At 40.3% G+C, this 288358-nt stretch overlaps 3 protein-coding genes across 8 annotated transcripts; 1 reads left to right on the forward strand and 2 right to left on the reverse strand.

Annotated features, from left to right (window-relative positions):
* Positions 1 to 9721: 9721 nt before the first annotated feature.
* Positions 9722 to 47189, forward strand: Myb (MYB proto-oncogene, transcription factor). Of its 3 annotated transcripts, XM_036169013.1 has the most exons (16): positions 9722 to 9821; positions 14156 to 14273; positions 15928 to 15999; positions 17524 to 17616; positions 17855 to 18075; positions 19814 to 20048; positions 21442 to 21522; positions 21895 to 21999; positions 23955 to 24215; positions 25123 to 25488; positions 27495 to 27631; positions 28459 to 28573; positions 28664 to 28789; positions 30273 to 30383; positions 31541 to 31648; positions 46497 to 47189. In XM_036169013.1, the coding sequence occupies exons 1-16, from the start codon at positions 9799 to 9801 to the stop codon at positions 46614 to 46616; spliced, it is 2292 nt and encodes a 763-aa protein (XP_036024906.1). In that variant the 5' UTR covers positions 9722 to 9798; the 3' UTR covers positions 46617 to 47189. The 3 variants fall into 3 exon arrangements, with proteins under 3 accessions (XP_036024906.1, XP_036024909.1, XP_036024907.1); XM_036169016.1 differs by lacking the exon at positions 25123 to 25488; XM_036169014.1 differs by lacking the exon at positions 21442 to 21522.
* Positions 47190 to 100344: 53155 nt separating this feature from the next.
* Ahi1 (Abelson helper integration site 1) lies at positions 100345 to 217616 on the reverse strand. 4 transcript variants are annotated; one of them, XM_036168901.1, is made up of 23 exons: positions 217269 to 217616; positions 214712 to 214893; positions 214216 to 214435; positions 213126 to 213318; positions 210961 to 211056; positions 207651 to 207836; positions 205904 to 206056; positions 204610 to 204742; positions 201466 to 201589; positions 197060 to 197289; positions 195685 to 195791; positions 192837 to 192955; positions 192225 to 192355; positions 190539 to 190679; positions 181536 to 181732; positions 174217 to 174243; positions 164642 to 164762; positions 145278 to 145333; positions 126851 to 127013; positions 123725 to 123822; positions 111774 to 111832; positions 106300 to 106402; positions 100345 to 101718 (listed from the first exon to the last, which is right to left on the reverse strand). In XM_036168901.1, the coding sequence occupies exons 1-23, from the start codon at positions 217607 to 217609 to the stop codon at positions 101716 to 101718; spliced, it is 3183 nt and encodes a 1060-aa protein (XP_036024794.1). In that variant the 5' UTR covers positions 217610 to 217616; the 3' UTR covers positions 100345 to 101715. The 4 variants fall into 4 exon arrangements, with proteins under 4 accessions (XP_036024794.1, XP_036024795.1, XP_036024793.1 ...); XM_036168902.1 differs by having other exon boundaries at positions 111774 to 111829; positions 181536 to 181735; XM_036168900.1 differs by having other exon boundaries at positions 181536 to 181735.
* A 77-nt stretch (positions 217617 to 217693) lies between these two features.
* On the reverse strand, positions 217694 to 235783 carry LOC118570295. Its single transcript, XM_036168689.1, has 4 exons — positions 235587 to 235783; positions 234976 to 235422; positions 219813 to 219931; positions 217694 to 217758 (listed from the first exon to the last, which is right to left on the reverse strand). Exons 1-4 carry the CDS (start codon positions 235781 to 235783, stop codon positions 217700 to 217702), a joined length of 822 nt encoding a protein of 273 aa, XP_036024582.1. The 3' UTR covers positions 217694 to 217699.
* Positions 235784 to 288358: the final 52575 nt, after the last annotated feature.

Genomic DNA, 288358 nt, shown 5'->3' on the forward strand with positions numbered 1-288358 from the left:
CTGTTAGTCATATGGGTGATCCAGGAAAACCAATTCATCTTTCTCCGTCTCAGAAATCCCATAGGAAGATGAAAAAATAGTAATCACAATGGTGGACGAGGCTATAGCTCAGTGATAGAGCACTTACCTGCTGTGTAGAAGGCCCTGGGTTAAACTACCAGCACCAACAAATAAAGCAAAGCTAAGGGAAACAGCGAGTAGATGGGGAAAAAAGGATCTAGTGAATTAGGTGAGCTAATACATGACCAAACCCAAAGGAAAGGCATTATTGCGTTTTAAATAAGGCTGGACAGATGGCTTAGCAGTTAAGAGCATGTAGTCCTCTCATAGAGGACCCGATTTCAGTTCATAGAACCTGAAACTCCAGCTCCAAGGTAGCCACTGCCCTCTTCTGGCTTCCACAGGCAACTGTACTCAATTGCACATACTCCCATATAGATACACGCACATTTATATAATTAAAAAAATAGTAAAAAGAAGGGACTGGAGGGGTGTTTCAAAAGCTAAAAACACTTGTTGCTCTTGCGGAGAACCCAAGGTCAATTCTTAGGACCCACATGTGTCACAATTCATAACTTTAGTTCCAGAGCATCTGAAATTCTCTTCTGAATTCCACTCCATAGGCACGAAGCATGGATATGATACACACATATGCATTGAGGCAAAACACTCATACACATAAAATAAATAAAATAAAATAAAATAAAATAAAATAAAATAAAATAAAAACAAAACAAACTTAAGAGAAAATAATAAAAATGAAAAAAGAAATAAAATCCTTTAAAGAAGTATGTTTAAAATAAACAAATATGCAAGCAGTCTCAACTAGTTCCCTGTCAATTGCCAACAGCACACACAATAAACATTTATGTGTAGAGAGATTAAAGATAAGATAATTCCTGCCATCCAGTTTATACTAAGACTCCTGATGAGGCTGGCAAAGCACACTTATGAAAACAAGTAGAGAAAAGTGAGTAAATAGCCTGAAAAAGAGGCAGGAAGGCTGGGAATATAACTAGTTGATAGAGTATTTTCCCAACATGCTCATGGGCATCCGAATCCCCAGAACAGCATCAACTAGACGTGGTAAGGCATGTCTATATCTGAACACTTAGGAGGGTAGAAGCCAGAAGATCAGAAATTCAAGGTCTTCTTATGCTTCACAAAGAGTTTGAGTCCAGCCTGGCCTACATAGACACTGTCTCAAAAGAGGGCAGGGTCCAGGTGGGGAAGGCTTACAGAAAAGGTAGGAACTAGCCCAGCACTCCTGAGAGGGTCAACTGTGGGCTACTGTTGGGAAGGCTTTGGGAAAGGAATGTGGTGTTTTGAATGAGAAATGTCCCCCCTAGGCCCCGGTTTTGAACAATGGGTCCCCAGCTGGTGGCACTGTTTAGGGAAGCTATGGAACCTTTAGGAGGTACAGACTTGGGGGAGGAAGAACATCAGTAGGGGGTGGGCTTTGAGAGTTTATAGTTGCACCCTGATTCCAGTTCGGTCTCTCTTCTTTGTGTTTGCACTTGGAAATGCAATCAGTCAGCCTCCTGCTTCAGCCTCCTGTTGCCATGGCTCCTCCGCCAAATGGAGTCCCCCTCTAGAACCATCAGCAGAAATCAACTCTTCTATATGTTGCTTTGGTCATGGAGGACCAGCACTTAGATAAGCAGAGAGAAGGAAGGCTAGCATTTCCAGCTGGAGGCACGTTGTAAGCAAATGCCTCAGAGTGCCCAGGATTTTTGTTCGTTTGTTTTGGTAAGGGGTTGCAGACACATTTGGTAGGAGTTAAGGTTGGAAGGTAAGTTGGTTGTGAGGCAAAATGGCATTCTGCCAGTGTCCCCAGAGGAGCTTTGTAGGCTGTCCACAGCTAAGCCCCTTTTGATTGGCTGGTGCATGAGCCATCCCAATTATTCTATACCATCACCCCTGGGGGTAAGGCTGTGTAGGCACAGAGGCCAAGCAAACTTGAGACAGGGAATGCCAAGTTAAGGAGTTCAGATCTTATCTTGTCAACATTAGGCAGCCAGTTATAGGTCTTTACCCAGATGACTAAGTTGCTGAAAGTGCTTATAATGAGATCCATCAAGTAGTGGGATGTAGACTGGATGGCGGAGAATGAGGCCGTGGCGGGGAGTAATTAGGAGGCTGTGAGGCAGTTCAGGGATGGAAAGGATGGCATGCGTGCATGCATGCGTGTGTGCGTGCATGTGGTGTGTGTGTGTGTGTGTGTGTGTGTGTGTGTGTGTGTGTGTGTCTAGGAATTATGTAACGAAAGGCTCCTTTCTTTCTTTCCAAAAGTCCATGGCTGGTAGAGTGTAGTGTTGAGTACACACTCTACATGTGTTTATCAGCGATAAGGAGCTATGGGAACACCTTCAGGTACACAGAGGTGAAACAAGGACCCACGTATTTCACAGGGGAGAATGGTAAAGACTAGAAACACCTTGGCTGCTGTAGTAGTCACCTGTCACTGGGATAAAACATCAGGGCCAAAAGTGACTGATGGAAGAAGGCGTTATTCTGAACTCCAGCTCCTGAGGGATAAGAATCCATCGTGGCAGGGAAACATGGCGGCAAGCAACAGGCTCGGGGACTGGAGAAAGAAGTTGGAGAGATTATATCCTCAACTGTGAGCACAAAGCAGAGAGAGAAAACTGGAAATAAGGCAAGCGTGAAAACTCCAAAGCCAGCCTCCAGGGACAAGCTTCCTCCAGCAAGGCCACACCTTCTCAGCCTCCACACATAGTGACACTAACTGGAGTATCCCAAACCTGGACCCTGTGGGGGACCTGTCTCCTCGAAGCCGTCACATCACAAGTGCATCCTCCAGGCTTGGGGGCATAGATGACACAACCCATGGAAATGCCATTCTGCCTTTACGTGTGATGAACTTGACTTAGGAAACCTGTTTTTGTTGTTCATTAAGCCCCTAAATGTCATTTGCTTTTTCTGTGGGTGTTTCTATTTGTAGTTCCTTCTTTTTTTTAAAAAAAAAAAGTTAATTTAATGTGGCTGAGTGCTTTGCCTGGATGTCATCCGATCCCCTAGGTCTGAGGTTATAGATGGTTGTGAGCTGCCACGCTGGTGCTGAGAATCAAACTGATCCTCAGGAAGAACAACCCGTGCTCTTAACCACAGAGCCATCCTTCCCCCCCCCCCCCCCCCCTATTTGTATTTCTAAGAACAAAAGCTTGCGTTCCATTAACTGACCGAAGACTGCTGGTTTACATGTGTATATATGTAGGAGACTTGGAGAGGAAGAGCCGACCCAGAGCAATTGAAAGGAGAGACAAGAGAGAAATTACTTCTGTAACCTGAATTTTAGGACTTGCCTCCAAGCTTTGAAAAGACGGCATGGAGAAAACTTAGTAACTTTGCAAAGCGGATTTATTGAAAGAGAAAGAGGTGTGGCCTTCACCGCCTGCACCAGGCTTTCTAAACTGTCGGTCGCCACCTGTAAACAGGGCACAAAAGCAATTTAGGGTTCCTGACAAATGTACATAGAAGGACCAGAACAAGAGTTCATGGTGCTAGGAAGCAGCATGTCTTTTGTTTTGTCTTGTCTTGATGTGTTCCTTTTTGTTTGGTTTTTGAGAACTAATCTCCATATACAACTCCAGCTGACCTGCCACTCACTAAGTAGACCAGGCCAGCCTGAGCTCAAGATTGTTCTCCTGGGATTACATGAGTTAATCATCACCTGCACACCTTGGGTAAGCATTGCTTTGTAAAACACACATTTCACTTAGGGAATCACAGAGCAAACACTCTACCACTGACCCCCAACCCCAGCCCTAAAACTTATTTTTAAGTATGTGTGCCTATAAGGTAGGTAGGACATAAGATTTTTAAAAATATTTTTGAAAAGGTTTTATTTTACTCTGTGTGTGTGTGTGTGTGTGTGTGTGTGTGTGTGTGTGTGTGTGTGTGTCTGTGTCTGTGTCTGTGGGTGTGTGCCTATGTGTGTATAGGCATGTGTGTGCAGGTGCCTAGGGAGTCCAGAAGAGGGCATTGGATACCCTGGAGCTGGCATTACAGGCAGTTGTGAGCTAATAGATGTGGGTGCTGAGAACAAAACTTCAGTCTTTTGTGAGAACAGTAACTACTGCACCATCCCAAAGGTGTGTTTCTTATGAGACAGTTAAAAATGTTTGAAAGTTGCTGCCCAACAATGTTTTTTTTTCTCAAAACAAAGGAAAGTCTCCTAAAATCAGTTAAAAAACTGTATTAAATGAAAAAAAAAAATCTTGTCTGGGGATGTAGCTCAGAGGTAATACATACGCCTAGTCTGTACAAAGTCCTGTGTTCAATCCCCAGTTCCATACATTATATATAATTGTACCTGGAAGTTTTCCGGTGTCCTGCCCAATCCTGCAGCCACTCAGACCCAAATAAACACACAGAGACTTATATTATTTACAAACTGTATGGCCATGACCTATGGCTCAAGCTTCTTGCTAACTAGCTCTTATAACTAAACTCAGCCCATTTCTGTTAATTTATATGCTGCCAAGTATTCTGTGGATTTACCTGTGTGCCATTACATGCTGCTCCCTGGACATGGCGTCTCCTTCCTCTCCTTTCTCTTCCCACTGTCTCTCTTGGATTTTCCTGCCTGGCTCCATCCTGCTCTGCCATAGGCTGATGCAGCTTCATTTAACCAATCAGAGCAACACATACTCACAGCATACAGAAAGATATCCCACAGCATATAATAGTATTATATATATATTGTAATACTGTTTATTATTTCATATACAGTATATGATAATATATACTATAATAATACTGCATATTATATTATATATAATATTTATCTCACCTAACCCCTATTTCTTAGTCTTAACCCTCTATCAACCTTTTACATATTCTTTATGACTTTCTGTATGCTAGGTTTGCATATTAGCAAGTTTGTAATAGGAAGTAATTGTGGCCTTCATGCAAACAAACTCCTAAAAACAGCATTGCTGAGCAACGTGCTTGTTTAACAAATGTTAAACAATGAGTTTTCTCAAGGAAACAGCTCCTACTTGTAGAATGCACTCTAGCCACAATCAATTTCAAGCTAAGATAATTCATGAAACGCAAAATTAGAAAGAGACAGCATGTTTTATAGTATTTCCATCATAGAAATGTATCAGAAGAAAATGTAGTAAAATTGGAAGTAGGGAGTTTTAAATATTTTCTTTTAAGCAATGTTTACTTAGAAGTTACTTATTAATTCTTTTTTTGTGGTGGGGATCTGACCTAGGGCTTTGTACATGCAGGGCAAGCGCTTTTTCACTGAGATATACTCTGGCCTTGTGCTTCACTCTTTTATGCAATGGTGTCTGACAACAAGCTGATGAAATTTAGCTCCAACACAATACTGTCCTGGTGCACCTTCTCCATCATCCCTCTGTCTCTACAGCCTACTGACAAGTTGCTCCAGTCTCTTCTATGAGAAACTACAAACTCAACAGACTGAAATCTAAAATGCTCTCCTCTTTGAAATTCCTAATGCTATTTCTATAAACTGTGTCTCCGGTTTATGCAATGTCCTCTACTCTGTCTCCTTTTCATTTCAGTTGGCTATTGCCCACCTTCAGACCAGCTAGCCAGCCAGGCAGGCTCTTTTCACTCTAATCCATCTGACAATTATTGTGTTAAAACAATATTCCAAATGCACAGATAAGATAGCTTATCCATTCAAAACACACACAGAGAGACACACAGACATAGACACACACACACACACACACACACACACACAAAGCTGGTCTTCAAAGTTCTCCTCAGGCCAGGTCACTGGACAGCTCCATGTTCCCTAAACTTGGAGTTTGTCCTTTAATTCATGATTCAGTTCTTCGGCCCAAATCACCCTTCCCCTTCCTGTTCCTAGAAAGACTCAAACCTTTGATTCAAGACTCAGTTCAAGCATTAATAAACATATGTGGGTTGGTTATTATGGGGAACATATAAATCAATTGAAATCTGCAGAGTAGAAACAAACAAGCAATGCCTAATCCAGCCATCATTTAAAGATAGCGATGCATTTGATCACTACCTTTTCTGGAGGCTCCAGGAACCACACTGCCCCAGGCAGGGCTTGCTTCATTGTTATGATTAGAAGGTCTGCTGGGAGTCAACATGAGCATGATCGCAAATCTATTGATTTCAAGTGTACCTGCCACAGCTGTTCTTCATTAACCAACAGGACCAAGAACTGTCTGTGCTTTAACTATTTGGTATTTTCTGTAATTACTTCTCCTTGAATGCTGTGAGCAAATTGGGTTGAGGGGGTGGGAAAGGTGGGTGGTAGAGTCCTGGTACCCCTGGACCCAGGGCTATAACTAACATTGATAATGTTCCTCTTTGAGATGCCGATTTGTTATTTAAGACCAGAAGCAAAGCATCAGGAATTCGGATCTTTTCTATGCATTTCTTCCTTTAGCCTTCCTCCAACATTGAAAGTAAACAAAACAAAACAAAACAAAACAAAACAAAATAAAAAAGCTTCCGAAGCTTGTTTTTTTGTGAGGGAAAACCACAAAGGCCCACAGAGGCCTGCCAGGGACCAGCGATTCCTTTTCCTTTGTGTTTCAGATAAGAAGCTAAGCAAACCGGTTGGAAACAGCCCTCTTGGTCACTGACACTAACTTTCCTATGAAGATGAGCTGTGGAGAGCTGGAACACTTGGCCCTGGAGAGCTGGAAGGCCGTGGGAGAAAACCAGCAAAGGTAAAAACACGTGGAAGCCACTGAGATTGTCACTAGTGGTCCAGAGATTCCTCCCAGGTGCACCATTTGAACACTTGTTGAAGTGTGGCTTGTCTGGCACTCCCCAAACCTACTGAAACGGACTTACTACAGCTCAGATGATCAGGATCACGCACTGGGTGCAGCCAGGGGTTCTGATGCGCATTCAAGATTGAGAAGCAGCATGGCTTGAGGTGAACAACCACCTTTGGGTTAAACAAAACAGTAATAAGGTTTTGTTTTGTCTTACATTATTAGGGTTTGGAGAGAGAGGAGAAGGCAGAATGAAGGGGGAACCAGAAGAAAATACGGCACAATCATCAAATCTAAAACATTTCCTTTTAACATCTTGTCATTTGAAGAAACATTTTCTTGCCTGTGTGGTGCATCTCAACTAAAAGGATGCATCTGAACTTAGTCCTATCCCCATCTTGCCAAAGCTAAAATGCCCCATTTATGAGTGTATAAAAATAAATTAAAAAAAAACTGAGTGACAAAGTTATTATCTAAAATGCATTTACCATTCTTATGAATGGAGGCAGAAATATGTAAACACAGCTACAATAAACATTCTGCAACATCTTCAAAAATACCTTTTCACCCAGACAGGAATTTTGATAGTGATATTTGAATATTATGAATTCCCAAAGGCACGTACATAAAAATATACAAAGGCAATAAAGAAAATATGAAGTAAGTGTTTTCTGCTTAAAGGTTTGTTGTTGATGTTATTTTCAGAATCATGAAGTAGGTATACCTCCTAAGAACTCTGTAAAGGAAGCTGTGACATCCCTGTCAGGAGGGTTCAAAAACTCAGGAAACTATTCCAGTTGGGTGCATGACACCATGACAGACTACAGTCCCTTTAGGGGTAAGTAGCTCCTAGATGTTTGTCACCAATTTGTGGATTTGTGAATGATTATTGCTGATGTGCAGAATCTATAGCTAAGTATTGGCTTCCAATACATATTAACTGGCAAGTGGCTTGCCGTCGTGAACAGTACTGAAGCTTCCTCTCACAGCAGCGTTCCATTTTCTTCTCTCCTGAAGGAAAGATTGGCCATCCTTAGGAGCAGTAAACTGGCTGTGACATGTTTTCATAACGATTAAACTATAGACCTAATTTTAAGAAGCAACGTTTCAAACACCAGATAAAGTCTTGAAACCCAGCTTGCTTCACCATTTAACAAAATCATGACTCATTTCAGTAAGACCGTGCTTTTTTAGTAAGAAAAAAAAAAAAATGCTTTCCGAGCTAAGTTTGAACTGTTAGGGCACTTGGGACACTCACAAACCCAGTCAGCAGAAGTCTCAAACTCCTAAAAGATTAAAGGCAAAATCAATTAGTGTATATTGAGAATGAAAAGAAAAAAAAAATCCCCAAGGGTACAGATTTATAAACAGAAGTAACGCTAAAACTCCCCTGAAATCCCCCAATTGCCAATCCTTATGAATTCAGCACTTCGCGCTTTCCTCCTTTGGGAACCTGTAGTTAAGGTAACCACGACACAGATGCCTCTGTAACTCAGTGGTTCTCAACCTTCTTAAAGCTGCTCCTTTAATACAGGCTCCTCATGTTGTGGTGACCCCCAGCCTTAAGATTATTTTCGTTGCGACTTCATAACTATAATTTTGCTACTGCTATGAATCAAAACGTAAATATCTGATATGCAGGCTATCTGATAGAAACCCGGTAGTTGGGCTCACCCCCCCCCACACACACACACCTTGGGTCGAGACCCACCAGTTGAGAAACGCTGATTTGGCTTTTTAAATTCATGTGTGCAAACTTGGGTTTCCTGAGAACTGCTAGGGACTGGTTGTTTGGGATCCAGCTGGAAATGTCCAGCAGGGGTGTGTGTGTGTGTGTGTGTGTGTGTGTGTGTGTGTGTGTGTGTGTGTGTGTGTGTGTGTGTGTTGCTGAACCCGAGCGCACAAAGCCAGAGGCGCTGAGCGCACTATGCAGGAGGCAGAGGAGCCAGTGGTGGGCACCGCCTGGGGTGGGTGGGGCCGGGGCAAAAGTCTAAGTGAGGGAGGGAGGGAGGAAGGGCCTGTGACAGACAAAACGTAGGTCGTGTGTGGGCTGCAGGATCCGGGAGGGGAGTGAAAGATGAGCCCGGGGGGCCCTATCTGTCAAAGGCCACAGCCACAGGGCGGCATTGTAGTTAAGAATCCTTTATCACGTATTAGTGAATTTAAGATGTCCCTTTAAAACTAAGTGACAAGATGGACCTAGCCAAATATCTTTGGGCCAAAAAACAAACAAACAAAAAAGTGTGTTGCCATTCTCTATCGCCCTGCTCCCGGGTGTGTGTCTCGGGGTAGGGGAGAGGTGCGAGCTGTTTAAACCCATCTCCCAGGTTAAGATTGGAGTGTGTGTGTGGGGGCAGTTTAAACCCCGGTCTCCCAGGGGGGTGCAGTTCCAACCCTCCACGCAGGAGAGTTTGCCCCACCCATGCAAAGCGCTGCTGGTTCGGGCTCGGCAGCCCTGGAGCCTGCAGAGTGGAGCGACCGCGTTGCGGCTGCCGCAGCCCCCCAAAGCCGCATCAGCGGGACCAGGCGAGGGCCGGCGCCACCCGGGCCGACGAGCGGGGTTTGTGCTGGAAAAGGCGCCGCGGCGGGCCCGGGCCGCCCCTCCCCAGCTCGGGCTCTCCGCCCGCCCGCCGTCCCAGCCTCGCTGCGCGCCAGGAGCAGCACCGCGGCGCGAGAGGCGAATGGGAGCGGCGGCCAGGCGGGCTGCAGCTTGGGCGACCGCGGAGGCGGCGGGCAGGGCGCGTGCGCACTGCAGGGGCGCCAGATTTGGCGGGAGGGGGAGTGTCCAAAGCTCTTTGTTTGATGGCATCTGTTTACAGAGTTACACTTTAATATCAACCTGTTTCCTCCTCCTCCTTCTCCTCCTCCTCCTCCGTGACCTCCTTCTCCTCCCCTTTCTCCTGAGAAACTTCGCCCCGGCCGTGCGGAGCGCCGCTGCGCTGCCGGGGAAGGACGCAGGCAAGGCGGAGGGCAGCGGGAGGCGGCAACCGGTGCGGTCCCCGGGGCTCTTGGCGGAGCCCCGGCCCGCCTCGCCATGGCCCGGAGACCCCGGCACAGGTAACGGGGAGCCTGGGCGGGCGGCCTCGGGCAAGGGTGCGCGGGGATCCAGGGACCTGGGAGCAGGTGGGGATTCCTTCCCAAATAGTTTGCGGGGCTGTCAGTCGGTGCCTTGGTGGCAGAAGCCACTCTGGAGATGGATGAATGGAAAACTCTCTGGGAGAAGCGCACCGGTACAGTGGGAAGCATGCCCAGAGGCTCATATATATTTATTTTTTTGCAAGTTACGTGGGGAGATGTTTCTCTTGGGGGGGGGGGCACGTTTTCAGCCAAGGACAGGACATCAAACCCGGGGAAGCCCACCAGGTGTTTGGCTTGATGCCCCGAGTGTCGGCGAGGGAGTCGCAGCCTAATTGCTGGATGCATTGAGATGTTTTTGCACTTGGAGTTGAAGAGCATATGGCAGATATAGGAAAAGGCCGGATTGTTTAGTGGCTGCAGGTAGTTCATTTAAATTTCATTCATTCATTATGGAGGCAAGAAAGGTGTCAGCTGACAGGCTGCGGCAAAGATTTTAGGGGATAAAATGGGTTTGCAGATTGCTTTAAGCCCTGCTTTTGAAGATTTGAGCACTTGTTCTGGGAGAGGCTTTTATTTCTACTGCAAACACGGCACGCGCCCGCGTCGCACATGTCACCGCGGCTCGTTGGGGTGATGGGTGCAATCCTTTTCCATTTTGGCCCCACGTTCGGGAAGAGAGATCAGAAACAGAAGGGAGCGCTCGACCGAACTGTCAGTTGCTGACAGCTTGGGTCCTGCGGGTCTCGGGATTTCCCGAGGACACACACCGGGGCTCCCAGCGAGCAACGGATGCGGGGAATTGGCTCGGTGGCGGCCGTCACTGGGCGCAAAGTGCTGGAGACACCCAAGGCAGCTGCAGCGTCCCCGGAGCTACGTCTCCGCGGCTCTGATCCTGGCCAGAAAGAGGTCCAGGCGCCCCGCGCACACGTGGACGCAGCTGAGGTCGCCGCTGCTCCCGGCACTCTGCTCCAGCTGCCTTAGGTAGCCCGCCTCTGGCAAGGCCAGGGGACGACCCTAAAGTAGGGAGTCTGGCAAATAAACGCACACACACACACACACACACACACACACACACACACACACACACACACACACATGTCCGTGGAGACAAAATCTATCCGCCTGCCTTTCCACCGGTGGTTTGATTTTGGCTAAACTTAATCTGTTTTTTTGGAACCAGCAGGTACTAGCCCTGCAGGGCGCGGGCTCTGGGAAGTTGCAGAGAGCGTGGGCGTGGGCCCTGCAGCGCACCCTCGGGCTGGGCCAGGCGGGGAGCGGCAACCGCTGGGCATCGGAACAAGACGGGGGTGGTGAATTGGGGAGACCTTGGATCTTGGCTCCCAGCGCCTGGCCCCTGGCCTGCTGCACCAGCCCAAGTGCCACCCCTTAAGGCGTTTCGCCTTTCGCTTTTGGGACCTAAACCGACAGCGCCCGGGTCACCTGTTCTGTAGAAAGCTGAAACCTGCACCAGGCGGAGGGAGTTGGGAAAGGGCGCTCCGAGGTGGCGCGGCCCAGGTTCGGTGCCTTAAGGTTTAGTCTGCACGGGGCGTGGCCGCGCAGGTTCCCTGCGGCTCGCAGGTAGCGGAGAGGGGAGGCGGCGGGGAGGGGCGGGAGCCTTGAACTTGACTCAGGGGGAAGAGAAACCCGGCTGCGGGCTCGGAGCCGTTTCTTGCAGGGCGAGCGTCAACTCGGCAGGGATTATTAACCAGGTCAGCGAAATGAGTCTGAACCCCTTTTCTAGAATCATGAAGCGGCCACAGGCACTTCCTCCCGTTCCCCTCCCTCTTCCCAACCCCCCAGCAACTCTTTTTCGTTTCTTTGCACGGGTTGTTTCCTTGATAGAATGCAATATTCATAGTTGTACTCTTGTAACCACACAGGCTCTCGCAGGTGGAGGAGTCGAGAGCATCTAGCCTGAGATCAGCCTTTGAAAGTCCTTTGACTGTTGGGTCTGAGATCTTGTCAGAGCAGATAAAGGAAAAGTTATTTCAGGTCCTTTGTCGAAATTAATCATGCTACTGAGGCGACCAGGTCATTTTAGAGCAAGGAAATTGCATGCAAAGCTCGAAGGCGATCCCCTTGCCAAGGCTGGACTCGCCCCACTGCCTCTCAGAGCCCTTCAGGAGCTGCAAGAGTCACATGCCACGTTTCACCCCAAGACTCTGGCTTTGCACATCTGCTCAGTGCTCGCTTTTTAAGAGGCACGGAAGACAGTGGAGACATGCGCTCTGGAAAGTACCTCATAAAATAGAATCGACGCCCTAATGTGTAAGACAGGATCCACGAGAAGGAGAGAGATTTGTCCAAATCAAACAACTAGGTTCAGACAGAACCAGGGCTGGCCGAGCTTTGCTTCCAGAACCCTGGTCCTGTGAGCCCAGTTCACCCTCACCTGACTGTCGACTGCCCCCTGTGGGTGACTGAGTATGTTGCTTGTTCTTAGTTTAAGCTTTGACCAGAGAAAAACCCAATTACTTGCTTGGAAAATGTCCATAGTTCTGATCTCCAGATCTTGCCAAACCTAAAAGACTATTCTAATGAGATTTAAATCTTGTGGCTCCACTTTCAGATCCCGTCGGCTTTTTTGGTATCCCTGATACTTTACGGAAGGCTGCTTCATTTGGAAGGCTTTCCAAGGAGTTCCATAGCAAAAAAGGAAATTGTCACCGAAAGATACTGATTTACTACAGTTCTAGGCTTATGATTTTCTTTCCTCTTCCTTCCTTCCTTCCTTCCTTCCTTCCTTCCTTCCTTCCTTCCTTCCTTCCTTCCTTCCTCCCTCCCTCCCTCCCTCCCTCCCTCCCTCCCTTCCTTCCTTCCTTCTTTTCTTTGTGTCTTTATAACACTGTTGTATACGAAGAGGAAAATTTTTAATTATTATTACTGTCTCCTGTGTACTGTAGGAAAGAAAACTGTTCTTGGTTCAAAGGATTCACACTAAGTGGAAAAAAATGAATATAGTTTAGTGGGATTTTTTTTTTTTTTTTTTTGGTGACGTTATTTTAAGGTTAGATCACATCCTGCCACTCTGTAACCAGAATCATTAGCTTGCTGCCCAAAACAATAGTTTTAAACGCTGAGAATCACTATTTAGGGGTTTGGTAAACACTTTTGTTTAACTTGTAGGGAGCTGGAAATGTACATTTAGTGAGTTAGTTTAGGAAGACAAAATCTATTATGAATGTAAGTTTGCTTTTTTAAACATAATTTTCATATAATTGTTCTATATCATTTTATTGGTCTGGATTTGATGGGTTTTTCGGTTTTACAATGGTGAATTTTAGTGAAGTTGCTAAGTGGATAATATTCATATCTTAAGTTTTATGATAACTAAAACTAAACTGCAAAATTCCTCTGTTCAGTGTATGATTGATAAGTTTGGGGTTACTTCAGCAGTCATCAGAATTCACAGTGTTACTCAACTCAGTAAAATAAAAGGCTGTTTTGAAAACAGTAATTTTTTTAACCTGTAGATTTCGTCTGGGGGAACCCCTTGGTTTTTAATTAGGTACATTGTAAGATATTTTAGACACCATTCAGTCAGAGACAGAGCAAACAAGAGTAGGTAGGATTCTGACTAGTCAGTACCCCAGTAATGTGCTTAGTTACTCTGGCAACAGCATTGTAAACACAGCCATGAGTTGGGTTGGCCAGACCTTCAGTTTTGAATGATTTGCTATTTATGTTAATCACAAAACAGTTTGATGTCTGTATCCTTTCCTGGGTTTTGAAACCCTTCCTGCTTAGTTTTTGGGGTTTTTTCCCCCCGCTATTATTATGGCCTTTAAGAGATGATCACAATTATGCTTTTGAATATATTCTGTTTTAGTTTTTTTTTTTTTAACAGAATACCAGCTTTATTAGGACATAATTGATTGTTTCGTTGTGTTCAGAAACTATTTAAATGATTTGATGTATGCCAAAGAGTTTGAGTACGCACTTATATAAAAGGATGTGGGCTCTTGTTCCTTTTATTGTCCTTAACATTGAGCTTTACACTTCGGCGTCCATTGGTTGGGAAGTTGCCAGATGTGTAACTTGCCACTGGTCTAACAGTAACAGCAGGTTCAAACATGCAGAGCAGTAGAAAGTGCCAGGGCTCCTAGTGTCTCTGTGGATACCAGTAACAGCAGAACCAGTTTACAAACACTACAGCAACAGAATGCAGAAAATAACCCCATTGCGCAAGTTTGCAAAGTTTTGGTCTTTGTAGACCTTGGAAAGCTCACTGAAGAGTTTTTGTGTGAGTTTCCTAATCCAGTAGTTTAGATCCTTTGCTTCCAGCCCATGTCTGTCCATTCTTATTTCTGCAGCATATACAGTAGCGATGAGGACGATGAAGACATTGAGATGTGTGACCATGACTATGATGGGCTGCTTCCCAAATCTGGAAAGCGTCACTTGGGGAAAACTAGGTGGACCAGGGAAGAGGTAACTAGTCATTTTTATTAAAACATATGAAGAAAACTGTTGAGTGTGTAATGGGGGAAAACCAAAGTTTTAGCTCAGCTGCCTGGGCTCATCTGAAGACTCTTGGAGACTTTATCCTGACATGCCATACAGAATGTTCCCCCCTTACCTCTGCCAACATGCTCCTTTTGCTATCTGTTTCCAAATCATTTATTGTTCTATGAATGTTCTCAGCTTTCCCCTTTATGCTTTGCCTGTCGATTTCTCATTCTGGAGCCCCACCACTTTTTATACTTTTTCATTATGTATCCTGTAAAACTATTACTGGCTGCCATCTTTAGGGCTAAGATGCACCCTCTTGTGTTCCCAGGCCACTGAGTGCATGCTTGACTTTATTGATGTTGATATATCAATAAAGTATGTCTTTCCCAACACGCTCGCAGAACATCTCTTGAGGGTCGGGACTAACGTTGTCTCTTCATCTTTGTGTTCCTTGAACCCCAAATCACTTGCTAAAATGTAGGGTAGTAACAAATGTCCTCTAGACAAATTAGTGCATTGCTACTTCATAAACTAGAACAGTCATAGAATTCATCGTGCCATAATATATACATCTAATATTCTTTACATATGATACTTCATAGACCTATGTATGTGAAAGCTTATTCTAAAGACATCCAGTAATGGGTGAAGATATGCCCACTTCTTTCAAGAACAAAATCATTAATGTATGAAGAAATGTTTCTTCTTCTTCTTTATTGAACTGTGGAATTCATTGTGTTCTAAAACTGGGAGCTACTGAGAACAGGTGGGCAAGACTCCCAGGGAAGCACCTGGGAAATGCATATCCCACCTATCAAGATCAGGCACCGGGCTGCTCCCTTGGGCTATGGAAGCTCTGTTGATAACCATGGTTTCCCAGTTCCTGTCTGTCTTGTCCTTATGTGTGAATGGCCTCATTGCAGAAACCCAGGAAAGCTATGTTTATGAAGGCATGTGGGATCTAGCAGGATGGTGACCCGTGGGTGTATGATGATGAGCTAAGCTGTTAGAGCCCAACTGCCTGAGAATGTTTAGTGTCTTCCATGTTCTGATATATTTGGTCGTTCACAAACTCTGAGCATATTGATACAAAGCCTTGGTGACTTTCCTGAATTAAACACACCTGCAAGTTAAACATGTAAAGTATTGTTGGCTTTTATATGAATAAGGTTGAGCTAATGGGAAACGTCTCACTCACAGTCTTAGCTCTTGCCCTGGATGAATGGCAACTGAGTTTTACATTGGAATTCACTTTCCCTCATTCAGGGAAAGTGTCAACAGTCACCATCTATTAAACACTGACACATGCCAGGCTTCCTTCCTTTGCATAATGCTATTGTGTAATCTCCAGATAACCCTGTTGATACTTCCATTCATGTTTTATAGATGACAATATGAATCTGTTTATAGAACTATTCAACAGCTGTGTCAGAGTAAAAGCTTCAGTGTGCATGTAACTAAATCTGTGTTCAGAGCAGTCTATGACATTAATATTGGCTTTATTTGGGTGCCTTTGGAAGCTATTCCCCCCTCCCCCTGTTGGATCATGAGGTTGGCTCCTCTGTTCATTATAACTTGAGCAGCGCTATTCAGTAGACCACTGGTACCCTAGGATTGCCTTTAAATGCCTTAGGATGAAAAGCTGAAGAAGCTGGTGGAACAGAATGGGACAGACGACTGGAAGGTGATTGCCAATTACCTGCCGGTAAGTTAGTTATTGTTTCCTTTGGGGACCTAAAAATCTCCCTCTGGATTTAAAGAGAAGTTCCTGGAGAGTTTATTAAAATACTGTGTATTTGTTCCTGTAGACATAAGGGGGAGAGCCCATCCATAATTTTTATTTCTGACCGCACAACATATCATTGAGGTTTACAAATATACTATTAAGAGATTTTGATTTTTTCCCCCCAAAATGGCTTCTTGTTTTGTCTTAACTTATCCTGATAACATAAGCTAACAGTCTGATGGGCTACAAGGTAGAATTTTAAACTTCGTATTTTCTCCAACTTAGCTTCTAAATTCCCCATTTTCATCAAAGCCATATTTTTTGGTCTATGGGTTTAAAATTCCAGAGTGCCTTTTGACTTATACCCTCCCGGCCCCCATCTAAATGATGAGTTGGGAGCCTGGGATTCCTTTACAGTCCTTCTCATCCTTTTCATTCCTACGGTCTGGCCCCAGGGTGGCCGCCCTCCCCTCTCTTTCACAGGGGCTTCCTACCTTTTCTACCAGATCCAGACACGACTAGCTTGTAGAGCTTTCTAAACTGCAGCCATTCCTAACTAACTAGCAGTGTGCTTGCCTAGGGTGCCTGAGACCCTGGGCTTTTGATCTCCTGCACTACATAAACAAACAACAACAATTAGCCCCAGTGGTGACATAGATGGTCACAAAGTAAGTGAACTTCCTTGACCTGCCACCCGAAGGCTCTCCTATCTGCTCTCCCTCCACTACCCCCTCTGCTTCCTACTTCCTCCCCAGAAGCAGGTTTGGTTGCATTCATTTCTGCTTTTTCTCCCCTGGGCTTTTCTTCCTGGTGATTTTGCCCCCTAGAATGTTCTTTTCTGCTTCCCCACTTAAAACTTCTGAGCGTCCTCCAAAGGCCATACCAAGAGCGCTTGGACGCCTCTGAAGGAAGTGATGCCTCATCTTAAGGGGTCCTCCTCTCCTTAACCCTAACAGCACTTTGCTTCTGTCTATCTCTTCTTGCAGATAAGTCAGTTTCAGCCTTCTGTGATAATCAGTTCCCTTCTTTATCTTTCCCTTCTTCTAAGATTGTGAGCTCTTAGAGAGTGACAACCTTTTACTGTTTCCGTTCCTCTTAAGTATAAGTGCTTGTGGCCTTTCGGTTTGAATGGGAAGCATTTTAACTCTTTCAAATGGATTTTCAGTGAAGCCTAGAAATTTGGAATCTCTAGCACACCTTAAGCCATGGAGATACAAACCACAGTCTTGGGTTAAGGTTAAGTTGGTGTATATGTGTGCAATAAGACATCCCTTTTATTCATATGACACAAGTATGCCTTCATGAGTCACAGGCTCCAATCTTAGCAGCAACTTAGATACAGTTTTTAGTCTGGAATCAGTGTGAGATAGGTGGGCTCTCTCTACAGGCCTTTAAATGTTTCTCAATGTTTGTACTATGTATTGTCCACGTATAATTCATATTGAACAAAGTCTTCATGCGCTCATGACATTTTATCTTTGTGATGGTGCATTCTTGGTCTAGAACCGGACAGATGTGCAGTGCCAACACCGATGGCAGAAAGTGCTAAACCCTGAACTCATCAAAGGTCCCTGGACCAAAGAAGAAGATCAGAGAGTAAGTTCTGTTGCCATTAGATGTGTGAATTGTAGTTAAGAGTATTTCTAAAACACATTTCTCATCTCCAAGGAAGCAATTTGAATGTTCAAACAGAAAGTCAAGGGGTTGCTCCTGTATGTCCAGTGGATGAAAGTGGATTTTTATAGTTCTTTCAAGATCTTGTAACATTGACGCTTGATGACGCTGACTCATTCTGTAACATTAAAACACAGATTATTTTTGTGTTTATCTGAAGGTGATTGAGCTTGTTCAGAAATACGGCCCAAAACGTTGGTCCGTTATTGCCAAACACTTAAAAGGGAGGATTGGAAAACAATGTAGGGAGAGATGGCACAACCATTTGAATCCAGAAGTTAAGAAAACCTCCTGGACAGAAGAGGAAGACAGAATTATTTACCAGGCACACAAGAGACTGGGGAACAGATGGGCAGAAATCGCAAAGCTACTGCCTGGACGGTAATTCTTTGTCAAAAATACATTGATGGGGAAGAGCAAGGGGATGGCCAGTGAACATTTGGAGTGTGTAGATGAATTATGTTCTATCAATCATAAGCATTTTGTTGGGTAAACCAGAGTCGTCAAGTTTTGGAAGTAGAAGAGATCTTGGAATTATTATTTATGAGCATCAGCCAAGCCTTATATCCTCAACCTTCATGTCTCCATTTGCAAAATAGCTAATGATCTATCTCATGAGCTAATGTTAGGATTAAGTAACATGGATGTCAAAGCATTGTGTAAGCCAGAAAACTCTTGATACCCAAAAGGAAACCCAAAACACAGAGATTGGTTGTGGTCCAAGTTCATCCAGCCAGTTGAGTGACCAGCAATCATTTTGGTTATTCCTCTCCTATAGTGATATAGTAATATAACATACAGAATATGGACAATTCTGTATAGAATTATCATGCCTATTTCAGGTTTTTAACTAATTTCAGTGTTTCATCTTCTTTTTACTGAGCAAGGTAGGGAAATGGCCCCTTTGTGAAGGATAACTGTGAAAGTTCACCTTTGACCCCTTGTCTATATTTAAATATTATGTATACAATTGATTTTTTATCTGTTTTCAAGAAATACTTTCACTACAAACTTTTGAATGAAAAAATATTAAGTATTTTTATTCTTGAGCTTCTTAACCCTGAAGTAGACAAAAGACCATGTCAGAGATGGCTTATTTAGTATGTCCCAGTATAGCCAAAGCATTCTCCCCCTGCTTCTCATGGCGTGAGAGCTTCAAGAAGTCATGGATCTGGTCAAAGGAGGTCTTTCCTCCCATGTGGCCTCAGGATATGCTGTTGACTTTTCTAAAAATTAAAGGGGCATCTGAACTTCCTCTTTTTAAACACACATTTCCCCACCCCCATGGAAATAGCAAAAAGGAGTCTTGAATGTTGTTTTTTAAGCTGAGAAACTTTTCCCAAGAGTGGAGTTTCTAGTAAACACTGTGCAGTTTGAAACTGTATGAGGTAGTCAAGTGTGGTAGGCAGCACATGCCGGTAATCATGACCAGCACTCAGGAGGTAGAAGCCGAAAGATCTGGAATTCAAGGCCAGCCTAGACTGCTGTTTCAGGAAAACAATACCCACCCCTCCCAAAAGGCAGAAAATATGCTGGGGCTAGCATCCTTCATTTGGGATCCTGTTGAGGGTGGTGGAGAATTCCATTACCGCATCATCCTATTTGTTTAGTTAAAAGAATGATGGGAGTGGTTTCCAAAAGGTGATAGAGGTTTTTTTATTCCAACTTTGTACATAGAGTTGTGAGTAAAGAGTAGGCACTGGGGCTTTCTCATTGTTCTCAAGCTTAGCTAAGTCCCTGCTGTGGTGTCTCAACCCTGCTAAAAGCCACAACATAAGGGCTTTATAACAGCTGGGACTTGAAGTTGTATTAAAGTCCAGTAGCACATGAATAGTCAGAATTTAGAGAAGGGTTATTATATTGAGCATGCACCTTTATCAAGGAGTCAAAATGCTAAAAAGAAAGTAAAATTTGCAGACAACTCCATGCATCCCGGCTTGCAGTAGTAAGAGAAACCTATGGGTTGTCAATAGAAAAGACCAAAACAATTAAAAAGGGAAAATAGCAGTTAGTTAGTGAAACCACGAAGAAGATTTCTTTTAGAAACAGTTTTCCGTCAATTAACCATAGTCTGAATTAACGTTCTGGTGAGGTTTGTTTGTGGTGTATCTCTGCACAGGACTGATAATGCTATCAAGAATCATTGGAATTCCACCATGCGCCGGAAGGTGGAACAGGAAGGCTACCTGCAGGAGCCTTCCAAAGCCAGCCAGCCACCAGTGGCCGCCAGCTTCCCGAAGAACAATCATCTGATGGGCTTTGCTCATCCTTCGCCTTCATCTCAGCTCTCTCCAACTGGCCAGCCGTCAGTCAACAGCGACTACCCCTATTACCACATTTCCGAAGCACAAAATGTAAGCCCTTCCTGAGAACTTAGGAGAGAGAGATGGTTATGGCGGTTCCAGGTCACAAAAATACTCTACGGTTGTGTGCTTTCATAGAAACTGCATGAGCATGGTCACAGATGGTCCTCAGCTAGACCCAGTGAAGGAGGTAGGGGGGGATGCACTTGAGTCTGACTTAAATTTCTGGAAACAAGAGTGGGGAGTAGTTTGTCCTGAATGGAAGCAATGCGCAAAAGAGTCTAAGGCATTTGATTCTAACTTGCTTTTCCAAACCTATTTCAAGTTAGCCTTTGAATGTAAATGTCCTTAAAATATTGCCGAGTCTTAACAATGGGTGAATGCAGGTAGATTTATAGTCCAATATTTTTCTTTTCCAATATGAAAAAATGAATGTAATATTACATTTAAATCACAAAGAGGGGATAGCTAAACTCTGAAATACACAGGGAGACTGTAAATCCAGTTCTGGCAATGAGCTAAAGGAAATGTATTCATTTACACATTCAGTTTACTTTCTTACTCTGAGTCAAGGGCATTGTGACATCGATTCTGTGCATCTCCCTTTATCCTCATTTGAACTGGTATCATTCCTTCCCCATTTCTAGACATTTATAGCTAGAAAAAGAAATCCTTTATAATATATGGGAGAGAAGGCTAACGAGGAGAATATCAAGAAATGCTTAACATAGAACTGATGATTCAATAAAAAAAAATTACAAAATTTGCCACCAGGTAGTGGTATCACACACTTTTAATCCCAGCACTTAGGAGGCAGGGGCAGGCAGATCCCTGTGAGTCAGAGGCCATCCTAGTCTACTGAGTGAGTTCCAGGACAGCCAGGGCTACACAGAGAAACCCTGTCTCAAAAAAAAAAAAAAAAAAAAAGACAAGAATTACAAAGATAGTATGCAAATGTTATGTAAAACATATTCATGAATAGTTCTTACTTGGCTCTATCCATTTCTTAGATTTGACTACAGAATTTCCAGAAAGGTCTCCGGTGAATGAATTATCATAAAAGCTTCTGTGCTTTTTATTAAAACTCAACATTATTCTAAGAAAAATATCCCTGGTGACAAACAGCTAGTGGTATGGATGTCTCTCAAAACTTCTTTCACACATCCGTGAATACTTTTTTCCATTGTTCCTTTCTCTGATTGAGGAATGCTTTCTGTTGGGATAGAAAGACTCTTGGGGCTTTGTTCCCTGTTTCTTGAACTACTTAGCCATTTATAAATACCTGGCTAAATTTCAAGTTAGAGAAGTTTTGTTTTGGTTATTGAATCATTCGGTGACCTTTATCAATCAAGCGCTTTTCCCCTCCATGGTCCCAGAACACATGAGTCCCCCGAAGCACTTGTAAGTGTGAATGACTTGGTCTTTGTCTTGCTTTTTGGTCTAGGTCTCCAGTCACGTTCCATATCCTGTAGCGTTGCATGTAAATATAGTCAATGTCCCTCAGCCAGCTGCTGCAGCCATACAGGTGAGATTGCCTGGTGGGCAAACTCGTTAGCTGAGCAAGACACCGCTTTTAAAGAATACTTTATTTCTTCCACATAAGCACATATTTTACAATCTGTAATAGAAAAGATTGTAAATAGAAAAGAAAATAAAAGAAAAGCTAACAGCATTGAGGACCTACTTTGGGACAGCAATTTACCAATGGTGGCTTCTGGAATTTTCTGATGCATCCTTGAGCATGTGCTGTGGCCTCTGCTTTCTCCTGGTTGCCTTAAGTCCCACATTACTTTGAGCAAGTGATGGTGAATTGTGTGGGGGCGGTTCCACATGGAAGCTCTCTGGGCTGTGTAAGGTACCTCACTCAGACCTTGTCTTTCTCTGCTTCTAACTCTAGAGACACTATAACGATGAAGACCCCGAGAAAGAAAAGCGAATAAAGGAATTAGAATTGCTCCTGATGTCAACGGAAAATGAGCTCAAAGGACAGCAGACGTTACCAGTAAGAGTGTTAGCGTGTGATGGGAAGCTTCATCTCAGCACTCTTCTCTATATCCTGTTTCTCCTCTTGCAAAGACTGTGTCAGCCAAGTTCTGTGTATCCGCTAACAATGCTCACACCAGAAATTGCTACTAATGAAAGTCTGTTAGTCTTAGAATGTGCATTAACTGAGTCAGAAGTAGCCATTTGTTTAATAACGGGACCACAGTACCCACTTGTGACCATCACCATCCCATTGTTTCCTTCAAAAGGATGTTCCTCAATTTGAAGACTAAGAAAGATAAAATGATTGAACAATCTCATTTTATGCCCTTTAGCAAAGCTTTATATACATGCTCATTTGCTTGAGTCTTTTTCTTTTATTGTTATTTTCTTAGTCCATATTTACATAGTTTACGATCTCAAAATCAATTTGATGCATATTTCATATATACATGTAAAAAAAGGAATATATACATAAGCCACTTCTTCAAATATTTGGTGCTATCTTTCATTTGCATGTATGAAAGCTGTGAGGCCCATTCCTATTGGTAGTGATAGTGTGTTTCTGTATACACATACATGTTCTCATAGGTGTGCGCACATGTGCATGCAGTTGTATGTGCATACATGTGTCCAGGCCAGAGGTTGACATCAAGTGTCTTCCTTGATAGATCTGTAGATCAAAATTTTTTGTGTCTGTGTGTGCACACATGCTCACATGCACTTTTGGAGGTAAGTGGACAACTTTCCAGAATCTGTTCTTTCCTTCTACCATGGGCTCTTTTTTTTTTTAACTGCCTAGCCATCTTGCTGGCCATCTACCTTATATATTGAAACAGGGTCTCAAAATTTAATTTTTTAAAATTTTTTTTCTATTTTGAAACCTGGGGTTTGCCCATTTGGCTAGGCTTGCTGACCAATGAGCTCAAGATTCTGCTTGTCTCTACCCCCCAGCACTGGGGTTACAGACTTGAACTGCTGTGCGTGCTTGTGCTTGTGGATTAGACTAGATTATTCTGCTTGCATAGCAATCACCTTTCAGACTGAGACATCTCCCCAATATCCCCACCCCGACCTTTTTTTTTTTTTTTTTTTTTTTTTTTTCTGGACTGACAATTGCACATAGGGCCTCACACATGCTAGGTAGCACTCTTCCCCTGAGCTACAGCACTAACCCTCATGTGGGCCATTTCTGAATCCTTGATTGGGCAGCAGCAAACTGGAAAAGCAGCTTGCACTTTGGAGCATATGTAGTTTACCCAAACAGTGAGTATGAGAGAATCGATACCTGGTAGAGATTCTTAAGGTGAAATTTCTTTTCTCTTGTTGTTGTTAAATAATAAAATAGCATGCACATGGGAGTTCAACCACTTTTGAACTTTAATTAATATTTTGCAATTTCTCCTCTTGCATGGTCATAAGGGTATTTCTGTTAACTTGATCTACTTTCCTAACCCCATACACTCTGCAGCCCCACCTTGCGTCAGTGCAACCTGTAGCCTTAAAAGAAAAGAGAGAGAGAGAGAGAGAGAGAGAGAGAGAGAGAGGGAGAGAGAATAGAAGCAACAGGATATGTACAGATAAAAGCAGCTCTAACCATCAAATCCCTTCAAGGGCTTTGAATGCAAATAGGATCATTGTTAAGTCAGAGCAAACATGGGCAGCTTGCAAATTAAAACTCAAATGGATTTCTAAAACACTCTTAAGACTTGGGTATTTTCTAGCAGTCCCCAGGTTTTACACTGGACTAACATCACGGCAGCTGAAGCAATCGTGTAGGTATAAACTAGAGGGCTATTGCAAAGCAGTCAGAAAGGAAACATCTTGACAACTGTCTGGCGGGGCCTGAGTTTGGATGAAGCAACTACTTTTTTATCTTGCCTCCAACAGCATCTAATACCTTGTGCAACATTGTTGCTAAGTTTCTTCTTCCTTTCTTCTCCCATCCTTATTTCTACACACCCCCTTCCTCAGACACAGAACCATACTTGCAGCTACCCCGGGTGGCACAGCACCTCCATTGTGGACCAGACCAGACCTCATGGAGACAGTGCACCTGTTTCCTGTTTGGGAGAACACCACCACTCCTCCACTCCTTCTCTGCCTGCAGATCCTGGCTCTCTACCTGAAGAAAGCGCCTCGCCAGCCAGGTGCATGATCGTTCACCAGGGCACCATTCTGGATAACGTTAAGAATCTCCTAGAATTTGCAGAAACACTTCAATTTATAGATTCTGTAAGTGGAATTGCTAAGGCGCGTTACTGTTGCTGGAAGAGGAATTGAGAACCGATATCATAAGTCATTGCCATTTGCTATAGCAAGTATGCCTTGGGCCTATGTTCCCATAAAGTGAAAGGACCATAGTTTTGGCGATCCCATTTCACTCAGCAGCCTGATTTCCTAAGCTATCCACACAAGAGGCAGCTTTCCATACTTTGCCTTCCAAATGGGAATTTCTTTAAAAAATAATGAATTTCTGACTTTCCAAGAAGGGCTCAGGATAAGCTATTTTTAAACAGAATTTCTTGTATTTTGCTTACTTCTTTGTGATTCTCTAGAAATTTTTCGTTGCTGTTTTTTTGTTTTTGTTTTGTTTGTTTGTTTTGTTTTTGTTGTTTTGGTTTGGTTTTTGTTTGTTTGTTTGTTTGTTATGGGGCAGCACATTTGGAATTATGTTTACCTGGAGTTTAAGACAGCCTTTCAACTCAAGGGGTGGGACGTAGCTTTCTCTTACAGAATACTGAACGTTGATTAACAGTCTCATTGGTTCACGGAAATAAACCATCTTCAATGAAACAATTTTAAGTTCAACCAACAGTTCCTTTTCTTGGTCACCTAGTTGGTTAAAAAGCATGTATTGCCTACACATGGGACAGGGCTAGCTATTGCCACAATGTATCATCTAGAAAGGTTTTCTGCTTGCTTTAAATTGCATGCAAAAGAGAGTGGGTGAGCTCCCCACAGGAGATGTGTAAGGTCACCTCTGGACCACTGTGACCGGTGAGCTGGAAGTCCAGCAGACAGGCCCAGCATTTTCTTGCATTGCGGCATCTCTCACTCAGTGCTGTGTTTTGGGTGATGGTGGCTCTCCTCACCTGCACACGTCTTGTCTCAAAGCTCTGTGCCTCCCACATTGTTTCAGGATTCTTCATGGTGTGATCTCAGCAGTTTTGCATTCTCTGAAGAAGAAGCAGCTTTTTCACGTAGCCAACAGCACACAGGCAAAGCCTTCCAGCTTCAGCAAAGAGAGGGCCATGGGACTAGACCTTCAGGAGACCCTGGCCTGAGGGTGAACAGCCCAGTGCTGAGCCAGGAGGCATCCCCTGGCCCGGTTAAAGCCTTACCTCTTGCGAGACACAGCATTGTTCCACTGGTCATCCTTCGAAAAAAGCGGGGCCAGGCCAGCCCCTTAGCCACGGGAGACTCTAGCTCCTTCCTCTTTGCTGACATCAGCAGCTCAACTCCCAAGCGTTCCCCTGTCAAAGGCTTATCCTTCTCTCCCACTCAGGTAGACCACAGTTTCTGCACAGCTGTTGCTAATTTTCAGCAGACACCTGAGCCTTGATAATTAGAGACTAATCTCTTGAACAAATCACTAATGACCGCTGTCCTGGCTGATTTAATTCTGCATCGGATCTAGCTGGGGTGACTGCAGATGGCCTCTCTGAGTTCAGGCTGGCTGCAGGCCGAAGGATGGATCTGTCACATCTCTCTCTCTCTCTCTCTCTCTCTCTCTCTCTCTCTCTCTCTCTCTCTCTGACTCTTGGTGGTTTGGAAGATAGATAGTTGCATGAGATGTACTTTCATTTCCTTCTCCACTAGAACGGGACATTTCTGTCCCCTCCTCGTCCCCCATGTCGTCCCTCCCTCTTTAAATTTTAACAAGTTTTCTGCCTCTTTGTTCATTTATTACTAAGTGATTTACTGACCCCGGGGAGGAGGGAACCAAATTATGGTTACATAACATTTGGATTATAATGAGAAAACGAAACCATCATAACCTATCTGGAAGTGGAAATGTTTAGGGAGACAATGAGAAACAGATGCTTATGCAAACTAATTTAACATTTTCAACATTGGTTCTTTCAAATTTTTCCAGGGCATCTTACTAGGGCACTGTTTGCCAAAGAATATTCTTATTTTCATATAGCGCTCTTAAGGTATGAACGTTATAATGCTTAGCAGAGCCTTGTGTTCCCAAATTATAATTAAGAGACAATTTGGCTCTGTAAGACATTTCCCCCCAGTTATATCTGTTGGGGGTTTTATATTTCATTTTACTTTATTTTTTTGTGGTTCTGGAAAGCGAACCGGGGGGCCGTATGCATACTAGGGAAGTGCCCTACCACTGAGCTATATATACTCCTGGACATGTTTTACAAAGAACTTTAAGTATAGACAAATGATCTTCCCATCCACTGAAATACAGATTTAGGGTTTTTGTTTTTGGGTTTTTTTCTCCCATATTTTCCTAAACGGTGCTCTGTGAAATGAGTTCTGTAAGACCTAATAGATCTCTCAGGGGGAAGAAATCTAGATAGATATAAAAGTTTGGAGTGCTAACTCAATGTTTTAAAAAGGCTTCTTTACTAGAGCTCCCCCCTCAAACTCTGTTTGGTTTGGATTTTTTTAATTTTCCAAATTGCAGACAGAGCCTTTATGCGGCCCAGGCTTGCCTCATACTCCTGGACTCTAGAAACCTTCCTGCCTCTGAGTGACCATGTCTCCGGGGAGCAGCCACTAGGCCTGACCTCCCTGAGAGTTTTAAGTGTGCCGATGTGTATTGGGTCTTCCCAGGAGTTAAGATCCAATTAGTCTTCCCAAACCTATTTTTCTTGGGAATATCAGGATTCTGAGAGATATAGGTTCTTACTCAGTGAGTTTCCACATAATGCAAACCTTATGTAATATTACTCTAAGTCACTAGAGCATTAAAACGAGAAAACTGGCCGGGCGTTGGTGGCGCACACCTGTAATCCCAGCACTCGGGAGGCTGAGGCAGGCGGATCTCTGTGAGTTCGAGGCCAGCCTGGACTACCAAGTGAGTTCCAGGAAAGGCGCAAAGCTACACAGAGAAACCCTGTCTCAAAAAACAACAACAACAAAAAAAAAACCCAAAAAACAAACAAACAAACAAAAGACAAAACCCAAAATGAGAAAACTAAATATGAAGGAGGAGTAAAATAATAATCTTTTTAATGTTAGTCAAGAGCACATCCCAGTCTCTTTAATGGCGAGGGTCACGTATGGAGAAGATTTGCTTTGAATTTTGCAAGGTTTTAGCTTTGACCCTAGACTTTTGCTGCTTATAAACAACACTTCAAATTTTGGCTGCTTAGTTGAAGGGAATCAATATCCTCATCAACACGGCATGATTCTTTGCATTGTCAGTGTTTGGGGTCATGAGTCACTAGAGTATCCTTGCTTGCTATCTGGGTTTGGCTTCAGGTTGGGGTGAGCACAGACTCATTATTTCATCTAAGTTATTTTTTTCTTCCTTCCTTCCGTGTCTAGTTCTTAAACACTTCCAGCAACCATGAAAACTCGGGCTTAGATGTGCCCCCTTTATCCTCCACTCCTCTCAGTGGCCACAAACTGACAACACCGTGCCACAGAGACCAGACTGGGAAACCCCAGAAGGAAAATTCCATGTAAGTGCTCAGCTCAATTAAAAAAAAAAAAAGTTTATCTTATTTATTTACATTAATGAAAATACAGTCCCAGAAGTCCGAACGCTTGTACTCATATCATTCACTCACTGTGTGCATCCTGGGCATTCCCACAGTGACTAGGTCCTGAGCAGGTTCCGACTAACCAGGGAAGAAAGACAGAAATGAGCTTAGTTACTTTTCGGAGTGTGCTCTAAATGCACGCAGCAGTGGTTTTCACACAGTGCTCCCATCCAGTTGTTTTTCTTCCCAGTATTTTTCAATGTCCTTTAAAAAAAGCATTCAGAATAGAATAGACTTGAGAACGGTTCATAGTTTACATTTTATATTTTTAATCTAATTTTTTCTTTTTTTTATAACATATACGTTAGGATCTTTTTAGATACTCATAGGAATGAATGTGTGTGTGTGTATTCATATGTGTGTGTGTATTTCAAAGCCCAGATGATTAAGTAATTAAAAAGAAATACATTAGTTGAAAGAAAAGCATTCTTATTACTTCCAAATAAAAGCAAAGTTTTAGACATTACCATGTTTTCTAGTTTGGGCCTCATTTGAGGGAGTTGATAAGGCTGATTTGTAAGTTGATACCAGATATTCCCAGTGCTTTTGGTCATTACCCAGATCCAGATGGGAAATATTCCAGTGCGCTTAGTCTTAGGACATAGTATTTTGAAATATTTGTAGATCTGCAATATAACTTAATGCAGATCCACCATCCCTTAACAAATGCCACTACCAGCTGTTGGTTATGTGCTGAGGGCGATGGAAGCAATGCATGTCATTTCGTTGAACCTTCTCTTCTTTAGCTTTAGAACTCCAGCTATCAAAAGGTCAATCCTTGAAAGCTCTCCGAGAACGCCCACGCCATTCAAACATGCCCTTGCCGCTCAAGAAATCAAGTATGGTCCCCTGAAGATGCTAGTAAGTTCGAGAAAGGTCCTTGGATTGAGTGGGCTTATGCATGTAGATATTAAGTTTCCTCTGATCCAGAAATATCCACTCTTCCCTTAGCCTCAGACTCCCTCCCACTTAGTGGAAGACCTGCAGGATGTGATCAAGCAGGAATCTGACGAATCGGGAGTTGTTGCTGAGTTTCAAGAGAATGGACCCCCACTACTGAAGAAAATCAAACAGGAGGTAAGCTTGACATCAGTTCTAAGTGACAGCAACACTTTTCACACAAGACTTTCATTTAAAAAAAAAAAAAGTTGAAAGGCATTGCCGTGCTGTGGACTCTAGTCTTCCATTTGGAAATTCACCTCCATTAACTCCTTATACAGAAAAGATGGTAGAGAGGGTCAAGGGAAGAAGGGGCAGCAGGTTTATGTTCTACCTTCAGAAATTACTGATGATGGATAGACCGTGTTAATCACATAGATGCAAGTAGAGACCACATGATGGGTATATGGCGCTGGTTACCGGTGGAAAAGTCACGGGCATGACCACCAGAGTTATAAAGAGCTTTATTAGGTTGGGGGTTTAGCTCTGTGGTAGAGTGTTTGCCTAAGAAGCACAAGACCCTGGGTTCGATCCTCAGCTCCACAAAATAAAAAGAAGAGGGGATAGAAGGGAGGAGCCAGGCCTGGCAGGGGGAGGGAAGCAGGGAGCAGAGCAGAGAGGAAACAGAAAGAAGTGGGGGTGGGGGGAGTCCCAGTCCAGCTTTTTAAGGCGGTGATTGCGTGATCGCGCAGCAGGTACGTAGTCGCCCATGCCCCTTGATGACATAAGACGCCAGAACCCGAGCTGCACATATGCAGGAATGCAGCCGGCGTGAGAGCAGGATCCTAACACCACAGACCCGAATCATGGCCAAATTAATTAAAACAAGATTTCTTTTCCCCCTGTACTTGGGCTGTCTCTCCCTAAGACAGGGCTCAAGAGGGCAACACTGCACAAGGAGAAAATAAGGGTTTTTATAGCTCGGGAGTAGGGGGTTTCCAAGTGGTGATTTGGCAGGCAGTGTTACAGAAGTGGAATATAGGCATAACGTAACAAGTGTAAGTCATAACAACCTCCTGAAACAAAGACATATTTGCAAGATGGCCAGAGCCAACTTTTGAACCAAAGGCATGGTTGTCCTTTCCAGAAACAGACAGTACAGAACCATTTGTAGTGAAGGTCACAGGTGGGACATAGCACGATCCTTGAGAAACAGAGATTTAATCATAACTGGAATGAACCTAATTTGTTTTAGTATATGATAGCTTTCAAGCCTAACATGGAGGCAGACTGATATATCAACAGAGGTGGATGGAAGGGTGGATGGATAGACAGACAGACTGACAGGAGATAGATGACAGATTTATTCCTGTTGTCTGTTTTAAGGACTAAGAAATAGTTTATTCTAAGATAAAATGACCATGGCTAGAGAATATAGATTCAAGTTGCCCTGAGTGGCATGTTCCCTTAGAGAATAGGAGTTTCCAAGCCCAACAGAAAGAAATTTAACCATCAGGAATCAAAGCGTTAGCTTATTGGGAAGAGCCATTTCCAACAGGCCAAAGTCCCTTTCCTTTTGTGCCCGGCTTTGTGTTCAGAAGGCTAGATAGAAAGTTACACCTGAGAGTAAACGTTTCCTGGAAGTCTCTTCCATAACAAAGCACTTCCTGTTTGCTTTTAGGTGGAGTCACCAACTGATAAAGCAGGAAATTTCTTCTGCTCAAACCACTGGGAAGGGAGCAGTCTGAGTGCCCAGCTGTTTGCTCAGGCATCTCCTGTGGCAGATGCCCCGGTAAGTATCAGGTTGGGCATTGACTCTCCTGTGATCATGTGGCCCATGGAGTCCTGTGTGTGGCATGTGAGACCACAGTGCCTTCAGCACTCACTGGTTATTGTCACCCAGTTTGTAAATATTCACAGCCACATGATTCTTTTGCATTTGCCTTTTCTCCTATGTTGTGTATTTCCTCTTAGTTAAGCAATCTGTTGTTTTGTTCCATGGGGTATCTAGGGTAGTGTCAGTCTTGGTGTGTAGCAAATACTTGGCATTCTAGGCCCTACCATAGGAGTTCTTCCATAGCCACAGGAGAATGGCCCCGCACCAGATGTTCCCATTCTTTAATTAAAATGGCACGGTATTTGCATATAACCCACGCAATCCTCTTAAATACTTTAAATCGCTTGCGGATTCACTCACGTGGTGTGCAAATTCTGTGTGAAGAGCACCTTTCTCTCTGAGTATCTTGGTTGGTGAATCAATCCATGGATGCAAAGCAGAAGCTCTGTCACCTTGCTCTGGTTATTATTACATTCTAACAGTTCATCTGTCTCCTACATCTTATGAACAATCAGAGCCAATGAAAATTGTTAATATTTACTCAGTGTGTGCTGACTGGTAGGTACAAGTTCAAGGGCTTTAGCTGAATTAATTCCTGTAATCCTCAAAATGTTGAGAACATTTTCACTTTCATTATATCAACTGCGCCGCTGGGTAACTTAGTGATTTTGTTGCTCAATATCATAAACTTAACTGGGTGTGTTTGTAAAGGCCACACTTTCACCATTGTATTGTACTGCTGAGATTTGTAGATCTCAAATACTTCTGTGCCTATATATAACATAAAGAGTTCTCATTAGTACACCTCTTATTTTTAGAAGCATGGATTAATAAATTCATTTAGTAGACAGGTTTTGTGTACATGCCAATGCCTAGAATTAGGTGGGACCCTCCAGCATTTTTATTGTTTTGGTGATGTTTGCAACAATGGGTGAGAAGCCAGTGTAGAGTTGGCTCTTTTAGCTCAGAGAGGAAGGAATTTCTGGCAGACACTTGCATTTCTTCATGCTAATGTATATCATCTCTTAGTAATCTACTCTCTAGACTTAGGTTTAGTTCACTCCTGGATTGTCCCACCCCATTGAAATTTCAAATGATTCCTTTCCCTTTAGAATATTCTTACAAGCTCTGTTTTAATGACGTCGGTGTCAGAAGACGAAGACAATGTTCTCAAAGCATTCACAGCACCTAAAAACAGGCCCTTGGTGGGTCCCTTGCAGGTAATGACTGTTAATTAATATTTGTTGTCCTAAAATTCAGTACTTGAAAATCTGTTCCCTACATTGTTTTTAATGTTTTAGATATAAAGAAATGATGTTTCAAAACAACTTCTGAGTGTCTGGAAGTCACCCAGTGGTGTTTTTGTTACTACTCATGTGAGACACTGGAAAGTCTTGTCAAATCAGGGCCCCCGAGCATGATGAAGTGAAACATTCTTTTTTAACTGCGACTGAGACTAAAATCATGAGTTACCCTAGACTGTGCTAGTATCTCCTTCTGCTTTTAAACAATCTTAAAAATATGTATCTATATAGTTTTTTTTTTTGGTTTCGAAATTTTATTATGCATGCTCTGTCATCAAGCAACCAAGAGCTCAGAGACTAGAGATTTCTAATGAAATACGAAATTAGTTAGAAAATAATTGCAATGCATTTGACTATGAGAACAAAAAGGCAGCCATCAGTGTTGCATAGATCATCTGTGGTGGACCATCTGCCATCAAGTTTTCATATCAAAAGAGATTTCCCTTGCAACTCTGAAGTAGGGTGTATTGATGAAATACAACCAATTCCAAATTAATCCTGAGCCAAGTGTAAATAAGAATGCAACTTTGTCCCCTCGGATTATTTAAAGCAGCTCCCAACATTAAAGAGCCTAGCACCCAGCCAGCTGCAGGTCTCCCCTGCTCTATTCCTCCAGTGTTACTCAGAGGGAAACTCTAGCTGAGCAAGCACATAGCCTGGTTAGAAGTAAGAAGTCATATTTGATGCTGTAAGTTCAAAGGCAGTGTAAAAGGATGGTAGACTTTGAGATCTCTGTTTATAGGACCTTACCACCATTGTGTTTACTGGCTCACTCCAAGTCCTAAGAATCTTTTTTCCCCCCTCTGGCTGTCCTGGAACTCACTCTGTAGACCAGGCTGACCTTGAACTCACTCTGAAGACCAGGCTGACCTTGAACTCACAGAGATCCACCTGCCTCTGCCTCCCAAGTGCTGGGATTAAAGGTGGTGTGTGGCGGGGGGGAGGGCAGCTAAGTTGTGAGACTCTTAAAACCCATTTTTTAAAGTATTTGTGATACTTGATATCATCTAAATATGTTTTTATTATTTCTTTGAGGATTTTATGCAATATATTTTGATATTGCCATCCCTAACTCTTCCCCTTAACTCCTCTGAGACCCACTCCCACCTTCCTGGTTCCCACCTTCCTGGTTCCAACTTCCTGTCTTCTTTGTTGTTGTTGTTGTTTTATTCAACAACCTATTGACTCTCCTTTGTGCCACTCATAATCCTTCTGGGTGTGGAACCATCCACTGCAGCATGGCCAACCTGCCAGGAGTCTCACACCCTTAAAGAAAACTGACTCTTCCTCCCCAAGAAGCCCACAACTGTCCATAGCTCCACAGGGAAGAGTGACAGTTCATGAACCCCTTCCCACTCCATCCTAGAATGTTGCCTGGCTTGGTCTTGTGCGGTCAGCTGCAGCTGATGAGTGAGTTCTTGAGTGCCATGGTTCTGTCAGTCCCAGAAGATTCGATTTTGCTTCAGATTCCCACAATCTCTGGCTCTTATGGTCTTTTACCCATTCATCTGTGGTGGTTCCTGAGTCTTGGAGAGAGTTGTGACACAGGTGTTCTGTTTGTAGCTGAGCCTTTCTCAGTCACTTACTCTTTATATTCAATAACCTATTGACTCTGAGTTAACCAGTTATGAGTTTCTGTGTTAGCCACCATCCAACATGAAAACTTATCTGATGAGTTCTGAGAGCTTCCCTAATATATTTGTAGAGAGATATGAATTTAGAGGGCAGTTTAATGCTATGCCCATTTATCAGAATAATAGTAGTAGATTTAAATATGGGGCCTGTGAACTCCCGAACCATGGGTTCTTGACCAAACTTGCAATAATAGGCACATGCTTACTCCTATGAAGTAAGCCTTAAATTTAATAAGAAAACTGTTGGTTACCCCCATAACATCAGTGCCACTGTTGCGGCCATGGGTATATTGGGTCATGTGGGCCATTATTGTAGTTCACAGTGTTCACAACTCCCTCTCGGCAGTCTGCATCTTCCAGTACTATGACAACTAGCCAGTATGGAGGAAGCTTCCTGGTTAGTGCTGACCCAGAAAGACAAACATCTCATGTGGAATCTTTATGTTTGGGTGTTTAATTTGGATTTCCTGTATAATCTAGGAATCTAGAAATGGTTCATTGGTGGGGGTGGGGGAAGACAGATCTTATGGAGGGGACTAATAGAACAAAGGTGATATAAAGGGGAAAATGGGAGATGATGGGAGGGAGGTTGAAGTGGGAAGAGGGATGGGAGGATACAATAGAGGGTGGGGTTAAGAGAAAGACAACCAACACTAAGGATGTTTGAAAAAGCCATGTGGAATCCTACTAGTTTATATACCATATAGTGATTTATATATAGATATATACCATATAATAATTTATGTGCATGTGTGTATATGTATATATATTAAGTTACCCTACAAACTTCATTTCAGAAGCATAGGTTGATAAATAAAATGCCCAGTGCTAGGCTTGGGATAATTCCCCTCAGATGTTGATCAAAGGTAGTGTAGAGATCCCAAAACAATACAGGCTATTGCCATTGCTCATGGTTGATGTTAAGACACCACACCCTTTGGTCACAAGACAAGCAGAAATCAAGTTGGTACTTTTTATCACTTTTTAGGTGATACAGACAACTGGATGAGTTATAGGTCCAATTATTTATTCACTCAATTGTATCACTTCTCTATAGCTTTCCTCAGACACTAACTGCTTTGATGAAAGATGGGTGTGGCCAGGAGTATGAGGGAGGGGAAGCCAATACTTATGCAAAGTCAGTTCCTGAGGCAGTCACGCTTGAGTTGGCTCTGTGTAGTACAAACTCAGTACCACAAAGGTAGGGGAGATAAAGAAAAGAGCACACTTCATCCAGGCCTAGTGGGACACGGGAAAGGGATTAAAAGGATGTCAGAGCAAGGAGCAGTCATTTTATCTAGAGCTGATCTTCAGTGCCGAGGGAAACCCTCGCTTTGTTCCTTGGCCCTTGGTTTCCAAAGCATAGAGCTTGACTAGTGCTCTTTGTACTTCAAGCTGCATTAAGTTTCATGAATATTTTATAACCTAGCCCAAGATTCAGCCTATGTTTACTGAAGTGTAGAAAAGTGTAGCCTGGTATGAGATGGCAGTCTTTAATCTCAGCATTTTGGAAGCAGAGGCAGGCAGATCTCTGGGTTTGAAGTCAGCCTGGTTGACATAGAGAGTTCCATACCAGCACAGCTACATAGTGAGAACATGTCCAAAAAAGAAAAAGAAAGAAAAAAAATAAAGGAAGGAAGGAACATTTTGAACTTTAGAGCAAATATATGAGTATATTTGGTAACTAATTATTTTATGTATTGAAAACTCTTGATTATGCTCCTAAAATTGAATCCTATTGTTTTTTTTACTTAACCAAACAGTGGTTAGGCCAAACTATTCAGAGCTGAACATGGGGTAGATATAAAACTAATAAAAGCTGGGCAGTAGTGGTGCAGTCCTTTAAACTCAGTACTTGGGAGGCAGAGGCAGACAGATCTCTGTGAGTTCGAGGCCAGCCTGGGCTACAGAGTGAGTTCCAGGACAGGCTCCAAGGCTACACAGAGAAACCCTGTCTCGAAAAACAAAACAAAACAAAAACTAATAAAAACTAGGCTATGTGACTGAAAGTGTCAGTCCTTACCCTTCCATATTGTTTGGGGCAGGGACTCTTCACCACTGTGTAAGCCAGGTGATGGCCCAAGGGCTTCAGGGGGATTCACCAATCTCCACCTTAGTGTCTCCACACAGGGATTATTACATATGCGTGCATTACTGCCTCTGGCTTTTACATGGGCTCTGGGAATCCAAACTCAGGGCACCAGGCTTCTGCAACAAGTACTTTTACCCCCTGACCCAGCTCTCCAGCTCCCTACTACAGAATTTTTAATGCCATTAACATTTTGAAAGCCAGTATGAGTCTGTCGATATGGGCATCTAGCCTCTGATATACACATGTGATTTCTAAACTGTTTCAGAATTTCATGATAAATATTGAGGGGTACATGAAGTGACCCTGACTATCTAAATACATCCCTAATGTTCTTATTGTCTCAATCCAACAATATTTAAGCAGTATCATTCCTCACCTTTGAGAGTGTGTTTTTTTCCCCCGCCCCACCCCAAGAGGTGCCTGAATCACAGCTGATCTCAGACATTACATACACTGTTTTTACATACCTTATCATAAAGTCTAATTTATAAATTAGGCAGTGGGAATAACAGCAAGTAACAGTGAAATAGAGCAGGTATAATGATGCACTGTAATAGATGGTCATTTAAACCCAGGAATGTTCATTTCTGTGTTCTCTAACTAATATCTGACCACCATTGCCCCCAGGTAACTGAAATTAAACAAGCAATCACTAAGGATGGGGCATAGGGAGGTTCACTGTTTACTCATGGTAATTTCATTTTTTAAACATGTTACCATTTCCTGCCTTTCCATTGGTGGTGATTCCGGTAGGTAGGCAGATCTCTCACACATGCCATTGGTGAAAATACTGTGCACTTATTAAATGGCCTGGCTGTTGGACTGCCTTACACACTTTCCTTGTTGCTGTGAAGGAAGTAACCAGACACAAGCACAATAGGGAAGGAGGTGCTGTGTTGGCTCACAGTTTGAGGATGCCATCCATCATGGCAGCAGGTGTCGGTCACATCCGGTCCGGAAGCAGAGAGCAGCAAACGCTGGTGTTCAGCTTGCTTTCTCCTTTGTATGTAATCCAAGACCCCAGCCCAGGCAACAGTGCTGCCCTTGTTAATGTGTCTCCCCTGTGCAGTGAACCAATCAAGATAATTCCTCACAGAGACTCCCAAAGGCTAACCCTAATTAGATAGCCCCTCCCAGCCATGCTCAAAGGCTTGCCACTGGACTGATTCTAGACCTTGTCAAGTTATCATCGCTATCAACCATCTCATTGAACAAAGAGCGTTGTCTATAACTTATAACTTTTCTAATTTGTACCCTTAATAATTAAGTATTAAACTGGTCTTGAGCTCAACCGTGTTAATGTTTTTGTCAAAGCAAAGGTTTTCATTATTTTGTTTTACTTTTATTTTTTTTGAAATGGGGTCTTAATATATACTGTGTAGCCCAGGCTGGCCCCAAATTTGTGATGATCCTCCCGCCTCAGCCTCCTGAGTGTTGGGATTACAGGTTGTAATTCGCTGTGCCCAGCTTTCAACCAAAACAACAAATTCCCCAAATATTTTCAGTTTGAATGTTTTATAAATTGTAAAACATTTGCCACTTATGCAGTGTAATTAATTATAAAATGTAAAATATTTGCCATATATAGTATAATTAATTATAAAGTGTAAAATATTTGTAATTATTTGTAAGTGTAATTCAACCTAGTTTTAATAATCCTAGGCTTGATCATGACAACAAATTTTTAGACAGAGCAGTTATTATCATGTTGAGGTCCATATACTGAGTGCTTTATGCCTTTGTTTCTAATATATACACTATTATTGAATAAACATGCCTATCTGCAAAACATTTGACATTTCAAAGTTAGAAATACAGGAAGCTGAGATGTGGTATAGCTGATGGTAGAGCACTTACTGAGCATGTGCAAGGCCCTGGGTTCCATTCCAGAACCACTAAAGGAGAGAGAGAAAATGAAATGCAAGAAAGTACAAGTATTAAATTTTATTATGATAAATTTCAAACATTCAGAGATGTGGAAACTATAGTGTTCTCAGCAGTTGTTAACAAATTGCCACGTTTGTCTATTTTTGAGAAGCATTTAATGTAAGGCCAGATATAACATCTTATTTTAAAAACGGACATTTCCCTATACAACTCCACACCATTATCATACATTTTTAACAATCATTCCTTAATATTCTGATCCCCAGGGCATAGTTAACTTTATCAGTTGAAAGAAAGCTGTCTATTTTACTTGTTTGATTAACACTGAAATAGCCTCACTCGTTGAGGTACATTTTCTCGTCGCTCCGAATCTAGCTATAGCAGTGGTGATGTCTGCTGGGCTGTCGTGTGGGGTTCCTGGAAAGTTGTGCGGCTCGGAACTGAATTTTCAGTTGTATTTATTTGTTCCTAGCCCTGTTTCCTTCCTCTCCTTTGGATCCATTATTTCCCCTGACATGCTCTGAATCCTGTGTTGGGAAAGGGAATTGTAGAGTCGAAAATCCAGGTGCTGGGTGTGCATTTTGTTATGTGGGTTCTTACTGAGACACAGTGAATTGTGTCTCCTATAGTTTAGGCTGTGAGCTGAGCCTTTAACAGCCTGATTATTTCTTATCTCCTAATCTATATGTCTAAAAAAATTATTTAAGTAAACAGAAGCATAAAAATTTTGTGAGCTGCTGCACACAGCCATGTGATAATTGTTTCTTTCTTTCTTTCTTTTTTTCTTTTCTTTTTTCCTTTTTTTTTTTTTTGAGACAGTTTCTCTTTATAACATCCCCGTCTGTCCTGGAGCTCTCTTAGTAAACCAGGCTGACTGACCTCAAACTCACAGAGATCCACCTGCCTCTGCCTTCTGAGTGCTGGGATTAAAGGCGTGTGCCACTATGCCTGGCAGATATTTATTTCTTAAATATAATTTCTTATCCTGTTTTCAGAAGGAATTTGTTAAAAACTGCATAAGCATAATTGCTGGATTTCTTTCTCTATTAAGACATTTTTCTTTTACTTTATAATTGTAAAAGCGAATGAACTCATATAACTAGCTTGAGACACTTTTGGTGTCTGTGTCTTTCATGTGGCTCAGGAGGTGTGAAACTTTCTTGTTTTCTTTATTAGTACTTAGCCTATCCCCCAAGTTATGTAGGGGAGCCGGCTGGAGTCTAGATGTGTATACAGTGATCATAAATGGAGAAGCAGAGAGAATATTTATTCATCTTAGAAAACTAGGAAGTTTGGAGCAGCAAAGTCAGACTTTCTGTAGGAGGCCACCGTGTCCTACCACTCAGAGTTTAACCAGACAGAGGAGACGCCCAGAGAAAGCTCCTCTATGGAGGAAGACTTGCTTGCTTTTCTGTGTGCTTTCAATTTCCTTTACTGGTTGAAAAACATACCCTGTGCTAATAAATGTTTCTCAAGGTAGGCATTCATATTGCCAGACTCAAAACTATACTCAGGTTATAAGCTCCCTGAGCTTCTGGATTTTTCTCTTAAATTATAATTTCCTTTTCTTCCTATTTAAAACTCAAGTGTAAAAGCTGTGTTTATATGCTTTTTTACTTACTCACTTTCCTCTTTTTTTTTTTTTGTAACCACAAAATGACAGCCTTAAATTTTAATTTCCTGACTTGGTTTGTCAGGGTCTTACTCTTTTTTTTTTTTAACATACAATGAGTTTAAATAAATTTCTTAAGTCTTTATTACTTAAACAAATTCTCAGAAGATCAAAGAATTTTACAGGACTGTTAACTAGTGATTGAGATTTGCTTTTCTTTTCTTTTCTTTTCTTTTTTTTTTTGCGCATTCATGGTGGGGGTTAGTGTATTTCAGCTGGTGCTATCTTTGTATGACTTGTTTATGAATGTGTGTATTTTTTAAACAACAAGGCCAACCCTTTCTTGTGACAGGTATTACACAGAAGTGTCATGAATTCTCATGTAGGTAACAGCCTGGGCTCTGCTGTGGGCCCCATCACTTCCTATTTGGATGGTTTCATAAATTAAATGAAGTCCATTGTTCTTGTCTATAAATTGAGGACCATAGTGCACCCTCCACTGATCTCTTAAAGTCTCTGTCAACATCAAATGGCTATGATGCTGTTTGCAAGATGGCAGCACCTGGGCCAGTGTGTTTCCGTGATATTCATTATTAGAGAAAAACTGCACACAGTCTCTGCCCTTTAAAAGGGACATAGCTCAGTTTGTAGAGTGTTTGCCTAGCATATATAAAGCCCTGGGTTTGATCCAACACCACACAAACCAGGTATGGTAGTGTCTGTCTGTAATCCCAGCACTCTGGAGGATCAGGAGTAAAGGTCAACTGTGACTACATCATAAATTTCAACATAACCTTCACTATATAAGACCTCATCTAAAAAATATATCATAATAAATTAACTAAAAGTCAGGTAAAGAGGTCTCACTCACTCTTGCCAGATTTTCTGAATTACTGCCATGAATTACTTCCTTCTAGCATACTATTCCCTGCCTCACCTTGCAGAGCCTTGTTAGTGGGTCTCTAAAAGAAAGAGACTGATCAACCATTAAGAAACCCAGAGAATCAGGCCTCTTGGTACTGTGGAGACAAAAGGGATGATGGACTGGGTTTCTTTCCTTTTCTTTTCTTTTCTTTTCTTTTCTTTTCTTTTCTTTTCTTTTCTTTTCTTTTCTTTTCTACTGTTGTGTTGGTAGCAGGAAGACAGATGTGGACAGTGTACACTCAGAGCATCTGTTTGTCTACAGTGCTGTTGTGTTGGTAGCAGGGAGACAGATGTGGACAGTGTACACTCAGAGCATCTGTTTGTCTATGGTGCTGCTGAGTTCCTTTCCAGGGTGTCTTTGTAATCACTGGTACTCCATCTGGTCACTGTCTTTCCCTTTACAATGGCAGAAAGTCTTGTCACTGTCCGATGTACTTTGGGGACCTGCTTTCAGTAGGTGATATAAGTCAAGTGAGCTTTCTGTGTGCGTCTCTAGAATGGAAGTGAGAGAGGCCAACCAAATGTGACTCTCTGATGAGCCGCGTCGCTCTGCCATGCCCCTGTCATTCCAAGACGTGGACTCTTCACGTGCTTTGTTTGATGACACCTAGAAGAAACACTGAAAGGGAATCTGCCTTGGGGAGGCCAGGAAAGAGAAATCGCTTTAGAGTAATTTGGCAATTATCTAGGTATCAATAATCAGATACTTGGAGGTATCCAAGAAGAGTCTTCTAAACACTTGGGGTATCCCAAGTTACAGGAGGCTGTGAGTTATTGGAACATCTATAAAAATGTAGGAATGAAGACCTCTAGACGCCCATGACTACAAAGGACCCTCTGCACTGGCACTTGTCAGTCTAGCCTGGAAATGGAGGCACTGGTGGATAGGGAGCTTCCAGTCACCAGCTGCATAGTTCATGCCCTCACTTAGGGACTCTCAAGTTGTTAGCATGTAATTGTGCATTGATTGGACCTTTGCAACATCTTGACTTAAGATACAACTCAAATTTTCTGTGCTATCCTTCATGCACAGATGTCCCTCTGGTAAGGAATTCTGACTTTCAGGATTTCATTCAGGATAAGATAAGCAAGTACTATTTCATTTGGGTGAATTAAATAGAATCAGAGAATTCTTACTTCTGATTCTTTAGACACCATCGGAATATGCTTATTAGTTTAAAAATATTAAAGACATGTCATCTCACAAGTTGCTTTAATTTGAAAAAATATGTATAGACACATTAGATGCATTTAGATGCCTTATTAACTCTTTACATTGTGTAACAGTTTCCCAGGCACCTTGACCTCAGCAGATACTGTATGAGATTGCTATATGAATGTAATAATGCTAGCAGTTGTTCAGCATGATGGGGAAAAAAAACTATTTGGAGTCTAAGTGAAAATGCTAAGATAATCTAATTCTGGCAGAAAACCACCTGTGGATGTGGTCTTGTCTCCTTTCATTTATTCTGCTTCTGCAAAGGGTCTGGGTGTTTTTTGTTTTTTTTTTTTTTCCCCAAAGTGCCTTAACAGGATATCCCAGTTAAAGTTTTGACAGACTGTTTATAGTTCACTTCTGCCCAGAGGCAATGGAAGATGCATTACAGGATAAGCAAGGTGACTCTCCGGGTAGGATTATTAACATTGAAATGAATTCAGGCAGGCTGACATCTGCAGAACGCCATGGGTTAGGAGCAGAGCAAGAAGCCATGTGCAGAAGTCCACAATGCCTAGCAGCGTCCTTAAAGTAAATGAAGCAAAAATTGAGGGGGTGAAAACCAGAACACGCAGACCTGGATGGCAGTATTGACAAATAGTCCTTAACACTAAGGCGCCTCATCCTTTGTCAGAGCTGTTGTCTGCTCGAGAGGTTGCTGTGGGGTCCTGGGTTCAAGATCATAAGACAAAAAGAGAAGCTGTTCTTTTTCTTCTCTCTCTCTCTCTCTCTCTCTCTCTCTCTCTCTCTCTCTCTCTCTCTCTGTCTGTGTGTGTGTGTGTGTGTGTGTGTGTGTTTGGGAGAAGCACACGTGTGTATGTGGTAGCTAGAGGACAACCTCAGATGCTGTTCATCCAATCTAAACCCACTGCCGCTTTTTAAGACCTTGACCTGGAACTCACCAAATGGTCAAGTGAGCTAGTCTGACTGCCAATGAGCCCCAGGGTCTTAGTACTAGGATTTCAAGTGCACGCTACCATGCCCAGGCTTTTTTAAACACGGTTTCTGGAAATCGAACTCTGGTTCTTCCTCATTGCAAAGCAAATACGTCACACAGGCGGCGGTCACGGCAGCCTGAACAGTTCCTCTCCTTTTCAACCACAGTGTCCCACTCTGACCTTGCTTCCCTTCCACACTGTGGCCACCTGTCTGTCCTCATTCACTGTGGGATGTGCCTACTGTGTGCTCTCCCAGGGCAGAAAGAGCTGCTGAGCCTGTGCTCCCTCCCGACCTTTCTCTCTGCGGTGATTCTCGCACACAGTAGCTTACTGCACTCCGTTGTGTACACACCAAGACCCAGGTGTCCCAAGTTCTCTCACCAGCCCCAGGCTCTGAGCCTCAGGACATGAGCTGAGGTTTTTGTTTTTGTTTTGGGGGGGGGGGGGCGGTTTGTCGAGACAGGGTTTCTCTGTGTAGCTTTGCGCCTTTCCTGGAACTCATGCTGTAGCTCATGCTGGCCTCGAACTCACAAAGATCTGCCTGCCTCTGCCTCCCAAGTGCTGGGATTAAAGGTGTATGCCACTACCACCTGGCAAATTTGGATATTTTAATTGTAGGAGAAGCTAATTATTTGAAAAGTTCCCACAAAGTACTCATGAAAAATATGTGGCACCTTCCTTATGTATTGATTCTATCTTAGCTATCTAGTCCTGGAGGAAGAAAAAAGTATGAATCTGGAGATAATCATGTAGGGGATTTGTCAAATGTCACAATCATATTCAATTTGAGAATGTAAGTTAATAAGAACTCCTGAGCAGACGTGGACAGTTTAAGTCACCCACAGTACCATTCTACAAAGGATCAAATTGTGACCATCACCAGAAGGCATAAATAAAAGCAACATAACTGATTTTGTTGTGGACTTTTAAGGCACTTAATCTGCATGTTTAGAAATTGTATTCCATGTTAATTGAAGCCGAGTAGAAAAATACATTTTTTAAAATAGAAAATCAAAGAAGCGAAATAATCCTTTTTAGCTTCTATTTATTTTCTCACTTCTTTCCTCTTTCTCCTCTATTTGTTGAAGACACATATTTCTGTGACTGTATATCTCTGTATATTTTAAATCTGCGTACATGATATCGTTAGGTTAAGGGACTGCATTAGGCGTCCTCATCGGTCATTTGATTTTCAGGATCCTCTCTTTGTTCTCTGAGTGCCTGTGTGGTCATTGATTCTAAGCACTGCTTACTGCTTTCTGTGGAGAGGATTCACCATATTGAATTATTGCCTCTCATTCCCTAATTATTATACATCATATTTTGCTACTAGGACTACAAGCACTAACTCAGTAGGTGGACATGGAACAAAAAAATTTGTTATTTTAGGTGATTTCATGTGTCCATCTGTATTTCTGTGCTGCACTAGATGACTTTACCTCCAACAAGCAAATAGTAGCTAAAACTCAAGTAGGGCCTTTGGGTGAACAGAAGCGCTGTGCAGAGATGTGTATGTTTGGTCTGCACGTTTGAGTCCAAGGAGACATTCATTTTACAGCGGTTCTCAACCTTCCTAACGCCATGACCCTTTAATACAGTTCCTCGTGTTGTGGTGATCCCCAACCATAAAGTTATTTTTATTGCTACTTCATAGCTGTAATTTTGCTACTGTTATGAATCATAATATAAATATTTGTGTTTTCTGTGGTCTTAGGGGACCCCTGTGAAAAGGTTGTTCGATCCCCCAAAGGGATCGCGACTCACATGTTGACTGCCACTGGTTTAGAACCATTTCAAAGAATGTCGTAACTAAATTTATTGTTTCGGGAAATATTAAGTGTGACTTCGTGTTAGAAGCCAACCTAGCATGCAGGCCGTCTTTGTTGGATCATGTCTGTGATACGCCGCCACTCCTTGAAAGTCTGTAGGATGACCCATTTGCTGTAGGGATGTCAAGTTAAACGTTGCGCCTCTGAACACAGAGTACACTTGTGCACCTAACTGCCATTAATGTCAATGGGGAGGTAGGAGAGGGGCCTGAGAGACTGTGGCTCAGGGAAGTCAGAACACAGCATGCAGGCCTTAGAACTGGGAAACCTGGGCACCCAGCCAGCGGTGTCCATTCAGGGTTGGCATAGCTATTTGCCAGCAAGTATTGCCACTTCCCACTCCACACCCAGTGATTCTGTGGGCATTGGAAGGTCCTGGCGATCGAACCCCTGAATTCCCTATCAACTTCCTCACTATGTTTTTGGCAAGAGGTCTGCCGGGAGCAGCATCACACACTGCTTAGGCGGGTGGGCTACCGTGTTTCACCTCAGTTCAGACCCTTTAGTTTCTTAGCAGTGTAATCTGGAACATGTTGCTCAGGTGCTGTCTTCCATGTTAACTTCCTGGTAAGTGAACCAGGTGGGGTTACGATAGGGTAGCTATGCCATGGGTATTTTGTGTGAGATTAAAATGTGACGGGAGTGTGGGCAGTACACGGCAAGTGTCTGTTCAGTGCTGCTGTGTAACCACTGCATCCTTGGCCTCTCTGTATCCTTTCACACCAACACTGTCCAAATCACTAACTCCCTGCCCCCACTAGCCTTTCCCTGCAGTGTTTCTCTGGATGTGGCGTTCCCAGTGTCACGTGCCCTGTTTGATTGCTTGTGGTACCACAAACCTTCACAGACTGATTTTATGTGTTGTAAAGCCACGTGTGCATTTTACTTCTCCAAAGAAACACTAGAAGAAAGGACAAAGCCCTTGCTTGTTGTTGGAGATGAGGCGTAGCTATGTAGTCCATTGCTGGCCTTGAGCTCACTGTGTAGCTCAGACTGGCCAGGAAATCCTGATGTTCCTACCTCTGACTCAGATGCTGGGGTTACCGTGGTTCACTGCTGGGCCTGCAGATGGTCTTTCTTCCTTTTCTTTTGTCCCATGGAAAACAATTCCTGCTAGATGTCAACACCAGGAATAGTATTTTTCCTACACTCTTGGGCCTTATGTTTGTCTTCCTCTCTGAAATGGCTGCCGAGGAGCTCAGAGTCTGAGTGGTATGTCTAGGCACTGTACTGCTGTGGATATCGCTCTATATAAATAAAATGCTGATTGGCCAGGCAAGAAGTATAGGCGGGACAAGCAGAGAAGAGAATTCCGGGAACAGGAAGGCTGAGTCAGGAGACACCAGCCTGCTGTCCAGGGAGCAGCATGTAAAGGCAATAGGTAAAGCCATGGAACACGTGGTGACATATAGATGAACAGAAATGGGCTGAGTTTAAGTGTAAGAGCTAGTCAGTGGTAGGCCTGAGCTAATGGCAAAGCAGTTTAGTTAATATAAGTTTCTGAGTATTTTATCAGCTACACTGTGCTGTTGAAGACGTATTTGGTGTGCCAACCTTTCCCCATCTTCATGCTGATTCATTTCCCTGTGATCTTGCTTTTTGTACCTTTTGAAACACTTATATCTGTGCTATGAACACTGTAAATTGTCCTGGGAATTAAGTGGGACATAAATTGTACATAAGTTCAAGTCAACCTGGGAAAACAGTAGGAGTCAGGAGGTACAGCGGGGAGACAGGTACCCAAGCCACTTGCATGCATACTATCTCCAACCCCACCGGTTCATTTTCCAGGCCAACTAAAGTTTGTCTGGGCCTGCCTCATGCGGTGGCTGTATGATGTGCATGTATGATTGTGAATACACAGGCCCCAGTACTGTGTCTGGTCATTGTTCCTTGTTAGTTCTATCCTGTGACTTCCAGTGTATCTTTAAAAGTTAAGCTAAAGCAGGGCTAGAGGTGTGGCATAATAGGTAGAATACTTCTCTGCAATACACGAAGGCCTGACCCAGCACTTGGGAGGTCGGGGCCGGAACATTAGAAGTTCAAGGTCAGCTCAGCTACATAGTGAGTTCAAGACCAGTCTGAGATACATAAGACTCTGCTAAAAAGAAAGGAGAAAAATCAAGCTAATCTAGGAGTTGGGTTTGTAGTTCAGTGGTAGAGCATCTGCCTAGCAAGAATTCCAGGCTCTGGGTTTGACCTTCAATACAGCAAGAAAGAAAAAAGCTGTACTGATATAGATATTATAAAGTTAATTTTAAAATATACATATACGGATGAATATGTGTAGGTTTTATCAGGATTTGATGCATTATAGAAATTAAGTAAGGTTTAATTGGCTTAATTAAGTAATTGGCTCAAGCACCCATCAGTTTGTGGAGTGAGTAAAAGCCTGGAACTCTGGAGAATGATGTCCAATCCTGCCTCCCTTCTTGTAAAACTGCCTAAGAGGCACATAGCATTCCAGTAACAAGATGCTGTATCATATAAAAGTATTGGTTCTGTGGGTCATATTTTACCTGACAATGGCTTCCTAGCAGAGACAGCTTCCCACCTGGCTGCCCTGCTGGGGTGGGCATGCCCCTTTGAGCATCCTGCTCTGACCCTGCTGTCTCCCTCTCTCCCCCATTAGCCCTGCAGTGGTGGTGCCTGGGAACCAGCATCCTGTGGGAAGACAGAGGATCAGATGACGGTCTCCGCTCAGGCTCGAAAATACGTGAGCACATTCTCGGCTCGGACTCTGGTCATGTGAGACATTTCCAGAAAAGCATTATGGTTTTCAGAACACTTAAAGTTAACTTGAGGGATGTGATAACCATTCCTCAACACGGAACTCTTCATGATTGAGAGAAGAACCTATTTTTGTTGTGGTACAACAGTTGAGAGCAGCACCAAGTGCGTTTTAGTTGCATGAAATCTTACTGGATTTCACCCAACTAAAAAGGATTTTTTTAAAAAAAAATAATGAATAGCAGTCTTACCTAAATTATTAGGTAATGAATTGTAACCATTTGTTAATATCGTAATCAGATTTAAAAAAAAATAAAATGATTTATTTGTATTTTAGAGGATCCAACAGATCAGTATTTTTGACCATGGTAAATTTTTTAAAAAGTTTTATACAAAGAAATACCCCAGTGTTTCACATTTCTCAATCACTAAGCATACACACAAATATTTTTAAGAACCAGTAAAAGCATTATCATGAATGTTGGCTAAATACCAAGTAATAGTTCATGGAGCCTGTAAGAGCTCATTTGTAGTTAATAACATTGGAAATACGTTTATTGGACTAAACCAACTCATGAGGATTTTTTTTTGTTAGCTTGCTTTAAAAATTATTACTGTATGAAATAGTTTTATAAAAAAATTATATTTTTATTCAGTAATTTAATTTTGTAAATGCCAAATAAAAAAAAAATGTGTTTCGCTGCTATGGTCTTAGCCTGTAGACATGCTGCTAGTATCAGAGGTGCAGTAGAGCTTGGATGAAAGAAAAGAGACCCTTGTGTTAGATAACGAACTATGCACTAGTACTTAAGACTTTTTTTATTTTTATATATATACTTTTTCCTTTTGTAATTGGAAAACTTATTTGGGAGATTTTTGCATTTGTTGTATGTTTTCGTTTATTTTTTTTAGGAAAGTTTTTTTTTTTGTTATTGTTGGTTTATAAAAGCATGCATTGCACTTCTTTTTTTGGGAAATTTATGTTGTTCATGTCATATGTTTTGTTTTGAGTTGACTGTTCATTAATTCAGGCATTCTGAGTCTGACAGAACTGCCTCATGGTTCTTGTGTTTGTGGAAGACAAACATAGAGGTCACTAGCCGGCTTCTGCCTTGAGAACACTGGGTGCAAGATGGCCGGCCCTCAACTTCGGAAATGACAGTGTACTTACTGCCTTGTAGCAAAATAAAGCTGTGCCCTTATTTTACATACTTCCTGACTTCTCTTGCTTTTGTGATTTGGGGTAATGGTAACATGTCTAAGAAAATGAAACAAACTCAAAATACCATTTTTTTTTTTTTTTTTTTTTTTTTTGGCATCTAAAATTTATGTGGCGTGTCTTTGCCACAGGGAAAGTAAAGACAAAGCAAGTTAAGTAGTTCACAGAATAATCGCAATGACAGTTGGGAAGACTCTTCCAGAGTGTGTCAAGCAAGGTTCAAAAACTCTTGAACTGCAAACAAAATACACATAGAGAAGGACTGACGTCTGGCTGGGGAGATGGCTAGCATGTAAAGTACTTACTACATAGCATAAGGACCTGAGTTCTAATTCCCAGAACCCTCACAAAGCCAGACAAGGCTTCTATGTGTGCTGTTGCAGTTTTCCTATGTCATGATGGGAAAAGGAGACGGGGAAATCCCAGGAAGTTTGCATCCAGTGAGCAGACAACATAGCAAATGACAACTAGACCCTGTTTCCACACAAAGTGGAAGTTGAGAACTAAGAGCCAAGGTTGCCGTCCAACCTCCACAGATGTGCTGTGGCATGCATGTTCCCAGGCCCCCATCACACACAGACATGTAGGTGTTCGTGGATACACAGAGTTCGTTTGTTTGTTTAAGTGATATTTAAACAGATATAGGCAGGGTGTTGGTACTGAAGGGTCAAGCTATATGGAAGGGGAGAGTCATGAAAATTAGGAGACACACAGAGATGCAATCAATAACCCTTGGTAAGGTGCAGGCTTTCTTTCTGCTACTCTCCCATCATAATGGGCTGACATCTCTGAATCTGTGAGCCCAAATAAATCTACCTGTCCTCAAACTGCTTCTAGATTTTATCACAGTGATGAAAGGTAAACACAGACATTCTAGTGTTGTCCCTTCAGCCAAGCTCCCTCCCCCTCCCCTTTTTACAGATGAATCCCCCTTCAGTGTTCAGTGTCCTTGAACCAACACTACTTTTCATCCAAGTCACTCAGATCCAAACTCCAACTTTATGAGTTTTTGTATGCATAACACAATCTATAGCTCCTAAAGGCAAGGATGTGTTAGATGTAAAGACTAGTCTTTAGGACCATTTTACAATCTTTGGTTGTTGATCTGATGAGCAGGCACCTGGCAGCTGAGGTCAGAAAATGGAGCCTTGATGATGACTTGGTTTTCTCAGGTGTCAAGCTAACCACTACGGATGATGAATATGGGGATAACAATAGGTTTCATTTATGAGAAGGCTAAGGGGCAAGAGCTGAGCATGTGAAGCCTGGGTTTGACTCTCCATAACCTCTTACCTATAAGGAAACCACAGTTTCTTGGAAGGCAATTGTGAATGGCTGGTCTACTACCTAGATTTTTCTAGCCGCTTCTGGAAGGCAGTGGTCAGAGATTTCCAATTCATTGCTTTCAAGTATATTGTTCTACAGTTCTAGGTGTTAGAAAGCTCCAGATCACTGTCCTGTGGGTGGATTTAGTCTGGCTGGAGCATACTTCCTTTTTCACAGAAGGCACCATTTTGTTGTGTTTTCTATTTTCACATGACAGAAGGTCCTGATTTATTTTGTTGGTTGGTGGCTCACTAGGTTGGTTGGTTGGTTGGTTGGTTGGTTGGTTGGTTGGTTGGTTTGCTTATTAAAACAGGATCATCTGTAACCCAGCTGGTCTTGAATTTGTTACTTAGCTTCAGATGACCTTGAGTTCCTGAACTTCTTGCCTCCAATTCCCAAGTTTTGGAATTACAGGATTGGGCCCTTACACTCCGCTCTGGCTAGATTGTTTTTGTTGTTTGTTTTGTTTCTTGTTTTAGTGACAGAAATTTAGGTAGGAAATTGCATGGAAGTGGTGTATTTACTACCTAAACAAAAAGCTGCTCTTTTTTTTAATTTAAATATATTTATTTATTGAAATTTTTTTCATTTTACATATCAACCCCAGTTCACCCTCCCTCCGCTACTCCCGCCTCCTCACCTCCCTCCCACTCTGCCCCCATCCACTCCTCAGAGTGAGTAAGGCCTCCCATGGTAGTCAACAAAGTCTGGCATACCAAGTTGCAGGAGAGCCTAGCCCCTCCCCATTGTATCAAGGCCGAGCAAGGTATCCCTTCACAGGGAATGGGCTCCAAAAAGTCAGTTCATGCACCTGGGATAAGTCCTGGCCCTGCTGCCAGAGACGCCACTAGCAGATCAAGCCACACAACTGTCACCCACATTCAGCGGGCCTAGTTTGGTCCCATGCAGGTTCCCGAACTGTCAGTCCAGAGTCAGTGAGCTTCAACTAGCACCGGTCAGCTGTCTCTGTGGGTTTCCCCATCATGATCTTGATTCCCTCTTCTTCTTCAAAAAGCTGCTCTTAAGTGACTGTGTAGCGGCTGTAAAATGGCATCTGAAGAAGAGGAAAGGTACTGATAAGACAAATCTGTCCTCTGTCCTCAGATGAGACTGGTAGATGCAAGAGATGTCAAGGCATGAACGTCCTGAAGGGGCTTCAGCATCACCGGGGTCTTCTGTTAGGGCCTTTGCATTGCCTCATCTGTTCTGGAGTCTGATAAGATTTGGTTGTAGTTCAGACTTTGCCTTTTGCCATCTTTGTGACTTTTCACAAGTTTCTTTTCACCTCTCTAACTTAGTTTTACTTACATCGTGTATCAAAGTCGACCTCAAGGCTGCTGGGTGAGCATTGTGAAGATGATGTCAAACAGGAAACCCATTCCTGGATCTCTGCAGGACTGTGTGGTGCCTGTCCTTAAGCTGCATCGCTATGACACCTGAGCAATCACGAACTATGTTGACTGGCCAGAAATGAGGAAGGAAAGATTTCTGAGGCTCATATCTCTGGTTGCAAATTAAATATATTCAAATATAAATATTTTTCCCTAATATTCTTGGTCATTCTACCATAGATCCATCCTTCTCCCATAATATATACATATACAAAGAACAGGGCAATTTTCATTCAACTTCTTGGTTTCTTATACAGTGTATCTTACATGTGCTCATTCTCCTTCATTGCTAGGAATGATATATGCAATGATACTGTGTTGGTTGAGTGCTTATTACATGCTGTCAACAAGGGCAGGAGGGGAGGTTTCCAGCAATGAAAAGCCTGACAGTGAAAGCTGAGGGGTCAGAGTGTTAAGAAACAGAAAGGGAAATCTGGCAAAAAGGGGAAAGATAGGCCATGAATTGAGGTTTGAACTTTGTCCTTTGTGATATGGGGAGTTATTAAAGGCTTTTAGGTAGATAAATACAATGATTAATTTATATCTGACTTATATAAACCATCCTGTTCAAACTCTTTATTCCTATATAGTATAAAATTAATCCTCGGGTTAGTAAAAAATGGTCAAAGTCCAAATTCCATGACAGTTAATTTCTTTTTCCCAGCATATTTCCTGCTGCTGAATTTCAAAAGGATGTGTGTACTTTAATCCTAGAAAACCTAACTGCAAAAATATATTTGACCTGCATTTCATAAAAGGTTCCACATTTTATAATCTGTAAAATAATAATTGATTTGGGAAGATTGCTTGGGGCATTTTTCTCCTTTAGAAGGCAGGGTACTTTCAACCAGTAATTTCTCTGTCAGACTTTGCTCCAAATCTTTATATGGTTTAAATCCTTGATTATTTTTTGATATTTTGATGTATTTTTTATTTATCAATTAGGGAACCTGCCAACAATTTGTTCTTGAAGAAATTTCATCTTAGTTTCATATTGCATTAACTATAGGACACATTCTGATAATCAGTGATTATCGAGGTTTATTGGACGTCAGAGACTTAGAACTCTGTTAGAATGGGAAATTCTCCATCTCACCCTCAGGAATGTAAGTTAAGGATGAGTGATATGTGGGCTCTAAGTCACCAGTGTTTAACAGTCACTAAATAATTCCAACACAAGTGGAAACCCTGCTTTATGAACAAATTTACAATCTGTGCTTTCTCTCTGAGCATTCTTCAAGACTTCCAATTTCTAATGAAAATGTCCACTCATCTACAGAACATTAGAAAACTAGCCCACAGCTCTAGGATTTAGTATGTTACCAGTGTTGGTAATTAGACCTTGACCTTCAGGTCTGTCTTTATCTGGGTTTGCAATTGCAGGAAGGATAGTTTCATTCACAGTACATTTGAATCTCTTTTATCATATGGTTCTGTTGCCCATGTTCTATCAAGAGGGAATCTATATATTGGTTATACTGGTGAATTTAACATGGAAACAAAGCAAAGTTATCATCCCCAAGTCCTTATTTCTAAACCAGGCTGTAATGATCTGGTTGGTGTCCCTTGTGTGTCTAAACCTCTGTGCTTTTGGTTTCTGTTTGAAAGGAGGAGATGTTTAATCCTGTACACAGTTACAGTGTGTACAGAAGCCCTCAGATGGAAGATAAACAAAACTTAAAGAACGCTGCAGTAGCCCAAAGACATTGGAACACACAAGGCAGATTGTGAGGTTTTTAGGTCAAGAGCATCCTCTGAGATGAACCTGCAAGCTAAGGACTCATCCTTAAATTGTTTGGGGAAGCCAAGAACAGAGAGAGTGTTTTCATTTAACTCATCTCTTCAAAAAAAAATTAGGCTATCCACCTACTTTTAAATAGCACTAAAGATCTCAATATAGCCTGACGTAACTCATCCGGCTATTCAGGTTAGAACCTAACACTCTTTCAACAATTTTTTATTGAACATTTCCAATGCAAGGCACAGTTTAGTTGAGTATATATCTCACATATACTCTAAGTACATATAAGTGTATGTGTGTATAACATTTATGAATACAGACAGGAGTATTTTCTTGGATATCCCCAAACATACTGGCAAAAAATAGTAACATAGTACTTTGGTAACTATATTACTTTACATTTAAGATGTCCCTTTTCTTAAGGCCCACTCTGTGAGATGGAACCCAACCCAACACTGCTTGGGTGACAAAGAACCAGAGACCAGATAGCCCAGAGACCTAGAATAAATCCAAATACTACTGGTCTTTAAAAAATAAAGTAATGATAAAAATGACTCCTAGTGATAATCTGCTATACTCATAGATCAATTTAGCTGTCAATAGACAAGCCTCCTGCACCAGATGGGAACAAAAACACAGACCCACAACCAGACATTATGTAGAGAGAGAGTCCTTGGAATACACAGCTCTAAATCCCTCCCCTCAAAGCTCAGGGAACCCCATGGCAAGAGTCAGAGGGGATGGAGGACACCAAGAGAACAAGGCCCTCTAAATGAACGTGAGCAAAGCTCATATGAACTCACAAGACAGAAGCAGCATGCACAGGGCCTGCCTGGGGTCTGCACCAGATTCTCTGCATATATAATAGCTTTTCAGTTTAGTATTTTTATGGGATTCCTGAGTATGTGAACAAGTGGGTCTCTGATTCTTGTGCCTTCTCTTGGGGCTCTTTTCCTTCTGTTGGTTTGTCTTATCCAACTTTGATGTGATGTTTTTGTTTTTATCTTATTATATTTTATTTTGTCTTGCTTGGTTGTTATCTCTTAGAAGCCTGTTCTTTTCTTTTCTTTTTTTGTTGGGGGTGGGGGGAGAAGGGAGGAGGAAGGGGCTTATTTCCTTCATAGTTCCATAGAACAGTTCATCATTAAAAGCAGTTCAGGCAGGAACTCACAAAGGGCAAGAACCCGGGAAAAGGAAATGATACGGAGGCCATGGAGATGTGCTGCTTGCTTACTGGCTTGCTCAGACTGCTCTCTTATTTATTTATTTATTTGTTTGTTTGTTTATTCATCCATCCATCCATCCATCCATCCATCCATCTATCTAACTATTTATTATGTACATTGGTGTTTTGCCATGGATATCAGCTCCTCTGGAACTGGAGCTACTGATAGTTGTGAGCTGCCATGTGTGTGCTAGGAATTGAACCCTCCCCCCACCCCTCCCCCCACCCCTACCCCTACCCCCTGTCCTCTGGAAGAGCAGTCAGTGCTCTTAACCACTGAGCCATCTCTCTTGTCCCAAGACTGCTCTCTTAGACAACCCAGGACCATCTGCCCTGGCATGGCTCTACCACAGTGGGCTGGACCCTCCCATATCAATCACTAATTAAGAAAATACTCTACAGGCTTGTCTACAGCCCAATTTTTTTTAAGCTGCCACTGTTTGTTTGTTTGTTTCCAACATGATATTTTTATTTATTATTTGGTAATTTCATACAAAGCACCCTTATCACACCTCCTTCCCATTCCTCCCAGGTCCCCCCTCCCACCCATGTGCCCCCCCCCCCCCCAATACAGCAAATTCAATTTGTGTTGCCCTTATACTCTTTGGAGTATGATCAACCTCCCAATGGCCAACACCTTAAAGATAACTGAATCCTTTCCCACCCCCCACCTCCACCCCCACCAGAAGCCATCAACCGTGAAGAGCTACACTTTAGTGTCTTTATCGCAACTTTTAAGGACTCTCTTTAATAGTTTCCTGTCTGGACTGTTTGTTTTCTTTTTTTTCCCCCCCCTGGGGGTGGGGGGTGGTGGTTGCTGTCACAGAAGCCTTCAATGTCTCTTATTCTCAATTATGAGTCTACATTCATTGATACCACTGTAAATGAAGCTTCCTTGCACATCACAGCCAGCCGCAGCATGGATCATGGACTCGCACATGGTTTCTGGCAGGAGTGTGGACCACAGACATCCACACAGCCTCCAGCAGCACCACAGAACACGGACCTCAACATGGCTAGAAGCCTGTTCTTGTCTCACGAGTGACAAAAAGGAAGTGGATCCAGATGGGAGGGAGGGTGGGGAGGAGCTGGGAGGAGCAGAGGGAGGGGAAACTGTGATCAGTATATGGTTGTGTGAGAAAAGAATGTTTTCAAGAGAAGGGGAAAAAAATAAATCTAAAATGTTCCTTTCAACATTTTAAAAGTTGTGGCAGCCGGGCAGTGGTGGTGCACCCCTTTAATCCCCGCACTCTGGAGGCAGAGGCTGGCAGATCTCTGTCAGTTCGAGGCCAGCCTGGGCTACAGAGTGAGTTCCAGGAAAGACTCCAAAGCTACACAATAGAAACCCTGTCTCAAAAAAACAAAACAAAACAAAAAACCCAAAAAAAGTTTTGGCAGCAGGCTCTGTCAGTAGTTCGGTCTGGGTTTCCTGACATTGAGACTGTTATAGACTCATAGTCATGCAATTGACAATACCATAAAATAAATGAAGACCCTGGAATGTTGAGCAGAAACTCACCGGCAGTGGTGGCACACGCCTTTCATCCCAGCACTCCGGAGGCAGAGGCAGGCGGATCTCTGTGAGTTTGAGGCCAGCCTGGGCTACCAAGTGAGTTCCAGGAAAGGCACAAAGCTACACAGGGAAACTCTATCTCGGGGAAAAAAAAAATCTTCTTTCTCTTCATTCATCCTGAAATTAAGAAATAGTCCATGAAGACTACCCTGGTACAACCGAACCACATGCCTAACGATGACTCATGAGTTAGATGTCAGAAGTATTCCAGGTGGGGGACCCACTTATGTCTCCAGTGTTGGACCCAACCCAAGGTCGGTGCTCAGTAACACTTGAAAAATTCATAGACAAATGTTGGCTAGCATTCTTACATTAAAAAAAAAAAAAAATTGAGCTAGCATCACCTCTGCCTTACTGTGTGTCTGTGGATAAGTACCTCATTTCTCTGGATCTATTTTTGCTCATCTATAAATAAGTTTGCATGAGTATGCTGGTTAGTTTTTGGTCAACTTGACACAAGCTGGAGTCATCCAGGAAGAGATAACATCAATGGAGAAATTGCCTCTAGGAGACTGGACTGCAGACAAGCCTGTGGTGCACTTTCTCGATTAGTGATTAATGTGGGAGGGGCCAGCCCACTGTGGGCAGTGCCTGCCCTGACCCCAGTGGTCCTGGGTTGTATAAATAAGCAGATTCAGTAAGCCACAGGGAGTAAAACAGTGAGCAGTGTTCCTCCAAGGCCTCAGCTTTACTTCTTACTTTCAGGTTTCTGTTTTGTATTCCTGTCCTGACCTCCCCAGGCTCCTTCCCTGATGGGATACAAGGTGAAATAAACCCCTTACTCCCCAAAGTTGTCTTTAGTTATAGTGTCTTCTTTGTAGCCATAGGAAGCAAGCTAAGACAACTAGCTTAGCCATATTTCTAATTTTTATTGTCTCTAAGCAAAAAATCATTTGAAAATGGGAAAGCACAGTGGTTTTAGAATATTTAGCATGTATATTGCTTATGATGGCAATACCTTTAATAACACTTGCTAAATACCATGTACACAAAGGAAGAGGGAGTTTCCATACATCGAGGCTCCTCCCTTACTGATTCCCCAAGCTTTGCATTGCTGCTTAAATGTATTCGAAAGGAACCAGCAACATTCGCTGTTCCAACAAGGCTTCTCAGCACATGGAGGTTCTGAGCATCCAATAACTAGTGGGTATGTTAATAATAATATAATAATAATAAATTAATAATAATAATGTAATAATAATAATAATAGCTAGTGGGTGTGCCCATTCACCCAGCCAGCTGTTTCATCACAGAACAGTTCAAATCAGCTACATCTGCTTCCTACTGTTCATGAGAAATCAGCAGCCTAGAATAAGGGTAGGCAAACTACAGCCCCAGGCCAGATCGGGCCGGTGCCTGTTGCAGTAAGTACATTCCACTGGAACATAGCCCTACTCTTTCATTTCCAGATTGTCTGTGACTGGTTTCAACTGCTACAGTGGCCAAGTTGAATAGTTGGAGAATAATGTGTTCCACAAAACTTTAATGTTTAAAAATCTAGAAAAGTCTAAAAGAATAATAATTAAAAACCAAAATAGGAGTTTTAGTGACGATGATGGTTTCTGGCTCGATTAAGAGCTCTCCGTTTCCCAGGTTGGTTTTTGTTTTTTGTTTTTTGTTTTGTTTTGTTTTGTTTTTTGTTTTTGTTTTTTGTGTGTGTGGTTTTTTTTTTTTTTTGTTTTTTTTTTTTTTTTTTTTGGTCTATAGATCATGTCTGCCTCTGCTTGGAAGTTGAGAACATCAGGTGTGTTAAATCTATGAAATTTCCAATATTTGATAGATTTGACATACAAACACAGCAACTTTGTATGATTCCACTGAACTTTGGTCTTCTTCAGGGAGTTCTGTTTTGACTCTCTAGACCCTTTGGTTTTTGTCTGTTTAGTTTTATGTGTGTGAGTATTTTGCCTGCATGTGTGTATGTGTACCATATGCATGCACGGTGTCCAAAGAAGTCAGAAAAGGGCATCAGATCCCCTGGACTTGGAATTACTGATGGTTGAGAGCCACCATGTGAGTGTTGGAAATGAATCTGGGTCCCCTTCAAGTACAGGTGATCTTGACTACTGAGCCATTTCTCCAGCTCCTTTATAATTCCTCTATTAGCTCAGTTGTTATCAAGTTTACCTACACATTTCAGTCACCAAAAGCATATATTTTTAAAAAAATGAATACCTGAGCCACACCTAGGATCAACTGAAGTAGATTCCCAGGAAGGAAGAAGCCCTGAATTTCATTCTTTTGGAAAATCTCTCATGTGACTCTAAGATGTAGTCAATGGGTTGGGACCCCAGCATCTCAAAAATCAAAGCAGAGTCAGGCTTGGGATCCACCTAGCTACTGAGAGGGTGCTGTCTGCTATGGATCTGTCATCCTTAAACAAAAGAACGTGGACAATGGAAATAAATAACTGTGGTGACCAAGGTGGTCCTTAAATGTTACCATGCATCACATCACTGCAGAACTGTGAATTCAAAGAGCTTCTGAATGCCCAGGCCTGAGATGGTTGCTTAAGATGTTCTATTTCTAGCATGTTTCCAGGCAATGCCGATACTGCTGTTTCAGGATCCATGTTGAGAGCTACTGTATTTTTCCCAAGTCCTTGGGCACAGGGCCTCGATCTTAGTAAGTCCTTCATTAATGTTGATCACACAGTAGGAGGATCATAGTAGGCAGTAAAGTCAATGAGTATTTTATGTTAAGGATGTAGGCAGGGAACAAACAAATGGTTTCTGTCCTCATGGAATTTGTTCTCTAGAGAAAGTTGTATCATTTCAACAGTACTGTGAGTACAGTGTAAGGGAAGCATGGACTACTGTAGCAGACAGAGGAATCACCTGACCCACTGGTTTCAAGTCTTCTGGTGCCCAACCTTTAGATAGTCCTTTATATAAGGAAGTGTGGATTGAGAAATAATAGGTAAGAAAAATAGAGATGTAGACATAAAAAAAAAAAAAGACAGACACAGAATAGGTTCAGGAGGGCTCTGAGTCAATATCACAGTCACCCCAAGTTTATTCCTCATGAGCATTTTATACACCAGCAAGGGGAGAGGAAAAAGACCTCCCCCTTCTCAAGGGACACCATTGTTCAAGGTACAAAGTACTGACAAATGTAAACACTCCCTTAATTCTCAAAATATCTTAGTATCCACACCTTATGGCAAAACACCTTGTAATTAGGCCTTGAAGTATAAGACACCTGGTAAGCACACCTCTGGCCAAAACATCCTATTATGCAGGATAAAACAAACTTGGACTCTCTGACCTTGAGTCAAAGTGGAATAAAGCCACACTATGGAGTCTCTGTGGGCCCCCCACATTCTGAAAACCCTTTTAGAAATGGTGTGACCAGGATTTATCACCAGGATAACTGGAATCCAAGAAAAGAATGATCTCTTGAGAAACAGAAAGCAGGAGAAGGAGGGGGAAGCAGGTTTCATGAAAAGTAAAAAGTAAGCCTGCTAGGACTCAGATCTTGTCTCTTCTGGTTTGTTATTTTAATTAGACAGGCAGCCCTACTTAGTCAGGTATAAATTAGATAATCTCTAGCCTCTAGCATGTCTATGAACCTAAAAGTTACCAGGAGGAAGGACTTGGATATGATGGAAGATTATGTAGCTTCTTCCTTGTCTTTTCTCAGACTTATGGCTTCCAAGATGGAGCTGATATACAAATCTCCATTCCTAGTGACTTGAACTACAGATTGCTAAGAGCCAGGTGTGATGGCACATGCTTAAAACTCAGTACTCAGAAAGCTGAGGCAGGAGAATCATCAATTCCAAGCCAGCTTGGGCTTCATAGTGAGTTATAGGCCAGGTCTATAGAGCAAGGCCATTCTTCACAAAACAAAGATTGCTAAGGTCAAAGCCACATTCAGACCCTGTCTTAGTTAAGGTTTCTATTGCTTTGAAGAGAAACTATGACCATGACAACTTCTATAAAGGAAAACATTTAAATTGGTTGGCTTACAGTCCAGAAATTCAGTCCATTATCATCATGGTGTGGCATGGTGGTGTGTAGGTGGACATGGTGCTGGAGAGGTAGCTGAGAGTTCTACATCTTGTGCAGGCAACAGGAAGTGAACTGAGACATTGGATGTAGCTTGAACATATATGACACCTCAAACCCCACCTTAACAGTGACACACTTCCTCTAATAAGGCCATACCCACTTCAACAAAGCCAAACCTCTTAATAGTGCCACTTCCTATGAGTTTATAGGAGCCAATCACATTTAAGCTACCATAGACCCAGATGCTCTCAGCTGATGGGCATTTTTGTAAAGACACAAAGGGAGGTGTGTAAGAAACAAATAAGGCCCCAGCAGCAATCCCCAGGTGTTGTAAGAGCTAGGTTATCTTAGGTATCATGACCCTTCCATTGGTCAAATAACTACCAGGTATTCTTCTAGTTACAGGGCTCAACCATAGTTCCTTTCCAGCCACTCTGGCTCTACTTCCTTTCCCACAATGAGCTCTCCCTCCAAAGTCTCATTTACCATTTTGCTATCTAGACTTTGTGGGATTCTTAAGCCGTACATCTCAAATACATTCATAACGCTAGTTATGGATCTCCATTTCATGGACAGACTGAGACACAAGGTAACAGGTGCTTGGGACCCATCATCCATTGATCAAAGGGTATGGAGGCCTCTATTACAGTTTCCAAACAGTAATGGAACATTTCCAAGGCTCTACCTCCAAACCTCTGTGGCCAGCCATTCCTTCTCCATCTCCCTGGATTGCATTGCCTGCCTTTTCTATGTGTGTTTCTCAGTTTTCATTGCTCAGTGTATTTTGTCTCTTATCCTGGACATCTACCCCACTGGGAAATCCACAGGGCTGGTCTCTGTCATCCTCCATCCCGTAAGTCCTTGATCACCCTCCTTGATTATATCTGATTTTATCACAAGTGAGAAGGAAGTCCCAGAAGGTTTTTTTTTCTTCTTCTTCTTCTTCTTAATAGAAAGGGGTGCTCAAACTATGACTCAGAGTTGGACCATCAATAAAGGAACTTTTTCTAGGCCAGCAGGCAGGAGTTGCATTCTTGCCAATCCTTTCTAAGAGCAGGTGGGCAATGCCTTCATTCATCCTGCCTAAGTCATCTTGAAACTGAGGGTAGACGATTCTTTTATTGACATCCTTCCTTTGAAGTTGACTTTTCAGAGCATCATTGGTTTTTGTCTGCAGCCCCTGGTGATGGGGCAAAGAGGCAAAACTTTGCTCACCATGCAACGTTTCTAAGCTGCATTTGTCCCTGGTTAATGAACAAACTGACCACAGATGGATACAAGACAGGTTGATGAACAGATATGGATGGTAGATGGATGAGATGTGAGAGTAATTACAGGCCAGTGTTAATTGTAGAATCCAGACAAGGAGTGTAGAGATGTCGATTTTTTCTGAGTATTTAAAATGCCCAAAGTGTAGAGCTTGGATGTGGTGACTGCACACCTTTAATCCTAGCACTCAGGAGGCAGAGACAGGTGGATCACTACTTGAGTTCTAGCCCAGCTTGGTCTACAGAGTGAGTTCCAGGATAGCCAGGACTACACAGACAAACTCTGCCTTGAAAAAACAAAAACAAAAACAAACAAACAAACAAAACCCTCAAAGTGTGGAGAGGAAATCCAAGCATATCAGTGGTGAAAAGTCAGTAGCAGATTAGAAACACATAGAAGTTGAGCATGCAGGCGACTGCAAAGATGATTTTTTTAATCAAGTGATTTATTATGATTTTGCCATTCAGTGTTTTCCAGATGAAAGACAGATGTTACACAAGAAATGAATAGCATTTTGAAGGCCTTTGATGAAGCATATTATCAAATCCCAAACCAATGCTCATTTATTCAGATTTGGAAAAAGAATGGTTTTCAATGTTGGATGACTGAAAATCTGAAGAGTTAGACACTGAGAGACTCAATGAAATCCCTCTGGTCTGGAGGCCCTGAAACTCACTGTACAAGTAAACATTGTTTGCTTGTTTGTTTTTTTTTTTATTTCACCCTTAAGTATGTTTCTATGATCATCCAACATTTAAACTCATGCTTTTTACCAAACTCAATAAATCAGTGGTTTGGAATTTGATGGAAACTATAATTCTCCTATTATGGTAAGATAATATGCGTGTTACTGGATCATATGGATTATGCTACACTTGTAAAGTTCCTGTGAGAATATTGTCTCAAGTTACTATTTAATGTCATGAGAAGTGGGTCAGATTAACCTTTAAACTCCCATTTAAGAGGAATAGAGTGCTACAGTAACACTAGAGTGGTGGTATTGTGTTCCCCAAAATATTGTGCATGCTAATAAACTTATCTGGGGTCAGAGAACAGAACAGCCACACTATTAAACATAGAGGATAGGCAGTAGTAGCACACGCCTTTAATCCTAACATTCCAGAGGCAGAGATCCACCTGGATCTCTGTGTGTTCAAGGATACAGCCAAGCATGGTGACTCACGCCTTTAATCCCAGGGAGTGATAGCAGAAAGGTATATAAGGCATGAAGACCAGAAACTAGAAGCTGTTGGCTGGTTAAACTTTTAGGCTTTGAGCAGCACAGTTCAGCTGAGATCCATCTGGATGAGGACTCAGAGGTTTCTAGTTTGAGGAAAACAGGATTGGCTGAGGAACTAGCAAGGCGAGGAAGTTGTGGCTTGTTCTACTTCTCTGATCTTCCAGCGTTCACCCCAATACCTGGCTCTGGGTTTGTTTTTATTAATAAGACCTTTTAAGATTTCTGCTACATATTCCACAATTGGGCATCTGTTACGGTCTGAGTAAAAATGGCCCCTGTAGGCCCATAGGGAGTGGCACTATTAGGAGGTATGGCTTTGTTGGAGTAGGTGTGACTTTTCTGGAGGAGGTGTGTCATTACGGGGTGGGCTTAGAGGTCTCAGAAGCTCAAGCCTGGCCAGGGTGTCACTTCCTGCTGCCATGAATCCAGATGTAGAACTCTGAGCTACCTCTCCAGCACCATGTCTGCCTGAGCCACCATGCTTCCTGCCAAGATGATAAAGGACTAAACCTCTAAAACTATAAGCCAGCTCCAATGAAATGTTTTCTTTCTAATAGTTTCTGTGGTCATGATGTCTCTTCGCAGACATCATCTTTCTTCCTTCCTTCCTTCCTTTCTTTCTTTCTTTCTTTCTTTCTTTCTTTCTTTCTTTCTTTCTTTCTTTTATATTTTCAGAAACAGAGCCCTGGCTAGCCTTGAACATGTGGCCACCCTCCAGCCTTAGCCTCCTGAGTATATTTGATTATAGATGTGAGCTACCAGACCCAGCTCAGTTTGATACAATAACAGCCAATAGTAGTCTCTTGTGAGTCCATAGTCCTGCTGACCTTAGCTGGGCTCCTTCCGCTATCTGTATCTTGCCCAGTTTCTTATCCTGGTTGTGGGCTTGGTGAGAGTTATCAGACCTCCCCAGGGACAGACAGAGCTACAGCCTCTACTGACAGAGCTCAGAGCAGCTCAGCATCACAAGATAGCTGAGCATCACAGAGAGGGCCCTGGATTCTATCTCCTAATGGCAAGCAATAGACTCATGTTGCAGAGGAACCAGAAAGGCATTGGCTGATTCTGGACTCTCAATTCAACCACTGCCTCAGCAATTCACCTTTAAAAGTATCATTAAAGGAACTGGAGAAATGGTTCAGCTGACGTGGGATGTTAGTTATGGAGGAAGTGTTTGCATTTAACAGACACCCATCACACTGAGAAAGATGTGGTACAATTATCAAATTTAATGTCTCCCTCCCTTCCCTCCTTCCTTGAGATGTATAGACATCTGCATTTATAAATATACAATAATCTCCCTTCTTATCTTTCGCTTTCTAAGGCTTAAGGTTACCTGAAGTCAACCACAGGCCAAAAATATTAAAAGGAAAATTCTAGGAATAAACAATTCATTCATTTTTAATAGTTTTTTCTTACAGGATATTGTAACAATTACCATATGTTGCTGTTGTTGATATCATTGTATCTAATTTATAACTTAAACTTTACCTAGGTTTGTAGGTACTGCAAAAACATATACATTATATTTAGGATTTGCTTCTGTGTGAGCACCCATTGTGGGACTCAGAACATATCACTTATGGATAAGTAAAGGCTAAAGTTGTGAAAAGCACAGGTTTTCTGTTATCCACGTAGCAAAAGACAACACATTTGGATGCAGATAAAGCTTCCTTAGAACCCCAAAGTTACCCAAAGGGCTATGCAGCTGTTACTACCTATTACTACCCTGTTAGTTAGGGTGAAGATCACCAAGCATAAGAGCCTCAACTCCGCCCGGCCAGCTCGATTCTGATGGAAACCCTGCCTTCCTGCCTGCTCACCGCAGTGAGTGCTACAGGATCCTGTTTTCTCCAGAAAACATCCCATGGAAGGGAGATGAAGGCAAATGGGCCTGGAGCTCTTCGCATCCTTGAGCCCACACTCCCACGGGCTCCTCAATATTAGAGGAAAGTGTGTGATGTGCAGCTAAGCCCTGGGTCAGAACGAACGAAAAATGTGGGAAAAAATCGTGTGTGAGACGCTACCACCGTGGCCTTCCAGTGTTCATCCATCCTGTCCTACACTAAGTGCCTGGTGGGGTATGGTGATATTTTAATTGTGCTGAAATGTGATTTTATTTGTATGTTAATAAATAAAGTTTGCCAGGAGATCAGAGATCACAGCAAGCCAGGAACAGAAGTCAGGTGGTGGTAGTTCATGCCCTTAATCCAATCACATGGCAGGCAGAGTCTCTGTGTCATTGGCTCTAAGGACCCAGCCAAGTGTGGTGACAGGAGCCTTTAATCCCAGTCCCAACCATAGAGACCTGGAGGTCTGTATAGACAGGCAGTGACAAGGAAGTCATGTGGCTGGGCTTAGAGCCAATGAGAAGGCAGAACAGGAAGACAATAAAAGCGCAGGTCAGGCAGGAAGAAGCTCTCTTGAGTGGGAAACTACAGTGGTAAGGTAGAGGGTAGTCAGTGGCTCTTCGCTAATTCTCTGATCTCTTTGTCTATTAACCATGTGTTTGGCTCTGTTTCTTATTTACTAAGACTGTTTGGAATTTCGTCTACAGTGAGGGGCAGACCACTAAGGGCTCATGATAGTGGGAGGACAGACACACTCCAACCACTTGGAGACAAATGGTGCTTCTCCCTTTGGACACATGAAAGACTGACATATATAAAATCAGGTGGGTGGAACATACGCCATAGTTCTATGGACCTTTTAATGCTGCAAGGAGTTCTTTCCTTGAGAAGGGGAAGCAACAAGCAGCCCGGCGTTGCTTATATACCTGCGTGCCCAAGGATCTTCTCGGATGCAACTGACTGGAATCTAACTACCTTAACTATATCTTTGGAAGAGTAAGAGAGGAGTCAGTCTCAAGAACAGCTAGAGGAAGAGCCATCGATGTTGTAGGCCCATCCACCTTAGGCTTCCACCTAGCAGCAGCTGCAGACATCCATCTTGATAAAATTCTATCTCTTAGCTCCAGGCAGTCATCTCAGTGGCCCAGGCTCAGCCGCTACTGGCTTGGGTCACATTCCCTCAAAGCAAAGCCTGTGATGAGGCTGTGTGTGCAAATGTGATGTATAATGAAAGGTGGACAGGAAGAAGAAAATGGAGGGGGGCATAGGGAAGGGGACTAAGAAAGGGTAGGACTTCAGGTAAAATCGTCTTTGGCCTGATTCTGTAAGAAATACCTACAGTGTAAATAGTGTGCTGAATTTCTCCAGATACAAGGCAACCGTGCTGGGCTTCTGAACTCCTAGATCAACCATTGGCTAAGGATCACACTCAGAAGTATAGGTAACTGGTGCTTTTGACTCTCTGCACTTGGTTTCAGGTAATGCATGAAGGGGAATGTCTCAAGTAGCCTAAAACAGACTCATGCAAGTCACAGGTGTGAGCTCTCAGATGTGGTGGTGCTCCAAGGCTGAAGGCACAGGTATGCAGACACAATACCCCTAGAAGATTAAAGAACCCAGAATGTCTCTAACATGGTTTGCGGGTCAAACGCTATAATCAGTATTCACAAAACCTGGGATTCTAGGTACCTCTGGTTGATTACTCTTGACTGGTCAATTTTGGCCAAAGTGATGGGATTGCTTGTGTAAATGACGGCAGTTACCACCAACTAGATCAGTGATAGAAGGGGAGAGAAGTCCTCCCCAAAGGAGTGGGGTGGGCAGCTGGCCTATAATCATGCATTTTAACTGTTTCTTTCAATAGTTATGAAGCATTTTCAAATTGTAAATTCAGCACGCAGCATTGACATCATCTGAGAAGCCCTGTGTTGAGGGCTAACACTGAGATCCAGAATTAGAAAGGACCCAGTTCTCTACGGTGCTTGTTCTTTTGAATATTTACTCATGGAGATATCCTTTCTAGAAAGCCTTTATAATGGAAATAAACTCTAGAGAATTTCAGAAAATGTTGATAAAATGTATTTGAACACCAAGCAATGTTTGAACACAAAGAACTTGTCTGACATGTTATTCTGTTTATCTGGAGCTGCATATTTTTGTGGGAAATTCTTGATTCCCCATGCTTACAGGTAAGAGAAGAGCACGTGCTTTTCTGATTTCTTTTAAAGTTGAAATAATGGTAATGGCAAGCATTATTATTACTCCGCAGTTGGTTCCAAAAGAAAGCATGCTTCCGAACAAAATGTTGCAGAACATTTCTTCTTCAGCTCACTCAAAAACTATGTGCTGAAGCAACGCCAGTACAAGGATCACTGAGAATTGCTATGGAGTTTGTATACAACCGGCTGGATACTAGTTGTAGGAGAGATGCTTGGGTCCAATGATGCAGACCATTTGCACAGAATCATAAAATCTTGCTGCCTGTAGACAGAATGTGCAGGCAGGTCCACAGCTCTGCTGCCACTACCAGGAGGAAGCAGAGTCTGGGGATGTTCCCAAGACCACCACAGTCTATTTCCTGAGTTGTTCTTGTCTTCTGATCTTCCTGACACTTTTCCTACATTGAAACATAGCACATTCCCCTTGGACCTGGATCTTGACATTTCCCTTGGATGTGGATTGAGTCTTCCCCTTGGCAATAATTTGTGTCAGCCTTTGAGTTCAGGCTTCAGGTTGTTCTGAGCAAAAATCCCTTAGTCCAGCATGACTCAGAGTATCTGGGGCTAATCATTTGCCACCTGTCCCAGGCAACTCAAGAGCCTCTCAAGCAATGCCATCAACCCCCAGTGTTTTCAAACCTGATGGTATCCTTTACATTTTTACTTAAAAGAAAGAAGAGGCACCGGCGGTGGGGGTGCATGCCTTTAAACCCAGCACTTGGGAGGCAGAGGCAAAAAGATCTTTTCGAGGCCAACCTGGTCTACAGAGCGAGATCCAGGACAGGCACCAAAACTACACAGAGAAACCCTGTCCCAACAAAACAAGAAAGAAAGAAAGAAAGAAAGAATGAAAGAAAGAAAGAAAGAAAGAAAGAAAGAAAGAAGAAGGAAGGAAGGAAGGAAGGAAGGAAGGAAGGAAGGAAGGAAGGAAGAGGCAAAGATAAAGATATCAAAGAATCAAATAATATTCTAGAAAAGAAAACTTAAAAAGAAAGCTAGCACTGTGCTGTATTTTAGTGCATTCCAAAGCAACGATACATGATAAATACATATTGAACACTGGGTTGGGACAGGTGATGGCGTTGTCAACAGAATCTAGAACCGGGTGGGGGACAGGCCTTTGTGCATGCCTGTGGTGAATTGTCCAGATTTGTTATTAATTGAGGGGGGCAGACTCACCCCTGGGAGTGGTAGCATTTCCTGCATGGGATCCTGGATTGTGGAAATGTCAAGTGCAATAAACAGCAACCAGAATGCATTCGATGCTCTCTGCTTCTGGCTTGTGAATGCAGTGGGGCCAGCTGCTCCAAGTCACCTTGCATCCCCTCTCTGATGCGCTCTTGAACTGGGAGCCAAACCAAACCTCTTCTCCTGCAGGTTGCTCTTGTTGGAGTTTATCCCAGCAACAGGAAAAAAATTTAAGACAGGAGAGTTTCATGGTTCTAAGAATTTAATATATTATAGGAGAGGCTTCATAAAATGACCAGTTAGCAATGGCCTGTAGGAACAGAGACTCTACAGTATATCCCATCACAATAAAGCAAAAAGCAAAATATAATTTTATAGAAAAATAATTGAATATTTATCAAATATTTAATACTAGGATACTGTTAATGTTTTAGCTTCAGAAGATAAACCATAAAAGTGGAAAGTCAGTATATTTGCTAGAAAAGCCTCAAAAACCTTTTCATCTCTTAAAAATTTCTTGTTTAACCAAAGCAGAAGATTATACAAAAAGTTATGAAATCTAACCCTAGACAGCAAACTCTTCACTATTCACAGAATATTTATACAAATTTGAAAGAAAAGAAAAGCCCAAGTAGATGAATAGTTTGTATAATAGAAAATTTAATTAGTAAATAAAAAGATTTATAATATGAACCACACTAAAAATATGTTCATACAAATGACAAAGAGAACTGTTGGGCAATTCCAACTGCGAGAGGGGGCTTGTGGAATTTGTGACACGATTCATCTACTGTATTTGTGTGTGTGGCGGGGGGGATGTTCAGCAGGGTTCTCTGTAGCCCAGGCTAACCTAGAACCTAGCTGAGGATGACTCCTGATCCTCCTGCCTCCACCCCCTAGGAACACCACCAAGCCTGACTGCTACAAATGTTTGGGGAAATAACTTTTAGCAATATAAGTTAAAAAAAAATAAAATAAAGCATTGCATTTGCCTTGACACCAGAATCCCACTTCAGGGGAACAGAAAAAGCAGCAGGCAAAATTAAAAAAAAAATCATAATTTTTTGGGGGGGTGGGGGTGTGGTTTGAGACAGGGTTTCTCTGTTTAGCTTTGCGCCTTTCTTGGAACTCACTAGGTAGCTCAGGCTGGCCTCGACTCACAGAGATCCACCTGGCTCTTCTAGGATTAAAGGCGTGTGCCACCACCGCCCGGTGAAATATTATAATTTAATATGGAAAGAAACCAGGGTCAGAAGTTAAGGTTCCCAGACAAGCAATGCTCCCTGATCGACAGCGGCACCCAAGTGAAATGTTGGCCAGTGCAGCCATTTGAAATCCTCTGGAGCCCACAGACAACAAGGAGAATGTTTCCACTGGAACTGGAAAAGAGAGCAGGCTACACCCTTACACATGCATTCAGTGAGCTGCAGAAAGTGAGCATGCCCATTTGTGAACTAACAGAGAGAAGAATCCTCAAGGGAGAGCAGCTGCTGTTCACCCAGTCTGTCTTTCAAACGTGTTTGCCTGTTGCTTTTCTGGTGATGCTCGCGACAGAGACAATGCCAACATCCGCTTTTCCAGGGGACACACAGCGTCTTCCCCAAGATTCACGGACACATGAACATCTTTGAACTACCCCTGGATATTGCTGGGGTAGGGATAACAAGTACAACCGTGGGAAGCGTAAAAGGAATAAAGGGCTCTTCTTATTTACATATTTATTTCTTGATATACATAACCACAGCCACCGTCTACACGCCAGAGAGGTTTACTTGTAATAGTCCGCTGTATTTCCATGTGGGCTGTGAAAAGGCACCTGGTAAAACCCGAATCAACACTGAGCATTGAGTCATGAGTCATGATCGGCTCTTTTGCTATGGTAATGATCTCCATCAAGTAATAACCTGCTGCCTCTCAGGTCTGCAGGCTGCTGCGCCGCCCTTCATCTGGTCGCGATGCACTCCACCCTTGGTGTAGAGATACTTTTTCTAAGAAAACAGAGAAATGTGACTTTAGGAAGAGCTTTGTGCTCCCTTTTATCCACCATCCACTTGGTCTGATAGCGTAGGTAGGTGGTGGGAGGGAGCGGAAAGACTGAGCCCCACCCCCCCCCCCCCCCAGCCCCTCCACGCTGTAAGGAGTTCACTGCTGACACGAGAGAGCATACTTCCCTATTTTCATGATGAATAACTGCACGGTGGGATTTTCCCATTGTCCTGCTGTCATTTCTAAGCTCCGCATCGCTCTCACTCTGGCAGCCGAGACTTCCATTCCCCTCCGACGGCCCCCAGTGTCACTGCTCTGGCTGGGGACCCATCAGTGAGCAGTAGTGCTGTAAGCTGACAGCTCGCCAGGGAAGCGATGCCAGGAGGAGGGCTGTACCTGCTCTCACCTCCTCATCTGTGGAAAGCTGCCAGGGCCTGTTTCCCTTCAGAACCCCAGCCCCGGGGGCTACACCCCAAGAAAAGGAGTTTCTACTTCCCGCCTCCTGTTTCTGAAGCTGCTAAATCAACTGTCTTTGTGATGGGTTATTAAAATCTCTGAAGTGAATACAAGGATTTAGCTTTTCTTTCCCCTTTTTTAAAAAAGAGCTCATCGGGATAGGTGCTAAACATTTTTTCTTTTAAGACTTATTTATTTATTGGTTTGTTTATTTATTATGGGGAGCAGGCTTTGAGATTAAAACCTCTAGCTACTTCTACTTTACTCTGTTTGCTTCGTGCTTGCTGTTGAGGATCTCTCAACTTCCTGTTCCTGCCACCAAGCCTGCCGGGAGCTGCGTGCCTCCCTCCCGCTGTGGACACTTATGCCTATAGAACCATAAGCCCAAATAGACATTTTCCCTTATGTTGTATCACAGCAGCAGAGAAGAAACTAATCCACATTGTCATATAGCCAACAGGATTTTGTTCTTAGTCATGGGTTTACTCTCTGCCCAACGTGCTGCTGAATCACTATAGTTATAGCTACTTGGGAAGCTAAGGTGGGACATTCACTTGCATCCAAGGGTTTGAGAACAGTCTGGGTAGCGTTGTGTTGTCTTTTCTCAAGAAAGCATATGAACAAAACTAACAAGCAACCAAACATGAATCTCTTCCTTCTGAGAAACTGGTATGAATAATCAACTAACACAGGACAAACTCATGAATACACATACATACTGAGGCCATGGATAGTTTAAAATCCATCCAGAATGATGGGATTTGGGCCATCATACCTGATATGGCCACGAGGAAATGGTGGAGGCAGGAGGCTGCTCTGGGATTCTCCTAACTCTTCCCTACAGCATCTTATTAGACTCCACCCCGGGAATGCTTTCCCTCTACCTATAAGAAGGGGACATTCTTCCAAAAGAAGAGGTCCCGTGGATATCTGAACAAGCTTTGTGCTGTCCTCCAGCTAACTGCATTAGGTCTCATCTCCTTGTCCACTCGAGCCTCTTCACAACTGCTTACATCAGTGGTTCTCAACCTGTGGGTCATGACCCCTGGGGGGGGGTGTTGATCAACCTTTTCACAGGGGTTGCCCAAGACCATTGGAAAACACAGATACTTACAGTGTATAACTAGCAAAATTACAGTTATGAAGTAGCAATGGAAATAATTTGATGGTTGGGGGTCACCACAACATGAGGGACTGTATTAAAGGGCCACAGCATTAGGAAGGTTGCGAACCACTGAGCTATATCATCAGACTGGACACAGACACTGGAAACCCTTGTTTCTCTGTCTCTTAGGATCAGCATATTTGAGGATTCTCCTGTTATAAAAACTAAATGAAATATATTCACAGGACATTTTCTTGTTTACCTGTCTTTTCTTACAGGACTACAGGTTTAATTGAAAGATAGGAAGAAAAAGTTAATATGTTTTCCTCCCTAAAGTTGTTGGTGCCCAGTGTGGGGACCTGAGTCGAACAGAGCCAGGGAAGGTTGGAAATTCTCTCGGGGATCAGTATCTGAAGTGCTTGGTAAAAGAAGAAGACAAAATTCCTCTTTTAGTCCTTACTACCTTCCTTTAATAGCTCATTTTTAAAGGAGTAAATATTTAAGGATTTATTTATTTTATGTGCATTGGTGTTTTGCCCGTATGTATGTCTATATGAAGGTGCCAGATCCCCTGGGACTGGAGTTGCAGGCAGGTGTGAGCCGCCATATGGGTGCTGGGAATTGAACATGGGTCCTCCAGAAGAGCAGCAGGTTGAGTGCTCTTCACCTCTGAGCCATCTCTCTCCAGCCCTGTCCATTTTCTCTTAAAAATCACATTGTATTTTTTAACCTATGTGTGTAAGTATGTATAACACCCTGTGTATGTGGACAGCTTGCAGGAGCCCATTTTTCTCCTTCTACCATGTGGGTCCTGGGGATGGAACTCAGGCAGTCAAGCTTGGTAGCAAGTGACTTTGATAAGACAGCTCACTTGGCCTCTTCTTAATCCATTGTCTGTTCCTAATAACACACTTCCACAAACGCGTGCATTACCAAGCAAAGAGTTTTATTTTGGCTCAAGATTCTGGATCAGGGTCACGGAACTGCCTTTGGTAGTGCTTTTCTTGTTCATGAAATCCTCAAGCATGGACCTACCAAACTAGCTAAATCAGCACTTATAGCAAACCTACTGTCAAATGACCCATTAACTCTTTGTACTGGTTTGAATGAGAACAGTTCCCATAGGCCCCTGTATTTGTACGCTTGGTCCCCATGTGGTGGAATTATCTGGGAAGGATTAGGAGGTGTGGTCTTGTTGAAGGAGGTGTGTCACTAGGCAGGGGGGTCCCCTCAAGGTTTCAAAGGCCCAGGCCATTCCCAGTTAACTCTCTGCCTCCTGCTTGTGAACCAAGAGGTGAGCACGCTCTCAGCAACTGCTCCAGTGCTACCTGCCACTATGACAGCCATGCACTCTAACCTTCTGGAACCCCCACATTAAATGCTTTCTTTTATAAGTTGCCTTGCTCATGGTGTTTTGTCACAGCAACCGAAAAAGCGGCTAAGACACCCTTTAGTGCATTAGTTGGATTAATCTACCCATGGGGCAAAGCTCTAGTCATCTCTTAAAAACTCCCTCTATTTGTTCTTTAATAACTCAGAGCAAGGGTCACAACCTGGCCACAAGTTTTTAGAAGAGGCAAACCCACATGGATCAATAAGTGGTGTTTTCCAAATTTAGGACCAAATATTCATTTGGAATATGATTTTAAATCTGTGTGCTTTTATTTTGTTAATCTGTCTGTGGCTATAGGCCCCTTATCCATGAAGTAGAGGTAGATGAGAAAAAAAAAAAAAACTTTCTTTTTCTCCCTATACTATCAGTCAAAAGGGTTACAAACTTGTGTTTTGCATGTAGTTTATCAACTATAATTCCCTACCATCCCCAACCAAAGCACTCTTTCCTTATTAACTATTGAAAGTACTTTTTCATTATTTAAAATTATTCTCTTACCCTGTGGTGCAAATATTTTTTTTATAAGATTCTAGATATTTCTAAGAGATAAAAGAAATTGCAAATAGGATCATGTTCCTAAAAAGAAAAGCAGTTTTAATAAATCTAATTACAATTTTAGACCAATGTTCAGGTTCCCAGGCATGACTACAGGACAGAGCCTATGACTACTCACATCTTTAATCCCAGACTTTCCCAGCTCCCTGATCCTGTGTATCGACTCCTTCAGGATGTCTCTCCAGAAGGGAGGCTCAGTGTGGAGACCAGGAAAGGCTGGTAACAACAGAACTCATGCCACTTAGGGGCAAGAGAGAGCTAGGTCACTTTTTCCTTCTTCCTGGGTGTAGATAGAAGGCTTCAGTTTCATCTTCTGTAATGTGGATAGAATAACCCCCACACCATGTGATCTTTTCGAGGAATAAAGTAGTAATTTCCTGATCCACAAATGACAGCTAAACCGTCAGGGATGTATTCTGAGAAAGCAATCTAAACTGCTGAGGGGTTTTTCTTCATTCCTTCATTTGTTTGTTATTTGTTAATTTGTTACAAACTGGGGTCATTTAGGAAGAGGGAACTCAATAGAGAAAAGGCTTCCATAAGATTGACCTATACACAAGTCTGTGGGGGCATTTTGTTGATTAATGATCAAAGTAGAAGAGCCCAGGTCACAGTGGGTGGTGCTTGGGTTGTATAAGAAAGCAGGCTGAGCAAGCCGTGTGGAACAAACCAGCAAGCAGTATTCCTCCAAGTCGGCTGCTTGGGTTCCTGTCTCCAGGTTTCTGTCCTGAATTCCTGCCTTGGTTTCCCTCCAAGATGGATTGTGATGTGGAAGTGTAAGCCAAATAAACCCTTTCCTCGCCAAGCTGCTTTTGGTCCCAGTGTTTATCACAGCAATGGCAAGCAAACTGAGGTGGCATTGTTAGGTGAGGCAATGTTGAGCTCACACACAAACCTGGAAGGTGTTGGTCACTCACTCAGTGTAGCTGCTTGAAGCCTGAGACACAGTCAGCATGTGATGTAGGAGGATGCTTGCCAGGGTAGTGGAGCATGCTGTTCTAAAGCACGCTTCTGTTTTCTTAAGCAATACAGTCTGAGACAATGACCAACATCAGTAACAAAACAATACAAAAAAACCAAGTGGCCAAGCCATTTTCTACATACATAATTGTATGTAGCAGCACAGTGGGTGAGCTCATACCAGCAGCCTCCAAACACACAAGCAAATGCTCAGGCCTGTCATGGTGAGATCACTGTACCATTAGGCAGCAGCAATTTTTCAGGTCCATTATAATCTTATGGGACCACTTGGCTAACATGTAACAACACGTGTGGCAGAGGCTTGCATTAAGAACATTTAAAAGCCCCAAGGTGGTGGCACCTATGTGCTTTTAATCCTAGCACCTGGGAGGCAGAGGCAAGTGGATCTCTGAGTCCGAGGCCAGTCTGGTCTACATAATGAGTTCTAGGACAGCCAGGGCTACACAGAGAAACCTTGTCTCAAAAAATCACAACAAAACAACCAAAAACAAAGAACATTTAAAAATTGACAATACACACATGATTCAACAATTTAGAGAAATTTTCTACATATCATAAGCAACCTTTAATCAATCTTGAATATAGTTGCAGTAGATTGTGGTTCATAAATTCATTCTCATTTTGTACATCTACACTTAATGTTCCTTGAACTACTATGGTAGATTACCCAAAACTTTATCTTGTTACCAGAACCCACAGTCTTTCTTATTACCAAAAAAAAAGGTGTGACTTCCAGATAGAGTTAGGTAAAAGCACATACAATCCTATTCACTCTCCCTACCCATGCTTTCCTATCTCTTTGGTTCCATCTCACCAAAGTTACACAGTTTTTGTGTGAATAAAGGAACAAGCAAGCATCCTCAGGCCCTGCAGTTTCACCAACCTCTACTTTGGAATAGGCAAGTTCTTGCCCAGTTAGCTTGATGTTTTTCTTCTCTCTCTGCTACCCAAAGCCCCCTCTCCTGCCCCCTCTGACATGTTAAAAGCACTGTGACACCTTCTGGATCTAAAACAACCCACCCTTCAAGGATCAGTTCAGTGTTAAGGCTGAGTTCTACTTTAATGAATTCGTGATTTGTAGCTTTGTGTTCTGAAAGTTTTTTTTTTTTTCTTTTTTGGATATTTTATTTTCATCTGAAAAGTATTATTTGGTTCATTGCCATTGCAGTATACTTTCTATTCAACCTTCTCTGGTCATTTAGGCGGTGGCTGGTAAAGAATGAGGTGCACAGAATGCTGAGGTACGAAGGATTATTCATAAGCATCATTTAGTCCAAATGGGCAGTTCTGTGAAGCAAATAAAGATTAAAGAGTGGCCTTACAGTTACATATTTATTAAGCATTTAGGCAGAGTTCTATTTCGGTGACTCTGGGAAATAACCAAAAATATGGAAAAAAGGACCTCAGCACACAAGTGACTCATTTAAATCAAAGGAGGTGGGGACTTTCAAGAGATTTTTGTCCAGGTTCCTTATTTCTAATTATGTCTATAGTTGTCAATAAATAAGCAATGTAACTCAGTGTGACCAGGTCTGTGGATGGGGGCCAAAGTAGTCACAGTGGTGTAACCACATAGGGTTGTTGTGGTATAGATGAAGAGTAATTCTCTCTCTTTCTCTCTTTTTCTGTCTGTCTCTGTCTCTCTGTCTCTGTCTCTCTGTCTCTCTCTTTCTGTGTGTGTGTGTGTGTGTGTGTGTGTGTGTGTGTGTGTGTGTATAAAATGTGATCATGAATCTACACCACTTTCATAGTCTTCAATAAATATACCTCATCCATCTCTGTGTAGCGTCTGACCTCAGAGACAACTTGTGTACTGGCCTGCCTTCTGTTAAGGGTAGAGATGCCTTAGGGGATGAAAGGGAATCTGTTTCAGTGCCTGGCATCCGGTGCAGACAGGCCTCCACTGTGGAGGTCTGTCCATGGAGGTCCTGAGTGGTCCTGATAGGCCTTCCAGGGGCAGGACCAGCAGCAGGGTGGGGGATCAGGTCCCAGAATGTGGGGAGGACACTCCCAGAAAACAAGTGAGACTCGGGTAAGTCTTAATTCGATGTGACAGTGTGCCCAGGGCAGGGCAGCCTGGGGAGAGGGCCAGGAGTGGTTGGTAGTTAGGAGAGGATTTGCATAATTACATTCACCTGAGGGACTCCATTTACTCAACAATGAAGCTCATTGTGGAAAAGCCAGCAGCTGGCCATACTGTTGGAACAATGTGAGCCTTTGGCCTTATTCTTCCAAACCAAATGCTTGGACTCTGAAAAAAAAAAAAAAAGAATAGAGTTAGGGATAGAACAAACGTTACCATGAGGTATAGCACCCCATTGTGAGACATGCATTTATATGTAGTATCTCTATGCAAGTCAGCAGGTCAGATGCTATTCATGTTGCCATGCTTGTATGTGCAGTGTGAGCACTGCATATATCTTCCTATTACACACTTGAGATTTCTACAAAAAAGCCAATGCACGGAAGTGATGATCTCTGAAGCACACCTTTTTCCCTTGGGTGTTTGGTGGCCAGTCACCAGTTAAAGGCTGTCTCTGTACAAGCCTCTTGCTGTTTGAAGTTCGAGTACGTTCTTTTGTTTTCTGTCTGTAAATGATGATGGGCTTGGGAGATGCTGATCAGGATGAAGAGAGGAGGTGCTTTGGGGAAGAGGCCTGGTGTGCTCTGTCCTGCTCTGAAGCTGGGGACATGTTTACCCAAGACTCTGGAAAGATATGGTGGAAGATCTACTGCAAACATTGTGCCAGGCTCATTTCCTGGTATTGCCCACATTTACATTAAATAGGGAGGTTCCGGGAGTGGAGGCTGGGCTGCCTCGGAGCTGATTCCTTTTACCTGCTCAGAAATTGTTACATCTTGTGTCTCAAAATCAGAACACAGGATGCATTTCCAAGGGAGAAAAACCCTTAGTGTTTGTGTATTTGCAACTTTAATTAAGTACATTTTCTAAATATGACTTTGGTCTACTAGTAGCCCCCCTTCCCTCTCTTCCTCCCTCCCTCCCTCTCTTCTTCCTCCCTCTTTCCCTCCTTCCTTTCTTCCTTCCTCCCTCCCTCCCTCCCCCTACCTCCTTTCTTTCTTTCTTTCTTTCTTTCTTTCTTTCTTTCTTTCTTTCTTTCTTTCTTTCTTTCTTTCTTTCTTTCTTCTTCATCTGAGCATTTCAGCCGGGGAAGGCCCTTCCTTTGAATCTTTTGCTTCTCTTTAGCCAATGGAAAGAGGGAAGCCCATTCACTTTAGCTGTTTCCAGGACAAGATGAAAAGCTAGAAGCAAGCAGGGTTCCAGAGCTCGATGTCAGGAAGAGGCCTGCATGTCCTTGACTCTGTCGCTGTCTTCCAGAGAGGCCATCCTGGTTGAAAACAACCTCAACTGGTTTTCTATTTTCCTCCAAGGAAGGGAGGTAGGGATGACAGGTGAAAGGCACTTCGCTGCCAGGGAGAACTCTCTGCCAAAGGGAGAGAGAGGGAGTCACACCCCAACCCCTCCCAGGAGGGATGGCAGGGGCTGCCACACCTGGCACACACAGGAAGCCTCGGCAGACCCATATCTAAGGCCCCATCAGTTCTCATGACCCAGCCTTCCACTCCAATCTCTGCCCCATCAACCCACCACCCCCTGCCCCCCAAAATGAGCTCTCTCAAACAAAAGAAAGTCTTTTCTAGAACTCCTCCTACTCCTCCCCCTGGTTAATGGCAGTGGTCCCTAAGCCTACTGCCACACAAGAACCACCTGCACTCAGCCCCATCCTAAACTGTGAGAAACAGAAATATTAGGAACAGACAGGGCAGAAGTTGGAAAGCTGTATCACACAGCATCCTTCATCTCCTGGACAGGAGAAGTCCTAAGGTCCCCAAGGGGATACCTGAAACAAAATAGTGTCAAATTCTTTATACATTTTTTCTGTATACACACACACACACACACACACACACACACACACACACACACAACTGTGATAATATTCGATATTTAGGCACAGTAAGAGATTAGCAATTAACAATAAAATAGAACAATTATAACAGTGAAATAAAAGTTATGTGAATGTAGTCTCGCTCTGAAAGTATCTTGTACTACAGTTCTCGGCACTCGGAGCTTACAGATTTTTTCATTCTTTATTTAAATGATAACTTATATCTTTTCCTTAAAAAAAAAAAAGCACTTTAAAACACACATGATTATTCTTGCACCTTGGGTCTATTAACAGGTAAAATGAGGGTTATCTGGACTCAAACGTGATCCCCCAATGTGATAACTAAGATGGATGCTAAGTAAACAACAGGGGGGTAGCATATAAAGCATGGATACACTGAACAATGTGATGATTCGTGTCATGGCCACAACAGAGGATGGTGGTGTAAGAATTCATCACAATGCTCAGGATAGCACGAAATTTAAAGCAGATGAGCTATTTCTGGAATTTTCCATTCCACACTTTGGATGACAGTTGATTATAGGTCACTGAGGCAGCAGAATTTGGATGATGTAGATTACTTTGCAAGTCCTCCAGGAGGGCTCCCCTCCTCCAGAGAAGTAACTCTAGTCAGGATACACATTCCCAAAGGAACTTAATATCCTTCCTAAGTCACCCAAGAATTCTTAGCTTGTAGGAGAGAAGATATCCTTGGGTTTCCCTTCATTGTTATCCCTTTTCCCTTATTCCCAGTCTTAATATTACATTTGTATTCTCCCCCTGGTCATTGTCACCATCAGGATGACATTGCGTAGTGGTTAATTAAGCTCACCCTGTGACTTGGGGGAAGGCAAAAGGCGTCGCAAACAGGAAGTGACATGATATCACCAGATACTATGCTCCTGAAGACTTAGACTTTCGCACTGTTAGAGAGGTGGTGGGTGGTCAGTATATCTCCGCTCTGCCCCAGGACACCCTGAGCTATCTAATCTCCTTATTCTACCCCATTTTGCATTCTTTCCACCCCCTCCCTTGCCCTCATCCTCCTTGGTGGCTTCTTTTAGGAACAACCTGGAAGGTGCCCAAGTTGGACGTATCTTCTCCAGCTTCTAAGAGGCAGCCTTACATTTGACAGAACAATTTTGCCCTTTATTCCCCATCAAAATCTCACCCTCCAGCCAAGACTCTCTGGGCAATTTCAAAGACAATAGCAGTAGACATGGGTTCCCAAAAGGAAGATGGTATTCTTCAAGGACAAATTCTGGAGTTTCCCTTATATAGACTGAATTTTAAAATTGTAAACATAAAATGATCCTTGTTGGGATTTCAATAAGCTGTCTTGATTGATTCCTGTGCAGCTGTCCCAGGTCTGGGAACAACACTCCTTTCTAAGTGAAGGCCTTCTAGGGACCTTCTGTGGATGCATTCCTGCTTACCTTTGCTCTCCAAATCTCTCAGTGCTGACAGCCTAAGGCTTTCCTTTGTCACGCTCCCCACCCAGCCTCTGTACTTGTGTGGCAGCAGCAATGCTGCTGCTGCTGCTTTCGAAGTTTGTCATTCTCAGACTTGTCCCGCTCTGAGAGCACTCTGAAGGCAGATCTTGTTCTAGTAGTTAGGAAGCTTGTGTCCCTGGCACAGGCTGGACTGTGTGACTCATGACATTTACTGGATGCAGGAAGATATGGGATGATAACCACTGGATGGATGAGGGACCTAGAGGTCATGAGAATGGCCACTCCAGGAGGAACGTTCACCCGGAGCAGTCTTCCTTCATGCTGCTGCCTGTGACTGACTGGCTTAGGAGGTAGTCACAGAGCTTCACTGATGAGGGGTAGAATAGAATCCTGCCCACCCACCCATTTTCAGCTGCCCGAGCTCCTGGAGGAGGGCATGTATTTACAGCTTCTCAGCTGCAGGAGGTCCATTAGGAAAGCACAGACTGCAACAGAGTATTTGAGAAGAGAGTCCCTCCCTGGTTGGGGCCCCTAATGAGTCATTCCATTCCTTTTTCTCTGTCAATGCAGAGAAGCTCTCATTCAGTTCGATGAAGATGCTCGAGGCAGAACACCATCACTTAGAATTCAGAAAATGTCCACAGAGCCCAAAATTTCCACAGACACGTCTATCGTGTGTAAAAGAAATCACCAGTCCTCTTGAGTGGGCCTCCTGTTTTTCCCCTGACAGATATTCCCGGCTATCCGAGCTAGAAGGCCATGCAAACCAACAATCCTGCAACCTGCCCCAACCTCGTCACAGTTGATCACCTCGGAAGGCTAATTCTGATCATTTTTCCTCCAGTCTCTACCATCAGCCTCCCACAGCTCATCTCCTTTTTAGACTAGACTATACTAACTGCCTGCCCTTCAGATGTACTCTTCCTAGACACAGTTTGGTCCCCTTTTGGCCTCCTTGCATCTTCCTGCTTTATTCTCAGCCCCCTGGATGAAGCCAGCCTCTACATCTTGGTGTACAAGTCTGTTGTGGTTCAATGCTCATTGGCTGCTCTGCCTTCTCAGCCGGCTGACCTCACAGTCACAGTGTGTCAGCCAGGAAAATGGCAGGCTCATGAACACTTCCCTGGTTATGCACCTGCTGGTTCCCCCAGGCCTATACTTTTCCCTCTTGTCTGTGGGACTCACCTGTAGGTGAACATGAGCCCCCTCTTTTCCTGCACATATGTGCCCACCTCATAGTCAGACACGTCGTGTGTTATTTCCTCATGACCTTGTCACCAGTGGTACATTTGTCTCTGTCCTTTCTCCAAGCAGTGAACTTTCTATAAACTGAAAATTTTCTAAATTTGAAGATTGTATCAACAGGGATAGTAGCAGCTGGCTCTGGAATAATGTGTAATTACTAAGAAAAAAGAATTATATCTGTGCATATTCATTGTAGTTAATAAGTGATATATATGGTGTGGTTGATGTGGAATGTTGTTCTGTTTGCTGTGAATGTGTGTTGCTCTGATTGGTTGATAAATAAAGCTATTTGGCTAATGGTGAGGTAGAATAAGAATAGGTGGAACATTCCAACTAGAGAGAGAGAAAGAGAGAGAGAGAGAGAGAGAGAGAGAGAGAGGAGAAAGACAGAGCAGAGGAGACACTGACAGCCACTGCCAGAAGCAAGATATAAAGTACTGGTAAGCTACAAGCCATGCGACAAAGTACAGATTTATAGAAATGGGTTGATTTAAGATGTAAGAGCTAGCTAGCAAAAAGCCTAAGCCATTAGGCCATATAGTTTAAAAATAATATAAGCCTCTGTGTGTTTATTTGGGTCTGAGCAGCTGTAGACCGGGCAGGACACAAGAAAATTTACAGCTACATTTAGCATCCACTGAAGGTGGCTAGAATTCATTAAAAAGCCATTTGTGGGCTTACAGGCCCCTGTCTCAGGCCCATTTGCACAGCTCAGGCCTGAGCACGTGGCTGAATTCTCTTTGGCTTTTTTTCTCCTGATGGGTGGTAGGTTCTCTCTGGATTCCCATCTTAGACTCCCACCACACTAGGTAGCTGCTCTGAAATTCCCTTGGACCTCTATTGTTCTAGGCAGTCAACAGACTTGGTAAGTCAATTAAGATATCTTAAAGGGTGAAATTAGTTAAAAGAGAATTTTTTTCCTACATTAAAAAATGGGAAACATTTTACAATGGAAGGAATTTGGTCTCAGTTTGATAACACACTAGGCAGTCTGGAAATGGAACAATTAAATGAGAGGATAATTAATAATGGAATGTACGTAACATCAATTATGAATATTATTTCTTTAATCATTTTATTTTATTTTCTTATTTTCATTTTAGCATTGAAAAGGTTGGTTAATTTAAGTGCTAAGATAAAAACTTTAAAAAAACCTGCTAAAATGAATCATAGGAAAAAAATCAGACCCAGACAGGACAATTTAAAGGTGAACCTAACTCAGGATTGACTTTAGAAAAACCTGTTAAAATGAATTATAGAGAAATTTAGACCCAGACAGAAGAATTTAAAGGTGAAATTATCTCAGGATTGAATTATATGGTTATAGAGAGACAGCCTGTTTTCAAACAACCAAACTTAATCTTTTCGGTAACCTTATAGGAACTGCCAAATGCTTGTGTACAAGCTAATTGGACTCCAGTGGAAGTGTTAGATTTAAGGAGATTTAAAGAAACTATAGTATCATATGATATGCATTCTCCATTTGTAAAGCAGATGTTAAACTCGTGGTCAAACTTGTAATAAAATTATCCCTCAGGACTGGAAAGAATTAACTACAGCTGTCCTAGAGGACAGTACACAGTTACAGTAGGGAACATGGTTTAAAGAGGAGGCTAAGATGATAGAACACCAACAAAGGACTAGAGGTGTGGAAATTTCCCAAGATCACCTTCTTGGAGAGAGCAAGTCAGATGGTAGAACAGCAAGGCATATAGATGTGGGTATACAGGAAGTAACTCACATTTGGAAGCTGCAGAGTTGGTGAGATGAGGTTAGCTGTGGCTTTCTCTATTTCCCTTATCTCTCCCAGGCTTTCACTCATATATCTGGCTCTGTGGTTTTTTATTTAACAAGAACATTTAGAAGTTCATCTACATGACATTTTAGAAAAGTCACATACAGTTGTTGTGTGTTTAGACCAATCTGAATACAAAGAAAAGTGTGGATGGGACCTCAGTGTCATCTTTGACTCTTCTACAAGTGAGCTAGGAAGAAGGAGGGAAGGGTAACTTTCTTTGTAAATCCATTGTTTGACTTGTCACAAAGCTTTTATGGCTTATATTGCTTTTGCAAAAATAATTAAGAAAAAGAAATAGTTGCTCAATGAGTAAACAATCTTCCAGAAAGACTTTTCCTAAAAAAATGAAAAAGAGCACTGCTACTTTGGGCATGGCTAGAACAACCAGAGGAAGATATTCTGAGTCCCCAGAAGCTATCACCAAGGTGTCAATGCTTGCTTTACAAAGGATTTTTTTTTCTCCCCTAGAAGAATCATCTCAATTTTCTTCTATAAAAGGCAGCTTTATCAAAACTATGTGGACTATGCATTAGTCCACAGGTCATTAAGTCCAGCTCTTGACACAGGGTCAGAGCTGAAAGTTAGAAAAGTAAGGGCCAGTTGAAGATAACTCCGAAATGAATATAAATGCAATTGATATTATACTGAAACTTTTGGGGAAATTGTGGCATTGACCAGAGTCCAAGCTCATGCAGCTTTTCTGGAGAAAAGGAAAGGAAAAGGTAAGAAGGACCCTGGACAATGACCAAATGGACAGTTGCCATGCTGACACCCTACATCATACTGAGGAAGTGCATCTTCTTTATGTGCCTTTCACTTATCAGAGAGGAATGGCAAGAAGTGGTGACAAAGAACAAAAATTACTTTTTTGAGATAAGGATTCACATAACCTAGGATAGCCACAAACATGCTATGTAGCTGAGGATGCCTTTGAACTTCCGAGCCTCCGGCCTTGACATCTCAAGTGTTCTGATTACAGACCTGTGCCACCATGCCCAGATGTGAAGAAACATTTTAAAAGTAAAAGAATAGGACAAGTAAGATGGTTCAGTGGGTAGAAGTGCTTTCATAGGCCTAATGACCCAAGTTTGATTCCCAGATCTCACAAAATAGAAGAAAACTAACTGCTGAGAGTGGTCTCCTGATCTCTACACCTTTACTATGGCACATGTATACACATACATACACATATGCACACACACATATACACATGCATACATGTACACAAATACACACATACACACATGCACACACAAACACACTGGCGCACACATACACACACAAGCATGAACACACACAAACATTCATATAACACACACACACACACACACACACACACACACACATACACGCACACACACACACCATGCCACACATACTACATTAAAAAAAAACCCTAAAATTACAAAGGAAATAGAATACTGTATCACTAGAATGAGTGGAGATCTAATGAACTTTCAGTAATGAAAGCTGAAGTCAGAGCTACCAACACAATTTTAGTAAAAAAAGAATTAACCAGGCTTGCCTTACTGACTTGGCAATATTCTGCCACTAAAAACCATTTAAAAAAGTTTTCTGACAAAAGAATAAAACCAATCTACAGTCCTCTTGGGCTCCAATCTACAATTTTTATGTGAGAAATCAAGTTTTAAAAAGTGTCAATCTGAGGAGGAGAGAAAGAAGTCATGGCATGGCAGACATTGGGCTCATCTTGACAACACAGAACTGGGTTACTTGTTTATTTTTTTGTTTTTCATTTTTTGGGTAAAAGGCTAAATGGTATTTCAGATTTGGGGGGCAAAGTATAGATACATAACCAGGGCAAAAGTTTGTCCCATTACAACTTTTTTAAGTTAATGAACTTTAAAGACTTCATGGCATTCCATTCAACTTTGTAACATTTTCATAAGTCACAAAATACTATTTTTTTAAAAAATTTCATCGATCATTTAACGTTGTGAAAGGATTTCTTAGCTCAGGTGTCATACAAAAACAGGCTATAGCCTGAATCTAGCCTGTGGGCCATGGTTTGCTGACCTCTACCACAGCACATGTCTGGATCATCTGAAGATTCCTGAGTCCCAACTGACTCAAGACCTGATTGATCTGGCTTGTTGACTCCCAAACACATGGTAAAATTTGGGCCCCATCACTGTCCTGTTGAGAAGTGGTCTGATGTTTAAAAGGTGATGAAGTCTTGGTGTACCACTGTCATGAATGAATTAATGCTTTTTCTCAAGGGACAGGGTCCCATTTTCTGGAGATGAGGCTAGTTACTGTGAGAATGGGTGGTAAATTAGGGCTACCTCTTGTGTTTTATGTCTCTCACGTGCACCTGCTGTCCTTCCACATTCCTGCCATGCTCCGATGCAGCAGGAGGTCCTAACTGAAAACTAGAATTTTCAATTTACAAATAACAGAGTTTTATTGCTAATCATTCTGGGGGCTGAGAAGTCGAAAATCAAGCTGCTTAACAATGGGAGATCCTATCTATGTACCAGTTGATGAATTAGGGTAGTGGTTCTCAGTCTTCCTAATGCTGCAACCCTTTAATACTTATGGCTCTTGAGTGTGTCTCCAGGAGCTTTAAATCCCTGACACTCCTCCTGCCTGAGGATATGTTAAGTTAAATATGTTAAAGTTGTTAGTACTTATCAGAAGAATCCACAGACAGCTGACCTGAGCTCGTGGAAGCACATGGACTCTAGGCCAACAGTTAGGGAGTCTGCATGGGATTGACCTAGCCCCACTGAACGTGTGTGACAGTTGTATACCTTGGTCTGTTTGTAAGGCTTCTAGAAGTGAGATCAGGACATGTCCCTGGAGCTTAGCTGGCTTTTGGGAACCTGTTCCCCATGCTGGATTACCTTATCCAGACTTTATTCAGGGGGAGGAGCTAGGTCCTACCTCAACTTGATATGCCATGCTTTGTTCAAGCCCATGGGTGGATGGGAAGGTGGGTAGATGGGAGTGGGTTGGGGAGGAGGAACAGGAGGAGAGGAGGGAGGGGAAAATATGGTCAATATGTAAAATAAAGGAAAAATGTTAATAAGAAAAGTTTAAAAAGTGAATGTAGCAAAAAAAAAAAAAAAGAGCACTTAATGGTTCTCAACCTTCCTAAGGCTGTGTGTGACCCTTAATACAGTTCCTCATGTTGTGGTGATTCCTAACCATAAAATTATTTTATTACTACCACATAACTGTAATTTTGCTATTGCTACTGTTATGAATCACAATGTGAATATCTGACGTGCAGAATATTTGTTGTGTGACCCCTATGAAAGGTTCATGACCCACAGGTATTGAGAACCACTTGAGTTAGGGGCTGCTTTGGCTAAAGAGGGGTGTACTGGCTGCAGCATTATCTGGAGCATTTGAATTTATGATAGTTTGGCACATTTGCTCTCCAGAAGAGAAATTCTGGAACTTCCCATCGGAGAAGGGATAATTGGCCTCCTTGATTTCAATACTTGCTCTTCCAGACTCTGGCTTCCTTCTAATGCTCTCTTTTCATGAGGTTTGTTAGCCTGGCCCAGAAGACAGCCTAGGATCTCTAGAAAGGTCATTAACTGCAAATGCAGGAGGAAACACCAGCAAGCCAATGGCATGCCAAGTTTGTACTGTGTGACTATCTGGTTTTGCTATAACCTGCTGACTTTGAAACCACATTCCACGCAGAAGGATCACTCAGATCCAACACTGAAAGATGGGGACAGTTTCCCAGGAAACATGACTCAGTTCTCAGCCCATCTCCACCAACACAGAGCCAATTCTGCCTCTTTTCCCATTGAAACTGCTGTTTGCCATTCAGATAGTCATTGCCAGGTTTGGCAAATAAAAATCAGGGCAGCCAGTCAAGTTTGAATTTTGTTACAGATTTTTTTTTTTTTTACAGCCTCTTATTATCTAGCTTTGACTGGCTTGGAATGTGCTATGTAGACCAGGCTGGCCTCAAACTCACAGAGATTGGCCTACCTTTGACCCCTTTGTCTAGGATAAAAAGCATGCCCTACCATTCCCTACCTTATCACAGATTTTTTTTTTTTTTTTTTTTTTTTTTTACTGTAGGTGTGTAGGTGTGTGACAAATATATGTTCCCAGTGTTGCATGGGGCATACTTATACTGAAGACAATTTTCTGTCTCTGTGAAATTCAGATTCGATTGGGAATCTTATACTTTAGTTGGCAGTCTTACTTACCAGGAGACCAACTCTACCACCTCCATAAGGTCTTTCTATTTAATGTGCCTCATCTGGGTTCCAGCCTAAGGTCTGCATAGGAGAGGCTGGAGCTTCTAGACCAGCCGCCACACATGCCTTCATCTCCATTTCTGTATACACAGACATCCTTGCCTGTCTGGGTAGAAACATGCTATCTGAACCATACAGTGAGTGAAGGCACCCACACTGTGTCATAGTTTTATTTGGCTGACGTACAAAAGTCTTGTATATATTTTTAGTTGTTTAAGACATGATCTCTTGGCACCCAGGCTAGTCTCCAGCTTGTACTCTCCTAGGCTGACTTTACACTCCTGATCCTTTTGCTTTGTCTTCCCGGTGCTGGGATTGCACACCACCACACCTGGCCCCTTGTACATTTCTTTGACAGACAAAGCTTAGTTGCATCCCAGTGACCATGCTGAAAAATCCCAAGGACAATAAAGGTTCCACGAGAGTTGGAAAAGATTGAGACCTGAGCCCTTCACTGTCTTCTACAGATCAGAGGATTAAGTCATCAGCCAATATATGACATGCCTCGAAGCTATTCCTAGCTCTGCGTTCACCTGTTGAACTCTACCAAGCAGCTTCTATATTGTCTCATGTTTCCTTGGAGTTAGTCAATCTCTAGGGAAGCCAGCTTAAAAAGAAATAGCCATCTTTCAAGAAAGCAACCCATGGAGCAATTATAAAAACACAGCTGTCCTTTGCTTCCCTTGTTAATAAAGCCCACACCTTCTCCATGTGCCTGCACAGGATGCGCATGTATGTAGCATATGGTTCTTTGTCTTTTCATCTTGCAGGTCAGATCTGCTAGATCCTGTCCCTTCCTGGCTACATCATCAGTTCTGGATTTCCTGTTCTCTCCTGTGAAGGTGAAGTGTTCTACTATGTAAGCCGGGATAATGGCCACAGTGCTATGGTGAAACATCCCAAAAATGAGCTGGTCTTTGATGGACTCTCACAGTATAGGCAAGGTCAAAGGTTGCCACTGGTCACCTCTCTTTCTCCTCTGCCCATGTGTGTTGTTTTATCTTCGGCACAGTGGCTGTGCCTTAATCTACTGCTATTTCAGCCAGCAATGGTCGGAATTCTGTTCCCGCAGGCACCGGCTCTGTTGCTGCTGCTAAAGGTGGTTTTAACTAAATCTCTATCATTCTATTTTTTTGTTTGTTTTGTTTTGTTTTGAAGACAGGGTCTCTCTGTGCAGCTTTGGCTGGCCTGGAACTGGCTTCTGTAGACCAGGCTGGCCTTGAACTTACAGAGATCCACCTGTCTCTGCCTCCCAAGTGCTGGCATTAAAGGTGTGTGCCACCACCGCCACCAGGCTGATTTTCACAGGCTGGGGTGAATACCTGCTAGTTCAGAGAGTCTCCCCAAGAGAGCGTCCTTCCACTCAAAATCCCTCACTACCTCTTCCTGAGTCTTTCTTTCTCTTCCAGGTGCCCTCCGATGTTCTATGATGACTTTCTATCAACTCGTTGCTAACTCAGCCTCTTGACCCAAACTTAATTTTATTTAATTAACGTGAATGCAAACTCGGGATTCACAGTATGATCGAATATCCCAACACAACACGGGGGCATGAAATTCTGAGTTCTTCAATAAGCTTTCCAGTCTCCCAGCTCCAGGCCCTTGTCTGGCTTACTGCTTATTGGTCTGCTATAACTGCCACATGAGATACTGTGATCTGAGCGGCCTAAGCAATAGATAAATATTTGTTTTCTTGCTGTTCTGGGTGTTGGTGGTGTTGTCATGAGGCCTCTCTAACTGGCTTACAGGCCTCTGCTGGCTGGCTGTGTCTTCATAGGGCTTTTTCTCTGTGCATGATTGCTTGGTGTGTCCGTATTTCCTCCTCATAAAAGGATACTAGATACAAGGATTCAGGCCCCACTCTAATAGCCCGATTGCTCTACTCCTCCCTCGTAGGTCCTATCTTAAACACAGTCCCAGCATGAATTTCTAGGGGTTAGGGCTTCACCAATTGAACCTCAGGGCTTCACCACTCAGCCTGTAACGACCACTGTATATCCAAGAGCCAATTTAGTACCAGCAGATGGTAGATAATACATGCTTGTCGAATTAATACAAGATCTTTGAGAATGTCATTGGCAAGGCACACGCATGCGGCTACTAGGCTAATTTACCATTCACCTATTACACCAGTCAGTGATTGGGTAATGGAAAGTCATGTGGCCAGATAGACAAGTCATGATGCTGCCTCTGGTGAAGCAACATCACACAGCGAGCGCACACCTCATAATGGAAGCCACGGAGCCTGTCTGTGTCCTGTTGGAGTGCGGCTGGTGAGGTTCTCCAGGCTGTCATCCTCCAGGCTGCCTTTCAGCAGAACTGATCTCTTTCCAGCCATGTGTCACCACTTCCTTCTCTTGGTCATGTTTCCCTTCTTTCCTTCAAGCTGGGCACTAGCAAAGAGCACCCACCAATGGTCATCTGCTTCTTGGGGGTGGGGGAGGGAGACCATGGAAAACTCAACAACTTGCCCATTTTTTTTTTTTTTTCAGAGCTTTGCCCTATCAGTCTTTCAGGAAAGGGAAGAAAAAGAAAGCAAGCCAAAAACTTTGATCCCCCAGGGAGGCGAAGCGGAAGTTGAGCTTCACCATTAAGTTTTTTTATAGACAGCAAAGTCCATGCTTCCACCTGCACCCAAAGCACACAGGCAGCTGTCAGAACAAAGAACCAGGGAAGAGGAGCTGCCCAGAACCTCTTAAATTGCCGGGGTACAGGTGCAGCTTGTTTTTCATCTTGCTGGCAGCCACTAGTGATTGACAATGTTTCACCAGGCAGACTTAACCCTTTCTTCTCCTCCACGCACCACAGCAAAGCCCCATGCTTCTGAAAGACTTCTTTCCCTCCGGGGGTTCTCCAAAAAGGCTCCTTCCAGGTGGAGGGGACCAGGGCTTCACCCAACGTGGATGAAGATGCTGTCGAAGAAGGATTTTAAGGTTTGGAAGGAGAGGTTGTAGGGAAGTACTTCTTTTTAATGAAGAGATACCTAGGTGAAGTTGGAATGTGGGCCATGACCCGGTGCTTGATGTGTTTGACACTGCTTGACCTAGAAATCAAATTCCTCTGGCCCACAGCTGCTTCTCATCACCACCAAACATGCTACTGTGCAGACTAAGCCATGACAGAGCAGAGACACAACCATAAAGCCAGGTTTAGAACTGTCCCAGAGCATGCTGGGATTTTGTCTCACTGGCTCTGTTGTTTGCTTGTGTCCTGTTCTCCCCCTCCCCCACCCTCCGCCCCATGATAGCCTCAAATGGGATTACGTTTCAGAGTTGTGTGCAAAGACATGCATTATTGGAAGTGTCCTGCATGAGGGCCAAATTTGTGAGGAGTCCAGATAGACAGACTATCTGCAGACTACTGTCCTTGGCAGCCTAAAGTGGTGAGAGTGAACTGAGAGATCAAATAAACTCAAAAGCAAAAGCTGTGAACTCTCCAATGCCTCAACAGTTAACCACTGGAAAGAGGCCAAGTGCATAGGAGGAATAGCTTCCTAAACAAGGAGCTCTCCTAGTGAGAGAAAAGTGGTGTGCAACTGTGGATGTATGCTGACACTCCAGGGGAAGGCCCTGGAGCTTGGCAGAGCTCTGTAGCAATCCCAGACTTTCTGGGCATCCTCAGCAGGGTTGTGAGCTCAGGAAAGTGGCTTGTTGATGAGCTGTTAGTACCGTGGGTGTTTTTTCATTTGGGTAGGTACATCCTGAGTCTTCTTTTAGCACAAAATGAACGCCCTTGATGATTCTATTTCTTGGAATATATCATAGCCAGTGCAGACCATGACCCTGATGGCTCCCTCTCACGGCCACACAGTGAGAATCTGGCTTCTGAATGGGAGGCAGGTCACTCTGACCCTTCCTTTGAGAGTCTTAATACACTTCCAATGATCACACAGGTTGGAGGAGCCACTACTCTGTGTCTTTGGGATTGATGTAGTCTTTGAAAAGCATCTTTGTGAGCCAGGTAGAAGATATTTGTCCAGATGTTCAGGTCTCCACACTCGAATTAGCTAGTGTAGAGTAAAACAAGGGAAATTTGTGGCCGAGAAAGCAATCTACGCTATACATAAATCAAACCTTTGGAAATGAGACTTAATATAGTTCTGTGGCCCAAAATTACTGAATTAAAAAAAAAGTCTGAATTTTTTTTAATCATTTTTATCTTAGACATAGATAAGAGCTGCTAGGGATTGCTCGTGAAATAAAATACCTTGATTGTGGGGTGCCATGGTGCTCTAATGAGGCAATGCTTGGTTGTACCACAAGGGCACCGGCACAATAGGTGCTGGTTAGCATTCTGTGGGCAGTGATGCACCCCAGCTCTGTCGGACAAGCCTGCTCCTCTCCATCAGGGCAGAAGACACCCCCTCCCCCCCCCCATGAAGCTTCTGCTTTCATAGACTCTCCAATGATTTGTGTGAGGCTGTACTGGTCAGTCCTACACTTATTTTCATCTATGCTGATGTTGTCAGTGAAGTGTGGAAGCTTCGCCATTAACAGCATAGAGGCCCACGGAGAAAGAGAGAGCTGGTGATTTTATATATATATATATAAAATTTCCCCCCACTTGGCTAGTCCAAGAGGGAGAGACTTTTTAAAATCCCCACCCACATTCTAAGCAATTTGCACACAAAGGGTGATACCATGCTTTAGACTTTGGATATTCTTGACCTTGGGAAAACTTTTTTTTTTTTAAAGTTTGTAAAGGTAATTACCATTATTTACAGTACTGGAGGCAAAGCCCCACCCTGGGCTTCAGGCCAGGGGATCTTAAAGTAAGAGTGTAGTGGGGTGAGCCAAGTCCAAGACAAAAGCACAATTATGCTCACCTCAGAGCTCACTCTGTTGGGGGGGACAGTTAATGAAACACCCACACTGGGGGAGATGTGTAGGGAGGGGGGCTACCTTTGAAGTTCTGCATGCATCTTGAAAGGGGTCCCCCTACAGTGTTGGGAGTAAAGATACATGCTCCCCATTCTGGCTCTCTTACTGTGTTGTGCCATAAGGAAATGGACTTCCTTCTTACTTGATTGGCCAATGTAAAGAACCGAACTTCAGATCAAAGAATTTTGGAAGAATTAAGAAAACAGGAAATGCTTAGGAAAAGTGGTATGAAATTTTCTTGATTTCCCCCCAAGAAAGGAATGCCAAGTAAACCCTTCAACTCCCTTTTTCACTTTTTAATGCCCAGTCACTTTGCAATTTCATTTTCTTTTTGATTCAGGCCAGAGAGGTTTGGGGAAAGATCTAAAAGCCGCGCTTGTGGATGGACTCAGCGATGCCATGATGGATCTGGTTCTACAAGACACAAATCCATGAGCTGATAATATATGGCTACGTGCATAGGATGTCTTCATGTTTACTCTGCTATCTTCTTGCTTCTTCCTGCCCAGTTAAGGCCAGAGAGAATTTGGGTCAATGTCATGAATCACTAACAAGCTTGTAAGGGGGTGTTCCCATTCCTTCACACTCATGGTACCACAAGGGGACAAATGAGAGTACCCAGTGACAAGGGTAATGGCAACAGCTGCCTTGGGGTGCAGGACGGGGTGTGGGTTCCCCAAGAACTATCTCCAGAGATGCTCTTGGGCACTGGCTTCCGAACCACCATAGAAGGTGAAGTGCGCCCTTTAGTCTTCAATGCTTAGAAGACAGGATGTAGACGTCTGAGCTCTTCTCTGGCAGCCCCAGTGAAGCTAAGGGCTAAAGAAGTTTAGGGGCAGTCATCTCCCTTGGTGGCTTCTCCAAGGTGCAGCCGTCTGGCTGAACGCTCGTTCGGTTTTCTCGTCAGTTCTGTACACAGCTTTCAGCTGCCTGCCACATGAGGAAAGGTGAATGAGTCATAGCACGCTGGACTAGCAAAAGCACTGCCCCCACCTGAATCCCAGGGCCCTGGGGAGTCCTTCCAACCACCTGGATCCGAGGCTGAGTCAAGAGCTGGGTCCAAGGATTTGTTTGTCTATCTTTTGTTTGGGCCTCTTACCAGTTGGGGTGCAGGCGAGCCTTGCAAACAATGTTGAGTGTATATGATGCAGGAGATGTGAGAGTTTAATTGGTGGGTTGCTGCAGCTGAGTTCCAGAGGTGGCGAGCATGCAGGTGAATGGCAGCGGAGGCAGGCAAAGGAGGGAAAGAGGGGGAGGTGAAGAGACAGATTTCCATAGGCAACAGAGAACCACACCGACCTTGTCATCTTTGCGTTGGGATGTGAATCAATTGCGTGTTTGAATCTATCACATCTTATGATCTCTACACACAATTCATCCTCGGATAGTTTGCTCATATTTAGGAAGCCAGTGGCTTGGGCCCGAATCTGCCACTCTTTAGTATTTATTAATCATGGCTACTGTGTGTAGTATGGAAACACTGGGATTAAGGGATGCAGACGTGTCACCACCAAACAGCAAAGCAGCATATAAACGCGATGAGACTATTGCCCACGGCAGAAGCAGACCTAGAGGGTAACTATAAAGGGGCTGCAGCTTCAGGATCCAGTAATGGGAGTGTGCCACGGAGGAAGGTTACCCCAAACCTTGTCTTTCACCTCCATCAACCCCCGCAGACATCAGTTCCACGGGGGCATGAGACACATTGCCGATAGCCTCTTAGGACTCATATCTTTGCACCCAGATACGTTTCCTACAACAGGAGAATTGAGAGATATTCAACCCCCACGTCAATGTCTCCAGAGCAAGATGCAGTTTCAAGATGCGTTCTGGTCAACCTGCTTTGTTTCTGTCGATGGCTGGTTCTGCAGATGGTATCAGAAATTTGGGAAATAGTAAATGTTTTGATTTCTTAGTCAGTGTTCAATAGCAGAATGTCATGCTTTGTCAACTGTGATTAGAACGAGCATTTTGTTTGAGGAAAATACAGTATGTTGTCAGTTTCGCAAATGCCTGGGCAGTAATCGAATGGTAAAAAAAAAAGGGAGGGGGAGCGGTGATTTTTGAATTTGACAAACAGGAAATCCGATCCTGCCACCCTAGCTTAAAAGCCATACCTTCTCAGACACACTTCTAACCTTGATGAGCAGAAGGCGTTTTGCTTTGAAGTGGGAATAATACTTACCTTGCAAACTTATTTTGAAAATTGAGATAATATGTGTAAAGTCCTTGGCAATGAGCTTTTTTTTTTTTTTTTTAACCAACCTGTGTTCACTGAATGATAGCTTTTTATCAGAATTGGTACATAATTATGGATAATTATAATAATAAATACCTTGTGCTTCCCAGCTCAAATGTGACTGTACAGAAGACAGTGAACTTGAATAATGGTGATGTTTTTTTGTGCACTTACTGATATCCCTGCTAAAGTAGTTAATGACGCACCCATACATGCCCACATATACCAAATCCACACGAATTCAGAAATTGAGGTTACAAAGGGTTCCCTGGATGATATGAAAACAAAACATAAACTCACAAAGCCCTGAATTTTTGTAGTGAGATCTCAGATCCAGCGGGGATAGTGGTGCTTTTATGGGTCCAGGGTCTTTTCCCTGAGAAAACTACTAAAGCTGCAGAGAAAAGAATAGTCAGGGTGTCAGGTTCACAAGAAGCAATGTACATATTTCAGCAGCTTTAAAAGGCTTTGACCCTGGATGAAAGGGAATGCAAAAACCCATGCAAATTAGACTTAACCTTCTGGCTCATTTGCCTCAATAAAAAAAGCAAAAGACCTAAAAGATTACATTCATATTTGAAGATCATGTTTTTATGTAAATAAGGAGTTGTTCAGAATGTACTAGGTGTGTGAGGAATGCCGTCCAAGGTCACTGGGTGGGTGCTCCGAGGTGGAGTCCTAGTTTCAGGGGCATACTGAGATGGCCATCAGTAAGATTTTTAAGATCACTGTTAACCGTGTTGAAGCTATGTCAGGCAGAAGAGAAGAAGAAAGGGACCCAAAAGCCAGAAAAGGGAAGAGTGTGCAGAACAGAGCAGAGAACAGAAATACCCCAATAGGTGCAGTTGAAACATTGACACTGTTCTTTTGGAGTTCTGCAAGATCCTGGTCTTACAGCCTGTGAACTGGGCATGGTGGCATACGCCTTTCATGCCAGCACTCATGAGGCAGGGGTGGTTGACTCTCTGAGAGTTCAAGGCGAGCTTGGTCTACCCAGTGAGAACCTGTCGAAAAGAAAAAAAGAAAAAAGGAAATAAACAATATCCTGCAATATTGATCACATAGGTGGATATCTAAGGACCATAACAAATACCTAAGAAATGGGTGCTAATGTAGTTATATTCTTGGTTTGGTGTGACATTTCACTTGATTGATTGGTTGGTAATTGTTGTGCTGGGCTTTGAACCTAGGCCCTCACATATGCTTGGAAAATGCTGTTCCAGTGAGCTACATTGGAATCGGCATCCAGGTTAGTCAGTATTTTATTTTATTATTTTATTTTATTTTATTTTTTACCTCCACCTATCTTTTGAAATCAGTGGTGAGTTCTAGGCAAACAATGATGTTTATGACACCATTCCTTGTTCAAGTTCCCCATTAGTTTCAGTATCATGTGTAATGTGTCCCGATAGGCATAAGGCACAAGACATTGAGAAAACAATGAGAGAGAAGGCCACTTCCCATGTCTGAATTAGGAATCTTACCACATCCGCTATTAAATTGGCATACCCCTTTCCTCACAGAGGTATTGGGGGGGGGGTCTTCCCTAGCACTAGACTAATTCAAGGGCTTGAAAAAGTTGTGTCTTTGGAGGCCTTCCTATATAGCAAGAACAGTAGGTTTCCATAGGAAACCCAAGACTAGAGATGCCTGTTACAGAACACTGAGGTCTTTGTCTGCTATGTGGACCTACTCCAGGCCACCTTTCCTTCAGATACCAACCAATTCTCTTTTCTGCTGTCACCTCCAAGACTGGATTTCATTTCAGTGTCCTGTGATTCCAGAGAATACCAGAGTAGAGCTACAGGAATCTCTAAATTGGCAGGAAAAGTCCAATGCTATTAGGAATAGTTAATGATTGTGGATATGGGGTGTCTGTGAAGTTTTAAGACAGGATTTCATTTTACAAATGTGCCATGGACCTTCCAAGTTGGTGAGTTGATCTGATGAAATTGTAGGTCAAATGAGAATTGACTGTCCATTAAGAAATCAACAGAAAGTATAATTTATTTGCATTTGAACAAACCCCCCATGGCTTAAATATATAATGCATGAAAGCAATTTGACTTTTAAAAAAATGGCTTTTGTTTATTTTGAGATTGTAATTGAATTAGGTTTCTTCCTTCCTTTTTCTCCCTCTGGACTCCCACATATACCTTCCAACTCTCCTTCAAATTCATGGCTCCCTTTTTCCAGTGTTACTGCATGCAAAAGAAAGCTTTGGAAAAGGGACTCAAATTTTCTATGTACCCCTTTCCTCCTTTGTCTGAAAACATAAATTAAACATTTATCAACGCCCTTATTTGAACTCTGTTACAAGTTCATATTTTAAGTTCTTGTATGCTAAGATATATTCGACTTAAAGACTTCAGTAAGGCCACAAACACCTTTTCACATGATGAGCTAAAGGGGCTACCAACCGATTCTCAAGGACACATGCTTGGGGACGCTGATCAGCTCTTCTGATAATTTACTTCCATATTTATCGGATGTCGGTAAAGAGTTTTTCCCGTTTGGAAAAAAAATGTAGCGTGTGGGGAGGCCCCCATTCTGGTTAGTAGTTGTTGAGTAAGTCACAAAACCTATGCCTGGCTTGAAAACATCGGGGGGTGAAGACTGTTAAGGGGTTCAAGTTTGGTAATCTGGGGGAAAGTTCTCTAAAAACCACTCTGTGGCAGCAATGGCAGTGAACACATGGGCATTTCAAGATCAATCTCCTGGCTCAACTGCACCTGACATCCAGGAATGAGTTGTTGAATAAATAAATGCAGAATCCCACACAAGTATGTATGCATATCTAAAAACAGATAGATATGTGAAAATCATTAAGAGTCCTACTTTTTTTTTTATTATTATTTATGTTTTCAGCACTGGGGACTGAACCCTAGGCTGTGTGTATGCCAAACAACCGCTCCAGTGATGAACTCCATCCTCAGCCAGAGTGTCCCAATTAGCAATGTATTCAGCAGTTGTGGTGTCCAGTACTTGACATCTCCCTCAATCATTTATCCACCTTGTATTTTGAGACATGCTATCTCACTGCACCTGGAGCTAACCATTTCGGCTACACTAGCTAGCCAGCCCTGGGCTCTACCTGTCTCTGCTTCCCTGTACTGGACTGCTGGTGGGTGGGTGCCACCTGTCATGGCTCTTAGGTGGGTGCCGGGGATCTACATTCATGTTTGTGCAGCAAACACTTTATACTGAGGCACCTCGGCCCTTGGACTCATTCTAAACATCAATCACGACAGCACCTGCAGCCACACGGGCAGCGATCATTCTATAATCCTGGCAGGAAATGGCAAGGATCTCATTGTTAGGATCCACTTCCACAATAACAGAATTATACTTCTCTGTGCTTTTCACATCTCAGAAGAGGATGTTACACAAATAGAGGCGGTTTAATGTGAGCCTTACTCATATGAAAAGGAGTTTTCTAAGAGACTTCCAAAACTGATTCAAATCTCCCATAAGACAATCCCATTATGTCTGGTGCCAAACACATCCTGTGGGGAGGGCTGAGCAGGCTGTATCGTTCCCCTGCTAGGTGACTCAGGAAAATGACATGCACAGCAGAGGGCAAACCAGGTTCACTCCTTGAGCCCAGATCATTTCTACACTCAGGAGAGTTTTGAGATTGAAAGAGGGCAGATTGCTCCTGGAGACAGGGCACCCCGAAGAGACATGTTTGGGAAGAAAAACTACCTTCCCTTGGCATGCTTGTGGGTCAGCGACCACTGTAGTCTAACAGTCTGTTGCAAGCTCAGTGAATGTTTCAGTTTGCCAGACCTGTCACGATAAATTAATTACAGGATGTTGCAGAAATGGCTGGGCTCCAGCAGCATCTTGCATGGTTTAATATAGACCCATTTCCCCATTTCAATGTATTTGTGGTTAGATAAATCCTCAGAAATTTACAGCTGCTATAGACTAGTTTATTATGTAGTCTGCCTGCACACATGATAAGTATGGTAAGAATTGTTCTTAAAGTGTGAGATTTGACTGACATTCCTTTACCACCATGGAGGTACTTCCTTATTGAAAGGAGGATCGACAAAGGCCTCTGAACGTTAACTTCTGTGCAGCATTCAGGGCTGGTTAAAAGCATGGCTGCCTAGCCACCTTACACTGACTGCTAGTTCAGAAAAATTATGTGAGACATTTATATCTGTTCACATCCCTGTGAGCAAATTTAGCTCACAAAAAGCCAACTGATTCTCTGCTAAAAACACCAAAAACTGAACTGAATCTACCAAACTTTTCTCCAGGGAACCCTTCTTCGTTCACTTTTTTTTTTTTTTTTTTAAAGCTTCAGGTTTTTTCTTTTTTTTTCTCTTTCAACAAGTTATCTTCCTAGATGTCTTGCTGTTTACCCTTACCACTCTTATGTTCATTAAGCAAACCAAGAACATCTAAGAGTCGTCCTTTGTTTGGCAGTTGTGAGTTTAAATCTTTAAGAACATCACTCCTAAATTTTCGTGTATTACATGCTCTCTCCATTCTGGAGAAAAATTAAATAATGAATTAGGAAATGAGTTAGAGTACACTAACCTATCTTGTTCAGTACTGTGCGAGTCGACACTGATGTATGCCAGCAGTTAAGGCATTTTTGACTTAAGCAATGAGAACTGGAAAAGGAATTATGAATTATGACATCTATGCCTTCCTTTTTAGATTGAAGAAATAAAATTGTAGGTTCTTGTTAGTAACCACCTCAACTTTTTGAGGCAAAACTAACCCATGCAAAAACAATGTGAACTTTGAGGTATTGAAGAAGAAGATTAGAAAAGGGAGGTGCTCACAGCCTACCCTTAGATGTGAGGGGGATCCAAAGATGGTATCCTTTGCGTTTATAAAACAATTTTTTTTATGTTATCCAGTTCCCGCCTTAAAGTATTCCCTATTCAGCTTAATAATTAGAGCAGAAGGAGCTGCTGAATGAAGTGCCTCATTACTAACTTTACTTCCTGGGTCTCTGCAGAGAGGAGCTGTCTGCTTTTGCCTCCTTAGCCCATTGTTAACCCTAAGTGATGCTGACACACTCAATTCTCCTGCGGATAATTGGATCCATCCATAGACTGAGCTCTTCAGTCAACACAATCTTGTGATTGACACTCTGCTTGATGTTTTCATTATGTTCTATATGACTGAAAAGGCGCCTCTTCTGTTTCATGAATAAAATGTTACTGTCCATGTAATTAGTTTGGTTCTACAGAACCTAGTTCCTCAGGAGATGTAAGGACTATGGTACGGTAAGGAGTTACTAAGAATGACTACAGGACACACAAATGACCAGTTTTAGAAATGATTTTCCCTTAGGTATGTACACATTTCTAGACCTGGGTGGAAGGTGGTTTTAGTCACTCCTATGTGTGCAAGAGGCTCCAACTTTAAACGCTGACTCAGTTTGTCCTGTCCAGCACATGAGGACCTGCCATGGAGTCTACTCTTTCCATTTACAGCTAGCATGGGCATTTATAGGCTCTACACACATGGGCAAGTGATGTACCTTTCAGAGCCTTGTGTTGCTTATTTGCAGAGTATGGAAGTTTTGTGTACCTCGAAGATCTGATGGAAAGAGAAATGGAGATTATGTGTAATAAAAAAATGAAGATCTGGGAAATATTCCCTGTAGGTAAATTCAACTAGGTAAAAACTGATACCATAATGTTGATTTAAAAGTGTTTCCACTATTTAATTAGCACATAGGGACCTCAGATGGAAATTAATTGAAAACATAAAGATATCATCACTAATTTTTTGTTATCATTTTTACATTGTTCTTACTGTCTTAAAAATACTTAATTCGGGACAAAAGCAACACGTCGGACTAAGCTATAGCATGGTGACTTCCAGATCCAGCTGTGCTGAAATTCCTAAAGAGAAAATATGAAGTACCAAATTTTACAGTAAGTTATACATAAAATTAGAGTCACAAACATGCTTATATGTGCCACAAACCATACACAGAATTTTATATGTAGCAAGTGTTAGCCCTTTAAAATATTAATTTCAGTTAAAATGTACATTTTATGCCTCAAAATGCATTTTTGTTGTGAAGATTCCATCATAGAAATTTTTAAAAACTGGATTTTTTTAGGTGGCTGGGGAGATGGCTTGGTGGATAAACACTTGCCATACAAACATTGAGACTGGAGTCTGGATTCCCAGCACCCGTGTAAATGTCCCTGGGTGGGTGTGCCAGCCTGTGTACAGGTACACTGCCACACGTGAAAGCATGCATACATACATGCCTCCCACACACCCATGAGAAACCTATCTTGAGTTTTTATTGTGTTATTAAAGTTTTGCAAATCTTATTCACAGTATAGTTTTGATACTGCAGACATTGTGATACAAAGATTGTGCTGAACTGTTGGTCTGAACAAGCAGTATGCTAATATCCAATAATTTCATAGTTACAATAAAAAACAAATGACTGCTAAAAAAAAAATAAGGTGTTATAAATCAGTGGCTGTGGTGTCTTAGTTCATGAAGCAGTATAATCAGAACCTATTATTTAAGGGCACTGTTACAATGCATCCCCGGTTCTTAGAGGGTCTGTTGAAGACACCACTCAGTATCTTCATGAATGTAACCTTTGACTTACAATGGCAACGAGCCAGCCTATCGAAGGACTGGGCTCTGAGTAGAGGCAATGTTTCCTGGCACAGGACTCATGTGTTCCTGTTGTCTTCAGTAGGTGCAATACAAAATAATCCTTCAACTTTTCACATGAACACGAAGATCTCAACAAATGCTCAGTCCTCCAATATGTCTTTTCATTAGTCTTGATTTGAAGTATTTCTACAACTTGTTGAAATGCTTTCTGCTAAATTTAAGGCCCAAATCAGAGAACTGACATGCATCTCAAAATCATGAGCTGACCTATATGAATGCTGGGTGACCAAAGAGGGTTACCTGGAATTACAGTCTCAGGGGCGGAGATGGGGGATCCTTATTGGTGAGCTGGGTTTACCGACAGACCCTGCCTCGAAGAGAAGGTAGAAGAAAGATCAAGGAAGATTCTTGACATCAACCCAGGGCCTCGACATTTAGGCACAAATGCACACCTGCATGCCCACACATATGTACCCCAACACGAACACACACACACACACACACACACACACACACACACACACACACCATGCACACACATGCACACATACATACACACACATACACACACAATATACACTCATAAATGAGGAAAATTTTAAAAAAGATCCACAAGCTGAAATGGTAGGGACACACATCTTTATTTTTTTTTTTTTACTGTTTTAAGCAACACACTCACAAGACAGAAAGCAAAGCATGTACAGAGTGCCTCAGCTGCCTGGCCCGAATGCACCCGGAGCACGGACACACACAGCCAGAACAATGCCAGCCTGGCACTGGCAAAGAGACTTGGTGCTGAGGGCTGTGGGCTTCGGCAGTGTTCAGTGCCGCTCCATGCTTCTGAAAACTCCTTTAACAACAACAACAACACACTACAGAGGGTCTGCACAGCAGGCTCGTGTTTACCACTTCTAAGCTTCTACAACGACATGTGCAGGGATAGAGTCACATCTATTTGTACAAGACGCTGTTTTCACTCCGGGACATCTGGACAAGTTCACACCTCAGTGCTCAACACAGTTTCTCTCACTTCTTATTTCAATGGAATCAATTGTCTACTTTGGTAAATAAGTTTTTCTGACTTTACCACAGGCTTTGACCTTGTTGAGGTTAACTGTTTGACTGACAGACTTATCACGTGGTTGAAGACAGGGAAGAGTCAAGGAAAAACAAAAAAGGATGAATTTCCCTGTTACCTCCAACTTCAAAATATATGACCATATGGTATGGCATTGTTATTTGGAGATAAAGACATAAATAATGCTGTGTAATAATTTAAAAATAAATATCCAGACTAAAATAAATATTAAACAATGTAGATCTATAAATTACTTATATGCTTAAATATGAACTACCTTTAAAAGCAGAAATAAATTTGGTATACTAAATCACCAAATCCAAAATCACTCTTAGTTGAGGTGTGAGTTACACATATAGTTCACTCAAAAGCAAATAAACATTTAGTTCTTACAAGCAAATTGTTTCTTTGACTGCCTTTGTTACTGGGGCAGTGTGAATACACAATATTCAGAAGCTGCTTGTCTGTTACACACAGTTAGCTTCGAAGGATTCTGAGCAGGGCATCACACCTACAGCCACATTACAGACACAGTAACACTGGATGACGACTTGGGACAGGTGAACAACGCACACACTTTTATTCACATTTGCTGAGTAGCAGTTCTGCAGTTTCTTTATTGGTTTTTTTTTTTCCAATAGTAGCAATATCATTTTTATGTAGTTACTAATAGCACAGCTACAATACTTTGACCAATAACACTCACAATGGTTGATAACAATTAAGCCCAGAGGGCCACATTGATTTTTTTTTTTTTTTTTTTTAAACAGCCAAACTTCACTTCAGGTTTTTCATAAGGTTGGTCAATAAATAGTGGCTACTTCTTTTCTTCCAAAATCTAAAGAGAAACCCATTTGGCTTGGCTTTTCATTTCATTTCTGTTCATCGGGTTGCTTCTTTTTCTTTTCCGACTTTTTACTAGGGAGGAAAGTACACGAAGATATGAACAGAGTCTTCCAGTTACCACCCGTGCAACATTGCAATTAAGAAACCCACCAACAGCCCCATGCTAAGCCAAGTTCTATGTTAATTCAGCTTTCTTATAGTTTGCCCCTCAAGGGTGCTGTCCCATCTCTCCGTACCGTCAGCAACTGTACTGACTGTTCCTGCATTGACAAGCTAGCAAGAGCAAAGAAGACCAATGTCTCAGGAGCAGATGTGACAGCTCTGAAGAGAACAGGGTGCTGGGAGTAGGCAGTCTGTGCGGGTAAAGGGCTTTCTTTCATGGGGAAAGGTTCTTGTGGAGGACACCTCAGTTTGATGATTAGAAAGAGACAGACCATCTTCATCAGGATTCTTTCATTTATTCCACTAGCGTGTCTAATTTTCAAACTGGGCTAATTATGGTTTCCAAACTACAGGAACCAAATAAGACAATGTGCATTTCATCTTTGATTGACATGAGAGTGATTGCTAAGCTAGCCATGGGTCTAGACACAATTTGGGGATAAAACAAATTAAATTATTACTAAAAATCAAGAGCCGACATACAGATGTTGCTTTCTTAGAGACCACAGTGGGCATCGACAGCTCGTGTGTGTTGAACCGTGGGGCTCATCCTGGACTGCTCTGTGTCACTCATGACTCATGTAGCACTGCCCAATCTCTGGGCTTAAACACGTCTGACTTCCTGCTAACCAGAGAGGCTGTAACGCTGGACTGTCCTCAGAAACAAGCTGTAGCCTTGGAACAATGACAATAGGTTAGGTCAACTCTGCAGATCACCTCTGGGAAAAGTGATTACTGACAGACTGTGGCAGGCAAGGGCAGAGGCTAGCGATTCCCCACTGGCTCTGCTGGGAGCCCAGGAGGAAGGCAAACACTTGTGGTTGTGTTCAAAACACAAGTACGTGTTACCTTGTTACGTTATTTATTGATTGATTTATTTCCAAATAAGAAAAATGTACATACAAGGTTTGGAAAAATTCTGTTATCGGCTCAGGTTTCCTGATTTTCAGTTTGTTAAATGTGATTACAGATAAACTCCTCTTGCACACGGAAGAGCGTCAAGTGCAGCTCATGGCAAGGCTGAAGGTAAGTGTGAAATGGAACAGCTCCAACACGCCAGAATGTAACAGGAGCAGGAAAGTCAGAAAAGTCATGTTCTTACCACATGTAATCAAGGGGGGAATGTAAAACTCTCCTCCAATTAGAGGCTGATCAAAATGGGAAAGAGTAGAGCAGAGGTTCAAAGAAAGGCTGGGTCCAAGTCACACAGAGACCCCACCCTGCAAAGCGCAGCGAGGAGAGAACGGTCTCAGAGGACAGCAGGACAAAGCAAAGAGGAAGCCTTCTGGAGACAGCAGGACGTGAAGAAAGACCGAAGGGGCGGTGACAAAGGGACACACCGCTGGAAATCACAAGATGGCTTCTGCAGGTGCAGAAGATGTAGGGCAAGCAGGAGGAGTCGGGGTGGGGTAGGGGGAGAGCACTGCGAGAAGTAAACAGACCCCAGGAGAAACCCCAGGGAGGGAACCCTGAGAGAAGTCGAGAAAAAACTGAAGAATGTCTCTAAGGGAAGTGATCCCGAGCGTCAGGAGGAAGAACAGCGCACCCCCGCCCGTGTGACAGGGTCAGGAGGAAAAGACAGAAGAACAGTCAGGCGTGCACCACCAGCTGCTCAGAGGACAGTGGGACACTCGGCTGCTGACAGACAGAACAGGGACTGAACGCAGGGAAGAGGCTCCATCCCATCTAAGAACACAAGCCTGAGTCCCAGCCCACTCCTCTGAGGCATCTTCATACAGAGTATGCCCACAGCTAACACAGGAAGAGGGAGGCAAACCGAAGGCTTGAAAGAGCCACTTCAGACAAAAAGAGAAAGGAAAATCTGTACAGCAAGACTATGAAAATGAATATGAATCTGGGCTAACGTTTGTGTAAAACTGTGAGATTCAGCAGCAGGCTGGGCCTCGTGTCATTAGGAAACTGAACCTGGTACACACTTCACAGGTTTGCCTCTGTGCTGAGCCCCCTGCTAAGTGGTGGGGAGCAAAAATGCCCCAGAGGCAGAGAACCTGCACTGGAAACAGCCCTCAACTTGGAAGCAGAAAAACGCACCCCACTTAAGGAGTTCTATTATGAGACTGTGGGCTTTGGGTTCTTGTGTTGAGAGGAAAGATCATATTTAAAATTCTGTTCATTTTGGAAGGAATGTTAAAGAAGTATGAAAATGTTGAGTAGAAAAATACATGGATAAAAATGAAAACCAATCAGCACAACTTCAACACTTAGATAACATTTGTTGATATCACTGTTCAACACACACGTCAACTATTTACAGCTGTGCTCTAAATTTATCAATCACTTCCTTCCACTCACAATTTTTGTCCTATGAATAATGAGAACCTGGCAGTCTATAATACAAGCATTTCACAATTTATCAAATTCCCTTGAGAAGAGTTTAGTCCCCTGGGACAACTTTGAATGTTATCTCCTATTGTCCCTGTCCCCAGGTGGGCTCAAACCACCAGCCTCCCCACTGACAGCCAACTGTGCCAGCAAACTGAGCCAGAGATATTTTAATCAAAGCTTTGCTCACAAAGATTGAGTTGAATTTTTTAAGCATCTACTTGAAGACATAATCTTTTAGCTGAATCTCTCATTGTCTTCAAAAACTTTCCTACTGTCAGGTCAAAGGACATCAGTATCTTGAGAAGTGGTTTTACTCATTTGTCCAGAATGGTTTTGGATTCCTGGGCTCAAGTGAATCTTCCACCTTAGAACACCAGTCGCTGGGATGACAGACAAACTCCATCCCATCTGGCTACATAAGAATTTTGTGAACCATACACTCTCACATGTTCCCTGTTAATGGAAATAAAAACAAGCTCACTACCAAACTCTCATCCATGAAGAATGAATGGATTGTACACAGGGACATACACTGAAGAGATTAACCTACTTTCTTCTATCATCATAAAAATGATATTTACTAAAGTTTGAAACTGGCTGTCATTTTGTGATGAAAATATTGCCTGATTTAGTTGTTCCACCTTTTAATTCATGAATCTGATCACTGCTAAAGTAAACATTTATCATGTTTATTACTGAATACATTTATTGTTTTACTAACATTCCCTATGTCCTTCACCAGTTTTCTTGTGATATTTTTCTTTTTGTGATGAGTTCTTGGAGCTTCCTAGATGTAGCAGGTACAAACCATTTAGGTAAAATTCTTCTCCAGCCCAGCTATTATTGAAAAACTTTACTGGCCCGTGTTTCTATTTTCTAAAATAGATTTATTTTTATTTTATGGCTATGAGTGTTTTGCCTGCATGTATGTATGTACGTATGTACATCATGTAGTACCCGAGGAGGATTAAGAATAGGGCAGAGGAAAGCCTGGGGCAGACAGTTATAAGTTACTGTGCGGTGCCAGGACCTGGACCTGGGTCCTCTGCAAAAACAGCAAGTGGGCACCACTGTTTTCATTGCTGCGCATGTGTGATCTTGAAGTTCTCGTCACATAAATCCAAACATCCGTTTCAAAATGATTCCTGACTGGACACAGGGGCAGGTGGCTGTATTCTCAGGTTCTTAGAAGCTAAGGCAGAAGAACAGCTTGAGCCCAAGAGTCTGAGGCCAGTCTAGGAAACAGAAATGTCCTTCCCCTACAACACAAAACACCACCACCATCACAGCAAAAACAGCCAAATAAAAACCCTGAGCAAAACCAAAAATGGTTAATTCCAACATCATGCTTATATAAAAGCCATTCCCAGGGTTAATTAATTATTCAATCTAGGCTTTTTATACAAGTAGATTTACTTATCTTTTTCAAATGAAAAAAGTTATGCTAACTCTGAATCTAATTCTAGAAGGTAACAAATGTATGCTTGTGGGTGTAGTTAGGGCTGTAACACTGAAACATTTTTATTTCCACAGACAAACTACTTCTGCCTACAGAGAAAATACCCCCTGACAGGCTTCTTCCCATTTCTTATGCTTACCCACCTGCTACCATTTCCCCAAGGGCCTTTCTCAGACGTAAACCTGGTCCAGCTGTCCAGTTTAAAACATAAATCGGGCTTGTTTCCTCAGGACCCCAGGCCTCCGCCCAGGCCTCCGCCCACACCTGGAAGGGCTCTCCAGTGGCTCGCTCTTCTCGGTTTGCAGAGATTCTCGTCATCTCCTGTATCTAGACCTGTATCTAGACCTGTATCGACCAGTTGCTACACAACTTCTTTCTCTGTTTACAGCCCAGGGTTTGGGAGACTACTCTGGCAGTCTTTCCCTTTCGGCTGAAGACAGTCTGTGTTTCTAGGACTCCATCAGCACTTCCTCCAAGGCCACTAACAGCCTCTCGGCGGCCACTCCCGACGGGCGCCGTCAGTGCTCTTCTCTGGCATGTGTCCCTGCTGACCAGGACGGCTCAAGTCTTTTTCTGGTCATGAAGTAACTTTCTCTCGATTTTCTCCCACTTCTAACTTCGCCCGTGTTCTCTCCCGACTTCTCCTGTTGTCTCTCACTTGTGACTTTCTGCTGATTGCCCCTTACCTCTATGAGGGTGACTTTTCGGGCTGTCGGCTCGCTCCTCTTCGCCTGCAGATCTGGTCTGTGCCCCCGGTCCTCCCGGTGCTGATCTTTGCCCTTCTCGGCCCTATGGGAAGGAGAGATTGTAAACAAGAGGCCAGCTGCCCTTCTCAGCCCTACGGGAAGGAGAGATTGTAAACATGAGGCCAGCGAGACAGCTGCTCTCGGGGTTAGGTAAGGCTGGATCCAGGGAAGGGACAGAGGGATGGATAGGGGTGATAAGAGGGGAACCTGAGAAAAACGACTTCGGGAACCACAAGAGGGGCTACCCAAAGGACTAAGACAGTGTTCCATCTCGGTCACCAAGGGATGACAAGGAAACAAACTCTGTTTCTGAAGAAAATTTAGATGCCTTGGGGAAACTGGAAAATGTTACCAACATAGCTGGAAAAACAAACCTATACTTCTGCAGGCTACATAGTGAGAAAGGGAAGAGTTTCTGGAAGACAGTCCTACATGAGTTTAACACACCAAAGTGCACAAGGCCACGGAAAACTCAACGGTAATAGCAAAACATACACCATGGTTTGCTGCAGCACAGATTATGTTAGAAAAAAGAATGTACAAAATGAAAAGAGAGAAACCAAGGGACTAGGAGACTAGTCTTTTCTCTAAGTATGTACTGTACGGAAGGAAGGTGGGAATATCCTAAACAGAGCTTTAAAAAGACAGAGGAATTAAAAATTGAGTCATTAGCGGGAATGGTAGTGTGTGCACAAAGCTGCAGGTACATAACTCACGGTCAGGCTCTGGCTCTCAATGTGGCCTTATTTGGAGTTAAGGAGGGTGAGTAAGTTCATACGGTTCTATCCAGTTAGGACAAGACCAGTGTCTGCAAAGAGAGAGACACTAGAATGTGCTTGCATGGAGAACATAGTAAGAGGCAGCCATGGGAAAGTCAGGAGGAGAGGCCGTATTTAGAAGCTGTGATGCACTCTACAAGCTTTGTCATGATAGGTCTGGAGAGATAGCTCAGTGGGTACCACACTTGCTGCCAAGTCTGACAGTCTGAATTTGATTCCCAGAATCCACATGGAGAAGGAAATAACTTACTCCTGCAAGTTAATCTCTGAATTCCACATATACCTCCAAAAATAGAGGAATAAATGTAGAAAAACAGTAAGAAAAGTCTTAGAAAGGTAAAACATTATTTAAATAGATACTTATTTCACCAAAGAAATCATAAACATATATAGACACAGACACACATACACAATCATGCTTGACATCATAAGCCATTAGGGACAAGGATATACAAATTCAAAGCACATGAGATATTTCTTGAATTGGAATGGCTGAAATTACAGCCTGACTATATCAAGTACTGGTCAGGAAGCACAACTCTCTTGCATGCAGGTAAGCTTATAAATATGAGATGATATAGAAAATGTATGGAAAACAATTCCAGCCACCCAATTCTAGTTATTTACCCAATAAACACGAATGCAAATATCTATACGAAGACTTACACACATACTGATATTTGTAGTAGCTCCAAACTAGAGAACTCAAAGATATATTAGCAAGCAATGAATAAACAAACTGTTGTACTTGAAACTCTGGAAGGAGAGAGAGGTCACTGGTTGTCAAGAGATAATAGTTACAGAAAGGAAAAAAATGAAAGAATTGTAAAAAGAATGAGAAATTCTTCAATTGTGGTAATGGCTCATGAGTGTCTATCTACTTAAAATCTGAAATGTATAAGTAAGTTGTTTATTATATATCAAGTATATTTCACTAAAAGCATTACAAAAATATCTGTATATAAAACCAGACCTATAAAAATACATGTGTGAGTGTTTATGTGTATGGGTGTGTATTGACGTGTGCGTTGGTGAATAAGCACTTAAAGGTGCCTATTTCCTATGTGCAAATGGAAATGTAGGACTGATATGGCCATCTATATTTCTTTCTGGCTGACTTTTAAATACCTCACTTTATAAGTTTCTTATCTGCTCAGCACTGTATTTGATAGGGGTGATCACATGGTCAAGCCGCCATTTAAATAAGGTCAAAATGGACAGGTCACATGACCTCACTGCCATCTTTACTAAGGGCACCAGGAAGTCACTTCCTGATTCAAATTATAGGTGGTGCACCTGGCACGAGAGTCATCTGGCCAGGGCGGAGGTCCAGTTGTGGCCTGGCATTTATTCCTCTGTGGCTGCTCATGTGGGCGTGGCTGGAGACGTAAGTACTCCCCTTCAGGGCATCAGCAGAACCACATGCAGGCGGTATTGTTATATTAATATTTTAAATTTCAGATTTTAACATTAAAACAATTCTGATACACCTGTGCCTGTTTCAGCTCGAAGCAGCTATGGAGAACAAGTTGTGTTGTGCTCCCTGTTCCCAGGACAGGCTGGAGGGCTAGGTTAGGGGTGTAACCCTGACATAGGGGACAAATTGGCAATCTAATGCACATTGACATACCAGGAAACTAGACCCAAAGTTGTCAATTGATATTTATTAATTAAAATGGTTCTGCAATAGGATAAGACATTTGACCTTCTTCATGCATAACAAAGGAGGTATTATATAACCTTAAGAAATTATTATTTTGCTGGGCAGTGGGGGTGCACGCCTTTAATCCCAGCACTTGGGAGGCAGAGACAGGTGGATCTTTGTGTCAAGGCCAGCCTGATCTACAGAGCGAGATCCAGGACAGGCACCAAAACTACACAGAGAAACCCTGTCTCAAAAAACAAACAAACAAAAAGGCCAATAAAAAAAAAAAGAAAAAAAGAAATTATTATTATTTCTACATAAATCACAAGCCCCTTTTCTCCTGTCCCCATTTGGCCTTTGAATCTTTCCCCTGTCACTCCTCTTTGCCTTCTCAGGAGACAGCTTAAGAAATGATTTTTCTACAAAAGGATTTATTTCTACATAAGTCATTCAGGATTATAATCTGGCTGCACTCAAAGATCAGGCCCCCCCTGTCCTGGCTAACTTCATTAAGCTGTAACTAACTGGGAAACCCATATATTCAGATTTAAGTCATATATATGCCTTCAAGGTTATAAATACATCTAACAAATTTTGTTCCCTCAGTCCTCAAACACCTGTAGAGATCTGAGAATATGGCATTTAATATAAAAGCTTTTTATGATAAAGAGACATGTCAGCTCCTGGCAGCATCCTGTATCTCCTTCAAGAAGATGGATAGCCACTGAAGAACTTCCACCCAGAAGCTCATGGCAGGCTGGGCATGCAGCGAGAAGCTGAGATCCTGTCCAGACTGTGAATAAGTGAAACAATGGAGGACCGATTGCCCCTTACTGCAAAGTCAAGGTGGGTCAGTCTCCCCAAATTTCTACTCCACAGAAAAAAACAAAATCTGTCAGATCTTCTGGGCCTACCAGCTGAACAAGTGCTGCCTTTGGGGCTTCTGCCCCCCAACAACCACGGAGAGACTTAGGATTGCTGCTTAGGTAGCTGGAAAGTTCTCACTTCTTCTTAAATGTATCCTTCCAGACCTGATGGTGTTTGATGACTTGAGTAACAGTTTAACAGCCCCAATCCCAAGATTTACATATATGTGCTCTCCAGCTACAGACAGGCGTGCCTCATTCACAGACTGCATGGTACAGGAGAGACTGCTTTCAGATATAACTCCAGAGGTTCAAAGTTTTCATACTGGTAAGTGCAGCTTTGATAAACTGATAGAACACTGACTACAAAGAGTTCCTAAGAGTCCTTAAATGGATTTTTAATCTTTTTGCCATGATGTAAATCCATTACAGCTGTCTTACAGATACCTACAAGTTCCTGGGAGAAAAAGTTTTGCTCCTGCATCAAGAAACCTGGTCTGATGAAAACTAACAATCTCCAGAGCCCATTTCTGTCCTCACCTATTTTTCGAGCATATTTTGCAGATTCATTGTTCCCACCTGATCTCCAGAGACACAGCAGATGCCACGGCTTCTATACTCCTGATTTGGTGTGCCATTTCCCCCACATACACAAGCTCCAGGAACACAGCTGCTGCAACCTGCCTCCTCTGCTTCCTGAAGAAACGTTCCTGAGATCTCCCACCATGGGATATATTTCAGATATATCCAGTTCCCCCCTCCCCACTTCTCCCTTTGTCAGCCTGAAGCAGTCTCAGGAATTCAGCACCCTTGTTCCCTGACTTACTTCTATAACTCACCTCTTTTTATAATAATCAAAACGGAGGAATGTTAGTATTCTGACTCGCCCCTTGAAATCTTGCCCCTTGGGGCCACCCTGCACCCTGACATAAGGGAAAAACCCTCCTCTTTCTCCCTCTCTTCCTCTCTCTCCCCACTCCCAAGAGGTGTGCATCCCTCGACCCCGCCCCCTTTCTCTTTCTCTTTCCTATCCTCTTCGTCTCTCTGTATAATAAACCATTTCTGTGTAGATGCAGTGCCTAGGTTGTGAATGTCCACCCGCCACCCCACCCTGCCTAGAGTGGGTTCCCCGCTAGTCTGCTGCTGCATCTGCCCAGCATGCCAGCATGTTTCTATGCACGTTCCGGATACCCTTGGGGTTCCCTGTGCATAATTCATAAATAACACTAAGGACTCCAAGAAGGACCCTGATTTCTACTGTATCATCTGGTGATCACTAAGAGACAGACGCCCAAATTCCAGTAACCATATCTTCCTCTAGCACTAGTTGAGAAAGAGACAAGCCTGCTGGTGAAGGGCTGGAGACTGAGGTCTTAGTTTAGTAGTGACAGCTTATGACATTATGACCTTATGACATTAGCACCTGGCTTTCCTCCTTGGATCTGTCAGCTATTAAAACAGAGGAGATGGGGAAAGAATTATAAGGTATCTTCCAGATTATTATTCCATGACTCTTTTAAAGTCTACTTAAAAATGACACATCTCTCATCTGAGGAGTTAAAATACTGTCTTGTAGCACACTGCATGGTTTTATCTGGTAATTCCTGTCATTGGATTTTTGAAGTGGAAGATGTGAATTATTCTTCAAATTGTGAAAGCACGTAGTACATCTTAACTTGAAACACTCTGTGTCTGAAGGGAGCCCAGCAGGGATGGTCTGTGTGCACATGTGTGCAGGACACAGGAGGCACCAGCAGATGCTGTGCTGTTCATGGATGCTGTATCCAGGCTTTGCTGCAACATAGAGCACATTCACACTGATGACATCCAGGGAACTGGCCTCAGAGGAGGTATTTCATAGCTTAGTTTACCTAACCATTCACGTGTATTCAGTTAATGTTATTTCAAAACATCACTCAAAGTAAATAAAAAATAAAAATAAGTCCTCTGCTGTTTAGTGTGTTGCTATTTTATATATCATTATTAACTTGTAGTGTGATCACTGTGTTATGAAAAAGGGATATGGATAGATGATCCTTACAACAACAACAACAACAACAACCCCCCACAACACCCCCCACTGGGATTTCTCACTGCCAACTATCTGGAAGGAGAAGCACTTACTGTGTCATGGACTGAGAGCCCAGTCTGGAATCCGGGGACCTGTCCTTATAGAAGGACTGCTGTGAAGAAGGAGAGAAAAGCCATCAGTAAGTCAACCGGTAAAAACAGCATGGTCAGCATCACACCCTGAGTCCCCATCCGCTTTCTGCATGGAGACAGAACAACACGTCTATCCTGTCTTGAACGTGGATGTCTAGTCCAGTAACATCCTCACGCCTACAGAAAACCAAGGGCTAGTCTACCACTCAGTTTCAACCTTCTTTATAAGCAAGGTTAGTTTTCAGATGTTGCCACCTCCCCCCCCACCAAAAAAAAAAAAAAAAAAAACCAAAGCAAAGCAAAACAAAACAAACAAAATCCACAACAAAACCCACACAGAAGACCAAAAGGGAGAGGTTGTTTATTAGCTTAAGTTAACATAATACTGGGGTATGTTACTTAAGCTCCACACATCTTTCATCCTTGCGTCTGTCTATTCTTGTCAGCGTATCCAGATGTTTTATAGTGAGGCTCAACTGCACTGAATGCAGAGATTCTGAATTTGAACACTCTCAATGTTTCACAGTTTTCAGTAAATCTTACTTTACTAACAGCACCCTTGAGGAAAAGATTGAGTACGCACTTTAGAGGTACCAACTTAAATTCCGAGGGTTAGACACCTCCTCTGGGATTGAAGCTTTAGCTCCAACCCAAGTACACCGAGGAAACGGTGTTTAACGTCACACGGTGCTTTATAAATCAACCCAGTGCTGCCATAAAACAGATGGAAGGTGCTTTTTAGAGAGAATTAGATGTTACAAAGAAGATCCATCTGACATTCAAAATAAGACAATAAACTGCTGAATCATGTGCAGATGAAAGATATTCACACACTTATTTAAATTAAAGCCATTCTGAAAACAAAACCAAAAACCAAAGACCAGACTGAAAGAAAAGGGGGACAGTTTTTCTTTCCACCCTGCTTGAGAACGCCCGCCTTCCCACCTTCCCTCTGCTGCAGCTCACTTTGCCTCCCCATGTCCCCCTCCCCCTTCACAGTCAGATTTCTCAGGATTGTGCCTTGGCGAGCTTCGGCACCAAGTATCCTTCAACAAGCGTGACTGTGTGTATCAGAATACTGTAAAGATTTTAGGACAATTGCTTTTCTTGACCATGGGTATGTGTTTACTATCGGGTGGCTTTAAATCAAACATTTAAGATGACAAAGAGTGACGAGACAGGGTGAGAGGTGGGTGTGGGAGCAAGTGACCCAGCAACACAAGAACGGATGGCATATTGCTTTTTCTTGACTGTTAAAATTGATGAGACTCAGTGAAAATGGACTGAGAAAAAAATATATATCCACGGTCAATTTCAAAGTCTAGTCCAGATTCCTGAAAACCCTACTTGCCCTCACCCAATAGCACACACCACAAGCAACAACAAAAAGCATCAGCACCAAACTCAGAGAACATTAATCCTCACAGAACTTCCTCTGCCTCTTTGTGAGCATGTAAGTTCCAAACATATTAATCAAGTTAAATGGGAGTTTTAAAATTTTACAAGGTCTAAGTATTATTTCTACCTCTTTGCCCAAGGGAAGCCAGTGCTTTACCAAAAACCATTTGTGTGTTTATAAAACTTGGTCAATGACTGGATTTAATGAGAGAACCAAACATACAGCTCTCATCACGAATGCTCACCAACCTGCACCCATTTTATAACTGAGGAGAGGAATCAAGCCCAAATCTCCCTGTTAAGTCAGTGTTACCTTGGGGGGGTCTTAGTCTCACTTGTAAGAGTCTGCTCATGTGAAGGGGATGCTGGGATACCCTCAGAAAGGTGGTCAGAAATACGCTGAAGAATGAGGGAGATAGTAATCAGCATGCACTGTGTGTGTGTGTGCACACGAAAGTAAAAACAAACTTCATAAAAGATAAACAATAGATTAAATACTACCCATACTGTGTTTCCTGTTATATTCTTACCATTGGTATACCGGATTCTTTTTTTCTATGACACAAAGTAGCTTGGGTTATGTTCAAATCCTATACATCGCAAATCAGTAGGGAACTCCAATTTCAATGCTTTTACACTTATTTTTAAAGGACACTTACTTACTTAGGACTACTACTCCCCTCTAAACACCTTTACTCACTCATTCCTTGGTCTCGGCAGCAGCACGCCATATGGGTAGTGAGTCATGGAGGCAGTAGGAGGGGGAGAAGGAGTCTCTGTGAGCGGGTGCATCTCATCTTTCAACAGAAAGCCCCCAAGGCTGGAGTGCAATCAGCCCATAAATGCCCCCCACCACCACAAGGCCAAAGAGCATGGCTGCCCTTCTCTCCCTCCTTTCCACACACACCTCTCAGTTCTTTTGTGACTCCGTTTCCTCTTCATGGGCACCCTTGGTTTGGAGAGGAGGGGTGAAGAGAGGAAGCTGAGCAAAGTGAAGATGAGGAATGGTAGGACCAGAATCTAGAGACGCCTGCTTCCCAAACCCTCAGCTTCTCTGGGATGATTCTCAATTTAGAATGCAGTGAGGCTTAAATATGAAAGGAATGGTACATGGAGTGATTTAAAATGATGCCACTGATTATGTGGAGATTTACCAAGAAGAAACAAAGTACAAACAGCTTTAGAAAAGAGAAACGGGCCATGCAAACAACTCACCGGAATGGATACCTCTACACTTGAAGAGTGAATGGAAAATCATGTGAATGTTCAATCAATGTAAATTGTAGCTGGTACACCAGCATCGGAAAAGGCAGACTTGTGATACAGTATAGCTTTATTTTACATGCTGTTATGCACCCACTGATACATTTACCTTTCCAAATGTTTCGTCTCTACTTTGTGGGATTTTTTTTTTCCTTCTCTCTTTTAGAACATAGATACAAGAGACGAAGGTTGCCAATGAGGGTTTGGGGGTTAAAGTCTAGTCTTGGTTCTGTTAGCAGCTTTGTGTGGCCCTAGGAAGCCACTTAGCCTCTCTTGGGATTTCTCTTCACTAGAAAAGGAAGAGGGGCTCAGAATCCAAGCACAGCTCTCACAGCACCACACTCTTATTTCTACAGATGAGGAAATGGAGGCCCAGAGTTACCAAGGTTACAGAAGCAGCTGGAGGGTACACCAAGCTTTCGAAAGCTGAGTTAACAGTAAAACTAATTTTCAGTACAATTTTGTTTGTAGCCTCAAGTGCAAACACGTAGATATAGGATCATTCTGGTAAAAACTAGGTTTGTATGGCTTGGTGCACTCTGCCATTGGAGTAGTAGATTCAGTGCTTTAAACTGTGGGTCATGGCCCTCTAACTAAAGGGAGGGGCTGTATCATGTTCCTCTACCAAGTAGCCTTGGTGCTAAACCCATCACATACACACTTTGCACTATGTTTGCCATTATGCCACAGAGTGCCAGAAAGGGCTGTGGACACAACCAGGATCTGAAATGATTTGTTATGAACGTCAGTGTGTTTATTATACATACACCTATAGAACCAAATCCATTTCATTATGGAAAGAAAAGAAACTAACACAGCATTTTCTTGGTGTCATTCACAGCATGTGACAAATTAATGTATCTTGGATTGTTGTATTAAAACGTTGGATTTTAAAAGCTGCTGCTTGAGTTTCATTCAAAATATGTTAAATGAAGTTTGTTTGGGATTAGGATAGACTTTCCAGCTATGTCTGATATAGCTTTAATGGTTCTTTTGACATACTGTAGGAAGCATTTATGCAAAGCCCTAGTGGGAGGGGATATATCCTAAAAGAGAGAGAGAGATACTTGCTCACTCCCCTTTAGCTCTCAAACCATCACCCTTTGTACATGGAAAATTAGAATGTCTAACAGGTATGTAGGAGTCAAGTTGGAAGCTAACATCGTACAAAGAGCTCTCCCTCTGTATCTATCAAATAGACCTAAGGACCAGGAACTCTGCTAGGCCAGGGTAGGGCTCTTACACCCTCCTTCCTATCCTTTTCTCAAAAACAAAACAAAATGAACAAAACCAAACAACAAAACCCAGGGGACGTTTAAGATGCTTTTTCTTTCTGTGGACTTGAATCAAAAGCTGTAAACCACAACAGAGACGATGGAGGTAACCTGGGCTAACTTGTCTGACAGCTCCATTTACATACTTTCTGGTCTTTGTTTCTTGGCTTTCTTTCTATATACTATGAGATGGCCACAGGCATGGCAGAGAGGAATTCAGATGTCTTTCTCCTTTCTGCTTTGGCCAACTTTAAATAAATTCATCTTCCTTTCACAATTTCTGTTTGCTGATTTCTTTGGAATATAGAGAAGCTGAGGCAGTGGGTTTATGGACATAAGTACTCTGCACACTGATGGCCCTTTCCAGTCTTATAGAGATTCTAGTGTGAACTGTTGTTGGTAGCATTTGTTACAGTTAGGTACAGAATGCTTCCCATCAGTGGATTAATATGCTGATTGATACAAAATTTAATAGCACTACTGGGCTGTGTGTGCTAAGGCCTTGGTGGAGGAATTGGGTCACGGGACACTCCCTGGAAGGGTGTATCTTGACTTTAGTTCTATTCGAGCTCCCTCTTTGCTTCCAAGGGGCGAGCATCTCTGATCCTTCATGGCTTCTCTGCAAGAATGCTTTACTTCACCACAGGCCTGAAGACAAGGGAACCAGCAGACTGCTGGCTAACTTCTGAAACTGTGAGCCAGGATAAACCTTCCATTCTTTAAAATAGTTTCTTTGGGGAATTTTGACACAGCAGCAGAAGCTAACTCCCCATGAGGTTGGGGATATGAACTGAGGGCAAAAGGCTGAGTACACTTTCTACTACTCCTGTACCTCTCCTCTTTCTTCAAATGAGATTCCTTTCTTTTTTTCTGGTGGTAGTGTTGGTGACCAAACCGGAGCCTCAAGCTAAGCCAATGCTTTCCCTACTGAGCTACAACCCCAAAGAATGAGCTTTTGAAATAGAAATGTGATCACATCACCTCCCTGTTTACATGCTTTGATGGCTCCCAGCACATTGAGATAAACTCCAACTCCTTAATGTGTCATGAAGGCTTTTAAGATCCTGTCTGTTGATTTGAGGTCAGTCTTTCATCTCAAGCTCCTACCACGATGCTACATTGGGTCATCTCAGGCTCTTCCCAGGCTGTTTCTAATGTCCCGGAGGTATCTCCCCAGTGATAACTTCCAGTTTTCACAAATGAACACATAGTTTCCCGTCACTATCCTTTGCTGTTTATGTTTAATTTTGTGACCTTATGACTAAGCCACTTTCACCCTGTAGGCTGTGATGCTGGGACTATTGCTCATTCATTGACTGCCATTTTTACCAGACTGCGTTTTACCACAGTGTCTGACAACAAAATAGGCATTCTCATGAGTGGTAAACAAATAAGGAAGATGCCCACGCAGGTGAAGGAGTGAGAATGGGATCCCGAGGTAAGGGCCCAGGACCAGAAAAATGAAAATAGAAAATGATCCCAGCTGGAAGACGGGTTTTCCACACAAGGAAGTGCTGATCTCTCAAACCAGCTGCAGAAACAGGGTGAGATTGCAGAAATATAGAGACAATCAGGATGAAAACTCGAGGGATTCATGTTAGGTGGTAACCCCTGTGAAAGGCAGGACCCAAAGCCGACTTGGAGTACAAGTGTAGTGCTTGAGGAATGTGGGTACAGTTTTCTCTGACAAAGTGTCAGGGAGTGTGTCAGTGAGTCAAATGAAACAAACAGAAAGGTGACAAGACAGTGTACCTCACTGAGGCAGGTGATCACAGCCAACATGGTGGTGAGTTTTTTTTTTAAAAAGCAACAAATAAACACAGAATACAAGTGGCAAAAAGGGACAGAGGAGACAAATTACAGATTCTAAGAGCTGCTTATGCACCTGGCATCAGACTGCTAAACAATGGTGCTTGAATGAACTGACTTCCTGTGGTCCAAGTGGCCTGGTTTGGGAAGAACAGAAATGGATTGTAGGTGAACAAGAAGGTAGAAAACATCAGAGTAGACCTCCAGTAAAGAAAAAGTGTACCAATTAACTAATTGTACGTGCAAGTGTGCACGCACCTGTTGAGGACGCATGGGGTCAGATGACAAGTTGCAGGAGTCATCAGTTCCTTTGACAATGTGGGTCCCAGGGATTGAGCTCAGGTAGTCAGGCTTGGCGGAAATTGCCTTTAACAGCTGAGCCATCTTGCCCAGCTGACACGGCCCCCCTTTATTTTACAATTCCTACAAACAGAAGAATTATTTGGGTCCTCTACTTCCTCTTGAATTATTTTCCAATCTCCCATCAAGAGGAAATAATTCTTCCCAAATCAGGTCATATAGACTACAGGGAAATTCTCTGCATTAAGATGCAACAGCATGTAGGTGATGGCTGCTTAGACACATCCACAGTAATGGGGAAACAGAGAAGGCTCATGCAGTGCTGAAATGTTCAAGTCAAAGAGTGAATAAAGCAAATTTGTTCCAATATGTTGAGAAACAAGTTTTATTTCATGATTCCTCTGAATAAAAAAAAAAGGACCCTTTAATAAGAAAAGGTCCATTTCCTTTTATGTTCCTAAAAAGAAACTTTGAAATTAGTACCATCATTAGTACCTCCCTGTGACTGCTAAGTAATAGCTAGAACATTAGCATATAGTTAAGTTACCATGGTTTTTGCAAAGACTAACATCAAGTTCCTCAAACACTGGAAACAAGCAGTATCAACAAGTACCCACATCTGATTAAGAGACATTTTCTAATTCCAGGTCTAGTGGCTTAGGAGTTAGGAGGGTTGTTTGTTTCAAGGCCAATAAGACGATAAGATATTAAGACTTGTTGTTGTTGTTCACAAAATTTAAACAACAAATCCAATCTCCTGATCCCTGACAATGCACAACATATTCCTAGAAACAATGCATTATTATCCTGAAATGCCAACAGTGCTGAGGATGAGAATCTTGTAAGTAGAAAGGCTGCCAATCACAGTAGAGTTAGGGTGTTGGAGAACTTCGAAGGAAAGGTCATGCTGCTTGTCAAGTCAGAAGACAGAGTGGCTGATTCTAATCAATCTTGCCACTATCTAAAGGACAGTTCTGACAGAATGACTGGCGGGGAGTTCTTGCAATCACATCTTTCACATTTTAGATCTCTAACAGATTTTCAGAGAATGTTTTTGATGTTTAGATTACCCTTGAAGACATCATCAGGAAGAGCATACTGTGGTACTCTGTCAAACAACCCTTAGTCTTCTCAGAGAGTCCTATTCTGGGTGGTTTAGTTATTCACAATGGTCTAAAAATAGAATTTTCTGTGTCAATTAAAAAAGTGTCCAAGATGTATTAGTAAGAGAAAAAAGAACATTAAGTATAATCCTAATTTTGTTAAGATAAATCAGCATGAAATAAGTCATGCTTGCTCACATGCACAGAACATTTTAGAAGGCCATGAAAAACTTAGAATCGACAGGATTATAAGTGTACAGTCTTGTTTTTAATCCTATATTACTTTTATTCACTAAATTTTATAAAATACAAGGATACATTTCTTTTATAGTAAAACTAATTAAAAATGTCTAAAATACAAATGAAAAAAAAATAAGACCAAGTTGCTAGAATGACTTTTTTTCTATTAGATGCAAATTGGCAGTACATCTTGGTACAGAAGTCCTAGGAGAGCCTGGAGGAAAACATCCATCTCCACCCAGGCAACACAAGCAGCTGCCGGCCAGCACCATTTCAGTGTGCCAGGTGATATGCACCCGGAGCAACAGAGCAGGTGTGTCCACTGGAAAGAACTTGGAGGAGGTGGCAGCTGCCAAGCCACTGAAAGGCATCATTTTACTCTTCATTGTTTAGTCTGAACAGAAGTAAATTTAAAAAGGACAGTTACTGAGGTTTCTTTCCTTTTTCCCCTTAAATTTAGAGAATAAAGCTGAGCACATTGGCGGAAGCCTGTGGTCCCAGGCACTTGGGAGGCTGAGACGGGAGAATCCTTTCACTCAGCAGCTCATGGTCAGTCTGGGCAAGAGTGAGACCTCCCATGTCAAAACCAGAAACAAATATAACATATTTTATTATAGATGAGAATATACAGAATGTAATGCTCAGAAGTTCCACGTGAAGAAGGCACACTGAAACAAACATTAGATAGGCATGTAAAGAGCCACAGTGACACAAAGTCTGGCTGTGGAGGTCAATGGCTGTCTACAACAAGATGGCAGAGGAGAGAGGACGTGGCTGAGATTATGGAGGCCACACCCCTTATTAATCGGTGTCATCTGAATGAGTAGCTCTCTACTTATGGATCTCAATTTGTTCTTCTGCACAAGGAAGTGGCTGAGCCAGAATCAATCGGAGCTTCAGTGCTGGCACCAGCTCCATTATAACATGAACTCAGACCTCCCACAAGCCCTCGTCACTTTTCATGTTCCTTAAAAACACTTATCTATGATAATAAGAACGGGCTTGCACTCAAAGTTAAATCTCTGGTGCATTTTTATGGTGTGATTATATGACAGAATCTTGATAAAATCAAGCCATACCCATTTTGATAAAGAACTAATTAAGAAATACAACTAACCAGGTGCTAGGGAGTCTCAAGTTCACATTTCTCAAGACTGGCTGTGAGCTTCATGACTCAGGGTATTCAAGGCATTTTAGTGCCTGAGACAACATTATGCTTATCAGGGACTTCTCTTTACATTAACATAGATCTTTTCACACATTCTCTCCTTCCAGGAATTATCACACTGTCTAATACACAGTCAACAAATTCCTCACAGGATGGGTATATATGTATATAATTAGGAACACGAACACACACACACACACACACACACACACACACACACACACACACACACACATGTTCCTAACTGTTTAAAGTGTTGGAGACTGAACCAGTGTCTCGTATTGCTAGACAAGCATCTATCACTGAATTAATACCCACTGCTCTCTTGTATGATTCTGGTCTAACACATGGATTCCTATATGACAGATCAAATTATATTCTTCAAGTAAATCAATTCACTCACTTTAACTTTAAACCCTGATCTGAGCCCCACTTTTCTGTGGGAACGTCCTATTTCCCAGCCCAAATGGATTCTTACCCTGTGCAACACTTCCTTTAGGCATTAGTATTGTTACTCAGTCTTCCTTTTGCAGGGACTCCATCCAAGGCTCTGTGCATGCTAGGCAAGTGGTCTACAACCAAGCTTCAACCACGGCCTAACTATTTCATTTTAAAATGATTTTAATGTGCATACTGTGTATTTTCTTGAGGTCTTTTAGAATTAGGGTTTAGACCTTAAGTGCTAGGCTTGTCACTTGAAGAACTGGCATGTTGGGAGATGAACGGAAAGGTCTATCTGCAGCATGGAGGTCAAAACTGGAAACTCAACTACAGTCTAAACTAAGACCATGACACAGCAAAAGAGTAGTGCTGGCAGTGAGCGTTCTCTGAAGTAAGTGGTCCTTAGCAACGCTGGCACAGCAGGATGAGGGAGGCCAAGGCCAATTTCACAGGAGCAGTTAAATACAGAAAAACTCCTAGTCTCCCCTCTGGCTGACAGACTCAACAGAGAGGAACATACTTAGAGTCAGGAGTGCACGGCCTTCATTTCAACTGTCAGCATGGTGCAAGTCAGGGACACCAGTAAGGTTCCATCTTTCACTGCAATTCACACTAAACCAAAAGCCTTGTTCCCACCTCCATGCTGTTATATTTCCATTGCACTGATTTATCTAGGTTGTAAATTGAGTATAGAATTGTTACCAGTGGATGATGTGTATCTTTTCAAAATTCCATCAAGTCTCACCATGATGGTTTGGGGAGAAAATTAGGTGGTATGGATAGAATCTTCACAAGTGGGATTTGTGCTTTTGCAAAAAAGGAAGCAAGAGAGATCCTTCCCTGTCTATCTTGTCCTGTGAGGTTGCAGTGGAGCTGCAAACCAAAGTCTACTTTCAACAGACACCAGATCTACTAGCACCTTGACCTTGGACTTGCCAGTCCCCATACTGCGAGAATTATCCGTTATGTAAGCCATTACAAACTATTGCATATTTGTTCTAAGAGCCCTGAACTAAGAAAAGCATCTGCCTGTTTTTTAAATCTGCTGTTGATTAGTAGAATGGATAGCTTCCTGTAACCTAGTGGCAAACCTTGCTTTCTAAGTCTACCACCGGCCTTCTCTTACTTCTCTGAATTCTCCAATCTGGTGTAGTATGCAGGAAATATCTCACTCTTTATTTCTAGACTTTGACTTTACCCAAGTTATCTCTCCCTCCATTTGAAAGGGAGGCTGATCTAAGCTTGACTCTCCTGCCATATTTCTCTAGTCAATTCTCTGTTGAGTTGTCGAGGGGTAAGTGGTGACCTCTAAATATTGCAGAGATGCCAGTGGTACCCTACCTGCTCCTTATAGCTGACATAACAACAAAACTCTCTGGGCATTGCCAAATGTCTCCTGGGAGACAAAATCACTACCAGTTCAGAAGCACTGGTCTATGCCAAGACTCATCTACCATTTTGTTCTTCTACAATAAAACACACCCCTGCGTCTTCCACAATCCATCATGTCCTGATTTTGCCTCCATGGCATATCAGTCTGTGTCCCTTCAATACTTGAAAAATAGCTGGACATCTTATCTTCCTCCAACAACTACTCATGCTTCCCCCTCACTTCTTCCAAGTGAAACCCTGAGAATGGCTTCCACTGGCTTGTCATGGTGATTCCAGTGCAAAGCTATTAGGATCCTCTTGACTACTAAATGCTCAGATAATCCAACTGCTTGGCTGGTAGGTGTGTCCAACCTGCAGCCTGTATTGTACATGCACAAGGATCATTTCTAGAAGAGGTATCTCATGTAGGCTTTGGAGGAGAATAGAGGGTAATTAGGAATTAACGAGGCAAAGTGTGTGCGCGTGCATCTCAGCCAGATTTTACAGTATACTTATGTTCAGTTAAGAAGAACCCCCAAATAGTTTGTATAACTTCATATAACACTTCTTTTAAGTCCTTGAAGCTTTAGACTATAATTTTTCCCCCTGGGAAATAGCTCCCCTTGGGAGCTATTCCTGGCCTTCCCAGAACAGAATGGAAGGCTTTCTTCCCATGTGTTCCCAATGAATATGATCTTCATTCTAATTCCAAGAGTCTGTTGAAACTACCTGCTTAGGTGGCGTACTAGCAGCCCATCAAAAGCATAAGGGTAAGTGCCTTGTCCACTTATACCAGCTTCATTGGGCTAAAAGAATATTCAGCATGAAAGAACTAAGTAACTACATGTTGAATGGCTTATACAGGATGGGTTCAATTGCCAAAACCACAATATACATATATTGGTGTGTGTGTGTGTGTGTGTGTGTGTGTGTGTGTTCATAATAAAAAAATTGACATAGCTTCTCAGCCTAAGGCAAGAGCTAATGTCTCAAATGGAACAGGTCTAATACGTCTTATAGAAATACTACTCACACCAGAAAGACACTGCTCTTTCTGATGGCACAGACCTTAAAAGGCAATGGCATTTCTCTGGCTGACAACAGTTGAAAGCATCTTCAGTTATTAGCAAGTGAAATGAACTGGCCTGAAGGGATAGAGCATCTCTATTCTGTGGACTCCTGTGACCTCTGGCATCACTGAGCGCCTTCCAGGTGAGGGATGCAGGGTTAGTGTGAGAACCGAAGATACAAGTACAGAGTGGAGAGCAGCATGCTGCAAGTCACAAACTCTACTTCTGGGCTGTGGACCAGCACAGGCTGTGACTTGGGGTTTAGGACTTTGTCCTCTCTGAGCCTCCTCAGTTTCCTTATCTGGAAAATGGCTGTACCATTCACTTCATATAGTTCATGTTGGTGCCCAGGTCAAAAGGAGTAACAATGTAAACAATGGAAGATCCATAAGCATGAAAAATAAAGGCACATTTTATAGAGACTGAAAAACATCAGAGCATCATAGATACAACACATATTTTTGACAATGCATACCTTTTGAGAAGCTGGGAACTTTTCTGTTCTAATTTTCTCCTTGGGTGTTAAAGGAGGAGATCGCATCTTTACCTCTGGAGGTGATTCTCGATACAGTGCTGGAATTAAAATAGGAATTCATACCATTAAATCCAGAGTACTGTACTGTTCCATCAGAGAACAACTACAATGGAGGGCAGATATCTAAACCGAGAGAAATTGATATTCAATTCTTTGTTGCAATAACTAGTTATGTGGGGTGTATTTATTAAGGTAGTGTGCAGTCTGACCTGTTAGTTGTGACTGCAAGGCTTCAATCATGAAGATTTAGAAATGTAGAAGGTATCAACTAACTACACGGTCACATAGGTGCTTATTTCATTTTTTCTCAATATGCAGTTACTAGGAGCCTGCCGGATATAAGGTTATCTGCTAGGTAGCAGCATGGTCTCTGCTCAAGGAGCTCCTGTGTGCTCAGTCACGACCACGATTATGGCATCATTTGAAGGGCTGCTAACAACAAAGACAACGTGATATGGGGATGGAAAATCCTGAATGGAGTAAGTGGAAGGTGTGTCCAGCTCTGAAGAGCAGGTGAAACTGTGCCCTGAAGGATAATTTGGGCACAAAGAATGAATAAACACAGATGTAGGATTATACTTAAGATTTAAACTTAAAACCCCTTTAAGATCATAATCTACAAAATCTATTGAATCTATATGAAATATATGTATTTTATTGTAAAAGGCCATACGGGAATCTTAAAGGGCTAAAAGGAAAATCTATTTTAATTAAGAATAATTCAGAATTGAGAAATTCCAAAGATGCATTTAATTGAAACTGCACAATTAAGATTATGAGCTATTAGCTGGTGTGAATATGGGCTGGTATTACTCCTAGGTTTCTTTGCATGTTGAGAAAAGTGTTAGATGTGATTGGGAGGAACTGACTGTTTTCTTCTCAGTGGCTTAGACACAGAATCAGACTGGTTCACAATATCTTCTTTTCTTTGGCTGTTCTTGGTTGACATAGCGTAGAGATTCTGTTCATATATAAACTCACTTACATGCTTTGCACATGTGGCCTCAGATAAAGGTTAGTGGGGACAATTCTCCCACTAGCTTTAGAATTACTGAGAGTCATTCTCCTGCAATGCTAAAATTGGCAGGTGATGTTTCCTTAAATTTAGGTAACATCTAGGCTAAAAGGGAAAGAAAGGAGCCTATTGAAGTATGAGACTCAGTTCCTACACCTCAGGCGGGCGGGAGTTGGGATTTTTCTCCTGCTCTTGCCTACCCAAGGCTCTTAAAGACACAGTGACTAGAGGAAGCATCAATTACCCAGGACACAGTAAGAAATGATGGTAACTGCAGGGTGGCCAGTGAGTGGAGGCACGGAGTCAGTTCTGTACAGAGCCAACAACCACCACTGCAGGAGATTTCCAAGTTACTACATAAGGAGAATGAAGTTTACTAGGTTTTAACTAACTGTCGATCACATATCTGTAGCCTGTCTGGAGAGGCGAGCTTTGGGACCTATTTCTATAGAATATGCTGCTGGGAGATACATGATCTCTTTATACTGTCAAGTCAAAACAGTATCTGTAAATGTTTTCCGTGGTCTCCGACAGGGACAGGCTGATGCCTGGTCAGTGTCACAGGCATGCTCCAGTGAGAATGCTACACAACAGCTCTGGTTGGCAGCAGGCCACTGTCCCTGAAGCTCAGCCTGCCTCTGCTCCAGAGCTGGCCCAGGGAAAGGGTGGGGAGGAGTGTGGGTGTTTATGGCGAGTGGAAGGGGACATTAACACTGTCTTAAGTCTACCTGGGAGCTACTCTGTCCACAGCAGCTTCTTTCCCTCTCCCTTAAGCTTTCTCCATTCTGCATTATCTTTAAGCCATGGAATGCTTAGGAGAGTTTACAAGCTGTTAGCCATTCCTTAGAGAATGAATCAGCCAGGGACACACAGAAAACTAAGGATTGTGCTGTAGGAGACAGAAGTGGGTGATTTTTTGCAGTTCCTGGTGCTCTTAGGGGAGGAGTTTGTTGAGGCAAGGGAGAGCTGGGGAGCAGAGCTGCAGTACTGAATGAGGGTGCAGCTCTGGGAGATGCGGGCAGCAGAGTGCAGGCATTAGAGAGAAGCCACTTCATCTCCATGTGGCCTAGCTCAGTAATCAACTAACACATTCTCCTTCCTCCTTCAATTTTTTAAAAAAATATCTGTTTACTTTCAAAATTCTCCACTTAAACAGGAATTAGGAGTACTTTTGTTCAGTCATAATTTGGTTTAAACGGGGTTTCAAAGATTAGCACGAAAGTCAACTATTAGGAATAACTGATTCTTGCAGAAACACAAGACAATAACTATTCCAAATAGTGTTTCCTATTTCCCTTTAGATCGAAAGCACACCAGTGTCTGTGTGGGAGTTTAGCTGGTGGAGCTCAACGTCTTCATTTCAAAGGTGAGATCACACAGGCCACCAGAGACTGCAGGACATGTGCTCCAAGGTGCCGTTCCTGACTACGCTCTGGGCTCTAGCTAGTATGCCAACAGGCCAGCTGCTGTTAGGACGTTCTGAAGAAGTCCTACTGCATGCTGCTCTCTCGTGACAGTTCACCTCATGGCTAAGCTTCCTGTGGCAGCTCCATTTTCACCTTTCAAAGCCTCCCAGCAAAAATGACAGCTTTTCGAAGGCCTCCTGAGGAATCTTCCTGTGTTCACTTCTCTTCACAAATGGCTGCTCAATGAACCTGAGGCTGAAATAGGCCCTTCACTTCAGCAGGTAGCTGGCCAGAGCTGAGGTTTACAACCAGGGAGAGTGAGCACTGAGGGATGTGACAGGCTGGTCAACTGAGGAGTTGACACTGTGGTGAGAGAGGAGCTGAGGACACTGGAGCAGCAGGCGGCAGGGGAGAAGGGGTTGACTGGGGGCTCCCCAGGGATGACCTCTGTCTCACAGCTTAGTAACCCCTGGTACAGTAGTACCTCCTCTCTTCAGGTTCTCCATCAGGAGAAGAAACACGTTTCACACTGGTACATACATGCAATGATTATGTAGACAGTACATTAAAGGGTAGCAAGTGATCAAATCTTGGGCTCAGTTTCACATCTTAGTATTACCAGCAAGAGAGAGAGCATGCACTTACTTTCACCAGACACATGATTAGCTGGAAAGAAGCCTTCCTGCCCCTTCCCTAAGCTGCCATACCACCAGTCTTCATTATCTTTGAAAAACACTCGGATAATGTCTCCGCGATGGATGCTTAGTTCATCTGATCGGCTCGCTGTGTAGTCATAAAGAGCCACGACCTAGGAGGGAGATAAGACCACCACAGCTTTATCACAACTGTGCCACAGAAAAAGCCCCAACACTCACTTCCTCTTGCAGAAGAGCAGCTGAAACCAAAGCAGGACTTTGGTAAGTCTGAGGCTGCATCAAGGGTTGCTAATAGGACCAGGGCGGTGGGAACACAGCAGGAGAAGAAAGATAAAAGACTGTGGGATTGAGAAATGGTTAAGAGCATTCAACATACAAAGATTAGCTTCAAAATACCAGATGTTAAAGTTCTGAAGTAAACTACTTTGAAGCAAATTAAAAAAGACAAACCCATCACACACCATTCCCTTTCTTAGAAGTGCTTTATAGTACACCTTGAGGTCCCATTCTCTGTGCTAAGCAGATGCATCTGAAAGAAAAAAGCTCCAGGTTATCAGTTTTACAAAAAAGGAGAAGCTCAATGGGACAACTTGATTATATAATTCTATTATCATCACTGGGTTTACTGCTGAAGTCTCCTTTTGAGAAAAACTTCTCTTGAAAAGCAGCTTTTAATATTTTATACCAACACCTAATCCTTCTGACTTTCCTTTAACAGCTGATCTTTGCTAGACACAAGCGAAGAGCAAAGGCCTTTCTATGAGAATCCTCTTCTTTGTTTGCTAACAGTATTTATTCTATTTTATATGTTTTTCTCAACACACACACACACACACACACACACACACACACACACACACACACACAATGATGCTGTAGAGCTACAGAGGTGTTTAAAAGTCCTTGATAGCATTTGAAAGGAGAGCTCAGTCCAACTCAGGTCTGGTGCACACCGTGTAAAGTGGGGCAAATAATATGCATGCACATGAACATGCTTACTCTACTGTTCCTTCACTAAACAGGGCTTCCAAACGTATGTTACATAACTATGTAATGAAAACACACCATTATAGCCCTCTGAAACTAGGTTGCCGGATCCTTTCAATGAACAACTATTTCAATCCTAACGTGCCTGATGCTGCACCAGCAGTGGTAAACCAAACAAAAGTAGGATCATCATTTCTAGAAGAGGCACCTCATGTAGGCTTTGGAGGAGAACAGAGGATAATTAGGGATTACCGATTTTACAGTGAGTTTGAGTTCAGTTAAGAGAAGCCCCCAAATAGTTCAACATGGTGAAGCCCTGCAATATGAGTGTCAGTCAAAGGCAGGGAAGTTAAAGCTCGGGGAGTTAGTGGAGTCTGACGACCCATGTCAAAGGAATACAGTGGCTGGATGAGGCCAGCATGCTTATCTGTATAGTTCCAGTTCTTCTGAAGGACAGCAGGAGGATTCAGCTCAGGTGTACATGACATTTAGGAAGTCTCGCATCGGGTTTATGTCATCATGTGGACCACTCATAATTTATAGAGTTCATAAAACTGATATATTAGAGCTTCCATTAAATTTTCCACAAGGGTCTGTTGATGAAAGAATCTCTTGAGAGAGACGGCTCCACAAGGGCCTCGCATGAGATTGCCCACCATACTTCTATGGTAGTATCCATTGAATTGGATACGTTCTTGGATCCAAATGTAGCACACATTACATGCCACTAGTTGCTATTACCTATGAACTTGTTACACACATTTTGTTATGGACCATGCTATACTCTTTAAAATATAAATATGGAAGCCCCTAGTCCTTAATGTGACTATATCTTGGAGAGAGAGCCTTAAAGGAGGCAATTAAAATTAAACAATGCCATCCTAAGTCGTCCTGATCAATAAGATCACTATACTTGGAAGAGGAAGAGATACTAGAAACACATATGCACACAGAGAAAAAGGCTAGGTGAGGACACAGTGCAAAAGTGACCCCCTGCCAGGAAAAAAGGCCTCAGGAGAAACCAACATTGCTAATATCTTGATTTTGGACTGCTAGCCTCTGAGACCGTGAGAAAGTAAATTCCTATTGTTTAAGCCACACAAGCTGTGGTATTCTGGTATGCAGCTCTAGCAGATCAATGCAGTTCCATAACTTGATGGCTTGAGATAAGCCCCTTGTCACTATCCTGTCTTGGAAGCACACATGAGTAATGCCTCCCATGTATCTACTTCCAAGTCTGGGGAGCTTAAGCTTTGTCTCTACACTGTAGGAGTGCTATCTCCTAAGACAGATGCAATGCCTTTCCCATTAAATTTCACAACGAGCATCCTTCGGAGGGTAATGGTTGATGAGGCATCAGTGGTTCTCAACCTGTGGGTTGCAACCCACTGGAAGGTCAAAGGACCCTTTCACAGTGTCACCTAAGGCCATCTGGAAACACAGATCTTATATTATGATTCATAACAGTAGCAAACTACAGTTATGAAGTGGCAACAAAAATACTTTCATGGTTGGGGGTCACCACAACATGAGGAACTGTATTAAAGGGCTGCAGCATTAGGAAGGTAGAGAGTCACTGCTTTAAAGCAATGGAACAGTCTTTGGAGCATATCATATTATTATGGACATTTGCCACAAATGTCTATGTGCCTATCAACAAGGACTGGTGTGCCTGTCATGCTGGCAGTCTACATTCTGGCAGTAGAGTCTGATCTTTGGCTAGGACACTTCTTTTATACTGAAAGTCCACGACAGAAACCATGTGGCTCAGGAGAAGCTGGTGGTATGGTTTTCAAGTGTGTGTTCTTATCTAAAATGCTACTACCTTCTCATTTGAAAACATGTATTTCCTTCTGATAATTACAGTTTAATGGTAATCTTCCTTGGTTGAATTTGGCAGCAAATTATTAATAAATCCTGGCCTTTCTATCTACAAGACTTTACTGTTTGAGTGTTCAACCAAAACTGTAAAAAAGCCAGTAGGCAAAAAGCCAGCAAGAGGTTTGTCCCCAGTGAACACTATCTGGATCATCCTCTTGTTCCAGCAGGCCTCGTTGTTAACATTCTGTTTGGAAGGTCTCAATGAGTGTCTTCTGTGACACACCACTCGGTGCCCCACAATGGCCTGCATGTATGTAGCACAGAACTGTTTTCTGCAATATGATTCAATTCTTAAGCTGAAAGAGTAGTTACAAAATCTTTCTATAACAAATGCTAAAAGATATGTGCTAGTGTGCATATACCTTATTATGATGTTGTAATAAAAGGTCTGGGAAACAAAATGGTTCATAAAATCCACTTTGTTTATATACAGATGGTCTTTGACTTTTTATCGTGTTAGCGCATAACAGACCTATAAGTTGAACTGGCAAATGCATTTAATATACCTAATCACAGCTTATCCTGTGCTTTGAGAATTTATATTAAGCCTACATAATCATCTAACAGTAGTCGATTCACAAGAAAATTGTTGAATATTGCATACAATTAATTGAATATTATACTGAAAAGCCATATAATATCCTATGCCACCCTGAGTGAGGACCATGAATATTTGAAACAGAATCTCTTTCTCAAAGTCAAGTAGACTGGACAAAATCTTGAGTGAAGTGTCATGAACAAGTTTTGTTTCTATTTGTTTGTTGTTTTGAGATCAGGTCTTACTATGTTACCCAGGCTGGTCTCAAATTTTGGGGCTCAAGTGATCCCTCCTGCCTCAGCCTCTCTAATGGTGGAACTATAGGTGCATACAACCACACTGAGTTAGACTGGTCATTTGTTCTGTCTGACTCTCTCCTCTCTCCTTCTTTTTTTGGGAGGAGTGGGTACTGGGAATCAAACATAGGGCCTTATATGTGTTTGGCAAGTGCTCTACCAATAAGCTACATCTCTAGTCATATTTTTGTTTTTGAGATGGGATTTTACTATGGATCCTATGTTGGCCTCAACTCATAATCTCACTGCCTCAACCCACCAAAAACTTGGATTATAGGTGTGTACTACCCAAATGGAGTTTAAACTTTGGTTACTGATGCATATATTTTTCAATCTTAATAGAAATACCTACTGGACACTATTTTGTATTTTTTAAAAATTAGCCTGGTTATTAAAAGATGCTAGGCAGAGTTTTCTTTGTAATATCTTTCAGGAAATTAAACATTATTAGAACTGTCTCTGAAGGGTTCTCAATGACCCTTGCAGGGACAGTGAGCAGTCAAATTCAGCACTCTAGTTGTTCCTTGTACTTTTATCTAGAACAAAATCCAATAGTCAATATTCATAATGTCCTCAGGCAATTTACCAAGCCAAATTATGTTGAATAAACACATACACTTGAGCACATTCTCCTGAAACAGGGCTGCAGCTGGCTTCATGCTCATTGGAGAACTTTGCTCTGCCAGGCTAACACCAGTGGGACACCTGGACTCTACTACCTTCTCTATGCTTTCTCCTTAATTTACTTGACCTCAGGCTTTTGGTCTTCAGAACTGTGAGATAATACATTTTGCTTGTTTTAGTTATCAACTCTGCAGTAGTTTGCTACAACTACTCCAGGGAACTACAAAAGGCACATTCTGCTTTGTAAATGAGCTGGTTTTTCCTGTACTCCTTTAATATGAGCTGGACCATGTTGTACCATGCAGCTATCTAATGTGATCTTGACCCTTCCCAGGATTACTTTTAAGTTTTGTCAGAATAATTTAAGAGACAACTTTAGGGCTAAATTAGCTTCACTGCCAAGGTGCAACACTGCTAATAATTCCACTCATGTTTTTCTACTGGATATCAAAAATGTGAATTTTCCCAATGGGCAGATGGGCATTCATCCAAATACTTAAGGGTACGTATAATGGTTACTGGTAGGTTCTTACCAATTAATTAATATACGATAAAATTTTAAAGTACTTTTTAAATATTTATCTTAAAATTAAATAAACTTTGAGTTATTTCTAATACTAATTAAGAAATATTGTCCTTACTATTAAAACAGAAATAAGACAAAATACATTGAGAGCAAATTTAATGCTAAATCCTAGAATGTATAGAAACTCTTCATTACCTGTTATATGATGTCTTTCCACATAGTGACACTGAATTCTATTTTTCTTCATAAGAAGAATAAATAAAAGCTACCCTATTCCTAGGACAGTACAGCAGAACCAGCCTTCTATTAATTATTTATAGGAATACCACATGAGAGAACCTGAGAGTATTTGTACAAAGTAATCAAGGTCCTGTTACTTTTAACTAGTCTTATCTAGATAATAATAGACAAGGTCCTGTTACTTTTAACTAGTCTTATCTAGATAATAACAGACAAGGTCCTGTTACTTTTAACTAGTCTAATCTAGATAATAACAGATAAGGAACTAGAGATAACGAAAGCAAATAATTGCATAAAACATATTGTCTTATACGAGACAAAAACTTTGTTGCTGTCATGCTTTCTAATGCTGGTATATGCAAAATCAGAAACATTTTATCAAAGAAGTATTTGAAAGCATTTGATTTAAATTATGTTCAGATAAAACAATAACAGCCATGAGTGAATCAAAAGAATATAAAACTAAGACTCAAGAGAGTGAATTTCCAGTCTTTCCCTGTCTCCAAGGTAAAGTACATCACCAAACACCAGGTTTGTATGGCTTTAAAATAAGAGGTTTATGGAAGACAGTATCTGGTACACCTGTCTTTGACTTCAAAATTTTACTACATGTGTTCAAACAATTATTCCTAAAGAATATCATTCATAGACTTAAAAGTAAATTGAAACTATGAATATACTGAATAATGATGTGGCTTTATTTGTGGTCATTCATAAATTGTAAAATCTTCTGTCTGACTGCTGCAATTGTACAGCAAAAAGGCCCTTGGTAATAACTAAATAACAATGAGAAAGCCCTCAATAGTTCACCATTTGGGGAATTCTCTAACAAACAAATGAAAGTGGAAGTTAATACATTTTACTTTAGGCTTAAAAAAATAAAGCACTTCATGTGTGAAGGTTTATTTTTATATGATGACTAATGCTATCCTATGAATTTCTGTGTTCTTCCAAATCAATGTTTTGAAACCTAACTACCAATGTGATGGTTATCAGGATGTAGGGTCTGTGGAAGGTAATTAGGGCATGGGGGAAAATACGTCCTCAATTTGTGGTACTACTGGAAGATGGTGGAAGTTTTAACAAGTGAAACACAGTGGAGTTTTTCCTCAAAAGGAATTGTGGAGGACTGGTCTCTTTTCATCTCTTTGCTTCCTGGCTACAGTGAGATGAGCTGTACTTCATTTTCTAGATGTCCTTTCTCCATGTTTTACTGTCACAGCCCCCAAAGCAGCAAGGGCAAATATTAATAGATAAGTTCATGTACAAGCACATGCATATTTGATGTGGTAGGGAAGAAGATAAAGATATTGTAGCAGAAAAGGGTGGATAAGTTTACAGGATTTTTGCATATAATTCTTATTGTGACACCCAGGGAGATAGACACTACTGAGCAAAGGACTCAAACTGACCAGAAAACATTCTAAAGGGCATGATAGAAAATAACAAAGAGGATCTGAGACATGGAAGACTCTGAGAAAATGAGTAAGGATAGCTTCTGGCATAATGGAATAATAAAAATTAGTCACTCTTGTAAGAAAGCAGGAGCACTGTCCAAACAGTTGAGAGTAACTTAACAAAAATTCTGAAAACTAAACAAAAGCTTGTAACAATGTGAGGATTATATTTGATAAAAGTCGTTAAAGCTTGGTAATAAAAATAACAGGAACCTGCCTAAAGCTTTAACTTGCCTTACTCACACACAACACTTCCTGGCCAGCTCCAAGGTAGCCTTGAAGCCAGCATGCTCTGAGATATAATGGCTGTAGGAAGTAGCAGTTCAGCAGCCAGCAGAGAGGCAGGGTGGTCGGAGCATCTCAGAGCTCCTTTCCCATAGAGAAGCACTCTGTGTGCAGCATCTCCCTGAAAGCATCCGTTCTGAGGGATGTCTGAATTGCTGTGACTCAGAGAATGCCATGCATATAAGGTAGTTATAAGCCAGGGGATCCCTCAAAAACTACAGTTGATTGTTAGGATGCAATGCTGTAGGTAGTAATACAAGTTAGGACTATATAGTTTTCAGGTTTGATGTATTTCAAAGGTGTAATTGATAACAAAGGTACAAAACATGTAAAGAAAGAGGATATGACCACAAAGAAAGCAAAATGTAGACATTTCTCATGAAAATGGATGTTAAATTTACTAGACAAAGATTTCCAGTCAGGATTTTAAAATGTTGAAAGGCATAAAGGAAATTTGTTTAAATAATTAAGAGAAAGTATGAGAATAATAGCTCACAGGAATAGAAAACACCAATAAAATAATGTCAAAATCCATAAAATTCTGGCATTGCAGAGAAGGACAGCCTAGGCATCTTGGTGAGATCCTGTTTCTAAACAAAGAAAACTCAAGAAGGGCTAGGAATATAGCTCAGTGTTGGAGGACTTTCCTTACACAAGAAGACCTTCAGTTTAATGCCCAATAAGGAAAAACAAACCAAGCTAAACCAAGCAATAACAACAAACCCACATAATTTATAAGTTTCTATAGTCATTTAGTTGAAAAAGAAACAATGCCCAATAAGGAAAAACAAACCAAGCTAAACCAAGCAATAACAACAAACCCACATAATTTATAAATTTCTATAGCCATTTAGCTGAAAAAGAAACTTGATATAGAAATAGTTATAAACACATGTTGATAGGCTTACAACAAATAAAAATAGAACATGCATGACAGTAACAGCACAGATGTTAAAGGTGAGAAAGAGTGATCCTAAAATTAAGATGTTAACTGAAATTCTAAGGTCAATTACTAGGAAAACAGCTCAATAAAATTACCAAAAGAAAAGAGAAAAAGGGAGAGCAAAAGAGAGACACGAATTTACCTTCTCCCAAAGGAACAGTGGAAGTATTACAGGACAACAAACAAAAACATATAAACACCCAAAGCTAAACCAAATTTAGCGTTTGATTCACTCAGATTTTATCAGTAACTGAGTTAAATGTAAGTTGATTAACATTTCAAAATGAAAAATTACAAAAATGAATAAAACTCATGATTCGACAATAAACTGTGCAAGAGGAACACTTCAGATTTTAAGGCAGACGAGTTGGAAGGGACATCACCCAAATGGGTTGGAGTAGTTATGTTTGTATCAGGCAAACATTTCAAGACCAAAACTGTCACTATCGGCAAAGAATGATGCTTTATAACAATAAAATGACCAGCTAGTCAGGAAGATAAAAGTAAGGACAAGATTGTATGTGCTGTGTATATACAGCTCAGAACACTGGAGACAGAACTGTTTGAATGAAAAAATGCAACAGACAACTCACCAGTCATAGTTAGAAGCCTTCACTAGAGTCCATATGGATAGAATCTAGCAGAAGGTCAACTTGGAACCAGAAGACTGAATCAGCATTACAAAGTAACTAAATATCATGATTTTTATAATATATTCTACCTCATATAAAAGTAGTATACATGTTTTGCAAGTGTACATGGGACACTCCCTAGAATAGACAATATGCTAGACCATAGGCAAAATATTTTTAAGGACATAAAATTTAAAAACTCAAATTCATAGAAACTATATTCTACAGCTACAATGAAGTGAAAATGGAAACCAGTTACATGGTGAAATTAGGAAAATTCACAAATATGTGGAAATTAAATAAAGCATTCCAAATAACCACTGGACCAAAGAAGAAAGCACAAGGATAATAGAAACAAACAAACAATCAACAGTAACAAGTGAGGCTGCAAAGAGACTCAACCCTATTCATGTCTGGTAGGATTTAACAACGATTAAAATATTTGGGAAGTCATTTTGGAAGTTTCTCAAAATAATACATGTAGATTTGCCATACTATGGTACAGCTACTCTCCTAAATTTACTTTCCTTTTTAGAGGGGGGTGGATACAAATGCATGTGTACATGAAAATTTGGATATTTTTGAACACGTGTTTCTGTGTGTGAGAGCATGCATGTTTGTGTGCATGTGTAGGCCAGAGGTTGATGTCACATGTCTTTCTTGATGGCTCTGTAACTAATAAATTGAGACAGGGTCTCTCACTTGAACCATACCTCAAGGATTTGGCTAGGTTAGTTAGCCCGTTTTCTCTGGGGATTCTGTTTCTGCCTCCTGAGTGCTAGGATTACAGATGGGCCACCACACTTGTCTGGCATTTACACAGGTGCTGGGGAACTGAATTCTGATCCTCATGATTGCATGGCAAGTGCTTCACCAACCTACAGAGCCATGTCTCATCTCCTACTCTTAAATTTCCAAAGAATTGAAGACTATGTTTGAATTCACACACCCCTGTTTGAGAGTGTTCAGTATTACTAGTAATAGCTTAAAAACAGAAACTCAGTATCAAACAGTGGGTTCATGGACAAAATGTAACATACGCAAATAACACAATACTCTTTGGCCATGGGAAAGAATGCATTGTGATACACTGTACAGGGCTGAACCTTGAAAACATTTAGTAAGCCAGACACAAGGTGCTATATAATATACACACACAATTGAATGAGCGTGAGCGTGAGCGTGCACGCGTGCATGTACACACACACACACACACACACACACAATTAGAAGCTAAATTTTATGCAATGGGAACCATATTAAATGAAGTTGTTATGAGAAATTATAGTTACAACTGGAACAATTGTTATGGGAGGTAAAGTTGTTTAGAAGCAAAGCAATAGTATAGGTGATGGAACAAATATAAAGACCCAGCTTTCCATGTCAGAGAGGAGACCCTTGACTCTGGCCGTGATAGTAAATGCAAGAGCTTAGATTGTAGAAATACAATGGACAGAGAAAGCAACATGTGTGGGACACCAGGAAATGATATGAGCCTAACAAGGGTTTACTTGTAGGAACCAACAGGCTTGTAGTATTGTCATAGAAAATCAGAACAAATGGGAAGGCCTTGGAGAAGACAGGAATACTGGGCAGTATTTACTTTTAGCTTTACGTTTTGTAGGTTCTCAAATGGCAACACCCTAAATCTTGATGATAAAGATTACTTTCTGGAGTAGAATGGAAAAAATAGGTAAGATTAGACTAACAGCTAGAGAATCATTCACACTTAGGTGTCAGATGCAAGTGGTTCAGTGAGCTTTCAAAATAGGACTCAAGGAAGAGTGCAAGAAGGCCCATCTCCTCTCATTGGTGACACTCATAACTACCTTCTCATTCCTCCACTCCTGTCTTGCAAACAGCTGTCTGTGGCATGTGGGTAGCAGAGTTGCAGGGCAGCAGGTGTCTGTCATTTCCTTTCTCAAGGTCACAGGTGACCCTGCCTATGCACTAGAAAAACCACAGCTTCTGGGCCTCCTTCTTCCCACCAACCCCAAGATCCCTTCTCACATCCAGGTTGCCCTGTCTTACATATCTTTCAGACCTCAGCTATTGAAAAACTTCTGGCCACTTTTCCTAGGAAATCACCTAGATTCTATCCACTAACCTCAAATCACCATCTGCTTGAGGCTTCTTTGTGGGCTGATAGAATGCCTTACAAGAAGTATTACAGAAAACAGCTCTCTTAGGAGGCTCCCCTGGAAGGCATTTGTACTGGGCTATGCCCCAAAACATGGTCTTGTGTAGTTCTGGCCAGCATATGCAATGGTGCTCAGCACTCTGCAGGCTGTCACCCAGCTCTCTACCCACCTTCTAAGTGTTGCATGTTACAGTAACAGAATGCAGAAATGACAACAGCACTATGGAACAGATGTCTAAAAATATCACTATGTTACAGGACTAACTACTCTTGCTGCCTGAACAACTTGTGATTTCCACAAAATCTGCCTCATACTATGGAGTAACATAGAAATTTAATGATTTATTAATGTAGATTAATTATATTTTTAGAATTAATGTTATTGGTCCATCTTCCATAATGGATCAACATATTAAACTGAATTGTTTTTAGATGATCTTAAAAGATTATTTGCCCCAGTTTCTCCTTTGGCACATAATGACGTTAATGAGAATACCCTTTTCTTGCAGAATTATGATAGAAAAATGAAATCACTTATAAGAAACACTTTACACAGTACCAGGTATACAGAAAGTGCCCAAAATGTTGGAGATAATTATTTTTATTCAACTTTTCAAAAACTCTTCAAGTCATAGAAGAATATTGGTTTCAGTAAAACATTTCTGTAGAATATCTACAGGCATAAAGATGATTATATATTCTAATATAGGTCTGTGAACTCCAACTACATATCTGACAATAATCATTTTTTTTATTCCCATATTTGGAGCCTGTCCTGGATCTCACTCTGTAGCCCAGGCTGGTCTTGAACTCACAGAGATCCACCAGCCTCTGTCTCCCCAGTGCTGGAATTAAAGGCATGTGCCACCACTGCCCAGCTCAGAACACTTTCTAGTGTTTCAATACAATCATAGAATACGCTTTATTCCTTTTAGGAATGTATCACGATCTTAGCACATCGAGCTAACCTGTGACTCAATTATGTGGATATACCGAGGGTGTCTGGGTTAAGTCACAGCAGTGTTGCCATCTCTGGCCGAGACAAGCTTGCTGTTGGCAGACGATGGCAGAATAAACTGCACCCGGGAAGACAGGACTCGTCAGTTCATATTTTTCAGAAAAGAAATCCTTTGTTTGAACATTAGTGTGGCAGACAATGGATGTCCAGCTAAGCACTAAGCACAAAAACCAGTACTACTTTGATAGTCTTTATGTATGTATGTATGTATGTATGTATGTATGTATGTATGTATGTACTATCTATCTATCTGTCTATCTATCTATCTATTTACTTATGTCAAGGCTAACGGTCAAACTCAAGGTTTTATGAATGCTAGGTCCTATCATTAAGGCTGGGTCCCCTGTCCCTAGTTTGCTACCCTTCAATTAAATTTATCCTAAGATAAGAAATACTTCATGTTAATTGTTTCCTTTTCTGAATGAAAGTTTTCTTCACTTTAACAATGATCTACAAATGTTTGGTTTCTGGTGTAGAATATTTTGATACTTCTTTAAAATGATCCAATTTAATTTTGCTTTTTACAAATGGTAAATTTTAAGTAATCACTAAATCCTGAATTGAAAGATATGCAATTACAACTTTGTCAAACACAAAATAAAATCGAAGAGACAAATAATAATAACCCTTAAACAAAACACTGAAAAACTGTAAGTTGCCTAAAACTAAAGCAGTAGCTGCCATTTAATTGTTTTGTATTTTCCTAATGTTTTGTTCAGAGAATTCATAAAGGGACACTCTAAAACATGACAATTCCATAGAGACTGGAGAAAGTTACTGTGGTGGTTTGAAAGAAAATGGTCTCCACAGGGAGTGGCATTATTAGGGGTGTGGTCTTGTCAGAGTAGGTGTGGCCTCAGTGGAGGAAGTGTGGGCTTTGAGGTCTCCTTTGCTCAAGCCACGCTCAGTGTGACACAGTTGCTTCTGCTGCCTGAAGATCAAGATGTAGAACTCTCTGCTCTTTCTCCAGTACCATGTCTGCCTGCATGACAATAATGGACTAAACCTCTGAAACTGTAAACTATCCCCAATTGAATGTTTTCCTTTATATGAGTTGCCAAAGTCAGAGCAATAGAAACCCTAACTAGGACAGAAGTTGGCACCAGGGACTGGGGTTTTGCTGTGGTAGACCTGACCATGTTTTTGGGACTTTGTGTTAGTGAAGCACTAGAATGCTTCAAAAGCTGCTTTTTGCCCTTGTCTGAAGAGTCTGCCTGAGGCTAAAGTGAAGAGATCTGGATTAATTCTGTTGGCAGAGGAAATCTTGAAACAGCCTAGTATAGACTCTGTTGTATAGTTGTTAGTGTTAACTCTAATGAAGATTTATAATAAAAAGGAACAAGTTGAGAAAGTAAAGATACAAAATGTACAATTTGAGGAGAAAAGGAACAGCAGGAAGTGGAATGCAGCTAAGTCCTGTCTTCAAAGAGATAAACTGATTAAGAAATGGAATAAAGGGCATGGTGACCTCAGGGCAAGATCTCACCCAACCAATATGTGAAGAGAAATTAAAGAAAAGCTTATATCCAGGTATGTTGGTGCATGCCTTTAATCCCAGCACTGGGAAGGCAGAGGCTAACAGATCTCTGAGTTTGAGGCCAACCTGGTCTACAGATCAAGATTCAGGAGAGCCAAACTTAGGCAGTGAAGGAAACCATCAAAAATAGTAAGTTGGTGGAGATATAACTGAATGAGGGGCAGAACTTGGTAGCTTCAGCTGCATGGTTCCAGCTTTAGAGTCAAGGAGAGATGAAAGAAGTCATGGAATCTTTCTCCATTGACTAAGGACAGCTGCTGAGGCCAGATGTGTGGCCGAGGTGTCTACCAGTCTATAAACTGTGTGTAATTTCTCCTATGATCTTTGGTCACTGCTAGTTTGGTCTAGAATCTCCTATTACTTTTAAAATTCTGTCCCCCTTTTAAAATCCAGTTTAGTACATACTTACCCTAACTAGCATTCCCAAATGACTCCAGTCCTGGGAATGCTTACAGCATTCAGGCCTATTCTTTATTTCTATACTGTGTACACATTGCCATGGTGACATAAAATGCTATTTTCCTATGTACACTGTAGATTAGCTGATACTTTATAATTCAGTTCATGCCATTGTTATTTTATAGTGTGCCAGAGATAAGAACATTTTATAGTAAGTTTGATAAATTAAAAAAAATTTAGTAAAGCAAAAATAGAATTAGGAAGAAATCTATGAAAAACATAAATTTCAGTGGAGTGGCAATGGAAAAAAATTAACACAGGCTTTATAATTTCCAATGTTCACAGGAGAAAAGAATGTGAAAATACTCAATGAAATATTATTATGAACAGCCATAAATAGTTTTAAAAGAGCACCTATTTTGCATTTGTATTTGCATTTCAATAGAAATTTTAGCAGAACTGCTTTGAATTGCTACTTCATTGATAAATGAAAACAGGCTCTTTTATGACAAGTTGTAAAAGCTTATAGTTTAAGGTTCCCTCTCCACCCTGCAATTAGCTGCAGGAAGAGATCAACCATAGGTTCTGTTTTATGAGTTTTATAGGGGCACAGCCACCTCAGTTTACATGCAGTGAATTCCTGGAAAATGCTCTACATTGGAGAAGATAAAGTGTGCTCTTTGAATCAAGATATTTCATTTAAATCCACACTTTTATCTACAAGTGTGATATTACAAATAATATATTAAACATGACGTTTTACATAAGTATATGTATAAAAACTACTTTACAAAGTGTAGCAGTACAATATATAGAAATCTTGTCAACATCAAGGGCTACACAAGGATAACAATATAGCAATAATAACTAAAAATGATGCAAAATAAAACCCTAGAGACACAATAAAACTTACTTTGTATGACTCAATCAGTAAATTTATGAACAAATTTAGTGTTGATGCCAAGAAATACTATGGACATCTCAAATATTTTAAAAGTAACAAAATAGTCTAAAACTTTAAGGTTCACCACTAATAAGTTATGTAACAAAAATCTACCAGTTAACCTTTAAAAAATTCATTGTTAAGCTAAAGAATGCATTTAAGATCAACTATTGAGTTAACATTTAAATTTCCCAAGTCAAGTTTGGGTATTTTAAACCTAATGATGAAAGGGCTACTTTGACAAATAGGTATTTCACAACAGGCATAAACTTAATGAGACAGACTGTGTTTTGTCTGAACCTGTTGTGGCAGATGTGTAAATATAAACTTCTTAGAAAATACTAGCTGGAATTTTATAAACTACTCCAAATCCATTTGTTAAAAGAAAATGTGTACTCAGTAACAGGATCACTGAACAAACTAATAGCAATGCATAATATGAGTAACTGTTACAGTTTTGAAAGGCAGGAACTTTGCAAAATTTCAAATCATTAATCAGAATAGGTCATATTGATATTGCTTGGATTTTGCTTTATCATTTTATTGAGGAGATTAAAAAACAAAACTCAAATCACCAAGAAACATGTACATTTGGCATGGCTTACTATGTTTTGATGTCTTCTGCAAGTATAATAATCTGCCACAAAATATAAAACGACATGCTGTGCATACAATATATATTAAAAGGCAGGAACATTTACTCACAGTAGTTGGTGTTTTCTTTTTGATTTGCAAATAAGTCCTTCCTTTAAAGCAAATAAAAGACTCACACCTATGCTGACTTAACTATTAACTAACTTTTACACCGGCCTTTCAGGGTTCAGACAAGGACCTCTGAAAGCTCTGAGGCTGATAATTTATCCTTAACTTGCCACAGGCTATCGGCAGGTGCAGAGGCTTGTCTTTAAAGGGCATTATCTAATTATTTTCGTATAATCTACTAATGTGATCATCTAATTTTCATATAATCTACTAATATGCCTTGTGTGCTCTTTTAATACAGTGTTCAAGTAAATACTGCTCAGCAAAAAGTCAACAAGAAAGTTACAGTTTTAATTCATCAAATCAGAACTGGAATATTAGGTGCATATAAAATAAAGTCTAAAATGTACAAGCAAGCCCAACAGGTTAGTTTTACAAAAAAATATTAGGCTAATGTCCAATAACTTACCTAAGACTCTGCCAGAAGGCAGAGATGGTCAACTTCTATCACATTTGTAAAAATAAAAACGTTATACTTCCAAATAAAATTGTGACTGCACAGAGACAACTGAGAGATAGTTTAGATAAGTACACTTAAGTAATTCATCTCTTTTTTTGTTTCTTGAAAAAATAACTTGGAAATGTACTCTTGGGTATAGACAAAATCAGGAACTCAACATGTACGGGGCTGGGAGTGTAGCTCAGCACGAGAGCACTTGACTAGCGTGCAAGGCCAAAGATTGAATCCTCACTTCTAAAACAAGAAAAACTCAACAGTAGCTCTGCACACAAAATAACAAGGGAGGTTGGACTCATTTTGATGCAGGGCATCAATCCGTTTAGGCACAGCCTTCAACTTTTAAAGGTAGTGTAAAACCAGGGTATTACGTATGCCAAAATAAACAACAACTCCCCCAACCCCCAACAAAGTTCATGTAACAAATGAAATAAGAAAAAGCAAATGAGTAAATTGAAAAGAGGGCTAGGCAATGTCGAACAAAGGCACAGAGGTGGGTTTATTTCCAGGCTAATCTGTGTTTACTTACATGACACAACGTTACAGTGTTTAAGAAGCAAAATCGCCCCATAACCATATATTTAACTGAAAACTACTCAGAATTCCACCTGGGACTATGAAAAAGCACACCATTCCCTGGAACAGAGGCTTGAGAAATCTCAGTTACTCACTGGCCTCACTTGCTAAGTAGTTACATTAAATAGCACTCTACGAGGCATGGCCGTTTGCTGGGGCACTAGGAGGAAGAAGGAAGAAAGGATGGTAATGGGTAGGAGTGATGGGCACTGAGGTTTCCAGGCAAGATGGCACTGCAGGCCCAGCACCAGCCATTCATAAATCTCAGGCGATTCCCTTTCTACTTGTTTTTTTTTTTTTTAAGCTTAATGCATGGGCTCTCTTCTGGACAAAGAAATACAAGGTTTGGATTGACAACTATTTTTGTCTTGATAAATTTTAAGGACTGATTCCTTTCTTTTTTTCCATAAACATGTTGGTCTCTTAAACAATTAAAGAGCTCAAGGACAAAAGCTACGTAGAACTATACTTCTGCAAAAATCAGACTTAATCTGTCCTGAAAACCCTGGGTTACCACATAGTGAACAGACTTGTGATTCTGTGAGGAAGGACCAAGACTGTCAGCAGGCTAAAGGACTTCAGAGTGGGCAAGACACCTCAGTTTGTAGCACAGGAACACCAGAGCAGCTGGTCCTACCTCAGAAGAACCTATAAGAAGAGAGCTAGGTGATAAACACGAGGTTGGTAAAGATGTGTTAATGGTACAGGTAGTTAGGAGCTACCTCTTCATGATCCAGCAGGAGAGCAGACTCCTAAAACAACACTTGAGCACTATACACATGAGACTCAGCTCCTAACTCAGGGTTCTTCTGGGGTCATTACTGTGTTCTCATAAGTAGTAACACCATCCCTGCTCTTGATTCCATGTGGATTAGTGTCTAATATTCCATCAGATAATAACAGAGATTCATCCACTACCATCCCAGAAAATGGATAACAAGAAAGCTGATGGATTGCACTTTTCAGGGTCCGAGAATCAATAAATTAACCAGAACTGTGACTAAGGTGCCATAGGAATGCCTGTAAGATTAAAATAATTTCAAAAGTACATTACTCACATACATTAAAAAATAACAAATTTCCTTAATTAAGCTTCTAATTTTAGTAATGAATAAAACTTACAAAATGTTGTGGCTACTCTCTTAGTGTACTTACTAAGGAAAGCTGGAACAACCCTACAGCTGAATGTTTTATGGTTATGTTGCTGACTAACATGTCATACATACCATACCTTAAATGACAGGACACATTAAATTAATCAAATAGAAAATGAAGCCCACTTTCTAGGGAGGCAACTATTACTCACAAGAAAATATCCAAATGCAGTTCAATATTGTTTTTATTTCATTTAAATTCATGATATATTTCTCACAATAGAAACTAGTAAGGTATTTGAAGAGCTTGGAAGACTTATATAAAGGATGAGAAGATTATGTTGAAGGTGAAGTAGATGTATTCTAGATTACATCATCTTATGAAAATTTCAGCTGGAAGCTAGTTACTTAGGCATATTTCATACAAGCATGTTCAGAGATTAAAAGAAAATACCATTCTATGTATATTACTATAACCAACAGTATAATTAAATGCCCTTTGTTGTCTAGTACTAACAGAACAGGGATACAAGGCAAAACTTTACTCCTATAATAGTAAATAAATTAACTTTTTTTTTTAAGCTGAGGACGGAACCCAGGACCTTGCGCTTGCTAGGCAAGTGCTCTACCACTGAGCTAAATCCCGAACGCTAATAAATTAACTTTTAAAAGAAATGAAGCATTAGGGGATTCTTTTAACACTATTATAAAACATCCACTCTAAATCTCACTATTCCAGAAAATAATTCATTTTAAATGAAAACATCATATTATATATTTACATTATTAAAAGTGTAAATTACTTCAGTTTAAAATATGAACAAGTGGCTGTAAAAGATTGTATCTTATTTTCCTATATTTTGGCAAAAATTAGGTTATCTTTAATTGGAAACATGAAGTTAATTTTCTTGTAAGGCTATAACTTTGGAAAAGAGAAGTTAAAAGAATTTTCAACAATGGTGTCATCAATCAACACCTTTTTGTAATTTCTCAGCAGCTTTAACAGTTGATAGGGAGAGAGAGGGAGAGAGACATAGAGAGACAGAGAGACAGAGAGACAGAGACACACAGACTCCCTTACCGTTGGCGGCGCATCTACTTGGTGGATGCAAGGCCTTCTTTCTATGCTGATGTACGCTGTGGAGAGAAAAGAGCCGTATTTGGTTATTATGCTCATTTTATTTTAAAAACTTCACAGAGTTTATAAAGAAGAAATGTTCCTCAGAAGGCAGGACCCGTCCAAATTTGTCACAGATTCTTTGGTCAGGAACAGCTAGGGAGGTTAGCTAACTAAGTCACAATTTACGGTCACCTAAGCCATTTTTCCCATTCAGGTGGCATCAGCCACAGTTAACGTCGGATCCTATCTGCTCTCAGCACAAAAGCTCCACCATTATCTGTCTCGGCTGCAATTCTTCCGGAAAAGTTTTATTTCTGACTTGAGGTCATTGGATTTATAATGCAACACCATAAAAGCTGTGAAAGCATCAGTGCTTCCTTATTTTCTCAAAAGAATAAATAAATCCATTTGAATTTCTCTTTGATGTGGCTTCCTGCTGTGATAGATTCTGTTATTTATTAAATCACCATAGGATGTCAGAAAGTCCTGCGTTCTCTCTCTACAATGGTAATAATACGGGCTAATCTTGAGAAATCCTCTTTTATCACACGTGGATTTATCTTTTTGTTCCCAGTGTCCTTTACTGAATTTCTTTGTCATAAGTATCCTGTAAAGTATATAATATCCCACATCTGATTATAAGACACTAGTACAAAAGTCAGTCATGAGCTAAAAATGAACACAGGTGTGGGTCTCATCGACTTTCTTTGACTTTCTAGTATCTGTCCAGCATCTGTCCAGCAGCAAACGTGTGAGTTGATGTTATAACAGTTTGCTAGGGTGGTTTGTTCAAACAATGCTAATGGCTGTCACACAATGTTGGAAGCAAGAACTGCAATGTCTACTAAGAGCAATTAGCAACATTCCCAGTTGAAACAAAATGTTAAGTTCCTCTCTTTTGAATGGACTTACCTGAGTTTTCTTAAAGTACAAAGGTGAGGTGATCAAGACAGACTATAGCTTTATATCACTTTGAAATAACAGCTTTAAAATAAAGCCTAATATATTGAAGAATACAGCTTTGCTTCATTTAAATATTTTTTTTCAAGAGCTGAGTATGGTGATACTTGTAATCTCAGCACCGAGGAAGCTGCGGGTGTGTGCCACAGCCCTCAGAGACAGGAGAATTACAAATTTGGTGCAGTGCTAACAATTCAGTAAATCCTAGTCACAAAACCAAACAAAGCCTTCAAGCAATACAAAAACAATCCCTCCCACATTTTCAGTACCCACTGCTTGCCAATAGCATATGAAGCACTTTTGAGCTTTCGTCTAACCAACTGATATTTACTTAGTGGCTATCTGGTACTCAGAGATAAAAGAAATAGTGTAATTAAACAGAACTGTTCTGTACTGAAAAAAATGTAGAGCAAATGAAGCAGGGTTTTCCTTAAGTGTAAAGTCTTTAAGGTAACTTTGAGGAAAGACATTCATTCACAGATTAATCTTATCTTTGAATTAAAAAAAGGACAAATAAAAATTGGAAAATATTAAACAATCTGGTTCTTGTCAATTTGTGCAATTTCTGTTGTCTCTGACATCTTCTAACTTTCCTACTGCAATCAGAAAGAGTGTAGTATGGCTCATTTGCTTTCAAATGAGAGTGGTCTTGTTTAGTTAGAAATGAAAAGTAATTTAAAAGGATAAGAACAAAATAAAACATTCCCTTATTTATATTAAATTACAGTTACCAGAAACTTTCTACAATTGATAAACACATCCAGCAATGTATCAGAAAACAAAATTGACACGGAAAAATCAGTAGTTTTCATAGATACAAAGGAAATAATACCATTCACAATAGCCTCAACAACAACAAACAAACAAATAAAAAAACCCAAAGCAAAACAAAACCCAACAACAAAAAACAAATGAACAAAAACTTGAAATAAATTTAACTAAATAAGTGAAAGATATGTATAGTGAAAATTTTAAGACACCAAAGAAAGAATTGAAGAAGATACCAGAACATGGAAAGACCTCCCATGCTCATGGATTGGTAGGATTACTATTGTGAAAATGAACATCCTATCAAAAGCCATCTACAGATTCACTGCAATCCTCATCAAAATTCTTCACAGAAATTGAAAAAAAACTTTCATATGGAACTACAAAAAAATCTGATATTCTGACTCTGATAGAGGAGAAAGGAGAAAATATGCTTGAATGCATTGGCGTAAGAGTTTTCTGAATAGGAAGGGCCCTGATAGCTTAGGCATTACAATCAACAATTAATAAATGGAACCTCATGAAATTAAAATTTCTATGTGGAAAAGGATACAATCATTCAGGAAGAGAGGCAGATTTCAGAATGGAAAAAATCTTTCAGCAACACAGAGGTTATATATTTAGAATATATACAGAATTGTTGAAAAAACAAGAACAAGAAAACAACCCAATTAAAAACAGGGCACAGTACTAAACAGTTTTCAAAAAATGAAATACAAATGACCAAGAAACAGTTAAAAATTTCAATATCCTTAGGTATCAAGGAATTTCAAATTAAAACTTCTTTGAGATTTAATCTCACCCTAGTCAGAATGGCTAAGGTGAAAAGAAAGGAAGAAAGAAAGGAAGGAAGGAAGGAAGGAAGGAAGGAAGGGAGGGAGGGAGGGAAGGAGGGAGGGAGGGAGGGAAGGAGGGAGGGAGGGAGGGAGAGAGGGAGAGAGGGAAGAAGGAAGGAAGGAAGAAAGGAAGGAAGGAAGGAAGGAAGAAAGAAAGAAAAAGAAGAATGGAAGGGGGAAGGGAAGAGAAAAAGGAAGAAGGGAGAAGAAGAGGAGGAAGAAGGAGGAGAAGAAGAAGAAGAAAGAAGGAGGAGGGAAAGAAAAACAAATGGCGGTATAGATATTACGGATGGACGTAGGGAAGGGAGAACACTGTTTTGCTGCTGGTGAGAGTGTGAACTGGTACATTCACAATAGAAATCAGTGTGGAGGTTTCTCACAAACATAAAAACAAATCTACCTTATGGTCCAGTTACGGCACTCTTGGGAATATACTCAAGTACTCCATATCCTGCTCTAGAGCTACTGCTCATCCATGTTCATTGCTGCTTTATTCACAAGAGCAGGGAATTAAAACAGCCTTATCATGTGGAATACTATGGATTACATACACATGATTACACACATGTAATACTACTCAGCTATTAAGAAAAATGAAATTTTCAAGGAAGTGGTTGGAGTTTGAAACAATCATTTTGAGGGATGTGCCACAGAAAGACAAACATCACATTTTTTCTCATTTGTGGATGTTAGCTTTGAAGCTTCAAGTAGGCATGTGTCATTTGGAATATCCATAGAGGCCAGAAAATTAAGGAGCCATGAGGGAGGGGCTTTCAAGGAAAAGGAGATAGAACAGACTATTATAAAGGGGTAAAAGAGATGAATGGAACAGGAAGAGTTAAACTGGGGTTTGGGAGTTCAGGGTAGGGTAGAGGAGGGAGTATGGGAAGGGGCATACCAAAGACTTTCAAAAAACATACATGGATACCTACACACACACACAGACAGAGAGAGAGACAGACAGACAGACAGACAGACAGACAGACAACAGGCACCATGCCCCTACTAGACATCACAGTATAACAAATAAGAAGCCCAGAGCTAGAAGCCAGTTTCTTCTTTTGGAATTGTTGGTCAGCAAGGTCCTATAGACCCCCTACACATCAGACTACTGACACTGCTCTTGGTTATCCTCCAGAACCTTACTGCAAGACACAAACATCATGGGGGTAACTGGCCACTCTGACTGCATTTCCCTGCACAAGAATAAACCTATACCTGGCACCATTATCAGGCTATGAACCTATGGCTTGACAGTAGTAGGGGAGAACCTACTACTAATATTTGCTAAATGGACATAGTATTAAGAAAAAGTTCATTTGTAATTCTTAGAACTGCCTTTTTTTTTTTTTTTTTTTTTTTGAGACAGGGTTTCTCTGTGTAGCTTTGCACCTTTCCTGGAACTCACTCTGTAGCCCAGGCTGGCCTCGAACTCACAGAGATCTGCCTGGCTCCGCCTCCCGAGTGCTGGGATTACAGGCGTGTGCCACCACCGCCCGGTTAGAACTGCCTTTATAGTTCTGCCTTTTAATTGTTTTACTTTCAACTCTTAAATACTTACTTCAGAATACCTATGAAAGGACTAAGATGATATTAAACTTTGTAATGTCACTACCAAAGGCAGGGGAAGAAAATGAGGTACCCACTCCCAAGAGAAATAAGCTCAGGGATTACTAGTTAGCAAAAGTAAGAAACCTGATCACTTCCTATTTTTCTCAAATTTAACAGCCATAAATATGGAGAACTCATCTCAGCTAAAGAAAGGTAAACACACAGAACAAGCACCTGAGTATCTCATATCTATATGATAACATGGAGCACAAGTATTTACCCACTCACTCTCAGAAGGTTGCAGCACTGTTAGCAGCTCTACTTTTGAAGAGGGCAGCAATTAAAAGCCCCACAGAACTTGTGAGTCATTAGCTTTGTGAAAGGTCAGTGACAAAATTCAGAGTCTCAGGTCTGAGCTACCATTCAGAAAAATCCCTGATTTTTGTACACACATTGTACCCACAACACAGATTTCTAAACAGGATCATGAAGCTAAGAGCATCTTATTTTATTTTATTTTATTTCAATTTATTTTATTATTATTATGTGTTTTAATTTTATACATCAGCCATGGGTTCCCCTGTCCTCCCCCTCCCGCCCCTATCCCCACCTTCCCCCAGCCCCTCCCCTCCATTCCCATGTCCTCCAGGACCAAGACACCCCTGGGGATTCATTTAAACCTGGTGGATTCAGTACAGGCAGGTCCTGTCCCCTCCTTCCAGACTGAGCATGTGTCCCTGTGTAAGCCCAAAGTTCCAAACAGACAGCTCATGCACTAAGGACAGATCCTGGTCCCACAGACTGGGTGCCTCCCAAACAGATCAAGCTATTCAATTGTCTCACTTATCCAGAGGGCCTGATCTAGCTGGGGGCTCCTCAGCCGTTGGTTGATAATTCATGTGCTTCCCTTTGATTGGCTATTTGTCCCTGTGCTTTCTGCAATCTTGGATTCAACAATTCACGCTCTTGCAGTCCCTCCTCTTTCTCGACAGCTGGACACCTGGAGCTCCACCTGGGGCCTGGCTGAGGATCTCTGCATGCACTTCCATCAGTTATTGGATGAGAGTTCCAAGACGACTGTTAGGGTGTTTAGTCATCTGATTACCAGACTAGGTCAGATCAGGCTTTCTCTCGACCATTACCAGCAGTCTATAGAGGATATATCATTGTGGATTTCTGGGGACCTCTCCAGCACTCTGCCTATTCCTGTTCTCATGTGGTCTTCATTTATCATGGTCTGTTATTCCTCATTCTCCCTTTCTGTTCTTGATCCAGCTGGGATCTCCTGCTCCCCTAAGCTTTCTTTTTTTTTTTTTTTTTTCTTCTTCTTCTTCTTCTTCTTCTTCTTCTTCTTCTTCTTCTTCTTCTTCTTCTTCTTCTCCTCCTCCTCCTCCTCCTCCTCCTCCTCCTCCTCCTCCTCCTCCTCTTCTTCTTCTTCTTCTTCTTCTTCTTCTTCTTCTTCTTCAAATCTTGCCCTTCATTACTCCCACTGTCGTCCAGGTTGTTCATGTAGATCTCATCCATTTCTCTGTCATTGGGTGATCCCTGTGTCTTTCCTAGGGTCCCGTTTTCTAGATAGCCTCCCTGGAGTTGTGTAGCAGTCTAGTCATCTTTGTTTTACATCTAGTATCCTTAGACATCAAAATGCCCAACAGTCCAATTAAGAAATGGGCTATAGAACTAAACAGAGAATTCTCCACAGAGGAAGTTCAAATGGCTGAAAGACATTTAAGGAATTGCTCAACATCCCTAATTATCCGGGAAATGCAAATCAAAACGACTCTGAGATACCACCTTACACCTGTCAGAATGGCTAAGATCAAAAACACAGAAGACAGCTTATGCTGGAGAGGATGTGGAGCAAGGGGAACTCTCCTCCACTGCTGGTGGGAATGCAAGCTTGTACAGCCACTTTGGAAATCAATATGGTGCTTCCTTAGAAAATTGGGAATCCATCTCCCCCCAAGACCCAGCTGTAGCACTCTTGGGCATATACCCAAGAATGCTCAATCATACCACAAGGACATTTGCTCAGCTATGTTCGTATCAGCATTGTTTGTAACAGCCAGAACCTGGAAACAACCTAGATGCCCTTCAACTGAAGAATGGATAAAGAAAATATGGTACATATACACAATGGAGTACTATTCAGCAGAGAAAAACAATGACATCATGAGGTTTGCAGGCAAATGGATGGATCTAGAAAAAATCATCCCGATTGTGGTAACCCAGACTCAGAAGGACAAACATGGTATGTACTCACTTATTTTATTTTTTTATTATTAAATTTTTTAAAATTTATTTTACATACCAACCACAGTTTCCCCTCCCTCCTCTTCTCCCACTCCCTTACCCACCTCCTTTCTACCTGCCCCTATCCACTCCTCAGAAAGGGTAAGGCCTTCCATGGGAGTCAACAAAGTATGGCATATCAAGTTGAGGCAGGACCAAGCTCCTCCCCCACAGCATCAAGGCTGAAGGAGGCATCCCACCCTAGGGAGTGGGTTGCAAAAAGCCAGCTCATGGGCCAGGGACAGATCCTGGTCCCACTGTTAGGAGCACTACAAACAGACCAAGCTACACAACTGTCACACAATGCAGAGGGCCTAGGTTGGTCCCATGCAGGCTCCCTAACTCTCGGGCTAGAGTCAGAGTCGGTAAGCTCCCACAAGCTTGGTCAGCTGTCTCTGTGGGTTTCCCCATCAGGATAAAGTTATACATTTAATCAGATTTATTCTCTTTTTGTGTCCCCACAGTGTTGGGTGCCTGTTCCTGTTAAACTTATTGCTGTCACAGCACTGTGACTTCTCGGCCTGCTGGATTCTCAGACTGGGAGAGAGTGAGGGCACGCTTTCATGTTCATCTATGTGTCGAGCTGAGGCCCTGCACAGAACAGACCCTCCATAAGCACAGCCCAATGAAATGCATGCACTAGTTTTTAGGTATAAGTATTTCTTTTTTTAAAGCCAAGGAACAGCTTTCATTAGAGTATTTCTGCCCAAAGTACAGTGTTTCTGATTCTAGTTTTAAAAAGTTCAGGAACTGTGCAAAAGTCATTTTTAAATTTACTCTTTATGAAGATATATTAAGCACTTTTCAGAGAAAAGCTGAAAGAGAAATGCCATCACAATGAGCACACAGTCTCCTTATGAAGCAAGCGTCTGTGGCACAAACCTTCCACTTTATTTAAAACACTGACCAGTCACTCAATGTAGTCATTTTGTAAATTTCACTCTTTCTCACCAGCCTGGTTCGCAGACTGTTAGGCAAGCTGCTGACTAAGAACACCCCAAAGGGCCATTCTTTACATTTCATTCATTTTTTTTTTCATTCAAGGAAACAGCTTCCTGAAACCATCCACTTCAAATTCTGGAAAATACAGATCAACACTGCCTTGACCTTGAGGTCTCTATCCTTACCAGAAGGTCGGGCTCCTAACCCAATTTCCATTGTTTGTTGATTACTTTCAATATTGATGGATATTCACTTCCAGAAAACATTACCAGTAACTTTTATGATATCATAGATACTCACTACTCAACCCGAACTGACTAAACCACAAGATGCAAAAGCATGCACAAAGCTCTTTCAGGGAAGCCTTGGGACCATTTCGGTACAGATTTAGTGGATGGCAGCCTGAGTAAGAGTAAATGAGACCTTAATGTAGACAGTTCTTTCCCTACCAGAGCTTGTAACAGAATCATCTTCAGATGCTTCAAAACCAAACTGTATTCTGTCATAGCTCTAATTAAGAATTACCTTGAGTCATAGTAACTTACAAAGGAAACAACAACCATTATTTATGTCGTAGATTATATTTTATTTTCTCCCTTGTTAAGGGGGAAGCATGAAGAGCTGTTTACTTGGTTACAGAAATGCCCACTCTGATTAGTAAAGAAAATTACTATTAAAATATATTTAAAAACCGTAGAATCATGGAATGGTTGTGACAGGTACCAGTATGAAACCTGTGACGGCACTAGAGGTTTCTAAGTGGAAGGGGTGAGGTACCCAGCACTGGTTATAACAGAAGAGGAATCACCGCAGTATGAGCAATTTAAGAGAGGCCGAACAACCTTGGTGTATTCATTTTCTTTAAAAACGTGCATTTTTCTCAGAAAATAAATTAAAGAAAATTTGTCTGAAAAGTTGAGCACTTTGAAATAAATTCTAATATCACTTTATATGCCTTATGAAATGAAAATCTTAAAAGTTGTCCATTTCTGTTTACAACTATACAAACAGTGAAATGCAATGAATAGTTGACAGTGACCTATATTAAGACAGGAAGTGATTTTCTTCTCCAGGTATGAAAACAAATTACACCTGGTCAAAATACGTCAGTCATTTTATAAGCAATGCCCGCCCCCCACATTTGCTTTCCTTTAGTCCTCAAGTTGAGTAAACTGATTGCCTACATCTTTCTCGCCCTATGGGCATTGTGCAAACTTACAAAGATACAGCACTTGGCAATGGCGCGAATTATTCAGTCTTCTACTCTGGAATGATAGATCAGAACATGCTTTTGCCGTGAAATGTTTTAGTCAGTACTCCTAAAAAAGCCGCATTTGGAAATAATACATATGTACCAGAGGAATAAGAATTTTAACAAAGGAGATTCACTAAAGTTTAAGTCTTTGAATATAGTGCTTTCCCTTTTGAAAATTTAGCAGTAAGTTAGAAAACTTTAAAAGGAGGTTCACTCATTAGAGTAATTCTGAATGTAGTCATACACCATACATTTGTAACTTCTACTCTACTGGAAGCCACATATATTTTGGTATTTAACTATTTCTATCTGCAATAAACACTATGGGTAAACACTAGGTTTTCATCAGATGATAAAGGAGGTCACTCAAGCATAAATAATGTAACATGAATCTAACTTCTCTTGGCTTAGTGCTACTAGAATCTCATGCACTGACTGACACAAGAAAAGTAAGAAATACATAGAATCTCCATGCATGAGCATGCTTTCTGTTATTTTTGAAACAAGGTCCTGGACACAGCCTAGACTGGGTTCAAACTGTATGTAGCCAAGGCTAACCTTCAATCCTTTTGTCTCAGCTTCCTGAGGACAGAATTTACAAACACATGTCACCATGCCTGGCAGCAAAATTTCATTTAAAAAGCCTTATCAAAATCATGTTAATAAAGGATTCTAAACCACCAACTAAGGAAGTTTGTTATTAAAAGCAATACTCATATCCAATTAAAAAACAACAATTCTTAAACAAATGATTTAGCTGGGATCAGAAAATGAAGACTTAAATAGAAATAGATTAATAGAACTGAATTCTGTATGATATCTACAGGTCACATATAGTTTTAAATTAAAGTTTGAGTTCCTAAGTCATGCTACCTACATTTCATGAACTCAACAGTCACACTAGTGTCGGGGGTTACTATAAAGGACTATGCATATTTGGAGTTTAGGAAAGATGTCTAGGCTGAGTATAAAAAATTAGACAGTCAGCCGGGCAGCGGTGGCACATGCCCTTAGTTCCAGCACTTGGGAGGCAGAGGCAGGCAGATCTCTGTAAGTTCGAGGCTAGCCTGGTATACAGAGCAAGATCCAGGAGAGGCACCAAAACTACACAGAGAAACCCTGTCTGGAAAACAAAAACAAAAACGAAAACAAAAACATTTGGCAGTCATTGGTATCTGACTTTGATTTAAAGTCAGGCAGCTCCCATGCAGCCAGCATATTCAGGGAACAAAACAGAGCTGAACTATGGAGGAATAGTCTATTGAGACCTGTCAGGAACCAGGAAGCATCTAGCATAAGGAAATAAAGAGGACTGACTTACAAGATAAGAGAAAACCAAGAGAGTGTGGTGTCCGGGACACCATGCATTAAGAAGTAACCAAATGTATCAAACTCTGATGATCAGTCAAGTAAGATAAGGGTGAGGAACTGGGCTCTGGGAAAAGCAGTGCCAGGGCCGCTGTTGAGCTTGAAAAGAACACATTAGAAAAATCAAACTTTTAACAATGCAAAATAACTAGAAAGCTCAGCCTACAAGCTTTCTGTGTGCTACAGTTGCTATGAACACTATCCTGGCTACAATAAAACCAATGAACATGTAACCAGCATATCTGGTGGAAGTCAAACTAAATAAAACCAGGAACAATAAATACAGATGCAAAGGTAAAACGTTTTTTAAGCAAAACAGGCTGCCAGCCCCAAATAACAGGGGTGTCGCCCAGCATTAACTACAGGCCAGGAGAGGAATCAGTCTCCCAAAGTAACACTGGGAAGAGCAAAGGGTTCTAGAGACGAGACCCTGACCCAGGTGTTCTCATTTTCACAGTTATCCTGACATTATTTTCCTGTTTAGCCTAAATATAAGTTGCACATTATCTGTCCTACATACAAATAGAAAATTTTAATAAATATGCATGGGCAAACAAACTAGTGAGGTTACAGTTCTTCACACAGTGGAAGAAGTAAGTCATATTTATAACTGCTTCTTCATCTGAAGATACAGACAACATATAAAAGCCAGTGGCATGAAGTAAACACAGAACCGACCATACACCAATACAGATGAAAACAGAGACCAGAACTTTGCAAGACTTAGTGGGATGGAATGATACCCACAACACATGACGACTGGAGAGGTCATCACAGACAGAAAAGGGGGCAACCCATCAATTGAAGAGAGTTAGAACAAGGCAATGAAAGAACTCTGGGGGAGACTAATTAATTATACAAAGGGTGGGATATGTCAAGGTGAGGCCCAAGTTTTCACCAGGAAGAAAGGCAATGCTGGTCTCAGCAATGAGACCACGGGGTAAACCACAGACGCTTCTCTGAGGACCCTATACTCAAGGCAACATGACGCTCTGTCACATTCATGGAAACCAATTAGCATACATATCTTGCTACACATATGTGAGGACAAACATTTTCTATCAGATTAGATTTTATAGTTATTCCAGTCACACACATAATAGCTCTGTTCAACTTTTCCTAATCTTTATAATTTTACATTCGAACTTTCTATAAAAAGATGTTATAGGCAGATAACTTCACAAATCATCAGAATATAAATAGCACAAATTAGAAATAATTAACACATAAACTAGAAAGCTTTGTAAAAGGTAAATATCAGAGTATCATTAAAATATGAATTCACACTTTGGTTATGTTAGGGTTACATAGTTTTGCTATTCAACAGAAAATTAGACCTTATTTAAAGTTTCCCTACAGTTTAAAATTTCCAGTTGCATGCTTTTATTTTTCATTGGCTATTAGTATACCAACTGGGCAAATACTGCACTACACTATGAATACTTCTGAACAGAAAAAACATGTCGGCACACAAAAAAGTGACTGAGAAGCCAGAGTTTAGAGCAAATTTCCTATTTTGAAGAGATGGGGGCAAGGTTGAAAGTTGAAAGGCTGAAACCACAGGTACCTATAAACATTGAATAAAATGATTTTTCTTAGAGCATAAATGGCTAAGAAACAATGGGCAGCTACAAGCTCTCTTGAATCTGCTGACTTAAATGAGAAAAGTCTGCATTCATATTCTCCCTCCTAAGTTAGGAGGAATTTAATGTTCCATGGTGATAGTCATGATAAATGCATATCCCTGTGCATGATAATCATTCATGAGTGTTGACAGAAATGTTCTTAATAATACGAAATTACATGTAGAATGTATTTTAAATAACAGGATTAGAAACAATTCAATTATAATAACATTTATCATTATTGTAAATGGAGGCTAAATCTGAATACTTAACTAGTAGATTAACACCAATCACCGGATACTTAAGAGCTCTTTTGGGGAATGCAATAGTAACTCACACTTTTAATGTACAGATTCCAAATACAAAGACAAAAAGTTAATAAATGGAGTCTTAGTTTGTGGATGGGAATATAAATAATCATGTGTTAAAGGACAGATCCAAGCAATTAAGATCTGCCCAGTGATTAGAAAAATCCAAACATGAAATGCATCCCATCCTAGGACATTTTGTGTCGATTGGTGATTAGAGAAAGGATAAAGAATGGCATGAACTATTAGCTTTGGAAGTAATTCTTGATCTCTAGTAGATTTGAGGGATAATTAAGAAGTCATGACCAACTGTCTGTCATATTTATATTCATCCTGGCTTTTTAAAATAACTTAACAACTATGCTAGTTACTGAATAAGCTACTATTGTTGAATTAATGCTAGAAAATGAAAATGGTATCCTCTACATTTGGCTACTTAATCATTTTAAAAGTGATTTCACATTGCATGCTACTATATTAGATTTCTAAAGTCTTCATTAAAAATCAAGAAAATTAGGCACGATAACCTCCACTTCATTTATGAAAATCTTTACAGGTTGTTCCCATCCTCAGCTTTGAAGCTCCTCTCTTTTCAATATGTACTATTCAGAAATCACTGAACATTTAAACTCTTTCTTAACTTGACCTGGGCCTCTAACTCTGACTTAGATGTCCCTTACTGAACTACACTCACCTGCTTTTTTTTTCCTGTTTCTAACAACAACAGCAACAAGAAACCTGCTGATTCTTTGAAAGCAAGGTCTAAAAAATAAATTTATTTTAAGGTGTGGGGAATCAAATCCAGAGCCTCAAGCACACTAGCCACACACTGTCAACTACTGGGTCGTCCCAGCTTTTTAAGTTTTACTTTCACCAATCAGCACCGGCATACTGTCTGGCCAACTATACGCTGTTTAGAAGAAGGTAAAATCATTAAGTGAACTGCTGAGTAACAAAGGCAGACTTGGAAAAGTCATGGTAATTTCTAATTGGAAACTGGCTGCTCGACACATTACTGCATCCATTTGCCAGTGAATGTGACAAAATATTTTCGGGATAACAAAACACTTTTCCTTCTATTTTGATGTTACATACTATAGAAGGACACTTGCTTGGGGGCCATCAAACAGGGTTTTGTGTAGCACCTCACATTCTTCATGCTTCCAGAGATGATGCTTTGGAAGACAGTAAACTCAACGCACGTTAGCAAATGGAGTGTTGTGTTTGGTGGCTATTTCATCATCTGTGGGGCAAAGTGTGGTCTTGCTAACCCTGTACTCTTAACACAGATCATAATCTTTTTAAGTTACTTTTTAAGTTTTTTATGGTCATAATGCCACATTCCTAAGATGACCTAAATCTGGCACTTAGGTAAAAAGCTGAAGTTTGAAAAATTGAGGTCTAGTGGATTAGTCCCCCTGAGAGCCTTGTCTGCAGACTTTCCTCTCTGCCTACCTCACTGTAATGTCCTCTGGCGTACTTCTAAATATCCTGTATTCATCGTTTGCCCTTCAGACACATTTTACCTCCCATAATCATCACTTTAAAGAGTTTATCAGGCCAGGTCTTAAATAAGATTTCCTCCATTACTTTAGCCAGAATGCAAATTACATGATTTCAAAATGAGGATGGGGGAACCTTGGATAACCTCATGTTATTTAATCTCTAAACATTTTGTGTATTTCAAAGTCAACAACATATTTATGACCCTAACAATACTCTGAAGTAGGAAATTTAGGTGCATCTAGCTAGAGAGGAATGTACACTGAATTCTGAAAAGTGATCTTTTTAAAAAATAAAGTCTTTCACAACTACACATTAAAAAACATTTTGACTCTTTTAAAAAACATAACGTGCAGTTAAAGATATCTGCTTACAGAAAAAAAACAGTTAATTCTGTAGATTATCTTTAATCTATGAGAATTAATTAATTATTTTCATTTATCTCACCACTGAATGGAAATTCTGGAATTTTGAAAAGTTTGAAATAAGAATTCAATAGACACTCTTTTTCAATTAACAGTTTGAAGTTCATTAAGTAACACTGACAGAAAGCTCTGCCAACTCTGATGGGCTGAGAAAATTCTTTGAAGCTTAATTTACTTTCCTTAAAATGGAAACCCCCTTTTAACATCAGCTGTGTTTATTGAGTCATTCTATTTCCTAATTTTTGCCAAAATGTATTTTTCCTTTGAAATGCAAGAATCATCATGTTTCCAGCTTAGATGTAATCCAAACCCAAGTTCATAATTAAAAAGATAGGAAGATTAAATGAATAAAGTTACCTTATCTTGCTTAACTTATCTATTTAATCTGAATTACATTTAATTTAAAGAAATGATAAGAAAAATACACTCAATACATAAAATAATTCTCTTTGAACAATAACTTGTAGAGATGATACAAATACTGAATTATCACCAACAAAAATTTTTGGTTTTCTCCCCTATCTTCTCATAACAGTGATCGAGTCTCTTATTAAATAATCCACACTTAGGGTCTTGGTATGTGGTCCAGACTGGTCTTGAAGTTGTAGGCTCGGGTATTCTTCCTGCCTCTGCCTTTTGAGTGAGTGGGACTACAGGGATGGACCCCCAGGTCTACTGTCATGTTTTAAACCCAGCTCTACAGTAAAAACTTACCAAAGTGGCTAAATGGGACCTAGATTAGACAAGACAATGCAGAATAAAATTCTCTCCAGAGAGCTGTTGGCTTCACTAGAGATCAAATACCACGTTACACACAAACCCCTAATAAATGGCGAGCACAATTCTATCTAAAGGTCAAAAATGTGAGTTCATTAATAATCAAGAATTAAGATCTCCTGCTTGACACCTCAGTCTCAAAAACCATCATTTCCCCAAAAGTGAAGTTTCCTGGAAAACCTGGCAAAGGAAAGTGGCCACACGCTACTGGCAGAGAAGCAGCTAGAAGCACCCAAGATCTCCCAGGCCCCTGCACAAGGACACTACTGGACCTCCCAGACATGTGCCTTCCTCAGGGACTGGCAGTCTGCATGGTGAGGGTGATGCACTGAGTTAGAAGATGTGGCTGCCAGTGGCTGCATGACTCATGGCAAACCAGTGCCCTGCTTCTCAGATTCACTGTAAGTTCAGGGAATGATAGCTTTAAGCTCCTGGAAGATTTAAATGATTGTACTCAATATGATTCATGTTGAACTTATGCAGAATTTTGTTGTGGAGTAAATGAAGATACACATAAACGACTTCATATGCTTATGTAAATACAAAGTGCTATTATTTGGTATTTCTTCATTATACTAAAGAAGTATGGAAGCAATTTTGATTTTCCAACTTAGTGGCATGTGGGTTTTATACGAATGTCCTTATGATTCTCTGGATTTCCTCAGTGTCTGGTATGTTCCCCCTTTCAACTCCAATTCTGTCAATGTGGACCATCTCTCTTTGCATTTTATTTAAGTTGCTAAGGGTTTCTCAATTTTAATGATTTTCTCAAAGAACCAATTCTTTATTTCATTGATTATTTATATTGTTTTTGATGTTGTTGTTGTGCCTATTTTACTGATTCCAGCCCCGAGTTTGAGCATTTCTCATCATCTACTTTTGGGCATTATTTCTTCTTTTTGTTCTAGAGCTCTCAGGTACACTGTTAACTTACTAATTTGAGATCTCTCCAATTCCTGAAAACAATTTTTCAATTTTTAAGATATAATATAGCTTGCTCACTATATCATAAAGCACTTATATAACCTATAAGCTATAATTTCACCTAAAGTGTTAAAATTAGAATGCCATTAAAAATTCCTTAATAAAGACATAGTTTAAATTTTAAAAAGGGAATTTGGAGAAATATCTCAATGAACAATATCTAAACTAGGTACTTCATGGGAGCTCTTTCCCACTTTAGCTTGTCTCTCACACAGATATCAGTAGTGCTTTTTAAAAACATATTTTATCTCATAACATATGATATACTTTTCATAGTCAAGCTTTGGGTAATTTTATTCTCTATAGAAAATTAGAAGTGAATTCCTTGGTTTGGTATAGTTTCACTCCATCTGTCTTTGGGACAAGCACCTGAGCAGGGGGTGGAACTGCAGGGACATGCTGTTCAGCGGTGGAGATGGAGGCACGGCTGTCCAGATGTGCAGCCCAGGAGCCTCTCACTGCTCTCTGCTCCTGCTTCCCTGCAGCACTGTCTTTAAACCTGCACTTCCGGAATTTACAACACTAACTTCATCTTCTGCAAACTCAATGTCTCCCCAAGCTGGACATATGTTTCTTGAAGGCAGGGACTGTAATACTTACTACATGACCTTGACAGGCTACAGCAATGAGTCATTTACAAAGGTTTCAGAATAAATAACGAAGTATTTTACAAAGTTTAGGATTATAAACCATGTAAGAAAGAAATGCTTACTTTTCTAGCAGTCGCAAATTTCCTAGAACTTGCTTTGAATAGCTAAGGTTAACATAAATTCACTTCAGAGTACAGACTCTAGCATGCAAACACTTTTATACATAGTCTAAAATGGAAAGTCTCTCTCCATGAGTGCTAGTGGGCCTATCCATTACAGCTCTGGACAAATAGTTTTTCCTTATACTAAAGATTGCAGGGCCTGCATAGTTCATCTGGGTTTTCAGTTAAGATTTCCATTCATGTGTATGTGTAATATGTATATGTACATGTAATATATGTTAAGATTTATTTTATTTTTAGTCACATGTGACTGTGTATGTGTACATGCGGGTATGTGCACTTTTGAATATAGGGACATGTGGAGTCCAGAAGAGGGCACTGGATCCCTGGAGTGGACTTACAGGCTGCCTGGCATTGGTACTGGAAATTGTACTCAGGTTCTTTGCAAAAGCAGTATTCACTCTTAAGCACTAAGTCTTCTCTCCAACCCCCAAGTTTTCTATTTTTAAATATTACATGTATATTATTTGTTTTGGTGTTCTTATATTTCATATCCTACCAGATTTGTATAATTAAGAACACTTATTTATCCACATTAAAACTTATTTGAACATCAGCTAAATGGTACATTTTTCCTAACATATTTTTATCAATTCTTTAAGAATGACAGGCAGTGCATTCTGATCCTATTCACTGCAACTCCTCCCCTCTCCTCCTACACAAGCCCTAGGATTACAGACTCTCCAGACAGAAACTGAATGCCTCAGGTGTTGTGGGCTGAGAAAGCTGAAGCCTGAAGGCATCTTCAAGACTCCTCAGGCAACCACAGCTGGGGCTAGGTCTGACGTCAGTCCGCCTGGCTGAGAGTGAGGGTCTCTTCCATGAATCTTGTTTGGTTTTTGAGACAAGGTTTCTCTGTGTGTGGCCCTGAATGTCCTGGAACTTACTCAATAATCCAGGGTGGCCTGGAACTGAAGAGATCTGCATGCCACTGCCTCCTGAGTGCTGGGATTAAAGGTGTGTCCCATCACTGCCCGGCTAGTGGTCATTTTCTCACTGATCACATATTTTTGTGTTATTATATATAATACATATTATATAAGAACCTCCTAGGAAGGATATGACTTAAAATGAAGTCAAACATATCAGTGACCAAAATAAAAGTCAGATGTAGCCACATTACCTGTATCCTATGGCTCTCTGGTAATCTCTGAGATAGTATGCCTATGAATTCATGACACAAACATACAAATTCATAGAACCCACTGCTCTGAAAGTTTAAGGTAAACGGAACGACTAGCATCTAAGTCTCTGAAGTCTGCAGGAGTCCCTTTATCAGAGCTTGTTGTGTCTCTGCCCTGTGTTGTCTGTTTCAGTGATAATCACTCTTCAACTGCAAGGACCTTCCCATCTCTCCCCACAAAACAGCAACGTGTGGAGATCAGCGACCCCGTATTGGCTCACAGACATAAAAAGCTTCTCCAATTGATTTAAGATAATATAGTAATGCAACCAGACACTCAACAACTATGCCCTTGAGACAAAGTTTCTTCCCAGAAAAAAAAAATTGACCTCAGCAGAAAAACAGTAAGAACTGAAGGACAAAAGAGGTCCCTTCCTTTCTTGCCATTAAAAGGATAACCTCTAAACTCAAGCCAAATATTTCTGTGAGGCATAAAGAATAAAAGTCTGATGAGTACTACAAGGCACACGTTCCATAATAAATAACAGTGATTGGTATTATTGCTATAAATTCTAGTGGACATCTGGAACATTAGAAATTTAAAGCTTCTAAGACTGGGACAACTTAGCTATTACACTGATTTGAAATTAGAATTTCATGTGTTTTTACACTTGGCACACAAACATGTTTATGATGTAGATGTCAAGTGTGTAGAGCACCTTACGCTTACAAAATGTTTTCATGTCACCTCCACGGAAGAGTTACCTCACCAAATACCATTTCCAGTTTTGTAATAGAAATTCTAAGGCAGGCGTAATGAAAGCAAGGATTATATGTAAGATTTCTAAATCTAAGTATTTCCTCATTAAGGTATATAATTTATATAGAGATTAACAGAAATTCTATAATGATAAATTCCAAATATTTTCAAAGAAAAGTGTTATGGTCCATAAATTTTTGAGTAAATTATGTGCAGCTATTGAAGCTAAAAATTTGTGTATTAGTCTCTTCATCACAGATAAGTACTTTGTGATTTTTTTCAGTTCTTGATTAAATACCTTGGTAGTAGGTAGACCATTGTAAAAAAACAGCTAATGAACAGAAAGTCATCCTTCAATTCAATGATTATCATTTCTCATAGATATTTTTCTTTAATATTCTTTGAAGGCCTTATTCATGTGCATTTAAAACAGTCTAAAATTTGCAATTTCACAATTCCTTTCAATTAATTAATTAATGTAAATTTTTCAAGAAGACTTTTTGTATATTCTATTAACTTGAAACTTGAAGGTCTGTGATGTCATTGTGATGTCCCACCAAAAGGCACATTATTTTGGCTTTATATAAAATTTACAAATAGTTAAAAATAAAATTATCCATAAGGCATTATTCCTTTATTCAACTGAAAAGCTCAATCAGATTTAATATTATACATGTTTAAAACTTCTGGTTTTTCAAGTTTTAAATGATCTCTCTCTCTCTCTCTTTTTTTTTTTTTTTGGAGCTGAGGATCCAACCCTGGGCCTTGTGCTTGCTAAGCAAGTGCTCTACCACTGAGCTAAATCCCCTAAATGATCTCTTTAACAGCATATAAGTTCAAGGTAGTTAATGTTAAAGTTACCAATTCTGAACTTTAAAATCATTTATATGACTTTAGGGAAAAAAAGAGAGAGAAAGAGAGAGGGGGGGTAGACAGATAGATAGATGCTGGGATAGCATCTCTTTGTCAAGTGTGAAAACTGACCATTAGATTGCCAGAAGTGTTTTTTTCTGAATAGAAATAAGTACATAGCATTGAACACTTAAACGAATATGCAAAGCAAGCAAGCTGCTCACCGGTCTGCGGGAATCCAAACTGATGAATAATCTCATCGGTGGTCAGCACAAATGACTGTTTCACCCTGGGCTTTTTGGCAGGGCCTGGTGGTGGTGAAGTCACTGAGAGATTTTTGTTGACCTGCAACAGGGAAGGCAAACCAGAAAGCACCTTAGAATTCCTGGTTACTGACACAAAAACTGGATGAGCAATGTTTGCTCAGTATCTGAAATAGGACATGTAACAAATCAAGGGGATTGGCAGTGACTGGGATGGTTAGTTTTTACAGTTGGAAGACAGGACAAGTTTTTAGTAAGGAGGGAAAATGATGGCTATCAAAGTAATTGACCTTTCTGATCCACTTATTCTGGAATTGACACCATGCAATAATTTAAAATACAGAGACCCTGACTTTCAAAGAAATGCAAAGATAAATGTGACGCCTTGATTTCTTTTAACGAAGGAGGAGTTCAGATGTTTCCTACCCACATTTCCCTAGTATTTTAGTAAACTAGCAGAGAAGTCCTTTTTTGAAATGCAACAGAAAACACCTGTGCTACTCATGTTTCTATGTATCATGATGATAGATGTAACACACTACAATCTAACTTGGAATGAGAGAGTTTCCATGGCATAAAAAAATCTTTTTTTTTCTTAAAGACTAAACACAGAATGACTGATTAAAAATGATTGTCAAGCAACATTTCTACAAGTAAATATAATATCCTATAATATGCAAAATCTACCATGATTGTTTTGAGTATAATAGTATTAAGAAATTAAATGTATAACAAGTGCATTTTTATTTGAATAACTCACTAAAGCAATTTAAAAATTTATTAGCAAATTTATCTTAGAAATTATAATTAATTTAAGGAAAATCTAGTCTAGTTTATTATGAATAATTTATTAAATTGTTTTAAGAATCATAAAATATGACCTTTTTTTTACAAATTGAGATAGCCTGAGTTTTAAAATTCATTGCAAATAACCTTTGAATTAATAAAATGAAATGCAAAGATAACACTACATATAAATATTAGTATATGAAAATGTCTTTATTTTATTAACATTACTTTAAGTAATCAAAACCACACAGAATTTCACTAGGATTTCCACTGCATTAATGCTTAAAAATTATATGTTCTATGTAGGCTAGTGTTGGGCTGTGGCCATATACCCTTTATCTGTCTCATTAGTTACGTTTGTAAATGCATCTGTTTTTCAGACACTGATTGTGTATCTTACACTCACTTCTTTGTTTAGAGCAAGGAGCTTTAGCAGATTTGGAGGAAACTTAATTAAGACCATACAGCAATATAGTTCTAGAACACCCAAATCACTTTGTTATCTCATAAAGCATTTAAAACAAAACCCTTTTATGGTATGATTATGGGACTTTGCACATGCTAGGTAAGTGCCTGACCCAGGAGCTATATTCCCAGCCAAATATTCTTCAAAATAATTAGAAGGAGTCAAAACCACATCAGTATTAACTTATTACCAAACTGGAAAAATTCTCAGGATCCATTATTAAGCTCTGGCCAAAATTAATATACTCTAACTATATGCTACTAAAATAACAAAGAAAACCTTTGAGCTTCACCAATAGTCTATAAGTGGAGATATCAATAAAAGTTCTATTTATGCTTTAATATGAATGTGCCAATAAAGGTGATATGGAATTATATTATTCTATTTACATGTTAATTATCAAGTACTAGACAACACAATAAATAGATTAAATAGTGCTGGTGGCATTGTCCAATGGCAGGGCTTTTGTCTGTGTTATAAAAAAATCAAATACTTCTATCTGTAAAAATAAACTATAAAGTGTGATACAAATGTCATACTGTATAAGCATTAGGTATCAGTATCATCCATAATCAGGCAAATCTAATGTAGAGGATGCATTAAGTAATGAATTCAGAGTTCTTTGTTTTTAGTGGAAGTTCTACATACGAAAATGCATTCAGCACTTAACTAATTAACCTCTTGTTAGAGCCACTTGTCAGTTTTACTTTTGTATTACTGGAAATTATTTTCAGACATGTTAAACAGTGTATCTAAAGTGTGATACAAATGAACAGGTGTATGGTAGGGTTTTAGTTACATAATTCTAAGTCTATCGCCATGGCTCTGGATAGATACATGATGTGTCTTTCATGACCTTCCTCTTTAGAGCTTCAGCTGTGCTAAAACAGAAATGAGTGGGGGAAAGTTAGCGCAGGGTGCTTAAATGCACTGCTCAAACAAGAAGACTCAACACTCTTTAAAATACATTGAGGGTGGGGGGGTGAAGCACAATAATTACATGTTTTCCCTAAGCAATTTTTATGATTCTGATCTTTCTTGACATCTTTTTTGGATACTATTCAAATGTTAATAAGGTGATGAGCAGCAACATTATAGAGCAGATAACTTAATTTATAAGATTCGAGATAGCTATCAATTATTACTGGTGGGGATTTGAAATCAGAAGTCAAAAGATTTTCAAAGTGATCTGACATATATTCAGAATTTCACTTGGAGGAAGAAAAATAATAATAACCATTAACTAGAGTGAGGCAACATCTGTTTCTGAAAGAGATGCTGTGGAAAGATTGCTTAATAACTTCACCACAGCAGTAAGGTTGGCTAAGACAGTCTGCCCATCCTCACTGAGCCTCTTTTCACAACACACTTTTCTGCTTGCTTCATGCAAAACCACAGTTTGCCAGAGTCAGTTTGATACCTCCATACTGGAGAAAGCTAAAGCACAAAATCTGAATAGAATTTATAATAAGGAAAAGAAACAAAAAAGCCTTGATTCTCTGCCAAGTTAGTTACAAGACTGTTTTCCCTTCTCTTTCAGGCTATAAGCAGCTTCATGTAAAACATGCAAGGCTTATTTTCCAGTAGTGGGTTCATCCATGTTAAAAATCTTATTGCCCCAACATAAAACTTAATGCAAGAGATTAATCACTCTAAAAATTATTTCTCTTTCAGCAATTACATTGTAAAACCTCTAGGAGAGACAGAACATTCATGTCCATGCATATTTACAAGTCTGATCACATCAGCCAATTTGAGATCATATGCTACTTTTATCAGAACTAGAACTTCGTGGATTTTCAACCTTTGATGATTCTTCAACAATTGGTTTAAAATTAAAACTGGAAATACACTGACGCTATCCTGTTAAAGATTCATGTCTTTCCCAGAGAGGTGCCATTATTCTATCTCCAAACAAACATTCTAAGAGTAACTGTGTTGCTTTGGTCTGCAGGATAGTGAAATGTATAATATGAGGAGTTTATAGCATGTTAGGGAAAAACCTGAACATGTTCTAAGGACGCAGATGTTTTCTTTAGAAGCCAGGACAGAGAAGTGTGAACTTGTTGTAGTGAACTGAATGGAAAGTTTACTGTAGTTAAGTGCAGGAAATCCTTACTCTCTAACCTCTCAAATGAGTGCATTATATTATTACAACAAGAATTCAATGTGAAGCAGTCACTGAGAAGCTTCCTTTTATAATCAGCGTTGTCTGAGCCTAGGACAGATACCAAGGATTGGTGGTTCATAGATTACTAATGTGGTACTCCTACAAGAAGTTCAAAATTAAATGAGTCTACTCAAACCAGTAATACAGCAATTTGCCTCCACGAAAGGCAACCTACCTCAAGGTTTCCTGGTTTTCTCTACGCCTGTACCTCCTTTCTCTCTTAGAGCTTTGTCCTGCTTCTTAGGAAACCTTTCTCATGAGTGCCCCAAGTCCTTACCTCTAACCTATGAAACACTACACTTCCTGAACCCGCTCTACTTTCTTGTCTCTCAGCGTCAGAAGAAGGGAGGGCTCTGCTCAAGGCTAATACTTCAAGTTCTCACAAGCATCCCGGGGGCTTTTGCACTGTCTACACAGAAACTCTACACAGTCCTGTCTACTTAGGACAAAATCAACAGTAAACCAACAAAAGCTCCCACTCTACTCAGGAACTCCCACAGGCTTCACTGAAAGAAAGCTTCTTTGAAGAACAACATAGAAGTAATACCGCACTCGGCTCGCTTCAACTGAGCTCGTCTCCACACAAGGTGAAATGAAGGACCCAGCGCGGCACAGTGTATAGGACTCTAGCGATCCACCACTCCACTCTCACGTTTTCTTTTTCCTGCTGTGCCTCACACCTACCTAGTCGTCACCACGTAGTTTGTTGCATGCACCTATCTCTTCTTCCCTCATCACCTCACCTCAGAGTTCCCCTAGGAAGGAGCACTTACAGACTCACTTCACGTGCTTTCTGACTCTGTGCTCCTTACATCTGTGCTCCTAACTTGTCCTGGTCCTAAGCACAGAGGTGACCGAGTCTTTCCCCAGGAAGCACTGCCACTCTTTTTCAGTGGACCAGGCAGGAGTTCTCGCCTCGTCCCGACTATTCCTCACCTGCACACAGGCACCCCAACTACCATAGCGGGTCCTCCACCCAAGCCAGTCTTCCATAATATCTGCAGATCAATGAAGATTAATTGGTTCTTAGCTAGTTTCCAGATGTCAACAAGAATATATATATATTGATTATGTATACAGTGCACATATCCCTGCAGGCCAGAAGAGGGCACCAGATCTCATTACAGATGGTTGTGAGCCACCATGTGATTGCTGGGAATTGAACTCAGGACCTTTGGAAGAGCAAGCAGTGCTCTTAACCTCTGAGCCATCTCTCCAGCTCCAAGAAGAAAATATATTCTTAAAACCTTTGCAAATAACTGAAACCAACTCTGGAAATACTTGAATCATTATTGTCTTTTTTTATGATGAACATATACAAATAGATGGACATAGTCATTATTTTTACATTTTTTTAGACATGGTTTCATAGTCCAGGTCTTGAATTTGCTATGTAAGTTAAGCTGGCTTGAACTTTTGATTCTTGTGCCTCTACATTTTGAGAGTTATCAGTTAACTTTTATATATACATATAAAAGTTAAGGTCTCTGAAATTTCTATCATTTAGATATTTTAAAAAATATATTTTTGGTAAATAATACATTTCAAGGTAGTTCTGACTAAAATATACATCACAAGTTTACAGCATTCTCTCTCTCTCTCTCTCTCTCTCTCTCTTTCTCCCCCTCTCCTTCTCTCCTTCTCTGTGTGTGTGTGTGTACATGTACGTGTGTCTGTACGTACAGGTTCATGCAGGTGAGCACACAAGCATGCAAATGATGGAGAGAAAGGGCAGAAATCAGGTGTTTTTTCTTAGTTAATGTCCACCTTATGTTTTGAGCCAGGGTTCTTTACCGAGCCAATGAGATCCAGCTTCCCTTCCTGTCCTGGGCTTCCTAGTGCCCAGGATTTCCATGGGTGCTGCCCATATTAACTCACTGGTCACCAAACTTCTGTGGCATGCATTTTACTGAATGAGTCACCTCCTCTGTCCTTTTAATTTTTTCTCCATATTCTTGTGTTAACCACAATCTATGGCCACAATTCCCTTAACACGCCCAATCTCATCACATATTAACCATAATAATTAAATTAAACTTGACTATATTTTTATTAATATAGGATAAAAGATGATTATTTTTGAAGAGATGAAGTTCCCTGGCTTTAAGCTGTTACATAGGAATGTGAGAGACAGACATGCAAAAACTAGAAGTGAAAACGGTATTAGAAAAACTTGATACTTATGTTCCTATAATTTATAGGTTAGTAAAAGAAGAGAGAAGTGGAAAGATTCTTTTGAAGTAATTGATGATCTAATATTTAAAAAAGACTTTCAGAATTAGTTATACATGAAGGCAGAAGAAGCCTATTTATAAAATGTTCCAGGTATGAATAAATGTCTGAGAACATATTTATTTCTACAACATTTCTTGTTGTGGAACATTTGTTTATACTGTGTGAATTTATGAGAAATCACACACAAAAATACTTAATGGAAACAGATCCCGGCAAAATCACTACTGATACACTTCAACCGAATTCTAAGCAAAGGAAAGCACAAGGCAATTTGTAAATTACAAATTCATATGAAGAAGTTTTTGGACTATCTTAATTCAAAAGAACCTAACCCCAAACTATCACACGGGAAGCAATCGGATGAGAAGCTCTCATCTTCCAACCATCAAACCTGCATCTGTGCCTCTACCCAGGTTTTCCTGGCAATCAGGAAAATTCCCTTCTCTTCAGGCAGTTCTGTGATGACTTGCACTTCCACCCCCTCCCACTCCTTAAAGAACTTCATTCCACTAATTACCACCTCCGTGGTACATTATCAATGGCTAAGTTACCACCGAGTTATTCACAATAGCAAATAAACAGACTTCAATATCCGTCAATTATTCCCATCCAGTTCTTACAAGTTCCTCCCTAGTATAAAACGACACACACTTTGAGAAGACTGGCCCACCTTTGCAGTCTGGCATCCTTTTCTGTTCCATTTTCAACCACTACTAATGTGTTTTTGTGTCCATTTAAGAAAAGTAACCAGAGCCATTATCTTCCAAATACAAAGCTCAACCCTCTTCTCTCTACCAATTCTCTTCACAGCACATGACAGCTAAGTATTCCTCTTTGTGAAATATCCTCTAGAAAATCCTCTTGACTTGCCTTCCCAGGTGCCACAGCCTCATCTATGCTGTCTCCATAGGAGCCCTGTCTGACTTCATAAGCTCTTTCCCTCCCAAACACAAGACCCATGTAGCCATTATCCACTTCGGTTATCCTTGTGCCCCAAGCTCTCCTTTCTACCAGCTGCTCCTTCCATCCTTCACCTAGTTAAAAACCACCAGTGGCATCTTCACAATTGCTGAAAGCCCCCAAACAAAAGATGCCCCTCATTTCTTTCCTTTAATCACACTGGATATAGTCGAAGACCTATGTCCAAAATACATGGCCCCAAACAATGAACTAAACATTATTGTCAATCTGTTCACTATTTGCAACTTCATGATGTTAGTATAGGTCTACCCAGTATGTCTTCTTTATAGGAACAGTGTAAGTATCTGCTGATCACTGTGCTTGCAAGACCTAACATCAACTCTCCTATTCACCCTAGATTATTTCTCTAAAACAACACACTAACTCTTTGTCGTGTTGACAAAATTCTTTAAAAGGCACACACCATCTATTCCTTGTCACCTCTCTAGCCCTGTTATAAAGCCTTGCTTGCCTTTGGCTATTCACTACCCAGTCACGCAAAATACCGTTTTCTGATCCCTAAATAGTCCAGCATCTTTATCACTAGTTTAGGATTTTAGGTCTTTGTTAAATGTTTCCCTCTGGACAGTCTTCCAGGATCCTCCTCTAGAGAAGAGGCCCTGCCTCTCCTGTCATTTTTCCATCCTAAAAGCTTATTTTGTTCTCTAACAGTTATTATCCTAAATTACTTCATTCAGTTTGCCTTCCTACATATAATAGAATACTTTGGTTAATGTTACATCCCAAGCATCTTGAAAAATACTGGTAGGCACTATAATATTTGTATAAAGATCTTAGAAAGTGCTGGGTGGTGGTGGTGCTTGCCTTAATCCTAGCATTGGGGAGGCAGAAGCACACGGATCTCTGAGTTCAAGGCTAGCCTGGTCTACTGAGTGAGTTCCAGGACAGCCAGGGGCATTTAGAGAAACCCTATCTTGAAAAAAAAAAATCTTAGAAAACAGTCTGAGCCTTCAAAATTGTAATCATCAGGCTGAAATTTAGAAGAGAAAGAGACACTTATTTTTATCAAGCACTTGGCAAAACTTATACAGGACGAATATGTAAGCAAATGCATACACACACTATGATGTTGAGATTAATGACCAGTTAGTTACAAGGGCGACAAGAGACCACACAATGGGGCAGGAACAGTCTTTACAATAAGTAGTACTAGGACAACTGGATAGTCACATGCAATGGGATGCAACTGAACTTTCAGATCACATAAAAATTAATTAAAATTAATTAAAAACAACCACATATCTAAATGTAATAACTAAAACTGCAAAATTTCAAGAAGAAAACAAAGGAGTAAATATGTAAGACATAGGGCTAGTCAATTAACTTTGTATATGATACAAAATATGGACAAAAGAAAAAGGTAAACTAAACCTCACAAAAATTAAAACATTTTTTCTTTTCTAAGAGCACCATATCAAAGGGTGGGAAGAATATACAAGTGACTTAAAATATTTGTAGAAGTTACATCTGAAGGACAGTTACACATTATATATGTGTGCATGTGTATATATCTGCATGTAGGAAGAACTACTAGAAGTAAATAATAAAAAGGTATTATGATGTGTGAATTGTATCTCAATAAAAAACAATTGAAAATAGTACAATAAAGGCATTAGTAAAGTTCATCTTTCCTAATTTTGATTTCCAATTATGTAGTTATATTTTGATGATATTCGACATTTGTTGAATGCTAGGGGTACAAAGATGAAAGATTCTACAATCACCCTCAATGAATTTCAGATTACTAGAGGTCATTCTCCATAAATACTGGTTAGATGTATACAGAATATCGGGCTCAACCAACATTCATACAGCATTAGAAGAGAAGGATATAGCATACATTGAGAGAGACTGAGAGAGAGAGAGAGAGAGAGAGAGAGAGAGAGAGAGAGAGAGAGAGAGAGAGACAGAGAGACAGAGAGAGAGAGAGAGAGAGAGAGAGACAGAGAGAGAGAGAGAGAGAGAGAGAGAGAGAGAGAGAGAGAGAGAGAGAGAGAGAGAGAGAGACAGAGAGAGAGAAACAGAGAGAGGGGGAGGAAAGGAAAAGGAGAGGTCACGGCGAGTCAGAACACTGCTACGGTTTTATATATACCACACACTTAAGAAGATTTAGTAATCTTGGAGCACTAATCACTACAACAATCATTGCTATCAGGAAGAAGTTTCCTGGACATCTGCAGCCAAGTCAGAATACAGCCTGTTCTCTTTCCCCTCCCCTTCTTCCTTCCCCTTGTCTATATTCGATATCCGGTTGACTTGTGATAATTAGGTACAATGTGATGGGTCCTGACTGATACTGAGCAGCTCAGTGATGGGGCAAGCTTAGTACTTTCTTGCCTGTCTCACTCCATGTTCCTGCTATATGGATGCAGATGCCTATTCAACAACCCTTCTCCCTCTGGACTGACACTGTGTCAAGATCTCTTCTAGCCATTCTAGCTCTGGATGTCTCATCTTTTACTATGTGATACATAACTATTTAGTAAAGGACAGACGGTCTATCCTGATGAATTTGGAAAGTGGCAGAAGAGGAGGGAAGGATGAAAACAACTGTTGTTCTGACTCTGTAACTGCTTCAAGGTCATGTGTAAAAACAAGCTTGCTTGTAAAAAGCGGGTGCCTGTTGTGTGCTGGACTGGTACTGAAATTATATCCCAACTGCTAGGATTCTGAATCTTTAAAACTTTGAGGCTACTTGATAAGTACTCTTCTTAATGAATTCTGGAGTCCCAGTATTATAATTTTGGTAAAGTGGAAATTCAATAAGGAAAAGTACACATGGGATCAATTTTTGTAGAATCTGTCAAGTCTACAGTGGTGCATTCCAATTCTCTGGTATATCATAAAAGAAACTGTAATTTTAAAGTTGACTTCCTGGTAATAAAAACTACTTACTTTTGCAGCACAGGATCGTATCACCTCCTAAAAGAAATACAGTACAATAAAGAAGTATTCATAATTTTATTTAAATAAAGTATTGACTCTTTTCAAAACATTCAGATGTCAATCTTCTAATAACCCAAATCAGCATTTGAAAGTTTCTTTATCACCCTTTTGTCACACTGCATTCTTTCCAATGAGCTGCAAACTATGAATTCAAGAGACTTAATGACATTTTAGAGCAAGACCAGCTTGCCAATGCCAAAGGCACTGACCAAAACTTCTGAGGGCCCAGTTTTGGTTGTCTCAGGAAAGATCTGTCTCCTTAATAGGCCTGACATAAGTATCAAAATTCTATCCTACCACAGAAATAGACCAAAAAGACAAACTCTGAATTAGCTGAAGTATATAATTATCACTATGAGTGAAATCAAAGCCTATAATTTTCAAGTTAGCAATTTTAATCTGATAAAAATCTCATAAATACTAAAGATGGTAAAGAATTTATGACAAGTAATTTTAAAAAGCAGAAAAGGGACTGCTTATAATTCATGGGATAAGACCATAATTATCAGTTTTGAGAAAAAAATAAATGAATAATGGATAAGTAGAAAATTTGCTACTACAGAGACAACAAAAATATTCAACTCCAATTAGAATTAATCAGCACTTATCATCAGCCCAGTGTAGTAAAACAAAAACAAAAAGCAAACAAACAAACAAAACACCAACAATCAAGCTCAAGTCTAGAACAAACAAATGGACAAAGAAGCAAAGGTAAAGAAGAGCCCTGGGTTTTCCTTTCAGACCCTGCGTTTAAAGGATATGTAAGTCTGTGTCTACAAGGAGAACTGGGGGCCCAGCTTCCTGGCCTGACCTCAGGCCACTCCTTAGTCTGCGGAATTCCATTGCTCTCAAGGCTTCAAGTCCCTCCTGGAAAGGGAGGGTACTAACACCCTCAAGTATCCTGAAGTGTTGGAAGATTAACTATAACAAAGCATGCAAAGTACTTAGAAAAGTACCAGAAATACATTATAACAAGAATTGCTAACAATGAAATGTATTACTTATCATTAAGCCTGTAGAATGAATTGCTTATGCAATAGAAAAAATTTAACTATTTCCAAAATGGAAATAAATCATTTTAAAGTCATTCACTTCTTACTTCTGTGGTTCTACTTGGCAAGCATCCCTGTGACCACAGAGCTGGGCTTAGATTAATGTGAAAACTGGAGCAGTCTTGAGTGGTCCAGCAGCTAGAGAGAGGTCTGCCTGTCATCTGAAGATGTTTTCTCATGGATTCAGGTCTACAGATCAACTACTTGTTGGATGGGTTAATCCTAACAGGTACCCAAGGTTCTGAGCAACTGTGGATGTAGGCACGAAGGCAAATCTCTGAATCTGAACATTCATAATGAGTGTATCCCTGAGAGGCCTCATCTGGGCTGGAGAACGCCTTTTAGGTTTTACTGTGGGAGCAGCTGTCAGGTCTGAAAACTAAGAAACAAATGACTTCTATGATGACTCATGCCAGTGCTCTAAGGATGAGATTACTATCCCCTTCTATGTCCTTTCCTAATGATCAACACCTGGTCAATGCCTGCTGAGACAAATTTAGTATGTAATTTATACATATACAAAGAATACCTTGAACCCGAGTTCTATTAGAAAACATTCCTAGTTTAGTAACAAAAGGCTATGTTGAGTTACTGATCTTCTATAACTAGAAGAATCTATAATGAAAATGGTATTTGGAATCTACTAATATATAATTACAAGAAACACGAGAAAAGACATCGGGACAAGAGGAAGGAAATCCTACCAACCTAAATGCTTGTAAAACACAAAAAGAATGAAGTTACTGTAGGGTAAAAATGCATCTTACTTCATTCGTATACATATTACTTTATGTACAGACTGAGAGAAAATGAATCATACATAACATAAAAACAAAAGTTTAGTAAAATCTCTCTAGGCAGGAAAAATAATTTGTTTTGTTGTTTTTTAGCCACAGACACTGGACAAAGATTTATTTCCAAAGGCAGCTTTTATATCAACCCAAGGCATTCACATTCTCTAATTTAAAAGGCAACTGTGTGCTCAAGGCTGAACAATTAAGAACACAGACATTTTCTTTCATAAAATTATTTCTCCTGTCTTGGATTTAATTTCTTAAAAATACTTTTTGGATGTTATTTGTCTTTTATGTTTATTTAATTTTCTTTTCCATTATCTGAAGACATAAAATGGTATCAGAAAGCATGCCACAAGAGCTAGGTACTTCAGGAGGTCAGTGTTCAGACTGAGTGAGGGGTCTGTCACTGTGTCTAGGGCTTAGTGGTTCCTGTGCCAACAAAAACCTAGTCACACATGCTACGAGACAAGGGCTCCTTTTTCAATTTTTTTCTACTGGAGATGCATTTTTTTTTTCTAAATTTAAAAATGTAACATATCTATTACAATTCTTTTTAATATGTGGAGCACATTTGATTGGCTATATTAAAAACACTAAAATACGTAAGAAGCAAAACACTGAAACAGATAACTTAAAGTTGTATGTTCTTAATTTTAACTGAGTAACATAAAAACAAACAAACAGAAAAATCACCCTCTCCTCTATGTTCCAACTGAATCTAAAGGCAGTGAAGAGTGTGCCTTGCACTTGGTACACCTTCGAAAGAAGGAGAAAGGGAAGGGAGACGCGCAGGCAAGGCTAAGGCCGGCAGTGTCATTGCTGACAGGTTTGGTGTAACAGTGGTCCAGGTGGGCACCAAGGGAGGTGAGGGGAGAATATGTATTAAGAGCCAGGCTCAGTGCTAACCTGAACAACAGCCAATGAGCAAGGCTGCAGAGCTGGTCCTCAAGGAGCACCAGGCTGACACAATCTAAAGGACCAATGTCAGAGATGATCCATCCTAACACTTCCTTTTGAAAAAGTGAGCCTGGGGACCTACACTAACAGCAATCACGTGAACAAAGCCTCCTCGTTTTCACTGTGTTTCCTGGTGACACCTGGTTTCTTTGGCACTTAGGGGTAAGACAGAAACCTCAAAATATGGTTATGGAATATTGATTTCCACTTGGAAGAAACAAGCTTATTTCTTTTATCCATTTCTCTGAGGCTTTACTATTTCCTTTAATGATAAGTGTGTGTGTGTGTGTGTGTGTGTGTGTGTGTGTGTGTGTTATTTTACAAGCTAATGAGACTTTCTTGAATTCATCTTAACATTTTCCCACATGTATGTATGTATGTATGTATGTATACATATATATGTATCATGTTATATATACACACACATATACATTTATATTTATTAACAGAACTCTAAAATGTATTTATATCTGGGGAAGAATTACTAATTTTAAGACCAGCAAATCTCTCATCTCATTTGCATAAGAGCAATTTGCCAGCACATATTCCCAGGCTTGGGGTGTGTGTGTGGTGAGTTGATGCATACTGAATCCTGGGCTCTGGGCATAGTAAGCAAGTGCTCTGTCACTGAACTTTATGCCCATCTCCCTAGTTAGTAACTGTTAAATTCACTTCTTGGTCAGTAAAGTTTTATTTGCATGTGTGACCTAACATGTAGGTTTTTCAGCTAACTTACACTTACATTTCTTAACATCATAGTTATTTTTCCCTTCTGAGGTATCTAGGTTTATGAATTTGCATCACAGTATTTATATTATTTCAGCTTTATGATGTAATTAAATATCTGGAAGGACAAGAGCTGTCTTAGTACCGTCTGTTCTTCCAGCTGGCTCATCTGGAGAAGTCTGAGAGTAGCTGAAACACTTCTTGGCAGGTAGCTACCATTTACATCTACACGGTTTGGTCTCTTAAAATGACTAACCAATGACATACTCAATAATTTCATCCGCACACCTCTGTTCTTATCAACAGCAGCAACTGTCATTATCATACTATGTCTCAGCCAACTGAGAAAGATTTACAATTAGGATGCTATTGAATCTTAAAAATTCAGTTAAGGTGAGAAGTAAGAGAATGCTCATTTCTAGAGAGGAAAACTGGGCTTACTTAATGTGCTTGAAAGAACCTGTACCATTGCCTAAGCCCTTGGGCTGAGAGCTATTTACCACTTTTCACATGTATTCTTAAGCATGCTGCTGAAATTAGTTCACCATCTTATCTTATTAATTGGGTATTTTAAGTATCAACTTTTCCGTTCACCATTTGCAATGCAGAGATTTTTAAAATATGCCTTTGAAATTTCTTTATTTTTATCTTATCCAGGGTATCTTTTTAAATGAAATTCTCAGACCACCTTTTGACTTCGTTAGTTAAAATTCTGATTTATTCTATTTAATAAAACACATCTAAATTATTGTTTCTAATGTTTTGCCTATGTTGCCCTTTTCTTGTTAATGCGCACAATCGTGTGTGTGTGTGTGTGTGTGTGTGTGTGTGTGTGTGTGGCGAATATGTACATCTGTAGGCAGATGTGTACAACTCTGTGTGTACATTTGAAGATCAGAGGTCAATGTCAGATTTCTGCCTCTATGCTCTCCACCTTATTCTTTGAGACAGGGTCTTCGTTGAAATCTATGGATTCCGTGGTCTCCACCTAGTCTGTGCCAGGATTACAGACACATACCCCATGCCAGCTTAAATGTGGGTGTTGAGGAACTGAACTTAGGTCCTTATAACAGCAAAGCAAATATTTTATCCACTGAGTCATCTCCTCAGTCCTGAAAGTCCCAGCAGCATCCATTTCATGGCACTCTTGTTTTAAATGAGATTATTATTTCTCCATGAATGTCAATCCAGTTTACATTGTGACTTCAGTCTGCCTGGTAGGTTTTATGTAGCTCCATAGATGAGTTTTACTTAGAATACCAATAGAGGTTAGGGAGCTAGCAATGGACTGGGGAAGAAAGGGATCTTTCAAGGAAGGGGAAATAACAGCATTATAGTGGGGTAACGTGCATATCAGAAAAGGGGGGTTAAGTGGGGTGGGAAATGGGAGGACAAGGGGGCAATGGGGAGGGGTGGATAACTAGCACTAAGGCCTTTAAAACAGCCACATGGAATCCTACTATAGAAACTTCCTAAAATATATAAATATATATCAACTGAGTTTAGATGAGGTTACCGTAAAATGTGTGGAACGATACAACACACCAACAGACATCATAACCTTCCAAATAAAACTTCCAGTACCAAGAATGGGTTGTATTTTTTCAGTCATGACCCAAACTTATTTCTAATAAATCAACATTATGTAGCTCAACTAAGCTCAAGTGTAATCTGGTATCCCTCTGTCTAGTTTTTATTGACTGTAAGGGCAATTTATCCTGACATACTTAACGTTGTTGGCTATTCTTTTTCCATTAAAGTCTATAAGTTTGGGCAGTACTTTCTTCTGCTTCTATCTTTAAAGACTTCCTGGTCATTACAATAGTTGATGCAAAATTATATTGCATCATTTAGCACAAGTAGAACCTCACTCATCACACACACACAAATTAGTTGTTATAGCTTTTTATGTAGAAATTCTTTTAAAATAAATAGAGATCTATAAAACCTGTCTTTTAAAAACAAAAGCTGATAGTTGCTTTGTTTTTAAAACAAGGATACCAACCACTGTAGTGCCAATGTTACACATCTGCCACACTAAAAGAGTCAATGTGAGCACTTTAGAAGTGTATTCTTAAGACTGACTGACATACAATTCATGAGTGTGTGTGTGTGTGTGTGTGTGTGTGTGTGTGTGCATGTACTTACGTCACTGTCTAGAAGATTTGATACAAGCTGAGGTCACGGTTTACCGTTTGTCTTCTGGGGACTACCTTAAACGTAGTAGGTAATCAATAGTTACTGAGGTAACTGTTTTATTTTTTCTAATACCGCAAGCTACACTTGGCCATTACTTCCTCCAAAGGCGGCAGCACACAAGTGTAGGAGACAGGGTACTGTCATAGGCAAAGCCCTTAGCAGCACATTGTCAGTCCATGGTGGCAGCAGTGCAGTACCCACCAGAGAACAGGAAGGTAAAGGGTTAGGGGAAAATGTCAAAGTGGGAAAATAGGAAAGATAATTAAGGGTATTGATTTATCTCCTAAAAATGAGGGCAGGAAAGAACTGACAGAAACAAAATGTTAAACAGATTCTCTATAGAGGGGAATCTATAGGAATCCAAATTTTTCCCTAGATCACCCACCTATATTGAATAGTGAAAATTAGCCAAGCAGACCCAGGACATAAATATGCTAAAATCAGTCAGAACTGCCTTGAAGGAGATTACAGTGTAGATGAGGGAACAAAATGTGGGTGCATGATGTTCTTATGTGCTAGGGCCTGAACCAGACTAGCTGTTCTCAACAGAGAGTGCTCTGACCAGCACCTGGAAACTTGCCAGAAACGAAAAACTCATAGACTAAGGCACACACATTAAATCAAAACCTGCAGGACCACAGCCTGGCAATTAGAGCTCACCTAGCCTGCTAGATGTCTCTGATGGACACTGATGCTCAAGAAACACTCAGACCTCAGTTGTCAGAGAGATTTTTCAAGGCTTTGAATGCGTGGACAGAAATACCTTGTTTAAATGTTACCTGTTCTTTATGAAGTAGTTTCATAGTAGTTCTCAATATGTGAGTCGTGACCCCCTCAACAAACCACTTTCTCCAAAAATATTTACATTACATTTCATAACAGTAGCAAAATTACAGTTATGAAATAGCAATAAAAATAATTTTATGGTTGGGGGTCACCACAAAATGAACTGTATTAAAGGGTCGCAGCATTAGTAAGGTTTGGAAGCATTTCTCTCTCTCTCTTTTTTTTTTTTTTTTTTTTTTTAAGCTGAGGATTGAACTCAGGGCCTTGCGCTTGCTAGGTGGGCACTCTACCACTGAGCTAAATCCTCAACCCGGAACCATTTCTCTAGAAGTTTTGGCAGTGAGAATTCATAGGATGAATGTCTAAACCTAATGGCCTACCCTCAATGATCCTAGCATGAAGTGCTAACACACTGGTTTCTCTTCCTTTCCTTGTAATTACGTTGTATGCGTGTGACACATGCTAGGTCTGATTATTTGGTTCAGAACCCTTCCTTATTACATCTTGAGCTGGTCTTTAAATAAATGTCAAATCCCGATAGCATGATGAGTTGACCAAAATTTAATTTGTATGCTGTAAATAACGACTTCAGAACTCGTACTTGGAAAGAACTACATAAGAAAAAGAAAACCATGTTTTAAGAAATTAACTACCCTCCTTACATTAATCTTTGTTGGCATGGCAACAGAAATGGTTTTAAATTTCCAACTACCATAAACAAACAAACAAACATACAAATCAATAAACGTACTGTGACAGTCTCGAGCCTCTGCTTCACAAGCTGAATCTTCCTTGATGAGTTATTTTCAGTGTTGACAAATTCATCAATCTGAAAGGAGCCTTGAGGAGGCAGTTTAGGACAGGTGCATAAGGCATCCTGACTTTGATGTATACCAGGTAATGGGGGTGTTCCATTATAGCGTTTGAACATTTCAGCCTCTTGCTGGGCTACTGAAAAGAAAAAAGAACCTAAAATTAGTTCAAATACTCACAGCAAAAAGACAATCAAATACTTAAGTCATGAAATGGTAACATTTAACAAACGGTCAGAAACGGAACGGTATATTTTAATTGCTAGGTAACAAGAAGGTAACATGACTGGCAAGATAAAAAATTACAGACAATATGAAATCAAGGAAAATTTGTAATTTCACAATTTCATGTCAAACAGTTTCTTAATTGAGCTTTGAAGGCAATGCAAATTGAGATGGGAGCCCAATACACACTTACATACATACTTACATATTTCAAATGCCTAATGATGCAAAATGATAAAAATAATTATTCACAAACCCATGTACCTAAACCCATTTTTATATTTTTATCTCTTCCAATTTTATACATATGTCTATTATATGTAAAATATTACAATGCAAGTATAGTTTAAATTTTTCTCAATTTAAATACAAAAGATTTCAAATTTTTATAACATAATTACCATTTAAAATGTTTTATAATACCTAAGAATTATAATTCTCAAACTTATTCTCCTGTCACTAAATATTTACAATGTTTTCTTTTTTCATGTCATAGATGTTGCATGAAAAAGTACTTTCATAGTTGGTTTTATTTCTTAACATTTTTGTTTTGGATTCAAATTCCTAGACAGACACAGAGGAGGATGTTTTTTGAGAATAGCTGTAAACTATGGTAGCCAGTGATGAGACCAGCATTGCCACCATACTTTATGGTTCATAAGATGCACTCAAATACACTCTCTCACTTGACTGGATAAATGAATTTGAAAAAAAATTAACCCAAGGGAAAAAATACATGAAGTTATCATGTAAAATCTATTTCCTTAATTATACAATATTGAAGTGCAAGGCTTCCTAAAAATGACATGGAAGGAAGGAGAGTGTATTATTATATTCCATAGATTATCCACTAGGATTCTGTGAGTCAGAAAGGGCCAAGAATTACCAATATTCTTCCTTTCTTTTCTTTTTTTTTTTTTGGAGCTGAGGATCAAACCCAGGGCCTTTCACTTGCTAGGCAAGCGCTCTACCACTGAGCTAAATCCCAATATTCTTATGGAAAAATACGATCCACTTTGTTTCATGAACATTTAAATCTTAAGACAAATAAATCTCTACAATGAGAGAAATTAAAAAAGCAAATGACAGGCAATGAGTTTTTATCTTTCTGAATAAAAATGGAATAAAAGGAACCAGATTGACTTTCTTGGTTGAATTCACCAAATAATGAAGAAAACACGTAAGAGGAAAAAAAGGAACAGATTTCTTTCCAAGAAATATTTTTCTATGTAATATAAGACAGGAGAGAAAACTGAGGCACCTAGGGAACAAAATATTAAGAAGACATTTATTCCTTAATCCTAGGTTTAGATCTCTGTAAAATATCTGAATGAAATAAAAACAGACAAACAAGCAAAAAAAAAAAACCAAAAAAAAAACCCCAAAAAAACAAACAAACAAACAAAAACCCTCATAAGCCACTAGAACTGGGACCTCACTTCCTTAGGCTGCAGAACATGAAAAGAATATACCAAACTTACTGGATGGCTAAACAGAATTAGCTGTTTGTGTAATGGTAAACAGATCAACAGAACGGAGAACCCAGCACATTTATAGACAAGGAGTAAAGGTACCTGTGAAGGACAAACTTGTCATCAAATGTGCTGGGACAGTTGGATATTCATAGGAGGAAAAAGATGAACTTTGATCCAGACCTCCTACCATGTATGAAAATAAAAATGAAGCACAGATGCGAATATAAAACATAAAGTTACAAAAGTTCTAGAAAACACAGGACAACAATTCTGAGAGTTTCGAGGAAGAAAACTTTTCCAAAATTAAAATCCATGAGAGAACAAACTGATAATCTGTATTTCAAAATTTCAAACTTCCGTTCTTCAAGGTGCTAAAGTAATTAAAAGACAGGGCAAATCCTGGGAGGAGCATCTGTAAATCACAGGCCCGAAAGCATTTGCAAGTAGAACTCTCAAATCAAAACTGAAAAAAAAAAAAAAGGAAAGAGAAGCCAACTTAAACAAAACAAAACATGGTCACCAATGTAAACAGATCCTGAAGAAGGTCCAAAGATGGTAGCCAGGCACCTGAGAAAGCACTTAGCATCACCTGTCGGCAGGGATAAGCGAACCAGAACCAGGGAAAAGCAGCAAGCCTGTCTGAGGGAATCACTAAAATGACAAGACAATGACCTGCCATGTCAGATCTGGAAAGGATCTAAGAAGCTGGAATACTTCAAGGGGAAATGCATTTGGAAAAAAAAAAAGATTTATTTATTTATTATGTATAGTGTTCTGTCTGCATATATCGATGGTTGTGAGCCACCATGGGGTTGCTGAGAAATGAACCCAGGACCTCTGGAAAAACAGCCAGTGCTCTTAACCATTGAGCCATTTTTCCAGCTCCCAGAAATGCGATTTTTGTTTTCTGTGAGACAGTCTCCTTAGAGTGAAGGCTGGCTTCAAACTCACTATCTTCCTGCCTCCTTTTTCCTGAGTAGTAAGATTACTGGTGTATACTAGCATGCACAATTAATTTGGCTTAAGAAAATCCATCTGCAATATGATCCTGCCCTTTCATTTTTATGAATTTACATAAGGGAAGTGAAAGCACTTTCCCAAATATAAACTTGTACAAGAAAATGCAGCAGCTTTACGTGTAAGGGCTAAAAACTGGACATAAGCTAGATGTGCATCAACAGACAACAGATGCACAAACCGTGGTAAACCTCTAGAATGGAGCAATGGCAGGCAGTGAAAAGAACGAACTATTGATAAAAGCTGAAACACAAAAGAACTCCAAAGTAATTAGGAATGAAAACATCATCCAGACATAAAAGAATTCATGGTCTATACAGTATCTCTTATTATAAACAATTCTGGAACATGGAAACTAGAGTGCTTTCACTCTGAAAAGCGGAGGGAGCAATTAAAAAGGGGTACAGTGCAACTGAAGGGTGACAGGTCTGCTCACTGTTTTGATTGGAGGAGGTGATCTTGGAAGAACATAAATTATCAAAGCATATATTTAAAATGCAGACATTTTACTGTATGTAAATGATCCCAATAAAGCTGTATACACACACAAAGCCAAAGACAAAACAATAATGAAAGTGGTTCACTGCTCTTGATATGCAGACAGGACCCACAAAAACCCATTTTAAATGAATTATCTGAGAGGAAAACAAAGAACTATGGAGGATTAGAAAACAAGAACTGTGTAGCCAACAGCTAACAAAGAAGAAAATGGTAGTAAAAATGCAAATAAAAATACGATGTCTTTTTTCCTGTCTAACTGACTAATGTATTTCAAGACAATTTTTCCTAAAGAACAAAATGGATAAGATAGGTATGCACTTAAACATATACCACAGTTACTGCATAAAATTATTTAAATAAATTATTGATATATGTGTGTTGGTGTGTGTGTGAGAGATATAAAATGGAGTATCACCACTGAAATCAAGTGCAAAAATAAAGTTATCACCACAAAAATAATACAAAATAGTTTTAAAAGTGTGTGTGTGTGTGTGTGTGTGTGTGTGTGTGTGTGTGTGTGTGTGTGTTTGAAAAAGGGTTTCTCTATAGTAGCCTTGGCTGTTCTGGAACTTGGATTGTAGACCAGGTCGGCCTCAAACTCACATAAATTTGCCCACCTCTGCCTCTTGAGTGCTGGGATTAAAGGCATGAGGGGCCACCCCAGGTTCTAGAATAATATACATTTGATGAGCATAAAACGTTGGGCTTTTTAAAGTAAAAAATCATCTATGAGATATAGCACCTGTAAAAAATACAGATTTTGATATCCACATACAACCTCTTCTATATAAACTGAAGAGAAGAGCCAGCTAATAACTAGCATTCTCTGTCAGTTTTGGGTCACAGCATTCCTTTTGGTGTGGTTTATAAAGCACCCATTTAAGCATAAAAAAGGCCCAGAGGAAGAATTCATAGTTCTTGTTTACACTTAAGGCCATCATGTTGATAAAACTATTTGTATTTCCTTAGTCACTGGATATTATTGGCTTTAAAAGCCAAGAATCTATTATGTGAGAAATAATAAATACTTCAGAATACAATAAAGCAGCTTCAGTAGGCCTAGACTAAAAATCCATATTTAAAATCCCATCCTAAAATCAGTACAATCTGTTATGGTAAAATTTCATGAAAACATGAGAATTATAATATCTGAGCCTGATTTTAAATCATACATTAAAAACATTAAGTGACACATAAGCTGTGGATATTAAATTCCTATCACCTAGATATTATCTTAATGTGAAGACATTGAACAGACAGCCTAGAACCAAATGGTAGATTTACCAAGACCTATGTGACCTTAGGAAATTGACTTCATTCTTCTGGTACCTGAGTTTTATTATCTGCAAAACGGTGACAATCTCTTTCAAGGATTTTGGAAGTATTCCATAAGAAAGTACATGATATCAAATTTACTAATGATGCCTTTCCATATTTTATAAAATTTAAGAAATAATTTTATTATGTAAGAATTTTAATTCTCTTCTCTCTCTCCTACTTGACTCCTGGAGCTCTGCCTGGCTGTGGATCTCTGCATCTGCCTCCATTAGTCATTGGAGAAAATCTCTGTGATGACAGTTAGGATATTCACTGATCTGATCACTGGGGAAAGCCAGTTCAGTTCAGGCACCCTCTCTACTATTTCTAATAGTCCAAGCTGGGTTCATCTTTAGAGATGCCTGGCAACTTCCCTAGCAACAGGTTTCTCTCCATCCCCATGATATCTCCCAAAGAGGGATTCTATGAGCAAGTGCATCAGGATCATGATGGGGAAACCTGTAGAGATGACCAAACCAAACTAGAGGGAACTCATGAAAGTTGGATCAATGGCTGTGGAGCCTGCATGGGACTGGACTAGGCCCTCTGCATGGCCAGACAGTTGTGTAGCTTGATCTGCTTGTGAGGCCCCCTGGTGGTAGGATTAGAATCCATCCCTGGTGCATGAGGGGGCTTTGTGGAGCCCACTACCTATGATGGAACAGCCTTGAGGCAGGGGGAAGGGCTTGGACTTGCCTCTACTGGATGTGCCTCCCCATGGGAGGCCGTGCCTTCTTTTTTTTGGGGGGGGGGGTTGGGGGAAGGCTAGGGGGGGGGAGGAGGGAAGAGGAGGATCTTTGATTGGTGTGTAAAAAGAATGAAAACATGTTCTTAATAAAAAAAAAAGTTAAAAAATTTAATTCTCAATGCAAACATGTGTTGCATAGGAACTATGTTAAACACAGTACTGTATAAACACTATAGGCAATTATCAACTTGAGAGATGGGGGTCTCTTCTAGCATAAGCTAGTCTTGAATGCTCTATGTACCTGAGGATAAACTAGAAGTCATAACTCTCCTGTCTCTATCTGCCAAGTACTGGAATTTCAGGTGTGTGCTAATGCTCAACTATAACAAAATTTTATGAATGTAAATGTGTATATCCTGAACTACGGCAGAGCCTTCCACAGCGTGACAAAAAATGCTACCACCGTGACAATGTAGATCACTAATGAACATGAATCCTATCCATTTTAGAAATGGCCTTTTAGTTTGACTGAAGTTTTTCCAGTATGTGAATCAACTATGAAAAAAGAATGAAGGGTTAGCAGTGAGCAAGAAAATCTGAGTCTGATGCCTGGTTTTACTGTTCATCCCTGCAGCTTGGCACACCATAGGAGTTTCAAAAGGTCCCTATTGCCACAGAAAGACAGGATTAATAGTCCTTCAGAGGAGATACTGCCACCTACTGAGAACTCAGGCTTATTACCTGGGGCTAGCAATATTAAGAGCTTGTCAGAGACTTGACCCTACTTGCAAAACTACATAAACAGTTAGTATATGTCAGTATCCAGGCTAGGTACTGGTAATACACAAATGAACAAGTCTACATTTTTGCTACCTATGAGGTACCATAGAAACTACATGTTCCATAGAGAAACTGATATGATATAGAAATGTTTTATTATTCAAAAGCTAACACATGAGGTCATTTGCTTATAAATAAATTTAGTGGACAAATAAGAGTATAGATTTCAAGACCAGTCTACATTGATCCAACTCCAATACCCTGTAAAAATGTGAAAACAACAATATTTATGTCATAAAACCTAGTGGAAATTTTAAATACACACACCAAGTGTTTAAAACATGGTGCTATGTAGGTGCTATAATTATTCTTAAATGTATAGCAACATCCTAGAGACATAGTAGACAAACACTGTTTAATAACAAAACATTTATTGCTAAAGTCTGGCTTCATAAAGTTAATTCAGCAGAAACCGTTTCTCTGCCCAGCACTTTGTTATGGGAATCCTCAATGTACATTACTTGTGGTACTCTGTGACTAAACTTTGTATTACTAGATGATTAACCCTTTCAACAACAGGCAAATAAGACTGCCTTCTGAAAGTAAAAATCATATTTCTTACCCCCCAAAAAAGCCAAAAAGTCAGTAGAATGAAAGACTCAAAAGACCACAAGCTGAGCCTATAATGAAGAGGGAAAGACGCTTGCTGGCACTTCACAGATCCTGCTAGAACTGAAAGATGGTGATACATTTAGCTACTGCTGTGGTCTCATTTGTAACTTATTTAACTTACAAAAAAAAAAAATGAACTTGCTTCTTTTTCCTTGAAAATTTCAGAAGCTATTTTAAAGTAACTTAGCTGTTCTGTTTCGTTTGAACTTCATGTCATTAGAACTCAGTAAAACCACAGGTGAACTTTATTCTCAGAAAATAGATGTTTGAGCAAAATATCTGTGTTGAAAAATAAAGTACAGCAGGGCGGAACTGTAATAGGTTAATTAAACATTAAAAATTTTAATGAAAAATGTAGATTATCTGAACTACTGATTGCAGCCTGTATTCACTAAGTAAAACACTTCAGAGACTGAAGTAACTCTCATTTCTTTTGCATCTATACCATTCAAAAGAACAGTGCCAAGTCTTAGATGGCTTGGGGTTATTTAACTTCTAGATCTTCAGCTTCCCCTTTTTAAAAATAGGCAACAAAGAGTTTGGAAAATGTGTTGAAACATTTTGATCTTAATTTTTTTTTTTTTTGTAAAGGTGTACTGTATCAAAAACTGTTTTAACTATGTTGCAATAAAATAAATAATTTCATGTGCTGTTATTCAGATATCATCATTTCTGAGATGCTCACCTTTCCAACCCTTCCTCCTGCACTCTAAGACAATGTAGACATTACATGCTTTTAACCTGCTGTATGTCCCGCTATAGTACAGCTGGCCTGGCTTGGCACGCAGGTTAGAAAAGCTGACTAACTGAGTAAAGGGAGGAAGACTCTCTTTTCCAATTCCATTCCATGAAGAGATGTTTACTGGCATGCTAAAGCATAAGCTCCTGTGAAGTCGCTTAGCTACCGGTAATGAGCACAAACACAAATATTCGTTTTGGCTTCTTCTACTAAAGTGCCTGTCATCTTCCAGGGCACCTTTCCAGCCACTGTCTCCTAGTGTCCTTAGAGCTCCTCTGGTAGGGCGGGCGCTGTTCCTAGATACCTTCCAGAGATGAGAGAGTGGAGGGTCAGAAAGGCAGGAGGTTGCAGGTAAGGTCACTGAAGTAAGCAGAGGAGGAACCTGAGATCCATGTCACTGTCCAGCTAGGCACCTCCTTCTTTCTGAGCCAAGGAACCTCCTACCAGTGAAGAGAGGGAAGCTACTTGAAGACAAAAACAGCGGAACTTAACTAATCTTTGCAGTGAAAATTTCAAAAGTCTAAAAAACAAATTATAAACTGAATGAGGATGGTTGTGAAATCTCCTAAGAGTCTGAGGCAATAACTGTGCTCTCCTCTCCTGGACAGTGGTTCCAATTATACAGGAATTAGGTGTAATTCTTTTTATCTATGGGAGAACTAGAATGGGGTAAAATAACTGTTTGGGGATACTTGCTAGAATGAGGCATCAGCTTTGGACACTGGGTGACCTGAGAAACTCCTTTGCCCTTCTTTGTAATAGGGCAGCAGCAGTTTTGCTAACAGTTGCTAGGAAACATAAATGGTATTCATTGCCTGATAATTCTATCTCTAGCTACAGCAGTTCATAAATTTGAGTATGAATTGAAGAATCATTACTTCTCTATAAGGATCATTAAGATAAACCTTCATTTTCTGTATTCATTTTTAAGATAATTTATTGGGAAATGTATAATATAATCTGCACCATGAACAAAACCTTCAGGTTTATAACAGCTCAACTGTCTAATCACATGTATCACAGCATTAGATAATTCAACATTTATTAAGAAAGTTATCTTTTGATATTTTTATTAAAGTATGTTTATAGTTTTACATTAATATCACAATACAATTTTATACTTGAATATATATATAAAACTATTATATATATATATATATATATATATATAACTCTAGCTTATCAAAATACTGAATGATGTTATATCACAGTCAAATTTAAGCAAAGAGAATAATAAAAACTTCATTTTTATAATTAATATATAAAAGTTATAAAATATCTTTGAGGGATGTTGCAAAATTAGAAAAGCAAAATCCTAATTTCAGAATAGAAAATAAATATTTAAAAAACCACATAAATCCAAATAATCCTTACAATAACCTATGTCACCTCTTTGGCTCTTTTATATAGTATATTCAAAGACTACGCTAATTTTCAAGAATTATTAGTAAATCTTATAGTGCTCAAGATCTGTGGTCCATTGTAAATATAAACATTACTCTTCATTTGCATTAAGCAGTGGACTTACCATGGAAGTCATAAACATAAAGGAGAACTGGTTCACTCTGCCCAAAAGCACAAAATGCAACCATATTTTCAAATGGATGGAAGGCTATGTCTCGGATAGTTGACTTGAAGGGCAGGTCTGAATACATGGCTACTTGTTCTCCTAATGAAAAAGAAATGCAACAGCTTGTACTACGTCACACACTTCTCGATCATTCCGAGATCATTCCGCACCTTACCTGAAAATACTTATAGCATGAGGCTCACATTATTTACATGAACACCTCAAATACTCCTAGGTGTTTGAGAACCACTGTGACGAACAATTATTTCTATTTTGTATTTTATGGGCTTCTTTCTGTGTTGTAACTGACCCTCTTCAATGTTTTGGGGAACAAAACACACAGGAAGTGTTGTGATGGAAACAGGTATGTATGACCGAGACCCGAGAAAAGTGTGAAAAGTGTTAGTGACAGAATTTGACCAAACTGGGGAGGGTTACAAACCTCTAATTGAATCAATTCCCTAGTCAGCGCAGAACTGGCAGCGGCTCAATTTTTCTGTTTTACTTTTTCTCCTAGAAGCTGAGGTGCTAACTGCTTAAAAGACCTTATAGTTGGAGCTAGAAGATGCCACAGACAGAAGTTATTGAGACCTAGAAAACCAGCCAGAGTCAAAAGGCACCAGAAATGTTCACAGAAATGGTGTTGTTACTAAACAAACTAAATCATCAATGTTTAACCATGTATCTACCTAGTTACAATTCAACTTACAGAGTTTTGTACAGTGTTCACAAAATACTTTTCAAGCATCTTCACTATCTTATAGGTACAGAAAGAATAAATCTCAATTTATAATGTGAAATTTTAAATTGACAATGATATTAAAGCAATCATGAACAAATATAATATTCAGAACACTGCTGACTTTAACCAAAAGCTATCTGTTGTGGTCAGATATGAATGTCCCCAGTGGGCTCATGGGTTTGACTACTTGACTACTTGCCCCCTGCTGGTACTGTTTCTGCAGGTTCTGAAACCTTTAGGATGTGGAGCCTTCATGGAGTGGGAGGAGGAGGTCACTGAGGGTGGGTCTTGGAGTTCTCTAGTAGCCCTATTTCCTGTTCCCTAGTCAGCTTCTCTCTCTCTCTCTCTCTCTCTCTCTCTCTCTCTCTCTCTCTCTCTCTCTCTCTCTCTCTCTCTGTGCCCACCTTATACCTTATCTGAGAGAGGGTCTTTTGCTTGCCTCTTCAGAGGCTAGGACTCTGTCTCCCATTTTGGCACAGGAATGCCAGAATACAGGTAGGAGTCACTGCTTCTGGGTTTACATGGTTCCTGGGGATTCAAACTCACATGCCCACACTTCCATGGTAAACACTTATTTTCTTTACTGAACTATTTCCTCAGCCCCAACCCTGCTTCCAACGTGCCAATGTCAGCAGCAGCCCCGCCATTGTGTTTGCCTTGCCCTGACACTCCTACCCCGGAACTGGGAGCTGAAAACACACCCCATCCTTCCACTACTTCTTGTCAGGGGTTTGTTACAGTGATGAGAAAACGAACATGCTACCCGATTTTAAAACACCCAGGTCAGATTCAAAACACGCAGTCAGAGTTTCCTTGAAAATACCCAAAACCATAGTTTTCACAGACTTTAGACTTTCTATCCCCATTCCCTAAAAGATTTTTTAAGATCAATAAATACTTACCTGTCTCTGGGTTCCAAACATACACTATTCCGTCCTCACTCCCAGAAAAGAGAAAAGTCCCGCACGGAGTCAAGGTACTATGGATCTTCTCCCGATAATTTGCGGCACCGACAAATTTCCTGGCTGCTAGTCTATAAACAAGCAAAGAAGTGCAAATATAACCTATCTCAACCAATAAAAGACTAGTGAGAGAGAAATGGTCTTTGTGAATATTAAATTTGCATTAGTAACTAACTTGAGAGGTTATGATATGGTAGGCATTCTGTGACAAAGACTCAATCAACAAAAGCTATTTTCATGTTCCTTTCTAATTTGTGTGACACATTTATTTTTTCCTCTGCTGAATTCTAATAATAATGAGAAATAAATATAATAAATGCTATCTAGACTTTTTCAGTTAGAGCAAGAGTTGACACTGTTCTAGTGCTCAGTGTATCAGATAACATAGACTGCGTTATTATTTCACTGGACTCATCGCCTAACTATATGTTAAGGCCTGGTCTATTGTTGGAGAACATTGAGTGTAGTTCTTGGTTCCCCCTCCATGAACATGGTTTCTTTCCATAAAGGAACCAAATGAAGTCCTTCTCCTGTTACTACTAAAACACTTACATCCGCAGATCCATGATCCTCAGTGTACTGTCTTTGGTGTGGATTAACAGACGTTTTCCATTGGGATGAACCTCCAAATGACTTATTGGAACTCCCCTAAATTCAGTTTCCTTAATTTCCTAAAATGGTGCCAAAAAGAAGAAAGAAAAAGAAAGAAAAGGTCAAACTATTGCTACTCAAGTGTCTGTTTATGAAGGACAGAATTAATTTTAAAATGTCATTTCCAGCTGATAAAAGTACCTTATCCATTTAATACCAGCACTTGGGAGACTGAAGCAGGAGGGCCGCCATGAGTTAGAGACCTACAACAGGTAGCCGTGGGCTACAATGTAAAAGCATTTCTCAACAAAACAAAATAAAATAAAAAATGAACCAAAATTCACTTCTACTACACTGAATATTTTAAAGTTATTAGCAACAAGGATTTTTAGCAACTTCAATTTAGATTTAAAAATAAAAATGACAAATTGTATTATTTGTATTATATAGTGCCACATTTAATTACACGTTTTCCATATTGTCCACTTTCTCAAAAAATAGTCAGTCCTAACAAAAGTACTTCACATACATCTTCTCATGTTGTCTTTCCTGTTCATGTCATGTAAGAAACATGTCACTATTTTATAACTTCAAAACTGACTTGGAAGTTTGTGTTAGGTTCAGACTCTTTGCTCATCAACTCCCACTTGCCTTAAGAAGGTGTGCCGCAAGCATAATGTTTGCATCGTATGACTTAGATTGTAATCATTTTCGTGAAGGCTTCGACTCCACCATCTTCTTTCCTCCCTTCCTTCAGTTGCTTGCAGCAGCTAGTAAAGATACCCGACTCACAATGTCATGTGGGATACCCAAACTGAAGAACCAATCTGCCTGAGCCTTATGTAAGAACTACCCTTACACACAATAAAATCAACGTACAGTGAATAAAATATGAATAGGGAAGACCAGAAACTATAAAGCTGTTAGCAACAGAGAGGAAAGCTTCTGGGCATAGGCCTTGGCCATATGTGTGTGTGTGGGGGGGGGGGGGGGGGGGAGATCAATACAAAACATAGGCCACAAAAAGTCCCACACGGAGTCAAGGTACTATGGATCTTCTCCTGATCCATAGTAAATGAGACTCCATGAAACCAAAAGGCAGGTGTACTGCAGAATAAGCAACAGCACAATGGACTGCAGCATACACACTTGGAAAATAATTTGTAAATCATCTACCTGGGAAGATATTAATATTTTAACACATAAACTCAGTACCAGGAAAATTAGTAACTTGGATGAAAAATGGGCAACAAAATTAAATAGACATAGCTCCACAAAGGACACAAAAGTGGCTGAAAATACATTAGCATTAAGGAAATCCATCCATCCATGCATCCATCCATCCATCCATCCATGCATCCATCCATCCATCCATCCATGCATCCATCCATGCATCCATCCATCCATCCATCCACCCATCCATCCCCCATCTATTTTCTCTCCTCTCCAGTATTATTCATCCTCACAGAACAAAAAAATTTTCATTTGCCACAACAAGGATGAGCCTGGATGACATGATAAGTCAGACACCATGTGAAAAGTATTACAAATACTGCAGTCTCAATCATATGAGGAATGTAAAAAAAGTCAAATACATAAGGAGCTGCGTTATGGAGAAGCAGGAAACTTTAGGTGAGGACACACTGGACGGTGGACAACTCTGGTTATTTAGTATGCACTACAAAGTCTGCCTGCAATGATACTGTACTGAAGCATGCAAAACGCACAGATTTTAGCTTCTCTTGTCACAAAACAAGCGAAAGGGCAGCGGGACATGATGGTTATGTTGATTTGATTCACTATAGTAACAATTTTACTAACTATGTGCACTCTCATAACCGTACTACAACCTTCAATGTGCAGAACAAAAATTTAAAAAGTGATTACCAAAGATCTTTCTTGGTATTGCCACAGGAAGAAAAAAAAGCTGCAGATGCAAAATAACTTAGGTGTCAGCAGTGCTGGTAGCAGGCTGAGCAGAGCTGACTCCCCAGATAACCTTGGTTAAAGGCCTAAGAGCTTAAGGAAAGTCCCTTAACCGGGGCAGACTTCTGAATCAGCCTTCTTCTCACTGGAGCTTTGGATTTTTCACCTTGAGGCTTTCCGAGGGGCTGACTCCAGCAGTGGCAGACGGGCACACCCCAGCTGCCCCAAGATGAGTGGGTGAACTGCTGCTGCTAACTCTAACGTCTATCAACGTTTCTTAATGTTACAGAAAGAGCCAAGAACCGACATCACAGATGGGAAATTTAGTGAGTAAACTATAACAAACACAAGATGGAGAAGCTGAAGGGGAGCTGAGCAACCAGAAGAGACGCAAAAGGGCAAAATCCAAACCAATGTGGACCAGTGTCGGGTACGAATCTGAGAAACCAGGGGCAGATTGGAGCCATCTAGTGATTTCCTTCCTCCAAGCTTTTTGGTACCATGGTCAAACCAAAACGCCCTTGGTTTGGAGTCTATGTGAGGCTAGCGAAGAGTCTGCTCACGGCCACTTCATCTTTAGGGGCAGACGAGTGAGTGTACCTCAGCACTCCCCATACAGCTGACAGAGCACAGCTGAGGATAAAGACAATGTCCAGGGAGCCATGCGCACTACCGAAAGGACATGGCGGCTCATTTCCTACCTTTTAAGTTCCGACTGTTTCAAGTAATGCCAATGTGTGGATTTTCAAGGAAAAGAGCTGTCTGGGTTTAAGACACCTGTTTTAAGGTGTTTAAATACTGTTACTACCATTTAGGTCAATACATGGCTGATTCGCCTCAATTTCCTTCATGAAATCTCTAGGTATGAAATGTGGTTCAGTACCTTATTGATTGTCCAGTGGCGCACTGAGTGTTGCAAATCGTTCACTTTCACATAAGTGTCCCAAACAACAATCACCCCGATGCAGTCTCCTGAATACATGTGGTGACCTGTAACAACAACCAATTACTCACTTAAGAATATTGCAGAAGTTAGAAAACGGTACGAAGTTGGGGAAGCCATACCCCAGACCAATAGTCAAAGCACTGAATTGCCAATAAAAGGCTTTTCAGTTTAAAAGTTAAAAAGTAAAATGCACTATAATCTCAATTATCTAAAGAAAATTCTTCACTTTTAAAAAGCATTTTGATAGTTTTGTCATTTATCTGAATCTAAATACAAAAAGAAACAAGCAATGTAATCTACATGTATAGCACTCATGTACTCTTATTCTAAATTATTTGAATTGCCCAATGTGTATTCATATTTATCATTATTAGCCTATGTAATCTTTTATATTCCTAAAAAAATACCTGTTCTAATATGCACCATTAACATAATCCTAGTGACCATTAAATTTAAAGTGATCAGAGAATTAATAAAATCATAAAAACAAATGTTAACATCAGTCCTTAAGAATTAGTGGGACTCAGAAAACAGGTTCAACATCATGGTCATGCAGGAATGCATTACTGTCATTGCTATCAAATACGGCTGTTTAGCACTGTGAATTTAATACTTTAAAAATTGCTTGAAATGGTTAATACTGCTATGTATTAGAATGTAAGCAAAAATAAAAATTGTCCTTAATTTATTAGAATCTCTAAAGCTGAGCTGAATATATTGCAGTATTATTATTTTTCTCTGAATATTGTTTTAGATAACTATAATCTCTGAAATAATATAAAAATGACAACTGAAGAGATGATGGATTTCTTTATTCTTTCTAATAAATTCAATAAAAATCTATATGTTGTACTTTTAAAATGTCATTTATATTATTCAAATGCTGAGAACCTTCAATTATTTGAAAGTTCAATTCTTTACATGTTTAATTAATCCTGTTGATACATTTAGCATGTGTATTTCTAACACTCTCTTGGGGTTTCTCCTACCTCTTTTATTTTGTACCACATAACTTAAAAGGTTCTAAAAGGCAATTACTAAAAATAATAATCACCAACACAAATAAACACATTTACAAAATGTGGTACATGAAAGGTTTTTAGAAAAAAAGATAACTGAATATAAATATTAGGAACTTAGTAAGTTTAAAGTTATAAACAGAATACCTTCAATGCCTATCCTGTTACTTAAGACTAAACTTAACTGCAAATACAAATGTTAACACAAGTCTCTCTCAAGCATCAATTACTAGTGAGAGAAAATAATCTCTTCAAGTAATTGTCAGTGACTTAGAGCACATTCTGTGACAAACCTTCATCATCAAAACAGACAGAGTTGACAAAACTCTTGTGAACATCAAGCTGGCGGACTAATACGGGAGCATCTTCTCTCATATCAATTTTCCAGATCCTTATCATAGAATCGTAGCATCCTGTGGCCACCAGCTCTCGTGTAGCTGGATGGAACTTGGCCGTGTAGACGAAAGAAGGATGAGGTAAAACGCGGAAAGTACTTGTACTGTTTATTTCATTCTTCCAAACCCTGGAGAAAGATGGACAGCAACAGACCGTTTACCAAACTCAAAACTTCCTTTAACTGTCTTTGGAAGGATACAGCCAATGAAACTTAGGTAAGCAAATGCCAAACAATGGTAAACTAGTGTAAATCAATATTTATAACAGAAATATGATAATTGGATATCTCACTTCTTTTACAGAGCCATATTTTATCTATAACTATAACCTATATTAGAAAATTAAAAACTTATTTGCACTAGGACATAATCTACTTTTAGAACTAGTCTGACATTGTATAAATATACACTTAATAGCTGGTAAAACATTGTTTAACACAATATGCATTATTAAGTAGGGAAGAGGACTGAAGAGATAGCTCAGAGATTAAGAGTACTGGTTGCAGCCGGGCGGTGGTGGCGCAAGCCTTTAATCCCAGCACTCGGGAGGCAGAGGCAGGCGGATCTCTGTGAGTTCGAGGCCAGCCTGGGCTACAAAGTGAGTTCCAGGAAAGGTGCAAAGCTACACAGAGAAACCTTGTCTCAAAAATCAAAAACAAAACAAAACGAAAGAGTACTGGTTGCTCTTGCAGAAGACCCAAGTTAGGTTCTCGGAACCCACATGGTGCCTTGTAACCATCTGTAATTCCAGCTCTCAGGGATCTAAGACACTCTTCTGACCTCTGCAGGCACCTGGCCTGCATGTGGTGCACATACACACTCAGGTAAAGCACTCAAACACATAAGAATTAAATAAATGCATATATAAATACATGAATAAATACTTTTAAAAGATAGGAAGAAACTTTTTAATGATTTTTCCATTAGGTTTTATGTAGGCACTGCTTCTGAAAAATGATTCCTAGTGGAGGCCAAGAGATTTAATGAGCCTAGTAACTTTTAAATTTGTATTTCAAAGTCTAAATAATATACATATAGATCTTAAACATCATAATCAGTGATTTATTTTTCAGTGTATATGCGTGTGTGCCCATAGGACACATGTAGGTCCACAGCTTGACAGTGATGTCTTCTTCAATCACTTCTCAACTCTAATTTTTGGGACGGATGCTCACTGATTGGCTAGGCAGGCTGTCCAGAAAACTCCAGGGATCCTTCTGTCTTCTGTTATCACAGATATGTGCTTCTGTGCCTGGCTTTGGTGTATGGGTCCTGGGGATGTGAACTCAGGTCCTTGTGCTTGTATGTAAGCAATTTACCAACTGGTCCATGTCCTACTCTCTTTGATTGAAACAGTTATGGTGTTTTGACAGAGAAGAAGCTTTCATCTAGTAAGCACGAACTTTATGCTTACCACTCTACTTCTTTTCCAAATGTGTGTGTGCGTGTGTAAAACAGGTGAGATCTAGTGATGTAGAGTAGCTCTGTGAGTGTGTCACTGGGTATTTTATATGATAGATTAAGTTATTGGAATAAAAAGACTATATTTGCATTAGGATTTACAGTTGATTTTTAAATTGCTGCCTAAGACATATGTACAAAATTACAAACAAAAGAAAAAAAATACAGTCAGCTATTCTATAGAGACATTTTGAGTTTTCTCAGCAGCTGAATAAAATATATGCTATTACTAGAAGTACAAACTAATAGTGAAGGGGTGAAAGAATGTTCTCAAGTGAGGATAAAGCACACATGTCATTGCCAAAACAGCTTTTGAAAAAGCGAATTTCCATGAACATATGGTACACGGGACAGAATTGACACACACAAAAAATAAAACTGCTAATTTGAAGGGAATATCATGACAGCTAAAAGGTCATATCCTCAGCTGACTGCTAATAAATCTTAGTGTTATTAATTGACCTACTATACCTAACAATGAAATGAAGGCACTCAAAATAACTCAATACTATATATATATATATATATATATATACATATATTTTAATGAAGCTTTTTTGTGAAAAAATTGAACTTAGTTCATTTTTTATATCAGGGTAGACTCCAACATCAAACGAAATGTATTAATGGTTTGTAAGATGTATTATATAAATGTATTAATGATTCATAAAGAACGAGATATAAATTATTAAAGATTAGATTAAAATGCAAAAAATATCTTTAGACCGGAAGGAAAAAGCATATACTAAAAAATAAACTTAAAACAGTATGTGTGAAATGGTACATGACTGGGGACCAGGGGCCTAGTGCAGAGCTATCACATGTGATTTTTGTCTTTCTGTTTGTATTAGAAGCTGCTGACTTGAGAAAAACAGATTATTCTGGAAGCAAGTACAGGAGAAAATAAGCTAAAGCCACATGGCAAGGAGTGAGCAGATCAAAACAGTCACCTGGGAAAAACCAGTGAAAACACTGAACGTGATTTCAGGAAAACAGTACAGGAGTCAGAGGCAGCAAATCCACATCTGCCCCAGGTGAGCATTCCCAACCCTCTCACTTCCTTCGGCTGGCAGTCTTCATTAGTGACACTCTCCTACCTCTTTCAAAGGCCTTTTGCCAGTTTAGTCCTGGTTAGAATGTTTTTCTCTCCACTCCACTGTCACAAAACTCTTTATGATCTACAGAGTTCAAACTCATGTCAATTTTAAAGCCGCTTAGAGGAAAACATAATGAAGAATCTCTTATATAAGGATACCCATGGTGAAATCTTAGTTGGTTTAAAAGTTTTAAAATTACATTGTGTATACATGTGTGTGTGGGTGGGGGGGACGACTATGCATGTGCCACTGAACACATGTGGAGGTAAGGGGACAATCTGCATGTGTTGGCTGTGTCCTTCCATTATGTGAGTCCCACATATCTTGGGTTTTCAGCCTAGTTGTCTACCTGATGAACTACTGCACCGGCACTCTGGGTTGGATCTTGATTAAGGAGTCCATGCCCATACTGCTTCATTAAGGGAGATGGGTCCATTTCTAGACATTATGGAGACAATCCATATATATAGTGACATGTTCTCATAAACTGAAGTCGCCAAGTAGGATGGAAGATGGAAGACGGGGAAACCGATGCATCTGATGTCTGGACCTGCTGCCAGGGGATGAGAAAAAGGAACCGAAAGCCTGAAAGATGACTCAGCAGGGATGAGAGCTAAGGTGATTTACAATTCAAACCCTTTGTCATGTCTCAGCAAACTCAGACCTTCTCTCCACTACTATTACCTACCTTCAGATAGAATGGCTGAGCTTAAAGAGTAAGCCAGTCAATACCTTTAGTACATTTAAGGGAGTAGTAAGTTCCCAGATTAATAGAGGAAGTAAACTGTCATTGGTTACCACTCTTCTTCCTTAACTATAAACTAACCAATGGTGACAAACTGATCAACAGTCGTTTTACACAGAAAAGGAAGGTGATTAAGGTCAACAGGAGAAGGAGCCTGGGCACTAGAAATCACAAGGCTTATTAAGCAAGAACAGGTGGCAGAGAAAGTAAATAAGAATAAAGTTAGCGTGGGTCTCAAAATGATTGCAGAAACAGTTCCCCAGGCTGTGGAGAAACGTGTGTCTTCCTAATCTAAGTTACACAGATAAAGAAACCTTGAATTTTTAGATCATGAATATACAAGGTTAAACAAGCAGCTAAAAGATGTAAATAGAGTTTAAAAATTAGCTTTTAAAATATTTTATTGAGTAAGGCATGACAGCCGTGTCTGTAATCCCTGCACATAGGAGGCGGAGAAAGAAAGACTGCACATTTGAGGTTAGCCTGGGCTACAAGAAGGCTGTGAAAAGAATTTAAAGAACCAGACAATAGATAAAACATTGTACTGTGATACATACTAAATTGAAAGGGGATAACTTAAGACTGACTTCATAAAAATACAAATATTTAACAACCTTCAAAGCTGTAAGGTGCTTAACTGAGTCACTTACTTGGTTTACGCCTACTTACTGAACACCAATGGATCCAAGCCCCTACTCCTACTCTACATTGAAGACAGAGTCCTCAGTTACAGCACAGGACAAAGCTCAAACACTTCTTGTAAGATACTAACTAGCAGCTTACATATGATCATTTAAAAACAGCAAGGGCCAGACATGATAGACACTACACAAATAACAGACAGCCACGAGAGCTGCTGTCAGTCTTCCTGCTGTTCAGTCGGTCAGTATGCACGATGCTCAGCTATGGCGGTCAGAGGCACAGCCGTCTCTTGGTATGCTCTTGGCTCTCTTGGATGGCAAACAGCACACACAGTAAGTGCTTCTGAAATGTTTACTAACCTGGCCGTGCCATCAGATGAGGAAGTGACGAGAAAGCGATCATCTTTCGACCAGTCCAGATCATAAATGATATTGAGATGGCCACACAGTTCTCTCATGAAACGTCCAGAAGGAATTTCATAGACTAATAAAAATATTTAGAAGTTAAATGTCTAGGAGATCTTTAATTCAACAAAAATATAAATACACAATTTAAGATAATTTAGAAAAACTTAAGTACTATCTGTAAAATTAAAGTCAAAAATACTTATAATGTTAACACAATTTCAAAATATACTCAAGAACTGTTTTCATATGATCCCAAGAGTTTATATAAAATTTTATATATGCTAAATTTTGACAATTGCTTTAATCCCAAGAGTTTACAAGAAATTTTATATAAGTTAAATTTTGACAACACTCTTCAATATGCTATCAATTACTCACATTGCTAGAACCCCAAAGAACTTTTGATAATCAATGTATTAGTAAAAAGTAAATAACATTTACATTGTAATTCACTTTAAATACTTTACAAGTTAGGGTTTCATGAATAAGGTATTACTTTTCTCAAAAATCAATGAAATTCCAAAAATTTTTGGATTTAACGAGAAATGTAAACTATTGCATTGTCAGGAAGAAATTCTAATAGTAAAATGATAGAGAAAAATAATGGAACTAGCAGCGAATGAGGTGAACAGACAAAGCAAGGCATTTATTATTCGGGCCCATACTCAAGGAAATGGAAACTGAGCACTTAAAACAGAAGAGTGGCTGAGCCTCTACTGCCACCTAGTGGTGAAGTCAACCACCCTTCAGACTACTAGCCAGTTCAGAACCGAGGGAGCAAGACCAGGACTTGGGGAATGTGTAAAGGAAGAAGACCGGCAAGAGTTCTCAAAGGGTGCTAGAGAACTCAGAATTAGCCCTGCAAGGCTTGGCAGAGCAGGAGGAGCACTTATCTGAGAAAACGGGTGAAGCTCAGTAAGAGCATTGAGCTTTGTGCTGTCACAACTATCTAGTTCCTCTTTCCTTCACACTAAAGCAACCTTAAAAACAATGCACACCAGAAGCCTAGAAGCCACTCAGTGATGCAGAAGAGGTCTGAAGCACCCTAAAAACCCCAATTCCAAAGCCTTCTTCCTATTTGATGACCTGTCATATCCAAAATAGGATCCAAGGCTTATTTTACATGGCTTTGTACAGGTTTCATATAAACATCTGACTAGTGTGCATGTTGAAACAATCCGTGGCACCATTAGTGCCATGGTTGTTTAAGAGGGCTACCAGCTGGAGATAAGAAGCAGCTCTCTAAAGAACACAAAAATCTCAAAACAAGCAGAAGCTGGAATGGGATGGCTATGGAGAACTATGGACAGCTTCACGATATTGTTGAGAATCTAGGTCCTCCACACATGGATGTAAGGGCTATGTGCATAACCCAGAAAAACCTGGGAGGCTTTATCTTATGTGGGTGACCTGAAGCAGCTCAGCACAAACAGGAAGCAAGGCTCAGGGACTTTTCAATTGTGTGCTGAAGCACTGGAAGAATATCCCAGAACAGTGCTCCCTGGCGAAGAGCAGCTCAGACCCAGGCCAGGTATTAATGCCAACTAGCTGACTGGGTACAGTCTGCAAAGGGTTGACGACACAGCAGAGAATGAATTATTTGCAGAATCCATCTAGGAGACTCACTCACTGCATAACCAGAGGCAATAACAAATCTTAGATGGCTGATGGGAGATTAACGGAAACAGCTACAATGCACTACATTACTCAAATACCCAGTTTTCAACAAAAAGTTATGACACAGCAAAAGGCAAACACGCAGGAAAGTATAGCTACACACAGGAAGAAAACACAGTTCGCAGACACTGTCCATGCAAAAAACTGAGGAAGCCCAGATCTGATCTTTCTTAGCAAGATCTTTAAACCTATCACTATCAAGTATGGTCAAAGACTTCAAGAAAACCTAAAGGATTAAAGATTAAGAATGACTCCTCACCAAAAAAGAAAGCACCAGTGAATAAACAGAAAGGCCGCAGAGGAAAACCGTAGAAGCGTTAGAGCTGGACAGCCCGGTCGCTGAAATAAAGAACGAGGAGAACAGCTCAAGAACAGACCTGAACTGACAGAGGAGTCACGAACTTGATGACAGTCAACTGAGCCTGTCCAGTTTAAGGACAGAAAGAGGATGAACAAGAGTGAGTAAGTGTCGGAGACCCAATGGCTAACACTAAGTCTACAAAGACAGGCACGTGCAGTCCTTGGAGAAGAAAGAGAAAGGGAGGAATCATAAATGAATACTTCCAAACTTTATGAAAGACATTAATCTGAATTGAGTAAGCCGGGTAAATTCTCAGTCAGACATACTATAATCAAACAGTGCAAAGCCAGAGACAGTGATTCTTATGTTTTGAGATTTAAATAATAAATAAATACATCTATAATTATTTAAGCACAAAATAACATTTAACAGAAAAATCTAAAGCATACAAATCATGAGTAAACCTTTCATTATACAAAAGAGAATAATGACTATTAATATGTTGGAACATGTATATCATGAATACCATGAACTGTGTGAAGCTAGGTTAAGTCCAATGTGGCCTAATAATCAGGATAGATGCCCATGAAGAGCTGGCTTCTTCTAGTCAAGGAGAGTTAACATCATTACTGAGATAAAACAAATTACTAATCAGAATAGCGAAGTCCTGCTTTTCAAATCTCCCAAAGCTACAAGAGAAACCGTCATGGCCTTTCTGCTGACTTCCTATCACAACGGGAGCTTTCTTTGAGGCGCTGCAGGGTGACCTATTCCAATTCCAGCACACGACAAATAGCTGCATTTTCGTGATTCAGATCATCACAACTATCAACCAAAATCACAATGGACTAAAAATATCCCATGAGATTTATTATTCCTTCTTGTACTAAATGTGTATATTTAAAATAGGTAATGTTTACAAAAATCCACCTGTGTGTTAAAAATAACATCTTTCATCGATCAGTTTCATTCTGAATGGATATTAAACAATAACTGCCCCTTTATTTGAAGAAATCTAATTTATTGGGGATTTCTTAAATTAAGATTTTCAGGTAATCTAAAAAGCCAGTATCGATACACACAATACAATCAGGTAAAACAGGTAGCATTATTCTCACGTATGATTGGATATCCATCTCGGCTGGCACAGGCTGTTGCCAATATCCTTCCATTGTGGGAGAAATCAAGACAGAAACACCCTCGTTCTCCAGCATTTAGTGAGAAGAGGTGCTTGTTTGGGATACGACAAGCCTAAAAAAGAATATATTAAAACTATATAAATTAGAAAATATTAAAGTAAAATGACCTGATAATTTCCATTACCATACTTTCCCCCTAAAGTTCTTTTACTAAAACACATAGGAAAAGAAACGTGTACATAAAATGATGAAAAACTATAGAATATAAATTTTTGAATACAGAATTGTTTTTCCATAAAATTAATTTATGTCTAATTAGCACTTAATCTAAAACACAAAGAAAAAATAAGTATCTAATGCACCACCACTATCATTGCTAAATTATTGCTTTTATATAGACACAGAAAGAATGTTTTTCACCATATTCCATGACAGCAGTCACTTTTCCTAAGGTCAGAAACATCTGAAAACTACAAATGCCATAGATGTCCTGGTTTAAATTCAGGATTTATGGATACCCATTCTTGGTCTGCCTCTCCTAGAATACCCCTCCACTGTCGCTGTCTCTGACTTACCTGTGGTTCTGCTTCCTGTACTTTCTGTTATTCATGGTCACTGTGCTTTGAAAATATTATGTGGGGAACTCCAGAAACAAGTGATTTATAAGTTTAAATTTGTCCCATTCAAAACAGTGTGTTGGAATTCGGCCATCCCACACCCTACCCTGGATATGAATTATCTCTTTGCTCATTATATCAGAGTTATATATTTTACTGGCCATTAGGACTTAGCGGCTGATGGTTGACTAGCTGTCAGCCTGACTATCATGATATTGCAGGGCTTGTGTTCAAGTGATCATTATGTTCACTAATAGTGACACCAGGCACAAAAAGCAGTGGTGCCAGCCAATTCCAGTACACCAAGCTGTATAGCGATTCCTTTGAGTGTAAAGATGAGAAGGTCTAGTTCCCAAGTTACTCAAGACGATGAAGTCAGTACACACTGGGTCCTTCCTGTCTATCATGAATACTGTACCTCACTACAAATGTCCTTAGACAGACCCATCACAATAGCCCCATGAATAGTTATTATCAACTGACAGTGAATCTTAACTACATATAGCTAGTAAAGATCATTCAGGCCGTCAAGCCAAGCCCAATGGCTGCAGGAAGTCTGAGCCAAGTACACCTTTCCTTCCTTCAACTGCTTTTCTCAACTATTTTGTCACAGCAGTGGGAAAATTAACAAATGCAAGCATCTTTAAGCGGCTCACCTGACCAGGCAGACGTTTCCACTTTACCACTTCCTTTGAATCCTCAAGTCCAGGTTCTGTGTCTACTGAACTTGTCTCACGGTGCCGCTCACAATAAACTGGTGTACCTTTTTCCTCCTGAAGAGCCATCATAGAGCGGTAAGATGGCTTTATCTAAACATGTATGGAAAATGAGAAAATGGACATCATGTTCACATGTTAAATGTGCACAAACACACAAGCTATGGTGCCCTTGTAGATGTCAAGCTGTAGGAATTGGCTCACTCCTTCCTCCATGGAGGATCCTGTGGAGGTCATGAAGACTGTCAACAAGTTGTTTCTTATTCTTAACATATTTTGCTTTTAAAGTATTGAGACAGAGCCCAGTATGGTGGCGCACACCTTTAATCCCAGCATTTGGGAGACAGAGGCAGGTGGATCTCTGTGAGTTTGAGGTCACCCTGGTCTACAAACAAACAAAACAAAACTTTATAAAATTAAAATACTGAGACAAATGGTATGGAACCCTTTTTGAAACACTAGTCAGAAAAAAATTTTTTCATTTGTATATTACTCTAAGTGAAATAAAAGCTATTTGATCTATTCTCCTGTAATCACAAAGCTTTGAAAGTTTGTATAAAAATTAGTAGAGTCCAATAGTAAAAATGGCTTTACTTCATTATTATTATTACATTATTTGTTTTAGTCTTTCAGTCAGGGTCTCATGTAGCTCAGGCTACTTCAAACACGCTATGTATTTGAAGTGGGCTTTGCATTCCATATTCCACCCCCTATATGCTGGGATTACAGGCTTGTACCGCATCCAGATGCATAAAACATCTTTTTATAGCCCTGTCCCCTTGTGTCTGCTTCTTCATAAACACCCACCTAATGCCATGCCTCTGATATAACATGATATTGCTGGCTTAAAAACAATCACAAAACTGATATCATAAAAAAATCTGAAGTTGAAAAAAATCTACCCTCTGATGGATTTTATTTAGACCAATGCAAGTCAATTCTGTACTCAGAGAATATAAAATCAGCTATAGAACATACAACTCACCAGAAAAATTAATATTAAAAAAGACAATAGCAGAAGCTTTTCAATCTTAAGATCAATTAGAATGAGAACATTAAAAATGTTCATCTGTAGACAATAGCAGTAGAAATGTTAATTGCTGGTTATTTGAATGTCTCTAGTGTAAAATATGTAACTTCATTTGAAGATCTGCCAAGTGGAGGCCATGTATGCTTTGGCTCACTACTACTGGAAATAAAGATGTACTGGAACACATTAAGGTGTTCTTTATTGTCTACGTGTTCCTACAGCTACTATCATACTACAAGGTTGAGCAGTTGTGACGCCTGGCAGCAACGCCTAAAACATTTTATTTACTACCCTTTCGAAGACAATGTTTCCTAGTACCAACTTTTCATCCATTTATTTTTAACTACAAAATACAAAATTATGCCAAAACAGTTTTAATAGTAAAGTCTACTTCTTTTTTTTTGGAAGCTGAGGACCGAACCCAGGGCCTTGTGCTTGCTAGGCAAGCGCTCTACCACTGAGCTAAGTCCCCAACCCCGTGAAGTCTACTTCTTAAAACTTGAAGTTCATCTCACCTTCAATTGTTATAGACTTAACACATAGTCTTTGCAGGCATCTTTCTGTTACAAAAATCTGTTAAAATAATTCTGAAAGCTTAGATTTCAAATATGGAAAATACCTTAGGTCAACCTTAATTTTAATATACTATTAACTTACACAGTCTGGAACTTTCAGTCCCCGTACGGTTACGTACAATGTTGATGGATAACGATTTCTTGGACACTTGGACCACCATTCAAAAACCTCAACAACATTTGACTGGGATCGAGGCTTAGTAGGCGGGTAGTAGAGCTGAAGACGAAGTTTTGAATTGATGTTTGCGTTTCCATTGGCTCCCAGGAGCTTAAAATAAGAATTTGTATAAAATGTTATCTTGCCTGAGAACACACACATCCAATAAAGCAATCACAAAGTCAGAGTCAGAAGCTCAGTTTTCAAAGACTAAAACAGACTGGAATTCTTTAGATTTATAAAGAAAAAGATCAAGCTGGCAGGAGGCACCTTCAGGTCACTTTGAGAAACGACTTTGAAGACAGTTCCTAATAGTGTTCTTTTCAGTTGTACAACTAGGCAGAGTGCTACTAAAGCATTTACAACACTGAAGCAGGTATCACTTTACAGGAAAAGTCATCAGCTAGCATGTGACTGAAACAATTAAGATAACACTTCAGGAAGCAGAAAGCGTTTGTCAGGGTTTTTTCTCTAGCAGTGTTAAAGATGAAGCCTACTGAGGCCTTGCGTGCGCCCTGCAAGCGCTCTACTACTAAGATATGCCCTACCCATCCTTTCCCTTTCCATTCTGAAAACAAACTAGCCACACTGGTCTTGAAATCTGGAACTCAAGCAGGTTTTGAGCTTGTGAACCCCCTGCCTCAGCCTCCCTAGTGTCTAGAACTACAGAACTATATTAATACTTTCAGTGAATAAAATGGTATACACAAAATCATTTTAAGATATGTTAATTCAAACCATCCACTTTATTTTCAGTATTTTAGTCCACCTTCTTTGAAAGGGCTATTTAGAAAGCCAATTAAACGAAACAAGATAAGCAGATAAATGGAAAGCCTTAGGAAAAACCTTAAAATCTCAGCAGTTTAAAATAGGCTTTCTTTTCCTACACAACGACTAACTAGGAAATGTCCTTGTTAGCATGGTGTTTGTTGTGAATTTGTGACTTGGAGTAGAAAGTTGGTGTTTCGGTGGCAGTTGGCGGAGTCTGCAGGTAACCAGAACCGGAAGTCTAGGCACCGAGTGTGGGGCACTTAGTAACTGCTACTGGCCAATGCAACTTCAACAAAAGGGCCAAGGAAGACTCAGTGTAGAGCCGCCCCAAGGACCTATGATGATGGGGACGCCCAACACTTGTGCTGTCACATGAGACTGTGAAGTCCTTCAGTGTGACTGCTGAGACTATGGAAGTGAATTTTCATCATATTTCATCTCAGTTAATATGAGGCAAACCTGCTCCGTGCTACTTATGGTTATAACTCATGAGCCTGGGCAGACAATCTGAAGAAAACTAAGACACAGGAGGAGAGGTAAGAGAGTTGGCAGGATGTTCTAAGCTGATCTGTCCAGTGAGTAATTGTATTCACAAATACGAAGAACAAAAGTGCATTTCAGAAGAAACTGTGGGAAGAGGCAGGGACCAATACTGAAGGAACAGGATAAACAAGCACCCAAGGAGGTTGCCAAGAAGGCAGAGGCAGCAGGGATTTCAAGGGAATAATGCATTAAGTGTATATATGTTTGACAAAATAACAAATGAAGAGTGTTATCTATCAGTTGGCAAACAGAAAACATCAGTGTTGGGTTGGAGAAGTTTTAGCAGCAGAGCACAATCCGGACTGTGGCATGTTCACGATGCATCAACAAGGAAGCTCATAGGGCAAAACGCAGTGTATTTCCTACAGCTCTGGGAAAGGATGGAGAGGCCATGAGTACACAGCGTAGGGGCTGATGCTGTGCTGAGGGGGAGAGAGTTTCAAGCTGAGTGATAACATCCAGGCTTTAAGTATTAGTTCTCCACACTCTGCAGAGGCCTTTGACTATCTCTCAAAGCACGTCAGTGACTTTAAGGAGTTCCCCAGCTCCCAAATCACGCTTTTAAAAATTCTTTTACTATTCTCTAGACATTATAGTTTATACTAGCCAAGTAAACAACTCATGCTACGAACTCCATAATGAACATGTCATTATGATTGTGAATTGTATAATGTAGAAGAGCTCAAATACAAACGCTTCATTTTCATATGGCTCGAAACAGTCACAAAAACATTCTAGAAGAATTGAAAGTACTCAACACCAAAAGTATAACTGAAAATTAACATACAGTTTAATGGACCATTGCAAAAGTTGAATGTTCCTGAATTCAACAGCACAAATAGTGAGGCATTTACATTCTAACTTGTTTCATGCCATTTTCTCAACGCTTAAATTTATCTCAATTACTTTCCACTCTTTTTAGTAAATCATTCAGTAGATATCTACCCCTTTGTATGCCTGTATGTGCTGGGAGGTAGTGAGCTTGAGAAAATCCAAGGGAATTATGTAATAAAATTAATACAAATATATATATATATATATATATATATATATATATATATATATATATATAATTTTAACATTAATTATAACATATGCAGCATATACAAAATAAAAACTAAAATTGCTCAAAGAATTAATCCGACAGAAAATACTGGTAACTTTGTGAAGCTTACAGTACAATGAAGGCAAAGACATGCAGTCTTACAAATGGGAAACACAGACTCCATTACCCTTGATGGGTCAGAATAGACTCAAGAATTCATTTCTTCTAACAATGGTTCAATATAGATGAATTAAAATCCATATGATATTTAAAAATAAAAAATAAAATGTTGTGACATCTATTGTGTTCTAATTGTAGTTTATGTCTCATATACATAAATTGAACACAAGACGGCAGGAATGTATGCGTCTTTGAGTATAATATCCTCAGGGTCAAGAAATTTAAATGGTATACACTGGGTAATCAATAAGTACTTCAGATTCTTTTTGGTTTTTTGAGACATGGTTTCTCTCTGTAGCCCTGGCTGTCCTGGAATTTATTCTGTAGACCACACTGGCCTCAAACTCAGAGATCTGCCTGCCTTTGCCTCCCAAGTGCTGGGATTAAAGGTGTGTGCCACCATCCTCCACTTTTTTTTAAAGTTTTATTTTATGTACATTGGTGTTTGACCTGCACTCATGTCTGTGTGAGAGTGCTGGATTCTCTGGAAGAGTTACAAACAGTTGTGAGCTGTCATGGGGTGTTGCAGCCAGTACTCTTAGCCACGGAGCCATCTCTCCAACCCTATTTCAGACTCTTAATAAGCCTTACTAAGACTTGAGTTAACAACTCTGAGACCAAAATGACTTAGTGAAAAACAACCAATCAAATTTGGAAGAGATTATTTTAAATGTATTTAAACATATGAAAACATACCTTAAGAAATGCCCAGGCAATTTTCCGAAAGCCACATTCTTGATTTTTAACTTCAGTGTTATTTTTAATTTCATCCATGCTTAAAAAGTCAAGAATCTGTAAATATATTTTTAAAATTATTTTACAGAATACTCGATTGTCTAAGTTTAATATTCTCTATTGACACAATATCATCTAGATATTTAAAATGTCTACCTTATAAGGAATAAAAAATATTTCTCATTTACTTACTTTCAAGTTAACTTACTCAACTACTGAGGGTTCATTTGTGACACTAATAAATCCTTTTATTAGGATTTATTTCAAAGCATTAACTACCTCAGATAGAATAACTGTACTAGTTAACCAGTTTTGATTCCTACATATTGTATAAAATACTGAAATGTCACATTTTAAACTCATAAATATACATGGTTGTGTATTTTAAAATTAAAATTATATTCTAGACACAAATAAACATAGCATAAAATTCTCAAGCTTTGATCGTTTCCTAGGTATCAGAGGATGTGGGTGTTTTCTTGTTTAATTTAATGTTTATTTTAAAAATTTGAGATCCTATTTCTGAATCCTTCTTTAGCTAGGTTCCTGAAGTCAGGGATTTCCCTTTGGATATGCTATTATTACAGCTCTCAAAGTTTCTTCCCTATCTCCATTCTGCCTGGGTATTAAAGATCAGGGACAGGTAAGCAGTCTGCCGTAAGCAGTACTCCAGGTACTTACTTGCTTGAGGATATCACTTTGAACTTAATAAATCTGATTTTTTTTTTTTAAAAAAAAAGCTCAGTTGGGATAACAGATCTTTCTAGAAGACTGTTTGGGGATCCCCCATCTCTCTGCCCTCCATTGCTGTGACTAGAGATACATACCACCATACTTCACTTTTGAGTGGATCCTGGGAGCTGAACTGAGGCATTCATGCTGGAACAACAGCATTTTACACACTGACCCATCCCCTCACCCCCAACATTTGTTTTCTGCAAATGTAACGTTTTTTTTGTGAATTCTTAAGTCCATGTATGCGTGGAACTACAAATGCAATACATGCTATTTTATAAACAATTTTCAAAAAGAATGAAATGGATATCTATTTTATGTCAATATATAAACATGAATGTCATTTTGGCTACATAACTGATCTGTATACATTTTAGTCTCTTAAAATAATTATAAAAAACACAGCAATAAAGAGCAAATGGTAAGATTTTATGAAAGTTTCTTGAGATACATTGTATCCTTTTAAAATGCATATCTTTATATTAAATTGCACATAACACAGTCACAGAGGCATCAAAAACAACTCTGTAAAATGAACCATTAGCTCCAAGCTTCTTGCTGTTCCCATCTTAAAATTCTCCAGCTTGGTTATGTTGAAGGAGAAGCTCTCTCTACTTCCCCTTCTTTATGGGAAGAGAACACAAGCTAGAAAAAAGGAGTGTGATACTTTTGAGTGGTTGTGAGAAACAAATTACCTATACAGACAGCCGGAAAAACTGTAGGAAAGTTGCTGTACTTTCCTGATAGCCTTCTCAGTTAAGAACAAAATCAGAACAAGTCCGCTCCAAGTCTGCCTATTCCACAGAGCTTTCTGATTGCTCGGCCCTTTCACTTCATATTTAAGAAGCTCTCTGCTTTTCTATTATGCGTTACATGGTATTTGCTAACTGATCTGTATATGCTTGTCCTCTTTTCCAGGCTATATGCTTATAATTAGGTAGTCTCATATAGTTAATGACTTTGCTGTTGTGAGATGGATTCACAATGGAGAATTACAGTCAAATGGATACATTTGTGACTTTAGTTCATAATCATTGGGCTGATGTAAAGATTAAACAACACTCTAGAACAGACCAAATGACTTAACTCCTAGCACTGGGAAGAGGTTAGCAAATATGCCATTTCTTTTTTTTTCTTTTTGAGCTGAGGATCGAACCCAGGGCCTTGCGCTTGCTAGGCAAGCGCTCTACCACTGAGCTAAATCCCCAACCTGCCATTTCTATTTCTATTTCTAAACAGACTTCTCACTGGCATCCACACAGCAGACTGCAACAATAAATTCCAGGTATTAAATTCTTACATTATCATATTATAAAACTATTAAAATCAATAACTTACATTTGTATGATTAAATATTTACTGAAATTTAATTTTCTTTCTTTAATTCATACCTCAAAGAACAGGATGACTTTTGGACAATCATCAAAATCTCGAAGCAAATAGGGAAAATTTTCATTAAATATAATTTGTTCTTCCCACTCTGGAAGTCTTGATTTTAACTTTTTAAAGTCATATGGTTGAGTCATAATAGGAAGAATATAGTCCACATTGTCTTTTTCATAATAAGATGAAACAGGACGCTCACTGTTCAAAGACAAAGTTTCCATTACTACAAATCAGCACATTTTTTAGAGGAAAACAAAAAAATACATCCACCATAAAAGAAGCAGAAATAATAGCTATAATGTCACAAAAGAAAAATAATGTTCTTTAATATCTAAAAATTATAATTTTTATTAAAAAATCAAAAGTAATGGTGTCTTACTATGAACTTGCATTACATTTTATTTCCTCAGGTTACATAATTTATTATAAACATAGAAAATAAAAAGTATGAATAACATTTAATGTACAGAGCTAAAATATAGCAACTACTTCAGAAGTTTAAATGAGTTCATGATAAAATTCAGAATAAATGCAAATAAAACTGTAAAAAGGACTCTTTTGCACTGTCCTATCTTCTTTGTGTATATAAACACAACTAATTAAGTGGATGTGTTTTTTTTCTGTAATAATTTTAATGCTTTCCTCCCAATATACTTTCAAGCAAATACTTATTTTGAATTAGTAATGATTTATTACTGTTTTTTAAACCTAGACTTTCAAACATGTATTCTCTCTAGAAATAACCTTAGGGAAAAATGTACTCAAGACACATTTGCAGCTCCTTAGCTCCCCATAACAAATTAATTTCAAAGGAAAAGTGGGAGACTCATAATTAGAATACTTATAATATTTACAGTGCAAATGTATGACCTAATTAGTAACCTTAACAGACTGTCCACTCAAGATGGATGCCTTTCCCCCATTTCTTCTGTAAAGCCTGCTGATCAAGATGAGGAACACCTACAGCTATAAGCCTATTCTCTAACACCAACCCACAGATCTATGCCTACTAATGTTCAACCATAAAGGGCAGCAAAGAGGATTTCTACTGCAGACAGTTTCAACTTAAAGGTGGTATAATTTTTAAAAAATTACCTATCATCTTTCTTGACATACTGACCGGTATGTTCATCAACCACATGAATTTTTACCATTGGGTGAGAAATCATGAAATCTGATTTAAGCCGATCAGTTCGGTGAATGTAAACTCCCATGACAAGATCATCATCAAGCAAACATTTGGGATAAATTGGGCTGTCTCGGCTTGTTATTTCATGAACACCATCACCGTTCATCTCTTCATTATCAATGGAAACTAAAGCAGGGAAGAAAAATCAGTATTTTAATTCTTCTCACAGTGAGGTTTACATAGAATTAATCTTACTTTCAACAGTTAAATTAAGTCAGGAACTATAGACTCATAGACCCTCAGTTATTAAAAAATGAACACCTGATTCCACATGAACTAAAATACACCAAGCAGTGTATCTTGACTTATTTTAAATTATATCCCTCAGTTTTCAGAACAAAGTTTCTAGAGTCAAGCCACCCCACAAAAGCACATAATTTTCATTTAACTTGGGTAACAAACCTGCTTTGGTCTTCTTTTTGGTCTTTTTGGTTTTGGGCTTTTTCTTCTCTGGCACACTGTCATCTGCATTCTGTTCTGTTGAACATTTTTCCTCATCATTGTGAGATCCTGAAGTAACAGTTTCAAGGGGACATTCTTTCTTTTCTTCACCTTCAACTGCATTATCACAGACATCTGATGTACTGCAAGTATAACCCAAGAAGAAGCCATTAAAATGTATTATTTTATAATTATTACTCATGGTATAACAGAGTGAATGGAAAATAGAAGCAAGAATGATGTATCATTTTCCTTTTAAAACTGTCACTATTTGATATTTTCTTATATAATGAAATGGCTGACAAACCAGGAATCATAGATAATACTTTATACCTGATGAAGAGCTACAAATCTTGGGAGCCAACTTAAACAAAACTATAAACTCCACAGAATAGTCTGAGCACTAAGCAGGCTCCAGTATAAGGACCACAATTCAGAGGTAAATTGTGATGCTGTCTAAAAACAAGTGAGCAAAGGGAAAATAAAACACTATTCTATGATTATGGACCTGTATTATTGCGAATTTCAAAGCATCCTCATCCTGGTGCAGACTGAATGATTAATGAATACATTTCTAAATAACTTAAAAGGCAAAAGAAAATTTCAAAGTTTGTTCTTAGGAAACTTCAGCCTTACAACTTCTGATTTCCCGTAAAAGCTCATTGCTTCTGTTTTCTAGAGGCTGGTATATGACTCTATTTTTCAGAAGTCTTGATTAAAATAAAATTTGGAACCCCATGCAAACAACAAGAGGTAGCAGCCAGGAACAGAAGCTGGCCAATTAGAGTTTGTTCATAATTTATAGAATAAAAAATATGCCTTTAAATAATGAAAAATTAACTTCTAACATACTCAGTGATCTTTTGAAAACGAGCACTGGGAAATAAAAAAGGTCAGACAAATACTTCCTAGTAGTTATTCCCGAAAGCTATGCTATTTTATCAGTCACGAAATATTCCTATTAAAGGAATATTTACATATAAAGGAACAGCTACATTGGTATGCCACCACCATGTACGGCATCATTTGCATTTAAACTTCATCAACTGGCTCTCTTTTCTAGTGAGAATGTCTTTCCATTGCCACACTGCCTGTACAATGTTCCAGCTGATCTTTACTTCTTCATGGTCAATTCTTTTCAGACCCCCCTTCTCTAGGAGTACCTGCTGGGCCTCATTACCCAGTTCCAATACGATATGGGAAAATGGATGCTATCTTTTAAAGGTTCACTTCTGTCTTGTTATTACTCTGTCGGAACCTTGGTCTGGGGTAGAAGCAGCCGCCTGGGTGAGTTCACAATGCACTGATCCACATGGCAAAGAACTTGTATTTCTGAATGGCAGCCAGGACCTGAGACCTACCTATAGCCTCACAATTATGCACAGAACTAGTTCTTCTGAGGCCTAGTAAGAAAAGCTGGGCATCACTTGTTACATCTTTCCCTGTCAAGGCATCAGCCTGGCTAGCATCCCAACTGAAGCTTGTGAGAGCCTGTGAAAGCCAGAGGTGCCCAGTAAGTCACTCTTGGGTCTTCTGAACACAGCAGCTGGGAGACAACAAATGCCCAAAACGCCTGCTGTAGTAAGGTGCTATGTTCTGGGGGTAATTTGTACCAACAGATAGCTAAATCTTACACTAACTTTTTAGCTGACTGCTTAAGGGCAAATTACCTAGACTGCCAAAGGCTAGTTGCATAAAGACTGATACATAACCAGCCAGATGTAAGCTGTTTATGTAAATGAGGATTGCAGGTGAAAAAGGATTATGCCACTTGGAAGATATTTCTAAATCTCACTGCTTCTTATAAAGAGAGAACTTATAAATGTGAATAGTCTCAGGAACACTTACCATATATATAGGAATGTATGTATAAGCATCATACATAAAATTAGACTAAAATATTAAATTGCCAATAGTTATTTCCTTTGGTAATTGTTCTACAATGAACAAATCTTGTTTGGATGATGAGAAGGAAAAAAATCTATACTGCATATCCATCTCCAAAATGGAAATAAGTGTGTGTGTGGGTGGGGGGGGGGCTTTCTGAGACAGGGTTATGGTGCTCTGGTAGGCCTCAAATGCAATACAGGCTGGCCTTGATCCCAAGATTCCCCTGCCTTGGTGCCCATGTGCTCAGATTACATGCATGAACCACCATGCTTAGCAAGTCCATCATTTCAAAAGCAGGCATAAGCAGGTAAATATAATGCGGACAGTTTGGATCTGGACTGTTAATGTTCTGGCTCAGCCTTTTACTGGTTCTGGGGCTTACCTCACTCAGACTCTTAGAAAAACGGGATAACGCCATGACTGTCCCTCACAGGGCCATGGAAAAGATTCAATGAGTGAATTCTCGTAAAGTTCCTAGCACAAGGCCAAGTACTGCCTAATGGCTCACAATTAGCACCTCAGGGGGAATGTTTCCAAACACAGCACTAACTTTCTTCATTAAATGAATTTTTTCCACTCAGAAGCGGAAGATCCTAGTGTGTGTTGCTATGTTATCAATGCGCAGTACCTCCGTTCCGGTTTGGGTGGGCCCTGGACTTTCTTCTTCTTCTTCTTTCTCTTTTCACTGCCCAGTTTGTCGTCATGCAGTAGAGTATCTGGAGGAAAGTAAGTCAGCTGCTCTCTCAGCTTCTTCCGTATCTTCTTCTTAATCTCCTTCGCCATCTCCTCAGCCACCTGGTGCGGGTAGGCTTCTACCACATCTTCTTTCCCGGGATTCCCTTCCAGTTCAGCCTTCCCTCTTCCGTCACCTGAATCATCACCTGCCTGTGACTGGTCTGCATCTTTCTGCTGGGCAGAATCCACCTTCTCTGGGGTTTCTTCTGCCATGTCGTGTGTGGTCTGGCTCATTTTATCTGGCTTTTCTCGCTTGCCGTCCTCTACATTACCATCGTCCTCGGAGTCGGCAGCTGCTGGTCCCGTGCTCCTCAGAGCTCTAGGTTATCCGGTGATGGAGTGAGTTTCTAAGATATCCTGAAGATTGCTCTTAAGATGGCAAGCTAGGAAAAGAAAACATAACAAGAAATGTTCAGTTCGGCAGAGTTTAAGTGCTTAGAGGTAAAAATAAAGGTTGTGACCAACACTATTGAGACAATTAGGTTTTTTGTTTTTTTTTTGATAGAATGATACTTCTCTAGAGCATCTAATGAGCACTCTCAATTTCTATTTGTAGATTTAGATTAGAAATCTCTAAAAGTGATTTCAGATTAGCTGAGTTAGTTAATATTGATAAGAGTACTTAAGGACTTTGCAGAAATAAATTAATCGTTGTTGCTATTTCCTTATTGGTAGAGTGATCCAAATTTTAATTTGGCTAAGATATGTTTGAGAAAACCTGCCAAACAGCTATGGAGTATAAAAGATTTCAAGTTTCCCAAGGGGAAAAAAACCACATGGGTTATTAATCTTGCTTCATAATTATACTCTCAAGCCAAGATTACTCAGAAAGGTCATCCTGCATTTTTTTCAACTATATCACTGACATGCTAAATACTAGCAATTCAAGTGGCAAATCAATAAACACATACCTCTTTGTCAAATTTATTTAAGAGAATTTTAATAAAAAACAGCAAAAGGCTAAAATTCATAAAGGAATGTCACCAGTTAGAAAGTAAGTTAAAGAAATTCTCTTAAGAATTTAAAAATAAACAAGATTACATTCATATTCAGCCATTAAGAAAAGAAATTTACAGGAAATGGATGGAACTGAAAAATATACTGCATGAGCTAACAGGCCCAGAAAGGCAAGCACTATATATTCTTTCACATAGGCAGACCCTAGCTTTGAATGATTAATCTGTGGGTTTAAACTGGAGTATCTGTAGAGGCCAGGGAGCAAGAAAGAGGCCACAGCATTGGAAGAGGCGGCAAGGAGGTAATGATGTAAGTACAGGAGCGAAGACAGTAGAGCATGAAGGGGGAATACTAGATATGAAAAGGTTTAAATACAGATGAAAGAAAGATGTGGGGAGAAGAGAGCGTTAACAAAAACTAAAGGTTTGTAAGAAAAAGCCATGTTGAATTGTATTACGTGGGCCCTAGAGGAGAACTGCCTCTTTCTGAAACCAGTATATTTTCTAATTAAATTCTAATGCTTATCCTTATACCCACAGATAAGTATACTTCTCACCTCTTATCAAAGCTCCTTTTTGCAGCAGGTAGAAACCATTATAGAAATCTACCACAGTCAAAATGCTGAGAACAACTGACCATGAGGTATACAACCTCCACTGACATCTGTATAATCCAATTCCTACATCCAAGGCTCATGAACATCACAGACGGGATGCAAGAGCCAGAACACAAGGGCATCTGCTTTGAGATGTTCTTCTCAAAGAATGACAAGCTCAAGAAATCTCAAGAATACAATTGCCTAAACAGGATCCACACAATGCCAATAGCAGTTGATAAATCAGTGTAGATGGAGGAAATCTCAGAAGGCACTACCCTTGATCAAGAGCTACAAGCAATCAATGGCTGCTGAGAGAGGGAGAATCAGTCTTCTTTGGGGGTGAAGCCCCTGACAGGCCCAATTTCAAGGGGTCAACACTAAACTCATATACATATGAGCAACACTGAGCAGACTCAGCAGTGTGTGTAATAATGAAAGAAGGGGTCATGAATTTGAAAGGGAACGGAGTGGAGGGAGTGAAGGAGACACGGGAGGAGCGGAAGGAGGGCAGGGAAAAATGGGACCACAGTACTTACACAAAAAATTCTTAAAAATATAGAAATTTTAAATAAGAAAAAGAGCTTGGAGAGACCCCATATGCTACTCCCAGAAGTCACGTTTTTAAATGAAAATCCCAATGCAAGGTACAGAATATCTCCCTGTGAGCTGTTGACCATCTGAGTCCCAGAAGCTCCCAAATCAATGTGACTACTGCCATTGTTTTTGGTTGTCCACCAGAACGAGATGGTCTAACTCTTTTGCTGAAGACACCACACACTTTTGTTAGAGGACACAGAGGAGTCAGGCTGGAACTGAGCTGAAAGCATCCTTCCCAATGGCAAGTGCATATAATACCGGATGATGCTGTGCTATATCATGAACCTGGCAGGTAAGATGTGCCTTGGTGCAGTAGTGTCAGGACTATTTTGGTGGTAAACAAACACTTTTGACTGGATTTGAAGTCTGCTCCATGGGAGAGAATACAGCTTGGGACTCCAAATCTGGTAAAAAAAAAAAAAAAAAAAAAAAAAAAAAAAAAAAAAAAATTTCCTAGAGGTCAAAGGCCACTGGGTCAGGGGGACCCACTATTGTTGTTTTTGCTAAAGGGGCATATCAAACTGCCTTCTATAAATATATGTTTACACTCTTAGAGTAGCATGGCTCTCAGCCTGGGGCAGTGATGTCATTTTACTTTTTTATAATTTTTTTAGTAAAAACATTTTTTCCTTACATACCAACCCTTGCTCTCCCTCTCTCCCCTTCTCCTGCTCCCCTAAACCTGCCCTCATCCCACTCCCATCCCCTTCTCATAGAGGGTAAAGCCTCCCTCCCTTGGGTAATCAACATAGGCTGGCAAACTAAGTTGGGGCCAGACCTAGCCCCTCCCCCTGCATCAAGGCTGAGTAAGGCATCACACCATAGGGAATGGGTTCTAAAAAGCCAATTTGTGTACCCAGGATAAGTCCTGGACCCATTGCCAGGGGACCCACAAACACATCAAGCCACACAACTTTCACCCACATTCAGAGGGCCTAGTGCGGTCCAATGCAGGGTCCCCAGCTGTCAGTACACAGTCCATGAGTTCCCACTAGCTTGGGTTAGCTATCTCTGTGGTTTTCCCCATCATGATCCTGACCCCCTCCCTTGCTCCTATAATCCTTCCTCCCTTTCTTCAACTGAACTCCAGGATCTTGGCCAAGTGCCTGGCTGTGGGTCTTGGTATCTGCTTCCATCAGTCACTGGATGTAGGTTCCATGATGACAATTAGGGTAGACACAAATCTGAGTGCAGGGGAAGGCTACATCAAGCACCCTCTCCACCACTGCTATGAGTCTTAGCTGGGGACAATCTTGTGAGTTCCTGGGGTATTCCCTAGCTGCAGATTTCTGCCCATAGTGATGTCATTTTTCAATGGGTGATGATGCATGTATAGACTCATACCCAGTCAAAGTGCTGTAAGTAACTGCTGAACATCTAACCCTATCAGGAACATTTCAATAATCCTCTCCAAGACCCAGGGTGTACCTCTAAACTACAAGGGCAAAGAATGTAAGAGCTGGTGGATGGAGAGGAGTGCCACAAACTGCTGCTTCAAAATTTGGTGTGACTGTCCCATTTATGAAAACACATCTGCACAGGATGGGGCCCTTCAGCAGTCCATCATGGACCCTTACCCCTTTCCCAGGAGCTACTGTTAGTTAATGGTTGCTATGGAAGGGAGGTCATTTTCTTCAGTGGTATAACCATTAACTAATCCATGCTCCAGCAAATAACTCATACAAAGCTCATACAAAGCGATCTAATTAACTAATGAAGGGACACACGAAAGTAGGAGAGGACTAGCTGGGAATCAAAATGGGTTTGGAAGGAGAAAAGGAAGAATACAAAAATGTAAAGCAGAAGTGAATAAAAACAAATGAAATTGCCAAGAAAAGAAAAGGGCAAAAGAAAAGTCCAGAGCTGGGTGATGACACACACTTATAGACTCACGACTTGGTAGACAAAGACAGAAAGCCCAGGAGTTAAGAAGCTAGCTTGGGCCACATAGAGAGACCCTGTCAAAACAAACAAACAAACAAACAAAAACACCAGCACAGGAGAAACCACAGTTCATTGGGAAAGGCTCTTTAGGGTAGCTCTAGAGAAGCCCTGAGATCCATGGTCTAGAATTCTGAGGTGGGGGATAAGCCTAATGAGCACCCAAGGAAATGGACTGGAGTTCCCACCACCATATGGATTAAGTAGATACCTTTCCCTGAGGACTAGTATCTGTGGGAAATGAACTAGAGTCCCCAGCACCATTGGATTAAGTAGATACCTTTCCATGAGGACTAGTAGCTGTGGGAAAACTGAGGTTCATAGCTGGGTGAAACTGATTACTTTTTTACTCTGGTAAGGTGCACAGCACTGTCCAGAACTATGAAAGCCAGACAATATGGATGAACTCTCCAACTGATGACCAGCTCGATCTCTCCATATTATTTAACTCATGTGGTGTCTTCAGCAATAGGGTATTACCACTAAATGGTGGAGTACAACAAATAGCATTGGCTATATCCTATAAAGTTTGTGGGGCCCCAAGGAATCCCACTGATCCATTTGTATTTGTGTTCATGCATGAAGGTGGCAGACATGCATGTATACGTGTGCATGTAGAGGCCAGAAGAAATCAGGTGTCATTTCTCAGGTGCCAATCAAGTTTTTAAAGACAAAAGATCCCTTACTACCTTGAAACTTCTTTAGGAAGCTTGTCTAACTAACAAGAAAATACTGGGAAAGTAGATAGACTTACAAACATGTCACAGCTGATTTTTCTTACCATGGCTGTTGGTGATTGCACTAAGATCCTTATGCCTGCAAGGCAAACATTCCACTGAGTCACCTACCGGCCCTCTTTGATCTATTTCTAGTTATTTTCCAAGAATGCTATGGTTATGTTCTGTATGGACATTCAATTGTTCCAAGACCCTTTGTTGAGATTATCCTTTTCTTCACTGATAACTTTGCCAATTATATAATGAATCAACTAACCTGGCCAGGGTTATAACTGAGTGGTAGACCATGTTCTTAACCATGAGCAAGACCATGGTTTTCAACTCTCAACAGAAGAGGAAGAAGAATCAATGAACCAACTCTACAATGGATCTACTTATAGATTTACTCTTTCCCACTAAGATGTATGCATATTTTAGAAGTTAATAAATTAATTTGAATACTACAGCTTTATAATAGGTCTAATTGTGTAATTTCTTCAATTTTGTTTTTTCATATTGTTTAGGTTCTTTGGCCAACTGCTCATATTTGCAAATATGTATTCTAATTAGCTTTCCAGATTTTAAAAAGTTGCATTTTGATTCAGATTGAACTAATTCAATACATAATTTCTTTCTTTTTTTTTTTTCAGACAGGGTTTCTCTGTGTAGTTTTGGTGCCTGTCCTGGAGCTCGCTCTGTAGACCAGGCTGGCCTCGAACTCAGAGATCTGCCTGGCTCTGCCTCCCGAGTGCTGGGATTAAAGGTGTGCACCACCACCGCCTGGCAATACATAATATCTTGCAGAACAGACATTTAACAATATTGATTCTCCTAAACCATGAGGTAATTGTGTATTTATTAGGTTTTTATTTTCAGCAACTGAGTTTTGTGTACACAAAATTTTTAAATGTTTATCCTCCACTGACATACATTTTTGTTGCTCATTTGTTTGTTGAAGCAGAGTCTCTTCATGGAGCCCTTTATCTGAAACTTGCTTTACATACCAAACTAGCCTTGACTTGCAATCCTTCTGCTTCTGCCTCCCAAGTGCTGACATTATAGGTGCATGACACGATGCCCAATCACATTTTGGTGCTATTATACACATATTCTAAAATTTCAAATTATTCACTACTTGTATAAAATATATTTGGTTTTTGTACCTTGATTTACATTGTTAAACATGTCCTCTGTAAAAGTAGAGAATATTTTAATTCTTTACAATCTTCATGTCTTTTTAAATTGCTATTGTCACTCTGAGCAACATTTCTAATGCTCTTGTGAAAATAAAGAGAGATGCTTAGGACATCATCATTCTTTATTTTTACCGTTAAGAATGAAATGAACTGAAAATAAAATGATAGCAATTCTTTCTACTTTTGGTCTCTCAGAATTTCAGGAGACAGTAATGAATATTTCCAAGTTTGTTTTTTTTTTTTTTCCTGCATTTGAGATGATCTGTAGTTTTCTTTTTCCGAGACAGGGTTTCTCTGTGTAGTTTTGGTGCCTGTCCTGGAACTCACTTTGTAGACCAGGCTGGCCTCAACTCACAAAGATCCCCCTGGCTCTGCCTCTCTAATGCTGGGATTAAAGGTGTGCGCCACCACCGCCCAGCACGGTTTTCTTATTTAGTCATGTAAGATGGTGAATTTGAAGTTTTTTCTAACACTAAACTAACAATGGAATTTCTAAGATAAACCCTATCAAGTCAGGATGTCTTAGAATACTAATTCCCTAGTATTTTGTTGAAATTGACTGAAACTGTCTTCAAAAGATATATGGCTTGGTAGTTTCTGTTTTTTGGTTTTTTTTTTTAAATCTTATCTTTGGTTTTGGTATCAAGGGTGGATTCATGAAAGGGACTGGGCCACACACATGGTCCTGGTTAAATTCAGTGAGTCACAAAATAAAACAAAAATTTCAGTTTGTGGGAAAAGAGATTTGTAGAGAAGGGGGCCTCACAGGTGGGAGGATGGAAGGAAAATAATTAGAATATATCATACCTAATTATAAAATTGTCAAATAACAAAACAATCAATTTAAAATTTATTAATATAAAGGTTTTTTTTTTTTTCAAATTGTTTCATGTCTACTTCAAATCCCAAACAAGGTCTAATTTAAGGACTACCTCTTGGATGGATGCTAGAAAGGTAATTCCTAGCTCTTGGGATATTCTGTTAGGTTAGAATATTTATGTACGTGAAGCCTTGAGCCATACTGTATTACTATGACCCAAGAAACAATATGATTTATAGTGAATATAGTTTGTCTAGAGTTCTGAAATGAGAGTAGCTAGTCAGTCACTCAGGCACTGCATATCTATCTGTGACTGACATCTTCTCATACACACAAAACAATAGACACCACGACTTTAATATCTGTATCTGGATTTTTTGTTGTTGTTGTTTTTTGTTTTTCAAGACAGGGTTTCTCTGTGTAGTTTTGTGCCTTTCCTGGATCTCACTTGGTAGTCCAGGCTGGCCTGGAACTCACAGAGATCTGCCTGTCTCTGCCTCCCGAGTGCTGGGATTAAAGGCGTGCACCACCACCACCGCCCAGCATCTGTATCTGGATTCTTAAGGGCTGAGCCCCATGTGCTTTTTCTCTCTGCTGATTTTAATCTGTATCCTTCTGAGCCAACACAACCCAAGTATGGGTATATTAGCTTTTGAGTACTGTGAGTATCTTTAGTAAGTCATCAAGCTTGAAATTGGGATGCTGAATATATAAAATAGCCAAGTTACCACTCCTTTAAAAAGACTTACATTTGGATTTACTCTTGTTATTTTCTTCCTCTGTTTATTTCAGGCTTATTTGTCCTTCATATATATATATATTTTGTGAAAGCTTCTGATAAGACAACTGTCTCTATTTAACATAAGCATTTAGTGTATTAGTTTTCTGTTGCAATGACGAAGTACTATGACCAAAGCAACTAAGAGGAGAAAGGGTTTGTTTAGCTTACAGTTCCAGAGACAATATAGTCCATTATGGCAGAGAAGGCATGAAAGCAGGAGCTTAAGAGTGGTCTGGCAATCAGGAATCAGAGATCACACTTCATCTGCACACAAGCAGCAGAGTGAGCAACCTCAAATCAAAGCCCACCCCTAGTGACATACTTCCTCCTGAGAGGTTCACCCCCTAAAGGCTTCACAATATTCCCAAAGGACCAATTGTTCAAACATAAGAATATAAAGGTGACATTTATCACCCAACCCATTATTGTATCATAAACTTCCTTTTAAATATTGCTTAGGAAGAAGCTCTTAATTTTTCTGTTATTTCAAGTCAGTTGAAAGTATTTTCTAATATACCTTGTGATTTCTTTATTATTTAGAGTTCTGTTTAAATGCTAAAAAAATTATACTTCGTATACATGTCTTTTGGTTGTTTCTAATTTGATTTCTGTTGTCTAAGAATGTGCTCTGTATTCTTTAAAAATTTTTATACTGAATTTATATTTTTGTTACATTTAAAATATACTCATGGCCTTGAAAAGCATTGGGTATAGAGGCTAGATCTTACACACTTGAAAACAATGTTTCATGCTGAGAACGTTCTAGAAAATGTAAATTTTCAAATGGTGTTATATTACTCAACTCTTCTATAGTCTTAATGAGCTCCTGGTTGTATACTCTGTAAGTTCTAGGACAGTGTAATTATAATTGTAATTATTGCTTGTCTACTTGTCACCTTGTTTCCATCAGTGTGTGGTGTATCTGAACACCTGGTAAGTGTTTATACACATTTAAAACTGCCATCTTCCTGGAAAATTGTCACTCATCATGAAATATTCCTCCAAACTTTGCTTTTACATTCTTCTTTACTCTCGGCAACTTTTTACATTTTAAAAGGTACTTTAACATAATACTTTAAATTTATTTTGACAGGTGTTAGCATGCTAACCTTTCTTCCATCCTTTAAATCCTTTTTTGTTTGTTTGTTTGTTTTTCAAGACAGGGTTTCTCCATAGCTCTGTAGACCAGGCTGGCCTCGAACTCAGAGATCCGCCTGCCTCTGCCTCCAGAGTGCTGGGATGACAGGCGTGCGCCACCACCGCCCGGCTCATCCTTTAAATCTTAACCTGTCTTTATTAAGTGGGTCTTTGTAGTCATTGTATACTTGTAACTTTCTCATTTGCCAGTCTTTAATTCTCCACATCTTGAATTCTTTTGAGTTGACTTTCCATCATCATGTCATTCCTGATGTGGCAGAGTTTAAATATATCATCTTCTATTTACTTCCACTTGTCCTGTTCCTTTTTCCTTGTTTCATGATTTTTCTGGATTTTTCTTTATTTTCTATATTTCCTATATTATTGGCTTTTCAGTAATTCTTTTAAGCAATTGTTTCATATTTTATAAAACAAAGCTAACTTCTCACTATCTACAGACAAATAACATCGTTACATTTTTAAAAAAATGTCTGTGTATGTATACATTGAGGGCAAACACACATGTGTGTGCAGATACTTGTATGTATGTATGCATGTGAAGGCCAGAGGTCAACTGTGGATGACATCATCAAGAACACCATTCACTTCCTTTGAGACAGTGTCTCTCACTGGCCTGGAGCTCAATGATAAAGCAGGTTCTCCAGATTTTTTATTCTTTCAATATATATTCACACCATGAGAAAGCACTCAGTTTCTTTATGGAACGTTCAACATCTGCATTTTCCATTTTCATTTTTAAACTTTGTGGCTATTTTGTTTGGTTGTGAAATTTGGACATACCTGATCTGTAAAAAAACAAATTTCTTTGTGCGTGTATATGTGCGCACACACACGCACATGTGAAATTTAACTTGTTTGTGTGAGTGGGTACAGACATGCATATGCCACAGCATTTGTATGAGGGTCAGAGGACAACCTTCTTGTGTCAATCTCTGAGATGGGGTCTCTTCACTGCTACATAAACCAGGCTAGTTGGCCTGGGATACTCTGAAGATCCTCCATTTCCTACTTTCCATCTCTCTGTAGGTGCACTCTAGGATTATAGACACTGTGCGTGAACATTTAGGATACTGAACTTTTGACTTTTACATTTCTTACATTAGTTTCCTTCCCTTAATAAAAGGCTCATATAACCTGACTTCTGGCACCTTATCAAAGCACAACAAACTATTTCTAAAATCAAATTTATGTTGCTTAGTTGTTCCAAATTCTAGGATGAAATAAACACTAACTACTCTCCTAGGTAAAAGTCAGTTACATGACATTTTCTTTGGTGCAATCTAGGTCATTTTGCTTGATCTTTGAAAACTGTTTGGTTAAAGGCAGGCCCAGTGGCAAAGGCCTGAAATCCCAGTTATGGAGATTTTGAAGCTGAGGGTGTGTGTGTGTGTGTGTGTGTGTGTGCGCGCGCGCGCGCGCACACGTGCATGTAGAGGGAGGGAGGGAGGGAAAGAAAGAGAGAGAGATGGGGGGGGGAGACTGATCCATGGTAAAAGCAATTGTGTAAAATTTAAGACATTCACACCTCAGTGCACATGTGCACACACAGAAAACAACTGAATATTAACATGGCACATTTTTAAATGACATACAAACAGAAAGGAATAAAACAAAATATGATCTCTAACTGATGACTAAACTGCCAAAGACTATGGTACCATTTGCTATGATATATAAGATTTGTGGTTTTTTTGGTTTGGTTTTGGTTTTTTGGTGATAGTGTGTGTATGTTTTATGTGTGTATAAAAATACAAGAGATCATAATAAAAATAGAACTGAAATACTGAAGTAGGCATAAATACTGAACAGTGTACTTAAAATGGGTGCAATTACAGATTCTTTATAATACTAAAGAAATCAAGCTATAGCTGATGATTTATTTATTATTGCTTTGAGTTCCCCTCAAAATATGCTACCAAAAATTCCTCATTTCAAAGTGTGTCTCCAACTTGAAAGGATAATCACTCCTTAAAAATCATTTCTTCTTGTCCTCCAGGGTAGGATATTACAGAAGAAACCCCAATAAAGGCAATATACTGAATATCTGATATAAAACATTACTCCCTATGTTCCTCACAATTCTGAGTAAAAGATATTTTCCTCAAAAATGTACATCGTACACACTTTAATAGTGTGTTATTTCTGTAGACAGCAATAGTTAATATGAACTAAATATTTAAGAATGATGTGGTTCTAATGTAAACTTTTACTATGCTATTTATCACAATAGACTTACTGTTCCCAGCTCCAAACTTTGTAACTTCAGTATAAAAGTGATAATTTGGTGCAGATATTTACATATAATAACCAAATGAACAATACTCACTGAGAGGTCTTCTCCAGATTTGGCAAGTATTTTCTTTAGATTTTTAGGGTGTTTTCTTTCTTTCTTTCTTTCTTTTTTTTTTTTTTTTTTTGGTTGTTTTCTTTTACCTATTAGTTTGGAGTTTTAAGTAATTCTTCAAAGCCAACTTCAATTTTTAACTTCACTCTCAAACTCTTAAATACAAATGAAGACATGCAATTGTCCAAACTACTCTACTATGATACAAATGTGCACTATTATGTTAAGATATAGTCCTATGTTTGAGTTCCCTAGTTTTGTTAATTCTTCAAATGATTTTTTGAATGTTTGGCAGACACAGTTCTCACTGGTACTTCTCTTACCTTTTGGAGAGTTCCTCTTAAATCCTCCTTTGCTAAGATAATATTTGAGGCACAATAGCACCTCCCACTGTTAGTCATGTGACCGGAGACACGTTATTTACCATTTCTAAACTTCATTTTATCTATAAAACCAGTGATTCCTCCAAAGGTCATTCTGCATGAGAAATGACTCGCATATGCTCAGCCTGTAGTCAGAACTGAACACTTATTCCTTTAAAACAGAAATCAAATCACATTATGCCCCTGCTTCAAACACTACAGATTTCTCATTCACCTGGAATAAAACAAGTCCCTTACCTGTCCCATAGGGTTCTAGACATTCTTACTCTGGTTTCAGATCAAGACCAATGTTCCCTTAGATACTGATACCCAAGTTATATTTCCTTTTGTAGGTCTTAAGGCAGAACAAACCCCTCTCGTGGCAATGAAGCTGCTTCTACTGGTGTAAGCTTCATCGAATTCTTCACCCACTGGATGAAGCTTCATATTTACACACTGTGCCTAAAGACCTCAACTGTGTTTTCTTGTTTCTAACTTATCAGAGGTCCTTTTCTTTCATAGTCAACTGGAAAACAGATAATTATGTGTGTGCCAGGATAAACACACTGTCTCTCCCACTGCACTATGCAGCTTATATCCCTCCGTACTGGTATGAAGCATAGTGCAGAGTAAGCAGTTGATTCGCATCTTTTCTAAAATGTTTTTATTTATGTGTACATATGTGGATCCATGTATGTACATATGCCATATGTGTGTTCTTGGCGGCCAGAAGTTTGAGACAGAGTGACAGGAGGATTTCCATTAATTTAAAGTCAGCAAAGTGTATACAGTGAATTCCAGATCAACCAAGGCTCTGGAGACCCTGCCTCCACAAAAAAACAAAGAAAAAAAGAGGAATAAATGAGGGATAAATAGATTCAAGGAAAACAGACATGTTCATTCAGTTAAGAATTTTTATGGATACTTTCATGCTTTATTGATAAGGTTAAATACCTAGAGCAGAAACCAAACCTAAAATAGGTATTACTATCTCTAAATTTATTTACTAATTAAATGTACTTTGTTATTCTGTTAAAGAATTTCTTAAAATAAACCAAACTTAAAAATGAATGTATAAAACATGAATTTTGTAGATAAATTTCATTCATGTCTTACCAGTAGACATCTATCAGCTTTACGTCAAGTGCTGATAAATAGGGTTAACCACTGACTCAATCAGAATATTATTAAAACTGATGACTAATTTGTAATATGGGCTATCCAAATTAAATATATATATATATAGAATAGAACATCCTGCACTTAAGATTGTGCTATTAAACTGGGAGGTGGTGGCACATGCCTTTAATCCTAGCACTTGGGAGGCAGGAGCAGGTGGATCTCTGTGCGTTTGAGGCTAGCTGGTCTATATAGACAGAGTTCCAGGACAGCCAGGACTGTTTCATAGAGAAATCCTGTCTCGAAGGAAAAAAAAAAAATCAGGTTCATTCTAAAGCTGTTACATTTTCAATTAGTTTAGGGTCCTGAAGTTAAGCAAACTGCACTATATTTGATAAACTCTTTATACAAAAACAAAAAATGGAGAAAAGCAGTAAACATCTCTCTTTGTATGTTAAACTTCTAAGACTCTTTTAATTAGGAATGTCTTAACAGGCTTTGAAGAACTCAAACTGTCAAGAGGACACACTTATTCCACACTAGTAAACATAAGCTGCAGGGAAGCTGCCCTACTTGCCATGATAAATCATTGAACAAGTCGAGCTAGAGGAGGAAAGGGCTGATTTGGCTTACACTTGCACATCACAGTCCATCATGAAGGGCAGGATATCAAGGCAGGAACCTAGAGGTGGGAACTGACACAGAAACCATAGAGGAAGACTGCTTACTGGCTTGCACAACTTGCTTTCTATACAACAGAGGACCACCCACAGTGGGCTGGGCCTTCCCATTGCACTCATTAATCAAGAAAATGCCCAATAGCCATGCCCAAAGGCCAATCCAATGGGAGCAGTTGCTGAATTAAGGTTATTTTTTTCCAGGTGACTAGTTTGTGTCAAATTGACAAGCGTTAACCAGCAGAGTAGCATACTCATGGATAATGAATTTGAGTATGTCTGTATACGCCACTGAAAATTATGTGACAATAGAAAGGTTAGCACTGAATACCTTATATGTTTTGTGTCAAAGCCATTGAAAGCATGGATAAACTCGGCACATATTTTCCCAAGCTGCCAGTTTTATTTAAGGATGGGGCCATGCATCTACAATGAAAATATCAATTCTTACCTCAGAATACAACATTCCTATTTTCAAGACTAAAACTGGAGCTAATATTAGAAAGTGAGAGAAGAAGGGAGGAAAGAGAATGAAAAACAGAAAACATATTTTGAACTGACTTAGGCTTTATTAGTTAATGTTCCAGGTCTCTCAGGCATCCTCATCCTTGTTCCTTAAGGGGAGAAAGAGAATACTAAAAAGAAAAGAATGATTATACAAATGAATCTACTTAAGTAGCTAGCTACACAAAACAAGTCATCCCTTTATTAATACATGCAGTGAAATCTATTATATTTTTACTGATAAAAGGCTGTATTTATTCTTCAGGTAGATACTGATCTAATAAACCTAGTCATCTACTTTCTTTCTTTTTTTTTTTTTAAATCTTAGTTTTTGACAGTTTCATATATACAGATACATAGATAATGAATTTTAGTTGTTTCTCTGCCATTTCCCTCTCTTACCTGCCCCCCACACACTGAAACCCTCTCCCTAATGAGTCCCCTCTAATTTTCAGTCCCTGTGTGTGCTCCACGAGCTTAACTGAGGTTGCCTGTAGAAGCATGAGCCACAGTTACTGGAGCTTTGGTAACTTCTCAGTGACTACATCGCTGAAGAAAATGGCTTTCTCGCCCAGCAACCATATTCTGCCAATTGTCCATAAGGCAGGGAAGGAAGGGGCCTGTCCATGAGGAAATGTTGAGGGGCCTAACCTTGTGCAGGTCAACCATAGGTGCAGTGAGTTTATAAATGTAATGACTATCTCATGTCCAGAAGACATCTTTCCTCAGCACATCCCATCCATCCTCCGGCTACTCCATTTTTCCCCATCCACTCTTCTGTGATGCTCCTTGAGCTGGAGGGCATGATACAGATGTCCTAGCATTCAACAGTCACTTATCCTCAACATTTTCCTGGGCATCTACTTTGTAATCCACAACAAATTACAAGAGAGAGGCTGCAAGGGCCAGTGTAATCAGACCTTTGGCCATACCTTTGCCCTTGAACAGAAATTTTTTGATATTTTAGAAACATTAAAAAACTAGTAGAGGCAGGAGAATCGAGGATGGTGCCTTCCGTGTCTAGAACTAGAATAACGGGACAATAGTATTAGCTGATATAATAGTGATATAATGCAATTAGTATTACAGAGCAGCTTTAAACCCAACTCTTAGCATTAGTTTCCCATGTGTGTGACATTAGACATTCATTCACCTCTTTATTTGTTGACTTTGCCTGACAGTGCTCACTCACTGTCCTATGGGCTATTCTAACAGTTAAATGACTTAACACAGTGCATTAAACAAGTACCACTGAACAGCAGGTACACTTATAATAGGTAATTCCTATGGGGGCACTTAGCTTAGTGTGAGGCACACTGACTGGGCATCTGAGGAGTACTAAGCAACTGCAAGCATCAGATTAGTTATAAGACTCCTGAGTTCAAATCCCAGTTTCATCTGCCAGAAGACTGATATCCTGTGGACCTCAATCTCTTAATTTTTCAGGGAATAAAAATGAATCACTCATAAGATTTTGTAAAGAGCAAATAAGAATATATAAGCAAAACGCTAGGTACAGTATTTGTCACATAGCAAGCTTTCAAATAGATATAGCAGTAATAACAGCCATCATAACATTGTTTAATAAAAATAATTGCATAATATTATGTTTGGAGGGAAGTATTAAACCATTAGATAGAGGCTGCAGATTTGGCCATCGCCTATATATGTGATGGTTTCAGTAACACAAAATGCCAAAAGGTTTAACTCTGGACTTCACAAGATAAAAAGAATTCAAGGAGGCTGTTTTTAAAACAATGAGAAAAAAAGCATTACACAGAGAAAATAATGTACACTGTGTGGTGTCAAAGGATGCTGCAAAATTTGAAGGATGTCTACCAGATTTACAATTAGGCAGCCCCATGTGCCCTAGCTGTTTACAGAAAGCTGACAGCCACAGTTTTAAAGAATGTGTTATGTGGGAGACGCATGTACATAAATTCTTTCTAGAATTTTCTTCCACCTTGGAAGGATAAAAACATCTTTTTTTTTTTTTTTTTAAGGCTATTGTGGGGAAGAGAAGCTGAGGATGCAGCTCAATGGTAAAATGCCTGCTAGGCATCTGCAAGATCCTGAATTTGATACCAGTACCCCAAGATACTTTGATCTTCATCAATACATTGATCTCAACCCTAAACTTCCATCCTTGTAAAATGTTCCATTCTGTGACAACCCCCCAACTCACTCACACTCTCTCTCCCTCTCTCCCTCTCCCTCTCTCTCTCCTCCTTCTCCCTCTCCCTCCCTCCCTCCCTCTCCCTCCCTCCCTCCTTCTTCCCCTCCCTCCCTCTCCACTGCTAGCCTCTGAAGGGCCAGGTCTGTGGCTCAATTAAAAAAAAAAAAAAAAAAGCAGTTAATAATGATTCTAGTACTGAAAAATGGCTTTGGGTAAGGTATTAATTTCACTAGGCCTTGTTTTTTTTTAATGCCTGTGATCTTAAAATGGCACCTGCTTGTTGAAAGGAGAAAAAGGAAATTGCAAAAAATAAAATAATCACACATTGCAGGTGCTCAGTAAAATTACTTTATGTCCATTCAACAAATAATTTAAAAAGAAAATACACGATTAATTAAATATATTTATATTATCTACTATTATTTGATATTTTGAGGCACAACTGAATAGACACTAATATTTAATAACACATTAAATATATTACAGAAATAATCATCTTTTAATGTTAATGTATACTACAGAAAACACATAGGATTAGTAACTCATTTAATTAATAACATCACCAAAATCTAAGGTTAGATTTAATAAAACATCTCTGAATTTTGTATATATCATTTTATAAAACATTTTTTTTATTTTTAAAATTATCATACATATTAGGTATCATTATACCATTATTTTAGACTTCCCCATCCAAAGAGCTTTACAGGAGCTTCTAAGAGAAACTACGCAGAAAAATTAACTGGATTATGTTCCCTCCCTCCTCTCTGAAAAACATGGAGTATGCGCCTACACATCAAGGCAAGGAAAAAAGCATACGCACTTGATGATTCACTGACAAAATTACATAGCAAAGAAAAAAAGAAACAAAAAAAATTATGTTTGCATAATTTCAACCAATAAATCAGCAATAGTCCACATAAATAAATAATATTCTAAATATTGTTAAAAAAATATTTTGGCATTTGAATCTGTTCCAAATGTTCTTTCAAAAATCCCCCATCTCCCTCATCACAATCTTCTCCTGAAAGCTCAAGCAACCATTTACGCAACAGGTGAAAAACCTGTTAGCATCTTTTTCCTTTTTAAAAACGGAGAGGAACGTGTCTGCGTATGTTTTGTTTTGTTTTGTTTTTTTACAGTAACAATAAAAACAGAGCAAGCATTTAGAAGAATTTTTAAGTGGACTCCGATCTGGGGGGAAGGGAGGGGGTGTTACGCATACTGAAACGACCCTACCGACATAATCTGACTCCTCTTACAAACAGAACACACCGATCACTCTTCTTGGATGTAATGAAGGGCACGCCACTGAGCACCCAGGCTGACATCTAAAAGGGAATAGACTTTGGTACGCATCAACTTGAGGACCATCTAAGCCCGAGCGGGGAGCAGAAAGGGAGGAGCTGCATCCCCTCCATCGGAGCACCACGCTGGGCCAGCCTGGACCAGGAGAGCGGGAAAGTAGACAGAAGTAGCTCGCAGCCGCATCCCTCGGCCGCGGGGCGAAGGCCGAGCTCGACCCGCGTGGCGCAGGGCTGCCCCGCGCTCCCGGCCTCCAGCCAGCCCCCTCGCCGCCCCCGGAGACGCCGGGGCTGGCTGGCCGAGCGCCCGCACCCCGGCTCCCGCCACGGCGCGCCCGCGGGATACTCACGGAGAGGAAGGAGCGCGCAGCGCGGCCTGTCCCGCCCGAGCGGCCGCCCGGCAGTGCGAAGCGGCTCCCCGGCGCCCCAGGGAGGAGACTCGGTGGTGCGGCCCGGCCACCGCGACCCACCGCCGGCGACGCGCGCTCTGAAGAGTGGGGCCCCGCTGCCGCAGTGCGGGCTGCGCGCCGCCCGCTGACGTCAGCCCGGCCTGCCTCGGCCGCTGTTGCCTAGGCAACCCAGCCCCGGGGGCCCGAGCGCGCCGCTGTACCGCGGCCCCGCCCCCTCCCCGAGCGGCGGCCGAGCGCCCTCGGCCGCTCGTGCCCGCGGGCGCTCGGCGGCCGGCGGGCACGCGCTCCGGTCCCGGTGCGCGCGCGGGGCGGGGGTGGGTGGAGCCGGAAGCGGCTCCCGCGGGCTCCTTCTCTCCGCCGCCGACGTGCCCGCGGGGGAAAAGCAGCCTGCCTTAGAACTCGAAGGACCGTGGGGAGAAGCAGAAGTGGGAGCTGACGGCGACGCGCCCAGCGTGGAGAACGTGAATGAATGAATGCATGCCTGCAGTGCATGCATGCAGTGCAACCGAGAAAGACTTGTGACACACACACACACACACACCCCGCCCTACGCAGTCGCGCCCACAAAATGAAACATGCTTTTTAAGTGTGAATGAGCAGCAGCCCCACTTGCACACCAGTTCTCAGGGAGGACGGATTCACGATCCCACGGGCGCTGTTCACGGTGTTGAAAACAAGAATTAAGAACGTCACGTTTTCCAACGCCCCGTCCCCCCCGCCTTTGCTCCTTTGCTGCTTCAGGCGCCATCTTTGGCTGTGAGTCACCAGGAGTGGAAAAATACTAGGTGCATCATTCCCTCCACGAGAATTAGAGGCCATTTTCTGCGGCTGTCCTCCCACACAACCTGTGGCGTCCTTTGTATGGCGACGGCATTGCGTGCTTCTGTCTGGAGGCCAGCTTTTCCATTCTTCCTGGCATCCTCAGACCCAACAAAACACACCTCGTTTGCTTCTCAAAAATGCAATGAGGAGACCGTGGCAAAAGTCACCAGTCTAAAGCCTGCTAAATGGAGCTGCTGGGTTTTCCACTCAAAAGTCTCAAAATCCCGCCTCTACATCTCTGTCTTGATTTAAGCCATCATCATCCCTTCAGTGTGTTGGCAAGATACCTTTAGGGGCTTCTAAGATGCTTTTTTTTTTTAACCAAACATATTTTTAATGCCCTCAGTGTATAGCCTATCCATCATTACCGTTGCCAAAGGCAAGCTGCCAGTATGTCTTATGGGGAACTGGCCTCATTACCTGTGTCCTGACTCCAATTTTGATTACTAATTTTCTTTCACTCCGCTACCCAGACTAACCTTACTAATGTAAAGTTGACAATGTTACCACCACCACCCTTTTTTTCTTTTCTTTTATTTCTTTTCTCTTTTTGGTCTTTCAAGACAGGGTTTCTCTGTGTAGCCCTGGCTCACCACCCTCTTTTAAAAATTACTTAAATCTAATCACTTTGCTATGGATACAGACGTCCTGTCTCCCTGGGATTGCTCGCTTATTAACTCCTTTTTTTGTTTCAATTTTACACAATTTCTAAATTATGTGCATCACAAAATAAGCAATATTGAATTATATGTTGCACATAATTTTATACAATATTGAATTATGTATGCCAGGCTACACAATTTACACCCTTTCCAGCCCTGATCCTTGATCATATTGTCTTCATCTCCTTGAAAACCTTTCCTTGTAAACTACTCCCAAGTGGTATCCGTTCTGTGAATCTTAGTAAGTTTAGCTACTAAATACTCTGAGCATGGCAAATATGCTTACCTCAGTAGACTGTGGGTGCTGATTCTATATATTTTCATCCACAGCAGACACTGAAGTATCAAATAGTACTTACTGAGCATTTGTTAGATGAATGAGCTCCTTCTACAACTCTGCATTGTATCTCACATACTTTCTATATTTCCATATATCTGACATTTAAATTTCCAGTTTGACTGTTATAAACTTGGTTGCTTATTGTTGATCAGCTGTTTGAAGGAAACAATTGGCTGACATCCACACCAGAGACCATTATGGTCTCCATCTTTTTTTTCCCCCCAAGACAGGGTTTCTCTGTTTTTTTTTTATTTGTTTGTTTTGTTTCTTTGTTTGTTTTTTTGGAGTGCCTGTCCTGGATCTCACTCTGTAGACCAGGCTAGCCTTGAACTCACAGAGATCCGCCTGGCTCTGCCTCCCAAGTGCTGGGATTAAAGGTGGGCACCACCACTGCCGAGCTTGGTCTCCATCTTTGTAACTGCTTACAGAGATATATATGGGATGGGTGCTTGCAGAGGTATATTGTGGCATAAGAGAGTATTTCTAGCAGAGGTGACATTTAAAACCTAGTAACACGTACAGTTGTTTGAGCTGCAAAGAGTTTCTGGGTAAAATGACCTGTGTGTCTACCTATCTACAGTTGCCCCTAGTTTTGCCCGCAAAAGACACCTAGGAGCAGTAGAATAGTGAAAGCAAGGAGCACGTGGCACCAACAAGGTCTTGGTTTCTAGAGCACCATTCTTCTTTAAAACAAACAAACAAACAACAACAACTAGTGATTGAAAGAAAATAGCTCTTCTGACAAATTCATTTTCTGTCTGTTTCCAGGCATTTTTAATTTGGATCATCTTGTATATAAAATGTATATTTCTGCTCTCTTGAATACAAGTGGTACTAGAATTTCATTTTCATGCTGTTCTATATGTCACTCAGGCCTCACTTAAAATTCTCACTTTGTTTATATGCATGGTAAAAATTCAAATCATCTAGAGGTTTATAATGTTCTTCTAAAAGGCAGCCATATGTTAATCTCTAATCATGGTCTTTCGCAGTTTCTTCTGGAATTTCTTTCATGCCCACACCGCTACACTACATTGTGAAGGCATCTGTATACTATCCATTTTATTTTTACCATACTATTTTTATCCTTCATCCTGTGTTATTATCTTAGAAGACATTACGGCAGGAATTCAGTATAATTGCTTAATATGCTATCATTTTGATTACAGCGAAAGAATATCAACTCTGACAAAAATGCCACAAAGTGATGGGCTGGGCTGGTTTTAAATGAGAGCACTTCCTTATGAGACTCGTATTATTATTGTTTATTACTACACACACACACACACACACACACACACACACACATGCAATGACTGCATATTTTCTTGCTTCTCCATCCATGCTCTTGTGGCACGTGGTTATTTACTTAACTTCTTGGTGTTGTGTCCCAGAGGTAAGTTATCAGACTATTTACTCACTAGGTACTTCCTTCCAGTTCTACAGTCCCACTGACCCACAGGCGACTCTCCCACCCATACTGAGCTTGAAAAGGCTTGTAAATCTAACTGTATACTACACTTCTCTATTTAAATGCCAGATCAGTACCTCAAGCTCAATTTTCCTAGTGCCGAACTCTGTATTTTCTGTCACCTTAGATCACACTTGAAGGGAGTTTTCTCCATTATCAGCTAATATCTACATTTTCATTTTTATTCAAGACAAACACCTATCACCTGGCATAATTTTTTGATCTTTCTCCTGGTCTTATACCTCATACTCATATTCCATTGATCAGATCAGTGTATGTTTGAATTCCAGTCCCTGTAAGAAAGATATGTTTACAATTTTGGAAGGGAGTTTTTTTTTTCCTACCCATCCTTTGGCTCTAATAAACAAACCTCCCTTTTCTCTCTGCTGTTACAGAAAGTCTACTGAGAGTTCATACAGGTGTCTTTGTCCTGCCCTGAGCAAGACTATAGATCCTGTGCTCCCGACATCCATGGTCTAGAACTTTGTTCCTGCAGTTAATAAATTCTGCTAGAGTGATCCACTCTTCAGTCCTTGCTTCCCACTCGTTTCTTCTCTGAGCGTGCGCATGCGTGCGTGTCTGAGCAGTCCCTCTGCCTTTCCTCACAGTGACAGAACTCTGCCAGCATTCTGAAACGATTTTCAGTTTCTCTTCCAGAGCATCTTTCTTTGACGTACGGCGCAAAATGTAGTTATTTCTCTTTAATCCTGCATATGAATGGTAATTTCTTTGCAGTAGTAGTTTTCTTTCTGAGTTAGAAAATGACTTCTTAGAATTATTTTCTTTCTCATACATGTTATTTGTTGTGTAATGCTGAGAAAACAATTTTTACCTATAGCTACAGACTTGGCTGGGATCCTCTGAGCTCTCCCTGGTCCATAAAGTTCTCTGTAGATTCGGTGCCTACATATGAATACCACTGTATTAGTAAACATTTTGACTTCCCAGAGTCTTTCATGTACAATACAAACTTCTGCAGAGGCTACACAAAAAGAGTAAATAATAATAATAAAATAAAATAAAATAAAAATAATAACAACAAAAATAATAATAATAACGACAACCATGATGATGATCATTATCACCATCATCCTCACTGCCGTCATCCATCCTTTTCACCCATGCTAGCCTGTGCTCATTCTAATGGTCTGAGACAATGACCACTAGAGGGCAGCATAGCAACACCTATCCCTACCTGTGCTTGAACTACATTGCTGTGAAGGGTGTATTGAGACTTGCTGTGAAGGGTGTATTGAGACTTCATTACAATTTCTTATGTGCTGTCTTGTTACCAAAATGCATTCACTGATGTTTAATCTACGATCTTGAATTCAACCTTTTAATATTTTATGTGGAAGAATGTTGGCCTGCGTGTATGTGTATGTACCTGTGTGTACTTGGAGGCCAGAAGAAGGTGTCAGATTCCCTGGAATGGAGTTATAGATTGTTGGGATCTAAACTCAGGTCCTCTTTGAGAGCAGCAAGTGCTCTTCACCACTTAGCCATCTCTTCATTCATTCATTCATTCATTCATTTTGAGACAAGGTCTTAGTAAGCCCTGGCAGGCCTTGAACTTGCTTGTTGCTGGGAATGAACTTGGACTTTTCATCTTCCTGGATCTATCTCCTGATAGGTATGTACCACCATGCCCAGCTGTGAGGTACTGCTGGGATGGCAGTGCAGAGTCTAGACTTCTACTTGAGTCATTTATCAGCTGTGTGACCTAGGTATGTTACACTTCTAAGCCTCACTTTCCTCATTGGTAAATGGACATGGAAATTCTTAGAACATTAATTATTGTTGGGATAAACAGTTCAATACATTTAAAGCATTAAATTGTTATGGCTTATCTTTGTCTATTTTAATTTGGTATTATCTACACATGTTTAAATAATATTAACCTCTTAATTTTAATCAACTATATATTCCCCCCACCCACCCCATCCTTGGTTTTTTCGAGACAAGGCTTCTCTGTACAGCCCTAGCTGTCCTGGCACTCACTCTGGAGACCAGGCTTATTAAACTTCTAACCATCAGATAAATGTTTTATGATGATTAAAAACTTACTTATAACTTGTAAGAGTTTTATTTGATCTCTAATGTTCAGTTGTGCCAGATTTTGAAGACTCGGTTTCATACTTACTATTACACCAGGCAAGGTTCAGTGAGGAATCATTTGAGTGGGGGGAGAGTCATTGTGAACTTCATAAGCAGAAGATGTAGTGATGACTGAGAGGGAAGCCTATGGTGTGCTGGAGCCGTAACTACCGGAAGCGGTGCTCCTAAGAGAGAAGGAAGAGCGCGTAAGGAAGGAACACGGGAAAAACGACCAAGAGGAAGCGGAGAGGGGGCCCGGTTGCCACGGAAACCCGCAGACTGCTGCTATGACAACCAAAGCGACCCTTGCATGTGAAATGAGAGAGAAATAACACCAGGAAGAAAAGCGCCTCTTCTCTGCAGTGTATAGTCCTCTAAACGAGATATTGAGTTTGGTTTGCTAGTGTTTTGCTGATGATTTTGCATCCATCTTCCCGGGGGATATTAGCCTATAATTTTCTTTCCCCGCGATGTCATTGTTTGGCTTTGGTACCAGAGCAACGCTGCCCTTGTAAAATGCCCATAGAAATATTCCTTCAGCTTCAGTGTTTTTTTTTTTTTTTAGGTGGGGGCGGGCCTGAGAAGATTGGCACCGGTACCAGTGAGGTGATCTTCGACAATCCTTGGTTTGGAGTTGGGGTTGATTACTGTTTCAATATTCTCATTCACCATTGGCCTATGCAAATTTTTTCAATTCTTCACAATTAGTGTTGTCTTAATGAGTTTCTAGGAATGTATTAATTTCTTTGAGGTTATTGAATTTATAATTTAGAGGCTCACAATAGCCTCTAAAGGTTTGCTTTTTGTATTTCTATGATGCCTACTTCAATTCTTTCCTTTTTGGTCAGCAGTTTTATTTACTTGAATCTTTTTCTTTATATCTTAGTCTAGTTAAAGGTTTAATCAACTTTATGTTTCAAAATACAAGATAGTTTTTGTGATCTTTTCCACTGTTTATTTATTTTTTTCTATAATTTTTGTCAGCTCTTTCCTTCTGCTAATTTTAGACTATAATTTCCTCTTTTTCTATTAGGTTGGTGCAAAGGGGATTGCATTTTTTGACCATGAATTTTTAAATAGTTGTAACTAGGCTCAAACAACTCTTTATTAATCAAAATAGGAACCACTACAATACACATTTCCTTTTGGCAATGAGAAATAAATTATTCCTGTAGCATAAAAATCCAGGCCTTGGGATTTGATTTACTTTTGGAAAACATATTCTGCACTCTGCTGGTTGTGGAAGTGGTTTTCCCTGCAAAAAGTTATTGAGGTGCTCAAAGGAATGCCAGTCTATTGGTGAGAGGTCAGTTGCCTATAGTGGATAAGGCAAATTGTGTAGCATAATTACTTTTGAAATAATTTTTGAAGTACCTGAGTGTGCAGTTTGGGATGAGGCATCACCCTGGAGAAGGGCGTTTTCTATTGACTGATACCATCTACAGCTGTTGCAGGGTTCAGTCTATCTCATCAGTTTGCTGAGCACACTGCTCAGACAGGACTCAGATAGCTGAGGTGGATCAGATCAGCAGCCAACGATAACATTGTGACCTGACCTTTGTTGGTGTGAGTTTGAATTTGGGAAGTGCTTGAAACGCAGCCACTAAGCTGGCCATTGGTAGTGACTGTGCACAGTCTAATCAAGGAATGGTTTGTATTGGGGCTGGAGAGATGGTGGTTCAGCAGTCAGGATAGTTTGCTGTTCTTCCAGAGGACACAAGTTTGGTTTCTAGTACCCATGTTAGGTAGTTTACAACATGCTGGGACTTCAGCTCCAGAGTATTTGACACTCTCTTCTGGTCTCTAAGGGCACCACCACCATCACACACACACACAAACACACACACACACACACACACACACACACACACACACACCTAGAAAAAAAATCTTAAAAATCTTAATTAAAAAAAGAAATGATTGATCATTGCCTAGAATAAGAGAACAATAGTTTAAAACACAAAAATTGAAAAAAAAAATCCCTGTTAGCTCATGAAACATCATTTAATGAGCTTTTTCACATTTCCAATTTGTTTCAAATGACAAAGGACCATTGAAAGGTCTTAGTGACTGTTGTATTTCTATGAAGAGACCCTACAACTAAGGCGACTCATAAAAGAAAGCATCGAATTGAAGGCTTGCTTAAAGTTTCAAGGGGTCAGTCCATTATTATCATGGTACAGAGTGTAGCAGCAGGCAGGCATGGTGCTGGAGAAGTCGCTGAGAGCTTGCATCTGATCTTCAAGTTGCAGATCAAGAGAGAGACACTGGGCCTGGCATGGGCTTTTGAAACCTTAAAGCCTGCCGCCCTCAGTGACACACCTCCTCCCACACACTTCCTAATCCCTCCCCAAGTGTTCCACCAACTGGGGACCAAGCACTCCAACATATGAGCCTGTGGGCACACCATTCTCACACAAAGCACCACATTCCATTCCCCGAAAACCATAGTTTGCAGCTTTCTCATAACGAAAACTGCACTTAGTCCAACTTTTAAGTCCCACAGTCTCTCATAGTCTCGTCCGAAGTTTCTTCTGAAACTCAAGGTACTCTTTTAACTATAATGCCTGGAAAATAAAAATTTAAAAAAGCAGATTACATATTTCCAACATACACTGGCAAAAGAACATAACATTACCATTCCAAAATGGAGGAAATGGGGCAGGGTGAGGAAACACTGGAACAGAGCAAAACTGAGAACCTCTGAAACTGTAAGCAAGCCACCCTAATTAAATGTTTCCTTTATAAGAATTGCCATGGTCATGGTGTCTCTTCACAGCAATAGAAACCCAGTTTAACTCCACATTCTATGATCTCTTTTAATAGGTTTTTCTGTATTTTTATTTATTTATTTATATTTATTTCTTCAAGGCCATTTTTCTTTTCAGTTTCTTGACACTTTGTGGATTAGTTTCTTGTGGCCACCCTAATAACTTCTTACTCATACAGTAGTTTAAAATAACACCACCAACAACAAAAAGTGTATTCTTTCATGAGCCTGGAGGCCAGAAATTGAAAAAGAAAAATGAAGCCATCCTCTCCAGAAGCTTAAGAGGAGGGTATGGTCTTGATCATACTGAGCTCCTGGTGACTGCGGACATTCCTTGGCTTGTAGGCATATTACTCCAGTCTGTGCTTCTGTCTTCATAGGGCCACATGACCTGGTATCTGTGTAATTTGCTGATTCTGCCCAATTCTAACAGAGATGGTTATTACTGTATTTAGAGTCTGCCCAGAAAAATCCACTTGCATATTCAAACTTTCCGCCTTCATTATCTGTGCAAAGATTCTTTCTCTACAAAAGGTAACATTAACAGGTTACTTGGGGGTAAGTAATAGGCTCACCCTTGGACAGCATCCTTCAGTTAACTATGCCACGATCCTTACTTCGTATCTAAGAAATGAGCTGGAGTGTGATGTGTAAGGGCTTGCTTTCTGATCTCATTGTTATTAATTTTACATATAGGTTTTCATCCTCTCTCAATAATGCTTGCTTATGTGTGTATATATGTGTTTAGTGGCCAGTATATGTGTGCTAGTTTCTTTTACGACCATTTACAGGGCTGTTAGGAAACAGATGATAGTATGTGTGGTCTTAACTTGCCATATATTCAAAAGAAATTTTAGAAGCTACCTGTGATATTTGAATAAATAAAATTAAGCTAAAATTTGCAAAAGTGCAAGATAAGCCAAGTTATGTAAAAGTATTCAACACATTTTCTCTCCTTTTAATATTTTTCTTCCTACTTCAACCATGATCCATTAAATATGCAAGTTCTTCAGGTTTCTATGGTAACAATAAGCATTCGGCAGTTTATCTGACACCTCTCACTGATGGCAGGAATTACATAATAGATAGGAAATATCATTGACTTATGCAACACTGGTCATTCTGACATTTTGGATATGTAGCTTATCTTTTCAATTATTTTAAACTTCTTTTGCATGATTAACACTGAAAATTTCTGGCTGTTGGTAGCAATAAATGCCATATATACTGACACCTTGCTGTTGCCATAATTGCTAATCAGTCATATTATTTCTTCATAATAAGCCAGACTGTATTCAGAATTATTTTCAATATAGTACTGTACCCAGGCATCTGGACTAATTTACTGGAACCATCTCTGTTCCTAATTCTCTTCCTTACAGAGCTCAGGACTTCACTACAGCTTAACACTGTATGTCTGTTGTGAGGTTGTAATTGTGACATCTCTTCTGCTCTGGCTAAGATATTAGAGAGGCCATCATAGTCTCTTCTGTCCCATGAGGATGTAGTGTGTAAGAACACACCAACAAGCTGCCATCATTGAAGCAGAAGCTAGACTCCCAGCAGACACAGAATTCTCAGGGAGCCTCACCTTAGGACCTTCCAAGCTGCAGCTGGTGAACTAGGAACTAAGGAGAGTCTATGGTATGGTTCCAGGCCTAAGGCTGCCTCGCCCAGCCATCAATGTTTCAGTTAGAATCCAAAGGCATGGAAAAACCCAATCACAGTTCAAATGGAATGAGATGGGAGGAATTCCCTCTTGTCCAGGAAAAAAAAAGTCCATTTGTTGTATTTAGTTCTACGCTGGTTGGTTTTTGTCAACTTGGTGTAGATCTAGACATATCTGGGAAGAGACAATCTTAACTGAGGGAAAATGCCTCCCAAAGATTACCCTGTAGGCAAATCTGTAGGGCATTTTCATGGTTAATCATTGATTTGACCAGGTCACTGTGGGTGGTATCACTCCTAGACAGGTGGTCCTAGATGATATAAGAAGGCAGGCTGAGCAAGCCATGGGGGAGCAAGCTAATCAGCAGTGTTCTGCCATGGCCTCAGCATCAATTCCAAACTCCAAGTTCTGGCCTTGAGCACTAGAGAACTCAAGCCTTGGCTTCTCTGATGATACACTATGACCTGTGAGCCAAATAAACTCTCTTCTTTCCAGGTTGCTTTTGGTAATTTATGTTATCACAGGAGTAGAAGCCAAACTAGGACAAAATCTTTGAATGATTTCATAGGACATACCAATGTTAACAAGATCAATCTATTTGTTGTGGTCTTTTTTTTTTTTTTTTTTCAAAGTTTAACTCATCAAAACTACATCAAAACAGAAACAACCAACATAATGTTAGACCAAATATCTGGACCTACATCACTCAATGGAGTAGATACATTTTTTTTGTTTTGTTTTGTTTGTTTTTTTTTTTGAGACAAGGTTTCTCTGTGTAGCTTTGCGTCTTTCCTGGAACTCACTCTGTAGCCCAGGCTGGTCTCGAACTCAGAGAGACCCACCTGCCTCTGCCTCCCAAGCGCTGGGATTAAAGGCATGCGCCACCACACTTTTGATACAAGCCAATAAAAATCAAATCTCCTGTTTTTAATGGAATAAAGAAACAGAGGTGTTTTTTGTTTGTTTGTTTTTTGTTTTTGTTTTTACCCTTTTTCTGTCTAAGGTTGATATGACATTGCAGGTGATATGAAATTCACAATGATATGAAAAAAATGAACAAACAATTGGAAAGGGAAGTCATTGCCAAGTTTTGCCAACCCATGCCAAGGTTTGGTGTTTGGTGAGGCCTGTTGAAATACTAGCTGTATGCTAGCTAACTACGTAGTATACTTACATGGTGGGCATAAGATTCATTTTAAAGACCTGAAATCTATTATAAAAGTGAATGAAGAGTATTAATGTAGTTTTATGTTTATTTAAGCTTATTTCAGAATTTAAAAAAGTGCTTCACCCCAGAGGGAGGGGCTTGGACCTGCCTCTACTGAATGTACAAGGCTCTGCTGGCTCCCCATGGGAGGCCTTACCTTCTTGTAGGAAGGAAATGGGGTTGGGGAGTGGGGGGCGGTAGGCTAGGGGGGAGAAAGTTGGAGGTGAGGGAGGATGGAAGAGGGGGATCTGTGATTGGTATGTAAAATGAATAAAAATTTTAATAAAAAATGCCTAACCCAATAGCTCTTGCTTAGTGATGCCTATGACAGATGTTACAAGATATAAACCTGTAGATACAGTGTTACTCAGATGGCACCCAAGCTTGGCAAGATGATGGGAGTTCCATTTCTGTAAATAGAATCTGGGATTCATCTGCTGCTCTAGGCCTGTTATTGAGTGAGTCCTGTATAAATATCCATTATGGCCACTAATATTAAACCTGCATTCCTGACCCTAGCTCCACAGTGTACCTACACTATTGTCTCTGTCTTTGTGTGCACATTATTCTCTGCTGGAAATGGATTCCAGCCTTGAGTCTCAGCCAGATTGTCTGGGTCTGAGAAGCCAACTAGTCTTGCCAACCTCTCCTCTCCAGGGGACTTGGATGTTATCCCAGTGTTCTTCCCTCTGCAGCCCACTGATGAAGGTCTTATTCCAGGCCAGACAACTCCTCCCAGTCCAAGCATAAAGCTATCATCATCAGATATGAGCCTGTTCCTGGTGCTACACCCCCTCCTCCTGGACCATTTGAGATGATGACTACCAATGTTAACCTGGCTTGGACTCGGGTTTGTGTGTTATGTCTCAGCTGTGAAACTGGGGGAGTTCTATGGCCATATCCACAAGGCTGACCTGCCCTACGGTTGTTGGCTTGTTTCCCTCCTGCAGAACCACAGCCAGAGTTCTCTCCTGGTTCTTCTGCCAACACCAATCAGATCACAACGCCCAAGAGTAAGAATTTCCAGCAGTCTGTACAATCTGCTTTTCGGAACAAGTCTTTACATTATGCATCTTATTCATGCTTACAAGTAACATTTTATCCTTTCTGTAGACTATCAATTAGGCCTCCTCCAACATTGTCATTTTCAAAAATTGCCTTGGATGCAAATATTGCGCCCAATGTTTCTGCTTTTTGCTAGCAATATGGTCCTAGTCCAACATATCCAGCAGAGTTCAGATCAATGATTCTTCTAACTTTAACAGTGATAAATATTTGGTAAGCTTCTACTGTGTTCATGGCATTAGACCAGATGCCGTTATAATGATTTTTCCTTTCCAGAAAAAAATAATTCAAATATGGAATAGAAAGTCTAAACTCATGACACTGGACTGGCTTTGTGTCTTAGAAATTCAACACACTGCAGCTGTGTGCTTAAACCTGATTCAAACAGTATGATAAAATAAAACATTATTATGGTGGGGAGTATGTTATTGTTTGAATTAATAGCCACGATGAAAATGGCTTTCCAAAGCTGTAGCATATGTACTTGCATACTCCCCTGCTTGTCTGTGACATGGCCAGTTCAGGGTGCCTTACCATTAATCTTGAGGATGTTTAAGAGGTCCAGTTTTCCAATTCTTTTCCTTTGAAAGTGTATGTGAACTTTATTTGCAATAAAAAAGAAACTCGTAACATTTTATTACTTTTTGATGTGCCATTTCTATTGGATGATGCCAAGAATAAATCAGCATATATGTGTGTGTATATATATATATATATATATATATATATATATATATATATATATATATAATGCTGTTTTATAGCAGTAACCATTACAGAATGTATTTGTATTTTCTAATATTCTTACTCTAGAAGATAGAGATGTATGTGTGTGTGACTAGGATAAGAACAAAACTGGCTGAGCCACTTTTAAACTTCTTCCAGAAAACTTCTGGTGTTGAATTTTAATTATACACTTGAACAGTTCAGAATTATTGCATTTTTGTTTTTCAGATATGCAGAACAGAAAACAGATTAAAATGTGAATGTAGTAAATAACCCTTTAAAATAATTTTAAATGTCTACATGATGATGTTTGAATTAGAAATCTCAATGTTTAGATTTTGTGTTGCAAGGGGGATGTCTATGAATGAAGAAAGCCACATGGCTACAGCTGTCCAGGAAGACATCTTGCCCAAATAATCAAGGATCTAATTCCAGTTTATCCTCACACGACCCCAACATATTTAGTTTATAGGTGTATTTCTCTCCAAGGCTTTCTGATCCTGACATTATAAAGACCATATTTAGTAAGTTAAAAAGATGACCTTGTAAAACAAGATGTTTTTTTCTTGTATAGTACCGAAAGTGAATGAGAGGTAAGCAGTATTGTATGATAAACATTTCTTCAGATATGGCATCTGACTCTTACAGTACTTTCCGACAGAGAGTCTTAGTAAGGTTATGGTTTCAAAGATGCTTTTCCATTTTTAATGAAAGTACAGCTTAGTAGAGAGAATTATATTAATACAATTATGTTCAAATATTGTGAATAACAATTCAATAATCTCTGTCTATCTGTCTGTCTCTATCTCTCTCTCTCTGGCTCCCCCTCAGTTTCACACATCTAGGAAAGCACTCTGTCATTGAGTTCATACCCCCAACCTCTTTTTGTTTTTACTTGAGACAGGGTCTCACTGAACTGCCTAAGCCAGCCTTGAATTCACTCTGAGACCCTGGCAGGTCAAGTTGGATTCCTCTTCTCCTTAGCTTCTCCAGTAGCTAAGATAACAGGTCTGCACCACTTGACTCAGGGATGATTTTTTCAGTTATTGAGGTATAGGTCATGAAGTTCAGATGTCAGCTACTACTTATCTAGTAAAATTAGTTATTTAATAGGAGTAGGTTGTAGTTATCAGAAGTAATATGAGAAAATACATTTTCAAATTTATATAAAAAAGAATTAAAACAGTGAACTGAATAAAAGAAACCTTTTGTAGGAAACATGTCAGAACAACTGGCATTTAGTGAATCTTTACTATATGCCTGATACTTTACTGAGCACTTTATAGGCTTTATTTCATTTCATTTGTTAAAAAGAATCCCTTTGAAAGATATATACTTGGGTTGGCCAATGGGTCATCAGGTAAAGGCTCTTCCTGCCAAGTATGATCACCTGAATTCAGTCTTTGGAACCCACATGACAGGAGGAGGGAACTAACTCCACCAAGTTGTCCTCTCCCTCCACATACATACCATGGCATATGTGCACACACACACACACACACACACACACACACACACACACACACGTGCACACACGAACAAAATGAATTAAAATGTTTAAATATATGTTTAATTAGCTTTGTTTCATTGTTGTTGGTGTTCTGTAGAAAGGTCGTGTTCCTAAGAGTTTTCAGCATACCTTTCTTTGCCCAATAGCATTGTTCCTTATTAGTTAAGTTTGTTCTTTGACAATTCGCACATGTATGTAATGAACTCTGATCTTCTTCCTCCTCTCTTAGCTCTATCCTCTTCCTACCAAACAAACCTCCCTCCCTCCGTCCCTCCCTCCCTCCCCCCCCCCATCCCTCTCTCCTTTCTACTCTCTCTCCCTGGATCATGACTTCCGGTTTTAGTCTGTGACCGGTTTCACTGAACCAATGTGATCTATGTGATCATTGAATTGGACTATCTGTTGGAGCCTGCCACAGTCACCAGCGGTCATAATATCGTGGCCACATCTCACTGGTAACAGATTATTTTGGGCAACACAGCCGCTGCTCTAGGAATATTTTGGTCACGTCTCTTTCATGTGAGTATCTCTTGTCTAGCAAACTTGTTGAAAGAAAAATTATCTCCTTTTAGTCTTGCCTTGCCTTGGGCACAGTAGAAGTGAATATTTATTTAATGTTTACACTTCATTATAATGCAGTAAAAATAGCACTATGATATATTTAAAAATTTTTTAAATTTTTTAAGGATTAAATAACTTTGTGGTTAAGTCACCTCATTGTTGCTTAATGTGTTAGAGGTCTAATATATAATATATTAAACACTTCTTTTCCCTACCAGTTTTAGTTGGGCTGTCATCTGCCATTCTGATATAAACAAAATGATTCATAAATCGTTTGGAATGGTATGACTGTCTGGGAATTAAAACATTCATTTAAGAAATGTTTACTGAGCGTTTACTAATTTCCAGGTGTTACTACAGCTGCTGAAGACACAGAGGTGAATAACAAGAAAACCAAAACCCAAACAGTTTCTCTTACTATGAAGGTAAATTCTAGTGCAAACAAGGAATGGAGGCGATGTAGAAAATAAAACTCAGTAGAGAGATCATGATTACAGGAGGGTCTCTGCCTCAGCGTGGGGAGTTGGGAAAGCCTCCACCATAACATGAAAGGTCAGTGGAGAGCTGCAAATGGGAGAGACATGAACTTGGCCAGCTTCGAGAGGAGGAAAAGGGATAATTCAGCTGGAGCACAGTGAAACAGCTCATTCGCTAGCGATATAAAACAAAGGCAGGAACTGCCTGAGCCCTGCCATTCCAGACTTGCTAGGTAAGTGTGGGCTGCATAATTTCTAGTAAAATGTTCACGTGCTTGAATTTGACATCAAAGGTCCTTTCAAAAAAAAAATTAAGATCATTTCAAAACCTCATACTCTGGTCACTTAAGTGATGAGTTAGAATATAAATTCTTTGGGACATTATTTCATTTTATTCTTATTTGGGGGAGGGGTGGCTGATTGAGCCCAGGGTCTTGCCTGTGCTCACCCATCCTACCATGAAGATGTCACTCAGCCTCTTCCCCATGTTCTTTTGAGACAGGGTCTTACGAAGTCGCGTCACACAGGATGGTCTGAGGCTCATCCTGTAACCAAGGAAGACCTTAACGTTGTAATATTCCTGCTCCAGCTTTGAAAATAGTTGAGATTACAGACCTGTTCTACTGTACAGCCTAGCTTTCTATCCCGTTTTATGTTTCTGAGTCATCTTGATATACCTTCTGCCACACCAGATATTGTATCTGTACCCAAAGACACCCACCCACATGCTCTACATATTTGAGGAGGATTAGTAACCTCCTTCCTAGTCATGACCAATGACTGGCTCTCATAGGAAGACAATTCTAGGTTCCTCTCTTTTTCCAGGCAAGACTTTTACAACTGGATTACATGCTTGACTGGCCTTCATAGACTTCCCCCTTTATAGCTCGTAATCATGGATAAACTCTGAACTTTATTGTCTTTAACAACCAGTACTTCTTCAGACTTTCAGCTCTTCCCCTATTCATCATTGTTTTCTTGCTGAGCTCTATTACATCTCATGGCTTCATTATATCAGTTTTTCTACCACTTTTTAGCATCCTTTCCTAGCCTAGACCCCAAGACTCATTGTTGGAGTCACTGTTTAGCAACAGCATGCACAAATCTCTTCTATCCCTGGACTTCCCTATGCAGACAACTGTTGATGATTGCTATCTATTTGCTGAGGGTCTTTGGAATTGATAAGTAACTCTTGCTACTGTTCTCAAGAACCTCTCAAAATTTATGTTACCATCCCTGTATTAGTCTGTTTTTCATTACTGTAGGGAAATACTAGAGTTTTTAATTCCAGGCCCATTCTTTGCTTCCTGCCTGAGGGTGAGGATATAAGCCCTCAGCTACTGTTCCAGGGCCATGCCTACCTGCTTGTCTCCTGCCTGCTACCACATGACCTGCCATAATGGTCATAGATTAATCCCTTGAAACTCTAAGCAGGCCACCAATGAAATACTTTCTAAGTTGCCTTGGTCATGGTGTCTCTTCACAGCAATAGAACAGTAATGAAGACAAGTGTTCAGATAAATTTTTATGTAAACAAGAGGATTCTTTACGGTGTCTTGCAAATGGTAAAGACTAGATAGCCATTACACAGCTGCATTATGTGGTGCTGAAAGCTTGATATTTATATAGCAGAAAAGAAACAGCATTAACAATATGGTTCATGAATCTTAATTTCCACATCAGAGATATGTCAGCCTAAAAAATAAAGAACCCATGCAAAACGTTTTTTTTCCACTTGAGTCTTTTCAGCAGAGCTTTGCAGTAGCAGAGTCTAAGACAGCAAGCTCTTTATTACTAACAAATTAAGTAGAAGTAGTTTTATAAATGGCATTAATTTCAGTCACCTTATTTATTATGAATATTATAGATTATTTGAAAATAAAGTTCAAAGACTTTGCAATGAAAAATTTCATCTCAACCTTTAAACATTCAAGAACAGATCCCTTACTTTTGTATTTTTAAAGTTGTAGATAAAGATTTCTTCCCTTGGTTCCCCAACTATCCTTCCTTTTTAATGGACTTAGTCATTCAAGAAATAAAGGTTGATGTCCTGGCAGCAGAGAAAATTGACAAAACTCTTACTTTCAAGGAACTGACTTGTGAGAGAGAAAGAAAATAAATGAAATGATGTCCTAAATATACCAAAGGTGAAAAGACAGAGTAAAAATAAAGCAGAAAAGGAGGCAGAGTGGAGACAAATATTTCAATATTTTAATGTCATTCTACTCAAATTCTTAAATTAATGAAACATACAGTTTTGGGGATAGTATCTCCAACTCCATTCTCTGTACAGATTCCTTCTTCCTGCTCCAGGAGGACCATCCCTTGGACTGCAGAACTCAACTGTGCCCCTTCGTCCTTCCTTTTTCCATCCCCCTTTGCCCTGTAGGTGTAGACAACTGAGATCATGGCATGGTCTGGAAAGGCAGAAAGAGAGAGAGAGAGAGAGAGAGAGAGAGAGAGAGAGAGAGAGAGAGAGAGAGAGAGGTGTAGTGGTGTTTTCTCACCCTTCCCAACTTACCAACAGCATCAGCAATGGTTGTATTCCTCAACATCAGCTGCTCACCATTGGTTATCCTTTACCAAGAGTACCTGATATCAGCAGCATTTTTGCTTTGCATTTCAAGTTAAATGGTAGTGGCATCTCATTTTGCTGGACTCTGTCTACTTCACATGCCCTGTTGGTAAATCGAAACCTTTCATTAAACTACCCCAAATAAAATATTAGGAGTTCATTGTTGTTGTTTTCTTTTTTGAGTATGTCATCTCTTAGCTTTGCCCCAGACAGTTTTGAAACTATTTCAAAAGAGATATATCACAGAGCATTTGCTTTAATAAAGCCATTTCAAAGCTTTGATATAATGATACTCATTGAAGCATCACTGTTAATAGCAAACTGAAAACAACTTATATACAAGTGCTGCTACATCAACATAATACAATATTTTTCATATCCAAAGTGAGATTTAGGAAGAATATAGGAAACATAGAAATAGAAGTTATATTCTCAACAGGAGATGTACCTTCACTGTAGTCATGTACAACTATGACTATATTTGGATAAGGGCTAGAAAAAATAATAAGCAAATACAGAGATAATTGTGTTTGGGTATAGATTGTCTGATTTTTTTTTTAATTTTAGAAATTCAGGTAACTAAGATTTAAATTATTTTAACTGCTTCATGATCATCAGACTTATAATACTGTAGTATTGTATTTAATATAAATCAAGATAAATGTTCCAAGCAAGGGAGAAAAATTACTCAATATTAATATTCCTCTCCTTACATACTTAATTGCAAACCCAGACACAAATGATTAATATACCTGGCTTCCAAGGTTGAACTGCAAACCTCTTATGATGAAGATTATTATTCTATGTGTAATGTTTGTTTATAATCAAAGCATAATCTCTTAAAATTAGCTTTAAAGGAAAACCTATTAGCATGTATACATCTGTATTCATGCTAGATGAGTTGGTTCTTAGCTTTGCAATGGGCTTCAGTCGCCTTTAGTTTTATGTGGCTGTTTTTCAAAATATCCAAGTTTCATATTTTAGCCTAATATATTCAAAGTCATAAGACTGATTACATTCTAACTTTCAAGGAGACAGAAACTAAGAGGAATGAATTGTTTAGCAGAAGCTTGTATTTATTTCTGATTTCTTAGAAAATAAAAAGTAAATGCATCTTATTATTAAGGGAGTGCTTTTGTGAAGTGCATGCCCATTCTATAGAGTTCTGAAAATGATATTCCTTAGCATCCAGAAAAAAGCGACATTCACTGAAACACAACAACATGAATCTAAGCAACTACGCCTGAGCTACCACACACAGCCTAGATCTAGTTGCTGGATATTTCCATTCAGTTCACTTTTGATTGTTCTCTTTATCTGGTAGCAAAGTACTTCATTTCGTTGATAATTTTATGCATGTGTAGACAGCCCCAAGCTGTGATGGGGTTTTTGGCTCTTAGCAAACCCATCATTGCACTCCCATATTACAAAGAAAACCTGTCTTAGCTTCTAGTCTAGAACAGCTTACTATGGGCTACTGACAAATTACCCCACAAGAGGTCACCAAAGCTCTAGTGTTTTGTGTGTGATTTTCTGAATTTCCTTCCAACCAATGGAGACAGAGCATACACTTCCTGGTTCTTCTTTTCATTTTGCTTTTGTGAAACAGGGTCTTATTTTGTAGCCCAAACTGGCTTCAATCTCAAAGCAATCTTACTGTTCCATTCTCCCAATGACTGAGATAGTAGGCATGGGCTATTATGTCCAACTCTGCCAATGCTGGTTTTCTGGTTTTCTACCTCAGATGAGCAACTGAGAATCAGTGTCTACTGTAGCTCTCTAGTTCAGGTCTATAACATGGATTTCAGAGCAGTTCTCATTACAACTCATTATTTTGAATTTACCCTTTTTAAATTTTCTTTTTGAGATTATACTATGATTACATTTCACCCTTCATTTCTTCCCTGCAAATCCTCCCCTGTATTCTTCACTGCTCACCTTCAATTCAGCCTCTTTGTTTACTAATTGCTACCCATGAATATAAGTATATGCCTATATACATGTATTACTAAATACAAACTCGGCCCGTACAATGTTACTTGTATATATGTTTTCAAGACTGACCACTTGGCACCAATTGTCTGCTCTTCCCTGGAGAAGACCACCTCTCCTGCTCTCAGCTTTCCTCAGTGGCCTAGAGCTCTTTGAATAGGGCTGAGACCTTATATAGTCTTTCCCCATCTACTTCAGCATGTCCACCGGCATCATTCTTGGAGAGTCATGTTGGTGAGACTTAGTGTGTGTAGCTTGTGATATTACTAGAAGACACAATCTCATAGTGAACTCCCTTATCCTCTGGGTCTTACAATCATCCATACCCTTTTCCACAATGTTCCCTAAGCCTTAGGTGTGGGAATGTTTTGTAGATGTATCCATTGGGACTGAGCTCCATAGCTTTGTATTTTAATTGGCTGTGGTTTTCTGTGTGTATCAGGGTAAATGTTCATAGATTGTTGTTAGGGATTATGATAGTTTAGTAAATTAGTGGTTGTAGATTCTCCTCCAATAAACACAACTTCAGTAGAACTGAGTAGTTAGTGAGATTTCCAGTACTGGGCATAATCTCCCTTTTGTTGAGGGTGTCTGAAGTCCAATTAGAGAGCTGATGGTTACTGCCAAGACATGTGTACCACTACTGCACCCTTAGGGATATCGTGCCATGTTGGTTGTTGACGTGTTTTAAAGGCATCAGAGCTGGGTAGGACTGCCCTCTCCCCAGAGAGCTCCCTTTTCCTATTAGTCCGATCTTTTATATCCTGAAATACTTTTAAATTGGTGAAAAGTTTACAGCTCAATGGATTTATTAAAATATTTATTGTACATTTTAAATGGGTGAATGGCTTATTATGTCAACCATACCCCAACAAGTGTTGAAAGGAGGAGGAGGACCTGGCCAGGTTCATTAGCTGGTCATAGTTACTGCTGAATCCATTTTTAAAAATCTGCTGTACCCTTCTAAACTATGGGCATTTATGAATGGAAAATGTAATATATACCCATCTCTATAATAATTTGGGCCACTGAATAGATCAAAATAAGACATGTTCAATTGTAGAAGTTATAAAGACGAGAACATTCTCAGATAATCCCATTGTAAAATTGACTGGGAACCTTAGAGTGTTCCTCCCACTGAGAAGTCTTTCTCTTTCAATTCTGAAAAAATGAATGAAGATTTGTGCTTATACTCATGGAGTACTGTCTGCTGCACTCACCGAGACATGGCTTATACCACCATATACAACAAAACCTAATACCCAAGGAGAGACAATGAATACAGCCATCATAATGGCAATGTGTTGATGAAATGGGTTTTCTAATATTACAAGAAAATAGGTTCTAAAGAAAAAATTGCTTCAAATTTGAGGCTGCTCCCCTCTACTTAAAAGAATATCAGCCTAAAACAAAATTTGATTTCCTGATTTCTCAATTTTGAGGGTCTTAGAGGAAATCGTGTTGCTCTTAGTATCCTTGATTAGTGTGATTGCAGGTGCCCATTCTGCCAGAAAGTGTCATTGGCTACATTTCAGTATGGCCTCTCCCATGAGTGTCAGAGTCTCTATGCATAGACTTTTCTGATGCTATACTTGCCTAAATGAGAATATTAATTTAAAATACTGGTGGCAGGGGTGGGGGGAGATGGGAACATAAGGGATTGGGTTGGGCAGGTTGGGGGCTGGATGGACAGGGAGAGTAGTGAAAGAGATGCCTTGATGTTGGTGGTGGGAATTTTGGGGTTAGGGAGAAACCTGGTGTCAGAGAATCCCCCAGGAAACCACAAGGACGACCCCAGTTCAGACTCCTAGCGATAGTGAAGAGGGTGCCTGAATTGGTCTTCTCCTGTACTCAGATTGGTGACTTCCCTAATTGTTATCATGGAACCTTCATTCAGTAACTGATGGAAGCAAATGCAGAGATCCACAGCCAAGCACAACACTAAACTGAGCTCCGGAGTCCTGTTGAAGAGAGAGAGGAGTGATAATACCAGTCAGGGGGCAAGGTCAAGGGGTTAAGGTCATGATGGAGAACCCAGAGACAGCTGCCCTGAGCTTGTGGGAGCTCACGGACTCTGGACCAACAGCTAGGGAGCCTGCAAGGGATCATCCTAAGCCCTCTGCCATGTGTGTGACAGTTGTGTGCCTTGGTCTGTTTGTGGGGTTCCTAGCCGTGGAATCAAAACCTGTCTCTGGTGCTTGAGCTGGCTTTTGGAAACCTATTTCCCATGCTGGGTTGCCTTGCTGAGCCTTGATGCAGGGGGAGAAGGTTGGTCCTGCCTCAAATTGATGTGCCATGCTTTGTTGATGATGCCCATGGGAGGCCTGCCCCTTTCTGAACAGAGACAGACAAGGAGTAGGTGGGGAGGGAGAGAGGAAATGGGGAAGGAGGGAGGGAATGGGAGAAGAGGAGGGCGGGGAAACTGTGGTCTGTATGTAAAACAAATCGAAAAATTTAATTAATTTTAAAAAACTGTGATTTAAACATATATACAAAAAAGGGTTTATTGTTGTGAATCAAACAACCTTATAATCAGTTTTATAGGAGTAGTATTAAAATTTTTAAATATTTGGACTGCAAGGATGAAAGATCTATTAAAAACTCCAACACTGTGAATATTGAGGGTATTAAACAACATGATTTCTAAGGTCCTTTCTAGCTGGAAGTGCAATGACTCTATTTAAATTCTCCTGCTTTTGAGCTCTAGAAGGTTCATTTCTGTTTCGATGTGATTTCTTTAGGTGGAGGCCTCTTCTGTTTTGAATAGCAGCTTTATCCCAGCAGCATAGTTGGAAGCCAAAAGTTCATCCATTAGAGATTTATTTTCTGTAGCTACCAAGATTTTTGCATTATGTTCCCCATAATAATGATCTATTTTTATCTCTAATATCTGTTTTAATGAACATACCATTGAGCTGCAAAATGCAACCATAATTCTTTCCCTCATTTCATTCTGAAGAAAGGCGCCGCTTTAAAAGCCATGATCATGAACTAAAAGGCCTAGGTGAGTAGTAATAATACAGAGATATTGAATTTCTATTTGACTTTAGCCATCCATAAGGGGAACCAAAAAAAAAAAAAAGAAAGAAAGAAAGGAAAAAGAAATAGGCGAGCTAGCAAAGTGGGGCATCCAGTTGATCAGAAGGCATCTCTCAGTACCAAAAATTCTAAGGAACCACACAGAAACCATTTTTAATGCCAATATAAGCTACTCTATCATCCTGGGCTAGTGTTAGCTGAGAAAGCAAACTAGCTATCTGAACTTGACTCCTTTTAAGCCCTGGTGGGCACAGCCAGAGGGCATTTCAAGTACCTGTTGGTTACAAATAAACACAGGTCACCAACTTCTAACCAAAGTCTGGAGGGTCTGAGGGCCACATTTCTGTCTCTTACACTTCCCTCTTGCCCGCACTGTATTCTGTCCTGGAGACTGTGGCTTTTCTTGATTGAACACTCAGCTTGCTGAGCACTGGAGAGAAAGAAAGCAACATCTCTGACAGCTACAGGATTGCATAAGCACTAAGGCCTTTACTTCTTCTTCTTCTTTTTTCTTTTGGTGTTTCATAACTCAGAAATCTGATTGCATCTTACAATTGATGGCATCGTACTGACACTGTGTCTGGGTGGCAGTACTAAGTGTTCTTGATTTGTGGGAGTGCAGGCCTCCTCAGAGGCCCTTGATACCATCACTCATACACTTGTTTGATGCATTGTAGATAGGGTAAAGGTTCTTTTTTGCCATTTGAAATACATTTAAACATTACACCATAATTCATAATTAGAATAAAAATCATCAGGCTAAAAACAGTGCAGTGGGGGGCATATTTTATGAAAGCAAGACACACTTATTATGTGTTGGGATAGTCTTCTTGTTCACTGTGTGAAGACAGCATCTCTGTCATTCCTAATAAGCCCTGTTTCTTATTTTCTTGTAAATTACTGAAAAGTTTTACGAATCTTGGGAAAAGAAAATACAAATTAGAGAAGTTGGATGAGATGCTGTAGCACAAATCGTTAGAAGGTCATAGTAATAAAATCAAACCCGGAGCCAGATACTGGGGTGAATGCTGGAAGATCAGAGAAGCAGAACAAGCCACAGCTAACCTCACCTTGCCAATTCCTCAGCTGATCCTGTTTCCTCAGACTGGAAGCCTCTAAGTCCTCATCCAGAATGGCTTTCAGGGGAACTGCTGCTCAAAAGCTTAAAAGCTTAACCAGCTCTAGTTCCTGGTTCTCACGCCTTATATACCTTTCTGCTTCCTGCCATCACTTCCTGAGATTAAAGGTGTGAGCCACCATGCCTGGCTGTTTCCAGTGTGGCTTTGAACTCACAGAGATCCATCTGGATCTCTGCCTCTGGAATGCTAGGATTAAAAGCATGTGCTACCACTGCCTAACCTCTATGTTTAATATTGTGGCTGTTCTGTTCTCTCATCCCCAGATAAGTTCATTGGGGTGCACAATATATCAACCACAAGATGCTTTAAGTGATATATATACAAAAGACCCATTTTTTTCACCTTCTCACAAAACATCAGGCCTTTGACCAGAACCATCAGTATCATTTAAGAATTTAGTGGAAACTGGATCACAGGCTGCATACCTGACTTTCAAAACCAGAACCTGTACTTTAATAAAGTCCGCTAATGATCCACATGCCCATCACAGTCTGAGACTCTCTAACATCACGTGGCAAGCAATTTGACCAGATGTCGGAGAAATTACCAAAATTTCAAAACAGCAAGTAACTGATGGTATGGATTCATTTCCCGTGAGGTCTATCATCAAGGTGTCAAACTTTCTACTGCAACGCTTGACTCGATGGAAGGAAAATTGATAGTATTCGTTGGTAAAGTAAGAAACGCTAACAAAACCTTGGGCTTTTAGATGTGTTGCATAATTACATTAAAATAACTCTTTTGATATGTATAAGATGAAAGTTTTAAGTAATAAGACTCTATTATAATTTTGTGGCCTATTTAAAAATAATCCCTCAATGTGTCGTAAACTACCAGCATGGTTTGTGAGTTCTGGTGTCTCAGACTTGACAGAAAGCAGTACAATAGAGTGTGCCAGGAGTTACGGCAACAATGATGATGATAAGGAGGTGCATGTCTCTCACAGTTAGGGAAGGTTTGTTATTCTAAGGAAATGTCAGCAGATGAAGATGGGCTGAAGGACGGTATGGTGCAGCGGAAGAGCATTCTAGAAAGAATGAGTCACCTTTACAAAGACATCAAGACTGCTTGTCAAGAAGTGGCAGCTGGTAATTTTTTCCCGGGGATGTATGGAGTAGGAAGAGATGGTGGATTGTGTTTTGCTGTGTTATAGCTGTGCTGCTGTAGCAAAGGGAAATACCTCTGAAACTCTAGGAGGATTTGGTGTTCAAAGATCTTCATTTCCATTGGGAGAACTGAATTCTTTTTTTTTTAAAATTAGGTTTTTGAATTTCATGAATGAGGCTGGCTTCCACTTAGAGGAATGGAAGCCTTTTCTGCATAGTCTTATTGCCCAAAGTTATGCCTGGATCCCGCTCACAGAAATTCTAATTTCTGTGGCTGGAGAGATGCCTGAGTGCTTACACATACTCTCTCTTTCTCTCCATATATATGTGTATATATGCGTGTGTCTATTATTTTAAATAAGCTACACAGTCTATGGGGGTATGGTCACCCCAAGGTACTACTGTATATCTCATTCATAGCAATGAGCTTAGGATGAGAAGAGTTATAGGTGGTAGATGGTCAGTTAAGGACAGGAACTTCAGCATCGAGAACTTCTCAACCTGGACAAAACAAAGCTTGGTTCCACATCTTTCCTGCTGAGTGAAGCCAGGAACCCGGTGGGCAGGAGTGATGGGAAGTGGAGGATGAGGATGAATCTCTGCCATTACTTTGTCAACACTACGACTCATTGACATCTTTAGTAGCTTGGAACTCTCTCATCCTAGCATAACGAATCTCTTTTCTGGCACCATGTAGCTATAAAAGACAGATTCTCAATGTCCACACTTAGCCACAGGCCAGGCACTCCCTAAGGAAGCTGGCAGAGACTGTGGTTATGTACCTACCCTGTCTGATAGCCTAGTTTCTTGCTGATGGTACAGAAAATTAGTGGACCCTTGTATGAACTGTGCTAGATAACTCAAGTGATAAACAGTAGGGAGTTAGACACCCAGGGTGGGATGATCTCTCTGTTTACCTTCAGAACAGTTCCATGAGTTCACCGAACCTTGCATCCCCAAGTTTGTAGCCTGGAACTATGAAGCATCATGGTAGTGAAGCAGAATGTTTCTGTTTCTTGCTCGGTTCTCATTGTCCTAATTTTGCTTTGAGAAACACACCCCCAGTTTCAAGTCTATATATTTCAAATAAAATGTGTAGTCCAGAGATTGCTGGTGAGCCAAGAATGGATTTTCCATGTTTAGTTACTGCCAAAAGATTAGAAGGATAAAAAAAAAAAACCTTCATGATTGAAAACTATATAGAACTTAAATTCAAGTGTGAAATAATAAAGTGTTGTTATAGCATAACTGTGTTCACTCTACATACATCTGCTTTCATAAACAATGGCGGAGCATAATAACCGTGAGAGATGATATGGCCTGCAAAGCCAGAAGTATCTTACAGAAAAGCTCCGCCAACCCATAATCTAGATCCTCACTGTTCCCATAACAGCAGTGAATGGTCAGTGCATTACTAGGCTGAAATACCTGAACATTCTTTGAGCCGCTGGGGAATGGTTGTCTCTTCTGTTGGCTCAAATCAAGTTCCTGATGTCAGTATGTCAGGAACCCTGTGTTAGCCCCTAAGGATGAGGGCTCAGTCAAGCTTGTTTCATACCATCCAAACCCTGGAATCTTCAGCTATCAGAACCAATAGCTAAAGTTGGCTTCTGCTGCTTGTAGGCAAGGACACTTAACAGGACGATTGGGAAGAAACTCTACTGTATGTGTAGGAGGAGAAAATTAATTCATTCCCAAGATCCTGGCAAATCCTGGAAATGGTAGCTTCCTGGTAAAAGGTGGGAAGACGGTCTTAGTTGTCATCCTGTCTAAGACCTCAGTTTACGCTATTCTGGGGAGAAAGCCTACAAGTCAGGAACATAGGGGAGGTAGCCACTATTCAAGAGCTTTGTTTCATGGCACGTCTCAGTCTCCAGTCCTAGGGGACTTCAGGATTTAAGATTTTTATATCTTGGGTCTGGAGAGATGGCTCAGAAGTTAGGAGCACTGGCTACTCTTCTAGAGGTCTTGAGTTCAATTCTCAGCAACCACATGGTGGCTCACAACCATCTGTAATGAGATCTGGTGCCCTTTTCTGGGGTGTGTAAACATAATAAAGAAGTCTTTAAAAAAGATTTTTATATTTTGTACTAGAATTATTTGTGCAATATCTGATTTATCTCCTACAGACTCTTTAATTCCATGTACATAATTAACAGTCCTACTGTATCTCTACTTTCAGTGAAATGTATGAAGTTGTTCATAGAGAAAAGAAAAAAACTTATTACCAAGAAAGTAATGAATAGGCATGTGTTTTGGGTTTTCAGAATATTAGCCATTATGAAATATAGGCTCATTAGAAAGTAATAACAATCATAAGTATACTATTTTGACCATTAAAGAAGTGTAAATCCATTTTTTTCTACTAACTAATCCTTCTCCCTGCCATTCAAATAGCAAAGATTCCTTCTGCTCAGTATCTCAGGGGAAAGAAACATTGTAACAGTAAACAGAAATGAAACAACAAACAAAAAAAAACCCCAACAGTACCACCATCCCCACCCCCGCAAAACCTCAGAGCAACCGGAAAAAACTGTAGACATTTTCAGATAAAATCTCTCACCACTAGAGCAGGGAGAATCATTTGGTAGGGATAAAGGCAAAATATCATGGGTGGCTGCTTTTACCTTATGGAGAGATTGTCTCCAGGTCATACATACATTAAAGAATGAGAAAAAGAAGGAAGACAGAGGATGGAATGGTAGCCCAAATAGTGAGTTCAAAGGGGAGAGAGAGACAGAAAGGCAGAGACAGAGACACACAGACAGACAGACAGATACACACAGAGATATTATATATATGTCTATATGTTTATAGACACACACACACACACAGAGAAACAAACATATATACAGACAGACAAATCCACAGAGAGACAGAGACAGACAGACAGACACATAAACACACAGACAGACAGACAGACAGACACACACACAGACAGACAGACACACACACACAGAGAGAAAGAGAGAGAGAGAGAGAGAGAGAGAGAGAGAGAGAGAGAGAGAGAGAGAGAGAACTTCTTAGTCCCTGCTGGTTCCTTCCACAAGTGGGAGGCTTCCCTGGGATGCTCATCTCAACCTCAGTGTAGCTTCAGCCTTGTGCAGATGTGGGCGGGTCTCCAGAAAGAAGTCCAGGCCAATGTGGCGAGACTGTAGACCTGCTGCTGGCATACATTGTGGTCAGTAGATCTCCATCTGTTTTCCTCTCTCCCTCTCTCCTTGTTACTGATGGCCTTTCCTTAGCAGAAAGAATCCCAAGGAAGCAGCAAATTCCCCCAACAGTGCTGGGAAAGTAGAGAGTTTTGAAGTTACTAGGTAGACTCCTCACAACCTCCTTCCCTGTCCCCCGCATCAGAATTTGACACGGAAATTAACTTCGGTCAAACACAAGTGTTTCTGACACGCTTGGATTTATGAACAGAGACCCATGGTGTTCTAAATCAATAGCTGCCTCCATTAATGCAAGTTGACATCACTCCTCACTCACTCTAAGTCTGACAGGAACAACCCACAAGGATCAGAACGGGCCACTTGCTCCATGGCACTGAATCTTACTGTATCACAATGGTGTTCATCTTGAAGGACTGTTTTGGTTTTCTTTTTTTTTTTTCCTCCCCATTTGATTATGAAGTCCATTCTTCACCAAGGAAGGTTGACTCACTGGGTCTCACTGGGGAGCTCTAGAGGGAGATTTTCATGTCTAGTTCGTTTTCTTTAACACATAACCGGTGGAACAACAGAACAAAAACACATTTATCTTTTATAATTGCTTCCCTCCTTTAATACATAACAGATTTTGTGGAAACGTTAATATAGCAGCTGTATTGAACCTTCAACCAAACAAAGAGCAATGTGAGTAATCCATTCTTTCTCAAATCTCAATTTCCTGATGCTGTTTTTTTTTTTTTTTCCCATCAGTCACCTGGGGGAAAAGCCTGATGCAAAACAGACACAATGAACTAAGGTGAAAGCTTTTCAATTGCGACACAGAATGGGATTTTGATGCTGTTATGGCCCAAGGAAGGGCGTGAAAACCGAACAGGCAAGTGATTATTGACCTGGAGCTGTTCTACATACTACAGGCCAGTGGGCAATTCTGGGGACATTTTTGGTTATGCTTGTGAGGAGGGAGTGGAAGGTGTGTTTCTGGCGTTTGTGTGTGAGTGTTGGGGGGAGCTTAGGATGAACACAGCCTCACCCTTGACAATTTCCTGACCCAAAATGTCAATAATGTCAAGACTGAGAGATTCTTCTACAAACAGCCGAGAAGATGTGAGCAACTGAGGAGGACAAACAGGCTTTTTACAGATTCAGAGGAGGTACATGGACATTGGTTTCAAGACAGGAGGGAAGCCATAGGTCCCCGAAGTATTAGGTCATTCTTTTACACTTGTGGCACATTTTAAAAGGAGACAGATTTAGAGGCATGCTGTTACAGACTTTTAAAGGAGTAATTAAAACTATGAATAATATAATCCTTCTTAAAAACACAATAGAACCATGATTGTGTTTCACAGTTTCGCCTTGCTTATTTTGTATCATGTAATGTTTATGTACTAAGTGGTCAATGAATACACAAGCACAAATATAAAGGTGAGAAACTGTGGTCTATTTCCATTTGGCTCGCTTGCAGATTGTAGATTGTATAGGCCAATACATGTCCTAGAAAAGGTGATCACGTGACCTTCCTTTTGGGTGTTCTTCAATGGCAGATTATGGAATTTAAATCCAGTCATGAGAAATGTGTGCTTGTGGAGAGGTCCTACACACACACACACACACACACACACACACACACACACACACAAACAGAATTTTCTTTTGTGAAAGTTAGAAAGTCCCACATCTACTGGAGAGATTCACAAACTGTCCATTAAAGAAGGATTTGATGTTGCAATCTGGGATTGAAAGGCTGGAAATGGTGAGAACATCTTTGTTTGGAGGCAGAACTCCCTCTGAGGTTTGTGCGAGATAATGTACCCATCATCTCATTTCTGGGTGTTCAGGTTAGCTGATGATCACTAAGTTGCTTGCAGAAATTCCACTACAGTCCCTGCCTTCATCTCACAGGACATTTCCCCAGTGTGCATGTCTGGGAACAAACTTTCCCCTTTCTCTGTGAACCCCAGACCCTTTGGATTAGGGCTGACCAAACAACCACATCATTACAGCTCCTAGACCCTATTTCTATTCTGAGCTATTGGGAATAATGACCTCAGTATATGAACCTGGAGGTGACAGGGACTTAAGTAAGTATATGGCAATTTCTAAATTGTTCTAAATGGATAGCATTATATAATTTTCTACTTTTCCAAGTACATCAGTTATATGAAAATGTTACGGTAAAGGCAAATGAGACATAATCTTTCGAATATTTATTATTTTTGAGATCTATATAACAAGACACAATACACACATATATGCAGATCATTGTTATACTGCTTGGTAGAATTAATTTTGGTAATAAAAGGCATCTGTAATGTAAATTATATAATTCCATCTCCAAATTCTATTAGCTTATGACTTTGAAGACCAAGTTTCCAGCATACATTCTAGAAGATAAACATTCAAATCATAGAAATGCATAAAGTAAAATTAAAAATGCCTTTAACCTCCTTTTGAAGGCTGCTTGCTTTGTTTTCACCTTTTTAGTTCTGAAGGAGACGGCACAGTAAATGCCACTGACAAATATCATTTACTGGTATGTATTTTTTTTCAGATCAATTAGAACTGGTGAGTCAAAGGGCATAGCCACAATAATTGTTATAATAATAAAAGTTGCCGTTTCTCTATTAATTCATACTCATGTGTCCTCCATAGAACTCTGTCAAGAGATCTCAGGAACTCTGGTGCCCCTTCCCAGACAGAGTTTGTTTATGTTGTTGTGCTAATTATATTACTATCCAAATATTAAACTGTGGATTTCTTTTAACGTTTGCCTCCAAAATTACATCCTATATGGCCCACTCTTCCAGTTTTTAATTTCTCAAAATGAATTTAAAATGCACATTGAAACTATAGTTACTATCTAAAAGCCTAAAAAAATGTGACCTGTAATTTCTAGTGTACAGGACTAAAAATTTCACAGGATTTTTTTTTTTGTTGTTGGCCTCTTCTCAATTCCCTTATATGTACATCTCAGGTCAGATGTAGACTCCTTCCTATTGCTCTGTTTGCTGAAACCAAGAGTCACGTGACTAGCCTTCCTCTTGAGGTGTATGAATCATGGAGGTGCTCTTTACCAGGACCAGGACTTCGTTTCTTTCATAACTCCCATTTATTTTTACTGATGCATCGTGCGGCTTTGAATTGGTATCTTCCAATATTTATTAAAAATTACTTTTTAGTTCTGTGTTTGACTTCCTGTTTTAGGAACCCTAAATAAAAGTACATCCTGTTGCTGGGCAGTGGTGGCACACGCCTTTAATCCCAGCACTCGGGAGGCAGAGGCAGGTGGATCTCTGTGAGTTCGAGGCCAGCCTGATCTACAGAGCGAGTTCCAGGAAAGGCGAAAAGGTACATAGAGAAATCCTGTCTTGAAAAACCAAAAAAAAAAAAAAAAAAAAAGGACATCCTGCCATTCTCTCTTTCTTCTACAGCCTTTATTTTTTCCCCTGTCCTGTGTGATCTTTTGATTTAGCTGAACTGTCTTAAGTTTGGCTTTCACAGCCCTGGTCTTATCTATTCTCTTTTCTGTTGCTTTCAAAAGGGATTTTCATTTTGCTCCATTTCTATGTCTTCCATTTTCTATTGTTCTTCTAGGATTTAGCTGGAGACTTTGTTTCATTAAGTTTTGTGATTAGGGGCTGGAGAGATGGCTCAGAGGTTAAGAGAACTAACTGTTCTTCCCGAGGTCCCCAGTTCAATTCCCAGCAACCACATGGTGGCTCACAACCATCTGTAATGAGATCTGGTGCCCTCTTCTGGTTCTGGTGTGCAGACATACATACAAACAGAACACTGTATACATAATAAATAAACACATATTTAAAAAATATTCTGAATAGAAACAAAAGCATACCTTATTAAAAAAAAAAAAAGTTTTGTGATTACAGGAGGGCTGCTCAGTCCTAATCAGCTACACCACAGAACAACCTTCTCCTTTATTCCAGGTAGGGATGTGTCGGGACTGCCAGGGGCTGCCTAAAAGCTCAGCTAGTGCTGATTCTTAAAAGTCATAATCTTTTCTCTATCTCTTTCTCATGCTCCTTGGACCATCAAACCGAGGACTTTGCACACCCTAGGCAAACCCTCTATCTATGAGATACTTTTCTAGCCCTGAAGTTTGTAAGTCAGGCATAGGAAGAGATGGACAGCAATTAATAATACAATAGAAAAGTCTAACGATGTATTATTACAGAACAGCCAGCAGTTTTGACCCTTGGGTCCGTTAAGTAAGAAGTGTCATTGCACAGAAGCACTGGGACCCCACCACAGTTCACCTGCTAACAGTGGTAGCTACTAAGTGACTAGTACATATGTTGTATAGACATTGTGGAGTGGACAAAAGGATGGGTCACATGCTGTACCAGGTGAAGAGGCACAGTGTGAGATTTCACCACCGTGAATCCACTGTTTGAGAAGTAGTACGGTGCCCAACGTTAAACACATTTCAATAATCAGTAAGCAGTTGTGGTTATGTAAGAATGAAATAAACTGTCTTAATTTATTTATCTCTTAACACTTATGCATTTTGTATGTGTCTGTTCTCGTGTGATATCTGAGTGTTATGGGGACACACATGTGGAGGTCAGAGGACAACTTACAGAAGCTCGTTCTTTTTCTACTATGTGTGTCCTGGGCATCAGACTCGGGTGGGAGGGCTTGGAGGCAAGCACCTTTGCCCATTGTATCATCTCATTGGCCCCACACATATTACCATTTTTAACATAAGAAAACCTATGCGTAGCAACACAATCAATTTAATGTGTAATAATTTCAGACCTGTAAGACCTTCAAGTATTTTCCTGTGTTGCCCACTTTCTCAGAAACCAAAGAAGAAGATGTCCTCATTGATTAGTAGGTGAGAAGTCAAGAAAGAGGTTCAGGTAACAACAGAATTATAACAGAAGTGAACCTGAGGGAATTCCCAGTTTGGCTGCAAGTTGCTGCCTTAAATACTTTGCCCATTTCCCTTCTGAGACCTTAGTCGTTTTCCTAATGATTCAAGCCCTCCGTTAAGTATGGAGCTCTTGCGTTTATTTGGGCAGATGCAAATGATCTCTCTAGTTGTTTCTGCCTTTTGATTGGCTGTGACTTATTTTATTATAGAGAAGCTTAAATTTTTTATACAGTCACATTCACTAACCTAAGGATAATTTTTACTTTTAGATCCCATGATCCTGCTATGTGGGAAAGAGAGCATACACATGGGAGATACAGGATTGAAGGCAACAATCCTATATATAACACAGGTTGCACCTACAGTAATATTTTGAGTTACAGAAACTGAGCTAGCTGCTTGATTTCTTTGGACTTTAGAATCTAAAAAATAATGAAACCTTTATTAGATATTTGCAAAGTCTCTTCTAACTGTGGATGTTGATCTAATTTGATGTTGTGTAATGGGAGGCTTTGACAACAAATTTAAACTAACCTCTGGACAAATTGTTAGAAACCATTGGTAATAAAAAAATTCAGGTCAAGACATAAGAAAGACTATTTATTTATTTGTTTATTTATTAATTAATTAATTTATTTATTCATTCATTCATTCATTTATTTATTGTGTTTTTGAGACAGGGTTTCTCTGAGTAATTTTGGTGCCTGTCCTGGATCCCACTCTTTAGACCAGGCTGGCCTTGAACTCACAGAGATCCGCCTGGCTCTGCCTCCTGAGTGCTGGGATTAAAGGCATGCGCCACCACCGTCTGGCCAAGACTAGCTGTTTAAAAACCAAGAAAAATAAAAATGTAAGTAGCACAAAGTTTCCAAGTGACTTCTATCCTGAGGACCTTAGTGAGCAAAAGGGTACACCTTCATCCCAGCTGTGGTTTGGTTACCCCACAACTGTGTGAACGGAAGCAAGGCCACCAGAGTGCTGAGAAATGTCCAACTGGAAAAGAAGTAACAGGTGGGGCCTTACTGACACTCAGCCTGTGGTGCACTTTCAATACAAACATGTACTTTTCTGTTTTGTTTTTCTGAGAGAACAACTCATTCACTGTAGAGACATGTGACTGGAGAGCTTTGCAACTCACCACAAGACAGATTTACAGAACATTCTCTCCTTACTCTCCCTAGTGCAGGCCGGCGGAGGACAATGGGTGGCTGCAAGGGAGTTCATAGTCCCAGGATTATATATATGGCTTTCTTCTTTCCAAACTTGCACTCCATCCAACTTCAGTTCAGCTCTATGTAGCTAGAGTTTTCCTGCCTGGCCCACAGTCAGGACAAATCTCTCTCACCCACCAGGTCCATAAACGCTCAGACCCAACCAAGTAAACACACAGAGACTTACATTGTTTACAAACTGTATGGCTGTGGCAGGCTTCTTGTTATCTACTTCTTCTATCTTAAATTAACCCATTTCTATTAATCTATACTTTGCCATGTGGCTTGTGGCTTACCGGTGTCCTTACATGTTGCTTCTCATGGCGGCAGCTGGCAGCTTCTCCCCTCCCCCACCTTCCACCTCCCAGACTTCTCTCTTGTCCTGCCTATACTTCCTGCCTGGCCACTGGCCAAACAGCATTTTATTTATACAGAGCGATATCCACAGCAGCTCTATCTCTGTGGTCTGTTGACAGTGCTATGATCTGCATTATCTACAAACAGGAATGAGACATTGCACGCATTTGTTTGGGTGGGACAGTATGCTGGCTAGTTTTATGTCAATTTGAGGTAAGCTACAATCATCAGAGAGGAGGGAGCCTCAATTGAGAAAATGCCTCCTTAAGATAGGGGTGTAGGTAAGCCTATAAAGCATTTTCTTAATTAGTGATTGATGCGGGGGGGGGGGGGCAGCCCATTGCGGATGGTGCCATCATGGGCTGGTGGTCCTGGAAAAAGAAAAAGAAAGTGGGCCAAGCGAGCCAGTAAGCAGCACTCCTCCATGGCCTCTGCATCAGCTCCTGCCTCCAGTTCCTTCCCTGCTTGAGTTCCTGTCCTGACTTCCTTTGATGATGAACTGTGATGTGGAAGTATAAGCCAGATAAACACTGTCCTTCTCAAGTGTCTCTGATCATGGTGTTTCATCACAGCAATACTATCCGTAACTAAGACAGTCATTAAACATTACCATTTTCTTATTTCCAATTAAATACAAGCACTTCTCACCCCATTGGCATGCTTTTCACGTCTTTGTCCAGACCATCCCTAGTGGACCTGACTTTGCACTCGACTCCTTTGCTCATATTTTCTGTTGAAAGTTGGAGCTTTGTCTCATGGGCGGATGGTGATGAAGTCCTCACAGCCGAGTAATTTGTGATTTTATTTGGCCTTGTTGAAAATTACATAGTCAGAAACGTTTCATTGGTACCAGAGAGAAAGTAATATAAACTTCCAACCTCCATCAGAGTGAATGGTTAGGGATTGAATAAGCTTGATAGCTCATTGTGTTTTCACACATTCGAGACATTCATTTGGGCAACAGACCATAAAAGAGCTGTTTTGTAGATTAAACACTATAAGTGTATTGGGTTTTTGGAGCATTAGGAGTCTTCCTAGATAAATTCTGAATGAGAAAAAAATTCACATGCATTCAAAAGAAACTGAAATATATTAGAGATACTCCATTAAAAGACATGTATTCATTATCACTGCAGAGTCATTTTAATAGTGATTTTATATGGCTGTATGATGTTAAGCATTTAAGGAGGTTAGATAGCTTTTTAATTATAAATAATGTGGACAGGTTATGAAATATTGGAATGGAGGAAAGAACACAATATCGCTATTCTAATAAACTGCTGCTTTCATTCTGCTACTCTAGCAAGCCATTGATTTTATTTGCTATTAGCCTGACAATTATGATCTTTTCAGGATTTTGAAAGTATTGATTTATTTATAAATTGTGTGTATCATGTACTCCTATGTGAGTTTATGTATACTACGTGCATGCAGAACCCCACGAAGGCCAGATGAATGTGCTATATATCCTGGAACTGGAGTTATAAGCAGTTGTGAGCCACTGTGTGGGTGCTGGGATCTGAACCTGGGTCCTCTGCATGCACAGTAAATGCACTTAGCCACTGAGCCATCCCTCCAGCCCTATGTGCAAGCCTTTGTATAGTTAGCTGTATTATCTGTATTCAGTAGCATATTTGGCAGTGTGCTGAGTAAATTTTTAAATTTGCTACATTTTCATAAACATATTTACAGTGGTAAAGATAATGAAAATAGCTGAAAGGTATATTATAACTTACTTAAACCTTTCTGATTTCTTGCAATTTTTTCTCATTTCCTATTAAAATATCACTATCATACACATGCATTATATATACTTTTTAACCACATTTGGGTGATAATATTAAGAAGCATGTTAACAAACTAGAACGTGTAACAGTTTTTATAGTTCTTGATACAGATAGAAAATCACTTAAAAATTATTACATCCATTTAAAATGATGAGCAATGTAGAAAACTGACCACCACTGATGTATAATTTTAAGAAACTATTTTAGTAAATTGAATAATATGAAATTATTTTTATTTTGTTTTGTTTTAACCTGATAATTTAGGCAGGATGGATCCATTTAAAATGTTGTTATAGTTAAATAGAATACAGTAAGGTATCCAAGAAGTTTTTGGTGGACTTTAGCAGGAAGGGAGAGAATGGGAAAAGGGATATTTATTTCAGTTGGGTGTGGGTTGGGATACAGAAAGGCTTACATTAAAAAAGATCTTTTTCTACATTTTCAATTCTGATTTTAAAACCTGGGAGAGTCTGATTCCTTTAAGATGACTTTGTCTGAAAAAACAACCCTTACCACCTGCTATTTCAATAAAACATTTATTAGTTTTGTCCCAGAGTACACTCGCTTTCTGTGAGTCAGACAAAGGCACATGGGAAGCTTAATCTTCACCTGCCTGTACTGTCGCGCTCAGAGCTCTGGAGTCACCAAAATCAGTGACCAATTTTGGAGTCTAGCCTGGTGAGGAGAGAACACCCAAAGCCCAACTTGGGAGACAACAGCTGGGTTTTCTACCTAACATAACATAACGTGTTTTACATAACATCTGGGAAGCCCAGTGAGTGGTCTTTTGTCATTTGGCTTTTGGTGAGTTTGGGCCAGTGACTCCAGGGGCTTTGTGATCAGCTGTAGACAGAACAAAGGAACACAGCTGGAGGCTTAGTGTAGTATGGCCTGGTCTTCAACAGACTTAGGCTGAAAGGTGTGTGTGTGTGTGTGTGTGTGTGTGTGTGTGTGTGTGTGTGTGTGTTGGAGGGCAAAAACAGAAACAAAACAATGGCACTGAGTTACGTTATCAACTAAATAATGCAGAAGCAAGGAAGACCCTAGAGCTCTGTAACAGATTTGGGTCAAGAATGTCACCAAAAGCCCCGGGTTCGAGATTTGGTCTCCAGTATGACATTGTTGGGAAGTGTTGGAAACTTTAAGAGGTGGGGGCTTGGCAGGGCTCTAGGTCACTTCGGATGTGCCTTAGGGACACTGTGGGGTTCCAATTCCTTTCTCTTCCTCTCTTCCGGCTTCCTGGCTACAATCTGTGTAACTCTCTGCTCCCTACCATGATGCTCTCTGCTCCCCACCATGATGCTCTCTGCTCCCCACCATGATGCTCTCTGCTCCCCACCATGATGCTCTCTGCTCCCCACCATGATGCTATCTGCTCCCCACCACAGGGCCCAAAGCAACAATGGGCCAATCGGTCAGACCCAGAAACCTCCAAAACCATGAAGCAAAATTGTTAATTCTCCTTATAATAATTGCTTATCTCAAGTAATGACGGAAAGTTGACCAGCATGGCCTGGAAAACCCATAGTTTTCTTTAAGTAAAAACCAGGACTGTGTATTTGCTTCCTGGTTTTGCTACCTAAAACAAAGCATAAGATGAATACCGATTAGAGGGAAAACAGTTTCTATATGGGCATGTACATACTAGCATCTGTGTTCAGCAATTAAAATAGGTCTGGTGGCACATTAAATGACACACAGGATTGAGTGCTTCTGTTTTCACAGGTAGGTGGAATTATGGCCTACAGATAGAGTCAGTAGAAGATCCAGGGAAGAGGAGCTGCAGAGATGACTCAGGAGTAAAGAGAACTTCCTGCTCCTACAGAGGACCTGGCTTCAATTCCCAGCATCCAGGTTGGGCTGTTCACAGCCACCTTTCACTCCAGTTCCAGGGGGAGCCAATGACTCTGGCCCACCTTCACTCCCCTGCACACACACCCATAAACATCACTTTAAAAAAAAGTATTAAAACAGCTATCAGAAAGAGAGAGGATGGCTGATGAAACAGAGCTCCTGGGAGATAGCTTATTCATGAAGAGATGGCTAAACAGGCAGTGGAAACTGGAGGAGACAGCTCATCGATGGGTGACACTTCTCATTCAAACGACCACAAGTATAAATGTACTGAATGAAAAATTTATACTTTACAGTGGTTCAAATGACAAATCTTATGCTATGTGTATTCCTATCACAGTCACAGACTAGAGGACTTGAAATAAATGGCATATGTCATAAAGTTACAGTCCTCTCTTGACAAACCAGTTTTTGGAACTTCATCCATTTTTATGGTTTACATTTTATAGAAAAAAAATTAAAACTATAAGATCTTTCATGTTTGCAAGATTTAGTTTCATTTCTCATTTTTATTCCTAAGTTTGGCCATCAACATTACTTATTAAGCTCTGTAAATATTCAAAATAAAGACTTCTGGGCTCAGCCCCAGAAGCACTGAAGCATAATCTCCAGGAATGGGAGCCAAAATTTAGTATTTTAACAGGTGCTTTGAGGAGCCTGAGGCAGCAAAAGGATGTCATCTCCCCGAATTTCTCCCTCTCCTTCCGTATCTGGTGAAGTTCTGGAAAAAGGTCCTCATCACTTTTCTCGTTGTTGTGACATAATGCTGGATACAAACAAATGGAAAGGAAAGGGGTTGTCTGTTTTGTGGCATGCAATTTTTTATGATGGAGAAATTGTGAAGAGCACAGCAACTCTTCATATCATGGCAGCTTAGGGAGCAGAGAAACAGTGGGTGAGGGTAGGAACCAGGCAAGAAATAGCCTGCAAGCATCCTCCCCCTGCCCAGGGAATCTCTGGCATCCTGCTAGGTGCACCTGCTGCTTTTCACCATCTTTCAATAAGGATATCTTATTGTAAATCTATAAAGGGATTAATTCATTAGATCAAAGCCCTAAGGTGCAATTGCCTCTGGAAATGCCCCCATAGACATGCTGTCTTAGTCAGGGTTTCTATTGCTGCATTGACACCATGACAAGCAGCAAATTGGGGAGAAAGGATTTATTTGGCTTTCACTTCCACATTGCTTCCTGTTAGGGGACCAGCCTCCACACTTATTTACCCCAGGAACTCTTGAGGAATGAGGGATAAGAGACTTAGAGAGTTAAGAAGCAGAGAGAAAACACAAGATAGACTCAGGAGGGCCTGGATCCTTATCCTCCAGCCCAGAACTTTATTCCAAAGGGTTATTTATCACAATGCCAAGGGGTGGAGCAAAAGACCTCCCTCTTGTTAGTTAGACCCTTACAAACACCTGGTACCCAAGCCCGTGGTCCAATCAACCTCCCATGCAGTGCTGCTGGGTACAGCCATTAGGAAACCTAGTGGGCTCCAACAGCTTCCTCAGGGGAAGTCAGGACAGGAACTTAAACAGTGTAGGAACCTAGAGGCAGGAGCTGATATAGAAGCCTTGGAAGGGTGATGCTTACTGGCTTGTTCTTCATGGCTTGCTAAGTCAGCACAACCAGCCCAGGGATGGCACTATCCACAATGCACCGGGACCTCTCCCATCAGTCACTAATTAAGAAAATGTCTTCCAGCGAGTTCTTTTGGAAGCATTCTCTCAATTGAGGTTCCCTCCTTTCAAATAACTCTAGCTTGTGTGTCAAGTGGACATATGACTAGCCAGCACACATACCCAGAGGAGTGCAAATGTCCTCACAGACACACCCAGTGATGTGCAAATACCCTCATAAAACACCTAGAGATGTATAAATTCCCTCATAGACACACCCAGTGGTATGCTTTTCTAATCTCCTAGGATGTCTCAATCTAGCCATTTGACATAACTCTCTGTCATGAGGGAAAAGTGGATTTAAATTTTTTATTCTTTTAGTAAATGCATGCAAAAACCAGCCTCAGGGAATGTAGTACTTCCTTTAAAAAGATTTATTTTTAATCGTATGTATATGTGTATGTCTGTGCATGAGTATATGTACATGTGAGTGCAAGTACCTGTACATTCCAGAAAAGAACATCAGATCACCTTGAGCTGGAATTACAGATGGCTGTGAATGGCCTGATGTGATTATTGTGAACCAAATGTAGGTCCTCTGCAAGAACAGTATGTACTCTTAACTAGTGAGCTGTCTCTGCAGCTAATTTTTCATCACACTAATAATTAATAAAAGATACAGTATTTTGCAAAAGAGTCTGAAGGAACACCAATAAGACACACTGAATTATTGCTATCCTGGATGAAAGTTTAGTATGAGCTATTGTTTGATTCATAAAAATGAAGATCTGATATTTCTGATACATTAAGCACTACGGAGCAACTAACACATACGTTACTATTAAATATTATATTACTGCAATGCTAACCTACTTTAAAACCTCAACATGAATGCTTACATTGACTTGTTACCATAACTACTATCCAGACATATCATAATCCTAATAGTTATTCCTTCAGTGCCTTTTGCAAGATCTGGGTGGTCAGGGCATTTGAGTCTGCACACAGAAAGAGCACAAACACAGGACACTAGATTTTAAGGCAGTACAAAGGGAAATGGCTCTCAGTCCTTTTGACCAGTTCCTCAAGCTCATGAGACAGATTTGCCTCAACAGACTAGCAAGAGTGACTCTGGAAGCATTCTGGAAGGAGATTTCCTACCAGAACAGATTTCAATGACAGGTATGCTTTGCTGTGATTGAACAAGTCACCTTGCAGATTTTTATTTACTCTGTTTCTGAGTATGTCTAGCCATTGCATTTCCCTTCCTGCAAACCTTTTATTTTCTGTGAAAACGTTTTGTCAACCAAGTGTTCTGCCAATCCCAGGACTCAAGAGTGCAAATCCCCGCTGCTAGTGAGGGATTACTATAATCATTTTGGTCATGAGCATTAGTATTACACACTCATTCTTCATTACCGTAAGAAAAATTGGACAAGTAACTGAGTGTTTTAATAAACGTGGCAAGGTGAGATGCTGACACTTCTTTTTTTTGGGGGGGGGAGGGGAACAGTTTCTCCACATCTCACCACTCTCTTTCCTACTGCAATGGTCTTATTGAAAAAGAACAGAAAACAAAACAAAACAAAACAAAACAAAACAAAACAAAACAAAACAACCCAGGAGCTGACTTCTCTCCCATGGAGGATTGTGATGAAGGTAGACCAGCAGGAGCTGAATCCTGTGGCTCACCTTCTGGGTTCTTATAATTGAGGGGATAACTGTTCCGTTGAGGGAGCCAGAGACAGAAAGACACCTCTCTAAAAGCTGTTGTGCCAGCATTCCTCAGTGACAGGGCCAGGAAAATGTGGGCTCAAAGGAGATCCAGTAATATGACAACCACAATGGAGTGAGACTCTGAGCCCTCCCAACTTTCCCCGAGAGGATGCTTTAAAGGAAGTCATAGGAGGGATACCAAACGTGGATGTCTACCAGCTGCTTTTATATGAACATGGGTGAAGATTCAGATCCAGGAATAATTGGATGTAAGAAAAGGAGTTGACCTACTATAGCATCCTGTACTGTGGAGCAATTTATTATGGTACACATTACCATTTGACGATGATGACAACAATAATGATGGTGGTGGTGGTGGTGGTGGTGGTGGTGGTGGTGTGTGTGTGTGTGTGTGTTTGATTATACCCACAGGAAAGTGAGTCCCTGTAAACAAACAGTGAGACAAATAGGGAAACGTGGTGGGAATGTTCTTGTGTAAAAATGTACCTCACGGCAAAGATCAATGCTTACTTTAGAATTGGGTAGTTTTCAAGAAAAGACTTTGATACAAATTCTGTTCTTAAGGCTGTGTTTGAAACTATGAGAATCTATATCAATTTGTTTTGTTTTGCATTTCTTATTATGACGGTGAAATCCACTTGCTGTTACGGGTCTGTGTGAAAATACCAGTGGGAGGCAGGCTTCTCTTCTAGCTGATTAAAATGTGTGGAGCGGCTGTGATGATCTCCTCTGTGTTTCCTTTGGCTGCAGATAATACCACAAAGCTCACTCAATGACGCACATGGGCAGCTGATAACACCTGACATGTGAACTTGAGCCAAGCGTGTATTATCAGAAAACAACCTAAGAGCCCCATAAAGCTCCCTACTGCCTGACTTGAAAATACTACTTTTATAATCTTTTAATGACACAGTAAATGATAGTTTTAATTTTGCACACTGAAACACCTGTAGGAAAGTCTAACTTGAGAATAAAGGCATTTTCTTTTCTGGCTACAAGTACAATAGACCACGTAAGTGTAACTCTTGATTAGCAGGCAGAGTAGCTGAGAGCTGTATGATAGTAGCTCCATTCCTTTGGTTTTAGGATTAGGTATTAGACAGTATTTATTTAATTTTTAATTAATATCTTATTTAAAGTTAAACTGGCAGATTTTAAATACAATCAACTATCATTGTAGGGTCTAAAAACAACATTGCTCTGCCAGTGTGGTTACCACCATAGATCCCTGCTTTAAAAATAGCACTTTAGTCATGAAATTATATGGGTTACTTACTGTGTTTTAAACTAGTCTGCCTATACCATTATTTCTTCATTTTTCCCTACCTAGAAACTACATAAGGACTTCTTACAGTGAAGGTGTAAATTTCACTCTCCATTACTCTCTGTTTCTCTATTCACATGTTTCTTTTTCCTTTCTTCTGATGTAGGTTTTGATTAAATTGTTCTGGTACCAATTCTTGGTCAAATTCCATGTTTGTTATGATTATTCAAATATAATCCAGCCCTGAGCCTCAGTAAATTAGGATCATATTTCTTTCATGTATAACTTTTCATTTTTTTATGGATATCCATTATTAATTTATTCCCATATTCCCCATAGGACAGACTTAGGGCAGCCTTTCATTTTAATGTGCTTAAATATGGAGAGGCGTTCCTTGGGTTTCCTTTGAGGGAAACCCTTCACCCAGGAAGCAGTGATTGCTATCAGTTGCTGCTCTTACATATGCTCCAAGCGTAGGTGCCCTGCTGCTGCTTCCAGCCAATGACTATGTTTGGTAGGAGTATTAGGGTCTATTCTTGCTCGAGTATCAACAAGTAGCCTTTGCTATGAAAGTTTCCATTGGCCTGGCCGAAACTTTCTCATAACTGTGTTGTAGTCTGAAGATTTTCTGCTCGCTCCATCCTTTTCTCTCTCCTTCTGTGGGATGGGATTCTCATCTGTTCACAGTCTGAGGGGTCTTCATGACCAATTCCAGACCTGCCTCTTGATCTTTCACATTTACTTCTCCTGAAACTCTTGTAGAACTAATCCTCTCCTGGTACTTACTTTGCAGAAGACAGATGTAGGCACAGAGGTACTGGGGATATCTGAGAAGACAGGCAGGGAGACAAGATTAAGGAACCAGATTGTTTTCTTCCTACATGATGAGGACCTGTGAGTTCCATGGAGCTAGGTTAGGTACAGTTGGAGGTCCAATCACTAAGTATTTCAATCATGGTGATTTGAGAAACTGGGCATCCAGAGGGCAGATGATGGTTAACATTCTGTTGATGTCCTAAAAGGAAAGTAAAACATTGGGGTGGGGTGGGGTGGTAAACAAATAGTTAAAAATGCAATATGAGGGGTAGAACTACTTTTGGTAGCTTGTAAGTAACTGTTTATCTTCTACAGCGGAAGGATACAGTTGAGAAACAGATGCAACATTTTGGAGTTAAAGTCACAAAGCATTTGAGACATTTGAATGATTAAGGCAAATCATGGGGTCTTGTACCATAGGATGGAGTCATCTAGGAAAATGTCCTGGAGGAATGTTGGCACTATAGATTTCCTACAGCCTTAGAACCTACAGTGATAGATACTTCCTTGACAACGAAGCATAGTTCTTTCTTATGGAGGAAGACCCTGCTGGAAACCCTCTCCCACAGGCTGAGTGTCACCTTAGGAATGCCTCCAGCCCCTGTCTTGGTCACTCAATTGATAAACCTGGCTAAGAATTAATATAGCCTCAGTGAGCGGGCTTGATAGGGAGGACATGAAAGAACTAGCATGTGTCAATAGGAACCAGGGCACAACATGAGTGTTTAGATTTTAAGGAGACTTGATTGACAGGCCCAGGAATGAGAGTATATGAGCAAAAATGCATTGACATTCGGGCAGCTTCTTGGACAAAGGATTAACACACTGGAAAGGATGCTAGGCAATGAGACAAACTTGCTGCCAGAGAGAGTCTTTGGCACCTAGTGAAAGCAGTGGTGTGAGTGAGGTGGCAAGGATAAGAGTGGAAGGGCCAGGAAGGCTCTGGCAAGTCAGCAAGGAGGGAAGCTTTGTAGATCCCTGGAAGAGTACATGAGGAAAGAGGCCTGGTAGTCAAGTGGACAGAATGATCGGATGTCTGGTGTTATCTGGTCTTCAGTATCAGGAAATAATGAAAGACATGAAGAGACTAGTTATGGTGACAGGAATAGAAATGTGTGTGTGTGTGTGTGTGTGTGTGTGTGTGTGTACAGTGACTATTCACTTACCAAGGTCAATTTATCTGCTGCCTCTGATCATCTAACTTGTAGGTAACTAAGAGGAATGTTAGACCCCCTTATACAGCATCATCACTCTAGAGACCAAATTACCACTTGGTGGCAAGTCAAACAGTGGAAATTTTACTTCCTGGAAAAGCCAATGTTTGCCAATGGTTTGCCAATGGTTTCCCCAGCTCAAGGACAGACACGCATTTTTTTTTTTGGAGTACTTCTGTCTTCTGTATCCACAGAGGTTTACACATCACCATCTTCTCAGGGTTTACACAATACCTGATCTATCGGTGTGAAATTCTATACAGCATGGTATCAGAGAAGAGATACATTTGGCAGTGATAGGGGTGTGAGGGAGACTATGACCATAGCGTAACTAGTCTTACCAGTTGAGGTACCACCTAGAAACAGTTGCTTCAGACTGTTGGGAAAGCTGAGCAATGACACAGTAGAAATGTCAATCCAGTAGCAATTCCATTCATATCTGTCTTGGTCAACCAATGAGTTTATGGGAGTTGCTTATAGAAACATAGTTAAGGAGCTGGTTACAGGTAAGTTAGGGTACCACCCAAGGACAATATTTCCCCCAGCAATTGATCATTGCTTTTATAACCTCAGTGATGGATAATGTATTCTGCCTTGAGTACATCTTCTCTTCTTCGAGGAAATGAAAGTAGGCCCATTCTTGTGACTGTCTTGTCCAAGTAATCACATCTGCTCTGATTTCAAGACAGCGATGGCATGCCTGTCATTCTTGCAGGACTAAATTCCACAACATCTGAGTGCTACAGAGAAATAAACTAATAGGAAACTACTCTTATCCACACACCTACACATTTATATATATGAAACAAATATCCTTCTTGGGTTACATATATAGGTGTGTATATTTGTATGCATATTATCAATCTATATAGTTATCTTATATACTTAATATTTAAACCTTTAATGTTTGCCTTGAAAATTAGGTAACATTTTCCCATTGACTGTGAAAAGTGCACTGTGTTACTTACTCAATTAATTCCTTTCTCATATGACATTCATTTAAGGAACTCCAGTTATGTGCCTGATCTTTCTCAGCATAGTAAAAAATGTTCAACTAATGCAAAGGAGGGACTGTCTGATGTATAAATCTAGTCATTTTAGAGTATGGCAGTTTGCCATAGGTCAAAAATGGAGTCTCTGCTGGGTTCATCTATTTAATGAGACAAGGAACTACTACTTTGTACAGAATAGGTAAAAGGTTATTCCATCATCATTATTTTATTTCAAGCACATTCAAATGATCAATGTGTTAAGTTTGGAAGTTGAAATATATAATTTCTTTATTGTAATTAAGCAGATGGATTGTGATCATGTCTTTTAATGAATAGATCATATAGAGGGTCTCACTTGGGTTGCAAATTATAGTAGCACTGACTTTGAGGAAATAATTTGTTGCAGTAATCATTTATGCAAAGTTGAAAGAACTATCATGAGTCTAGGGAATAGTAGTGGCTGGTTTTAATTCATCACCTGAAACAAGCTATGTTGTGGATTGTAGTATGTTTCTTTGTTAATGACCCCAGCAATTTATGGAAGCATAAATAATATTTACTTGTACAGCCTATTAGAGTCATAGTCCCAATTTTGTTTGTGTTTGTATTTTTATTGGTTGCAGTTGGAAATGAATGAGCATTGTTGAACCCTTTGTGTATGTGAGGCTTTCCTGGAGAAAACGAAGTGTTATAGCCTGTCTCAGGCCATACTAAAAACAGCAGCAAAAAGGCCATTGGGTTAAGTGCTGTCTTGTAGTGGTTACTGTCACGGCATGAGTTATGGCACTTGGTGGTGGATGGACTTACATGGCCGAGCACCTCTGAAAGCAGTGTTGACCTTTGGGCGAACACAGTAATGAACCACAGACAGACAGCAAATTAATCAGCAAAAGTTGAGGAAGGAGGATGAGTTACACTGATCAAATGCTGGTGACTTTATGACTCTCTTTGGGAACATGTAAGCACTTAAGTCTTCAGGGTCTAAATTTGGGTAATTCACAGGTGTGATAGTGCCAGTCTGTGAAGAGAGGCAGAAGTTATGCAGTGCTTTTAGAATGTAATTTTAATAAGAGCCTACTGGAAACCAGACAGGGAATAGCACTATTATGTTACTGACTTTATTTTATTATGGTAGAGCTGTTAATTGATTCCATGAAGATGGAACAAAAGTGCCTTTCTAGAAATCCATTTGTCCTTCTAGGAAGAGCCAGACGAGGTAGGATTTCTCACTTTTGGTCCCTTAGTTGTCATTTTTCATTCACAAAGTGTTTTCCCTAATAAGTGTGTGAAAATATCATGGGATTCAAGTGAAAAAACAACAACAACAAAAAACTATGGAATCTCTAATTTCCTTAAACAACCCAAATGAGTCTGAACATCATTCATGACTTTGCTGAATACTGGAACATCTACAGAGAAGGTTTACGCTTCTCAATACATTTTACTTTCATGAATTTGAAATACAATTCCTATTACGATTCCTACATTTCACTATTGCAATAAAATAAATGCAGCAAAGTTGAGCACACTCAAGCTTTTTAGAATAAGTGTGTCCCTTCTGTTTCCACACAGGACCCAGTAACAGGGGCTTCCCTGTGAAACAAGCAGAAAGTCAATTCTTTAGCTCTGCTATCTATGTATCTAGCTAAATAGCTCAATGATTTTAGACATTAGACAAAAGATAACACAGAGCTGTGACCCTCTGAAGAAAGGAAGGAAGGAATTCACCATCGTATCTGTGCAGCATGGAGCCCAGCAGATGCACTCTGGAGACGAGAAAGCTGACTGTGTTGAGGAGAAAGAGGTTTCTAGCAGAGTCTGTGGCAAGGCCTCCAGGAGAACTGCAGAAGAGACTAGGTCTTGGTTCAGGATGTAAATGGGATACATTTCCCTTTTTTGATTCTGTCACCAAGGAAGCTGGTAGGGTCAATTTACAGCTCGTGTTTTAGTGTCCTTTCTGTGGCAGCGATAAAACAGTGGGACAAGAAGCAACTTAAGAGAGAAAAATGTTCATTTTGGCTTACAATTCCAGGTTGTAGTCCATGATCACAGAGAAGTCACGGCAGCAGGAACTTGAAGCCACTAGTCACATCCACAGTCAAGGGCAGATAATCAATGAATGCATGCTTAGTATTCAGCTAGCTTTCCCTAGCACACAGTCCAAGAACCCAAACCAGGGAATGGTGCCACCCACCTGTTTTTCGCCTCCCCTAATCAACTAAGACAATCATAAAAATTGCCCATAAACTTACCCAGAAGCTGACTTGATCTAGGCAAGTTTTGACAAATTGACAGTTGAAATGAATCATCAGAGCTCAGAAGCATGTGTGACCCCAGAGCCTTATGGACAAGTCTGATTGGTCGATGGGGAAAGACTAGATGTGCATAAGTTCCCTGGGCTTCCCTTCTTCTGAGAGTTGAGAAAGAGGATCAAATCCCTTAACTGTTTTATAGTTTACAATTATGTCAAAGCATAGGATCCATTTTTTGTTTGCTTGTTTGGTTGGTTGGTTTCTTGAGACTAGGTATCCCTCTGTAGCCCAGGTTTACCTTGAACTCACCACAACTCTCCTGCTTCAGCCTCCCAAGTGCTGGAATTACAGCCACCATGGCTAAGTCTCATTCTGAATGACTTTTTTAAAGGGTATAAAAATCAAACTTCATTCTTCCCATATGAATATCTAATCATTTTGCTTTATTATTAAGGCTACTTTTTCAAATCTATTGAATTATCTTGAGATTTTTGTTGAAAGTTTTCTTATGTAGATTTCTGGATTCTTAATTTGATTCTGTGGGTCATGTTGTTTTGATTGCTATTGCTTTACAGTAAATATTAAGACTGACTAACTAGATTCTATGTATTCTTCTCCTGGCTCTCTTGCATCATTCTATCTTTATGTGGGTTCCAGAAATAGAACTCAAGTTGTCAGGCTTATTGAGCAAGTACTTTTATTCACTGAACCATTATACCAGGCCCTTCAAAGGAATATTTTTTTTTTTTCTGGAAATTATCAGGATATAGACCACTTTTAGTTCCTTGTATCTGTGGTTTTTTGGACCACATTAATAACAAATCTAGAGTCTGGTGCCTTGATGAGTCAGGATAGGTGACTGATTCAGAATCCTGTCCTAACAAAATTCATTCCCCTGTGGAGACATACATTTCACACCTACGCCACATAAAGTGCTACCACAGAGATTCACAGTAGTTGACAGACACAGATTTCCCAGATCAAAAGGTTGTGCAGAGAGCAGGTTTGTTTTAGAATTAAGTAAATGTTATTTAAATTTGGAAATAGATACATCTATAAAGGGCTTTAGGAAAATAAAGCAAGTAAATGCAATATGAGAAGGCTTTCTTAATTCCATCCGAACACACTTGCTTAAAAATCAGCAAAATCACTTGAAAACTCACTTACTTTGAATTCTTGTCGTTATTTTGCTAGAATCAGAGTATCCGAGTATCACAGTGCAGTCTTAAGAAAGTACTGTCCTCCTGCCTCGGCCGGTGATACTGAAATCACAGAGTTGTGTTTTACTGAAAGGGACCTGCACATTTCTCTCTTTTTATGGGAAACAGAAGAAAAGAATCAATAAGATTAAACTTGTCCTAATATAAATGCATCTAACATGTGGATTTTAAACCAATGACTGTGTTTTAATTTTATTTTAATTGTTTTTTCTGACAATAACTTCAAAAGTGTATTTTGCATATTAGATTTTTTAAAATTATGTATATGGGAGTTTTGCCTGAATGCATCTCTGTGTACTGTGTGTGTCTGGTGCCTTCAGAGGCCACAAGAGGGTGTTCAGTCTCCTGCAGCTAATGTTAAAACAGTTGTGAGCCACCATGTGGGTTCTGGGAACTGAACCTGAGTCCTCTGCAAGAGTAGAAAGTGCTCTCAACCACTGATCCATCTCTCTAGGCCCAACATATCTGTGTGTGTGTGTGTGTGTGTGTGTGTGTGTGTGATTACATAAAATACATACATCTATAAATATAGTATATATACTATATATACTAATATATAGTATATAGTTTATATATATACTAATAGTTGATTACAGTGGCTATCATTGTTCATTTTTGTATTCAATAATTTTTCATGGAAAGCCTTCACTCTTTCAGACTTCATTATTATTTTAGAACACAGACTGTCATGATGAAAGTTAGACAGTGTTCAAAACTTGAAAGGAAAATTACAGACACTGATGAAGAGAACAGCCTTAGGATGTATAGGGGCTTGAATACCTAAGTGAAAAGCAGAGCCCACCCTTACAAAACCAATGAACAAACGTTCATGACTGCGAAACATGGATAAGCTCCTGGTGTCTAAGACAACAGGCTGTCAAAAGCAGGCAGAGCACAACTCACAGATAAAGTCAAGAGATGACCAGCATTCTCTTTCCATTCATTAGGTTCTAACTCCAGCCTCACATGCCAAATGGGTTAAGTGCACAATGCTGGTGCAGAATGTTTTTTGTGAACAAAATAGCCACCACTGTATTGTGATCACCTCATCATCATGATGTCATCATGACTGTCATTCTTGCTTAATAAACAGAAGACTACTCTGAATGAATTGGAGGCTTAGAGGCTGACGTTTGGCTAGTTTGTCGGTTAATAAATTCATTCTATTTATTATCAGTTGAAAGTAATATTTGATCAAATGATAAAACCCTGAAGGAGAAAGAAGACAAAGGATGACAAGGAGACAAATTAGCTTCTTGTCCTGTCTAGATGCTTAGAAAACACATCGTGTGGTTTCTGTATGAGCACATTAGTGTTATTTGGTGTGTACAGGGCTCTGTTTGGAGGGCCATTGTTATGAGTGTTTACATCACAAGCACATTCCTCCAGCTCTGGCCCAAGCTTGCTTTTTTCATCTTGCCATTCACATGGTTGGGCCACAGGGCTGGTGTGCATAAATGTGGCTGTTCTGTGGTCTTCTTACAGGCTCTAGAGAACTACAGATCATGCAAATGGTTAGAGATCAGCTTATCTTTTCAGATAAAAAGTGAAATAAAATTCTTAAATGTAGGAGCATTGCAGAGTAAGCTTGCAATTTTAGTTTGCTTTTCCATGATTAAAAACAAAACACAAAACAACTATAGAAGTTCAATGGACACAAAAGGGTAAGACTAAAAATCAGAAATAGTTAAAACAGAATGAGATGCTTGAGCCTATAGAGAAAAAAGATAGAACACACACACACACACACACACACACACACACACACACACACCTTAATTGAGCCAATTTCTCTTGCTGTTCTCCATCTCAAGTATTTCTCAGCTATGCTTTTCCTGGGGGAAAAAATCCAAGGATACTAGCAGTATTTTTAACACGAGAAAAGGCTAATGTAATACAACATGAATCTTTAATTCATAGTAAGTGATGAAAAAGAGAAAGACAACTGAAATCTTACAATGCCAATAATAAAAGACCTGTTAATAGCTTAAGAATACTTAGAAATTCTGTGTCTCTTGATAGAGTTAGTCAGTATATCCTAATGGATGTAGCAAATTAGTTGTTTTCAGTCTTGAAATCTCTTTTAAACATTCTAAGAGGAGGCAGACTTTCAGGAAGAGATGTTTCCCTTGGGGACTTTCTCCCTATTTCCCCCTTTAGTGAAGTTCTGTCTTAAGGAGCTAAGTAAATATTATTTGCTCCTCTTACACGAAAAATCATGTGTTTTGAAAAAAATTTGTTTTTTGTTGATGCACATTCTAGAGAATGTGTGTGTTTGTGTCTGTGTGTCTATGTGTATGTAGTAGAGGATCAGATCCTTTGGAGCTGGAGGTACAGGAAATTTTGAACTGCCTAATGTGATTTCTGGGAACGGAACTTGGGTCCTCTGGAAGAGTAGCGTGCTCTTAATCAGTCAGCCATCTCTTCAGCCTACCAAACATCTATTTTAAAGACAAACTTAGAAGCAATATTTTTGTTGTTAAACTGTATAATTGAAGATAGGTTGCTTTCTTGTAACAGTAGAATGTAAAAGGGCAAAGCTGTTTATCTCTTCATGGCCAGGAAGCAGAGAGAAGGAAGAAGGAATCAGGAACTGGATATTGTTTGCAGACCCACTCTCTGGACTTACTGCATCTACTACATCTACCGCATCTACCGAGGCTCTCTGAAAACCTGCCAGGGACCAAGATTTCAACATACAAGCCTGAAGGAGGCATCCCATACTCAAATCACAACAGCCCATAAGACCATCTAAAAGAACCTCTCTCTTGGCCACACAGCAAACACTCGGATCTGAGCCTCAGGAACCTCAGTGTGTATATAAATCGAGTGATCTTACCGCGATGCACATTTTGGTGCAGGGACTCTGGCCTGAGGTCAAAGATTCTGCACTGGTGATGAGCTCCCAGGGACCATCAGCTACTTTTTTTTTCTTGCTGTGATAAAACACCATGACCAAGGTGATTCATAGAAGCAAGCATTTATTAAGAGTTTGTGTGTACATTCCCAGAGGGTTAGAGTCCACGATGGCAGAGCAAAGGCAATAGGTGGGAGCCATGGCTGCTGGAAGAGAAGCTGAGGGCTCACATCCTGACCTGCAAGCACAGAGCAGAGACTGTGAGCCAGAAATATCATGGGTCTTTAAACTATCCAAGCCTCCACTGGCATGCTTACTCCAGTAAGGTAACATTACTCAACAATGTCAAGGAGAGGTGCTTTGAGGCTTACCAATCCATAGGCCAAAATCATAACCATAGAGATTTGGTGAGGCCCAAAGCAGCCTTAAAATAATTTTATTTATCTATCTATCTATCTATCTATTTATTTATTTATTTATTTAGATAGGGTGTAACCAGATGTTTCTCAGTCTTGCCCAGCCCCACGGTTCCACAGCTATTTATAAAACAATCATTCAGACGCTTATATTAATTACAAAATGTATGGCCTATGGCTTCAGTTTCTTTCTGGCTAGCTCTTTCATCTTCAATTAACCCATTCCTATTAATTTGTATGTTGCCGCATGGCCATGGCGCTACCAGTCTGCTGGATCTTGTTGATTTTTTTGGCGACAGGCTGGTGTCTCCCTGACTCTACTCTTCTTCTCTCTGTATCTTTGCTTGCATTTCCCACCTGGCTGTGAGCTTTCTTGCCATAGGCCAAAATAGCTTTGCTTATTATCCAATGGGAGCCACACATATTCACAGCCTACAGAA

Source organism: Onychomys torridus, chromosome 19, assembly GCF_903995425.1.
Source record: "Onychomys torridus chromosome 19, mOncTor1.1, whole genome shotgun sequence".
Lineage (NCBI taxonomy): Eukaryota > Metazoa > Chordata > Mammalia > Rodentia > Cricetidae > Onychomys > Onychomys torridus.

Bases quoted from the DNA above. Each gene is read 5' to 3' on its own strand.
- Myb (XM_036169013.1), top strand. From the start codon at position 9,799: ATGGCCCGGAGACCCCGGCACAG. The intron at 16,000-17,523 runs GTAAGTTAGTTA...TTCTTGGTCTAG, and splicing joins TGATTGCCAATTACCTGCCG to AACCGGACAGATGTGCAGTG. The intron at 27,632-28,458 runs GTAAGTGCTCAG...TCTCTTCTTTAG, and splicing joins CCCCAGAAGGAAAATTCCAT to CTTTAGAACTCCAGCTATCA.
- Ahi1 (XM_036168900.1), bottom strand. From the start codon at position 217,609: ATGAGCCAGACCACACACGACATGGCAGAAGAAACCCCAGAGAAGGTG. The intron at 214,436-214,711 runs GTTTGTTACCCA...TCCCTGCTTTAG, and splicing joins CAAAAAGAAGACCAAAGCAG to TTTCCATTGATAATGAAGAG. The intron at 145,334-164,641 runs GTGAGCAGCTTG...TTCTCTCCACAG, and splicing joins GTTTGGATTCCCGCAGACCG to CGTACATCAGCATAGAAAGA.
- LOC118570295 (XM_036168689.1), bottom strand. From the start codon at position 235,783: ATGGCGCCTGAAGCAGCAAAGGAGCAAAGGCGGGGGGGACGGGGCGTT. The intron at 219,932-234,975 runs GTGAGTATCCCG...TTTTTTTACCAG, and splicing joins CTGCGCGCTCCTTCCTCTCC to ATTTGGAGTCCCAAGCTGTA. The intron at 217,759-219,812 runs GTTCATGATATA...TTCTTTTCCTAG, and splicing joins AGGCACATCTTACCTGCCAG to CTTGCCATCTTAAGAGCAAT.